This window comes from Rhipicephalus sanguineus, chromosome 6, assembly GCF_013339695.2.
Source record: "Rhipicephalus sanguineus isolate Rsan-2018 chromosome 6, BIME_Rsan_1.4, whole genome shotgun sequence".
NCBI lineage: Eukaryota > Metazoa > Arthropoda > Arachnida > Ixodida > Ixodidae > Rhipicephalus > Rhipicephalus sanguineus.
The window spans coordinates 153,263,306-153,507,745 of NC_051181.1; the positions used below are offsets into that span (position 1 = coordinate 153,263,306).

General features: G+C 47.5%; 3 protein-coding genes across 4 annotated transcripts in view; 1 reads left to right on the forward strand and 2 right to left on the reverse strand.

Moving 5' to 3' along the window:
• The window catches only part of LOC119396821 (glutathione S-transferase omega-1), a 98,376-nt gene extending 93,745 nt beyond the window's left edge, over window positions 1-4,631 (reverse strand). For both annotated transcript variants that reach the window (XR_007416647.1, XM_037664157.1), the window contains exons 1-3: window positions 4,383-4,631; window positions 3,246-3,351; window positions 1,268-1,487 (exon numbers count right to left, since the gene is read on the reverse strand). Coding sequence is in view for 1 of the 2 variants with exons in the window: in XM_037664157.1 (XP_037520085.1) it covers window positions 1,268-1,487; window positions 3,246-3,351; window positions 4,383-4,407 (351 nt within the window). In the remaining variant the exon portion in view is untranslated. The remainder of the gene's footprint in view (window positions 1-1,267; window positions 1,488-3,245; window positions 3,352-4,382) is intronic.
• A 4,810-nt stretch (window positions 4,632-9,441) lies between these two features.
• Window positions 9,442-15,210, reverse strand: LOC119396822 (lysozyme c-1). The gene is made up of 5 exons (XM_037664158.2): window positions 14,972-15,210; window positions 13,993-14,081; window positions 12,990-13,050; window positions 11,266-11,341; window positions 9,442-9,510 (listed from the first exon to the last, which is right to left on the reverse strand). The coding sequence occupies exons 1-5, from the start codon at window positions 15,099-15,101 to the stop codon at window positions 9,444-9,446; spliced, it is 423 nt and encodes a 140-aa protein (XP_037520086.1). The 5' UTR covers window positions 15,102-15,210; the 3' UTR covers window positions 9,442-9,443.
• A 73,497-nt stretch (window positions 15,211-88,707) lies between these two features.
• On the forward strand, window positions 88,708-242,089 carry LOC119396824 (LHFPL tetraspan subfamily member 3 protein). The gene is made up of 3 exons (XM_037664160.2): window positions 88,708-89,538; window positions 230,987-231,232; window positions 238,252-242,089. The coding sequence occupies exons 1-3, from the start codon at window positions 89,127-89,129 to the stop codon at window positions 238,485-238,487; spliced, it is 894 nt and encodes a 297-aa protein (XP_037520088.1). The 5' UTR covers window positions 88,708-89,126; the 3' UTR covers window positions 238,488-242,089.
• The last annotated feature ends 2,351 nt before the right edge of the window (window positions 242,090-244,440 follow it).

Genomic DNA, 244,440 nt, shown 5'->3' on the forward strand with positions numbered 1-244,440 from the left:
GATGTGAATGAAAAAAGTGTCAGTTGCTGCATCATATGTCTTGTAGTGGAGAAATATGATACCCCTGTTAGAGGTGCACTAAATGGTCAGTGCTGTACCTTTTTTTTTCACAGACCATTGCAGGGAGAACAACAGCCAGTTGGAAATATTATACTGATTATTTTTTAAATGGGGAAATTGTCATTAACTTGTTAGTAGCATGAAGCTACAAAGAAATCCTGAATTCCTCGGAATAAAAAAATATTTTTGCTCGTGGGTCAAGTGCATCCCTTACTTATGCTAATTTCAGTGGAACACTTAGCGATCAGACACTGCAACTGAAACTGACATACCTTGCTGCGATGGAAATGTGTAATTATACTTTGTCGATTGTTCTTTTGTTTATATTTTCTTTTGTGTTATGGCTTATGCGTGAGTTACTGTTTTTATTTTTATTGTCACATGATCCATTGCTGTTGTTCTTAATATGTAGTGTTTACTAATATGACCGCATTCTCACCCCCTCTCCCCCTCCATGTAATACTCTCCTGGTGAGGGTGAATGAATAAATAAATAAATAAATAAATAAATAAGGACATTTAACTATATTTACTTGAAAAAGAAAAGTTGAGAAATAAGAAAAATGACGAGACTAGTGTCACCAGAAATGTGCAGCATTTGACTGATTGACATTGTTGCAAACAATAGAAGCACCCTCCTTGCTGACATCAGCCTTGCTAAAACAAACGATCAGCGAAAAATGTACGTTCAAACAGACACCCTTCCCTTCATTATGGATAATGGAAGTCTTCAATGCTCACATGTGCAAACAAATGGTTCCACAACTCCTGCCACGTCCACAGGAAGAGAAAAAAAAATAGAATTAAGTTGATGCTGTGGCATACTATTGGAAACAAAAAAGATTAAATAGAAATGCCTTGCTCCTTCCCTGATATAATTGATTTCATACTCTAAGTCGACCATTTTTTGGGTCATCACTTTTAGCGAATGCTTGACTGCTGCAAGATTATAAAGGACTGCTCAAAGGCTTCACTATTTGGAATAGTTTCAGACCAGAGGATGTGTTGAATGTCATGAATTCTCGGGTTATTGCAAGGGTTCATCAGACATTGCAATGGTTCATTTACTGGCCAGAACACACACCCCTTCGATAAAGTTCCCTACTGGATGCCATATCGCTCAAAAAAAAAAAAAAAAATCCCTGAAAGCGACATGTCAAGAACAAAGAACCAGTTCCCTTTTCGTCCATTTTTCCAGAGGTACTTACCGCAGAGCCAACTTCAATAAACATCTTCTGCCTCGCTTTGAGGTAAGGGTCAGTTGGCAGAAGCTTCTCCTTTCCATACGCATCGTCCAAATACTCGGACACAACCAACGATTCGCAGACCAGCTTGTCATCCTGTTGGAGTATCGGGACCTTGCCAGCCGGATTCAACTTGAAATGCCATTCGGGCTTGTCCTTGAGGTTGATATTGACAACTTCATGGCTTAAAACAAGACAAAATTTTAGTACAGAGACCGCATGCTTTTCGTGAAGTATGCTGTTGTGCTAACTGGCACTTATTTCACAGCTAAACTGCAATTTAAGGGCACACTTAAGAAAAAATTTCAACATGCTCGGCTTCGAGGACACCGATGAAACAGCAAAGCTGGTGGTATTCCCTTCATCAGGCCAACTCATTTCTATGTTTTGCAAGTATTTCAGATATGTTGTATCAATGCTCCTTATTAACCACTCTTTGTTAAGGTTTGAGGTGGTAGTATAGCCCCACCTTTTATAACCACAAGGTATCACGTGGCAGCGGTGTGACTGTGGTAACATGCACGCCATCTCTTGGGCTAACTGTTGCCTTCTTCCTTTTTAGTGGAAGTTGTGTGTAGTGGGATTTACCCAATTTCTGTGGTACATACACATTGATGATGATGATAGTTTTCTGATAGGCCGCACAGATTTTTGTGGCACGTGCCCGTTTGTTGGGCTAACTGTTGCCTTCATTTTCAGTGGACCAGTGGTGACTAGTGTGATTTACCCAATGTCTGTGGTGCATAGCTGTTTATGATGCCCACAAGCGTTACCACGGATCCCGGACATGAAAGGCTCGGCAGAGAACAGCTTCACAGCACTGTTTTGAAAAAAATTGCGCGCAGTTTGCACTAAGTCGTGCAAAGCTTGACACAGTGAAGCCCAGACCCATCACTGCTCGTACTCCCCATCGACCGGCACGTCTAGCTTCGAGATGCGTGGCTTCCTCCACTGGAGTAGAGAGCCAGGCTATGCACTGTAGAACGGAAGTTGTGCGCAATGTCTCCATCAGTGGGAGTGGCTTAACGACTGCGCATGCACGGTTTGGCCAGGTGGTGCGGCATCTGGTCGCTAGACGACGCAATGCTTGCTTCCTCTTTCTCTCTAACTTTTTTTCTCTCTCTACTTCTTTATCTCTCTTTCGTTGATGCTCTCATTGACTCTCTTTTTCTTTCTTTGTATGTCTCTGTTTCTCATTCTCTCTGTGCTATGCTTTACTCTCTCCCCTCTTCCTTTCCCTCCTCCTCACCATCACATCTCTCCTCCTATTGCTCACTTCCCTCTCCCGCCCCCTTGCTACACTACACTATACAAGGCTATGCTATGCTCTGCTAGCGTGCCTGGATAGCCGAGTGATAAGGACACTCGCCTTCGGATCGAGGGTACGCGGATCCGTATCCTGCCTCGTGAAGAATCTTTTTTTGGCAAGAATTCTTCTCTTTCTTTATATCTTTCTTTCCATCTCTCTGTTTCTCTCTTTCTTTCTCCCTCTCTCTGTACTCATTCTCAGGTAGCCACAAAGTGGCACGTACCCGTTAAGATTATGATAGTCTTCTGCAATCGACTCACAAGGAACAATTTGCTAAACTGCTTTGCTGTTAAAATTCTCACAGCTACGTGACTGTTGAAGACTTGTGCACAACTGCAGCACCAACACTAAATTTCGACCTCTGGGTGGTTTAGGGGCCCTTTCAGCTTTATGAAGAACATACAGGGTAATGCGTATTGCTCTTTCTGGGGCATCCAGCTGTGTTTTAGTGCAATGAACATGTGGTTAGCAGCTACAGGCAGTGCTTGTCTCAGTGCGTTGTTAATCGATTCAGCCGTTTTCACAACATAAAGCTAACAAGTTTCCTAGATCACTACTTGTAGTGCTGATGCTAACAAACAGCCCCTTTCATGACTTGCATTTTGCAACGACAAGCGTGTAACTGATACTCACTCAATATTTTTTGCATGGAGCACGAGGAGAGCCCTTTGACAAAAAGGGCAGAAGCGCATCATGTAGATGCGGAGCTTCCCAGGTGCCAGAGGTGGGCATGGCATGCCTGCACAGTGGTTTTTTTAAATGATCAGTGACACATCGTTTAGAACAATGCAGCAGAACATTCACTGAGTAGCCAGCTGCTTCACCATGAAACAACTGACGCAAAATATTCTCATTTTTCGGGATATGCATCGTTAATGTCAACATAAACCCGTTAATTGTGCAAGGGCGTACATTTTGAATGACTTTATCCAATATCTTAGGAAAACTATCTTGCACTTACTGCTGCTCTGTTATTGGTGATATTTTGCAGAAAGCTTGCTGGACCATTTAAATTTAGGAAGGCATACAGTTAGTACTGTGACACACCTTTACCCTCCCCCCCCCCCCCCCCAACAGAATTTATGCTTATGCATCATGTCATATTAATAATAATAATAATATTTTTTAGTGTATGGACCCTTCGATGGCATGTGAGGCTAGCCAGAAAGGAAATGCCTGTGTGACAACAGTGGTGTCGCCTGAAGGGAGAGGACTGCACCCCGCCTAGAAATATGTATATACAGAAACACAAACACACACGAACAGTTGTCGGATCCCCCCCCCCCCCCCCCGTGAAATAAATAGAAATAAATCTCTCGCTACGCTCCTGAACGACAATACATATTGAACATTTCCAATAGATTGGATCGACACAACGTTTTTCGGCATGTTTTTCCAAAAAACATGAAAGCAATTGTGCCAATTAAGCGTTACACCAGAGTCCTTCGGTTACACTAAATGATCCGGAGCATGAAATGCGATCTCTCTGCGAGATTTCGATACCAGTAGGACAGCGCTAATCGTGTTACATGATTTTAAGAGAAAAGGGTACGTCTCTAAGCAACAGTACAAAATTTCTGTCAACCCCGTTCAAGTTTCAACGGCCGAGTGTTGCGGAATGTACGATCAAGTGCACCAGTAAGTATAACAATTTCGGTCTGACACAAAACTTCCGTCACATCCGTTGAACGCGACTCTAGAAAAGATTAGCGCTTGAGTTGAAAGTGCCGCAAGCACACACAAAACAAACAGAAAAAAGGCACACTTTACCGGATTTACAAGCTTTCAGAGACATCCTGGCAGCAGTGAATACGCTGTGCAGCCACTTCAGTTTGAGCGTAATGCGAGAACAGCCAGTCGTAAACAGCTGTTATATTAAACTGCGTAACGTTCCAGGTAATGCGGCCCTGAAACACCAGATCAAAATCTATAACAGGTAACGGAATGCGGCAGAGCCTTGGCAGAGCAGCGAGCACAGTGCCAATGCCTGTTCCCGCCCATGCATACATATGTTGTCGGTAGGCCGGCAGGCACGGGTGTCGTGCCGATCTTGGAGGTCGCAGTGGGCACGACGGATTCCCACGAGATGGCAGCACATCAACTAGAAAGAGTCATTGAGCGGGCAATTCAAAGAATAGTAAAGGAGGACCCTGCCGCTGTGAACATGCTGTGACTGACGCAGAATTATATATTGTCTAGATCGCCCACACCATGTGATGGCAGTGGCACTGGCACCCTGCCAACACCAGCCACAAGCCCCAGATTCCTACATGACGTCTTGTCCCACATGTTTTAGTGACCCAGAAATTTTGTCGGGGGGGGGGGGGGTGCCAACAATGCTTCATGCATGCATTTTCGTGTGTGCGTTTGTATGAGTGCGTGTATATAATATACACATGCAAAATTGAAAATTTTCGGGAGGGGGGAGGGTGTGAACGCTCCACCCCTCGCTACGCCACTGCTGGCCGCATTTACTTCGGACTACAGCGGTGCGGACGAAGCCTGCAATGGAACGGAAAATGATGGACTGAACATTATTAGGTGATCGGAACACAGCAGAATGGATCAGAGAAAACCGGGAGGGGGGGGGGGGGGGGCTATATTCCAGATGACAATAAGCGAAAGAAATGAACATGGGCTGGCCACATAATGCGCAGGAGAGACAACCGGTGGTTAGTTAGATCAACGCCTCTTCTATTTTTCGAAAAGATGAGAGGAGGCGCTGGTTGGAACAACGGAATGGATACCTGGCAAATCAGCCGAAGAGAGCCCCAAGTTAGATGGGGTGACGAACTTAAATAGTTCGCAGGGATAAAATCAGAGTTGTAGGCAATGCGTTACAAGTAATCGATTACTTGTAATCAATTGCATTTTCTTGCAATTTTGTAATATAATCGATTACTTTTTCGAAACTGTAACGTTCTGGGTGATTCAACTACATTTTCTTGTAAATGATTACCGGCAATCAATTACTTCTTTTTTTTTTCAAAATCAACTTGTAACCAGTCTTCTACAACAGCTCTCGACCCGAAAAATGTGCGACCGCTCTGTAGGGACCCCCGTCCTGTCAAATGGGGGGGGGGGGGGGGAGGGGTCCCTACAGAGCCTATTTTTTCACCTTTTCCTTGGCCTGTTATTTGGCCTTACCCGAGCGCCAGCGACAGCGAAGCGTGACGCTTCATAGAGGACATGGACACTAACTATCATCGAAACACTGCGCAACTACGAGCTGGTGCGCAAGTGTTCCTACATTATAATACCGCCCTTCCCTCCAGCCAGGGGCGTAGCCAGGAGGGGGGGTTCAACCCCCCCCCCCCGAAAATTTTCGATTTTGCCTGCGTATATATACACGCACACATACAAACGCATGCACGAACATACATGAAGCATGGTTGAACCCCCCCCCCCCCCCGAAAAAAATTTCTGGCTACGCCCCTGCCTCCAGCGCATGCATTGAGAAGGCGTTCAGTATAGCAGCTGACCTCTTGACGAGGAAACGTGGAAGAATCAGCTATGACAACTTTGAAAAACAGCTCCTGTTGAAAGTTAACAATGTGGAACGCTATAGCACAGAAGCCACATTAAGCCTCCCAGTCTTCACGCAAGCCTCCAGCCTTCTCTCTACCATACAAGGCACAGTAGTTCGTTGCAGTTCAAGTAAACTTGTGTTATTGTGTCACGGCAATGAAATTTTGAAGGAAAGTAACGCAAAAGTCACCGATTGCTTTTCTGTAATGGCTCAGTTACTTTTCTGAGGCTGTAATTTACCACTGTAATCAACTACATCTTAAAGGAAGTAATTGTAATTGTAATCGGTTACTTATTTTCTGTAACGTGTACAAGTCGGGATAAAATGGAGTGAGCTCGCACAAGGTAGGGTACATTGGAAATCATTGGGCGAAGCCTTCGCCCTGCAGTGGAGATAAAAAAGACAGACAATGATGATGATGATGATGACAAGGCTTTGATTCACGATTATAGCTTATAGCACTTCTCACTCAGTTCCTTGCTCAGCCTTTTTCCTCTTTCGGACACTGCGAGCCTCACTACAAGGCCTATGACAATCGCATAACGACTACTAAACGAAAAGATTATCAATAGAGCGAAAACGCGAGAAGGAACCAGTAAAGGAAGAAACGTGGTTCCTTCTCACATTCTTGCGCTATCAATCATTATTCACTATGATGTACTTACAGATCCAATTTGCTTAGTTGGTGGACAACTAAAAGGATGGACGTAGCTGTCCGGCCACGGGAATAAAGAAAATAAAGAAAGAAAAAAAAATTCGGCGGATCCCACGTCCCGTGGGAATCGATGTTATGCGAAGCATGCGGCGGGAAGGTGACAGTGGCGCTATTTTTTGGGGTGAAACGTTACGAATTGACGCACACACATATGTTGAAGAGTCGCATGTGTGTTATATAACAAGTTGTTTACAGTTGTGTAAACGACGCCAACTGCAACATGGGAATTACCAACACCAGAAGCGGTAAGCTGATATTAGATGCGAAGCATCTTATGGCGGAGTTCAAACCGGTGGTGTGCGGCGTGACCACCCTTACTGCGCATGCGCAAACCCTCTCCACACACCTCCACTCCCCCTCCCCCTCTCCACGTCCCTCTCTCCCTTTCCCCCTCTCCACTCCCCCTCTGAAACGCGCGCTCGACATGTCGAAACGCTGCTTCGCATCGCCTCATGGTCCCCTTTAGCGGGAGATGGTGTGATTTTTTTTTGTTAAAGATAATCCCTTTCGCCCGAGTCGTCGCGGGGTCTCTGGTAGTGTTTATACTTGTCCATTATGACAGAGAACGCACGCACGTTTCACGAAACCGTGTGCATGTGTGGAAGGGGTTCTTGACAGTTCTTGAACAAGGTCGTCATCACCGTGATCAGTGAGCACGAGCAGCTGTACAGGACTTGTTATCGGATACGTTCATGATCGCGGCGACGGGGGGTCTACGTGTAGTGAGGTATAAGGTGTAGTGAGTAGAGCTGTTGTAAATCGTGGATGCCTCTTACGATGAAATAAAAAGTTGCTCACTTCAGATTTTCAGTCTTGGAGAAAGGAAAAAAGACAAAAGTGAAAGCATGAAGTCAGGCATCTAGCCTCTGCAAGGCAACCTCCTATGACACTGCCCCATTACTTTGGGCGCTCAAAGCTTACTGATCGCCCTATGGTAGCCGGAAAATTCAGTGTTTTCACGGCATTGCTTGGTTCGTTGTAGGCTCTTAGTGGTGACCTTTATGTTCGGCCATCACTACCCACTTTTCACTATACTCTCCTCCGTAATCCTCGATTTCTCGGGGGTACGTACAGGATTGGCCCCTTGCCTATATCACGTGATAAGGTTCAGTTCCCGTGATGTATTCCTCTATGTTTATTTTACTAGTAGTGTTCAGAACTGATCCGCGCAGTTCCCTCGTAATCTTTTCTTTTCCCTAGTGTTCTAGCCAGTTACCTAACTCCTGAGTATGCGACCCGCCGCTTTATCAGCTTTATGCCTAGATTCGTATCAACGCGAGCGGGTGTCTTCAACAACTGTTCGGTCTTTTTACCTTTAGCGCTGTTCAGCTGCGTTCTTACGGTGTAGAACCCTGGTCTGGAACACGCCCTTTCGCGCTGAGTGACTGACATAGCAGAAGCTGACTCATAAGTCAACTTTTGGCGGATAGGCCGTGAGGGCTTTCCCGCACTGTTACCGTCATGCTCCGTAGCGACGCTTCAGTTGACTACCGTACATAGGTGAAAGGTGGGGAGGGAATAGATGCGAAAGACGAAGAAAAATGTTTTCTAAACGTCGGCAAGCGAATTGTAAAGTGTGACGTCATCAAAGGCGAACGCACAACTTGTCGAATATTTGTCATCAAATAAATTAAAAACCACAGAATCTATCTATCTATCTATCTATCTATCTATCTATCTATCTATCTATCTATCTATCTATCTATCTATCTATCTATCTATCTATCTATCTATCTATCTATCTATCTATCTATCTATCTATCATCTATCTATCTATCTATCTATTATCTATCTATCTATCTATCTATCTATCTATCTATCTATCTATCTATCTATCTATCTATCTATCTATCTATCTATCTATCTATCTATCTATCTATCTATCTATCTATCTATCTATCTATCTATCTATCTATCTATCTATCTATCTATCTATGCACCATTAAGTGCGGCATCTGGTTTTGACTACCCATTCATATTGGCAAACTGAACGATCATAATTTACTTCGAATACAAATTCTGAAGTTATTGCTAGACGGGGGAGCACGCGTACGTAAACTGTGTAGTCAAATTGAGCAGTGGTCATGCAAGGTGGTGGAGCATGTTAAGCCTTAACAAGCGAAGTTTAGGCAAATATGCTATTTGAAAGTGAGCAGTGTGGGAAAGATGAGAAAGCTGCGGACATTTACGTGAAACATGCTCAGTTTGCTGAGGCCGTTGTACAGTATATGATAAAAGCATTGCACAGTGCGTACCGCAAAAGTAACCAGACCGCTGTCAGAAAACAATTTTATTTTACTTTCTCATTCACATCGCTTCACACAGGTCTCCTTGCTTCACCATACGTTATAATGAATAAGCTTGGTGTCACGAGTGCTAATCGATGGCGCAGAAAACTGGGGCAATCCAGGAGTCCAAGTATTGCGTTTGAATAGCTGAGCACTGAAAATGCCAACTGAAGTGGCCGCGCTTTCTTTACTGTGTGACCTTTATAGTAGCACCCTCAGTGAGAGGTTGCAAGCAATAAAATGTCAAAGCTATGCTGCAAGTTCTTGGGCACTGTGATTATGCAGTAATTCAGCGACGATCAATAGCGGCATCCCTTGACGTAGGACGAGAGCTTCTTCCCCTTGCACTTGCGCTTCCATCCGTACCTGATGAATGACAAGTAATCACATCACTTATTAAATAAGTAGACGAGAAAGGAACAGGTCAAAGCACTGTATCTCACAGGCAGGTACGTGCAGTCGCCTCTACGTTACAGTTTATTTTTAATTGTTTTAGGACACTTCTTAGAATGCGTAAAGCTACACGTACAGTTCGGTCCACTGTTAAAGGAAACACTCGAATGAGCAACTTTCATTTTGTTGGCCTCCTAACGGCTAGTGTATGCGGAAAGATTGTTCGCGGACGTTACCAGTCTATCATAAGGGTTCGGAACTGTCAACCACCAGTAGTGTTATGCATATGTAAGTCATTATGCTTTTGTAGGAGAGCGAAATCCGGAAAAACCCGAGCTTTAAAACATCCGTCTATTGTAAACATAACGGACTAAAGGCTTGCTATATAGGACAGAACAGACAGAAGAAAAACAAGTGCCTTGAAGTTCCCTCGCCAGCTCACCAAGAGCTCCCAGAGGTTTTATTATTATTATTATTATTATTATTATTATTATTATTATTATTATTATTATTATTATTATTATTATTATTAGATGCGAAGTATCTTAAGGCGGAGCTCAATCCGGTGGTGGTGGTGGTGGTGGTGTGCGGCGTGACCACCCTTACTGCGCATGCGCATACCCTCTCCACACACTCCTCTCCACTCTCCCTCACCATTCCCCCTGTCCTCTCCCCATCTCCCCTTTCCCCTCTCCACTCACCCTCTCCACTTTCCCTCTCCCATACCCCTCTCCACTTTCTCTCTCCCCTCCCCCTTTCTACTCTTCCTCTGAAACGCGGGCTAGACATGCCGAAATTCTCTCCGGGGCAACGCCGCGATGAGCTCGAGCGCATGCGCGTCCCCTCCCCTTCTCTCTCCTCTCCTACGCTGCCCCCTGTCGCCCGCCTGTCGACCGCGTTCCCGCTCGCCCTGTGAGAATTAACGGCCAGGCTAGATGGAAGATACGAAGCGCGTAGCGTCCCTCTTCGCGTTCCACGACGCGAGGTCGGTAGCATGCCCAATGAACGCCAACGGAACGCGATCGTGCAAGTGCTCCGGCTTCGCATCGCCTCATTGTCCCCTTTAGCGGGAGATGGTGTAATTATTATTATTATTATTATTATTATTATTATTATTATTATTATTATTATTATTATTATTATTATTATTATTATTATTATTATTATTATTATTTTAACACCATCTCGGCAAGGAAGAAATGTCTGTTGCGCATTCTGAGGGAGTCAAAGACTAAACCTGCAAAGCTTTTAGAGCATCTACAGAGTGGCACTTCGCCAAGTACGGAGGAAAGCGTAATGCGTTGAAAACATAGATGTCGTAGCTGATGAAGAGGAAAAGATGGTTGTGTGGCCTTCATTTTCTTTTGCATTAGTTATTTACATCTTAAGGGGTATCATAACCAGAAGTGAAGGTCATATTCTTCTCGCATATCAAGAGGCACAATTCCTAAAAGTGTGTTCCTAAAGTGTCCAAAATAAATGCACAGTAATAAACGGCGGCAAAAGTGCCTCCTTTAGCGAATACCAACAAGGTCAACAAACTGTTCTGTTGGAACTAAGGTAGGTATTCAAAGGAGAGCTTTATCACTCTTAAGGAACCAAGTTTTTTTCTTCAGTGTTCCTTCAAAAAGCGCATTCGCAGCATGGAACGCAATGGTAATTAAATAGCGTGATTAAGTCACTATTATGACTAGCCATAATATAAATCCCGAGGGAACATTGATATACCATGCATTGAATCCGTGTCTTTTGTAGATCTGCTTCGCGCACTTGATGGACGGGCCGATGTTATCCGACTTCAAGGCTGTTCAGTGATGAAAATGGCAAAAAGAAAAAGGGACATTAATTCTTCAGCATTAATTATTCAGCAGGATGGGTAGCACTGGTCACAGTGTCGCGTGCAGTACTTCACGAGTGGTGTGTGCTTACGTGAAGTAAAAAAATAATGAAGTTAAATACGACAAGGTAAGTGAAATGACCCCCACCCGCGGGCAACAATAGCATAAGGACCACTATGAGCCTATCAACGATAACAAAAAAAATACTAAATTGCATGCATATAAGACGAGCACCATAGTCTGCATCAATTATAGTGACTATACTTACAATTTTCTTTTGCCTTCAGTCTATGTTTTCTCATTTTCAGGCTACATTTCACTGGCGAACATAATTTTGTTTCTTTTTTTTTTTTTTTGCTGTCACTTTTGTGAACGGGTAACACCCCACACGATCCACCCATGCTGTCACTGAGCGATTCTCCTACGTCTTGTTTAAAAAAACCTGCAGATGACACTTGAGCTTCGCCTTCAAGAGTATAAAGGATGCACATTTGGGCAAGTTGGTGATTGTAAATCTTGTGAAGGAACAGCGCGGATGTAAAACGAAGACAAAAGGAAGAAGAAACAGACAAGACGAGCGCTGACTATCAACTGAAACTTTATTGAGGAAACAACATATACGCTAAGAACCTTCTGGAACCACTCATGCGCATATATGAACACTTGTCAAGAACAAGATGAAACAGATACATTTGATTTTTTTTTACATTTTAAAAAGAAGCGCGCGTGGCACTATGAGCTGTCTTCCTCTTCTTTCTTCTTCCTTTTGTCTTCGCTTTACATCCGCGCTGTTCCTTCACAGGATGTTCAAGCGTAGAATGCGATAGTGTAATTCGGCCCTCTTCGTATCGCCGTCTAAATGGGTAACCTTGCTTCGCTTCTCGGCAGACACCTCAACCGTGTGGCAAGGAAAGGAATCGTGTGTGCGCTTAACAATGACCGTTCCAAACTGTCCTAGGATGCCTACTGCAAGTACACTTGCGAAGTGCCCACTACGTCATAATTTTTCCTTTCGTGAATTGAAGTACCCACTACGCGTCCGTAAGGCAACACGCGTACTTGCGATGCAGCTGCTCACTTTGTTGATGCTGTTGTTGATGCTGATAACTAATTATGCCTGAGCGCTTTGTAATGGGTGGGCCTTTAAGCTATCGACTCGTTGCGCAATACACATGTTTCGACGCCTGATGCAATTCTACGCTCTGCCACGCAATATTACATGCCTCCTCGCACTGCATGGCATTCGTGTAGGGTTCTTTTTCCGAAAAAGTTTCAAACAATGGCGCGTCTCCCTGGTGGAATACCTGCATGCCACGCAGAAGGCCTGGGTTCGATTCCACTCGAAACGAATATATCTATACCTCGAATTTTCGCTTAGAGTCAAAGCCAATGTTTCGTTCACAACCAACGACGCCGACACCGGAATTTCTGCGAAACAAGCTCGTTAACGCTATCGCGTTAAAACGGCGTATAGATACGTAGGGAAATCTGTTATTCGACGTTTACGGCGGATATACTCTAAATATGGCACTAACAAACCCCTTGTGCAACAAGACAAGCGCGCATATCTTTGGCATTGAAGAGTATACACGTGTAGTAATGTTCAGCACGTACCGGAACATGAGACCCTGCATTCGTTGTGCGGTCCCGGACTGCACCAATAGCCGTTGTTGATCTGAAATGTGAACAGAGATGCGTCTCACGTTAGCGTACGGGCGTCCGCATAATGAAACCTCGTTTAGCGACATAAAGATTTTGACAAAGATTGTTGATAAGGAGAGACAGGGCTGCTAAGCATGCGGAAATATCGGTTGGCGGTTCTGCGCCGTTTATAAGAAACGCGTCGGTTTGCCATCATGCAGGTTATTGTTCTGTTTGTTGTAGAGTAGAAGTGGTTTTGGATAACTTGAGATTTCCTTGTAGCCTGACTACCAACAGGGCTTGTTGCTGAGCTAGTTGGTTCATTACTCGAGGAAAAACTGGTATGGCGCAAAGAGGACGAGGACGAAGCGAAGACACGAACTGACAGACATGGGCGCCAACTTCCAACTGTTTATTATCAGAAATCACGCCGATTTATATAGGCTGCCGAACAAGGTCATCTCTTAACAGAAATAGAAACATAGCAGAACTAACAATTCATCATGAGCCACTGAAACAGAGTCAAGGCATGCGCCGGAAACTACACTAACCCGAGCCGTAAAAACGTGCCACCACACATGAACACGTGTCAACTCTAGTGAGAAGCAAAGGGCATCGCGCAATCTAAACTCCAGATGTCTACAGGCCATCTTTCAAAAAGATCGCTTCTTTCTCACTTAAATCTAGTGATGGGACACTAACGCACTGGCCACCTGCCCTTTTTATCAGAAACGCCTCAGCTCAGCCAGTGCGTTAGTGCCCCATCATTACAAGGAAAGTGTAGGGGACGTTTGTAACTATGATGATGATGCTTGTAACTATGAAAGCAACTCAAATTATTTGTATCTAATAGTGTTGTTCAATGGTCGCCCGCATATAGAAACACTGAGAGTCCAAGTTAATAGAGGTTTGAAAAATAATGTCTTGTTGCCAAAGTAAAACGTGTAAAGAAAATTGGGCCTTGCGAGGTACAAACCTGGAAAATGCCATAGTCAATGCTACGGTTTCGGTTCCTGTTGACAGCCTTGGAATTCAGAGAGCTCTCCGCCTGTGCCAAGCAGATCCCTGAAGGAAAATGAAAAAAAAAAGAAAGATCACTGAGTAAGAATCGACTGGTTAGTCAACGAGGTGCCGTTTACATAAGTTACTGGTTACACATTGGTAGATGTATGCGAATATATGCGGTTGTATTGGTATTAGTACGAGAGAGAAGAAAACTTATTTAAAAGAAGCTGTGTGCGGACGAAAAAAATTTGACTTTGAGATTTTACGCGCAAGAACCGCGGTGTGCTAATGAGGCACCTGTCCTGTAGTTGGAGGACTCCGGTCCGATTTTGACCACCTGCGGTTGTTCAACGTGCGCCTGAATCTAAGAGCAATGTTGGTATGCATTTCGTCACCATCGAAATGCTGCCGCCGCGGCCGGGAATCGAATCTTCGAGCTTAGCGGAGCGACTTCTTAGCTGCTAAGTTACCACGTCGGCTGTGGTGTAAGTACAGTCAGCGCCAAAAGTGTAGGGACCACCGGACACAAGAAAAAGCTGGATATTCCCGCTGCTTCGGCTGGCCTGGTAGCCTTGAATTTAGATTTCCGGCCAGTGCTAACATGCGCTAAGAACATGTGCTGTGCTGTTCGACTGAATGCAGTCGCAAATTGCTGGGAATGCAAAGTTTTCCCGAGACCTAGTGGTCTCTAAACATTCAATGCCGACTGTACGCACTTCAGTGGCCTGAACTTTCAAATGGAATTAGAGCATTGGTGCGAAAGAGCGACATACATCACCTTCAGTTACACCGTTCCATATCGTGGTTTTGACACTTAAAACCAAGTTAAGCAACGCGCAATATACGGTTCCCTACTTACAGAACAAAAAAGGACGCGCTGCTAATGTGTCATGACGCTCGATTTGGTGATAAGGTGTCTCAACCTGGCGAAGCTATCGTTGAATACTCACAATCGGGAACTTTACTCCTGGGGATCCCGTTGCGCACGAGAATCGAAGCGAGCTCGCAGCGGCCGTACACCTTGGCGTTGGCCACGCTCAGGAGAGCGAACAGCGCGAGCGACGCGCCGAGGAACTGCATCTCGCGTAGGGGACGGCCCGATACGCAGAGCGAAGACCCGATATATACGACGCGGCTGGTTCCAATGTGGCACCGCCAGCGAAGAGCACGCAGTTCAAGACACTCGAAGGCAAGGCAATGCCAAGTTCTTTCTTTCTTTCTTTCTTTCTTTCTTTCTTTCTTCTTTCTTTCTTTCTTTCGCTATTGACGGCTGGTCTTATTTCGCATGCGGTGCGGCCCTTGGCCCTTGCGCTATCATCGGAAATGTGTTTGCGGATCCGCTTATATCAGGCTGGGCGGAACTTGCCTTAGACGCGTACAAGAGAAAGGGGGAGAAGGATAAATAGATAGCGGAGAGTAAAAGGAAACAGGCAGGCGAGACACACGGGCGTGTTTAGCCGCTTGGCCTTCCTGTGTGAAATGCCAGACTCGAGGGCTACATCAGCGGTGGTTGTGATGAATCAATCCACGGTGGCAGCCGAGATAGACGAAGCAAGCAGTGCGGGATTTTCCCCGTGTTGGCGCAGAAGCGTGCGCATCGCGCGAGACGCGCACAAAATAGCGCGATGTATCGCGTATATTTTAAAAAGGATGCAAACGGCAACAAAATGTAGCAAAGAAAAAGGCCAAAAATGCGTGTTCACTATGATAAGCTTCATGTGTGGAATGTCAACCATCTGCCACTTCCTTCCTCTTATCTGGTTTTGTGCTTTGTATGCCGTACTGAGAGCGAAGTGAAGGCATGCACAGAAAGAGACGTAAACATCCGTATTTTCGCTGGAAGAGTGGCGGCATTGCTGGCTTTTGATATTTGCTAAAGGCCATGGCATGTTTGTTTCCTGTTCTTTCTCTGGGAGTGGCAACAGTTAGACAGCGCGTGGGATGGTGTTTGCTATGCTCTTCTCGTTCACACGTCGTTTTTAGTAGGACAGTATGAGCTAACTATACACATAGTTGTTTTCAGGTGCGAAAGTTTGGGTGTATTCTGATGCGGAGGCCTCACTTCTGCACACAGGACATTCACGTCAACCGCTTGCTCGAGATGTCTCCTTGACACGGTGTTATTTGTGATGCAGCTAATGCCGTTGCTCAACTCCTGCGCGCGCTCGTGCGCTTATCGCTGCGAATAGAAGCGCTTTCACGGTATAACTGCGCTCAGGAACACTGACATTCCTTGAGTTTAGTGACGTCCAAGGAGAGAAAAAAAATATTGTCAGTCAGGCTTAGGCAGGGCCGTGTTGAGCATAGGCGTGAGTACGGGCGAAGGGGGGCGACCGCTCCCCTAATTGGCTCGAAGTCTCACCCATACCATTACTCAGTCGTATCTGCCCCGTCATGAAAGTGGAGTGTCATGGAGAACCCCCGCGCACGCCTATATGGTACAGTGTACTTCTAGTGCACTGTACCTATGGTGTCGAGGTCTCCTTCTCAAACCTTCAGTCACTGCCCAGCAGAACTTCTCTTGACTTGAATGCCTGAGCTGCGAAGCAAATTACGTAACGCAATACTCTGGTAAACTGCGCCTGCAATAATTCATGGTTTTTTGAAGCAATTTCCCATAAATTCCATCGACACAGTACGTCACCATCTCCAAGGTGCCCTGCGATTCAAATATTGCGATTCGCATCGATCAGCTGCCACCGACGGAAGCCGGTCGCTTCCTACGAATACTGCGACACAGTGGAAGTCGTCTGGGGTAGATTGTAGGTGTGGACCTTCACCCCGTCGTGACAGGAAAAGGAACTGAGCCAGGAGTCGTGCCACCTCCGGAAGGCAATGCGTTCGATGTTGTTGAGGCCGAGATATGAGCAGATTTCTTTTGCCATTTGGATCTTTACTTCGTGCCGGCCCGACTACACTGCAAGCTTCTGCGGAAATTTTATTTGGTTTTGAGACAGAAAGAGGAGAAATGTTTTAATGAAAAGCTGGAGATTTCAGCCATGGCTATTCGCCTACTGCGGGTGCTCGGTGATGATTATGATATATACACTAATAATCACATAACAACACACACACACACACACACACACACACACACACACACACACACACACACACACACACACACACACACACACACACACACGCACGCACGCACACGCACACACACACACACACACACACACACACACACACACACACACACACACAGGTTACATTGTTTACAAAGTTTCGTTAAGGCTCGTGGCCCTCAAAAAAGTCAACAGCGCTGTCGTGGCGCGTAACGCACAGGTGCTGCTTCGCCATGGTCCCAGAATATGTCTCATTCACACACGAGTCCCGTTGAAGGTGAAAGGCCGCCTTCAGAGATCTCTCTGATGCGTATCGCCTGCATTCACACAGAACATGTTTCAGGTCTTCTGGGATGTTACATTGAACGCACAGTGGTGAGTACGTCAGCTTAATTTTGCTCTTGAAGTAATTAGTGCAGGCGACGTTTAATCTGATGCGGTGCAAGCATGTTTCCTATTGTCTGTTGAGGTTCTCGCGGCATATCGAAGTCACACGATGGATCAATTTGAAAATAGGTCATTACTGGCGATGCTGCCGCTGAAGGAGTCCGGAATGTATGACTGGATAAAGGGTGGAGTAAAGGCTTCGATTAAGAGTGTGTGTGTATGTGCGTGTGTGTAGGGGGGGGGGCGCTGCGCCAGTCTCACTGTCACCAGCTCCGACAAATCAATTTCACTGTAGACTCTGTAGCGCTTAGAATATACTATATTCTAGGCCATTGCTGTAGCAAGCGCGGGGCGGGGGTTCAGACCCCCCCCCCCTCCTTGTTATACGCATGCAGAATTTTTTCAATTTTGCGTGTGTGTATATACACGCACACATGCAACCACACGCACGAACAAGCATAACTGGTCGTTAACCTCAACCGCCCCCCCCCCCCCCGCCCCCGAAAAAAAAAAAACATGTGCCTAGGCCCTTGTTCTAGACACTATAATGACTCGGTGCACGCATATGATAACACGTGTTTGGTCTTGAAGAAACAAGGACACCGTCTCCGGCACAACCAGAACGCTGGACGAGACCTCACAATTAGCCGCCTTGTGGTAAGAAAGGGAATATCACGAGGCGCAGCAGGCAACCGGATTAAAAATTCGACGCAGGCTGGCGCCACTACCCCGGCATCGTCGTATGTGTGCTTCGAAGTTCGAACGTCTTCACCGGCTTTTAAAAATATTTTGCACTCCTGATACAAGCACGTGTACATAATCAGCAAGCGCAAAGAACAGCTTCCGCTACATCACTGAGAACAGAGCTTATACAATCTCGTTGCTCACGCATCGGTGGAAGGCGGGGCGTAGCCAGAAATGCTTTTTTTTTCAGGGGGTGGGGGGGGGGCGTGGGGTTTTAGCCAAGCTTTATGTACGCTCGTACGAGTGCTTGTATGCGTGCGTGTATACCGTGTGCACCCGCTAACTTAAAGTTAAAAATATGTGACGACGCGATGTTGCTGACTATTGCATGGAGGAAGTCCCACTAATTTGGTGTTCTGCTTAATTGCTTAATTAAGCAAGATTACTTAGCTAACTTTTGAAGCAACGAAGTTGGGCAAGACACTCCAATGAGAAAGTTGTAGATCGGTTCACAAAACTTCCAATTAGACAGTTTCTAACTTTGTCGATCAAGTATTAGTGTTTTTCTGCTTATTACAGATGCTCGCGAAATACAAAAAAATATACCACGTGGCATGTACAGTCGCGCTCAATATGACTTGCAACACGGGAGCGCGTGGCCCTCACGACTTTAATGATTGCGCACGGCTTCAACTTGCTTCATTTCTGTAACTTAATATTATTTTCTTATTTGGGAACATCCCCCCAGTGAGGAACAGCGTTTATTTGTAGAAATAAGGGCTAGTGGAAGGAGTGCGCAATCTTTAAACTCGTGAGGCCACGCGCTCCCGTGTTGCAAGTCATTATGAGCGCGACTGTACGTACATATGCGCACCGTGATTGCAGTGCTCTCTAACGTTGCGCGCGCAAACGGCTGTAGTATTTGGCTGGGTGCGCTGCCGCTTAAAATGTGACAAGGCAGCAACGATAGTGGTGGCTGTGCGATGACGCACCCGTAGCTTGCGGAAGCGTGCACAAGTGATAATCGTTGCGTCTGCTTATCGCTGCCATAAACCGCAGCGAAGGGAGCATACTGTTTGTACGCGGAACGTTAGGGAGCACTGCAATCACGGCGCGCCCACGGGAATGTCACGTGGCATACTTTTGTATTTCGCGGGCATCTGACGTAAGCAAAACACTAATACTTGATAGAAAGTTAGAAACTGTCAAATCAGTCGTTCTGGGAATCAATCTACAAATTTCTCAGAATTTCTTGACCTGCTTCGTTGCTTCAAAAGTTAGGTAAATAATGCAGCTAATTAGGCAATTAAGCAGAACACAGAAATATAGTGTCACTTACTCCATGAAGTAGTCAGCTACATGCATTCGGTCTAGAACTAGCTGGGGCACCCTGTATATCAAGGGTCTCAAACACGCGGCCCGCGGCTTCACAAATAAATAAATAAATAAATAAATAAATAAATAAATAAATAAATAAATAAATAAATAAATAAATAAATAAACCTGTGACTTTGTTAAATGGTACCCGCATTATTTACTCGCCTATTGCGATTGATAACGCTTTGTTCGGGTAAGCTACATATACGGGACTGGTCTCAAGCATTTATTTATTTATTTATTTTTTGCGAGGCACGGTCACCATGTGTGGAAACATAACGGTGGAACAAAATCTCTATATTTCAGAATTGGCGTCCAGATTTGAGTCATTCTGGAGATCATTATCGATACGTTTCTCAAAACCTGACGCCAATACTCCTTCAGAAATGACCCGCGTATGAGATATGGGGAATGCGTTCTTTTAAATCGCGGTGTTAAATGACGATTGTACTCCCCCCCCCCCCCCCCCCCCCCCCCCCCACCTTCCCCATTTTTAACGCTTTTTCGCTGTCGCGGCCCTTGCGGGACTAAATTTCCTGACTGCGGCCCGTTAGCTGAGGTGAGCTTGAGACCCTCGCGGTATATACAGGTACAAAAATTAAAAAAAGGAAAAAGATCAAGGTGGGGAGGGAGATTCAACCCCCCCCCCCCTCCCCAAACACACCCCTGGCTACGCCAAGGGTGGAATGTCCCTACAACTATGCGTGCTGTAGGAGGTTGCATTAACAGGAATAAGGGTCTCATACAGGCTGGCCGACGTTTCGATGTGTGGTATCTACTTCTGTCATACATAGGCGCATTTTCATCTTTGGTGGGTTAGCTTTAAAGGGGCTAGTCGTTGACGTCACGTCACGTTGTGTCGGTACTTGCCATATGCTTGCCCATGTTGCCTTTCCTGTTTCTTTTCCAGATGGCAAGTAGACAGCGACATCATGTGACGTGACGTGACCGACCAACCCCTTTTTAAACTTAACCCGCCAACTTGGAGAAAGATAAGTCCGCCAATCGGGACGCCGGCCGGCCTTTCTTGAGGCCCTTAATTATTCCTGTTCGTACAAGCTTTAGAACACACTATGTTTCCATTCGTCGACTGCCGCATACAACTAAACGAAATTGATAACGACTGCCTGCGCCTCGGATATATTGCTAGCGTTACGGAGCGCAACCTTTACAATGAAGTGTTCCGTAGAACGAAATGCTTTGAATCTTCCGAGCACTTTTTTTTTAAGGCGGTTGTCTGTACCTAAATATTTCAGGTGGCGCGCTTTTCTCGAACATTGATGTCACGAAGACGGCAAACGCCTTTCGTGCTTTCAAACAACTTAGGCGTGCCCTATATAGTGCTTTTAAAAGTAAACTAGTTGGAAAACTAAATGAAGCAAGTTTAACTGGTCGCTGCAACCAATGATCAACTGAATCCTCGACCGAGTTACCCCAAGTAGCACTTAAAGATGGACCAATCATAAAACCCAGCGTTGAGCTAGTATTGCCCGATGTAGGACGTACGTGTTGACTGAGACACGATGTACCAGTCAGGAAAGCTTCGTAGCGGTTATTTGCTTGCGCAATGACATTAACTTAAGTTCAAATCGCACACCCTCCTTCATACGCAATAGCAACGACAGACACGTGCAGCAGCACGCAGACGACTATGCCCCCATATTCACGGACGGCATCACAAACCCGGCATTAACTATCCTCTTAACTGCATGCGTGCGCCTGTTTGTACTGTTTTCGTTGAATCCGCCTTGTGGTAAGAAAGGGAATATCACGAGACGCAGCAGGCAACCGGATTAAAAATTCGACGCAGGCTGGCGCCACTACCCCGGCATCGTCGTATGTGTGCTTCGAAGTTCGAACGTCTTCACCGGCTTTTAAAAATATTTTGCACTCCTGATACAAGCACGTGTACATAATCAGCAAGCGCAAAGAACAGCTTCCGCTACATCACTGAGAACAGAGGTTATTAAATCTCGTTGCTCACGCATCGGTGGAAGGCGGGGCGTAGACAGAAATGCTTTTTTTTTTCGGGGGGGGGGGGGGAAGGGGGGGGGAAGGGGTTAGCCAAGCTTTATGTACGGTCGTGTGAGTGCTTGTATGCGTGCGTGTATACCGTGTGTACCCACTAACTCTAACTAGAGTTTAAAAATATATGACGACGCGACCAAATGCATGTGGCTGACTATTGCAAGGAGTAAGTCCCACATTTTGGTGTTCTGCTTAATTAAGCAAGATTAATTAGCTAACTTTTGAAGCAACGAAGTTGGGCAAGGCACTTCGATGAGAAAGTTGTAGATCGGTTCACAAAACTTCAGATTAGACAGTTTCTAACTTTGTCTATCAAGTATTAGTATTTTTCTGCTTATTACAGATGCTCGCGAAATACATAAAGATATACCACGTGGCATGTACAGGCGCGCTCAATATGACTTGCAACACGGGAGCGCGTGGCCTCACGACTTTAATGATTGCGCACGGCTTCAACTTGCTTCATTTCTGTAACATAATATTATTTTCTTATTTGGGAACATCCCCCAGTGAGGGAACAGCGTTTATTTGTAGAAATAAGGGCTAGTGGAAGGAATGCGGAATCTTTAAACTCTTGAGGCCACGCGCTCCGGTGTTGCAAGTCATTATGAGCGCGACTGTACGTACATATGCGCACCGTGATTGCAGTGCTCTCTAACGTTGCGCGCGCAAACGGCTGTAGTATTTGGCTGGGTGCGATGCCGCTTAAAATGTGACAAGGCAGCGACGATAGTGGTGGCTGTGCGATGACGCACCCGTAGCTTGCGGAAGCGTGCACAAGTGATAACCGTTGCGTCTGTTTATCGCTGCCATAAACCGCAGCGAAGGGAGCATACTGTTTGTACGCGGAACGTTAGGGAGCACTCAATCACGGCGCGCCCACGGGAATGTCACGTGGCATACTTTTGTATTTCGCGGGCATCTGACGTAAGCAAAACACTAATACTTGATAGAAAGTTAGAAACTGTCAAATCGGACGTCCTGGGAATCAATCTACAAATTTCTCAGAATTTCTTGACCTGCTTCGTTGCTTCAAAAGTTAGGTAAATAATGCAGCTACTTAAGCAATTAAGCAGAACACAGAAATCTAGTGTCACCTACTCCATGAAGTAGTCAGCAACATGCATTCGGTGTCGTTTTCATAGAGTGTGCCGGCATATTTTTACACTTTGCATGGCTAGAGTTAGCTGAAACACGCGGCCCGCGGACGCGTCGCTAGCGGTCCGCGGCTTCACAAATAAATAAATAAATAAATAAATAAATAAATAAATAAATAAATAAATAAATAAATAAATAAATAAATAAATAAATAAATAAATAAATAAATTTGTGACTTTGTTAAATGGTACTCACATTATATTTACTCGCCTATTGCGATTAATAACGCTTTGTGCGGGTAAGCTACATAGACGCAACTGGTCTCAAGCAATTTTTTTTTTCGTGAGGCACGGTCACCGTGTGCTGTAACATAACCGTGGAACAAAATCTTTATAATTCAGAATCGGCGTCCAGATTTGAGTCATTATGGAGATCAGTATCGATATGTTTCTCAAAACCTGACGCCAAATCTCCTTCAGAAATGACCCGTATATTAGATATGGGGAATGCGTTCTTTTAAATCGCAGTGTTAAATGACATATTGTACTCCTCCCCATTTTAACCCTTTTTCGCTGTCGCGGCCCTCGCGGGACTAAATTTCCTGACTGTGACCCGCTAGCTGAGGTGAGCTTGAGACCCCCGCTGTATATACACGTGCAAAAATTTAAAAGAAAGATCGAGGTGGGGCGGGGAGTTCGAACCCCCCAACACCCCACTGGCTACGCGAAGGGTAGAATGTCCCTATACAACTATATAAGCGGGCTGTAGGGGGAGGTTGCATTAACAGGAATAAGGGTCTCATACAGGCTGGCCGACGTTTCGATGGGTGGTACCTACTTCTGTCATATATAGGCGCCTTGTCATCTTTAACGGGTTAGCTTTAAAGGGGCTAGTCGTTGACGTCACGTCACGTTGTGTCGCTGTCGGTACTTGCCATATATGCTTGCCATGTTGCCTTTCCATTCTCTTTTCCAGATGGCAAGTAAACCGCGACATCACGTGACGTGACATGACCGACCAACCCATTTTTAAGTCTAACCCGCCAACTTCGAGAAAGATAAGTCCGCCAATCGGGACGCCGGCCAGCCTTTTTTTAAGCCCTTAATTGTGCCTGTTGGTACATGTTTTATAGCACACTGTGTTTCCATTCGCCGGCTCCCGCCTACTACTAAACGAAATTGATAACGATTCCCTGCGCCTCGGATATATTGCTAGCGTTACGGAGCGCAACCTTTACAACGAAGTGTTCCGTAGAACGAAATGCCTTGAATGTTCCGAGCACTTTTTTTTAATAAGGCGGTTGTCTGTACCTAAATATTCAAGGTGGATCGCCTTTCTCGAACATTGATGTCACGAAGACGGCAAACAACTTAGGCGTGCGTTTAAAAGTGAACAAGTTGGAAATCTACATGAGGCAAGTTTAACTGGTCGTTGCAACCAATGATCAATTGAATCCTCGACCAAGTTACCCCAAGTAGCACTTAAAGATGGACCAATCATAAAACCCAGTGTTGAGCTAGTAATGCCCGATGTAGGACGTACGTGTTGACTCAGACACGATGTGCCTGTCAGGAAAGCTTCGTAGCGATTATTTGCTTGCGCAATGAAATTAACTTAAGTTCAAATTGCACCCCTCTTTCATACGCAATAGCAACGGCAGACACGTGTAACAGGCAGATGCAGCAAGCAGAAGACTATGCCCCCATATTCACAGACGGCACGACAAACGCGGCATTAACTTTCCTCTTTCCGGCATGCGTGTGCCTGTTCGTACTGTTTTCGTTGAATACTGTTTTTATTTTCGGTATCGGGCGTTTAGTTAGGCACGCAAATGGCTTGAAGCCTGAGAAGAGAGCAGGCTCATTACTCAGACAAGCTAGACAACCAGGGGCATCGATCGGGCGTCTTCAATCCTGGACGCTCACGGGGGATTCAGCATGCGGTAACCTTGGCTCCGGAAAAGAATCGACATCGGGCAGAGGGTGGCGGACACGTTAATTCGCGAGACAATGCTGGGCAGACGAGTGAGAAGGAAGAGCCGGGTTCCACGGGTTGCGAAGCCAGGCCGCCGCTCGCTCACTCCTCGCGAGTATTGTGCCAGCGCGCATGCATACAATGGTGCCTTCGCTATAAGGATTCGCCGGGCCCCCGCAACGGGAAAGCTCGCCTTGACCGCCTGAGATCAGGGCTGGAGACGCGCGCAGAAGGTTCCGTCCGTTTCGCATGCATGTATACTGTGTAGGAGCAAGCGCACGCGGGGTGTGCTGCGCTCTGGTTTGAGAAAGTCAAACGGGAGTCCTTGGAAAGTGTGGCCGCCGCCGCGTGGCCACTGCGCTGTAGCCCGCCACTGCCGCTATGCTAACGGACCGACGCGCAACACACACGCGTGCGCGCGATTGTTAACGAGAACGAAAGAATGGCCGGCCGGCCGCCTCGCACAGAACCGTTTGCCTAAGACGGGGATGCGCAATCTGCGGTGTTGGGTTGCACGCTTCGCGCATACTTCGACGTTCTTTCGCACCTTATCTCTGTCTCCTTTTGACGCTATAGGAGAGCTTTTGGCCGCCGCAGCAGTGAGTGAGTGAGTGAGTGAGTGAGTGAGTGAGTGAGTGAGTGAGTGAGTGAGTGAGTGAGTGAGTGAGTGAGTGAGTGAGTGAGTGAGTGAGTGAGTGAGTGAGTGAGTGAGTGAGTGAGTTCAAAGTATACAGTTAGCTCATACATGGTGTTCAACGATGCAGAGTGGTGCCGTCGTTGGTCCTCTCATAAGCGTTATGAGACATGGACGTTCAAGGCCACGAAAGAAATGTTTGTCTACATATAAGCGAAGTTCATAGAAGTCAGCGTAGTCGGGAAATCTGCTTAAATGATGAACTTTTTTTCTTGCCTTGTAAACACAGGCATTGGCCATGTACAGCTGTTGGCATGTCCTTATATACCGTGCACAGGAACAGGATTCCCTTCTACGCAACACACTGACGCAGAGATTTAGCTGCAGCAGCGTCGAGCCTTCTTTGTCGCGAGCAGAGAGTCCCCTTCTATTCCTAACTTCTTGCCTACATCTGTAAAGGGCTTTCGTAACGACTGACATTAAAGAATCAATGATGATCAAGGTTGTTTCTAGAACGCGTATCAATTTCCGTGCCTTTGCATTGGTGGACTTTAGTAGCATTTTGTACTTTTCACGTGACGCCACACCATCGCTTGTTAGTGGTCGTCTAGCAAATGATGGTGTGACGCCACGTGACAACTATTTGCAGTGAGCCCGATCTCGGACCATTGTTTGTCCGGTCGCCAAAGGCGGTGCAGCCTCACACAAAGCATGCATAGTGTATGCCGGAACCGCATTTAAGAATGATCCCAAATATTGGATAAGTTTTTCATAACTTAGCAGAAATATCGGAGTACATGAAACGCAACGCTAGTGGGTCCTCAGGGATCTCCAGAAGGGTTCATTTATCGGCCTTCACACTCATAATCAGGCAAATTAAAGTCCGCTGTTTGACTAATTTACTGTGGGTGCAAGCACTTAGCAGACGCCAGTCGAAGAATGGAGGAGAGGAATCTACGAGAACCCATCTTCCTATAATGCTGATCGCCCCGATTTTACCGCGCCGTCAGACTCGTCTGCCAGCCCGGCGCACAGCCGCGCATCTTATGCACTCTATAGCATTCTCCGCCCCTTCTTCAGAGCGGTGCACATGAGCAGCTGGAAATTGCCGGGCGTCGATATAACGAGTTCCTCGTGTGCCCCACTGACAGGGCCGGGCGGCCTTGTCTCCTCCATCTCGCCCAGTCTGTCCACACCTCTGTATGGGATGCCGTGGCTTTCGATGGCTCCCGTGGATGCCGTAAAGATGTGCACGCCTCCTAGCTGTCTTGGAGCATGCCTGCCACGCTTGCCAGAGTGGCACGCGCAGCCGCGCAGATTCTCGCCGCTTCTTCGCTTATGCGGTTGACACCGCGGCGCCGTCGGCGTGAAGAAATGGACGATCTATCGAAGCGATGGCCGATCGCCAGTCTATAACGCAGACCGGCTTTGTCCGCCTCTGGCAAAAAGCGCCTAGTCGACGTTGCCTCACCTTCTTGTCTATACGAGGCCTTGTCAGCTACTACTGCTTGTTCTTGCACAATATGAACGACCTCTAAACCTTTTAGCGTTTGTGAAAACTGGATAAGCAGGCAAATACGTAAAAACTGTAAGAGCATGGTGTAAAAGCCGCTTGTAAAAACTGGTGAGGAAGCCAAGGAGATGAAAATGTGGTTAATAATAATATCTGGGGTTTAACGTCTCAAAACCACCATATGATTATGAGAGACGCCGTAGTGGAGGGCTCCGGAAATTTCAACCGCCTGGTGTTCTTTAGCGTGCGCCTAAATCTAAGTACACGGGCCTCAAACATTTTCGGCTCCATCGAAAATGCAGCCGCTGCGGCCGGGATTCGATCCCACGACCTTCGGGTCAGCACCCGAGTGCCATAACCACTAGACCACCGTGGCGGGACATGAAAATGTGGTTAGCAGCTACGTAAGATTACTCTTTAACTGATCAACTGCGTGCGAACAAGGGGAGCCTAAACCAGAAGCCAGCGTCTTGATAAGGGGACTCTCCATCGTCAATTCGAGTTTGTTCCGCACCTTTACGGCGTTCTTGATAATGTAAACTTTATGGGGACAGCCACGGCTACACGTTAAAGAACCCCAGGTGGTCGAAATTTCCGGAGACCTCCACTACGGTGTCCCTCATAATCATATCGTGGTTTTGGGACGCTAAACCCCAACAATTATTACGGCGCCTAATATAACCAGAAAAACACGTGTGCCCTAGAGTTCTGATCAGAAATCTTGCGCAAGTGCTGATCGTATTATAAGTCAGCGTGAAAGAATATATATATATATATATATATATATATATATATATATATATATTATATATATAATATATATATATATATATATATATATATATATATATATATTTGTATTGATTGTTGTGATTAACCGTTAAAAAAAAAGCTTGCTACTGCCGCTGTTACTCAAGAGGCATAAAAATGCACAGGCGATAAGCGTTGATTATCTGCAACGAACTACACGCAAGCTCATTTGGTCGGCACCTACGACGGAAACAACCGGCGTTATGAGTGGCGTTTCGCAGACCAGCTCTGGCCAAGTTAGTCGAAAAACGCCTATATTCAGTTCATGTCAGCTGCGAATTTTTAGCTCAGCCCCTGACGTGCCCTCAACCTTCAATAATAATTGTTAGGGTTTCACGTCCCAAAACCACGATATGATTATGAGAGACTCCGTAGGGGAGGGCTCCGGAAATTTCGGCCACCCGGGGTTCTTTAACGCACCTAAATCTAATCACACGGGTCTCTAGGATTTCGCCTCCGTCGCAATGCGGCCGCCGCGGCTGGGATTCGATCTCGCCTCTTCTGTCATCAAGCTTCAGTTCGAACTTCAAAACACGCCCGCAAATCTGTTTGCCATTTCCGTGTGTAAAAGGACAACACTTAGGTTAGGCTAGGTTAGGTTAGGTTAGGTAACAGAACGGACAGCCGGGACAACTGGTCTTGATTCATAACGAATTGAATTGTAAAGCGCGAAATACGAGACGAAGGCGAAGGAGCACACACGGACAGCGCTGACTCTCGACTGAAGGTTTATTGCATGCGATACAGGCGTCAACGTGTACCCGCATGCGCGAGGTAAAGTGGTTGTGAACATAAGAAAATAACACGAAAAGTACCACAATTTGTTTATCGCCTGTGCGTGGTATTCAGGAATTCAATTTCCTTATTCAATTTCTTTCCAAACAAAAAATTGGCGAAGCTTGCACTAAGTCGCGCAAGGCTTGAAACAGCGAAACTAGACGATTCCGAAGTCTAATCTGGTAGCTTCTATGTTGTTGCCAGGCTTCAGCAAGGTTAGTCACGACACGGATGTCCGAACTCCAGAACCGAGCGTTCGCACCTCTCATAGATCTACGGGCACGTCGTCTTTGGCGTAGGGCTTCCATCGCTTCGGGCTCTTCTCGCAGCCGCCGTTGCCTTTCCCGTTCCATAGTATGGCAGTTTCGCACTATAGTCGTGCCAAGTCTTTATCTGTTTGTCTTTGTTACCATTATTTCTCTCTCTGTCTTTCTACAGCTTTCTCTCTCGCTTAGCGAACCAGTGGTGAGTAGAGAAATTTCCCCCTCCTCGCCCTCCTCCTCACCATCACATCTCTTCTCCTCAAGCTCACTTCCCTTTCCCACCCCCTTGCTACACTATACTATAGGCTACAAGGCTATGCTATGCTAGCGTGCCTGGATAGCCGAGTGGTTAGGATGCTCGCCTACGGATTGAGAATACGCGCGCTTTTGAATCCCGCATCGTGAAGAATTTTTTTTACGGCAAGAATTTTTCTCTTTCTTTATATCTTTCTTTCCGTCTCTCTGTTTGTTTCTCTCTTTCTTTCTTTCCTTCTCTCTCTCTCTCTGCACTCGTTCTCAGGGTTATTACAGGCCATGCCATAGCGGTGAGTAGTGGGATCTGCCCAAATTCTGTGGCACATACCCGTTCATGATGATGATAGTTTTCTGATAGGCCGCACATTACGGCTAGCCTAAACATCTTCGCTGTTAAAGAGCTAACGACCGCTGTGAAATCGTTTATCACGCAAGACAATGATGAGGTCATGTTCACTGATAGAACAAAAATGTTAGTGAATGGAACTTCTCATGAAACTTCTCATGTTTTACTTGCAATCCACTTTTGTAGGCGTTAACAATCAAATCTTTCTTCAAAAGAGCGGATGCCAGCGTAGGCTCTCGCGTTGCCCCAGTACTTAAAAAATATTTTATTAAGCAGAGTCGACAGGTTGATTCAGGAGAGGTTGAATGGTTTGGCTTTCAAAATATTTCGCTATGTTGACGATTATCTAATCTTGTGTGAAGTCAACAATATGAACAAAAGGACGGTAGATATCCTCAAGTTATTTAAAGAGAGCGGAAGTGGACTTTACGACAGAACTGCAAAAGAAATCGCACCGCCAGTTTCTAGAATTAACGCTAACATTCTACCCGGAACATCCGTGCTGGCAGTACGCGCCCAGGTCGCAAAAGCCGCTATTGCCTTGCACGTCAGCACATTCCAAAGTAATTAAAGATGGGCTGGCTGTAACTTTGATACGAGCGGCCGTGTCTAAGTCATGTGTATACACACAGTGCAGAACAGTGCGCATGCTCAGATCCAGTCATCGCAAAAGGCAGGGTATCCAGATTATGTGGTTACTAGATCCTGTAAAAAAGGTGGCGAGATAGATCAAACAATCCGGCAAGCCCGAAGACAAAGAGAAAGATAAGGAAACCGTATCGCCCCACTGCCCTATGTTCACAAGATGGCGCATAACGTTAAAAATTTCGAATCCAGATACGATGGGAAAGTGGTTTTTACGGCTCCCGAGAAACTGAGCAGCACTTGCGCGCGTGTGAAGCACAGGGTAGAAGGCGAGACCAAAAAGAAAGGTGATTGTGCTGCCAAGCACAGAAGCACGTTCATCACGTGTGCAACGGAAGTAGTTTACAGGATACCTCTGTCATGGGGCAATAGCTTTATTGGGCAGACTGGAAGATGCGCAAATGTTAGACTACGAGAGCACCAGAGATTGTGTGCAAAGAATGATCGGCTGTCGAACTTGGTTGCTCATTGCAAGAAGCATCAGTGCAAACCACTGTTTAATTGTACGGAAGTGCTAGATAGACACAGTGACCCAAGCGAAAGACTCATCCTAGAGATGTACCACATTAACGAAAATGGTGCCAAGTGCATCAGCCAGCTCTCTATCTCCTTAAGCGATGACGAAATTGAATTCTTGAATGTCATACCCAGGTGGTAAACAGATTGTGGTATCGTGTTCTTTTCTCATGCTGATAACCAATTTCCCTTGCGCGTGCGGGTCACGTTCACGCCTGTATCATATATGCAATAAACCTTCAGTTGAGAGACAGCGCTGTCCGCGTGTGCTTCTACGTCTTTCATCTCGTATTTTGCGCTGCACAATTCAATTCGTTGTGTTAGGTTATGAAAGTTCTCATGGCGCAATAGTGACCAAATGCCTTAGCGTGCCAGACACGACAGTCTCCGACTTCATTTTTTTTTTCTAAGCGCGTATACATCGATCGTAGCTTCTCTTTCATTTCGATGCATCAGTGGTTTCGCGGTCGCCCGGAATGTATCTACTCTGACATGGTCGTTTGCACGACCGCGTGTCATCGGCGCAGCATCCCACGACTCACTGCGGCGCTCAAGGAACGACCGAACGCGCGCGCTGAAAGGGAAAACGGTACGCGCATTAATCACGAACCGCGTTCCCAATTGTTCCGGACATAACATTTCGTACACCGGGACAGGCATGAGACACGCATCTCGTAGGCCGCCGCTGGCATACGACCACGACAGCCGCTCGTTGTTCGACAACGATGTTCAGAACTCCGAGAGGCCGAACCACGGACGAGTAAAAGCCTGCGCATAAGCCAAGCTCCGGCTATGCACACTCGCGAGCGTGCGACCGACCGCAACGACGCGGAGAAGCTCGTTCGCATACGCAAAACACACTGACACTAATGCGATACACGAGCACGCTTCGCGCGCGCGGCGCGTCCGTCCGCTCAAAGACAAAGGACGACCGAGATCGGAGGACGTCGTCGCCATAGGCCTAACCGCTGCCGCGCCGTTCTCGCTTGTATACGGGACAGATCGGACACGCGGACGCGCTATATACAATGCGTGCACGCATTATACGAGTAGTGTATGTGCACGTCGCTTCGATCCTCGCCGCTCTCGGGACTGTATAAGTATTAGGGCCGTCAGGCATGCATGCAAGCAAGCAAGCATGCAAGCAAGCGGGAGCGCTTCGTCGTTCTGCGAGTGGATAGGGAGGGGAAGGACCGCGGGCCGTTTTTCTGGCAGAACTGTGACGGCCGGCGCCAAAGGACGGGCAAACTATAAACAAGCGAAACCCGGAAATGCGCTGCGTCCACGGCCACTGTCCCAGCTCGCCCGAAGAACATTCGTATACGGGCCAATGTGACTCTTCGCTCGGCTTTCGCCTACTTTCGCCGCAACCAGCGAGAACGAAACGTGGAAGGGGAGTCAGAAGCACGTGGCGATGTGTACGGTAGAAAGTGAAAGAGTTCGCGGGCGTTCCTTTTGTACAAATTTTCCACAAGAAGCGAGTCCGTGTGCGACTTTGACGGCGGCGCATGTCGTTGCGCGAGCGCATGCACTGCCGTGTCGACGTTTGCAATGCAGATTTTTTCGCGTCGTTTCGCTTCGGATGCCACGGTGCTGCGGACCGTCGCTGCTGCACTGCGGCGCCTTATTTGATGAGCTCGGCCGATGAGACCGAGGCTGGTGCATGCTGAAGCGTCGCGCGCGCTTTGCTCGTCACCGTGAAGGCTGGGCGTCAATTGAGGAGACGAGGCGTGACGAATGCGTTTGAGGTTCGCCTGATTAACGGGACGCCGTATAACTGAACTATCACGCGGTTGGCTGCGTTAATCGCTTTGACCTCGCGAGATCAGCGTGTTGGGAGGGTCATTCGTTTGCCGAACGCATTTACGAACGCAAATATGCTCAGTAGACGGAATGGCGTTTACGAACGTTAATACACTCAGTAAACGGAGCGAAGCTTTATCCTCGTCCGATTCCAAAGTTGTGGCGCGGTGTAAAGAAGAGAACGAGCATCATACGCCTGACTGCGTAAGCAAGATCGTCATTTCAATGCAAGGCCGATTACTAAAGAATCCAGGTGATGACGAATGCTCCTCAGAGCGGATGTAAAAGCGCGCCATGCATATCGGCACACTGGTTTGCACGAAGAAAATTTTCGAGGACACCGTCAGCGTTGTGAAAAACGCGCTAATCGTCTTAACACTCATGCTTGCACGCGGAACATTTTTAAAGGCGCCTGGTGAGGCGCGCGCGGCTGTTGGCGGTGGTTAGGGCATCGGGCTTCGGCAATAGAGTTCAAACCGAAAGAGAGCGTTCGAAGAGTGGAACGCACTTTTTTTTCCATCTTTCCATCACGCATATGAGTCATGACACAGGAGTCATGGTAATACGTGAGTCTTCACGGACCATTTAACATCTTATCGCGAATACCGAATGGAAGACAAAAAGCGTGAAATCCCTTAGCCTTTCGCACACTTGCTTGCTTGTATAATGATCTGCAACGGTACAGTGCAGGCTATCAGCGAAAGCTCCGTTCAAGGGTATCGCAAACACGCAGGCATGCTTTCGTGACTTCAAAAAATAAAGAAGTGAATCATTTGTGGTACACATCATTGCTGCAGTTGCGGTCATGTTATAATCACAGGGGCCGGTGCTTTGCCATGATGCAAAAGTATATAGACATATGACCAGAGGCGCTATTAGCTAAACGATCCGTCGCGCTACGACAAAGAGCACCGAAAACGCTTGATGTTGTCCTGATGACGACGGTGAACGCCGATACATCGAAAGGCGCGCCCGCTTGGGCTATATACAGGGTAAATTCTGAGTGTTGGAAGAACGGCGTGCTGTTCCTCGACGCAAAAGTTCGATACACGTCTTGCTTATGACGTTCGCTAACGAGGCTCCGCTGCTTGCCTGCACGCTGAACAGCAATTTTATTGCTTCACTTATTACGTGTTCCCAAAAAGAAAACCAAGCCTTCAGCGTTTTCTAAGCGCCCGGCCCCATTTTCCTGGTTGCGTTCTTTCATTTCACCCTCGTATGGATGGGACAGCTCCAATGGGAAATCGGACCGGCAACCTCGTGTTTAACAGCATACTGGTCATACATGTGTATATTTGTATGTGTGTATTTACACGCACACAAACGCGCGCACGAACATGGATAAGGAATGGTTAAAGCCCCCCCCCCCCCACCTTTGAAAAAAATTTCTTGCTACGCTGCTGGCATACCGCAATGGTCACTGAGCATTTTTTCACGCAATCGTCTCATTTCGGCTTGTAAGAACCAGCCTGCAGTATGATAACAAGGTTCCTAAAGCTGATTATGAATCCGTATTTTTGAGCAACGCTTAGGCGCTTCTTCCTGTCGGCGTGGCCCACGTATGCTAGGCATGGTGTAACGTGGAATAACCTTACACAATACCAACGATTTATCAGTACCATCGCGAGCACACTACGACAAGCAAACACGTATACGAGAGACCTCACGCGCTGATTAGTTGAGGAAGCGACACTTGTGACAGTGCGGTGCTGCAAACATTTCCGAGGTGGTGCGAGAGAAACGTCTGTCCGGCTCCATTTAGCAGGTCATCGCGTCACGTGCACTTAACGGAAGGAAGCCGCGTTATACGGGCGACTGCCATTAAAATTTCCATCACGTGCGCGGCGGCACTTGTGTGCGCACACGGAACGTGCTTCGAGCCCCTTAACCGCGCACTATAAGCTCCTCAGCTAGCGTGCGACACCACACATTAAACATATAGCGCAGCACGCGTGACAGCAACTCTCCTTGGTGTATTCCCGAACCAGGAATTCGCAAAAGAACTGATAGACACCACGACGTATAACCAGGTTCCTTACAAAACCGAAACAAGAACATTTGTCTCTCTCTATCTCTGGCTTCTACTTCTTACATGTACTGCGCGTATGCACGGCACCACCCTGTAAAACAAGGCGCACATGCGCGTAACGCATTCAAACTTCCTAGAGCAGGCAGCGCCCAATGACGTGACGTTCGCCCATCTACAACCGACACCGGCGCGCTTGCGCACGTCCCCGTCGTCTTCAGAAGGATGGGAGGACCTTCGGCGGGAGATGGGCGGGAGGTCGTTGTTTGGGTGTCAGACGCGTGCCGTCGGCTTTTTCATGCAGGCGGCCTGCTGCAAGCCTGGCAGCGCAGCGCGGAATGCCGCCTCACGGCCTCTCACGCCTCTTGCCTGACGCGCGCGCGAGGAGCGCTTTGGCTTTTTTACGCGCCGTCTCCATCCCCGTATATCCTGTGCGCCACGCTCGCTGCTTTACGCCTCTGCTTCTGTGTCTTTCTTTTTGTCTTTAACTCGTTGTTCTGGGATCTGGACAGCCGTGCAATGCCCGTCCTGGACTCGCAAGAAGTGCATGCGCGGCGGCGGGCTAGAGGACTTGCTTTGTGAGGGGGCGGGCTGGGACCTCTGAGATATGCGGCACCGAGAAAGATGGTCTCGCGGCGAAAGAAAAAGCGTGGAAGCGAAAAAAGCACGCAGGAGCTCCCATGACAAGCGTGACGTAGATTCTTGCCCTGTGAGCAGATGAGTTAACGTTCACTCGGCCATGTTCTTCCCACGCAATGACACGCGTGTTCATTCCACCGCACGCCCAGAACAAACTGCCAGTGCTCGCATAGCTTTCTTCTCCGGGATTCGACGGGAAAGGCGCACGCTTCTTGAGTATGTCTCATCGAGGCTCCCATGTTCAGCGCTCGCTCTGCCTGTGCTCGAAGTACGTCTAGCGTTGCTCCGTGCGAATTGTCGTCATGCGCCTATTAGTGCCTGCTGTTCTTCGGTTCTGTCACAGTACGCAGCTTGTTCTGCTGTATATCGTTCCTCAAGTCTGCATTTTCTCTTTCTCTTCTCGTTTCTTCAGCAGAGCGCTACTTTCACACACACGCTATAGTTATCTTCATGCATTTTTTCTACAACCATACGCGCTTCCTATAGATGGCTTACTGCAATGTCTTGCATTTGTACGTCATTATTTTCACGATTATACGTTTCACAGCGAGAAATTCATCCTCGAATGGCCTTCTCGACGCGTTGCAGCGCTCAAAAATTAACGGTTACATGGCGCGGGGCTTCCCACGCCGCTAATGTTCTGGCGTTAATTTTTTTCGCAGTAGCGTAGGCTGTTGTCAAGACTGTTGTCCCTGCTTGGCCGGATCGCGCCTGCAAGCGAAAAAATAACAAAAAGAAAAGCTGCAGCAGCCACTTTCTTCCTTTTCGGCTTTTTCATAGCAGCAACGGAGGATCAAATTTCGGGTATATTTAATAATGGCCGCTTTCTTCGCGCCTCTAGAAAATGGGACAGGAATACGCGCGCCTTTTGCTATAGTTAAACCTGTGTCAATGCAGCAGGCCGCTTTCGCTTCACAATTGTTGGGCGTGGATACAGTTTATACAGCTTTAGAGTATTCGAGCTGGAGGTCCAAGGAATCGGCACAGAATCGCACTATATGTAAAACTAGCAAAGTAACAAGGTTCTCTAGAATTGATCGACGCAACTGGCCTATATTGGTCCCAGTGCAAACATACAAGCTAGATGGCAAAAATATATATAATAGCTAGCGTATAGCTTTCAAAGTAAATTACTCAGTCCTGCGGTGTGCTGGAACGTCAGATATCGATACGGAAACATTAAGTATTCCGCCTCTATGCCCTTTGAGAAGGAGGCCAGTTTCCATTCAGCGGGTCACAGGGACCAGATGGCTGTATAACAAAAACCGCGGCAGGCATCGAATTCGACGTCCGCGTAAGAATTGCGGCCACGGTCCGTTGCGTAAGACCCGTTGGCGTACGCCGGTTATTATGCCGTAACTTCGCTCATAGGCAGCGCGAAGTATATACGAAATCCGCGAGCTAACAACGTTTTGAACAGACCGACCGAGGGCAGCAAGCGGCAAAGCGCCGAATCCTTCCTGTTAGGCACTCTTTTTTTTCTTTCGAACATACGGTGCTTTGGTTCTGTGCTGTTGGCGTTACATAGCGCCGATACGCAAGAGCTGGCATTTCCGCGACGCTGAATAGAAGTCTTTCACTACTGCCCACACTTCGCAATGGCGCAATTCTCGTCACACCGGCCTTCCGTCTCGCGCGTCTTAGAGGTGAGTGAACGAGGCGCCGCGAGATTTCGCAAAAATGCGTTGCGACACGCTTTGTGAGCGCACACAGTAAATCTGGTTCTTAATCCAGATGGCGGCAGTTTACGTAACGACACATATCTCGAACTAAGGGCGTTATTCTGTGAGCTTTCTTACCATACCACGTTGCTGAGCTAGCCCTGTCGAATGTGTTATTGCAGTGCCGGTGCAAAACCCGTGAAATCTGCCGCGGAGCTCAGGGTGTTCCGGAAAAGCTTGTCCACCGAACTAGTAGCCATAGATGCGCAATGCTGTTTGCTTGGACGTATGTGAATGTGTAGCTGACGGCATTCCAAGGCGCATGAGTAATGGGCGGCTGCATTCGTTGGCTGTATATGGCAAGTTTATGACTCAACCACCTATGTGGCACAATAAAAGCTAGGTGTAATAAAAGAGTTATATGGCATGCTTCTTTGCCAGGCAGTATACTTGAATACGATCATTAACATTCTTACTGTAAAGATGATGATAATGACGACGAAGTTGATAATGACAGTTACTAACCAAACATGTGCTAGAGATGAGATGATAAGACTTGTCGCGCTATCGCTTTTCCGTAATAGTGTTTTACTATAGAAGTTCCACGAGCGTTCGTCATGAAAGAGAGCCGAATCGAAACTTTGACAGTTACTTAACTTCAGGAGTAATCATCGTCGTTAGCTATCAATTACGTTTCTGGGGATTCACAGCTTAGACTTTTCTGCTTGTTACGTTGCTCCGCAAAACACGTGAGCTCTTAGCCCCGCAGTATTTCGTATTCGAAGGTTTTGACGTCTAGAAGACGTCAGGTGTGTCATAACTTCCTTCTGGCAGGACATGGGGGAAAGTCGCTTTAGGTCACCCTGCGAATACATTGACTCTTTTGCAGCGGTTTCCAAACACCTTCGAGAGCTCAGCGAAAGGCGTTGCGTTGATTGCGACGGCGGTATCCGCGGCTGGCCGGGTCGCGCCAGGAGCTTATTCGTAAAAGAGACGGGATGGGGAGGAGAAAGAAGAGACTCGAGCTGCGGAAGGCGCCGTACCTCGGCTTTTTTTTCCCTCTTTCTTTTTCCTCTGACAGTGAGGAGGGGTCAACTGTAAGGGGTCATGCCCGGCGTCAACGTCGGCCACTTATATGGGGGTCAAGGAAAGTTTGGCATTGTCGTTGTCGTTTTCAAGCTCACGCTTCTAGCGCGCAGAGAGAGAGAGAGAGCGAGAGAGAGAGAGAGACGTGAGCTTTCACCAACGGCAGCTGCTGCAGTTGCCGGCTTCGCTTCTCTCATACTTCGAAACAATCATAAATAAAACGCCTCCCGAAATGCAGACGAAAACAGAGGCCACGTTTAGCCTACTTAGAAGAAGCCCCTCTAAAGACTCAAGCTTTCTCTTTTGTCGTCGCGGCACCTTCAGCACGTGACCCATCCCACCTTCTACTACCTTCTTTTTCATTGTTCTTGTTTTGTTTTTTTCTCTTGGCGCAGTTTAAGACTGAGCGCTTTTCAGACAGGCAGTTGAACCCTCTGTGCGCCGGTCGTCTTCACTTTGGCGGCCAAGTAGAAAGAGAAACACGAAAGGTGCGCAGCCCACAAAACAAAGTTTGCGTTCCTGAGAAACAAAGATAACACGTGTTAAGGAGTTGAGGATAATGTCGAGCACTCGCTAGCTCGTGGGTGTCCTATACCCGCTGCATGCAGGAATCAAGCGCAGAGCTAGCTAGCCGAGGCGCTCCTTCGTTGTGTCATTAACCTCTCGCTTCGCCACCCGGTGCGAAAGTATGCGAAAAGGCTTTGCCCTTCGGATTTACAGAGCGCACTCCGGGCAATGTGGCGGGAAGCTCGACGGCTTTAATGTGTATACAGCTTCTTAACTGAAAAACGCGGTGAACATACTTCTGAAATAAGTGCGGGACAGGCAGCGAAGGAGGGGGCATCGCGTTTATCATTCACTTACCCTCTGTGCTCGTTCGCTGTAACACATTCGAGGGAATCAAGTGGCAGCAAAAGCTTGGAAGGGTCTATTCAAAGCCAGCGTTTCGATGTGAAGGATGCATTTTGTACAGAGGCAAGCACGCTCCACTTGATGCGAAGAGACGTGTTCGCGTCAGAACACCGGCCTCAACATACCTACACTCTAAGAAAAAATCCGGCTGAAGGGGGAGTAAAGTCAGCTTTAGTCCTCAAATCGTGTCGTTAGTCCCAACTGCCGCGAAGTGCGTGTCGTGTGCAAATTCGGAGGACTAGACATACCTCGGAAAAGACTAATGGGGGGACGAACGGTTGCATTTACTCCTGCGGGTATAGGTTGAAGGGAAGACGTTTTTTCTGTGGCCTTTGTTTGCAGCAAGGCTCAGCATCGAACGAACGCGAAGCAGTGATCGTAGACCCACGAATGCCTCTTTCAAAGGTCATGAGCTTAGCTCTCGGCCAGGTGCGCCCTATTGTTCCGAAGCCCTCCTTTCTACTCTGTCGCGGTGCGGGTTGCAGGCGGCGACGACCTGAGGGGTAAGGAATTCGGCGAACGCATGTTCAAAATGTCCACTGCACAGATGACAAGAAGGCATCGGCGCGTCGGCCCGCTTACTGCTGCGATCAAGAAAATAACGCGAGAAAAGTTTAATTTAATTTGTAGTGTGTTAATATTGTGTCATAAATTATGAGGACTTGAAACTTAGTTCAGCAATAAGCTTCCCAATATTCACTGGCGGTGACAATCGTGTAAATCTGACGGACGTTTCAGCGCTTATGTTGGGTATCCTTCCGCGCCGCACTCTTTCTTCTTCAGTATCGCTCGCCGGAGTGTCGAGTGCGGGTCTTGTTCGTCACTTGTGATCTATCTTGCTCTTGTTTCGGGGTCAGCGAGTGCCGCTATTTACGCAGACTATGAACGCAGCTGTGAAGAACATACCTCGCTGCATGTGCTGCAATTGTGGACGCGCATGCACGTTTGTTTCTGTGTACCGGCTGTTTATTGGACCCAACATCGTAACTTTCCTGCGGAAAACTGGACACCTCAGCTTACATGCAAGACTCCATCGCAGCTTCCTTTCTGCAAAGCTTCAGAGATGGACGCCGTCACATCGAGGTGTGATCAACAATTTCTGGATTTACTTGCTCTGCAAAGAACGTCCCTCTGCTAATTTTGAAGGTAAGTTTATTATTTTCATTGCCTTGGTACATTATAAATAATATGAAGACTAAAAAAGCATTGTGCGGCGCATGGTTTCGAGCATGCGACTGCGCAATTATTGGGGCTTACGTCATTAAGTCGTTCTCTTCTAGCTACTTTATTTTGTAACAAAATTTTCTTTTTTGTATTTCTTCCAGGTAGGACTCGCCTTAGTAATTCGGGAACAGGCCCTACACCAACTAAATGATGGCATTCGTTTCTTTTTTTCGTAAAAATAAAGATTGATGTTAATAGAATCGTGTTTCTCTTTCTTCCTTGAATACTTTATAGAACACCGTAGGTTATCTGCAACTTACACAATCAAGAAATCAAAACCGTTGGTAACCTGAATCACTGTGCATATGTGTGTGTTTGGTGTCATTCATGTGACCTGTGTTCCTGTGTCGTGGTTTGCCACTTCTCGCCAAGTTTTTACTTGTTCATAGGATTCAAAGTGTTTTAAAGAATTGAAAGATCGGGGCACGCAACTAAATATTCTCGCTAGGGCAAGTCTTGAAGCCGGTATACACAATTTCTCTCAAGTTCAGCAAAGTAAATTCGAATGATCAGCATTATTGCTTGCAAGTGCTCACTGAATGCATTAATAGCAGTTAATACATGTAAGTTGGGTACCACTTCTAAAGCACTATTTAAGTGACATGTTTCCGTGAAATGTCCGTTCCTAAGAGCGCAGGAACGTCGCCACCATTTTTTACAATTGCGAAGCGCGATTTGCTCTCCCAAGGATCATTTCTGAGGATCAACCAATACTCCTTCAAGGAGTAATATTTGCTCCTTCAGGGACCATTTCCAAAAACCAACTGTTAGCCCTTACAGGAGTAACATTTGCTCCTTCAGGGACCATATCCTAAAATCAACTGTTACTCCTTACAGGAGCAACCGTTAGTCCTTTGCAGTTAATCCTTCAAAAACTAACTGTTTATCCCCTTGCAGTTCATCCCCAAAAGGACTATTGGTTGTGGCAAATCAGTTGATCCCCAAAAGGACTAACCTCCCTACCCCTTTTAGTCCTTTTTTTCTTAGAGTGTATATGTATACTTTACGTAAGTTATTTTAGCAACGCCGACTTTCACGTCAAGAATATGCTGAGCATCGAACAAAATGAGTGAACGATGAAGTAAGACAAGTTTAGAAATTTAACGTTTTTCAATGCTTAAGGAAATACTCGGCATAATTTCTCGAGTCGGCTTGTCTTTTGTGGAACGTATCAGTCGCTGTTGACAACTGTTATCACAGTTGTTGCAAGGCCCTTTAAAAGAAGGCGTGACATGTCACAGTTTCGTTCGTGCCCTTTGACAGCGGCCAAGCAACGTACCCCCACGATGGGGCAGGCAGCAGCTTCACACGCTTCATATTCTTAGCGGGACATATTTTCCTGGTTATCTTCAAAAAGTGATCGCACTGACCTCTTTTATGTTGGGAAGGGAGGTAGGTGACCCGAGTTGCGTGAACGACTCTCGTAAAACATCGCCACCCCGTGCCGGAACAAGGCGGGAAATGGACAGCTCACGTGACCTCACGGCAATATACTCGTCAAAACGCACAAATCACCTTATACGTATCGTAGACGTTTTTTAGGTAAGGTTCGCAAAAACTTTTGTAGTTACACTTAGTGAAAGTGCGGAAATAACCATACTATACCTAAAGACTAATATTAAAGGACATCGGTAGCCGCTGCGCTTGCTGGAAGGTTGTGGGGTAACGTGTGGGAACAGCAGACAAAGAAGCGACAAGTACGAGGGTGGTCTGAAAAGTTCTCGGCCTCAATAAGAATCACGCGAGCGAGAACTTGTAGCACTCATGTGCACGTTCATGCAAGTCTCTGCAAGTCTCAGATGAAACGCCATCTAGTGCCGATTAGCAGTTTGGCTTTGACAGTCGATTACAGTGGGTGTAGTGTGAAGCACCGGAAGGCATGGAGAAGCTTGAGTACCGTGCGGTGATAAAGTTCTTTGTAAAAGAAGGTTTATCTCCAAATGAAATTCACCAAAGGTTTGTTAAAGTTTACAAGCAAGATTCACCTTCATACTCCACAGTCAAGAAATGGGCTGCTGAGTATAAGCGGGGGTGAGAGAGCATTGAAGATGACCCGCTCGAAGGGCGCCCAAAAAGTGCAACAACTCCTGAATTGATTGACAGTGTGCACGATATGGTTTTGGAAGACAGGAGAGTGAAGTTGCGTGAAATTGCCGAGGCTGTTGGCATCTCAGTGGAATGTGTATGTCACATTTTGCATAACGAACTACACATGAACAAGCTCTGTGCAAGATGGGTGCCGCGCATCCTTACTCCCGAGCAAAAACGCAACCGCATGACGATGTCACAGCGTGCTTTGGAGCTGTATAACAGAAATCCAGCGGACTTCTTGCGCAGATTTATAACAATGGATGAAACTTGGATTCACCATTACACACCGGAATCGAAACAACAATCAAAGCAGTGGACTGAAGCCGGGTCCTCTGCACCAAAGAAAGCCAAGTCAGTTCCCTCCGCAGGAAAGGTGATGGCCTCTGTTTTTTGGGACGCTAAAGGCATTCTGCTTGTGGATTATCTTGAAAAGGCTAAAACCATAACTGGGGAATATTATTCTGACCTTTTGACTCAATTGAATCAGAAAATTCGTTAGGAAAGACCAGATTTGCAGAAGAAGAAAATCATCTTCCATCAGGACAATGCACCGGTGCACAAAGGACATCTTGCAATGGGTACCCAAAACTCAAAATATTTTTTGGTGGGCAACGTTTTTCATGAAATGAAGAAGCGATTTCTGCTGTGGATGAGTACCTTTCAGGACTTCCACAAAGTCATTTTAAGGACGGAATCCTGGCTCTGGAATATCGATGCACCAAGTGTGTAGAGTTGAGAGGAGACTATGTTGAAAAATAAAAATAATTTTGAAGGTCCAAAACGCTTTTTTCTACATCAGGCCGAGAACTTTTCAGACCACCCTCGTACGAGCGCGATATTGCGCTCCTACTTGTCGCTTCTTTGTCTGCCGTGCACGTTTTGCGCTGAACCTTTTAAATACTAAATTTGGGGTAAGCTGCTGATCCGCGTGAGCTCGCATGTTCGACTTTCGGAAGTGCGGTGACAGCTGTGGCGTGACGTTTCGTCTAACGACGACTTAAAACTGCAAAAAGCACCTAAGAAGCACACACTCAGCCTTCGGGACAGGTTATAAACTTCCAGAGGTTGTAAAGGAACAAAAGAAAGCTATAGCTTGAAACCTAGAGTGAAAAAGAGCTGACCTTTCTAGATAAACTTGCCAGGGTGATAGCGACATGAGAGGGATCTGTGCGCATGTGTGATCTTGCTTTTTGTAAGCTGCTCAGTATAAGCAGCTGCGTACATGCAAAAGTGAACATTTTGTTGAAAGTTAGCGCCTGCGTTGTGCGTCCTCTTCTCGTGTCCCTGTTCTTCCTGCGCTATTTTCGTCGACGATGTTAATAATAATAATATCTGGGATTTAACGTCCCAAAACCACGATATGATTATGAGAGACGCTGTAGTGAAGGGCTCCGGAAATTTTGACCACCTGGGGTTCTTTAACGTGCACCTAAATCTAAGCACAAGGGCCTCAAACATTTTCGCCTCCATAGAAAATGCAGCCGCCGCGGCCGGGATTCGATCCCGCGACCTTCGGGTCAGCAGCCGAGCGCCATAACCACTAGACCACCGTGGCGGGGCATAAGCGACCGTGCGACTCTTCACAGCGAAGCTGTTTAAGCTGTCGGTAACTTGTGTTCCGTCGTGCAAAACTCCTCAGGTGGGTATGCGCCAAAGGAATAGGGCAAGCCCCATTAACGCGTGTACAGCAGCTGCGAGTGTCAAACGAAAACGAACTCGTGAAAAGGAGAGAGAGAGAGAGAGAGAGAGAGAGAGAGAAAGAGTAAGCAAGAAAGCGGTTGAAAGAAAGAGGAAAAGAAAATACAGAGAAATAAGGGGAATAATAGTGCTTTTTTAGCGCAAAAACGACACCACAAGACAGAAGACAAAACAAAACGGTATACTCTCAAATGACATAATTTATTACGTCACTCCACTCTTTATGCAGAACAAATACCAGAAAGACATGCGTGGGGTACACCATGCGCATTAACCGCACCAACTTAATCAACAGAGCGCACTTTCTTGTCTTCTGTCAAGTGGTGTCGTTTTTGCGCTAAAAAAGCGCTATGGATTCACACCAACTAGCCCGTCAGCGCATTGAGTTACAGGGAATAAATAAACAAAAAGATAAAAAGACTGAAAAACATAGACAGAGGGAGAAAGAAAGTGATATAGAAAGAAAGCGGAAGAGAAAAATAAAGAGAAATAAAGGAAATAAAGACATAAAAAGATAGAAAGACAAAGAGAAAGAACGAGAGAAATAAAGAGAAAAAAGAGAGAGAGAAAGAAGAAGAAAGATAGAGAGAGAAAGGAAGGGAAAAAAGAAAAATACAGATAGAAACAGCGAGAAAGAGAAAGAAATAGAGAAGGAAAGCATTAGAAAGAAACAGAAACCAAAAAGGGATTGAAGAAAAAGAAAGAAAGAAAGAAAGAAAGAAAGAAAGAAAGAAAGAAAGAAAGAAAGAAAGAAAGAAAGAAAGAAAGAAAGAAAGAAAGAAAGAAAGAAAGAAAGAAAGAAAGAAAGAAAGAAAGAAAGAAAGAAAGAAAGAAAGAAAGAACGCCAGGCCTGCGCACAACGCGCAGCACAGTCGCAGTGTAAGCTCTAACAGTGGTGGCCTTTCTGGAGCCCGTTCCAAACTCTCTTGGGGCATCTAATACAAGTACACATGCAACGTATCCACTAAGAAATAAATCATAATTTTTGTGAAGTAGCGAAGCACCCGCTATGCCACTCTTCGTCTTTCTGCGGACAAGCGAGGTACCCGCTACACATCTGTGAGGCATTACGTACCCTTGTAGGGGGCACCCTACAACCGAGCCAAAGCTTGGTTAACCTCCCTGCCTGTCCTCTTCGGCTCTTTCTCTCTCTCTCTCTCTATGTGCACTTTGTTGATGCTGCATGTGATGAAGAATTATGGCTGAGCACTTTGTAGTGCATGGGTGGGAAGCTTTAAACCACACACTCGTTGCGCAATTAGCGTTGTGTGACGCCTGGTTGTTATTTTACTATTCTGTCACGCTATATTACATATGTTAACGCGATTTCTTGCCCGACATGACGCCTGTATAGTGTCTTTTTGCAAAGGAGTATTAAGCACCAGCGTGGCTCTGTGGTAGAATACCAGACATCCACGCAGAGGGCCCGGGTTCAAATCCCATCCGATCCTGGGTATTTTTTATCTATTTCGCTTTTTCTTATTTCGCGCGATAGCGGTTACGGACACCGGCGGCGGCGGAAAACTACGGCACTGTTGTTGTGATCTCATAGCAGCTTTCGCTGTAAAAAAATAGGGAGAAACAAGGAAGGCCACCCAGCTGCCGCACTCTTCCTTCAGTCTTGGCACCACTATGTATAGCGCGAAGTTGCCATAAATTTTATTAGCGAAGTTGTTTAGCAAATCGTTCCTTGCGAGTCGATCGCAGAAAACTATCATCTTAACGGGTATGTGCCACAGAAATTGAGTAAATCCTACTACTCACCACTGGTCCACTAAAAATGAAGACGGCAACAGTTAGCCCAACAAATGGCTGCGAAGGGATGGCTGCGAGCCGAAGACCCCGAGTACGTAGAACGGGAGAATAGGGAACGGCGAAGGCAACGGCGGCTTGCGAGAAGACCCCGAAGCGATTGAAGGCCAACGCCAACAGTGACGTGCCCGTAGATCTATGAGAGGTGCGAACGCTTGGTTGCAGCGCGAGCTTCGGTCTCTGGAATTCGGACAACCGTGTCGTGTCTGTGACTGTCTGTGGTTTAACTCGAACCTCTATGCACTGAGAATCAACGTAGAAATAACCTAGCATCCCCTAGCTAAAGCCTAGCAGCAACTTAGAACCTGCATCGCCTAGCTAAGGCCTAGAAACAACCTAAAGCAACCAGATTAGTTTTCAGAATCGTACAGTTTCGCTGTTTCAAGGCTTGCGCGGCTTAGTCCAGGTTTCGCCAACTTTTTTTTTTCTTCCAAATCATTTTTATTTACAGATATTACATTGAGGGAGCGAAGCGTTTGGCTTACGAGGTTATGAGGGCTACAGGCTGTCGCCTGCTTATTCTCAAGCTTGCCAATGTAGGCGACGCACACGTCTTTCAGCATTCTTTTTTTTCTTAATTTAAGAATGATCCACACTGAAAGAAATGCGTGAGACCCCACACGATTACTTCTCTGGGCGACGCCCCTTTAATCCGAAAGCAAACCAAAGGAGTGGTTTGCTTGGTGCCAAGTCGAGTGCGGCTGTGCGCACGTTGAGGTTGAGGTGCACGCTGTCAGTCTGTCACGCGCCGACAAATTCGACGAATGAATAGTTCTCGTATCCCGCACCCCTTCGCCTTCTTATACTGAAGCCGGGTGGCGTGTTTGTACCCGAATGGGTCAAGTAGAACGAGTGAACTGCCTCGGAAATCAGTCGATGTTATCGCGAAATGTATACACAGCATTCTGCTGTCAATCTTTCACACCGGAGGCAAGCGCGTGTAACGAAAAATTTCTTTAGGTTGAAAGTTACATATCAGGCGTGTACTCCTAGGCTGTTATCATGGGAATCAAATAAAAACGTGTAAGGTGCATAGTTATGACGCCGACCACCCGGCCGCGAAGGCGAGATTACGCCAAATGACTGATAAAGCAATCGTGCACACTCAATAGCACATGTTGGAATCTTGCCTATAGAAACAGCGCAAAGCACTGGGCTTCTTTTTTAAATGCCTGGAATCTACTGGCTTTTTCCGTTAAGTTTGATCATACCATCAGGAAACAGCGGTAATCTTTTTTCTTCAATTTACCCCTGTATACCGTCGAGGCTCCCTGTCTCGACAGTGGATGCACGCAAAGAAGCAAATCAAAGCTTCGTTGTAAATAAAATAATGCAAACGAATCGGGAGACGAGCCAACCTTCCTTAGAGAACCGTTGACTCTTGGGCTATTTGGCGCACCTCTGTGATATGTTCGTCATTCTTTACATTTTTTTTTTTTTCATAATTATTTGTATGTTCGTGCATTTGTGTCGACGCCACACGTAACATTTCCCGGCATGCGTAACGTTTCCATCTACCGAGAGGTGACAGCTTTCGCGTGTCCGCTATGCGAGTTTTGATGGGCACGCCTACATGCAGAGCTCGAGCTTGCTTACGTGCATTTAAACGAATGCTACCTAGCATGCTGCGATACGATGACGCGCAGCGCGTGTCCACGATTCCACGCGGTGCGCGCGCTAGAGCTCCAAACTGCGGCTTAGAATATCAAGCGAAAAGCCTCAGCAAGAACACACCGCACCAGCATATCGTACGCTGCAATTTCTGACATGAATGGAAAATACTGAAATGCCTCACTAAACAAACCAAGTGCGCCCACAGAGTCAGGATTGCGCGCAATAATTGAGCGGCCTCGCAGCTAGACATACGTTATACGGTTGTCAAAAGAGGGACGCCGGCTTTTCATCCCATACAGGTGGGAAGCTGCGTACGTCCGCTGGCCTCCAACAGTGGTTTCGACTGGCGAGTCACAGCGGCACGCCATGGACACCACGGGTATGCGTACGGAAGCGGACAGCATGAGTCGGAGGAAGGACGCTACTACCGCAAGAGTGCGTACGGGCCGAAGCCGCTATACGCAATACAGGTATACGTCCGCCACACTTTTAGCGGTGACGAGACAAGGCCGGGATCGGTCGATCAAGACGGGAGCCACGGTGAGGCCGAGAAAGAGAGCGCCGGCCGCAGCTTACTCGGTAGTTGCGTCATCGCCCCATTTTTGCTCTTCCTGAAATTGTGCGAGCCATCGCGCAGCAGTGACCGCAACAGCCGCAACGTAGCCGACGGTGTAGGCCAGGCGCGTCTTCCTGAGCGTAAAGGTCGACACCCACCTATAACTTCGCAAACTTGACGGGCGCTTCGCGTGACAGAGGACGTTGGCGGCCGCAGCTCACGCGGGGCGACGCGCACCGCTTTGCTGCTGCTACTATATAGCGTCTGCTTGACTTTCCTCATGCTGTGCATATGCGTGCATGAGCACGTGCTGGCAATTCTGTGCACTACTGGCCATGCTGCTGAAGCGTTACGCTACACTGGAGGGGCGGATGTGAAGCACGAGTACGAGTGTTCTGATTTAACTTAAGGAGCTCACCCGAAGCCGGCTCTTTCGTTCCTTTAATACTCCGTGCTGTAGCTATGCAAATACAGACAGACATGCTTTGGTGTATGTTACCATACTCGGCTGCTACGAACCAATTATACTAACAAGTGCAATTTGCACATTCAACTTGCACCCGTGGACGCCTTTCTTTATTATTTTAACTATGGTACATTCACGTGGTGCACAGTATTAACTAGGTGTATTATACGTTTCCGTCGTAGCAATAAAATACAAGGACAGAAAAGGCGCGAAAAACCTTGTTCCGTGGAGCTTCAAGCGCTGCAGGACAACGTTGACCGCGTTGCTGAATATGAGGAAGAGGCCGAGAAGTAAACATGGAGCTGACGTCCGCGAATACATCCACCCTGCCGCGCCGGAAAGAAAACGACAGGCATAAGAGGGAGATCACTCCGGTCGTGTCACGAAGGGGGCAGATTAATTCGCTACCTCTTTGTCGATGCAACTAACGTACACATCCTTCAAAAACCCCACTCATAAGGGTTCTTAGGTGGGCTAATTGGTTCATGAAGATTATGGCAGACGCAAAATATGGGACAGTGAAACACAGGACGCCTGTGAGTTTCTTAACTATCCCGTATTTTTCGCTGTTCTGTCATAACTCATAAACCACTAACGGAAACCCCTGCATGCATGTTCGTGTGCTTGTACTTGAGCGTGTATATACACGCATACAAACTAAAATTTTGATGTGTGTGTGGGGGTGTGTTGGAAACCACAGGTCCCCCCATTTGGCTACACCTGCGATAAGAAGCCTCACTGTTTTATTTTCAAGTTAGCACACGCCAAACGTTACAGCACAGCAATATATCTCTACATCTGTATGTTTCTTTACATTTTTTCGCCACGATATTTGGTATAGCAGACATCTGTTCAGGAAAGAGTTGTAATACTGACCAGAAAATCTTGAAGAGCTGAGACGAATACGACCCAGGAACAGTTAACAAAAACGATGCAGCAATAAGGAAAGAACTTCAGCGCAAATCAAGACGGGCCACAAAGAATAGAAGAGACAAGCACTGGCGCTTAAAGGAGTTAGCACTTAAGGAGTTCTCTCCTTAAATTCTATGTACCAACTAGGCCAAACAAAAGTTTTACTGAAGTTTTAATGCCAAGTTAGTTTTAGAAACACTAACAACGCTAACAGCTTAATAAAAACTATAATGAAATTGACGTTAAGATCTCGCAGTTCACGTGGCACACAGTACCATATATTTCGCACCCGTGTGACGGTTTGTGTGTGCTCTGTACGCACACAATTATGCACAAGCACACAAATGACCCAGCGAAGCGCTTGATGAAGCGAGCTTGAGCTGCAATTAAGAAAATAAAACATATACCCATCGCCCAAGAGGACATAAAATATACACAACTTGCGTTAATCAAGTAGGTGTTGACGGCGCAGCACTTCGATACACGACAGCGCGTGACCCTTGGCAACCAGCCGCCGTGCAGGGCAGATTGCTCGTGTCAAACTATACGGCCGTGCCGACGGTTACTGAGCTGCGCAACCATTACCCTCTCTCGTGTTTTTTGTGAGAGTTTAAATGAGAACGACGCAGGCAAGCAGATGGAACGATCTGAAAGAAAAGTCGAAAAACTTAACCAACGAATCAGCGGGGACGAACAAAGCCAGAAGCGCGCTCAACGATGGACAACGTAAAAGCGATCAGCGCAACATCGCCGAGAAGACTGTAAGCCGTGACCTCTCATCTCGTCACACAACAGTTCGCCTTCTCTTCTTGTTTCTTTCGTCCTCACCGATTTCCTTCGTTCGACAAGGTCGAACGAAGACGTCCCAACAGTCACGAGCGTGTAATCCGATAGGCGCAACATTTGCGCAAGCCGCACACGGCGTGTCATTGAGCCGAGATATGCGCCCAGCCACCGTTTTTGATTGGCGGCTCCTGCATGCTTGCGACGTTTTTCGTTGCGCACCCCGTCCGCGGGTTGCGCAGTCAGCGCTCGTTCGAGTTGAACGGCGTCGGTGGGAACTACGGGGTGCGGGTGAATCGTGTATACGATTGCCCACAGACTCGTTCATTCCTATTCAAATTCTTTTATGTGCGCTCATCTTCCACACGACAACACACAGGCGAGCTTGAACCACGAGGGGTCAACGTTACATGATGTAGGGTCACGCAACAACAAACTGCATTACGATGCCACGGCACGTTCGGTCCTTTGTTGACCGTTTCTGCGGATTCGTGCTTTGAGACGAGCCGCGGGACGTTGTACGAGAGATGGTTTTCTTGAGTACGAAAGGGCGCGCGTTGTTGCACACGCTGTATACATGGGAGGGAAACGAGAACCGTTTATTCCTTGCGCTCGAGACCGCTTGTCGGCTTCAACTTAATCTTACTTTCGTTGCGGCGTTTCACGCCACGGGACTCTGCAAAGGACGGGCAACTGGAATTTCGTTCGCTTTTACTGAAGCTTCCTGATCGTTTACCTCGCTTTCGTTTATCCTTGTTTAAGATCAATAATAAACGTTTGTTCTTATTTTAGCCTAAATTAGCAAGAATGCTCATTTGGGATATTCGGCTGAACATTGACATTCTTTTGTGATGTAAAGGCGCGACAGCGGAAGACCATCTAAAATAGAGAACAGAGACAGGTGCTCTTTTCGTTCCTCTTGCAGTTTCTATTTTGTCATCTAGCCCGGTCCTCGACATTGTGAACTAAGAACGCTAACAACACGACTGCGACAACACGGGCACTGATATCAGCGTGGTCAGTGCCGAAAAGAACGCGGGAGAATATTTCCGAAATTGTAGAAGCTGCAGGACCCGATTCCTGCACACGAAAACGCGACAGCTGGCAAGATCAAGGCGTTAGGCGTGCGTATCGTATGCTACCCCCTCCCCCCAGTCCCCTAAAGGGGGGCGCAAAATCATCTCAGGATTATGGTCATAGGCGTGCGCAGGGTTCCCCATCTGCGGGGGGGGGGAAGGTTCGTCGCAGCGCCCCCCCCCCTACTAAGTGAATGTACAAGGCAGATTTGTGAGAAGCCATTGGTTTTCATTTTTTCATCCATTGTTCAGCACGTTGTCTCTTGGGTTAGCCCAACGAAACGGCAAAGAGGGGGAAGGAGGGTGCTGCGATGAGATTTGCGCCCCTCCCCCTAATTGGGAACCCTTCGAACGCCTATGGGCAAGACTGGAGGCTGGCAAGAACCTCACGATACGTCATTTTGAGACTAAAGCTACTCCCAAAGTGTTAGGCGTCATTGACATGATCGGGACGTTGACACAGAAGTAAGGTTTCAGATGTCGCGTAGCAAAAAAAATCACAGCATATCCACGGAATGAATGATGATGAGTGGGCGAAGCTGCGGAGGTTCATCGGTAAACCGTGAATCTTCCGTGAATTCTGCCCAGTACATCATCACCGACGTGAGATCGGGCGCGTTTATACTAAAGGTTCGATGAGTTATGACGACTTGCAGCTCACTTTAATTTTACATGTACGCTGTGAATTTTCATTGTTTAGAAAACCATTGCTTTAGAAAATATCTGGCGTCTTTCGTTAAGCAGCTGGCGTCTTTTCGTTTTGCTTTAGAAACATCTGGCGTTCTTTCGTTTTGCTTTTACAAAACATCTGGCGTCTTTCGTTGGTTTATTTCATCAATCAACGGCGTTTTGAACAAAATTTTTATTGTTTAATAACGCACAGGAGAAATCTCACCAGGCACTACCAGGTAAACAATGGCTGCTAATGGGAATGAGAGACAGAAGAAGTCGGCTTTTAGCTAACACTTACACTTCTACTTCTACTAACGTTTCCTACTGGAACATGCCAATGGCTGCTAATGGGGAACGAGAGACAGAAGAATTCGGCTTTTAGTTAACGCGCACGCTGCGAATTTTTTGTTGTTCAACAACGCACAGGAAAAATCTCCCACCGGCACCACCTTGGAGGTCAAAGCGTAAGACTGGTTACGCACTACGACTACTACGATTACGACTACGACTACGAGGGACGAACGGGTGCCGCCTTAAAGGGGTCATGAACCACTTTTCCAAGTAATGATCGAATGGCCTCAGTATCGGAGTGTACTGCCTCCCGAATCGATTGCCGCAAAAATTTCTCGAATCCGTCAAGAATCAGCGGAGTTATGGGGGTTTGGCGCACGCTCCCAGCGCTTTCTCTCTTTTCTCGTGCCGGCGAGCGCACTGGAAGCTAGACAGGGAGGGATGGCATGGGGGAAAGAAGTTACGCCAGCGCGCGTCATGAAACGCGATCGCTCTCCCGCTGTGATTCGCTTGCGCGAGTGCGGCTACCGTGTACTGAGGAGTGCGGCGCCGGCAAATGGCGGCACCCCGCGGCAAGAAGCGCATCTGATCCGAACGCCGCTCTCGATTTACGTCGGCTATCGGCCAATAAGCATGCTATGTCTCTTGCGACGTACAGCGGACAGACGCCCCGCCCACCGACGAGAGTGAGAACCGGCCTCTGTTTGAAAAGAGGGTGCCTGGGGAAACGGCAACTTCGCGCTCCGCTTGTGGCCATTACGCGGCGCGCACGACTGTAATATTTGGCAGAGCAGTTCATAGCCGTGTCAGCTTTCCGCAGGATGTGTTTTTTTCAATCAGCCCAAGGGGTGCTTCATGACCCCTTTAAGGAGCTTCGCCCCTAATAAGGCGACGTATGATAAAGCTGTTCATAAAAGAAATTAAGGCAGCTTCGCACTGGTGGTGCCAAGCCCGAAGGAAGTGCGGAGCTGGGCGGCCTTCTTTGTTTCTCTTTATTTGTCTTTCTTTTCTCTTCTTTCTTTCTTTTTCTCTCTTCTCTCTATATTTTCTGTCTGTTTTGTTTGTTTATTTATATTTCTTCTTTGTCTACGTATATATTTCTTTCTCTTTCTCGCTTTTTCTATCTTTCTCTCTCTGTCTATATCTTTCTATCTCTTTCTTTGATTCTCTCTCTTCCTTTCTTTCTTCCCTTTACATCTCTCTATTTCTTTCCTTATACTTCTTTCTATGCTGTGCTTTACTCCCTCCCCTCCTCCTCTCCCTTACTTTCCTTTCCCACCCCATTGCTATACAATACTACACAAGACTATATGTTATGCTCTGCTAGCGCGCCTGGTAGCCGAGTGGTTACGATGCTCGCCTTCGGATCGTGGGTACGCGGGCTCGAATCCCGCCTCGTCGAGAATTTTTTTCGCGGAGAATTTCTTTCTATCTCTTTCCTGCTCTGTCTTTATCTCTTTCTTTCACTCTCGGTACTCGTTCTCTCGCCCATCAGGTTATCGCATCCAACGCCGGACAAATCGGCGCACGTGTTCTGGGAGCGAAGCAGAGGACGAAGAAGCGCGTGCCGGGCCATGATGATTATAACTGTCTGTCGACGATTAACGGCATAAAGAGAAGCTTAACAGAAGATGACGAGGAGTACGAAGCGAGCGCGTGCTGGCCAAGTTATCGCGTTGCACGCGTTAGAAAGCTAGGGGACATTCATGATGATGATAGTTTTTGAACAAGAATGAACAATAATGAGTCGCACTTTTTTTCTGACCGTGCTTGGGTGTGTAAGCGCCAATGATGGTATATATGCAATGGAGCGAGTCAGCGTATTCTGACGTCATCACGCATTCTCCACATGGGTGACAAGCCGTAAATGTTTTGCAGGAATAACTATTGTAGTACCCGCGTGCTTAGATTTAGGTGCACGTTAAGGAACCCCAGGAGGTCAAAATTTCCGGAGCCCTCCACTAAGCCGTGGTTATGGCACCCAGAAATTATTATTATTATTATTATTATTATTATTATTATTATTATTATTATTATTATTATTATTGGTATTATTATTATTATTATTACTATTATTATTATTACATGATAATTAACGTTCTCTGATGCTTGCCAATGTCTTCCCTAGTGTTTAAATGGCTTGAACTTTCATTTGGCGCTAAAAACTACCAATAAGATGCTAGTTGCAAATGTCAGCTCGGTACTCCATTAAGCTTTTCAGCGTTGAACACGTAATAGTAATATCTGGGGTTAACGTCCCAAGACGACGATATGTATATGAGAGACGCCGTAGCGGAGGGCTCCGGAAATTTCGACCACCTGGGGTTCTTAAACGTGCAGCTAAATTTAAGTACACGAGCCTCAAACATTTTCGCCTCCATCCAAAATGCAGCCGCCGCGGCGGGTATTCGATCCCGCGACCTTTGGGTCAGCAGTCGAGCGCCATAACCACTAGACCACCGTGGCGGGGCAGCGTTGAACACGTTTATTGCCAAAATACAAAGAGCAATTGATTGTATACGTATAGACTCAGCCCAAAGAGATACACAGAAACCCTTGACTGACTCCTTCACTCATTTTTTTAAAAGAAGTTAAATGAAAGTGACCCTAAAAAATGCAACGTCGCAATCGTTGACCATAGTGGTCTGCCCGAGTGTTCTTCCTGACGACAACGACTGCTGTGACGAACGCGGTATTATAGCGACAACGGCAGCCACAATGACAGCGACTATACTGCGACAGGACGGCGACAGAATAACGATGATGACAGCACGAAGGCTCACACGTAATGGATCTGATAATAATAATTATTATGGTTTAACGTCCCAAACCCACGATATGATTATGAGGGATGCCGTAGTGGCGGGCTCCGGAAATTTCGACCACCTGGGGTTCTTCAACGTGCACCTAAATCTAAGTACACGGGCTTCAAGCATTTTCGCCTCCATCGAAAATGCGGTCGCCGCAGCCTGGATTCAATCCCGCGACCTTCGGGTCAGCAGTCGAGCACCATAACCACTAGACCACCGTGGCGGGTCATAATGGATCTGATCAAATCATCGCTTGTTCAAGCAATGTTCCTTTCAAGCTCTCTTCTTCAGAAAGTGGAACATTACGATCATAACTATCACAACATCTGTTACAGATGCGACGGACAATAGAAAGACATCTACTTTGAACGTGTAGTGGTGTGAACACCTTCATCAAGGACTGATTCGTTGATTGGTTTGTAATAAATGACATCTATGTCAGGCATCAGATGCACTCAGAAGGTTGAAATTGCGAATCGCTTCCGTGACGAGTTACGCCAACATAAAATAGTAAGCCATTTTTATTTATAGCTAGCTTTTCCTACATCCTGGCTGTTCATACAGCAGTCTTCACAAGTGGAGTTATAAGATGAACATTGAGAGACAGAGCATTGAAAGGTTCAGGAAGCCTTAAACACTTCCTGTTGTGAACGAAGACCTTACCGATCACGACGCATGATGCTTCCGTCAGGTTCGTAACATAGTTATGGTATAATATAGTTACGGCAGCTTAGGCGAGGGCCACAGGGACAACAAAATTTGATCCGTATTCCGCCAATATGGCAGCATTCAGTCAAGGAATTATCCTTACTCGTTCCACTTATGAAGCAACAGGCGAAGCAAAGGAGAAGGAAAGAATAAGCCTTTTACATAAATACCAAAAAAACAGGCAAAATAAAATAAAAGGATAAAGGTTCAACCAGCGACTGAATGTCAGGCTGTCTACACGCTTTAAGGGAATAAAAAAATCACTAGTAATTGGCTTAGTCCTCGAATGACAGCTCAATGCACACGCATGCATACACGCACGCGCAAGAAGACGCGCATGCAAATTATAGCAAGATTTCGGCAGATCGGGCACGCTTTGCGTACAATGCAGTTACGTCCAAATCTGAGTGAGACGCGTAATACTCAGGGACAAAATAAAAGAGGAAGAGAGAAAAGAAAACAGAAAACACAAATAGAAAGAACAGAAGGAAATGGGGTTGACGCGCGCGCGGATACGGTGAGAGGTATACACGCGTCTAAACTTAGCACCGTCAATTCACATCGCGCACAAAAGCGAATCCCGTGCCTCGGGATGGGCGCAGGCTCGCACAACGCAACACAACGCTCGCTCCACGTCGGCGCTCACAAAAGGCGCTTTCCGCGCTCGACTCGGACGAAAAGCCCTCATCCGACACGCGCAGGTTGTTGCTTCGCGCCCGCAGCAAGCCACCGTCAGGGACCACAGCACCCGCCCGGTGCTGCAGAAGAAAGGACCTTTATGCGCGAAAGAAGAACCAATTTCGTCTCTATTGGGAGAAAGCGAAGTTCTTCGACCACGGGTTGTTTACTCTTCTAGAAGCGTTCTCTTGTCTTTTTTTTTTTACTTCTCGTGCTTGGAGCCCGTCCACTCTACTTGTGCATCGACAGCCGGGCATTAACCGTGGCACCGTAACGATAAAGAAGAAGAGAAAGGAAGTGAGGCCCTTTCGTGTGAACGTTTCTTCTTCACGGTTCGTCTCCGCATCTTTGTCACTCGCGGCTTTCAATCGCTCACATCGGTGATTCTTTTTTCATTTTTTCCGGCGTTGCCTTTCTTTACCGCGGGCCCGCTCGACTCTCTTCCGCCTCTAGCGTCAGCAAGGCCTCTTTTCGTTGTTCTTTCCTTGCTTTCTTTATGCGTTTTTGTGCTTTTGGACTACAAATGCCGTAGCTCTCGGTAAACACCTTTCCGTTGATTAGGTAATTACGCCTTTAACGACGGCCGTCGTGGTGCGCAATTTTCGCACCCATTTCTCTATCTTGCCTTTTTTTCCCCTCCATTTTTCCTTTCTTTTTATTGTTACCCGGTCAATCACTTCGCCGGATCTTGAACGAGCACTTTCGGAGCCGCTTAAGCCGCAGGCGGTCGAAAGCGCATCGCGTCCATCTTTTGTTCCATATGAAAGGGCCCTTTTCTGTATACGCGGAAGCATTCTTCATGGGGAGAAGTTTGGCTGCGGCTGTCGACGCGAAGTGGCACTCACTGGCAGCTGTAGATACTCATCTTTACAGTCTTGCACTACGGTATTTATGACCGCGCTTGTAGGACAGCGATTTGTAACACCGCGGTGGCCGCCCGCGATGACATCAGTACGTAAGCCTGTCCTGCGCCGAATTCCCCTAAAAATCACCTGTACTAAATATTATCTCCGTGAAATCGAACAAATAAGGTGGACACTGGTTTCTGTGCGCAACGTGCGGGAAAACATGGCCCATTTAATCGGCTCTTGCAGGCTTTGTTATAGAGAGCAGGTTTTAACATTCATCAGACAGTCGTTTCTTTGGTTAAGGACGTCCTCAGACCACGGACACTGACCTTATTGAAATACTCTCTGTGATGAAGTGTGTGTGTGTGTGTGTGTGTGTGTGTGTGTGTGTGTGTGTGTGTGTGTGTGGTGTGTGTGTGTGTGTGTGTGTGTGTGTGTGTGTGTGTGTGTGTGTGTGTGTGTGTGTGTGTGTGTGTGTGTGTGTGTGTGTGTGTGTGTGTGTGTGTGTGTGTGTGTGTGTGTGTGTGTGTGTGTGTGTGTGTGTGTGTGTGTGTGTGTGTGTGTGTGTGGTGTGTGTGTGTGTGTGTGTGTGTGTGTGTGTGTGTGTGTGTGGTGTGTGTGTGTGTGTGTGGTGTGTGTGTGTGTGTGTGTGTGTGTGTGTGTGTGTGTGTGTGTGTGTGTGTGTGTGTGTGTGTGTGTGTGTGTGTGTGTGTGTGTGTGTGTGTGTGTGTGTGTGTGTGTGTGTGTGTGTGTGTGTGTGTGTGTGTGTGTGTGTGTGTGTGTGTGTGTGTGTGAGCGCGCGCGCGCGCGCAATTTTACAAGCTAGCACAATTTTAGTACGATTCTAACAAGTAAAAGAAAACAGGAGAGAGAGGAAACGTAGATATGTTAACCAGTTCAGAATAACCGGTATGCTCATCACATGATCCGAAACGGTGGTCGAGTGGTTACGGCGCTCGACTGCTGACCCGAAGGTCGCGGGATCGAATACTGGCCGCGGCAACCACATTTTCGATGGAGGCGAAAGTGCTAGAGGCCCGTGTAATTAGATTTAGATGCACGTTAAAGAACCCCGTGTGGTCAAAATTGTCGGAGCCCCCCACTACGGCGTCCCTCCTAATCACAACGGAGGTTATCGGACGTTAAACCCCAATAATTATTATAATTATGCTCATCACATGACATCATCCTATAACGTCACCAGTTTACATCATTGCTTGGTCAAAGTTGTTAGGATAAAGAGAGAAAGAGAGAGAGAGAGAGAAGCAAGGAAAGGCAGGGAGGTTAACTAGACGCACATCCGATTTGCTACCCTACACTGGGGAAAGGGATAAGTGGGCGAATAGAGAGGAAGAGAAAAGGGGTGGACACAATCACGTGCACACTTGGGGGAGCACATCCAGTTTACAGGTGGTCGCGCAATTCTGTTAACTTTAAGTATTCCAGTAGCGCTTTAGTTGCCTTCGGTGCCTTCGAAGTACATATCCAAGGTCCTAGAATCTTGTTTATAGAAAATCGTCTGTAGTCCAGTTGGTCAAAAAGCATCCGGAGGGCGCATCGCTGGGCGTCATTGCGAGCGTAGTTGCACAGGACTAAAGAGGAAATTGGGCGTTGCATATATGGATGAATCAAGAGGCAGCCAGAACACCGTGAGGATTCTTCCAAGTTGTTGCCTGCTTCCAGCTCGAAGCTATGAATGGAAATTTTTTTAGATCGATTTCAATTTCAATTGTTCGTTTATATAAAAAAATCTACATGTTACAATCCATGTAGCACTGAAATGCGATAGCAAGAAACTAATGCTATACGAAGTGAGGCTCGCCAATGGATACTCTTAGTTTGAATAGCGCTCCTGTTGCAAAGGCGGCCGAAGCAGCGAAGGAAACTAGCGTGCTTCAAGTGTCGAGCTGTGACACTTGATAGTTCGCGCTCATCTTCTGTTTGTTCGTTTAGCGGCGTCTCTTGAGCTCGAGTGACTTTCGTACGCTCCGTAACATGAGCGCCGACATCACGGTGAAAGGTTGAAACTCCCTCTTCCCCTCACCACGCGCAAACCGCGCGAGCAGACAGCGGAAGGGCAAGGTTCTGCCTGCGCAAATATAAGAAGAAGCGAGCGAGCTCACTGACGACTTTTAAATGATCCCGTCGCGCTCCTAGCGCCATCTCGCTGGTAATGAAGAAACGCCTATAAGCGCCGGCCGTCTCTGAGTCCGTCCAGCGGTGAAGGGTGTGTATATAACGCTCGCCGTTAGCTACGCGGAGGATCTGCGTTTCGTGGCGCAGTGGTTAGCGCCACTCGCTGCGGAACAAGAGGTCCCTGGTTCGATTCCGCGCTTCGGAAGCATTTTTCTGAATTATTTTTCTTTGGGGCTTTTACATATATATACATACTTATACATATAAGGTGCATGACGGCGACGGCAAAATCCAGCCGAGACTGTCCATATAATTGAATAAAAAAAGAACCTGCACGTTACAATCCCTGCAGCACTGAATGGCGAAAGCCAGGTGCACACTTCGTAATGCATTAATTTATACGATGGGTGGCCAGACTTCTTGTATGACATAACGAGCCTGAGTGTGAGAGACACGCATGAAATTACCTACCTATGACCAAGCGATGACGTCCACTGATGACCTCATGACGACGTCATAAATTTTGCAGATATGTAGCGTCATTATGACGGCGCATGGTGACGTCACAACTTGACATCATTAGTTACGTAGGTCACCTGGCTTCTTTGTGCCACTTCATTCGCCTGCCGTGCTTTACTCAAAGTGCCGCGCAACGAGAAACTTAGGGCTTTCTTCTTATAAAAAAAATAAATAAATCGTTGAGTGTGCTATATGTAATACACTACTGTGCGGAAGAGCTGTACGTATGCTGCCGTCCCTATTCATGACATGTAAGCGCAGTGCATAGTAGTAAAAGCAGAACAGTGGCACTGCATAGCTAGTGTCAACCACTGAGCAAGTGTCAACCATGCCAACTAGTACACTACACTGGCGGTTGGTACATCACCGGTACACGCAGAACCTTTGTCAGCAGAAAAACGAGGTGACAGCTCGAATAGTGCGATAGTGAGGCGCCTAAAATCTTCTTATTAGAACTGACAGTTAAATACTGTACGTGTAGATCATAGAAGAGATAGTAGTTACTTTCTAGCTAAACTACAACTATCGAGTCGTTACAATCTCCTTCAGCTTCACAGTGACGTTCGCAGCAGTTGGCCTTTGTATTTTTTCACATCCGTCGTTCTTTAACGTTCCAGTCTCGACTTTGACCCCGCGTCGCGGAGTGCAGCAAAAAGTGATTACTCTTTTTTTTGTTATTATCGCTTCCGACAAGCCACGTTGAAGTTGCGGTGCCTGTTTAACCGCTGCCCTTTTGTCATTCGAACAATGAGAGCGAAGGGAACAACACAGAGGTTGGTTGTTGCGCAACAGGTCAAAATGGCCATGACAGGAGGATGCACCTCCGGTCGGCCGTCCACTAACGGTCCAAATTACTAAGCGCATCCTTTCGCGCGGGGGGCACCGCTTATGACAGGCTTCCCCGCTAGTTCTTCGTCTCCAGACAATTGCGCGCGTAGACGCCAGGGGGCGTTTCGGAAGCACCTGCCTGGTGCAATCAGGCAGCGTCTCCAGGCGCGGTGTTGTATAGCGTCATCTGGGTCACGTGGGAAAAACGTCAGTCCAGTGATTTCGTTATGAAACCCGAGTTAACGATACAATTTGGCCTCCGTGCAAGAAGGAACTGGATGCTAAGTGGCGGTCAGTGCGAGAGTACAATGACTCGCATCGGAGGCACTTTCATGCGCGTACGTCTAAGGCGGTCGCATTGTTATTGCTTCCTGGTGGTTTTCGATGCCGCGAGGACCTTATTATTCAAGGACGAACTCTTGTAGGGTTATTCCATGCCCTCCGAATACGACAGGAAGCGGAGTAGATAGTTGCGTCATGTAATATTTGGTTGCTCGAATACAGAACATGATTTGTCCTGGGATAAATGGGAAGTAGTGCTTAACAGTGACATATATTGCATGTTGTTTATCGTGACCTTTCGCAGCCACAGTGGTGCTTACTAAAACAATGGCGAAGCCTGCACTAAGTCGCGCAAGGCTTGAAACACCGAAGTTGGACGATTCTGAAGTCTATCTGGTTGCTTCTAGAGGTTTTTGCTAGGCTTCAGCTAGATGACGCTATGTTGTTTCTAGGTTGCTTCTAGGTTGTCGCTAGGGTGTTGCTAGGCTTTGGCTAGGTGATGCTATGTTGTTTCTAGGTTGCTTCTCAGCGCAGAGAGGTTCGAGTTAAACCACAGACAGTCACAGACACGACACGGATGTCCAAACTCCAGGGAAAGAAACTCGCTCTGAAACCGAGCGTTGGCACCTCCCATAGATCTTCGGGCACGTCGTCGTTCGCGTAGGGCTTCCATCGCTTCGGGGTCTTCTCGCTGCCGCCGTTGCCTTTCCCGTTCCCTATAGTATTCTCTCATTGTATGTACGTACCGCCGAAGCATTCCGTAAAGATTATTTAGCGAAGCTGAAACACGCGGCAAGGGTGTTTATCACTGGGTTAATCCCGACGCTTTATTAAAGCTTTTCACAAATACTGGTTACGTTTGTCTAGAAATCTTAATTGGTGTTTGCCGCCCGTCTGTTGCCTTCTTAACTAGCAGGGGCAGTTGGGCGAGTTGTTGCCTTCTTCATTTTTAGTGGACCAGCGGAGAATCGTGGGATTGGTCCAATTCCTGTGGCACGTACTTTTCTGTACACACCACTTCGTACACACCAAAGGTTTTATGGCCGGCTTAAACACTTGCGCTGTTAAAAAGGCATATACTGGGAGTTATGCAAATAGACGACAACTCGACAACAATTCGTATCGCCTGGCTAGAAGTTTTGTCAGTAAGAGCCACCGTTTCTAACGTTACACACACTTGTCAGTTGTTTCCAGTCATACGAAATGCATCGTAGAGCGTATCGAGACATCATATACTTCATAATCCAGTCGCTGTCCATGATGTCTACGTTGAAATTGCCGACTATAGTATAAAGGGTTTGTGCTTGTACCATAGAATAACATAGCACTATGTTACTCTATGCTTGTACTTTGTTTCGTAAGCGTAATCGCAACATACGCACATATGTTTCACCTTTGAGGAGGAAATGCCGCGGACTTCTAAAGTTTTCTCATTTCTCATTTATTCAGGGTTTCTCGTTGAAGACAACCTGTCAGGCACGACACCTTCCATATCCCACTGTGCACATCCTTCAGAATCGTGATAGCCAGATTTGTTGATTTCTGGAACATAGTGCCTTTAATTATAATTCGATTTCATTTTTATTAAGGTATTTCAGGAGTGTTTTGAGTGCTGTATATCACTTTTATCTGAGACTTTACAATCGTAATCGTAATCACAACATACACATGTGCTTCGAGTATAGCAACCGTTTCCTATATACAGTGACAGCGTACAGTGAGAGTCGACGACAAAGCTAGGTCCTGAGGTGCTTCGCCCCTAAAAGGAAATGACGTTCAGGTGGTGACATGGGTCAATGGGTGCAACGCCATGAACAATTAGATGAGCGATCTACGTGCGCTAGTGGTGCGTGGTCTGTACAGCAACAGCGTAGTGTCCCTCGCTCTTCCCGAGTTGTTCATCACCCAGAAACACGCCTTTAACTCACTACCTTAACCTGGCGCTATGTACACTACATCACTGGTTTATCCTAATCTTATTATCTGCTCTATCACCAAGATCGATTTTGTACCAGAAAATATCTACTCAATAGCCTTTCCTTTTTGCAAATCACCAACCCAACTTCAAACGAATTACTTACCGTTTATCATCTACTTAACCGTTTTACTTACCAATTCTCGTTTACAGCGGGTCAAGCTAAATGAATCGAAAGTTTTTATGGGGCGATAAAATCACGCTTGAAATGCGCTTTTCAGAGGCCCGCATCTGTAACGCCTGGTCTGATATTTGGAACTCTACTGCGAGGAGGTATATCGGAAACCATCCGTATGCATTTGCGTACATACGATCCTCGCGCAGGCCCGCTCCATACCCAGTCGCACACTGACCCCAATTCGCTTATTTAGAGAACGATCGGATAAATAGCGGCAGCATCGGGCCGGCCAAACTGCACCCTCCTGTAAAATGGCGCCCCAACATCGATAACGATTGGCCGCGCGCGGAAATACATGCATCCTACAAGCACACTCGATGCCTGCACGAGTACGCAAATCTTAAGCGAAGGTTTTATCGAGCGAAGCTTTTATAACTGAACGGTTTCGGCGGCGCCGGCGAGCCTAAAGAAATGCGGCCCTCGAAGGTGCGCCGGTCGCAGGCGTAATTTGTATGTTTCTGATATGGTAATCTGATCTTTTATCGGGGTGACTTGTCCTTTCACTTTGCCACGCTTCATTGTTGCCTGGATATAAACGCATGACCGTCGTTGCTGCCTGTAGCAAGTTAAGTGCTGCGCTGGAAGAAGGAAACAATTAGGAGGGAGCATTGCGCAGTGTGATGGAAAGAAAGAAAGAAAGAAAGAAAGAAAGAAAGAAAGAAAGAAAGAAAGAAAGAAAGAAAGAAAGAAAGAAAGAAAGAAAGAAAGAAAGAAAGAAAGAAAGAAAGAAAGAAAGAAAGAAAGAAAGAAAGAAAGAGTACGTCAGGCGCAAAGCTTCGCTCGTAACCATTTTCCTGATAGCCTAAGAGCTCCTGAATATTTATTTCATATCCTTCTGGGCATGGGCCCGGCTGACTCGCTGAGCAAAAATTGTTGTTAGCGGACGCCGAGGGTACGGCGGTATACGTATGGCGGAGGAGAGTTGCATATTCTGCTGGCTTTGAAAGCTTGACGCCCGATTTGTGCCCTCTTACACGACCGGCCATGGTAAGGTAAAGTAGCGTCAGTTATTAAACTTATTAATGAGAGCATTTCAATACGCTTTTCGTTCAACCGCCAGGAGTTTCGGTAATGCCGGCGAGATGGAGATCGCGACTATAGGACCGAAGTGACGAAACATGTGGTTTGAGAGTTTGGACAAATCGCGATATTAAGTGAGTGCAGAGTCAGTGGAACGACACTGGCTCTAATCGGGAGTATCCCGGTTATTATTTAATCCCGATGACGACTTTGAAGTAAGGGTTCTTGATGTTTGTCCGCAATATCATGACTTACTACAGTGAATTAAGCCACATTGACTCCAATTCATTGCTTATACAGTGGTGCAAATATTGAGCAGGTCTAACGCACACCTCGTGATCTATGTGCAACGCATTTTCCGGCATACCGATTGCGCGCATTCCGGGCACCTAGGAAACTTCATTTAACAAATGAGTGCTTTAGATATTATAGGAGATAAAATGTTATAGAAGCGCGAATACCAATAGCTTATTAGTGTACATTACACCATTATCAGCCATTTGCATTGTTTCGCATACTACTTGTAATGTTTCTTACCGTTATCACTGCTTCAACAAAGGCGTTATCCACCGTGATACAATACCTGTGGTCCCCGGGGATCACCTGTATCAAAAATATTCCCTGCATGAAAACCAACAGATAATGAGGCCAAGGAAGGTATAGGGGAAGTTAATTGTTTATCCTATGCTGTGCTTTACCCTCACCTCCCTCCTCCTCACCCTCACTCACCTTTCCCACCCCTTGGTATATTATATTACACCTGGCTACGCCAACTATACATGGCTAGGCTATGCCTTACCCTCTCCCCTTCTCACCCTCACTTCCCTTTCCCGCTCCTTTGCTATACCGTACATGGTTATGCGACACATGGTTTTGCTTGCGTGACGCCAAGCAACATGAGATGACGCACTCTACTACGGGAGAGCTGTAAGCTACTGCAACACAGTTTAATTGATATGTGTACGTGTGTATTTAACGCTTGACGATTTAGAGTACTAAGTACTCTACTATGGGAGAGCGGTAAGCAGTCCCCTAATGAATACGTGAGGAACGATATACCTAGAAGACCTTTTCAAATGATCAGTTATTAGATACATACGAGAAGCCAGATGACGTTTGGAAACCAGATAAATCGCACGAGTGAAACACGTCAACGGCCGGATAACATACAGCGTTGCTGAAATCTCGAAAGTGCGAATTATTATAACTTGGAATGCACTCTCCGTGACACATAATGATGTATTCCTAGTAACACTCATAATGACGGAATAACGAGAACCCGCCTTCGTAATGAGGCTAATTATGAATTCACTCCGTTTCGTGGCGCAGCGCACACGCGTGCCCAAGACCTCGAATACGTCGTCAGCCGGGTCTGGCCGGGGGCTTACACAGGAATCGCGTGGTTTCACACTTTGCTTTAGCATTCGCCTTCAAATCGCACTTGATTAAACATATCGTCATAGGCGTGCCCAGGATTCCCCATCAGGGGGGGTGGGGTGTTCCAGAAGGTTCATCGCAGCGCACCCCCAAGTGACAGAGGGGGGGGGGGGGGCGTCCTTACTGCCCCCCCTCCCCCTATACCCGTGCCCGTGCGCACGCCTATGCATATCGTCACAACGCAGAACAAGGATGTGCAGTAAAGGAGTGAAAAGTGAAAACAGTTGTCGAAATAGAAAACGAATGCTTGCAGCATTTAACGACGCCGCAAGAATGCGGCCGCTCACAATCACGAAGTATTGGGGATATCGAAGACCGAGCAAGGCCAATCACATTCACTTTAGCGATAAAAACAATATAAACTCACAGGGTCCATTCCGCATTCGCCTAAGACGACCTGAAGGCGAGCGAAAGCCATCTTTTTCTGCTCAGTGGATGTACTGATGCTCCCCCGCCCCCCTACGAAAATTTTCTGCACCTAACGTCGTTTTGCACTGCCTCCAGGATCGGAGACATTGCAAGCTTTCTGCACCTCACCTGGTTTTACATTGCCTCCGTGATTGGTCCGCCTTTGGGGTCACAAATTTTGGCCATCTATGACGTCAGGATGACGTCATCTGGCGACGTCATCAGGTGATTATTTTTTGCATCATTCGTGTTGAGACAGACGGCGCCGACGCCGAAGGTCAATGTTCGCGTTTGATAAGGCATCTAAGGCTTTCGCCTTAATAAGAAGCACACGCGTAGCGTTTCATCGCAGCCTGAGCAAAACCATGGACTCACGTCCGCACCCCTTTATTGTTTTTGGCCACAAAGCAACCTTTCGTCACACTCGGCGCTCCCGCGGCATCGTCTGTGTCAGGCTGCACAATCACTAATTCATGCGCTCCCGCGAGGCATGCGGGTCGAATGGACCAATTAACCGTTGGCCAGGATAAATAGACGCACTCGACCTTGAGCCGAGTGCGTCTGGCACGGCGTTTGCCCGCGCACCTCAAACACTCGTTACCCTCTTGCGCTACCATATAGCCTCCGGTCATTCTCTCGCCCTGAGCAAGCCTGTTACGCTCATGGATATAGCATGATTCGCGCATGGGCACTGTGGTGGTGCCCGGGATCTAAATACCGGCATCACCATCGACGACGCCCCGACCCATTAAAACAGAAGCGATGGGGTGCGCCCCTCTGACCTTGAGAGTCTCTGGGCGGCCCACATACAGCATCAAAACATGGCCTGGCCACAAGAGCCATGGCTTCGTGGCCACGAACGACATGTAATGCGACCGGAAATCAGTAGCAGCAGGTTCATTTGTTTCGCGCTGATGTTTATAGTATACCGCGGCTTCTCCCACGGCGGTCAGTTCCAGCGCTACTGGTCTCACCGCCACTCCACCGTGCACACCGCTGCAACGGCAGCATCGTAATTGAGATTTGTTCTCTCACGAAGTTGTTGCTTTTATCGCCCCGATTGCGATCGGAATCACGGAGCCGAGCATCGATGAGAACATAACAAAGAAAGAATGCTATGCAGGCGTCGGATATGCATGTCATGACCAATCACCGAGACGAGTGTATAGTCGTGACATAGTTGCGCTGGATGATAAAGGCGAGCGACTGCCGGTGTATAATCAATCGCACGAACCAGTGCAGGCCATTAGTGGAGACGTATAACGACTCCGCTCTTGTCTTCTCTATTTAACCTACTGCAGTGTTGCAGAAATGGTTCGCACGATCCGTCCTGTGTTCTTTTCTTGCGCAGGCTGTGGTTACCAGTTTGAACATGTTATCTTGCTCTGCGAGACACGGTTGCAAATAATATACGTTTAAAGCATGATATAAACATTCGATCTTTATTGTTTTTTTTTTATTTTACCGTTAGGATGAAACGTGGGCAGAAGAAAGAGAAAGCGTTTATTCAAACCTGCAGGCGTGAGGGATTATCCTTTACCTTTTGGTTGCCCCACAACAATGTACCGTTGTTAGTACATTGTGCGTTGTATGCTAGTTAGCATGGGAAGTATAGTTCCCTTGCAAACTTACCTTAGATGCTGACGTTTGCAGTAACTTTATACAGTGACCATCATGATGGTAATTAATACGATGTTTGCCTTCTAGTGGAAACGTGATGCTGCAGACGTCACCAAGCTCATTATTTAAAAATTTTCTTGTATTATCGGTTTCACACTTATATGAAAGGAAGACCACAAAAGTCATTTTGTACTTCTTGAAAGGCACTGAGCATTACGAACGCTTGTGAACTGTTTTGTATTTTGTGTGCCTACAGGACTTTCCTTTTGTAATTCTTCTTAGACTTCCTTTTTTATGATCTATTCTACCTATTATATTGCCGCAGTGCTCTCATCTTGTATAAGATAGCCAACTGGACACGACCTTAGTTAACTTACCAGCCATCGCCTATTCGCTTCTGTGTCTCTCTGGTACTTACCTTAAAGAAATCTTTGAATGCCTCAATACTCCGAGCTATAAGTGAGCCGCTGAGTAGAATTTCGACTAGTCTGGGTCCTGGTGAGTCATACGCCAAAACAATAAATTTTTTAGTGCGCCTGAGCGAACGTGATTTATTTCGTCGACTCATGTCCTCGATATCACCGTACCTCGTTAAAGAAAGTGGATAGACGTGGTCCAGGAATGCATAGGCCTCAACAATACAGCTGCCGCATTGAGTGAATCGAACCCGCAACCTCGCGGCTTTAACACAGAAAGGTGTGGAGTTACACCGTATAGCAGTTGCAGGCCATCGCTAAGAAGTATGACGCGAGAAAGCCCGCCTGACCCCGTCTTCCGCGTGGTAAGACAGGCGGGTGCACGTCTGCTGACCTGTGCGCGCACCTTACGTAATTACAGCTGTGCAGACGCCTTGCTGGACGCCAGTGTTTGCTCTCCACAGCGGGTGGACAGGTGGGCACTGGGAGACGCTTGGCCGGAAGCATTGTTTCCTTTGGGTCATCGCAAGACACCTTCCGCCTCTTGGTGGCGCTCGTCGGTTCCCATCACCTGCGCATGTCCACAAGACCGTTCATCTGCCTCGCTGCGCTCGGCGCCCTCTTCCGCTCCGGCAGCGATTGTTGAGGACACCGGTAATTTCCGGAAGATTGACTTCATCTCGCTCAAGGCGGTCTCTCATCTGCAAGTCCCACGTACGCCCTTGCAATTATTTAATAATATCGCACGAGCGTCGACCCCAGGATACGGTAGTTTCTGATACACGCGACGAGATCAGCGACACGACGATCAGCTTCACGCCTTCTTTCTGAACACATTATCGCACAAATAAGGCTGATAGTGTGTATGCACCTCTAAGCACCAGCTTAGCAGACGGTGCTCGTGCACGAGTGCGCTATCTGCGCTTGTGCATCACGTAGCAAATCTCGTTACTTCTCGCATATATATTAGGCGCTACCATGTCCAGGGGTCAACGCTCGCGCGATAGTATTAAAAAAAATTGCAGGGGTGTACGGGTTTTGCCAAAAATCTTCTTCAATAGGCCTAATAAGAAGCATGTTCTTTGGTGTTGCGAGCACGAGAGGGACTAATAGAGAATTAAGCTTTCCTGCTACTATAGCGCGTCGACAAATGTCCGGCGCAATATCACGCTTTCCACGATTTGCAGTATAGAACTGAAAGGCGAGCGAGTTGGGACTAATCCATTCTTGGGCAGTGCACGAAGAGACAAGTCACGTGAAGGAAAACGGGACAAACTCTTGTCTAACAATGGAAACATTTACATAAACAAAAAAATAGAGCCAGTTCCACGGGTGTGAACTGGAAATCTGAGTAAACAGCAGAGTTCGCAAGCAAGCGCAACCATCTGAAGAACGCAGATTGAGTTTTATTTATCTTGCTTCTTCTTCTTTATCTCTTTCTACACGTTCTTCTTTCATCTTAGTCTATCTCTTTCTATATTGCCCTGTCTCCTTTCCCTCCCTTTAACCTTCGTGTAACTCCTCCTCACCCCTCATTTCTCTTTCCCACCCCTTGCTCTATGCTATGGCGTGCCCTCTCTCTCACCTTCTCCTTTCCCTTCTCCGTTCCCTCCAGCTCACCCTCACATCATTCCTCCTAACCTTCACTTCCCTTTCTCTTCCTCTTGCTAAACATTACTATACAAGGCTAGGCTACACTTTACCCTCTCCCCTCCTCCTTTCTTTCCTCCTCACCCTCACTTCCCTTTCTCACCCCCTTGCTGTACTATACTATGCATGGCCATGCTATGTTAGGAGCTGCTTGGCACACACCCGCGGTCTGTGACGCATAAAGTATACTATATAACACTATGCCATGCTTTTCTCTCCCCCTTCTTCTTTCCTTCCTCCTCACCTTCACATCACACCTCCTCACTCCCACTGCCCTTTTCTACAACAGATGAGCGATGATCAAGGAAGTCACGGTCGCTCTGTAATCCATAAAGACCACCGTTTCTCCGTAAAGCGCAAGTGCCTGTTTTGATCATCGAGCCTTGGCCCTCGACCCAAAGTGTGTTGTATCCACGGCCTCCTCGCCTCCGCATGATACGACTTTACGAGCGTGAAACACGTTCACGTACTTAACAGACGCAACTAGATCGGCCCTCGGAGCAAATCGCTCATTATGCTCACTGGCCGCAATACTGCACTGACAACCGCGGAGGAGGCGTGTCCCAGTGCGCCGTGACAAGGTGTGTGGCTGCGCGTGCCCTGCATAGATATATCGTTCATGAAATGAACGCAGTACCTCACGGTCTCGGTTCTCTCGATTCAATGAAGGTGAGTTGGACGAGCTAATTGTGCAAACGGAACCTGCAATTACTGTTGCGGCGTGCCCCTAACTAGCTCGATTAAGATCACGTATAAACACTCCGCAATAGGAGCTATACGATGCATATACTGACGGAGGAGAGATCCGGATGATTGAAGATAATACAGCGTGATGCCGGCGGTCAAGAATGTTTTCAAATTGTTGACCATTGTTATGAGAAAGAAAGAGAAAATGCTACGCTTGTCATTGTGTGAGCGGAAAGAGATTTCTATATAATTACTTGATTAAAGTGGTGTCTTATTAATTCAGTAGGCGGTATCCAAAACAAGGCGTCTTCTGCTGTTCGGGTACTTGCGGCATATGCATCAAGCACAAGAAAAACCTCCGAGATCTCTTTACGTTACCCGGTTGAAACTGTCGCTAAGGCGTGTATATGGGCACCAACGAACACAGATTTGAAATGGTCTAAGTGGTTTATTATGATAAATGGATTACTAACTTCTAACGAATCCCTCGGGGATATACGACAACCGATGAAGTCAGCAAAGAGCGACGCCTTGTATATAGCAACAGGCACCAATTGAAGCACCCTCAAGGCGTAATTTTCAGTCGTTATGTATTCCGAAACATTACATACACCAGCGAAACACGCTTACGAGAACGCATGGGGCCCGAAGGACAGTCTATGCGCAGCACAGAAAAACGAAAGAAACAAGAACGAACACATCGCCAACTTCCGCCTTCGCAGGCCTCTCTTTTGTTCGTGAACCCGTCAAAAGCAGCGGCATTTTACGCCGTCAGCACAGTTCACGCCAATTCCACGTGCTTGTTCAGGCAGGACGGTGCAGTTGCGTGCACTTGTCTGCGTGAGAAACCTAAACATACTTCGCTTTTTTTTTTCTTGCAGTAAACGAACACAAGGCGAGAAGAAGCAAGTACACTGAACTAAAGGAACCTCGGGAAATGGTGCCGTGATGCCCTTACGATGGGCTCCAAAGAAAGCCTTGCCACAAAAGTTTGGGTACGTTCCGGTATAAATAAGTCGTCCGAACACGGACGCGAGCAATTCCGTTCTCGTGCGTCCGTTACGTCACCGCACATACGCGTGAACTGCACGCATTAAGCTGTTGAATGCCGCGTCGGGCGCTGTTGTGACAAGCACGCATTGTGCCCCGGAGGTCGACCTAAACGCGGAGCATTTCGTCGGCAAGAAAACTTAATCTTCTACAGTTTGTTTGTGGAAGCACCATGTGTGTTGCGTGCACGTCAAGTTTGCGCGTGGCTCGAATTGCGCAATCGCACTTCGCAGGTAGGGTCAAATTTACTTGCTGGAGCTCTATAGGTCGGGGCTTTTCCGGTTTAATCACCAACTACGAGCAAAAGGTCAGTCAATGAAACGAAGCATAAACGTGATGCAAGTTTAATGTTTCGCCTATGCATTAAATCAGGGGTCTCAAACACGCTGCCCGCGGAGCGCATGCGGCCCGCGGACCTCTAGCTAGCGGCCCGGTCCTCACATCACTGTTTTCGCCGCATATTTTTTTCTTTATTTTCATAATAAATATGTACATGAGCTACACAGACGTGACTTGTCCCAAGTATTTTCTTCACGGGGCACCCCATGCGGCCACCATGTGTATATTTCAGAATCGGCGTCCCGATTTCACTCACTCTGGAGATCAGCATCGGTATGTTTCTCGAAGCCTGACATCAACCCCCTTCAGAAATGACCCATATATGAGGGAAATACCTTCTTTCAAATGGCAACGTTAGCTAACATTCTATTCTGACTACCCCCCCCCCCCCCCACCCGCACACACACCCACACCCACCCCTTCAACCTTCTTCACTGTCCCAGCCCTTGCGGGAGACTACATGTCGTGACTGCGGCCCGCTAGCTGAGGTGAGTTTGATACCCCTGTATTAGATAGACAAAAAAAAAAATACTTAGCGAAAGCCTTCTTGAAGTAAAGCTGTATTCTGGAAGTTATACCAAACCAACTCCAAACTAGCTATTTCAAGGCGTCAGAAGTTCTCTGAACCAGGCATATTCCTCGCGCACCTATTCATTCGCAACGCCTTTCACGTCAATCGCATTCTGTGGCAGCCCCAACGAAATAAGTAATGTTAAGTAGCATTCTAGAAAGCAGAGCGTAACCGTTCATTCTTCAACAGGGGCGACAGTCTACAGAATAATGAAACTCTGGCGTCAGTTATGGACCCAGCTAGTTGCTGCGCTGAATAGGCGCAAACACGGACCGAGGGTGATCAGGCAGTAAATAGCGGAAGAGAACGTAGCGAGCTCCGTATGAGCTCTGATTGTAATATGAATTATTGACTAATCGACGAAAAGTATCCAGCGAAATGATTAATCTTCATCGATGTCTACCTTTGATTTAATCGACTTAATCGTTTGAATCTTTTCGATTAATCGATTGCTCGACCGAAAGTGCTTAGAAGAGAAACAGGAGCGCGACTCGTTGCTCGTGCCATTAAAAAGACAGATATAACGCTTTCGTGTTAAAATATGATTAACTATTTAGAGCACGATGCGATGTACTATGAGAGAGCGGTAAGCTGTCCCGAGCTACGTTGCTGGATTATACGGGTGTTTAGATCATAAAGTTGTCAAGTCATAGTACTAGGATAAACAGTAAGGCTCTCCGAAATAAAGTGAACCATATAGCACTGGGTTAAGAACATAGTGTACGATTTAGATAATCCGCCTTTTCCACGTTGCCACGGCGCATGCGCTCATCCTCTAGGGGAAAAGTCGCTAAACGCCACACGATTTCGGACGCTCCTGATCCGGCCATACTGGTCGTTTTAGCCCCTTTCTAATCCCTACCTAAACGAAAGCGCAGTAAAACGTAAAAGAAGGTTAAGAACCACAGTGGTACTGCATTTGAAGCCACACTTGAAAGGGTCATCCTCTAGGGGAAAAGTCGCTAAACGCCACACGATTTCGGACGCTCCTGATCCGGCCATACTGGTCGTTTTAGCCCCTTTCTAATCCCTACCTAAACGAAAGCGCAGTAAAACGTAAAAGAAGGTGAAGAACCACAGTGGTACTGCATTTGAAGCCACACTTGAAAGGGCGCATCTAGCTTAAGTCATCCTGAAAAAGCCTCCGTGCTAGATCTGGTTAAATGACAGAGTTCGGCTGTCTTTCCAAATAGCTTTTTTGTAACCTAAGCAGGAAAAAATAGTGCAAAAAAACAAAATAAGTCGCCATTTCACCCTTTAAGCAAATTACATGAGAAAGAAAATGCCTCATATGGTGCCGTATAAATGTCTGCTACGAATTCCTTACCAAGCAAAGGGCCGGTTCAACCGAATGAATGAATGAATGAATGAATGGAAATTCACGTCTAATCTCCTTTGAGAGTTGTTTAAGTGAAGCGCAAGCGTAGGGTTTAATTGTAGGCTGCATTTTCTTCCTATAGTATATGTTGTTTTCAGGCAGCATCGGCATGGCGTCTTCCATTGTCTTTTCAACGGTAGCATCTGAAACTGCCCTACAGAAGGCGCATCCAGTGACCACCGAAACGTGCGTTTGACATTAAATTTACGTAAAGCATAAATTCTCCTGATGTGTTTGATTTTTCATCACTTCAAGTCTCCGTCATCCTCTTTATTAAGGCGAAAGCCTTAGATCCCTCATCAAACGCGAAAATTGACCGGTGTCGCGCGTCGGCGTCCCCCGACAGCGGCGTCAACACGAGGGATGCAAAAAATCATCATCACGTGATGACGTCCCCATATGACGTCGTCATGAGTTCACATAACGTGGCGTCATCACATGACATCCTTGCTTGGTCAAAGGTGGGCCGATCACACAGGCAATGCGAAACCAGCCGAGGTGCCTCCGATCCCGGAGGCTGTGCAAAACCCGTTATGTGCAGAAAGCTTTCAGAGGGTGGCAGGGCAGGATCAACGCATCGACTGAGAAGAAAAAGAAGGTGGCTTTCGCCTTCGAGTCGTCTTCGGTGAATGCACAAGGGACCCTGTGAGTTTTTCTGTTCTGTTTGGCTTTATAACATATGCCGTGTATCACTTTTCACTCATTAGCACCAATTATATTTAGTATTTAACAAAGTATATACGATTTACCAAGCCATTACGCTGACGTAGTTTTCACCTTTGTTCCACCTTCCGTACAACTAAAAAAATGCCTGGCTCTATTTATTTGTTTGGAAGGTGGAACTTTCGAAAGTGCATATGAGGATAAACTGTTTTAGCTTCTTCGAAAGCGCCCGCCAAAAATGTCCATTAATAGATTAATCGACGAAAAAGTCTTTCATTGACAGGGATTCATAAATCATTGGCGGAGGTGGCCAACGATAAATCGTTTGATCGTTGATCAACTGAACGGATTATTCGACCATGCCTAAGCTCTACCTTTCGAGTTGCAGCTTCCAGCGTTCCTCAGATAATTGTAAAGCTGACCACCTGTACTGTGTATTCAATCCTACGACTACAAACAGCAAATTTGTACAAGATCGCACGTGGACATCCATCGACAAGAATTTGACGCGGCGACGAAGACGGTTGAATAGAAAGGACCTATGAACGAGTATTTTCAATCATTCATTAAAACAGCTGTCATTGCTGATCTCTTTTCGGCCAGTTTCTTCGCTATAAGAATCGCTCGGAATGCCGTCTAACGAACAGGGCTTTGAGGAAACTGATTTAATGTCGGCTGAGAAACAACAGTAATAAAAAGCATTTTAAACACTAACTGTCAGCGGGTTTTCAAGGAAGCAATGGGCTAACGAGCCGTAATGGAGAAATAATAAAGGCGCCCATTCGTCAACTTTCTTCTTTTATTTTTACCATGGTAAGTCTTCTTAATACTGTGCGGAAGCAGAACGACTCAAACAGAGCTCAAATTACTTCCATCATGGGGACGCCGTGACATTGTGGCGTCAAATTCTGGCTACGTCGTCACATCAACGTCACTAGTCACCCAGAAAAATCAGTAACACATGCCATGGCAGACAGCTTGCTGCACTGAATATTATATATGACTCATATAATAAAAAAAAAATTACACCATATCCACGGGTGAATGATGAAGAGCTTGGGCGAAGTCCTGAAGCAATCATGGTTACACCATCAAGTGTTCAGTGGTTTCGCCCAGCAGTAATCAAAGCGATACGCCGCTTTGATTATTGTTCCTTTTTCTTTTTTTCCCTTCTTTTTTATTTTTTTATTATTTTTCATTTTTTATTTTTTAGTTTTTAGTTTTCTTTTTCATTTTTTCATTTTTTTCTATCTCTATGGGACAGCGCCATTAGTATATCGTCACCCAACTGCAGTTTGCATGCATCTCTATGGGACAGCGCCATCCATTGAATGATACGGGAGACGCGACGGCTGGGGCACGCCGGATGGAGCGACGACCGACCAGGTGATGCTATAAGGAGCTCCCTCCGCTACTAAAACTAATTATGAAATCGGTCGCCAATGCAGTTGACATGCTTAGAGGTGCACCCTCGACCACGTCAGCTCTCCTCACATTCCCTGCAGCATATATACTACGTCATAGGCGTGCCGTGCGCACAAAGGCTGAGGTGGGGTGGGGGGGGGGGGGGGAGAGGGGGCAACCACCCCTCTAATTATCTAAAAGGGGCTCCAAGTCTGCCACATAGCTTTACTCAGTCGGCGATCCTTGTTTTCTTTTGGACTCGACCAACGGAGCACTGCGGTGAAACTTGCTCCCCCTCTCACCCCCCGCCCACCCCCACACACAGAGATGGCGAACCATGTGCATGCCTAGGGTCCACATTACGCCATCCGTTAGTGCTATAGTCGTACCGCATACTATAGGGACTCCATCTTTACACAGAGCCATCGCCCTTATAGGGCTGACCCTCTATATGGTAGACGTCGTAGACGCCGGAAGAGGCATACGCACTACAGCTGCGAACAAAGCGGGAAATGACGTCGGCTGATGACTGGCTGCTCCTCGCGGGATCACAGGCATACGTCAACGCCCGAAATGGCCCGCTCCAGCTTGTCAGACTGCACGGGCGGGCCTTGCTCCGCCGGCAGGAATGCCATCCTACATAATACGGCGCAGACAGCTATAGCACGACTGACTAGTTCGTAGCAGGGGCGCTTTCCGGAGCAAGCTAGCCGCATTGTCTGCCGCGCTTTATTGTTCGTGCCTTCCATATATACGGTCGAGACACGTATACCAAACTCGGGCAAAAAAAAAAAAGAAAAAAAGCGCCGCGGAGGCGTTCGCGCGCGCTTGAGGCGTCGGGCCAACGCACGAGCACACCACGGCGAAGCGAGATTCCTGAGAGCATTTTTTGAGAAGTACTGGCGGTGGCCCCACACAGCCGCCAGTGTGAATGACTGCCCACAATACCAGCAGTGGCTAATGCGGACTAATGATGGTTAATGACGGTTAATGATGACTATAAACTGTTATATTAACAACATTGCGGCATTCTTCTACTTCATCGTCTTCAGAGGAGCTGTCAGCTTGTAAAAGGTTACTACGTGACTCCAGCCGTCTAAAAAAGAGTGTTCTAACACTCCCAGGTTCAAATGCACAGAAATATCCAGTAAAGTAGACGGCAGAACTACTGCCGCCGTCGCTGAATTGGTAGAACATCGGACGCGTTATCCGAAGGCTGTGGGTTCGGTCCCTACCGGTGGCAAGTTGCCTTTTCGACCACTTTAATTTCTTTGCACTTACATCACAATTACTACACTACACTTAAAGGCTAAAGATAATGTCCCCCATGCCTTCCTTGAACTCATTGTCTGTTGATTTCACTAAGTTGCGTCTAACGACGAAAAACGAACCATTGATCAATTCCCCTTATTTCGTTCCTCTCAGTAACAGTGGATCATGCTCAATGTAGGGGATTGGCCGAGAAATGGGCGGATTAAAAGCTTGTTCGTATACCGGTGCCCATTGAGGTCGCTTGGTCAACGGCGGGCTCCAAGCACACTACCCACTACACCTACATTTAATTTAATATATGAATTGGCTACGAAAATTTCATAGTTAAATAGACGACGATAGGAAAAAAAATACAGAAGATGGATTTAGCACACATGGAGAAGCGTCTGTGAAGATGATCGCAGCGTATAGATAACGCAGAACGATTCAGGAAACAAAGCATTACCTTTACGGTTACGATATGCACTTGTTGCGTGGATCATACTAAATAAAAAAAAAGACATTGCTACGCAGAGAAGAAAAAGACGAAGACGCGCTGTAATAGTGGCTCTAGAGCGTTATGGGACTTTCAGTCATTATTTAAAACCGCTCTCACTGTCTGATCTTAATTATTTCAAACAGCTCTCATTGCGACGCCAAGCAAACTACGCGCCTATTTGGCGTCGTAGATCAATTATATAAAGCTTCCTTCTTTACATTGCGCTGCCTTAGGTATTAGTAGCTTGACAGGCGTATAGAAAGCTGACACAGCGTTCCAAACAACGGCATTTGCATTGAAGAGCACTAAGCATCAATAGAATACCAATGGAATGTTTTTTTCTTCTTTTTTGTTGACAATGAACACAGGAATGATATCGCAGAAGTCAGCTGCGGCTAAAAATCGAAGTCTCGAGCTCGGAAAGTTGTACAAAGTATATTGATTATGAATTAACGAGACTAGCCAGTGGATTATGTGTTGAGCAGGGTCATAGCAGAATGAATCCACGCAACTTTTGGCTGCGCACTGTAAAGCGTTGGTAAAGACCGCTTAGGGCGCGTTCTCGCATAGCAGCATCGGCATCGGCAGTGCCTTGTTGGCAGAAAGCAGCGTGCACAGCTGCGAACGCTTGCAATTCGGTTGTGGCAAAATTCATATCATCAAACGTGGTGTTGTGGCCGAAGTTTCCTGAAAGAGGACCTGCTTCGGTAGGTAACATTGTTGGCCGCACTTCCCATATGATCACTCAGTGCCGCCGTTGTTTTTATTAACTTATGGAAATATTAAGGTGCACTTTATCCTGAAATCAAAACGCGTAACACCAATCTTGTTATGTATTCAGAAATGCATACTGTTGTGGTCGTGTATTTTACGTTATGTGTAATTGTTTGCCTTTTGTGTGTTTTCCTGTTTATGTCAAGCCATACAGAACGTCTGACTTTGTACGCGCAGATGTGAACCAACGCGTTGTGTGAACTTACTGGTATCGTCCTTGAATGCTTGTGACGCATCTGATGGTGGATTCTACTGTGTTTACACATCTTGTGTTCTACTGTATGACGTATCTTGTGCCCTTTTTATGTTTTTTAGTATTGTGTGTATCGCTTTCTAAAGGAGAACGACTAGCCGGTTCCACCATAAAGGCGTCAATCTCTCCTCTTCATCGCTTCAATAAAAAAATGTTAGAGAAAACATCACAGCGCAACATGCTTGTGTGCGGTGTCGGTACTTTGTTGCTTCAGACTGTCTAACAGTGAGCTGCTGACGTTTTGTTACACGAAAACGTTGTGTTAAACCACAAGCTTGCTTTGTCAAATAAGAAGAATGAGTTCAATCATTATGATCCCTTTGGCCTTGTGGGAGCTTCTACATGGAATCCTGCAGTTATATATTTATTTGGAGTTATGTTTCGGTGTCAGTTCTTTTTTTATTGCAGCGAAAGACACTAGAAACGAACTTCCCATTTATAAACGAATAACAACAAATGCAAACACTTGTGCATTCACTTGGGCCATGGCGCAAATTGACATACTCACGTTACAGAAAAGTCGCAGCGCACCTGTGAAACGCCAAGTATTGGCAGCGATATCTAAGTGTTAGAACATTACAGCAAAGTAAGGCTCTTTTTATTTATGGGTATTGCAGCGCGGTCACGGGTCATGTCAACACGGAGTGCTTTAGCTAAGCGTTTGCGCTACGCACCCGTCAGACCTGCGTATGCTAATCCTGGCTCAGGAAGCCGTATCGGCGCATAGCGGGTCGTAAGCGACGCCCACCTAAAACTGTATTATGTGCGTGTGCTTTCACACACACCTATACCGCAAGTTCTCGTGTTTCCTAAAGGGGAGACGCGACGCGCATCGCGTCTCCCCTCTAGTCTTGCCAAATCCAACACGTGAAACACTACACTGCAAGCAGTAGCGTAACCAGAACTTCTTTTTTTTTTTTTTTTGGGGGGGGGGGGGGTCGACCATACCTTATGTACGTTCGTGCATGCGTGTATATATACGCATACAAAACTGAAAAATTGCGGGAGGTGTGGACCCCTCCATCTCCCCCCCCCCCTCCGGACCTCGAGTTCAGCAACGCAACGCTATATATATAGCAACTTTAGGCTATATCGACGTGTGGGTACTAGTTTCTTTTGCCTGTACAGATGACATCCTTGTGAAGGAGGGGGCCTTAGCAGAGAGGCGGGCAGTTGGAAATTGGCATAGCGCATGCTGACGTCATGACAAGTAGCATGCAAAGCTCAGCATTAGAAAATTTGTGGCTAAAAGTGTTGCAATACAAACGAGCATCATAACAGAGTATACTTTCTTTTTACAGAATAAGAGTTCTTAGAGGGCATTCGTGCTTCACTCCATCCCCCACCCTTACGCTTCGCACGAAAAGCAAAGGAAAGAAATCTCCCCTTCTTCAATAGAAAAGGAAAAGCGCCACTTTACCGTCTCGTTTCCTAATAGCTTCACCTATCTTGTTGGTCGCCATCCCTGTCATATACATAAGTTTTGCTGTAGGCTTACTGGTCCGTTTCTATGCTCAAGGCTAACACTGATACAGTATCACTGCCAACCTGTCAGCTGTAGCTTACTGTTTACGAGGGACCCCTAGGTATATTGAGTAGGCGTTCCGCAAGCCGGGCATATGACAGCGAAGCCGGAATGCCCAATGTGTAGCGGCGCTTGCTGCCAACGTCTACCTGTCGTCTTCGCTTATACACAAAGCTCCTTTATGCGAAGCGCGCAGGTACTTTTACTTATTTTTTGCTTTTCATCAGTGCGAAACTTCAGGTATGACCCGGACAGCTTGCTTCGAGAGCCCCATCGACTCTGCGAGGAGGTCTCCGAACGGACGTCAAAGCGGTGAGAAGGCGTTTTACGTTTTTTTTGCATGCCATTGTTACGTAGCATCACGGATCGCGTGGAAGGACGGAAAATTACGCTCGTAAAACAGTCAGCCCCGCGTGGGCCTCCCCGCAATCTTATCGCAAAGTACTACCGTAAGCTCCGCGTAATTGCAGGTTCCCAAAAGCGAAGGCATACATCGCGATGGACCTTGCACGAAAGGTCTACATAATGCATAAACATATATACACGGTTTACGCTTCTTTCCGCGGAGCTGGATGGCGTGGATACAGAAGCAACGTTGTCCCGGAAACAACCGGATATTCTCGTATTTTAGCTATTTGTAGCAGGTTGTTTTCAACGAATATATGCAGGGCTTCTTTTACATGCAGTCGGGTGGGCCACGCGCACGTCTTTCATCTTTCATTCTCTAATAATTTGATGATGATTCCGTTGTGAACGTTATGACGTATACCGTATAACGGCGTCGTGTAATGTGGCCGTCGTGCTGTAAGTCGAAGCAAGGTGTGTGACCGAGCTAGTTGGTATTCTAAAGTACCGTGAACAGCGCGAGAGAGGCACGAAGACAAGGGACCGATGAGGACCGGCGCTGAGGAACTTTCGACGAGGTCAGCACCAGTCAACGTCGGTCTCTTGTCTCTGCGCCTTTCCCGCGTTGTTCACGGTGCTATAAATCGTAGTTTATTCAGGAAAAGTTATATATGTAAAATAAGCGACTTTGTCGCGATAGATTATTCCGAACAAAGGTCTTTCATACTGAAATTACATCGAATACGCACAGACCTTGCAGATATACCAATGAGAATAAAGGTTAACAGTATATGTATTAGATGTGTATTCGCGCTTGTGACTCTATCTATTAAGATTTTTGTGCAGTTATTAAATAATCCGAAATTTGGAAGCATTCCTATCCTTATAATAATAATTGCTGGGGTATGACGTACCAAAACCACGATATCATTATGAGGCATGTCGTAGCTTCGACCACCTGGGGTTTTTTAACGTGCGCCGAAATCAATGTGCACGGGTGTACTCGCACTTCGTACTCATCGAAATGGGAAGGGGGGGGGGGGCTGGAATTGAACCCGCGCCCTCGAGCTTATAATTCTGTTCTTATCCGCACGAAGACGGCAACAACATTCTACGAACGTGCATAATCATTGCGATTTGCTGCGTTTACAACGTCACATTTTTCTTTAGTGTAATCCATTTGTAGAGAGACAAAAAGGTCTGAAGCAATACCGACTAAGTTTAGGCAAAACGTTCATTATCACGTTGGCGGAAGCACCACGCTCGCGGTTCCCGTAGGCACTACACTCTTAATCTTGTTCTACTTGGGTTGCACCTGTAGCAGGAAATGTTTTGCAAATATTTTTCGCTAGCTACGGCGTTCAGCAGAATGTCTTTCAAGATCCGGTGCAGCGGTGCAGATGTTAGAAATTTTTCGCAAAGCCTTTCGTTCATTATTGTTCTTTGTCATTGAACAGCGGGCTTCCTTAATGATATTTCCGCCGCCAGGATTGACTAAAATTTCTTTTTTCACGAAGATTTGTATATCGTAAGATGTTTCTATGAATATGGACACTGTGCAGTAGCAAAATAAGAGTAAGCTTATCCGAATAGCGTGGCTTATAGAAATATATTATTAGACAGTGTCACGGACCAGCCCTGGATGGATTGTGCGTGCGTGGCCTCCGCGATGGGCACCGGCTGCGCGTCGCTGCACCGCCAGTGCCGATCACGGAGGCCACGGTGCGCGTTGGACATGGCGTTGAACTAACGCCAGAGGCAGCGCGAACATACTATATTGTATGCGTTCTGTTCTGTTTAGACGCCCTAGTTCTAATCGGCGCCGCTAGACCCCATGCAGGTGGTATCCAATCTCTTCTCGCTGGGGATGTTTAGACGCGTTTTACGCCACAACACTGCGTGCTACTTAAAGGTGCTAAAAAGAAAAACGATTTTTTCGTTTTAATAAATTACTCTTTCAGGACACCAAGAACACCAAGCTTGCCGCGAGAAGGCTCTTGGTAAGCGCGAAAACGCGCAAAAAGAAAATCATGATGGCAACGCCACATTGAAGTTCGGGCATCAGTCACCATGACGTCACAGATTTTGACGGCATCTACTAAGGCCTACTACGTCATATTCGGTAAAAATGAAGTACATTGCCTTCTGAAGGAGCCAGAGACTCAACATACCAAGTTTCAGGAAATTTCGTTGAGCCAATGTGGCCAAAACACGAAAAAAAACCTTTGATATCTGTGACGTCATCATTGGAGATTTCGGCGGGAAATTTAAGAGTGAAACTTTTGACATTTATTTTCTCATGTATTAATAACGCTGTGGTGGTGAAATTAACGACACTAGAATTTGCAGAATATAACTTATCAGTCTAAACTAATTTATTGCTTCCCCTTAGTCTCCCTTTAATCGTAGCTAACAGCGCGACTAACGTGGACGAAGAAGAGAAGAGGACACACGGCCTAGCGCTGTGCCGTCTGTCACCTTATTTTCTTCGTCGGTGTTAGTCGGGCTGTTAGCCACGATGAATCTACGCTAGCTCGCCCTGTATTCCGTCCCTTTAATCGAAGGTGTTAGTTCAGACCAGTTCGTGCCAGATGTGTTCATTGCGCGTCCCGCGCGCATGCGCAGAGAACGCAGATCCCGAGCCTCCGCACGACTGGAGCGTGGCCAGCCTGCTGCTGGGACGCCGTCTGCGAGGCGTGGTGCGCGGCGCGCTGACGAGCCGGCCTCCGCGTCTGCCGCCCGAGCTGTTGTTTCCCATCCCGCCGCAGCTGCACGTGTCCGACCAGGAGTCCCCGTCTCGGGCGTCGACTCCGGCGCGCAGCACGGTCAGGTCGGCGGCCTCGTGGGAGACCATCTTTCTACACTCGGAGTACGCCCGGCCGCTGGACGTTCTCAGCGAAAATTTGGAACGGTGGGTTGACGAACATCGCTATTTAAAGGGCTCCTAAACCACTCCAAGTTCAAAGACGAGATAATGATTTCTTTCTCGCATTCCCTAGCCTTCCTACTGATGCTATCTCCTCCTCCCCACTTCTTAAAGGGCCCCTAAACCACCTCCGATAATTTTTTTAAACTTTTCATGTAAAGGCGCGCATCGAGTTCAGAATTCCGTCACGATCAACAGTGCCAAACACAGCAGCGCTACAAGCCGCGGGCGCCCCACAAATTCTATTCCTTCTCCTCTGCGCGCCTTTCGGCATTCCTCATCCCCTGAACGTTCGCCGTGACGTCAACATGCCGTCTGCTCGTGAACTACAACACCTGTTTGTCCGCTCGCTGGTACGCGCACTTGCTGCTCATCCTCCTCGCACGGTTAGGTGGAACACTCGGCCAGGAGGAGAGACGAGCCGCCGAGCGAAGGAAGAAGTGAAACGAGCGAGGGCGTCTTTTGTATCTTCAAACGCGTGTAATTCCGCTATTGCGGCACCGTTTCGAAAAAGTGTCACGGATACGTGTTCGTAATAGACTCGTGCACAACTGCAACACCACAACTAAATTACGACCTCTTGGTGGTTCAGGGGCCCTTTAAGGCGAAAACATTAGATGTCCATCAAACGTAAAAAGTGACCATTGGCGTCGACTATCGTTCCACGGTGTCGGCGCCACCACGAGTAACCAAAAGATCATCACATGATGACGTCTCATATAATGTGATCATGACGTCACATATCGCCAAAACTTGTGCCGTCACCATGACGTCATGGTAACGTCACATGATGACGTATTCACGTGACATCGTCACTTGATCAGTGGTAGGCCCATCACGGTGACAATACAAGACTAGGTGAGGTGCAGAAAGCTCTCGAATGGGTGCGGGGGAGGATAAATAGATCGACTGAAAAGAAAAATAAGAAGTTAGCTTTCGCCTTCGTGTCGTCTTAGGCGAACGCATAAGGGACGCAGTGACTTCTTTCTACATAAAACAACGTGGACAATGTCAGCACTAAGCGTTGAGCCTATAAGGATTTCGCGCTTTTCGCCTACACACTGTCATCTCCACTTGGGCATTCGAAAAGGCACATAACGAAGTGAAATCAGCTGATCGCACACGATTTTCATGCGAGATAAGGCATAACGGGTGTGCGACTGCATGGAAAAGCAGAATATTCGACAATTCACAACTGATATCCCTCCGTATATGGACCAATCGAGGGCTTATTTTCTCATGACGTCACGCGAACGGACTGCTGGCGTCACGAATTATGCCGAAAAGACGGGAAACGCCAGGAGAGAATACTGCGCTCGTTCTTTGCGTTTTCAGAGGTTGTTTAGGGGCCCTTTAACGAAGTTGCGTCCGACACGAGAGTTCCTTCGCTATAGAGCCGACGTTGTTCAGAATGTACGCCCCTGTGCTTATACATATATCGGCGAAAAAGAAAAAAATGGCAATGAATTTACTTAAGGGAGAATGTCACAAAGATAAACACCTGTATGGAATTTTTATGCTGACATTAAGCGGCGTTCTCAAATGCCTCGCGAGCTCCATAAATGTATCTTTGTTGTTATTTACAGGCAGCGACGCAAGAAAATCCTCCGCCGCCTCTTCTGCTGCTGTCCGCAATCCTGATCCAAACATGCTGCGCCGCGGGTCGCCTTGTGCCCACTTTAAAATTGCTCGGAGAAAGTCACCGCGTTCGGAAATTCGCTTTTCGTTCAAAATATTTATTCGCACGCAACATTAAAGAGTTGTTCAGTTAAGCGCACAGTCTTTCCCTTAAACACCTATTGACAAGTGAATGAACGTACAAGCACTGAACTCGCTCAGTGGTCACGGTTATGCTCTTCCAAATATGAAAACGCGACACAAAGTTAGGTGCAGTTAAACCTGAGCGTAGTCAAGGAGCCTCGAAATTATTGCAACTCAGTTCTGCGGCATCCCGCAAGGTGGCGGAAGGGTTAAGCAAGGAAAATTGACAACCACCCGTTTGTAGCACGAAGCCACAGGGAAATCCATACGGACTTCTCAGAAAGAAAAGCTTTTTAGTTGCCGAAAAATTCGCCCTGGTCCGGATATTGAACCCGGGACCAACGCCTTCCCTGGGCGTTGCTTACTACTACTACTACTACTACTACTACTACTACTACTACTACTACTACTACTACTACTACTACTACTACTACTACTACTACTACAGCTACTGCTACTACCACTACTACTACCACTACCACTGCGGAAACAGTTTTTACGGCACGAAAAAAAAGTCGAGTGACAGCAAGATACACGGGTTCACAAAGATTGTAGTTGCGCCCGGCTCTGCTTCGTGCCGTAAAAACCATATTAGATAATACTTCAAAGGCTACGTGCTTGTGCTAGTTGGTACGAAAGTGTCATTTTTGAATAGCTCTAATTGTACACATACAAGGGAGGACACAGGGACGAGCGCTGTCCGTCCGCTTCGTTCGCGGCCATTGTACAGCAAATGTTAGGCTGCCCATATGAAACAAACCTTTCTTTTTCGCTACAATGACGCAGCAAATATTGTGCTGCACGAGCAGTCCTCTCCATAGAGTTTTCTACAATTACCTAGAGGGAACTCTGGCGCTGCGATCGTTCAGTCACCATGGGAATAATGGGTAGTACACGGATTTGCATAATCTTCGTGCTTACGGCTTCGAACGCACTTGTGGCTTTGTTTATTGCTGTGTTTTGGCGTTTGTTTCGGATAAAAAAATGGACCGTTGTGAACTTCCTGACCAGATTTGAATTAGTGAGCCTTAAAAGGTTAAAGTGGTGAAGTGGAACTGCTGACTTTTGCTGAAATTCGTTTTGCGACAAAGCAGATGCAGGCGACGCGGAGCAAAACGGAGCCCAAAGAACGAAGTTTAGACAAATCAGTGTGCTACTCATCATTCCCATGCTGGCTGAAGCGCCATGCGTTGCAGCTCCTATAGACACTAGCGCCAGAGTTCCCTCTAGTAAGTATTGTAGGAAACTGTATGGTCCTCTCCACGTGAGACTTGCTTTCCGCGCGTGCGCTACTGAAGACGCTCGTAAAGGCTGGCTTCTCCGCAGTAATAGCTTTAGTGTGGCAAAGCTGGCCTGCGAGAAATCCTTGGAACAGGGGGTGTCGCTGGAGACAACGTTTCGACAAGCGGTCTTGTCTTCTTCAAGGCAGCAACATACGGTATTCTTGCGATCGTTCGTGGCGCGCTTGCATGTGTGATGTATGACGTCAAAACGGCGATGGGGAGAATAGATATAGGTAGATGAAGTCGCTTGAGCTGCAAGCACCAGAGGAATGCAGTGTACGGTGCTCGGCAAACACATTGAACAGCGACATTCGCGTTGAAGCGGGTCAAGTGGACGATTTAGTCTCGGGATTCTCCTTTTCTTGTTTCCACAATATGTTGACGTAGCCCCTTCTAGGGTAGATAATAAGGTGTTATCGGCATGTCTTCGTTTCCTTCTCACCTTCACTTACCCTTAACCACTCTTCTTCTCTTTGCCCATGCGCACACATGAGCAACCTTAATTCTCATATACAACCTATCGAAATTTACAGGGTAGGCTCTCGCGATTCGTTCGGAAGTCCTTTACATTAGAGACTACGATGCCTGCATCAAAATGCGACTGCTTTCAAGCAACACTCACCATAACCGATGAACCTGTACGTTCACTGAAGTCGTCGTTTGTAGTTTAAATATAACGGCTCTCGACAGGCCACCGAGTGTGAAGCAGCGGTCTTTTGTTGCCGGCGGCCGTGCCGAAAGAAGAAACGGCCGTGGAGGCGAGAACAAATGGCACTCGTGACCTTACCGGCTTGGAAGGGAACGTTTTCTCGGCTTACACACCAGACGGGAACACGCGCCTGACCTCGACAGCCTTGACAGCGCCGTTTCTATAGACGGAGTGGCCAAAAGGAGGAGCTTATAGCCAGCGCCTGTTGCGGGAAACAATAATTTCCTTTCATTCATATTCATGCTCACGGCTTGCGCAGCCAAGCAAGACGTCGCCTTCGGCACTGAAGGTATACGGATTGCGCCGTCAAGAGCCCGTGCCGTACAGCGAAAGTGCTGAAGATGACCCTGCGTACCTGTTTTTTAAACTTGATTTGCGTCTAAAGTGACGATGGCGTTTATATTACAGGCTGTACTGCGTTGCTGCATGAGAAGGGAGTTATACCATGAGGTATAAATGTGGCCATGAACTGCTCGACCGAGCTTCTTGAAACACTGACACCATTTCTTTTCCTTATAGGTATGCAACAGCAAGGTTTGCTTGTTTGCTTGTCATCACTCCCGGCATATACTTCTTTCTTTTTTCGACATATATTCTTTTTTTTTAACGAACACGGTGTATCGCTGCTTCGCAGCTAAGAAATTTAGCCAAAGGCTCCTCAAGCATGGCAAGAGCCAGTAGTTTCGGAAAAACAATGGGTCGCATCTTTTATGCATACATTTGGTAGGTGTCAAATCCGATCCTTACTTGTGCGTCACATTGTACCTGGGTTTATTGAGGGCTGCTTAACGTTCCAAGTGATTCGACCGTAAAGCGGTAGCGTATGAGGGCTTTTCGTAGACGAGCCTCAGGTGGTCAGCCTATTACTGTGTACTTCGCCTTCGCAGCTTCGCTCCAAGGCGACTTCATAAAGTTGGGCTCCTGTGTCACAGTGTGCTTCGTAAGTGGAGCCATTAACCATGTTATGACCAGGTGACCCAATCACACATTCCCATGTCGGCAATACAACGAGAGATGAGCGCGGCCTAAGCAAAACTTGTTGGCTCACCGAGATGATCACGTTCACATGCAATGCGACAGCATCAAAACCGCCTCGAGACATAAGTAGTTATATCAGGTATTAGATAAAGGTGATCTCTAATATTTTACTTCAGTTATTACAGAATGCTTGTAGCTATTTACGTAGCCTGTTTCTCGGTGTTTTGTTGCTTCTGAAGCTATGTTGAAGACGATCAATATGCCAGCTCTTCCCGAAGCCGCAGCACATCTCACAAGAGGCGACGTTGGTACATGCGCCATCAACGCGCTTCTTTTTTTTTCGACAGGAAGCGATTAAAATCTCCTTACAACCGTCAACAGCGATTTTCGTGTTAATGTGATGTCTGCATGGTTGCCGCACGCAAGGGCTGCATTGCGTACGCCGCACATCTTCCATCACGGAATTGGACACGTCTCATCAATTCTCCAGCTTCCGGGATTCGCCGCCGGCTCTGTTCAATGCTGCACGGAAGGGTCAAGGGCCTCGCGTGTAATTCACGTGGGGCAGTCTCCGAAGCATTTTCTTTCCGCGTTTTCCTTCCGCCGCTACATCGAAAGCCGCTTACACGGTAGCGGGACCGGCCGCAACGCGGGACGGATATAGCCTCTTGCGTCAGCGTCCAGAACTGCCCGCATCGGTGCGAACGGACGTTCGGCATACCGGTCGCATCAAAGGCAGCCACCACTCGCGCTCCTCCGCGGTAACCCTCCATCGACGTGCGTAGCCGGCAGTGGAATCTCAGGCTCCTTCTGCCGACAGCGGCGCCGAATACGCGCTGCGCGGCTTCGCGTACCTGGGAAAGGAGGGTCTCTTTTATACTACAACCTCCTTGGTCCGGCAGGACCCAACAAAAGCGTGAGCAACGGCGGCAGCGGCGGCCGGGGACGAAGCGAAGGGTAACTGGCCAAACCAGTCCTCATGGCATGTGGGAGGCTACCTACCTGGACAGCAAAGCCGCCATATTGAGGAGGGAGAAGTTACCTCCTCGCTGGTGTCGGCACGAGCCCTCTCTTCCTCCTCCGTGCCGCTCTGAGCGCAGTGGCGGCGGCGGTGGCGTTTAATCCCGAGTGTGAGTTCACGCCGGTGTGGTGGTGCGTTTCAGTTCCCCCTCCAGCTGTCTCTGTCCTTCGCTTATTGCGCGCCAGCGTGCCATCGCATTCTTCGGGGGCGATAAGGTTCAACTGCGCCGTGCGCGAGCGAGCTTGCGCGCAAGACCTTGCGGCCGTGCCGGCAGCATTTCGCCGACGTTTCGGATTGTGTGCGATGAGGCAGTGGCGGTGAGGAGAGGAAAAGAAGACGACGCCGTCGTCCCACGATTGTGCGGTGCGCTGCTCCCCGGCGAGCGACGAGCGTGAGGGACGGTCGTGTGCTGTGAGCAGCAGCAGCAGTCAAGACGGCGGCGCTTAAGCCTAAAGCGATCGAAGCGGGCGTGATCATGGAGCCCAAGTACGAGTACGCGAGCGAACTGAACCTCTACCAGGCCAACTACATGCGCAACTCGAAGGCCATCGGCGTCTTGTGGGCCGTGTTCACCATCTGCTTCGCCATCATCAACGTGGTGGTGTTCATCCAGCCGCACTGGCTCGGCGACACCAAGGAGTCGCGTGGCACGGGCCACTTCGGCCTGTGGCAGTACTGTCACCTGATCCAGGATGGCCAGGACGTGACGTGCCAGGGCCGACTGGACGACTTCAGCTCGATCCCGTCGGCGGCTTTCCGCGCGGCCACGGTGTTCGTCGGATTATCGGTTGTCATGGTGTTGTTGTGCATCTGCTGCATGCTGCTCTTCTTCGTGTTCCACTCGTCCACTGTGTTCCACATCTGTGGCTGGATGCAGGTCTTCTGCGGTGAGTACCGCTATAGTTTAGCGCGCGCGCGCGGCGCCCTCTGGTCGTCACGTGGGAACGATGCGAAACTAAACAATTACTACAAGCGTTCTTTTTCTCCCTTGAGCAAACAGACGTACAGACTGTTCGCAGTTTACATCGAACTTTCAGAAACAATGTTCTGGCGACGGAAAAAAGCAAGCGCCTTTTCGTTCTGTTAGTTTCGCAGTCTCAAAAGCCACGCGTTTGGTTGCTGAAGCCAACGTAGCGCGTGCTTAGAGCGCCATATGAATACGCACTTCTCCCATACACGACAGCAACGTAGAAGAGCAGCTCACATCAATGCTTACTAAGCAGCCATTTCTTACTTTTGTTATCATATGAAGCACGCATTTGCAGCTTATTTTATACCGTGGCAAGTGTATTCTTTCTGTGTTACAAAGGTCTAGGTCTACACGCTTCTATGACAATGTGACAGGTTCAATCCTATCAATCACTGGTCCTGACCGCAATGCTGATCTTACGAAGTGTGTGGTGCGAAAAATCAATTGTCTGTGGTGTTTCTTCTAAGATCTGTACTGTTGCGTCAACTTACAGTGATTTCATTTAGTATTCGTTTTTCTTGGCGTGTCTGATGGATGGCATGTTTCCACCATGACACCAGAATGGGACTGCAGGTTGCTATGAAATCAAGTACACATAGACTGCAAGAATACACATGCATTCAGCCCATTTCTATCGCTGATTCCTGACTTCTGGAGGTAGCGGCATTGTAACTCGCAGTGCTAGAAGGCTCTGTAGGGTGGAGAGAAGTGTTGAAACAGCTTTGAAGCCATTCTCAGCCGTACGCATGCAACCCAAGTACAACTATGGCTCATATTCTAACTGCTGTGGTGCTAAACACACACACGCACACACCACAAGAGAAGACGACGGGAGAGAGCGCCACTCTTGTGGTGTGCGAGTTCTGAGCATCTAAAGCAGTTATAAAACGAACTGATACCGACACACCCAAAACGAAGTTCTCTAAAGTACAACTAGACTTACAAAGGTGTACTTCGTCTTTACGCAAACCGTTACTTCAGACAAGAGAAGGTCTGGTATGTTTACACGAGAAACATGTGATATTTATTGCGCAATATACAACACAGCACGCGAGCCCATGCTGGCGTAAGTTGTGCAAGAGATGCGCATATTGGCAGCTTGTGTCACATCTGCGATGTAATTCCATGTTGCTTTACAAGTAATTGTGCATTAGTTCGCATCACGCATCATTTCTGTGGGGGGCCCGCCTTCGGCATTTCTTTGCGACAGCAAATCTACGAATATTTTTCAATAAATTGAAGAGAACGGGTAGAAGCAGCTTGGTGACCTTAAAACTGTCTTCATAGGCTAATGTCCACCCTTTTAATACTCACTTCTCCTTAGACTTTTAAGAAAAAAGTAATGTCTAGGTATCTTCTTCGAATCTTATTTAGAGATTGCGGACACCACTCAAGCCATGCAAGACAGCCTTGAGGGCGAATTCTGTCTACGTAGGTGTAGGAGGAGGAGAAGGAGAGAAAGGAAAGGCAGGGATGTTAACCAGCCTAGAAGGACCGGTATGCTACCCTACACTGGGGGAAGGGATGGGGGAGATATAAAGATAGAGAGAGAGAGAGAAGGAGAGCACGCACGAACAATGAGTCACACACATCTCACAGTCATGCTAACGTCGTTAGTCTATAACCGCCTGTGCAGGTCTGATGCCTTCAAGAAGCTGAGCACTGCCTTCGTCGCCTTCACCCGCGATGACCTGTCAGGAGGTGTACCCTGCTAATCGACTTATGACCAAACTATGTGCGCGGTCTGCTTAAAGTATACAGACTGGCCTTAGGGTTTCCAAATAATTTTATCGGGCAACTTAACCGTGGCGCGTTCTCTCAGTGCACGTTCTAATTTCGCGACCTCCTTAAGTACAGAAACATGGATATATCAAGAGCAGCAGAACACAGCCTTCGTGACCAAAAACTTGCCTCAATTATCATTTGTGTTCAAGTGCAGTAGTACACAACCACGTTCCAAATAGCGATAGTTATATAACACACGAATAGCACAGCTATGCGAAAGCTGCGTGCCCAGCGCACGAAAGAAGAAAGCAATAAAGAGCGCCGCGGAGAGCATCGATCCGGTTTTCAGGTTTTCCGTGTTCTTATACGACCATACTGCAAGGATGTTGCAGACAGCGGGGGTGCACCCGCTGTGCTGGTGCGTCCTGCGTGGTTGCTCGTTCAAGGCCACCGTCCTAAATGCGGTGCCTACAACAGGCCATACACGCCCGATGACCTCATGGGCATCGCCGCTGTTTCTTTCCTTTTCTTCCTCGCGGAACAACTTTGGCTCTTACGTTGGTCTGCCTTTGCGCGATTCATCACGCAAGACCTGCCGCGTTATAGCCGGTCGTTTCGAACACACTACGTCAGCGTGCGGTCTTGGAGTCCACAGTAAATGCGCGTAGAATGCCCGAGTCTTCTCCATACTACAACCCTAGCTTCGCTACTTGCTTAAGACTATTATTAAGCAAGGATGAATGCGTGGTCGGCGTGCAGCATTCCATTAGCCTTCCTCGTCCGCAGCACTTGCAATTTCTAGGGAACACGTAACACTATAGTATGTATGAATAGAAAATAGCATATCGCTAATACTTTAATTGTAAGTAATAACAGCACTCGTAGTAGACTGCCGCGTCCCTCTTGGCCAACTTCTCGTCATGCAGTGGCCGAGACATAGTGTTCCGCCGCACTAGAGGCCGAGCCGAATTCGCAAAGCTTTCAGTTCCAAGATGTGCTCTATGCGATTGATCAGCTGGCATCGCTAAAGACATGTCCAGCATCACGATTGGCCGAAGTCTTTCGCTCAAGAACAAGCCTATCGTAAGAAATTTTTGCGAGTGCGGGCTCAGGATCACGGGCTCCTATCAGCTTCTTATGAAAATGCACATATACTGACAAGCAGTCCGCAATAAGCCGTAGTTCACGCAGTCCGAAATGAATGTCACCAAACGTATTAAAAATCAGCCGTATGGATTTAGATGATGGCTGACTGTACCTATATGCGAAGCGAACGCAATTATGGTAAATAAAACGTATGCGGTCGACGTATTTAACCGACATTCATGCTGTGAATGAGCTTGCACCTACGTATGTTGTTACAGCTAGAAGTGACATTAAAATAACGTTAAATAATATACATTATTCGTCAGCACGTAAATGTAGACGTACTATCGATGGCACCTTTAATATGCGTGTGCGTGGAATTATGCATGTTTTCGCTTGGCAGTGCTGGTCTCCCCAAGACCAGACGTCGGCATGTCTGCCATAAAGGACTGATCATTCTCTAATATAAAAGCAAAACACAAGCTGATATTCAGTCGACAGTGTGCTAGACTCCCTCACACGTGGAAACTCGTAGTTCAGGTAAACCGGCTACAAAAGCATACGAGTGCGCACACAAAGGGAGGAGAGGGGGGTTGACGCCCCCCCTAATGATGTAAGTGGGGGGCGCCAAGTCAGCCCTATATCTTTACATCTTTACTCAATCGGGCCTGTTCCGTCATTGTTTAATGGGGAGGGTAATGGAGGTGCAGGTTGACCCTGATGTTGCATTCCAAGAACGGTTTACTTCCCATATTTACCCCCGTAAGGCCGGGAACTAATGACAGGCCGTTTTGAGCAGTACGTCATCGCTGAGCAGTACGCCATCATTTTGGCGTCCATTGCGAAGCTTGTTTTCTTTCGGACTCGTCCACTGGGGAAAGGGGGGGGGGGGGGTTGTAACGCTGCGGTGATAGTTGCCCCCGAAGTGGAGAACCCTGCGCACGCCTACGTACACAATATCACCCCCCCCCCCTCCCCACCACCACCACCACCATTTTTTTGTCTACCCAAGAATCGCTCGTGCCAGCTCCCTCTAAGCTAACCTAGGAGGAATTTCTCAAGGACCTCGAACTAGGGAAACAGCTAGCCATCGTTTCCTGGACCCGAAGGGTAGCTTCCAGAGTGGAGCCACGCAGAGGCCCAGGCGCGGAGCGCTTCCATTTTCGTGAACAAGAGTTCTCACCACCGGTATCCCTATCGTGAATATACCTATATTGTGACGACGCATGTCAGCGTTTTCGAATGTGGATGCTATGTTCGTTCGCAAATACGTTCCCGGGGCTTTGATCACATGAGGTTTCCGCGACGAACAAGACTTCCTCCTCGGCAAACAATGAAGGGAAGGAATCATTACAATGCGTTCAGCTTGCAAGGCTCTCGCGTCTCAATCCGTGTTCCTACAGATGTGTTTCTCTTTTTAACGTCTAGTAACTCACGTTTTTTGCATTGAGTCTATACTTCGGCCGTTCCTCTGCCGGCGAGCGTGATGAACGTTTCCGTAACATTTAGTTTGCTTTTTTCTTTTCTTTTTTTTTTCGTTTTAGTCAGCGCAGTACGGTCAAGCATTCTAAGAACTTAGAGAAGAAGAGCAGCAAGAAGACAAAAATAAGGAAATACACATGCACCGTGCACTGCGAAAAGCGAGCGAAACAGGAAGGTCCCGGCGGCAGGAATGGTACATCTCGTCATCGGAAGGAACGCCGTCTTTGAAGGGAAAGGGGAGAGGCTGTGGGTGAACTGCAGTAGAGGAGGAGAAGGGGTGGCGTGAAAAGGGTTGGGCGAGGGGATGTAGGCCACCGACGCCGCCGCCGCAATGACGCGCTCGCCGCGAGAGCCCCGTTTCTTTTCTCGACCGCTGGTGTCCCGCCGCTAATGTGGATCCCCCTTTTATATGCGGGTTCCTCGGCCGTATAAGTAGACGAAGCACGCGAACGCGCACTCGGCTTAGCGACGGCACGAATACTCCGGTATCGAGAGTATGTATACCGCGACAGCTCTGTGTGTATACGTCGTTGCACACTTGAAGTGGCACGATTCATCGGCTGTAGATTTATTAAAACGATTAGCGGCTCAGGCACTGGGGTCAACGAGGAGCTTTAGAAATTGTTTACGAGGTAGGAGTTCTGTGAAACCAGGATGCGACGGAGTTTCTTTTTTTTTTTTTCTCGTCTCCCAAGTGACGTGATCAAACACGAGGTTTGCACCACATAAAGTGGGAAAACAAATAAGACTCAAATAGGGTATTCAGAGGTAGCGCACACTTTGTGTCCTTATGTCCCGTGCAGCGCCCCCTGTCCTGCATATAATCATGAAACGAGCCCTGAAGCGTACACCCTTCTACAATACATAAAGAAAATCAGACACCCCCCTCCCAAAATAATATCCTTCCTACGCCCCTGATTGCGGGCTTCGCCCGCGAGAACTTCATCACTACCACTACTACGGCACAGGGTAGAATAAGGCAGCTTCGCCGCAAAAGCAAGGAACAAAGGAAACGCAGCTTCAATCTTTTGCCACGACATCTTCTCCTGCAAGGTTTCTATTAAGCGGGCCTTCGCAATAACGAGAATTTCGCGCGAACAAGTCTCTCCGCTCGTCGCGCTGCAGAGGTCACTGGTGGAGAGGCAGCAAGGTTCGGTGTCACAGGCCTCAGCGAGTCGCCGGCGGCAGCTGCAGGAATGCGCTGTCAAGTTCGACTCGTCTTCGTATTAGCTTGTGTGCCGTGCGCCTCCAACCCGGCCTCGCCCGCAATCGAGTGCCGAAAGGCCTCTGCCGGCGCGCCCAGACTGGAATCAAAGGTTTAGAAGCAGCAGCAGCGATGTTTGATCGATGATTCGACTGTCACGTTCCTCGAAGCACGATGCGTTGACTGGCTCTGATGGCTGACTTCCCTGCCATGCAGGCAGCAATGCTATACGGAGGCTTATGATACAGGGCGCCGAGTGAGTGAACGCCTGTCGTTAGCCTGGTTACCACGTTATTCTCGGCACTTCCTATGCCGAGGAAATTGTCGCGTCGGGTTGATCGCTTCTCTTTTGTGGAATTGCGATGCGATTTCCCCTTTGCGAATTCGAGAACTGGCGCTTGTGCGAAGTAGAAAGGAAAGTAAAGAATAACGAAAACACTTAAATACCGGAAGAACGAACTTGATGACTTTGTCACGGAGTCTATCAGCGTGTAGTTACTGAGATTAAAGGATAGAAAAAGTGTTATAGTTAACTAAGAGAAACCACACATAAATGTGTAAGAAATATATATGATTTGATCGCAGAAAGCATACGCATTTAGCATATTTTCAGAAGGCGCCTTTGTAATATCGCTGTCAGCCTAGAGCGCGACAATTGTGATGTGCGCCAGCTGTACTATATCATATATGGGAGTAAGTTGATGGAAGACTAGCTCGATAACAAAGAAAGGCCTCATGTATAGAAAACAAACCACAAATTATTGAGTACCCCGTTATGAGGACTCTGCAAGAACTCCAACCATTCCCGATTGTTTAAAATAGACTCATCTCAGGCGGCCGTTCGCGCACATCATATAAGTAACTCAATATCTGTGCCAGTATTCACAAAAAGGTCTTACGACAAAAATTTTCGTTAGAGAATATTTCAGCCAATCACGATGCGGGACATATCATTTCCGAAACCGGCTTACCAATCGGAAAAAGCGAAAGAAGTTTTGTGAAATCGGCCCCCTGGAACTTCAATCAACTTGGACCACTATCCAGCCATCGATAGGAATGAAATTAACGTCGATGGTACGCTTGTGAAGTGTAAGTTATGACTTCCGGTTTTCTACATTGAATAGATAAACAAATGAAGCAGGGGTTAAAAATAAGTCCAGGCTGAGGGTATAAGCCGGTAAGCCTGTCTATCACAGGAGGTTCCTACACTTTCGACACACCGGATGAGATCACCTCATCACCTCCGACGTCTGAACTCCAGTTTGTTTTATGTATGTTTGTTTGTTTCATACTGCCCTTGCATGTCGATGCCGTCACTGTCGGATGCGGAGATTAAACTCACCAGGCGATCACCGTGCCCTTACGGGCACCGTACGCACATCAGCGGGCCTCGCCTCCGCCAACGGTGCCTACGCTCGTCTTAGCGAAACCGTCACCTCTCAAAACGCCACAGACGTCAATTAACAAAGACTACGCGAAATTTTCAAAAAAAAAAATCATAAACAAGAGATAAGGCTCCCGCTTGTGGCACCACGGGACATCAAAGCAGAAGACGGATGAATTAAAGCAAAGTTATAAAACAACGATGCCTAGGGAAGATGTCATTCACGCAGCAGACCTGATTAAGAGCGGATGGAAACGACGCGGCGCATAGCCGTCGTCGCCATGGGAGCGTCTTCCCAATTCGCGAATTTTTTCGGCGCCCCGCCGAGACCTTGTCAATCTCTCACTAGGGGTAAGGAGCGTCGCAGCAGCTATAGCCGCCATTCTGCCTAGATTAAAGCCGGGATGGACTGACGACCCATTCCGCAGCACACAGGTGTGGACAAAGCAGTACACTTCCTCACCTAGCTTACTTTTCTTTACCTTTATTTGCGCTCCCTGCCCTACTCTTGCTTTTATCTCTGTGATCTCAACACCTATGACATCATCGCCAACACTGTGTGTGCGTGTTCGTGCGATACACTTTCACCCCCCTCTCTCAGTGACGAACTGTCTCTTGGTTCTCTTACGCGGCTGTTTTGCGCGCTGCCCCCTTTCTCAACCGCGTACGCTACAGAGTCTCATCACGGACTCGCTCCATCGCCAGCGTACCGGTTTCCTCGGGCAATTTGAATTTCAAACACCCCGCTGCGACGACGCGTTGGATGAACGACGAGCGTGGGAGCGCGCGCTTTCGCTAGCGTCCGAAAATGCTCTCGCTGATTGCGCCTGCTCCGTAGAGCGCGCTTCTGTTACAACGGGGCGTGCCCTCGGAAGCCTCGCAGACGCTGGAAAACTTGCTCCCCCCCCCCCCCATTTAGCCGGAAGTCACCGGAAGTTACTTCCTTCCTCTCTCGGCTCGCTATTCGCAGCGGGAAATTGGGGTCGCGCTCGCGAACTCGGAGGTTAAAAAGCCGGCGAGTGGCGACCGATACCTGGTGTGTATACACAGCGTTTGGGAACGCTCTACGTAGGATTCGATAAAAGAACGGGCTCGGTAGCTGCGGGATTTGTTTATAGGCGTGGCCGGTGGTACGGGGTGTGTTTTCCTGATACTGTGCGAGGAAGAGCGCGGAAGCTGTCAGCTTAAGCGTCTCAGAGAGGTTGAATAATATTGGAAAGGTCGCGTCCTGGTGGCGCAACTGTGGTAGCCGCGACAGAACTTGTGCGGTTCTTCGTGCTGGCGAAAATTGCAGTTGAAAATGATTGAAAACTGGTTACACGTACAACCGGAAGCAATGTCCGGGGATCACAACAGCCTTCGAAGAGTATAATTGGCAGAAGTGGTGCGGATACATCCTAAAGGAAAGAACGTGAAAACAAATACAACGAATAGACTGAAGAGCGGAAAACACACAACAGAGGTGCTCTAAACAACTCCACCACTCCCCGAGAAAAAACAAATAGCGAAGAGGAAAGAGGACAACGTCACCCCATTACTCTAAACTTCCATGTAAAGCCAACGTTGATGCGCCCAATCAGTAGTGAAAAAACACTTCTCTGGGCAGCATTGCGTTTACGACCTGGATTATTGGCATGAACCTTTGTGCGTGTGTGTCTAGGCCTCTGAGAGCACAGACTGGAGGCATGATTGGCGTATGCGAACTGCACTGTACATTTTTCAGCGAAGTGTTTGCCCTGCCTAATGCGCTCATCTTTCCTTTCCTTTCCTTCATCTTTGCCGCTTAATGAGTTGGAGTTCAGTTGTCAACGGAAAACCGAGTGACTTCAAATACCGCGGTAATGCAGTGATGTGCGTGCCAAAGCTGACTCAATGGCGGAGGACGACTGAGTGCAATGCTGCCACAAATTTTGAAAGTTGCCATTCCCCGCGATCCGGCAAGCTTAAGAATCTAAACCTGATTGTGAAGTGTCTAAACATTCACGAACGCTCTCCATTCTGACTCTCATAGCGTCACTGTAGGAAATGAATAAATTGTAACATGGTAGGGCGCAGACAAGAACGCCAGCGAAAGAAGCAGACGAGGACGGTTGTTGTTGGCGCTCGCGCTTGCTCGGCTTGGACCGCTGATCGCTTCAGCTGTGGCAAATAAATAAATAAATAAATAAATAAATAAATAAATAAATAAATAAATAAATAAATAAATAAATAAACAATCGTAGCTCGAAGAAATCAATTAGATGTAAGTGTTAAGTGAGATGGCTTGCACGGACGTCACTGAAACCGCCCTGTTGGAGCACCAGCGTGGGGGGACGCGATGTTTGCGCTGTCCCATTAATGTTATCGAAACATCATATGCAGGTTCTTTCGTTATTTACGCACAGAGGCATTCCTGCCACGTCGTTATCACATTGAAGCAGGTTAACCGCAACTTGCTTCTCATCAAAGCCGCTGTCGTGGAGTGCCAGTACGTTCAAACACTGCGTCCATGACGTCGCATGCAAGCTATCTATATGCTCACACGTTGCAAACACGAGAACGGTGCAGCGTCGTTTTTTCACATAGTGCGCTGCAGTGTCCTTTAGCTATGACGTCAGCGACTCACTTTTCGTCCTTCATTATCTCAGGCCATTCTAGCAAAAAGAAAAAAAAGAAGAAAGAAAGGACGCCGAGGAGGCACATTATAAAGCACCATCCTCATAGGCCTCCGCGGGGGGTCACGCGCTCATCCTCTAAACGCAACTATATCAAAGATCTTTCTAGGTCATCCACGCAGGTGTAAAGAGTATACACGCATACGTGGCCGCACGGCTCTAGTATACATACCATGACGGCACCTACACGCACGTACGCCCGGTTTACGGCAAAAAAAAAAATGAAAATAAAAAGAGTGGAGTAACTGCGAAGGAACGGGCATAGTTACTGCAAAGCCCTGCTACAACGAAAACTAAACAAAGGTGAGAGGAGAGGAGATTCAAGATAAAGAAGAAGAACGCCTCCGGTGTGCGAAGAGTCCACGGATGAGAGAAGGTAGGTGGGAGAAGACGTTGTTGAGAGAGAGACATGGGGATGCAAGCGGCAATGGCTTCAGCCGGGGCCAATTGTCACGAGCGTGCGCGCCGTTCTTAACGATGGTGAGCGCTTCGTGACGGACCCGGCTGGCTCCTCCGTCGTTCGGTGCAAGAGTCGGGCCGCAGCCGCTCGCAACGCTTCCTGCAAGCCCTCCGCCACGGCGCAGCAGTTGCCCGCTCCGCTTCGATCGTATCGACGCCTCCGGAGAACCCCGGCGGCACCGGTGGCGATTGCCCGGCTGACCTAGAACTTCGACAGACTGTTTACAATATTGCCCCCCCCCCCCTCCAGCCTCCCTTTCCTCAGCTTCATCAACACAGTCCTCCTTTTTGGCCACGCCGTCCTATATCTGCTCATCTCTGTATACTCCTTGGCCTCCACAGGCCCGCAGATGAAGCCAGTGAGCTTAGAAGAGAAATAAAGAAATCTGAATCTGGAAGCAGGTCTCAGTTGGCGCGGACGCGCTCTTGAGAACTACATCTCGCCTATGCCTTGCGGAGAAACGGCGACACGGAGGGCACTTCTTATTGCGCACAACCAGTTGCTGTTGTTTCTCATAGTCCAGTCGTGCGTGTTTTTAGCTGCGGCCTCGAGAGAACAAGCGATGGGACGGGGGAATCGTTGCAGTTCTAACAAGACAGATGTCTGTTGTGCGTCGCGGTGAAGTATAGTAGCCTAGTGAACCTCGTAGAGATATAGAGGGAAAGAAGTGACAGCGTGTCCAACGCTTAACATATATGCCTCCTGAGACGGGAATTGGGTCCTCCCCCCGCCGTCTTCACATAAGCGTGCGCGATCTGGCGTGCAAGACAGCTCGCTTTTTCCTCTTCCATTTGATTCATTGCTTACATTGGGAGAGCTTAGATCTGAATGCGCTGGTTACTATAACAGTACAACGACTGTCAAGTGCTAGCGATCAAACGCACTGGGCTGACGTGGTAGGTTAATATAACGGTATACACGTATACAAACAATGCGCGATCGAGATCTGGGCTATAGTTAGAATTACTGCAGAGAGACAGGAATAGAAACTGCCGCGCAGCTATTGACGTAGGTCATCGTTAAGCTTTTGTGTCGCGTTTCTGCACGTTGTCTGTTTATGACACAAAATAATTGAGCAAAAGGTACTTCGTCGTGAAGCCACGAGGAAATTATGCGCGGGCGTTGTTTTCTTACTGATTAAGTTAGGCTGGCTTCCAACCATCCCTATCAATTGGCCAATACAGGCGATGTAAAATTAATAGAAAAGACAAGGTGCCAGCTGTGAGCTTATTTCTCCTAATACGGTGCATGGTTAAGCGGGCTATGCTTCTGCTTACCTGTACTAAAAGTGCGTCTGTCACTGCGTAGTTTCTGAATTCTCGAATACGGTGCTTGTGGCTCCTGTTATCTACCAAAGCAGTAGCAATCTGCTGGGCAACGGTTTTTCCACACATTGCGCCAGGAAGATTCTTCTGTACTACGAGACAGATCAGTCAGCTTGGTGCAATGTGTTTCTGTGTCATTTCTGCTCCTCACATCGCAAGGCGCATGTGCACGTGCTTTAGACGCATAATCAGGTCGTTCTCATCTTTTTCCAGAGACGCGTAGAACATGAGAAAGGTGTCATTGTTTTCGGTTGTCTATACACGGAACACCTGCGATGGGTGACACACTTCGGTTTCTCTCAAGAGGTGAGGCGTTGCATAGGCCTGCTCTTGAAACGAGGAACGCGATGAGAGACAAAGGTTCCATCACAGCCGGTCACGCCGCCTTGTACCGGGTCCACGAAGGCGAGAGATGTAGGTGGTGCCTGGAGAAGACGTCGCCTATGGTGCCACATACGCGTACTAAGCGCGGGGACGGAGAAGTGTAAGAACCCGAACTACGAGTCACAAGGATAGACGGTGCTATCGCGTTGAAACACCGACAGGTGGAACGCCAACAGAACCTCGAGCGGGATTGTCGATTAATTGCGCTGTTATGAAAGTTATTGAAGTGCTCCGGCTTAACTCAGGGTTTTATGAGAAAAAGAACGCACTGTTGACACAATGCAGGCGGCGCCGTCCATCTCGGGGCCCCCATTTTTGGCCGCTCTCGGTCGAGCAGAACACCAGTGACCAAAAATTGTTCCACGGCCTCGGTATGGCGGCATTGCCTTTCAAGCTTAGGATGGACGGCACTAAGAGAACGCAGAAAGAGATATTGAAGATAGCAAATATAAATGATGCGCACTGTTAGCCGTCGTCGAAGCCTGCCCGTGGGGTCGAGGGGCGTCCTTTCGAAGCCTCAGAAAGGCATAAAAAAAAGGGGGGGGGGTTCCTTCGCGGTTCACAGGACACGTGTCTCTGGAGCGATGATGGAGATCCGCCTCCTCTCCCTCGCTGCGCTCCGGCCGGTCCCACACTGAGCGGCGACGTTGGCACGCGTAACCGGTCTGCTGTACACGTATCGACACATATCCGTGGAAAAGAGCGTATACTTACACGGCGGCGCTTCCCTCGTGCCTTTTGCCGCTCTGGTTACCCCGTAACACTGATCGGTGTCGACCGCGTGGCCTGCGGCGCATTTCAAAGGCGTTACGCTGTTTGTACTCCACCGGTGGAATGGCAAACACTCGCGGTGTGCAGTTGTGTTTCCGTCCCTTTCTTGTGGCCGTGTTACGGTCAGCTGGGCTGCCTCCGCGCTGCTTTGTTGCCTTCCAACACCATCTCCACTTCGAGTGAAGGGATTTTACATTGAAAGGTGGACGTGCAAACACGGACGCTAGTTGAGTTAATGGGACAACGTACTTGTTCTACTTGCGCCCGGGTTTGCACGCGTTGCTTTCATCACCGCAAATCCGTACCTACGAAAAGGAGGGTTGATTGATGGGATGATTGAGAGCTGATTGAGGCGCAAACATTGATTGAGGGGCCAGTTTTTGCTGGACACAGCCACCTGAAAGTCACAAATAATGAAAACATAAGGACGGAATTGGTATAATTTTAACTGAATTTAAGTAATTACAGGACAAATTGAGATGAAAGTGGACGAAGAAATAACAGCGGCAGATGTTTCCACGTCCACTTTTTAAGGTACTTATGTATGTATACAACCTAAAAACAGACTTAACATTCAGTCTTTCTAAGATGATTTGAGCTCTCTTCAGATGCTCCATCTAGAACCCCTTGGCCCCTCTACTATGTATATTACGCTGCAGTCTACTATATTTACCGGAAGTAGATTCTATAAAAGGCCGATACAACGGAAAAGCTCCACATTCGTGTCTTCGATCAAGTGTTCGCTGTAACAGGGAAACCATCTATCCAGATTTTGCATATGGCTCGCGAATAGCGATTCCGATGGTGATATCCTGTGGCTTCACAGGTCGTTTTTACGTGTATATAAATCTTTCCATGGAACATGCATTCGGTTTGGTTTTATAATACGGCGCACAAAGTGGGTCTCTTTATCCAACTATGGTAGACTATTTCCGACGCACTCGCGTCGCTTGAATGGTAACGAAGTCGCTGCGGGACGGACAAGGAAGGAGCAGTTAGTTCCTTCAAGTTTATTGTTAGTTCCTTTGAAGTTAGTTCCTTCAAATTCACTAAAAATGAGTTTTAAAAGATGAATTACCGAGATTCTCGGTGAGCTTTTCTGTCGGAGTTTCCTTTACTTTATACACGTGACCAAATGCCTTTATTTTTTTTTTTTCGATTCATACAACCCTTTGACCATTCAGCCGAAGTGTGCATGCACCATTTTTAGAGGAAAACCAAACAACAACAGGCCATTTGTAACAGGTCGCCAATCAAGTTGACAGCAACAGAGTGGACGTCTTGCTAAACTTTCGAGGGCAGTGATTTCAAACTTCGGGCGGTCAAAGACGGCAGGCATGACGTTATGACGCTCAGCAGTGTTTATGAACTCTTTGTGCTTTCATCTTAAGCTTTGAACCTCCGACATTCGAATACGCCTCAACACGGTGCTCCGTCGAGCACTTCGGTTTACTAGAATGGCTCCGAAAGTTATTGGAAATGCTGCTCATATATAACCGTGAACAGACGCCTGTAAACACCGGAGATGCAGCCGTACAGCTTCCCGCAGCGCTATGTCGTATCGGGCGTAGTCAGGGCTTCATGACTAATACAACAAGATAACGATGGCGACGCACCAACGATACTGATAGCTATCAGTCAGGATCCCCACTTGCACTGGTGTAGTTGTTGCTATGGCGACACGAAGCAAGCAGCTCTGATTATACAGGGCTGATTATACCGCTTAAACCCTTCCGGTCTCCTGTAAACATCGACTGTGTTGTTCGCCAGCTAGAAACGATCGTCAGATATGGATCGAAAGGCACGGCCCCACCGCTTTTCCAGTGTGTCAAATAGAACACCGGAGGAGGTCAAAGGGGGGAGCAGCTCTTTACAACCGATTGCTCTGTTACTTCCGCTTTTGAGCGGCGCCAATGCTTACTCCGCTCTGGCGCTCCGGACGGAGCCATTATCAACTCATTACGTAAGCTCGACAGATGACCGCGCACACCTGAGACGCGGGGCCACGGGGGCGAAGACACTTTTCGCGCGAAGAAGATGCCGGGCAAAAGTGCGCGTGAAATGGGACGAAGTGACAGAGTAGCTCCGCGGACCGCGACAAGGTGCCGCGGCCGCAGTTGCACAACGCGCGAAGGGGTCATTCCCACACGCCCGGTTGTAGTTCTCCCTCGTATTTTACAACAAGACGCACTTCAAGCCGTTCTCGCTGACAGCTGTATACTAGCTGGGCACTCCATTACACTTCCGGCCTGCACTTTCTCGGCAATCACGGTGCTCGCTTGCTCGGGGTCGACTGCACTCCGGGAGAAAGTGACAGGCATGCGAAGAAACTCTGTCGGCGCGGCAGCATACGACTCTTTCAGCACCTTCACCCTCGCACTCTTCCTTCCGGGCCACGCGGAGAGCGAGCAACACATGGCCGCGTACCCGGAACGAAAACAAGAGGCCAGAACTGTTTCACGGCTGCCCTCTACGCTTTGCTTCCATCGGTTTCTTTTGTTGTGTATTAGTTCTTTCCCGCCCCCTCTCCACTATCGTTGTTCCGACTGTAAGTGTTATCTACGCGTTGGCCTATTGCACGGCCGTTGCACGGTTCATTGAGCAATTTGTCTGCATGGTGGTTGAAGTGAAGAAACCTGAAGGTGTCCAATATTAAAAACACAGGACCTGTAAAATAACCAGAAGTGAAATAGAGAGATAGAGCGATATTTCTTTAGTGTATTGTGGGGAGGGCTGCCTTTGGGCATTTCTTGAGGTTTGATGGGTATGGTAAAAGATGAAATATCGCGCATTGTGCCTGTCGCAGACACTCAGCATACACACGTAAGCGTGAGTTCCCGCTAATATTTGGTGCGATCAACATTCCTGGTAGCCATTAGATTGCATGTGTTTTAGCCGCAGTGATGCCGGGAACACCTTCTAACGTAGACAAAAAAGAAACAGAATGGAAGAAGGAAATCGCGAACTGCATGAACGAGGACTTCGTGCTGACACGTGCCGTATGATTAAGGAGTGTGTTTTGCCAGCGCAATGTCACGTGCGGTAGTATCTACGTGATAGGTCGCTCACATCGCACCGCGTGTCAGTCGATCGACGGCCAACCACGTGCACATTAAGGACGAGCAGACTTCCCAGTCGAGACCACTCCACGACAGCTAGCTTTCACTGGGGCAGCCAAGCAGGCCGATCGATGAAGCAGGCGCACCGCTACAGTGTAGCAATTTGCGGATTAGAAGAGCACCGACCGCCTCGTCGAAAAGCGCGGGAGAACGCCGCTTATGGAGGACGGAAGTGACCACGGCGCTTTTTTTTTTTTTCGTCCGCTAAACGATGTATACGGAGGCTCGGAAGCTACCCTTTTCACGCAGTGTACTTCCGTCTAGTACGTGAATGCAGTGATTTATTTCCGTCTCTCTCCTAGCCCCCATCCTCGCCCAAAATGACAGCCCTCCGTATGTACAAGCCCAGCTCGCTCAATCGGCTCAGCAACTTAGCGCGCCCTCTCACATAACCTGGTCGCTTCCGGTTGGTCTATAGCGAGCACGGTCATAGCGTGCCACCCGGAACCAAAACAAACCCCACTCTTCGGCTCGTCATTTTAGGCGTCGCACGTTACACGGTCAGGCCACACCGCTCGCGATTTAGGCGCGAGTTGTGCGGGCGTTCTTGAACGAACGGCGCAACGGTCCCCGTTGCGACCACTGTGCCAATTGCTATCGCAAACCGCGTGGCCCTCCTGACGTCGACAGCAATTCGCACGAACGCTTGACGGACCGCGTCACGCGGCGGTAAGGCGCTGTCGCCGCTTACTTGTGTGCTAGAGCTCGCACTCAAAGGCCCCGTTTCTTGCAAAGCGGGTCAGGCTAGGTTCGCACATTTCGGTAGCACGCGTTGAGTCCTTTGTTCGAAAGGTCCGTCGGAGCTGACGACGTGTTTGGGAGGGTGGTTTTTCGTGCTGTTTTTCTCGCGCCACTAGGCCTCAAAGAGAATGTTGATTGCCATTCGTCAAAGGGAAAAGGCGAGTGAAAAAAAGGGGGCAAGTAGCAACTTCTGTGCGTGCGCGTGCGTAAGTGTTCGAATGAGTGTGTATGTGTATGTAGGTGTCAGTGTGTGAGGGTGCAACTGTGTTTGAAGACCAAATTCATCAGCGAAGCGGCACGACGTATGCTCTATGCACCATATGAAAACTGCACACAGGACATTCACATACCTGACTGCACCTTGTCACCGCCAGTGCTGCCGACACTGAGGGAGAAAAAAAAAATGAACGAAGAGGTAATATCAGTAAGTAGTTCGTTAAATGAACAGAGCACTATCAAAACTTGTAACTACACCGACATATTCTCCATTGCACCACGAAAGTATGCAAACACCACACAATACTTTGACCATTGTAGTCCACTACACCATGGTCGACTATGTTTATTGTTGACTAAGTTGGAGAGCTTTACAAAAGAGAAATGAAAGAACCAGAGGATCGTGGCGCTACTCTGGTTAACAGAAGGTTCCAGGGTGGAATGCAAGCCAGGGTGGCCATTTTGACTGGGGCTGAAATAAGGTACCCTGTGCTTAGATTAACGCGCATGTTGAAGAGCTCCAGCTTTTAGATGTTGATCCGGGGCCGCCTACTTTTTGAATCTCCCCTAGCCCACACCCCACAGTGCAGTCTTGGAACGTTTCGCATCGTCTACTGATTGCTCCTTTATAGGGTAGCAGCCCTTTCGCTGGGCTAACGTCTCCATACATCATTACATTTTCTCTCTACGTTTATATCTGATGCAATCATTACAATTGTTGCTAGTATCCTCATTAGTTATACAATGCTGCAAAAATTAAACAGCGCAGGTCTTCCCAGTCTGACACAGCGTGCAGCTATGCATGGTGTATGTGGCGGAATAGTATCGCAAGGCACTTGCGATTCCTCCGCCGGTGTCGGTTTCTATAGCGACATCAAATGCTCGTCATTCTTATTCGCGATCCTGGTTCCCATCATTATTTTAATCGGTCGGGACGGAACAATCGCCAGCGAGGTTCCCGCTGGCATAATCGCGCAGGCATGGCTTTCGACCGGATTATAATACAATGAACATCCAACACAAGACCATCAACAAAAGCAGCGAGAGATAGAGTGTCGCTGATCTAACCCATCCGGAGCTGTCAGAACCCTTCGCGAACAATGCGGTTCGAAGAGTTACCGAAGCGCAGGGAGGCATCTCGAACGCCACAGCGCCCTTATTGAAAGCACCGTGACTTTAGTATAAGGAGTCACAGCAGTATAAGAGAGAGGAGGGTCAACGGAAAAACGGCCTGTTCGCGTCCTTATACCCCCCTGCTCGTAATGGTCTCTTTGAGTTGTCTCTAATGGTGGCCCGCAATTTCTTCTTCTTCTTCTTCCGGTCCCCAACGCCCCATCAGGTCGCGAGAGGCGAAATTGCTGGGCCTCTGTCGCATGCGTTCAGCTAAGAGGACAGTGTTTGCCAGCTGAGAAAGCGCTGTAGTTTTCTTCTTTCTCATTGTTTTCTCTGTTTCTTGTTTTCTTTCGGTGCTTAGAAGCCTGTACTTATCCTTGCGGACTCGGAGGTCCTGTTTGTGTACACACTCTCGTCTTGCGTTCCGGAACGCTTGTCTTCGAGAGCAACACCACCCTCCTCCGTCGCCATACGCGACAGGGTCAACAGGCGTGTCCGCGTCCTGTACAGCGGGCAGAAGAAAGCCTGACAGAAAGGCACTGAAAGTGAAAGCGAAACAGCCCACGTAGACACATTGAACTATAGCTGCAGACCGTGCAAAGAAGTTTGACGTGTATAGTTTCGTACTGCCAGGTTTGTCAAGAGGCGTTGGCGTTCGGTAGGTGCGAGCTGCGGTGACTGTGCTTTGCTCAAAAAAGCATGTGCAACGAAATCTAACGTGTCAGGGGCAAAGACAAGTCTGGAACGAAAGAACGTTTAGGTTGGAAGAGTCGGAGAAGTCGGTTTATGCTATATAGAATAAATGGAGAGGTTTGCTGCAAGTTGTTTGCGATACAGAAGACCTTGCCAGGCGTTCTGTGCATTTAGCTTTTTCTAAGTACGTTTAGCTCTTTCAAATGAATCAAAAGCGTGTTGCCAGCTTTTGTTAAAGGGATATGGCGTTCTGTGTTATCGAATATGCTCAAATATATGGGCCTACAATATTTCCAGTAAAAGAACTGTCCGCTAAAACGTAAGAAAATTACGTTTTTCACCCCACTTGGCTAACTTTCTCCGTTCTATTGTTTTGCGGAAGCTCTTGCGCATCGCGCACACGTCGGATCGCTCAGAATGAACACGCGATACGGCATCAGTGCCGGCCGGGTGGCGTAAGGGATCTATCATCGCCCCCCTTTTTTTCCGAAAAGCGTAAAAAACAAAAGGAAAATAGACATAAAGGTTAGTTGCCCTTATTTTTATAGTCGGCGACCCAGGCAAAAAGCAGGTCAGCGAGGAAAGACGACAACTTCGAAGGTACGCACGTATCTCTCTCACTCTCTCTCTCTCTTTTTATCCTTGTATATTGTGACGCCCTGCTATCAGGCGATAAAAGGTCTGCCTTCGAGCCCCGTTCGTTATATAAGACTTCCTTTTTGATTTTTAGCGCCCTACACAGTGGAACTGCGTGTTTGCGCACTCGACAACGGCGAACGTTCTTCACCTACGGGCATGATCTTCGACATTGATGATTCTTCAGACGTTGCGGTCGGCATTTCCCGAAACGATTTGCTGAACATTTTTGCGTATCGGCAAATGCGCCGGGGCATGCGCGTGACAGCGGAAGAAGCATGAAAAGAACATTTAAAAAGGAATGCTCAATCTCGGCAACGTGGGCGATCGACGAGGCGTCTGCAGCAGATTACGCTATTGACCAAGCTATGCGATGCAGTGGCGTAGCCTTCCTTCCTCCCCCCCCCCCCCCCGAATTTTTTATTCTCCCATGGGATACAGAGAACAAAATGACACTCGACCACACCTGACCGACCCCATGTCGGATCAAGGACGGGATTAGGGACCCTTAATGTTGAACCCTGCGCACGTCTAAAAGAGTGTCTGCTTTCGTTGACAGCGAACTTTAAATTTCGTGGTGGTATTCCTTTCAGAGTGCCTTTTGGTGTTCAGATTTTGCAGGCGTAAGTTTGTGCACCATATAAAATCTATCGGTAGAGTGGAGATGGCTTTTGCGTGCTTTCATTATAGGCGCCGGCGACGTAGTGTTGTGCCTATGGACAAGCACATGCATCAATACGCCGCCTACCTAAACATACCTTTTTTTTTTTTTTGCAGTTCACTGGCCCCGCAGTTGCACTTTTTGCGGGAATCGCTTTACCTGGCCCATGTGACTCCGTTGAAAAATACCTTTACAATTCAAGGCTGCAACTTGTTTGTTAATTTTGTTGGGACGAGTTTCGCGCATCTAGAGTATATTGCTTCAACGTCGCGAATGCCTGATTCTTTGCGAAAACCCCCGGCATGGGCTCATGCCATCGCTTATACCAGCCACCGAAACCATCGCAACCACATGACCTACCTATATCATTATCATCATCATAATCAACAACAACAACAGCGACGACGACGACCACGATGACGATAATGATCCCAACAATGTCAGGAAAGATGACAACGTAATACTAGGCCCATGGCCATCAGGGATAAATCACAAAGCAATGAAACTGTTTCAGCGTTTCTTTCTTTTTTTGAAGACACCAATATATGTGATGAGTATTGAGCGAACTACATCGAAGTGTGCACCGTGTTTATGTGTGCTGTGTTAAAACGAGAACTCACCAAATGCAGGACTGTATATATGTATATCCTTTCCTTTCTTAAATTTTGTTTATATACCCTAACAACCAAGCGAAAAGGGGTAGCCGTCGCCAGCAAATGGCGACAACTCCCCATTTATTTTTTATTTCACTAAAAAAAAAAGACGCTCCGGACTCATCCTCGTAAAAACAGCCACCTTTATGGAGCAGACGGGTTAGTCGATGCTAGGCCACGTATACTACACATGCGAGCGGTGTCGAACCAAGTCACGCTTGGTCAAGCGTGCCGCCGTAGCCACCCTGACGGTTCCTGGAGGCGTCAAATGGAGCGTGCGCGTATGTACGTCGAGTCTCGAAGCGATAGCACGCACGCGCACTGGAGACGGAGACCTCAAGCGTGCGCTGAAGGCAGTCGGGGCAGCTCGTGTCGCGGCTGACCCCAGCCCCTCCCCATTCCCATTGCATCGCTGATGCGTGCACAATCAATAATCACATACAGCCATCTCGGGTGCGCGCTCGCTGCCCGTGCAATTCAAGGCCGCGCGCGAGGTTAGCTCGCGGCTGCATATGTGGGACCGTAAGGAGACCTATAATACTTGGACTATCCGCTCCTGCGCCTTGCCCGTCGTGCGACACTTTGCGTGGCGTGTCCCATAGCAGGTGCTATAGGGTCTGTTCCCATTTCTGTGGGCGTGAAGCGAACGAGGTTGTATCGATGTGCACGCGATGCTGACGGAAAATTTTCAGGTTAGGTCGAATCTTCGGGCTACTTTCGGTGTTCAACTCGACATTTTCTTATCTAGAACACCGAAAAAAAAGAAAGAGTCCTGCGGCACTCTTTTGTGAATTCTGACTTGCCACGTATATGACTCTCTCTAAAGAGACACGCGAACTCTTCATCGGAGACCCACAAGAGAGTTAACGTGCCTCTTTAAGGAAAGTCATATACGTGGCAAGCCACGACTCATCGCAAGGAGTCACACATACTGTTTTTTTTTTTTTTTGCTTAGAGTTAATACATATGAGAAAGAAGGCGCCTGAAACCGTAAGCTCGCCAAATGACAAGTGCAGTCGATGCCATTTATTTATTTATTTCCACACTTACTCCCTTATTTAGCTGTTTCAAATCATGCGAGCGGAATCCTCGTCGCTGACGTAACTATAAAGCGAAAACAGAACTCGACGTCACAATGTACAAATAGAACTGTCGTCAGAGTACCGACAGCACCACAACACGCTAGAATTTACTTATGTGTACTTTTCCCGTAGGTTCGGCGTTTTTAAGAAATCTCAGTCTACGTTTGCCGAACTTCGTTGTTATCTATGTAACGTACTGCGCGCTACCATATCTCGATCAAACTTCTCCCTGCATTTTCCTAATTCAGCAACACTCTACCACCAATAACTGCTCTTTGCATTGAGACATTGCAAAGTAAGGTAAGAAGCCACAGTTTTTCCGATAACCATTAGCCTACGGCTTCAGGCCCCGCGACACTTCGCGTATTCCAAGATTTCAGTGATTTTTTCCCCTTCCTTATGGTGCACTCAGCGAAGGGTACAGCTGGCCGTGTTAGCATCTGCAAAATAATTTTCATGCCATCTTTCTCCTGCCTTTCATATATCTAATCACTCGTAACCTACTGAGGACTTCTATCTATCGATCAAACTTATCCCTGCATTTTCCAAATTCAGCAACACTCTACAACCAATCACCACTTCTTGCATCGAGGCATTGCAAAGTTAGACAAGAAGCCAGAGTTTTCCTATAAACATCAGCCTATCGTGGCCTCAGGACAAAACGCTGCTTCGCCCCACCACACGTCACGTATTCCAAGATTTCAGGATTTTTTTTGCTTTTCCTTATTGTGCACTCAGCGAAGAGTACACAGCTGGCCGTGTCAGCATCTGCGAAAGAATTTTCGTTCCATCTTTTTCCTGCATCTCATCAATCTAATCGCTGGTGTCCCATCGCCGTGCCTGTTCCCGAGAGACGACGCTGCCAAGGAGGAAAGCGACGAGATCTGTTTACAACATATCGATATTAGAATAAACTCAATTCTCACGTCTTTCCAAAAGTGCACTTTGTAATACCGTTGCCGTATTCCGGGAGCCCACGCACGCTTGTGAAGGAAAAAAAAATAAACGTGCTTTAGAATGTCCTATCTCAGCGTGCCACTGCAGGCACCCACGTACGTAACGTGTCCCGGGACGGAAGGAAAAGAAAATCAAAAAACGCGCGAGACGTCACTTGGAACGAAGATGCGAAGAATTCTCCAGCGAGTTTTCGAGAGAAACTGAAAGTGGTTATCTCGCGGTGGTCCTGCTCGGCTGAGACATCGGTTGCCAGCTGGCAAAGATCGCGTCGGATGGGCGGATGTGTGCAGGAGGCGAGGTAAGCGTACTCAGCATCTTGGGAGGCTACCAATATCTGCAAAGCAGGGAAGGAAAAAAAAAAGAAAGCAGCAGTAAAGAACGGGGATGCGTACGTGATGGCTCTCCCACAGTCGGCATCGCGGCATACAAAGCAGCCTTGTTTCGAGTGAGAATGCGGCTTCAGTTTCCACGGCCTGTTGAAAGCATAGAAGAGACTGCGCACTGTAGCTCGGCTAAGTGGTGTGGTCGTGTTAGCCGATGGCTACTCTACAAGGATACGCGAAATGTAGACGTTTCTTTCCTTTTAAACAGAAACCGTGAAACGAGTTTCTGGAATAATGAACATAACTCTCAACGTGCGATGAATGGGTGTAACATATAGTTCCTGGCATTAATATATTTATTGATATGCATGCTTTCACTATACAAAGGAACGCCTCGGCGGTGACGTATGCCTTATATTTGTGTTCATACATTTGTCTGCGCTCGTGCGTGTGTGTGTTTGGGGTCCGAAACTTCGACCTTGTGGTGAACGTAGAACGCCATAGTCACTGAGACACTGCTGCACATACGTGAATACAGCTGTTTAAACAGAGAGGGAGAGAGAGAAGCCGAAAGGAGAGGAGGTTGGTGATCGCCGCCTTCGCACAGAAATGCAGCAAAAGATATATAATGAGGGAAACAGCAAAGGAACAATGGCAAACTGCAGTGATAACTGAATGACCTCGGACAGCGCAGCTTTTTGCCTCTTTTCAGTATAATTGAGAGCTTAAGAAAAACAAACATATTATATTCCTAAAGTTATTTACGTTATTTACGCACACTTGAAGGTAACATCACTGGTACAACTAGGTCTTAGTTCCATTGGAAAACAAACGAAGCATTTCCTTTTTCTTTTGAGTTGTGATTATATTCCTCCGGAGGTCGCGAGAGACGAAGCAGAACGATCGAGGAAACGTATCGCCTCATCCGTCATCCCTTCACGGGGGCTGTTTCTACTATTGCATCGTGACGCATCGCTGACGGGCATTGGTTTGGTTTGGTTAGGTTAGGCTAGAGTATACCCCTGCAATGGCGTTATGTCTGTAAAGAAATAAAAATAAAACGGAAAAGAATTGTGCGGGGTATAGTTGTCAGCACGCTGCCTCGCCGTCCGCGGTATCATTCTTGGAGAAGACCAATTTTAGAGCGAGGAGCTCGCAACGGTATACTTCCTCGACGGGAAGGTATAGTGTCTGTCGTCGGCAGTCTTGATACGGGAGTGCTGTTTGAAGCACACACGACACGTCATCTGAGCTCAGCATGGGGCACTTATATATAGAGCCCAGTGCTGTCATCTCTATAACCGGTCGACAACGTGATCGGGAAAGCACTGCTGTCGCAATTTCTTTGTCTTCGAAGTCCTGAATTGTCTCATACACCGACTTTACATGACACGGTTGGTTGTAAGTAGTTGGCCAGGCAGTATGTACTATCGGCGTCAAATGAAACCCCGAACAGCGGCAAGCATTAGAAATGGTATAGTGCGCGCCGTCTAGTCATCGCCATTGACAGGCGCGCAGCACTCCGGTTTGGCGGCACTGGGCATGTCCACGGTGCCGCTGTTCCGCTTTCATTTGACGCCGATGGTACACTGAAGAATAATGAAGAACGTTATACACACGATGGGGTAGGTGCACGTGCTTGATGTGCTCGCGTGTTTGATCACTAAATCAGTTGACATTCCGGTGAAGTAGGCACCACGAGTCACCTGTGTACAGCTAGGCACTCTATAAAACGCAGATACAGCGAAATGACAATATCAGGGTGGCGTAGGTCCTCTTCTTCTCGCAGAGCTCACTTGCTATTTATATGCTATTTATATTACAGCAGAGCTGTTAAGGTCGAGGTTTGCCGTGTGTCGTAGATAGAAAATTATCTTCATCGTGAATCGACACGCGCTCAGTCACCGCCAAATCACTGAGTTCAGATGGTTAACAAGAGAAACTGAAACGTACAGCCCCTAATCGGTGTTCGCCGCCCATGTGTTTCGTTGTTAATATTCAGTGGAGCAGTGTTGTGAGTAGTGGGATTTGCCCAATTTCGGTGGCACATGCGCGCTATAAGAGCTTTACAGCAGACTTGTAATGGTCGAGGAGTGAATAAGATGGAAGGCAAAAGAACGACTACACAGAGAGAGAGAGAGAGATAAAGACTGACCCAGGAAGAGAAAAAAAGAAAGAAAGAGAAGAAAGACAGAAAAAAATAGAAAGACGGAGAAACAAATAGACAGAGAGAAAGAGATAGAAAGAAACAGACTAATTATATATTTTTAGTCTTAGCCATGTATAGTATAATGTGGAAAGATTGGGAAGGAGAGAGGTGAGAGGTTGAAAGCCTAGCCAAGCCAGGACCAGCTAGGGTGCCCACCAGCTCTGCTGGGACCCAGCCTTGCGCGACTTACTGCAAGCTGCGCTAGTTCTTTTTGTCCGCATTTGTCTTTTGCATTGTGCAGTTGGACACACTGCAAGTGACTTATTGCGAGATCACCGGAATGTTTCAGGTTGCTCAGTGAACTGGCTGCATTGACGGTTGCCATCTACGATTCGAACATTGTTTACACCTTTAGAAAGAAGCGATTATTATTATTATTATTATTATTATTATTATTATTATTATTATTATTATTATTATTATTATTATTATTATTATTATTATAACAGCAATACTACTAGATGCAGTAGTATGCTATTCATGGTAGCAAAATAGAAGTATTGAAACGGCAAGAAGCTCGCTAGCAACTTCTTGTAAAACGCCCTAAGCACTTAGATGTACTGTGCGAGTATACATCCACGGGGATTTTGCCGCGCAGCTAGCCTCGCTTGCATGCCGTCTTGCGGTGCGTACGTAGTACTGCGTACAGTGCAGCATACGTGCGTACGCAACGGGATGACGTCCTCGGCCGGCGATGCGTGCAGGGCGTGTAGCAAAAGGCGGCAGGAAGTGCGGGTGTGTGTGTGTGTGAGTGTGTGTGTATATAAACGCGCGCGCATGCGCGTTCCGCATGAGAAACCTCGGGGCGGCACGGCACGGCGAAAGTTTTTGCCCGCGCGTCCAGCGCTAGCAGAGCGTGGGAGTCGAGGCGGTACATACGCCGCCAACACGATGAGCATCCCGAGCGGTGGAGCCTTCACCGCCTTTTTCTTGCTTTCTCTTTGTTTTGTTTTCATGGAGCATCGTCATATACTTGTCGACGTCGTCTTCAACACGCTTGGCTGGCTCGTAGAGAGACACGGTGCCCCGCAAGCAGCTTTCTTCGCGAAGCCGCCGCCGCGCCATTTTGTTGCGCCAGCGAGCGGCGTCATACGACCGTTCCGGCGTCAGCATGGCCAGAACAGAGCGCGAAAGTGATGCAAGCGTGTGGGTGCTGGACTGTGCGCGTCAAGTATCATGACTAAAGAACAAAAATTCGCCGCCTCCGAATACAGATGGTCAACCAGCGAAGTTGAAACGTGCGGCCCCGGTGTTTATCACTGAGTTAATCCCATTGGTTAATTTACGTCGGTTACGACGATTATGATGGTTAACTTACGGTTGGTTACGCCTGTCCAGAGAACCTAAATTGGTGTTTGCCGCCCGTGTGTTCCCTTCTTCATTTTTAGTGGACGAGCGGTGAGTGGCGGCATTTGCCTAATTTCTGTGGCAGGTACGCGCTAGGAGTTTTCGCACACACAGGACGGACGCATTGTGGTTTTGCCTAGCCGATTCCTTTTACGCTGTAAACAGCATTAACAGCGCAGCTAATGAATGTATGTGACATCTCGCGTTTCCCGACTCGATCCGGAAGCCCTTAAACGCGCCTTTGAATAAGACACGGGCATTGCAATGAATTGCAATGAATATACTGCCTGGAATACATTATGAATGTGCGTCGCACTTGCGTGCGCCAGAAATTCGCGGAATCTTTTCGAACGACGACTCGTGAAATTAAACTCCAGAATGGAAGACCTTGTGTATTTTCCTTATTCCTTTTTACTAGCGACCAAGTGAAAAGGAGTACTGTGGGCTGAAAATGGCGACAGAGGCTTATCGGTTTGTTTTTATTTACATAAAAAAGACAGAAGGAGAAAGAGAGAGACTGGCGCAGGAATGCACTGGCCTCAAATGTACACACTTTATAGCTATTTGTTCAATATATATAGCTATCTCGAGACGACTGCGCCACGGTATATGAAAGCCTGGCGAATTACCTATCACCTCGATAACGGCGCATGAGCTCTCCCCAAAAGGCTGCACACAGTCTGGGTATTTTAACAAAGGACAAACTTTAATCCGGGCATTATTTACAATTGTCAAAGCTCGGCAACTTCCGCTCCCATATTTAAGCCTATAGGACTCTAGTTGTTGCATGTCTAGAATCACGGAAACGTCGCTTTCCACTTCTAGTCTATAATAAATCGCAACGCGCATGACACGCTAAGGCAAAATCTTTCATTTAATGTGCTATCTTCGACATCAGAAGGTGTAAGCTGGCGACTAAACCGTGAGGTATACACGTACGTATAGACGAAAGGTTCGCTTTATTTATACGCTCGTCCATCCGACGCGGGGCGCGCTGTCAGCGCTCGACCAGGATATATACACACACTCGCGCATGGCAGTGCAAGCGTCTTGCGTGTTGAAAAGCCAACGCTATAACGTGCATCAATCCAGCCACATTTCCTCCTGCAGGGCTCCTCACCGCGTTGCAGCTGTCTGCAGGCCTGACACTGTCACGATAGATTCACATTCTTATTCATATCCGCGGAGCAGGAAAGAAGACCGCGAGCTCCGATGACATGTCTGCGTTCTTCCTCTCACCCTCAGTCTCGTTCTTGTTCTTTTTTTTTTCCTTTTGGCAACGCCAGAATCGCGACGAGGAAGCGAGTCCGGCGGACGGAAAATTGTTTTCCCCTTGAAAAAAACCGCAACACGGAGAAGACCGCGCACGAAGCGACAGCGAAAGTGCTCCTTCCCTTCAGATCAGCAGAGGTGGTTGGATGTGAAGCTGCTTCACCGCATATTTTGGACGGTCCGAATTCCGTCACATCGGAGCCTACAGATGCGCACCGCGTTCATCCCATTCCAACACTCACAGACCGATCAACCCTTTCCCTTCCTTCAATCTCGGTGCAGCAATCTTTTTTTTCGACAGCCGCTTTCTATTCTCGTTTTCTTTGTCTTCATCCGTTCGCTTTAGATTCATACTCTGAAAACGGAACGCCGTCAGTAAGCACATGCATTTGTTCACGGGACGAACGCGACAGGTCAGTGCTTCTATTTCAAGAGTATCTGGCCTCTCCGCCCATCCCTGCTATTCCTTCAAATAAATATAGACATGAAAACAATGCGAGCAGAAGTGCGCGGAAGAATGGAAAGCGTGTAGGAGACTCGAGCGCGCCATAGAGCGGCTCTTTCGTTCCGAATACAGTGGGCGGCACACAACTTTGTAACGCGGTCTTTCGCGTCGAGGAGCTCCTGCAAGAGAGCATATGCAGCGCGCCCCATGCGATCGCACGAAAAGCCTATGTTCTCGGAGTGTAGAAGCCGCCCTCACGGTTTTCTCTCTCATTGATTCCTGACGGTTTTCAATTTGACCTGCTTTATTCTCTCTTCTGTTTAACGCGAGACGTTGCTCCCTGTTAGAGAGGAGAACTCCACTACGAATAGACGAAAAGAATCTGTGTTTTTCGAAGTCAGAAACGCACAGGAAACCGCGAGGAAACATCCGAAGACCGTACAGGCATCTGTCTCGAGGTCTATTATATATTCACCGCGTGAACGTCATGATATCTCAGCGGCGAATCAGAAACCCGGAATATGGAAACCCAGGCACGCGCGCGGAATACACATCGCAGTGCCGAACATACCGCTCGACTGCTGCGAAGAACGCGACAGTGTTGTTGGCAATGCGCTTATACTCGGGAGATGCCAAGGCGCGTTAGCAACGGTTCGGATGCCCGGCGTGCTTCTGAAGTCCCGCAGTGCGGAAAGAGTGCGAGCCGCAGGTGAACGGTGGCGGCTTAAGTGAGATGCATGGAGGCAGAGGCGCCGACAGCGCATTGCTTTGCGTTGAAAAACAGTAACATGTAGAGAGATCAGATTAACAGTGACCGCGGTTGTGTTTGAGTATGGTCGCCTATTCAATTAATGCAAGGGGCAACGGTGGTTGCGGAGGAGGAGGAGGAGGAATGAATGGAAAACAGGGAAGTTGGCCAGTTCTTGTAGATATGTTATGTTAGCATGATGGGAAGAATTCACCACCAGCTGCAAAATGTCGTGGAGTGCGTTGGTCAACTGGGGCAAAATAAATGTAATAAAGCAACTACACTTCTCAAAATTTAGGAAGTCCCGGAATAGTTAGTTGCAGTTGAGCCATCCAGCGCGATAGTTGCACGTGTGAGTGCACACTAGGCTGGTCAATGTTACAGTCTACGCGCCTTGGGAACAAGGAAATGTACTTTCCTTGTTGCTTTGTTATTGAACTGCATTTCTTTACTTTATTGCGGCTGCTGCTATTCTCCAAACTATTATCCCTTGCGGTAACGCAGCTGTCTTTCGCGAGGCGAGAACGTCCGTACTTTTCCTGGCGCGGGACACGACCCCATTTCTAATCGTAATTGGACATCTTACACTTTTTTTTTTCTGCTACAGCGTCCCATCGCGCATCTCGCCCTCCAGTCTTTCCTATCTCCCCATTTGATCAGCGCGCTGCGCGTCATCCATTGGGAGCTCGCGCATACCACGTACATACGTTTCCCCGACAACTTTGCTACTTGAATCTGTGTTTGAGACGCGCTTCGTTTGTAACCAGGGTATGAAAAGAAAAGGAATTATCCTATAGAACTGGCTCCTTCCTCGTTAGCGAAATGGTACTGCGATTAGAAATTATAGTTCCTGGATGTTGCCTGTTTATTCTCCCAAGTCAAGTTTCCGCGCTTCCAACTTCCTCTTCACGTTCTACTTCCGTTAAAGAGCAAGCTAGACAAAAAAAAAAAAAAAAAAACATTTCTTAACGTAACACCTCCGAAAAGCGTCACATAATGAGAGGAAAGTATTCAGCAACAAAAGTTGGGTTGTTTGTGTGCGTGCACCCTGCAAAAATAAAGAGCCATTACTCTTTCGCTTAAGACGTTTCGACTTAAAAAAAAAAAAGCAGCGCCGGTTACGATGCATTCTCGCACTAATAAGTCTCACAGCAGGCAAACCAGCACAATCACCAACAAAAATTTTCTACTTGCATCACAATACCTTACAAGAACGGAAATGTGGGCGAGTTTGTAAGGTTGCGTATAGTTGAGCAGGTAGCGCGAAAAACGAAGACACAAGCGCGTAGCACCACGCTCCCATAAGCAAAGCTTACTGAGAGAGGCAGTGAATTCACTGCAGCGTGCGGGACAGCACCACAAGTCAGAGGCGTTCGCACAAGCCCGTCGTCCTCAAAAAGCGCATGAATGCCTTCACTGCCTTGTGGGCTGACGAGAGGTGCGTTCTCACTCTCTCTCTCTCACTTCTTTCTAATGCCCTTTCCCAATTACCCAGTGTAGGGTAGCCAATCGGAAGCTTTTCTGGTAAACCTTCCTGCCTCCTGCCTCTATTTCCATCCTCCCTCTACTGAGAAAGTCACCCATGGAAAAGACTGCTTTAGGCTTCTTTCTTAAATCTTTCTTAATGTTTTCGAGTCCGATGCCGCGACCAGGAGCGGAGAGTTACCCAGCATTCTCGTTACGCGCAATTACGGTACAGACATTTTTTAAAAATGAAAGTGGGCGCCTGCTCTTCGCCGTATTTCTAGCTGGCGCATATACCGCGCTCAGCCATTTCACGAGAGAATCGCCAGTTAAGCCTATAATGGCCTCACGAGCCCTGGCCAGTGGTGTGTGTAGTACGTCCTTCCTACTCCGCAGTGCTGCGGGTATCGCTGGTTTTCCTGGCGTGGCGGTGGTCGCTAATCAGAGCGTGCAGAGCACGTGTCTGTGTACAGAACACGTACGCCCTCGTAAAACAAGGAGCGGATTCGGCCCGTCTTGAAGGGGCCGGGCGAGGCTTTCTGAAACGTGCGTGAAAGCGTGTGTGGGAAGACATGTCTATATGTTTGTTTCAGCACTGTCTCTGCTATGTAGCGCGAGAAAGCGCTGCAGCTGCAGAGATAGAGCGTGAAAGCGGCCCGACTAGGCAGTGAGTAGCTCGTAACCCTGCCTTTGCAAAAACTCTGGCTATATGATCCAGCAGCTTTTTGAAAACGTTCTATCGAGACAATATAAACTTAACAGGGAATCCTTTGGAATGTCAACGAGTGAAATGACACGCTGTCGTGGTTCAGTCTAACGTTAAGATATTACGTCGATGAGTCGCTGGGTTCGATATCCCGTCCTCTTCGAATGGGGGAGAAACCGAAGAAACTTGTGTGTATCGCGCTTTAGGTGCACGTTAAAAAGTATATAGCAGATGGTTAAAATTGATCGTCCAACGCATTGTCCTTCCAAGCCCAAAGTGAATGTTAGGGACGTTATAAATAATACAATCTAAATTTTGCAGCATTTCATCAAGGTATCCCCTGGTATTAGTCTTAAGAATAATGCGGAAAGCGGTAGCCGTGACGTTTTTTCCAATTTGGAGGGTGTCCCTATATTGTGGACTCTTATGGACATACACACATACTGTCGCTCTCTGTTGTAAATCTATTATTCTGGTAGTAAAATAACTCTGCAAAATCCTTCGTGAAGTCAGTCGGTGGCGTAAGTATTTCTTCTATCGCCGGACAGGCTTTCTCGCTCAAGGCTCATCTTATACTTAACAAGGACAGCATAAACACACCAACACTGTGCTAAGAGCTTTAAGCAGTTTGTCCAAATTAAATCCAACGAAGACATCCCAAGAACAGCTAGGAACGAGTTTAGTTCGGTAGTGCTTACTCCCATCTTTCTTGCACCATAAACTGGAAACGCCTACGAAGAAAAGGGACACCTGCCAGCCAGTATACAAGATATGCAAAACTCATATCACCAAACCGAGCTAACCAAACGGGTAGAATTCCTCCGTAGCCACACGCGGTTTCTTGCGCTAGACCTTTATTTATTTCGGCATTTAAAATAGCCCTATTGGAGGGCTCTTGGCCAACTGCGAATGTCCGGCTTAACGATGCTGCATTGATAAAGGTCTAACCCCTTTTTTCCTCCTTAGTTTGGAAACCTAGTGGCGTCAGCTCAGCCCGCAGGCTTCGAAGAAACAGCGCTCGCGCGCATGTGTATACTTATGCGTGCATCTACAAACGTGCAGGCTTCTCCTGGCCCGCGGCACAGCAACCCATCCGCGCTTACGCAAGTTCCTTTGTGCTGCCTGTACAAGTGTACGGGCGTACGCCTTCCCGAAGCGGGCTCGCTCGAAGCTTCGCTTCTCTCGTGCCAGCGTTGTTGCCAACGTGCGCAGCGCGTGTGTGCGCTCGTGTACAGCCGGCGTTTGCAGGGTCAACGTGATGCTAATCGCCGCTGTTGCCGACGCCGCCACTTCCACGAGGAACCTTCACCGCGCGTTTCTCGGGCTTGTAAGACGCAAGTGCGCCGTTGCGAAGTTGCCGTTAAATCGTAGTATATGTGTGTGTTAGGCTTCAACTGTGTGTGCTTTCTGGGCGTGTTGGAAAAGCCTCGCAACTCGCCAAGACGTATACTAGCAGTGCGTGCTTCGGGTAAACCATCGCTGCGTTTTTTTTTTGTTTTTGAAAAGCGCATAGCTAACGAGGATAGAAAGGTGTAGACAACGGGGCGTGGCATTGAGAAAGTTAGCGAGACGTAATTCGAGACGTAGGAATGCGAAAAAAGCAAACAAAGACGACGCAAACACAAGAAATGGGGACGTGTGGGCCTCGCCGTTCTTATGCACAACTGTATGAAACGTTTATGAACCCTGTGGTTTACGCGAAATAAAGAAACCGTAGCCGTATACATTTTTACGGGAGCAGCGTGAGCAAAAAACAAGAAAAAGCAAATGAATGACAATATAGCCGACAGGACGTGCTTAATTGTTTTGTTTGGTCTTCTCGCAGCTCCCCGTGGAGATGAAAGTACACAACTTGTCTAGCTTCCGGTAGTTGAGCAGTCACATACGCTTGAGTGACTCTTAAGAACGTGAATATATATAGCGACCACGCATGATTGTTAGTACAGCTAGAGAAGGCGGCCTGTCAATGAAAAATGGAGCTAACGAAGAAAAAGCCTTGGGGTTTCGACAGGTGAATTTCATCGTATGTGCGTTAGGAAAAAAAAATGTCATAAATCGGTGAGCGCACCGCGGTGCTGGCATGCTCTAACTCGGACGGCAGTGATTAATTTTGTATAAATGTATGAGATGGGATGCTTTCCCGCAACACGCAGTCGTGCAATATTTCTCATGGGTGCTTATCTGCCCTTCGTCGTGTTTTGAAGACAAGGGAAGGTGTCCTTGCCTCGCGACGATTGTTCGGCCATTGTAACATTTTGCAGACTATACTAACGGCACCATATCGCCATCTGCAGCGCCTACATTAAGTGGACAGATATAAAAGCCGGGCATATTAAAGAAGAAAAAAGGGCGGATCGATCGTCAATGTCAAGTGCTTAATAAGCATGTGCACGTATTCCAGAAGCACACTCAAAATACAGCCTATGGATGGGGGCTATTATGTGGCAAAGGAAAGAAATATGTATGCGGCCAGAAGCATCATTCATCGGATAATTTCCGCGTTGTAGTGAAACCTTCTGCCGTGAACAACACTGGGGCATTTTATACGCGCTGCAGGCGTTCTAAAATTACAAAATGAATGTCCGTTTAAGCAATGCTCATTCTGCTAATATATTAAAAAGGCGATAAAGCTTCAACCGAAGAAAATGTGCCGTCAAATATGGTAACTTTCTGAGCATATACAAGGCATTCTTCCGCGTAAAAAAGCGGCAATTCCAACCTCTGTATTGGCGTGATAATGATAATTACTGGGGTTTAACGTTCCCAAAATCACGATATGATTGTGAGGGACGCCGTAGTGGAGGGCTCTGGAAATTTCGACCATCCTGGGTTCCTTAACGTGCACCTGAATCTAAGTACACGGGCCTCAAGCATTTTCGCCTCCATTGAAAATGTGGCCGGGATCCGATCCCGCGACCTTCGAGTCAGCAGTCGAGCACCATAACTACTAAACCACCGTGTCTGTAATGGTGTCGAAAAATATTCAAGCACGAATTGAACGGGAACAACAAAGTGAAACAATTTATGCCACGAAGCATGTTCGACGATCAATGGTAAAAGAGAAAGATAAAGAACGTTCTCATAACCTAGCGCTGTGTTGAAAGCATGGCTACACGTTTTCCTGCCGCACATCATTAATATTCAGAACTCATCCCCAAACCAATCAGTGGTTAACAGCTAGACTACACTACTCGTGATTTAATCATTAGTCGGAAGTATACCCAATGGTTATCGTCATCGGAAAACGGAACACGGTTTCATTCACACACTTCCGGAGCCGTGGTATGCACTAACGAAGGGAGGGGGCAGGCCGCTTGAAAAATTCTCACGGACCACGCGCGGGACAAACACTTTAAAAGCACGCCGGCGCAGGAACGCAAACAACGTGTCCCGCAAGGTCCGCAAATTACGCTTAGCCTGTGTACTCCTCCGTTGAGAGGAAGGGATGGTTGCCTCGGGGACTCCTTTGAGCGGCGGCAAGTTTACATCCTATTGCACAAGAGGCCTTCGGCGGGTGACCCTTGAAGAGCCGTGCCGTACTACGAAAGACCCGCCGTCATACAACGGTTCTTAGAATTCCGTATACGTAGGCGCGTCCGAGAAGTTCGCCGATTCATTGCTGTCTCTCTCGGGCTTTTCCTCGAATAGTAGATGATAAAAACATACACTTCCATAGATGCGAGTCGCCGATAGCGGTCTTGCCAACTTTTCCGCGTGCTGTGATGTCTAGCGCAATAATAAAAAAAAAGTTCTGCCTAACACTCCACCCCACCTTTTCTTATACCATATTATACAAGATAGCATGCGCGCGCGCCCGATCAAGCGTTTGCACGTACGCGCTCGTCGTTAATCCCGCAGCAGCCGTGATTGTTTCGCTGCCAAGGTGGCGCGCGCGTGCGAGCGATTGGCTTCGCGTATGGTGTACACGTATACGACGCAGCCGTCAGTCGTTCTGCCAAGGGAAACGAGGCAAACTTCCGCACGTTTCTCGTGACCATGAATAGGAGCTGAACAAAGCTACGTCGTGGCGAACGTTTCTAGTGTTGTTTACTTAGTGAAATCGTTGCCTCAAACTGTTGTCGATGCTGAGTATCGAACGTTGCGAGAGAACATACAAGGCAGCGCCAGTGCTTTTATGAGCTACTGGCAGCGTGAAGCGTGCTCCAACGTAAACTGCAACGACGCCCTCTGTATATACTCTAATCATCTGTCTGACATGTTGAAACATAGCGATTCACTCAATCAGAGGCACAAAGTAGTGAGAAAGACAAAAAAGAAAGCCTTTGGAGTTTTTGCTGACGTTTCTGTTTCGCGTTTTCGGCCATTGCGGCCAGTAAACTACGCATAATTCAAACCAAAAGCACGAGATCGAAGCATACATTGGCACAATCAAGAACGAATAGAGCGTGCAGATGGGCTCCGTTAATTCCAAACTATTGCAGTTTCTGTATGCTACAGTTTATGGAGTCTGTATGGGTGAGAGAGAGAGGGAAAGTAGGAAGACCGGGATTGTTAACTATAGACATCGTATAGTTTTCTACTCTACATGTAGAGAGACGAATGGGCGAGCTAAAAAGTATACGCCTCATCGCCATGCTGGGGAAATACAGTGGTTCTTATGTACGCGTGTATGTACTGAGAAAGATTTGTTGCCGTTCGATTGAACGGTAGTCCGAACTCTTTGCTATACCTCCGGTATCTCCCGCCGAGTTTTCAGGCACCCAATACATCCCGTATCACACGCGTGTGGTCCTCTAAAGAAAGCGGATGCCGAGCGACCGACGAAAGCCACCTCCTGGACAGGATGAAAGGCGCCTACAGGTCGGGTACAATGCACCGCGGAGGTCAAAAGGAATGGCGGCCTCTGTGCATTGTTTCTGCGCGAGCGTCGAGAGAAACTTCGAGCCCGGACGTTGATCCGTGACTAACTGATGACTCGTTGCGAGTGAAAAAACAAACGTATCCACGTGTGCTGGCTGTGCTCGTTCCCTCGCGGTGCGCTGGAGCGCGGCTTCCCACCTTGCTGTGACTGACAAGCATGGCGAAGCAGCGCCGCGAGAGGCCCCCGTCGAAGCCCGACATAGAAAAGATGGTATATCACGAAAACTGCACGTTGGTCTTTCATTGTAAAGAATGTGAAAAGATCGGAGCCAACAGATTGAAACAAACTGTGAAATGAAAGTTGTATAAGCATGCGTGAAGTGCATGCGACCTACGCTTCGTTTGATGGGTCCATATTTGTCAGAGACGCCTTGTCACTCATGGCGTTCAGGCTTTGAAAGAGTTAATGGTTGACTTCGCGTGATGACGCTGTCGGTGGTAGCTGTCTGCAAAATAAGAAACTGGAAAGAAAATGAGTGCTGCCACATCACGTGTGTGAGCACTGTGGCGGGGAGAACCGAGTTGCAGATTGCAGCCTCAGAGAGCGATACCACGTGACGTCATCCACAAGCCTTTCAAAACTAACATGCCTAGGGAGACAAGGCGCCTATGACACAGATAGTTACACCTCTTGAAACATCGGCCAGCCTGTGAGGCACCTTATCCCGGTTTACACAACTTCTTCACCCCGTTTTAAAGAATAGAAAGAATCACGAAAGACCAAGTTCAGTTTTTCGGTACACAGTGATGGATCGTAGGAGTCAGATAATAAATTCTTCACGCAGGAGATTCATCTGGATACGTGACTTATGCAGACATAAGAATATCCTGTGTACGCAAAGAAGCACGATTCACGAGTGTTGTACTTAGCCCGTCAAGACAGTGCTGGAGATTTTGAGTGACAGTGATGCTGCATAGGCAGTCTTCTTCGTTATTATTGGAATGAAAATGAGATAAAGAGAAGCATTCACTTATAATTACTGCTATAGCGATTTTTATGTGGTAGCACTGATAACAGAAAGAATATTGTAATGCAAGAAGTAACATCCCAAAGTGGAATTTTTGGCGCAATAGAATATGCAGAAGCAAATGGCGAAGACAGGTTGCACCACGTGATGTACAAAGTAGCGACACAAACGCTCATGTTGAGCTCCCAGCCCACAGTCGATTCCGCGATGCACAACAGTGATTGCGTTCTTTATTTCGATCAAGCACAAACGCCCGTCAACCAAACTTCACCTTTCAGGCCGATATTCATATTTACACAGCTATTGTCTCATTCAGTGCTGGGCAGTATCGAAGATACATGTATCTTAGATACCATCTTAGATACTCGTTGGGTATCTTGTATCTGTATCGCGATACGTCTCGCAAGACGTGTAGCAGTATGTGTATTTCCGATACATTGAAGAATGTATCGTGTATCTTAAAGGGACACTAAAGGCAAATATTAAGTCGACGTTGATTGTTGAAATAGCGGTCCAGAAACCTCGTAGTGCTGCTTTTGTGCCAAGGAAGTGCTTATTTTGAAATAAAATTGCGTTTTTAGTGGTCCGCATCGCGTTAGCGCGCTTCAAATCTCCCGCCTGAAAATACGACTCTCATACGTCACTGCTGCCGTGCCCAACGTTGCGCGCTTTTACTGCGCGGCCGCCGACACTAGTAGCAGCCGAGCGGAAGTAACGGGACCCACAGTAGCAACAACGGCGCTGCGGCAAAGACTTGCTCGGATGGGCACATTCAAAGCCGTCACGAAGTTACGGTTGGTCTCGTAATCCTCAGTACGAAAGTGCAGCGAGCACACACGCAGAGGTTTTGACTGTTTAGCACACTGGCGTAATGGCATGACACTAAGCCACTTCGAGAGTAAGGGTTCATTCCGCGGCACCCAGTGAAAAGACACACCGATTTCCTTGCTGCAGCACTGGCGTTGTGCACCATTCGGGCATCCGGCAATATCACACGCATGCGGCATTTTGTCGAACTTTCTGTCAGAGCGACTTTCACGAGCGCGCAAATTCTAGGAGGCGCTGGCAAAACACGCACGGCAGTACGCGATCCCGAAACTACCACTGAGACGGGCGAGGCACAGTTCGGCGAAAACGGAACCTTTGAACCATGTTTGAACCACGCGCGCCGTTCCCCATGGCAACGCCACGGAGGTTTTGTTTTCCATGAATCAAGCGGAAACGAACAAACAGCATTTTATTACGTCTTTTGTTGCTCGGAATATTCTTTTTTTACTGCTGCTAGTTTGATTACTAGTGATTTGTTGTAGGCCGACTTCCCTACGTCATCGGGATCACTTCGAAAATGTCCCACTCGTGGCGCTCACCATGTGATACATTTAGCTTAATTTCTCGGTAAGTAGGGCACTGCTGTTGATAATATTGCCGTTTTAGAAGTTGTCATACATTGGGCTTTCACTCCGACATAAATTGTTATTTGCCTTTAGTGTCCCTTTAAGATACAATCGCACCACCACCGGACGAAACAATAAACGTTGGCTGATCTCCGCTTCTCAAGCAGGTACTGCTGCTACTGTCACCAGAATATAACTAAAGGCAGTGACATATTATTTCACCTTTACGTCAGAGTTTTCCAGCGAAGATAGACGAAGAGCTCCGAGCATTGGCGAAGCAGAGTCACGTGGTGGCGCTCGCATCATCTCGAGAGAGAAGCGCGCGAACGCCTATGCCTAGCCGACATTTTCTTTCCTGGCTGTTTTAAGTTTTATCAGTGCTAGGCACTTGGCCGTTCCTGTGCCGCGTGCTCCAATGCGTGCGGCGTTTTTCGCACACATTCTGATGCCGCTGTAGTGTCGTTGTTAGTTTCTCTTGCATATCGTGGCTTTCACACATCGGCGATTTGAAGGATTTCGCGGATGTAAGTTTCGCTTGCATGCAATGAGATTGACTTATATGCAAATAACATTCTAACAGCTATACCACCGTGCACCGGTACCGATGCCGGATCTAACAGAACAGGCATCCACCTAACCAAAGTTATCATGGCATACGTCTTTTCCTTTATTCAGAGTTCTAAGATCATAATTGAAATCACAAGCACAAAATTATAAAAAAATCACAAGCACAAAAAATCATAATCATGTGTTTAAAATCATAAGCACAAGTTTTTTCTTAGCTGTCCTTCTTTTCATCCCATACATTATCTATGTCTCTATATCGTTTCTTTTTAGATGTGGTTACTGTAATATGTCTTTAATGTGCTCCCAAGGTAAGCTCCTTGCTTTATTCTTACTTTTGAACTGTCTGCGTCATTTGTGCTACTGTTTACATACTTATATTCCACTTGAATTTACTATCATGTAAAGGCGATGTTGAGAACAAAGATATGATTATCCGGGCGTGCCTAGGGTATACAGTAACAAATTTGCTTACTGCTAAGTAAATTAGCGAAATTGAGTTTTCATTATGATAGCCATCTTAAAGTTGTTAGCAAAGGGATTCGAGAAACCAAATGCTCCATTTTTCTCATGAGCGTCCCGAAGAGCCGTTTTACGCTATTTTCCATAGGCACTGAATTTTCTATGGTCTTACCCTAAATGCCTAATTGTCATAGCTATTAGGGGTTACTCGCCGCGGTGGTCTAGTGGTGATGGTGCTTGACTTCTGTCCCAAAGGTCGCGGCGGCCGCATTTCGATGGAGGGAAAGTGCTAGAGGCCCGTGCGCTTATATCGAGGTTTTAGAACCCCAGATGGTCGAAATGTCCGGAACCCTCCATTACAGCGTCTCTGATAATCATATCGTGGTTTTGAGACGCAAAACGCAACGATTATTCTTAATCATATTATGGGCTCCTAAATATATCACTAGTTCTTGGGGTGGCCGTCTGTATCGTGTTTCTATACTTATTCGATGTGTTTCATACGGAACCACTTTTCTATTTTACTTAGATATGTTTGTTTTCGTGAGTATTCGGAGCTATAAGTGCTAATAGTGTTAATAGCGGAGGCGTCCTGCGGCGCTTTGTACAACTGGACAATACGTCTGAAAGGTTTCTGGGCTGCACTTGATCTCGGGGTCGTGCACCTGTCCGGTGATCCGCTGTGGCGAAAAACCAGGGGCGTAGCCAGAAACGTTTTCCGGGGGTGGGGGGGCACCTCCTTGATCTGAAATGGGGGCCGGGCAGGCAGATGTGATCGAGTGCCATTTCGTGGTCTATATGCCATGGCAAAAAAATGGAGGGGGGAGGGCATGGGCCTGGTGTGCCCCCCCCCCTCCTTGATACGCCGCTGGCGGAAACAGTAATACGTTTATGGGCAAGGCAGAACTCCAAAGCGGTATTTGCACCATCGTGCAGAGGCTTCTTACTGACGTTCTTGTAAGTAGATGGCAACCCGCTAGCTGGTCGGCAAGCAGAGCAGCGACTCCATCAATTACAAAAGCGACAAGCAAAAACCGCTATCAGCGAAGTGTATAAAGATCTATTATGTTAAGCAGCTGAAGAAGCGCAATCAGTTGTTTCGGAATGAAACTGACATAGCTTGAGCTAGAAGTACAAATCTTTTGAGATACCAACAGATTACATTCAAATGAAACAAAATTGCTCGCAGTTAATAAATTTTCTAGAGACAATTGTTGCGTAAAGGCCTTCAGTGCTACATTATATGGATATATAATAACAAATTTGCGAATGTATCGAAGTATCTTAAGATACAATTGGAATGTATCGTATCGGATACAATCAGTGTTGCAGTATTTTGTATCTGTATCTCAGATACTTCTTGCCTAAGTATCTTGTATGGTATCGCGATACAATTTCAAAGTATCTTTGCCCAGCCCTTGTCTCATTCATAAGCAAACCTCCAACGTGACACTGTACTTGAAGGCTAAATTTTGTAGTCAAAACTTGAATCAATACTGAGGCAAGGCAAACACGACAATGCGAAGTGCAAACGTAGCGAACACCAAGTAAATAAATACGCAGAACTGATACAGACCAAGAAGAATTAAAGAAAACTGACGCTCCGGAGACAAAAGAAGTACGCCCTACGCGTACATATGCGTCAGAATTCGCCCCGCAATATCCGCTGTAGCGGACCTTTAGCACACCGGCGAAGCTATCGCACCCCGCGATCAAGCCTAGACGTCGAAGCCAACAAAGGAGTAAAATAATACAACAACATAAACAAACACGGTTCGGTGGAGGTCAGGCTCCGGCTTATTGTGTTCCGGCTCATCGCACCTCGTGCGCGCACGCTTTCTTACAGCACAACGCCGATTCAGCGAAGCGATCTGTACGAAGCACGAGCGCTCGCTCGTCTGCGTGCTCGCAGTCGCTTCTTCGTCTATAACCCTGGCATGCGCGATCCCATCCTTCTTGCTGCTCTCTGCATAAACTCTTCTTCCTCTTCATCCTCTCACACGCGGCGAAGGCGTGCGCGTTCGCGTTGCGCAATGCGAACATCGCGAGGCGCGCGGGCATGCGCACGCGCTATTACACGGTCCGGAAGGCGCGGTGAAGGGGGTGCCACGCTAAGACAAAGGGGGCGAGCGTGGCGCGGCCAGCACCTGTAACCCCATTGTCTGGCCATGCAGTCACCCACACTTTGGTTCCGGCGCCTATCGACGCAGCTGTATAGTGATACGTGGGAACGCGTATAGGGATCGTACAGGCAACACTCGCGGCGGTTATGATGTGGAAAGTGTTCGATTGTGCCGAGTGACTGAGACGAAGCCATGCTTCTGGTTTCGCTGTTTTTCTTCCTGTATTATAAATTAATTTCAGCAGTTAACTAATTGGAAATTTTGCTGTAGGAACGGGATGCAGATAGAAGATGCTTAAGGCAGCTTGCTTTACGAAGTGAGCTCATGTACATCATTGACGAAAATAAATAAAAATAAAGGAACGAAGGGGGATTCGGGTTGCTTCCAGAGACAGTATAAAACGATAAGAAACTGAAAAAAAAAAAAAATTTCTAAGTACTAATTATCGCGCGTCGCGATTCGACCAACACAATGCATGACAGCCCAGCATTTTCAATATATATTTGATCATTGCTGGCCTTGATAAGTTCTATACTTTTAATACGATAACACGTTTTTTTTTTTTTCGACAGAGCCCTATACCAATCGTAACTGAAAGGTGCCCTAATAACTGAAAGAGTAACCCATAACTATACAGAGCGATCGCCTTATAATGTGAGCTGCGCAAAAGTAGCCATGCCTTAAGTTGGTGGATAAGACGCATGCATTTAGCTGCCTGCTGCACGAGTCAACAGGAACTACCGGTGAACTAACCCCTATATGAGACTAAATGGGATGGGAAACGCGCGGCATTGCACAGTTTACAGCAATGGCTGTATGTTTCGCACCGCATGTAGCTGTATGCGAAAGCTTTCTTTCTTTCTTATCGTGGTTAACAGTGCGCGTCCGCGCGACCAGTCCGTAAGGATGATTGATTAGGAATATTAAAGAAGCTTTTCTGCTGGCCAGAGACTAAGTAAGATAAAAGGCTGGGTCAGTTCTTCATTATTTCTTCCTTTAACGACCTCAACGAGACCAAAGATAAGCTGAATGTTGGACGGAAAAGAAGGTGGGCTTCTGAATGCGGACGTGGAAGTATAATAAAACGCCGCCACAAGTGGGACGACACCAAACAGGAACCGGGCTTCTCTCGAATGACTGTACGTTGTACTGTGAATATTTACGGGGCTTCAGTCGATCGATTTGACGACGCGCGTATGCTAAAGCGGCGTAAAGTAGGCCTTTTCATGCACAATGTACGTCGCACTGCAGAACAGCTGGCGTGGTATAGAGAACGTTCAATTGTGAATGCAAGATCTAGCGCGATCGTTTATCATCCCTTCTCCGGGGGGTGTGCTTTCGCACTTCCGCTTCGAAAAATTCAGTGACCCACAATATGTATCAGCGACGATATCGATGTTGTACCAACAGCGTGTCGCGCGTCACACTCGCAGAGCACCCTTCCTAAACGCATCGACAGCCTGAGCTTGCAGAAAGTGAGAAATGGGTCGTCACTATGCGCATACGGCTCAGCCCTTTTGGAAGTATCTCGATGGGACAGGTTACATGCACTTCGAAAAGCAAATCGTGCGCAAAGATTGAGATGAATGTGAAAGCTTATTGGTAATCTATAATTTATAAGTAAGCGTGTGTTGAACTTCAGCCTAGGGCGGGCTTGTCTTTGTGATGTTGTATATTTAATTATCATGGTTTACTAAGATATCCATGCTGACTTGTTCGATAATGCAGTCATTTAGTTTTGCCCTGATTTAAATCAGTGACACCGCTTCGTTTTTATAAAAGTGATCAAATGTCGTTTACTTACACAGTGATCTTGTCCGTGTGGGCGTATGTTATAGCGCTTAACTATACTTCAAGAACTTAACTATCTCAGCCTAACCAAACTATGAGCGTATGTTATAGCACTTGACTATACTTTATGAGCTGAACTTACCCTAACCAAACTAATCTGTAAAGAAACTTAATATTATTGTGTGAGACGGTGCATCTGATGTTGCAGACAACTGACAATTATAAAGTCACATCACAGAAGGTTGAGACCCCAAATGTCGAATGCCTTCCATTTTCGTGTGTTACAGCTTCCATCACGCGTTAACTCGCGTTTCGTGCTTGACACGACGCATCGAATACACTGCACCTATGTCTACGACAAGAGTTTAACTATTAACCACCGCTGTTTATAGTCCCTACAGAGGCCCGTCTCAACGCTTGTCATGTAGTTTCCGCTTTTTTATTATTTTTTTTTCGTTGTCAGACCTTGTTTCTTACTTCGTATGTCTTTTGATCCCTTGTCGCGCTTTTCTTAGAGACGCGCGGATGACCTACGCCTCTCTGACCGATTCCGCCATATAGCCGGACGGATCGTCTCCTGTCGAGCATGCAGCCGCTTCGAACTCGCAAATAGGGAAATATCGGGTTATAAATATATGCACCATTCACACGACGGCGTGCATGCAACGCGCGAGGGGTTTTTTATATCCTGTACCCTCCACTCACGGTAACGGCACGCGAAACTCCACCGTTCGCATCATCGTGTTTCCCCCCCTTCCCCGTGACCTTTAAACCTCTTGGCGCCTGAAAACCGCAGGACGCCGCCTTCCTTCCACCCCCATACGAAAGCTTGTACACGAAGGGTCAAGTTCCGAACACCCCTTTTTCGTGCGCGAAAACAGCGGCGTCGGCGCCGGTACATATATAGTAAATGTACGATTCCGTGATCACTCCAAAACGGATCTGGAACGTCAGCTGTCACTCACACTTGTACAACGGAGCGTCGAGAGAAGCCACGGGATGCTATCGCTGGCTTCGTTTCCATGCGCCTCCTCCTCTTCTTCCTTTCTTCGGCAAGGAAAGACCCCTCTCGTCCAATTGCGAAGGTCTCGACACTCGCGTGGCCTCCCCGAGTGCGGCTAGCCGGCCGCGTGTCAGGATATTATAATGGTATATATAAGCGCACTGTGGAGACGGGAATAGCGCTCGCTCGCTTTGAAAGCGAAAGCGGTTGACGCGGCATGCCCTTATACCAAACGACGCCACAGGTGAAGCAACGAGCGCGTGTACATGTGTCGATGTGAGCGTGCGCCGCCTACGGGACTTCTTGAAAGAAGCTCGAAACGTCGGTAATTCGGTGACGTATGACAACGCGCCGGGCATGAACTCGCCCTTTCTTTTTTTTCTTCATTTCGTTGTGTCACGTTGATCGGCGCGAACCTGGTTGCTATAAATTTCCCCGGATATTACGCGCGGCTGTAATGAGTGACGTGCGGTTCTTGTTTCACGTCACTGTCTTGCAGAAAGAAACAACGAACAAATGAATGCCGCCTTTCTTTTTTCCGTGTTTTTCGCTAGCCTTTCAGTTCCATTTCCATTTCATGTGATTTTACACATCATCCGCCTCTTCCACTTCTTTTCGTTTCCTTGAGTCCTTTCTTACACATCTGTGTTTTTTTTTTTTTTTGTAGCAGCCAGGATTATAATGATAATATTTGGGGTTCTACGTGCCAAAACTACGACATGATTATGAGGGACGCGTAGTGGAGGGCTGCAAAAATTTCGACCATCTGGTGTTCTTCAACGCACACTGACATGGAAGAGTACACGGGCCTTTCGCATTTCGCTGCCATCGAAACGCGACCGCCGTGGTCGCGACCGAACCCGCGACCTTCGGGCCAGCAGCCCAGCACCATTAACCACTATCCCGACTGTTCTACCAAGGCGCACTAGATGGCAAGGTCTTCTCGTGCGGCCAAGTCTACTGGCGCACTGACTCACACACCACACACGTGGGCTGCATGTCGTCCGTCCGTCAATACAGCATACGTGAAAGCTGTATAGCTTTGAAGTACTACCGGCGTTTTCACCTTCAATGTAAACGCTCCGATGTCGTGGATTTACAGGAAACCTACACCAACATAAGTACTCTCGGCCGGACGTAAGACGAAACTCTTAAAGTGACACCGCTGTCCCTGCGCGACACTATTCGCAATACCGGGGCAAGATTATGATGCCGTTCTGTTGTACTCTATGAAACTCGCAGTATCGAGGCGCAAGTACCGTTAGAAAGTCTCGCCGGCCACTCGAAACGTCACCACCATGGACTAGTATTATCTACGAAATAACTTAGCATACACTCATATGTAATGCTGTGAGTCTTGATTACAGGTCTACATACGCTTGCTTACTTATTTGCATTCCCGTTACTCCTAACTTGTTCTCGCTTCGATAATTGGAGATGTGGGGGTAACACATTTGGCTCAATTATCCTTCCCGCCTTAAACAACACACAGAGGCGCGATCGTAGCGCCAAATGCCACGCCGCACGTCATAAGCTCCTATAATCACGCGAACCCTCTGTATAGTATACGTATACTGCTTCGCATGCATGCTCCAGTTTTCTTATCGCCCAGGATGCGTCCCTACAGCACGCCCCTTTACTGTGGCTGGCTGGCGGGTAGACTCGCCTCGAGCAATAGGGGGATTGTACGCCGCCGAAGACAGGTCATAGTACGGCATGGTGGCGACCGGCGCGGGGACGCGCCCGTAATCGTCGTCTCGTCCCCGAGGCGTACGTAAGTCGTCTTCCGGGATGGCGGCGTGCCATCATGCACCGGAGCGCGCTCGTGCGTACGACTTGCTGCGCCCGGTTTCTCGGGAGAAGACTTTAGCGGCATGCAGCGTTGGCTGTTAATTGTGCTCCAAGGTGACGAAGACGGCGTGTACACTCTCAGTCACTACTGCAGCCCGCGCCTTTTCTAGCACTGAAGTTGCGCATGGGTGTGGCGCGGCAGCGGAATTTGTTTTTGCAGTACGCGCGTGCTTGGCCACAATGCCTGATCGGTCGCGTCTCCCAAGGTAGTGCTGGCGTCGACGCCTTCATTTTCGCGCATCCTTTGGCAACGCTGCTCTGAGGCGGAGGCCCGATTTTTCATAGTCGTCTCGTTTTCTTTTCTTTCTTTTTTTGTGGCACGAGCACAGAGTGACACTTGTTTTTCTTCCAAGCCCTTCAGGTCGAGCATTTACTTCGGGTTTTAAGGATATTGATAAAAAGTATTCTTAAAAAAGTCACAGTTTCGCACGTGGCCTCTGAGAACCGCTCCGCAGCTCGCGAAACACAAAGTTCATTCAAGGAATACACCAGGGCACACGGACGCCGACGTGCGAGTGCCCCTACCAGACACCTAAGTCGGGGATTAGGGTCGCCTACAGATATTTGTTTCCTACGACGCCGTCACGAAAACTGTGCTCCCACGAACACAGCAAACAACGGACAAGAGCGTCGCACTGTTCTCGGCTACGAATACGTGGAACCATAATTCTTAGGGCTCCCCACGCTTATTCGTCAGATAAACAAGCCACACCTCTTCGCATGTGGCGCTTGTCCCTCTCGCCCTGTAAATATCGCTTCATATAATCGACACATCGTGCCATGTGACGAAAGCACCGGGCAGTGCATGAATACACGCACGCAGCCAAGAGGTACGCAGCCCTCGCGGAGCTGCTCAAACCTCAAGACTACGTATGTGAAAGTGCCTTTCACGTACGTACTCTTCAGAAAGAAAAAAAAAAAAGATTTACGTCCCTTCTATTCATCAGGACTTCCACGCCTTCTGGCACGGTCACCGACGGTACGAACAGCTCTCGAGCGCGCCTGTTAACCCCGTTCGCGAAGGCAAACAGTCGAGCGCCGTATGAAAAGCGGCGCACCCGTTTTTTTGTTCTGCCGTATGAGCACGTAGCTCTCGGAGCTGCCGTTCAGCAGTGTGTATCGGGCGCGATCAGTGAGGTACTGGGAGTGGACAGTGGCCACAGCCTGCGGCTCGCCAGATGCTGTCCTGCGCAAAGCAAGCGCGGCGGGTGTGTGCTTGCATTGCGTGGCAGTTGCGGGAACTGCCCCTGTCGCGCGGGGGGGAACCCGGCGATGACCAACCACTGTCCCGAGTGAGGTGCGAGAAGAGAGACATTCGGCTTCTCAGTCATGACCCGAATACGTCAATACACGCACGACTTACTGCATGCGTCCCTCTGAGCCGCGCGCACCGCTCCAGTACAGGACAGGTCTTGAGAAAGCCGGAGAAGGGGCGGTTTGTTCGAGTGTTGGTAACCGCGCAGCTCGGCCGTTGCAGCTGTGATCTTGGTCTGCAGTGTTTGAAGCGACGGCGTTCGTTGTTTTCGTGAAGTGAAACAACGACGGCCGTGTATGAGGATATACTCGAGCGAGAGCTGTTCTATATAACGACTTGATAGAGGAAGGTGACAGGGCAGATAGACACCCGGCATCGCCGTTCATTTATAAACGCCTTTCGCGCGTCCGTCGCCGACACGCGAGACGTATGAATGATTGGTCTGCCTCGAATTGGTCTTACAGTGACTGATGGGTAATTTGTTCTGGCTCCTTGAGTTGATTTCGGAGCTGCCTTGGTGCTATTCATATCACTTGCTGAAAGGCGTGCATCATCTGCTCCTCTAATACGCTACTGGTTCTCATTTCCGCGCAGAACAACAAAGCGAGGACTAACCGTTAAAAACATAAGTAAATGAGCTCAGTGTAGGACGATAATTTTTGAAGTGGAATTGTACATAGCTGCTTAGTAGAGACGGTGCAAGTTGCACGCTGTGTTACCTGTAAGGTAACACAGCGTGCAACTGCCAGAAATATTTTTTCGGGGGATGGGGCAGTCCGAACCGCTTTCATGTATGCTCGTGCCTGTGTTTTCTGTGTGCGCGTATATACACAGAACGTAAAAATGTCGGGAATGGGGCCGGGAGGCTTGAAACCCCCAAACTACCCCGCTGGCTACGCCACTGGTACGCGCACAGGACGTTACCGTTAAATTATATTGAAAATTATATACAATTAGCTAAAAGAAAAGAAAGTTGTGTGCAGAAATGCGAGCTTGAGTCATACATACGAACCGTAAATACGGACGACAAGGTTTGGCAACTGGCCACCTCGAGCGTAGTGAAGTAAATAGCGGGTCGGTTCCTCGCTCTACAGTACAGGAAAAAAATGCGAGTAACACAGCGACGCACACTTCCTACACGAGACGGAAATACGAGCAGCAGCAGAAACTCCGTCTTCATATCTCAGTTACGTATCAGAAGACAAGTGTGTACAGTGGTGCGTTTTGTTGCTGCTCCAGGAAATCCTGCCTTCTGGATTTCTTCGTCGTCGTTTATAGCAGAAGCTATTGAGGATTCTCTCGGCGTTCCGCATGTCCGTAAGCTTCTTCGTACGGGTACCATTACATCACTTACTACATCTTTCTTGGCAGGATACCTTTATGGCGACCTTGCTGAACCTTCATAGGTGCTTCGGTTATTTTAGAGCTTGCCTAACTATTTTTGCAACGATCTCAACAGTATTGAAGCACGAACAGTCGCGGCGCACACTTTGCATTCGTGCGGTGGCTTCCCGGATAGCGCCCACGTTCTGTTGGATTGTCCGGGTGGCCGTGCAACCATGGGCGAAAGCCTCAGACACATGCCTACCAACCTAAGACCCGTGACCCTGGAGGAGTGGCTGGCGGACTCCTCCCCAGACATCATGAAGGCCCCTACACGAACATTTGAAACTTCTAGGCCTGTCTGATCGCTAGGCCTTGCTTTTCTTAGTGGACCCGGACCGGGGTTCATTTATTTTTAATAAAGTTGCTTTCTCTTTCTCTCTCTCAGTTCTTTTGCTATGACACAGCCTTCATAGGAATGTACATATAACTTCATAGGTATACGTATACAGCGCGCATATGCAGCGCAAGCGATATGGTTTTGCACTATTTGCCACAACAAGAATAAGCAGTCAGTGCTCACATAAGCCGGTTGTCAGCTCCAAGACTGTTTTACAGTGACTCTGGCGAGCTCGCACGCTAATGTTTATTTTGGAGGGCCGCAAAAAAAAAAAGTAGCGTGGAAGAAAGGCACAGAAAACGAGTGCATCGCCTTAGCACACACACCTTACCCGAATAAAAATGCTAATCACACCTTTGACTCACTTTAACTTAAGGCCGAACGTACGCTGCACAGCTTCTCTTCCGTGACGCACCTCGCTGCATAGGTGCGCCACTTAAACGCTAGGGGCGCTATAGAACAACTACGCATTCACCTATCAGCCTGCAGCCTTCTTCGCGAGTTTTCCGCTCCGCTTGCCTCAGTTCCGCCTCCTTGTCTTTCTGATGAGGCGAGCAAGCGCTTCATGACGCACGTGTCGCGTTCCCACGCGAGCCGCGTTGTCAAAGGGGTTAATCGCCGCTCGCGACTCGTGTAATCCCAGCACGCGTATACCTGCTGCTGCTGTATTCGACGGGCTTGCTTCCCGTGAAAGGCAATGCAGGAGCTGCGCACAAAGGCGTTGTCGTCGAGCTTGAATCGCCTGCACGGCTTGTGCAACGGCGCTGCGGCCTAATTGCCGCCTCGGAAGACAGGTGTCTCTGCGATGTAGGCTATAGAGGCGGGCACTCACCTGTCTTTTGGGCACGCAGGTATATAAGAGCAATTATCGGTCGTCACGCGACATGCCTCTTCGTCTCGAAGCTCGCCCTTTGCACCTCTGCGCGTCTCACTGGTGCGACGTTAAGTAACACTGTCAGAAGAAGATTTATATTCCTCCTTTACGGATGTCTTTGGCACCACACTGGTACGTGCATAGGATGTGACGGCTTAAAATCAAGGTTATCTTTGTATTCAGCATGGTGTAACCGGTAACGGCAATTCTAGCTGTGTATTGCACTGCATGGGAGGAACGTCTTACAGCACGTTTTCTATTTTTTGTACTCTTTTTCGCATTGCGCCACCATCATACTGTCTGAGTTTAACTCTGCTATTTATAGTGGGCGTTTATAGTGGCCAGAAATCCTCACTCTCTCTCAGTCTCACTCTCCTCACAAGCTGAATTCAACATATGTCTTCAAATTCGCTTGTGGAATTCGCAGTGACATCGCAGAAGTATACGACCGCCTAGAGCGATGTCCCAGCAAAATGACGAATCTTGACAAACGACTTACCTGTTTTATTATTGACAAACGACCTACCTATTTTATGGGCTTGGCGCCCCTAATGCGAAGTTACTGTTTTTTTTTTTTTGCTATCCTTTCGCGCTACATAAGCTGTCGTCTGTGCACCAACTACACCAACATCGTATTTATAAATCTCCCCGGGGGCATTATCTTTTCTCGTTATAAAAAAAATTGTTCAGGAAGTCTCATACCAGCGTGTACTGAACCATGCATTGATTTCAATACTCTCTCTACCCAAAAAAAAAAAAGGCGGTCCACACGTAACCCAGTTCGTAAGCCCCCTCATTTAAAAGGCGTAATGTATTCCACAATAGGCAACACTCTAAACAGGAAACATGCAACAATAGAGCGGGCGTTGCCATTTAAAGGCGACGTTCGGAAATCGTCCACTGGAACAGGGCGCGAATTCGGGCTTTTTCGGTAACGGTTGCACAAGTATCGACAGTCACGATGCATATATACTTTTCAACGTTTTTCGCTTCCTTCCCGGGCTGCATAGTATACACGAACGGTCAGATACAAAAACAGGCGTCCCCACCGACTGCGCACGCCTAAATCACGACAAAAGCGGCGCCCGCGCCGTCAAATATAGCACCGTCCGCACGGCCGCGCAACAAGGCGTGTCTTGCGGTCAGAACCGGGCCGTTTTTCAGTGTCGCCTTATAAATGACGGTCCGCGGCGGTTACTGACGTCGTCGTCGCTCCGTTCTGAGTCGTTGCTCGTGGGGGACAACAAGAGAGGAAAGAAAGAGGATGCGGCGTCCTCTGCTAGCTCGACGAGGAAGAAGTAAATGCACACGACGACGGCACTAAAGCACGCGGAAGGCAGAAAAAGTAAGATGGAATGGAAGAAAGAAAGAAAAAACACAGGCGTGCGTGGAAGCGGCGGTTCGTGCGTGGCAGGTAGCCGGGTCGTGGCGAGACAAGCGGCGCCTCTATAATTAGAAACGGTTTCAATATTGCGCTGTTTGTGTCTGGGGCCGCCGGGCCTTTTCCCCTCCCATTGTTCTTGGATGCGGGTGAGGCGAAAACTTTTATTTCAAGATCGCAGAGGGCGGCGGTGCGTGTAATTCGCTCGCGCTCGCTCGCGTCCCGCCTCGAATCGAGCCCGCTAACGCGTGACAACTGCGGACCAAGTGTGGAAATTATTGTTCTGGAGGAGGTGTCATTCAGTGGACCATTTTTACAGACAGAAGAGAAAAAACGACAGACAAAGAAGAGAAAGTCGTGTAATTGCGTTTACAACGTGTGGGATGAAGGTGTGTTGTTCAATTACTGAACTTGCAATTACTCCTTGTATTTTCTTGTGCGTTGATAGCGTTTGCTGCCCTTTCTCCTTCCCCAATGCAGGGTAACCAGCTGCGATTAGTCCTGGTTACTCTCCCTGCTATTCATTCAACCTCCACAATCATAAATAATGATCTGCCACAACCTTCATTTCTTGGTCGTATCGACCATGTGGAGTCACTATAGCAGTGTTCAGTGTTGCTTTAGGGCACTAACGCTGTGGCATGTTCTTGTTGCAGTGTCGAGTTGCAAAAGCTACTGTCTTTGTTATAAACCCGCGTCCGCCGCGGTGGTCTAGTGGTTACGGCGCTCGGCTGCCCACCCGAAGGTCGCGGGTTCGATCCAGGTCGCGGCGGTCGCATTTCGATGGAGACGAAATTCTACAAGCCCGCGTTCTGTGCAATGTCGGTGCACGTTAAAGAGCACGACATAGTCGAAATTTCCGGGGCTCTCCTCTGCGACGTGCCTCATCATCACATCGTGGTTTTGACAAGTAAAGCCCCACATATCATATTATTATTATTATTATTATTATTATATTATTATTATTATTATTATTATCATTATCATTATTATCATTATCATTATTATTATTATTATTATTATTATTATTATTATTATTATTATTATTATTATTATAACGTAATTATTTAACGTAACATTATCTGCATCAGCCGAAACGACGAGCTACAGCAGTTACGTAAACAAATCTCCAAGATTTGCGTTCAAGCGAGGTGATTACACGGGCCTCTATCATCACTTGTCCACCGTTGACTGGTCACAGGTTACTGACAAACCGAATGTTGATGACCAGGTTGATCAGTTTGCGGAGCTTGTACTGAGCAGCATGCGTAATTTTATTCCCCAATACACACATAAACAACGTAAATATCCCCACTGGTTCTCATCTGAACTTATCAGTGCACTGAAGCATAAAGATCGCGCACACAGGAAATCTAAATGTTCTCCATCGAGCGAGTGGAAGGAAGAGTTCAGCCTTTTTCGAACTCTCGCTAAACGCCTATATAAACGGGATCATAGTTCGTATATTGAATTCTTAGAAAAAAGCGCTTCTGACAGACCAGCTGAGTTTTGGAAGTATGTACGTAAACGGTCCAGCAAAGCGGAGAGTCTTTCAGACTACTAGACTCAAATGGGGTAGAAGTGCATGCCGTCGCTGACTGTTTTGCCGCACATTTCTCATCCGTTATAAGGCCTCAGACTCTAGCACTGATATCAGACAGCCTAAGGCAGTTCGCTCACCCAGTGCTTTGTCGCTGGATGAAATCTTATCTGCGAATGCATTAAGTGCTTAAAACCATCCTTATCATGTGGCCCAGATGGCATCCCCTCCGCCATACTAAAAGCTTATAGTAGTATATTTGTCCCAGTACTGACTACGATATTTAATAACTGCCTGGACACTTCCACATTTCCTAGCATGTGGAAAACTGCTCGTGTTTTCCCAGTATTTAAGTCGGGCTCTAAAACAGATGTTTCTAATTATCGCCCGATTTCTCTACTATGTGCCACATCAAAGATCTTCGAGCTGGCTCTTCACAAAATATTGTCTTTTAGTGTTAAAAGCTCATTGATTCCTAATCAACATGGTTTTCTCGCTGGCCGCTCAACTACCACAAATCTTGCTAGTTTCATGACGCAGATCTCCACACCTATTTCTCAGAGAGGACAGGTTGACGTACTCTACTGTGACCTGAGCAAGGCTTTTGACGTAGTCAGCCACACACTGCTTATGGTTAAACTTGCGCAATTTGATGTTGACTTGTCGGTTGTGAATCTCCTGCAGAGCTATCTGCTCAATAGATATTGTTATGTAGCGGTAAATGGCCAAACGTCTTCTTTGTATAAAGTGACTAGTGGGGTCCCTCAAGGGTCAGTATTAGGCCCACTCCTATTTTTAATTTACGTTAATGATGTTTCTTTTGCCATTCGTAATTCTTCTTTCCTCTTGTATGCCGATGACATCAAGATTTTTAAGAAAATTCATTCAGTTAACGACTGTCGCTTGCTGCAGTCAGATTTGCGCTCTTTTTCCGAATGGTGCAACGCTAATAACCTTTCTCTGAATGCCTCGAAGACAAAATTCATGTCTATCACTCGCAAAACATCTAGCGTGTCATTTCAATACTCTGTCAATTCTGTGTCCTTATGCAAGGTTTATGAGATCAGTGATCTTGGTGTTGTTGTTGATAGCACGTTAAACTTTTCTGCTCACGCTAAGCGTGTTGCTTTGCGGGGTCTTCGCACCCTAGGCTGTGTTTGCAGATTGTCTAGAGAATTCCGTTCTCCTATGCCCTTCCGAAAATTGTACACCGCGCTATGTCTTCCTCAACTGGAGTATGCGTCCGTGATATGGAATGGCATTGCTCAATCCAGCGGTAACACCATTGAACGAGTCCAGAAAAAATTCCTTAGCATATATAACCATCGCTTTGCTAAAAAATCTCGTTCAAATACTGCTGAATTATTATCATTGCCATCACTTCACTGCCGACGAAATCGTTCTGATCTCTTGTTTCTTTACAAGCTAGTCCACGGTATCATATCCTGCCCTGTACTTCTCAATTGTGTTAATTTTCGAATTCCGCGTAAGTTAACCAGAGAGAACAGACCGTTTCATGTACCCGCCTGCTTCTTCCAACACTCTACCGTTCACAGAATACAAAGTCTCTATAATGTTAATTTTCTTGATCTTGACATTTTTCATAGTCCACAATCATTGTTTTTATCCGAGCTTTGTACTGTTTTGACATAGTATGGCACAATGTACAAAGTCTTCCCTTCTCCGTCTTTCCGCATAGTTGTATATATGCAATCTAATTTTTCATTCCCCTTCAATATTTCTCGTGTTGTCTTATTTTACTCCTCCCCTTTTGTGTTCATTTCTCTTTGTCTACGTGTATTTGCTCTTTTTATTTCTGAAGACTGTCTGTATTGTATAGTTTATTTTTTTTGTTTTTTTTTTGCGTGCGCCTGCACAAAGACCTTACGGTTGTTCCTGGGCACGTTAAATAAATGATTGATTGATTGATTATTATTATTATTATTATAAACCCGCATAAAATGGATACAGGACTGGCCACCATCTTAAGAGAAATGGAAATTCCTTTCTCGGCTATTTCATGGAACCTGATTTCGCAGCTAGCCCAACAACAGCGTCCGCTATATCATGAAATGTCCGCAAAGCCGGCATTCCGGCTAGCCAGAGGCATCGAAGGCTGCGAGAGGGATCAGGGCCGTTGTTGAGATCGTATCGCGCTAGAACCGGACAGCGGTCAGTGACAACGACGTCAACAGCGACGACTCGCTCGCTTGCGCTGACGGGAACTCGCCGCGGCCGTCTAAGCCTTCAAACGGGACGACAGCCGTCCCGACGTCGAGTTTGCAGAGCATCCGATGTATCCTCCCGAGCTGCTCAGGGCACGCGTTGACGCTGTCGACAAGCGTGACGACAGGATGGGATATGAATCTTGAATATGCACGCCGTGCACATTGAAGATTCATATATGCGTTGGTTTGCACGCGGCGACGCGAGCCACTTTCTTTCTGTTTCAGCGAGGAGCCCTTGCCTAGGCGTTAAGGGAACACTGTGGTTAGGTTAGAGCAAAGGACGAATCTTAGCGTTCTCACGTTTGTTAGAAAGCGACGAAACGAAGAGAGCAATGGTCGACCACAAAAAGGTACTCTGACGCCCCTACATATACTCTCTCCGTTCGTGGCACGTGGAATCAGCACACTGTTACCCGCACACGAACAATAAAACAAAATACAATACAACACAACACAGCATAGTACAATGCATTACATGTACGTACATGCAAGAATTGACTGGTGTGTTCCTTAAGATGGAAACCGCCTATTAACATTCCTCTGCACAACTTGAGAAGTGTTCCTCTGGACCACTTGTTTCGGCCGTTTCACCCCATATCGGGTGATGCGATCGCAAGATGGTACCTTCATCAGTCAGTGGGACAATGTTTTCCCACTTTTGAAAACCTTCTCATGAGTCAGCGGGATATATGTGCGCCACTTTTTTCGGTAAAGTGCTGAATTGGTTTGGATGGAATTTGTTTTATTTTTATTTATTTGTGGTTTATATCTATGCACCACAGCCGGTTTTTATAACATCGTGTCAAAAATATAGGCGATCCGAAGGGTTAAGATGGGGTGAGATAGAAATAATCACAGGCACATCGCTGTGTAAGCAGTACAATACAGTACAATACAACAGACTGTAATGCAACTTAAAGAAAACATAGGAGAGACTTTGGGTAAACGCTGTTATCAATCAACTTGGCAGAAGGCCACACATCCAATTCACAAGTATACGACAAATCAAACTGACATGTTACTACAATTCGTTACTGTTTCCGTGGTTAAGAATGGCGCAGCTCTTCATTTTCTCAAAGCATTTTCTTTCTTTTGTCTTTTTTCTTGGGGGGGGGGGGGGGGGGGCGAGGGGGGGGGGGTGAGGAATGGCAGAAGTATACGTGAACTCTGTTAAATAAATTGCGAAAGTGGTATGTCGGGGCACAACGGTTCCGCGGTAAGTTATACAAGCGCCAGTCAAAAAAATTCACGCAGTTCCTTATGCGTTTGCCTAAGGCGACTCGAAGGTGAACGCCATCTTTTTCTTCTCAGTGGATTTCTTTTCAGCGAACACCGCCGACGGTAAGCTTTCTCTAAGGCTTTCTAACTTCTAGGGCTTTCGCCTTAATCATTGCGGATGAGCAGGCATCTGAACACCCCAGGTGTGTCTGCAGGACGCGCTTTCCGCGTGTCACGATTGACCATACGACGGTGCCACGTGATAACTGAGACCCGCTCCGCTTCTTCTAAGCTGAGCAACACTGAGCGAACGGTGCGCCCCACTTCCTTAATAATTACATGTTTCTTATCCTTGCCAAGAATCAATTATCATTGCCGCCCTGGCGACAAAATTTGAATCTGTTCTCATTACATCACAAGTTGTCTTGCTCTTCCTTCTTAAGTGTCGTCAAATAAACGTTCCATAAAGAAACAAATGAAGGGACAGCTGGGAACCGAGCGGCTTCGCTTGAATATTAATGAGGCGATCTGAATCGTGATCATTATATACTGTGATCAGTGACAATTCACTGATTTCGCAAGAGCCGATAGCTGACGGGAGCGTACACATGCAGCCCGAAACGCGTCCTCACTGGCTAGAGAAGATCTACATACCGTAAGCCTGTCGAGGTGAGCGCAGAACAGAGAGAAAGCTGCACGCCTACTGCGGTTTGATTGGCAGGTAACACGGGCGACGCGTCGCTCGCTCCCGCAAAACCTTGCTGCAGGGACCAGCCTCGCGGCGCTTCGTATACCAGTGACGTCACGGTAATCGAACCTTCGGCCGTCTGAACAAGACGTCGGGCTCTAACGTCTCTTCGTGATTCGACAAGCGACTGATGTTACTGTCAAGGAACAGCGTGGCAAACTGTACAAAAACTGAGGCCCCACCGTCACCTATACACTACATCGTGCTTCGCTTCAAGCGTCGTTTGCGTAATCACGTAGCGTCCGATCAACACGCGTACGCAATCTGGGAAGATATGAAAGAAGTGAACACGTACAAGTTACCGCCACGACAGTGCAGCTACAATCAAGCATCTTTCTGTCGGTGTTTACGTATTCGTACCAACTCACGACGTGTTTGAGTATGCGCGACATTCCTACCGCTCGTGCGGCGTCGAAGAGTCGCCATCGCGATGCATATATGCACCATGTCCAGGAATTCGGGACATCGACAACTAGCGCCATCTGTTGTGTTGGCTGCTAAGTGGCAGCGTCACTCAATGGGAACCGACCTTTAAACATTTATTGTAGTGTAACGCTTCAATATACGCTTAAATCACTTCGTCCATATAATATGGGAGTCATTAGGCCACAGTGCGAGAAGTTTTGCTTTATTACCATTAACTTCCTGGGTTCGAGAGCCACTTTTATGTGCTATGTGAAACTCCATAGGAGATAATTAAAAAATTTATATAAAAACAATGCGCCCTCACCTGCTTAAATCACTGAAGGGACCCAATCTCGATGATTCAATATTCGTACCTGTGAAGTTCGGCTGATGTTGGCGAAGTTTCTGAGGTTCGACGCGAACTTTTGTCTAAGGTGCATTGCAGCAAAGCCACCTTATAGGGGTGCATACGCTTCATAGTGTTTACGGTTGCCCTAAAACAGGTGAAAATGTCAGTGTTTTTATATAAGCTTGTTTTTCTTGAAGCTGCTAAAGATATAGAGGGTATGAATACTGTGGAGGTCTTAAGTTGTTAATTAGCAATGAGAAGTCTTAGGTTAATTAGAGCAGACGGTCAAAAATGAGAATAGCTCCTCGTAATTCAAAGTAAGTAAGAATTGACAAGATATATTGATACGGATACGAATTTTGCTCCACTGGGTGTAAGTAATCAAGGGTACTAATGAATTTAACAATTTACTTAAAACTTATTGGTGAAAGCGGTTAGTATAGAAGGACATGTATATTATATATATATTTAGATATAGTATTGCAATGCATGCCATTAATACTAGATGGCTGTCGCATGCAAGTAACTAGCAGTAGATACTGTTATAGCTATTTAGTAATAAAAGGTATGAGAGACGTGGTAATTGTACTCTGTCATTATTAATACTTACACTTTGAGGTAAATAGAAAAGGGGTAAATAAGAATCAACTAATCGAAGGATTGCGTTGTAATGTATCCCATGGAAGTGGAGACGAAGGGGATCAAAGATATAAAAATCTTAGGTTGCTAATTAGTGATTAAGGGTCTTTTAGCTTAATTACAATGGAAAATTAACAGAGTTGACAATGACCCCCAAGAATTCACACTGAGTGAGGTTTACTCAGCAACATTATGCACATTTGCACCCTGACCATATAAGTAATCACTTGTAATGAATTCACCAATTTTAAGGATATAATAGAAATCTTTCAGTATAGAAGGATATGTACATGATATATATAGGGTATTCAATGTATGAAATTACCATCCGAGATAGATAGTAACATGCAATTATCTTTAGTGATAGTTATCGATAATTAGTAATTAGGGATAATTTGAGGAAAATCTATGGAACCTAGCAATTAAAGGTATCAAATAAAAGACATGCCAAAGATGACGATTATATTTATTAGTGATCGTTGTAGGCAGTTGCCAAGTGCGGGTATATGGTCAATAAATTAATAGCTCGACAACATAGTAATGCGTCAAATGAATGCACATAGGAAGAGGCTGAATACATTTGGAATGTTTGCTAATTGGCAGTTAGAAGCTCTGCAGCGTAATTAATATTAATATTTTTTACAGCAGAGTTATGCACACGCTTTGTACTACTCGCGATGTAGACAAAACACAATCATCATTATGCCGGCGCACTCAGCATAGCTGTGCCTAGTTAAGCCATGTTAATCATAGCCAATTGTAATTAAGTTTAGTTGAGCACGATGAAAACTAATTAGCCAAGCATAATACAGCCAGAAGGCTAATTAGCCCTAATTAAGCCGAGTTGAGATTTTAGTCTGCGTAGTCATGCCGAGCTCGGCAAGAGATGCCGAGCGATACCGATATATTAATTATGAATGAGCCTAATTGGTATTAATTACGTTAATTAACTCATTAGGTCTAGATCGACTTGTGGTGAAATCTCGTCGAGATGAAGCCTAGAGTATGTAGATTATACTACTTAAGCTCATTAGCGTAATTAAGCTAATTAAGATATGATTAATGCTAGCTTGACTAGAGATGCAAGTTAAGCTAGACCAAGTTCCAAATGTGCAAATTAGATCTATTACGCTAATTATTCCAATTAATCTGATTAAGCTAATTAACATATTTGGTGTTGTGACTGCCGAGCGATACCCAATCGAACCCGATCCACGCCTAGTCTATACTCGTGATTACCAATGTGACCCCGTGAACACTTCGTGCATCGGCGTGTGAATGACGTCAAGAGTCAAGCCAAGACCAGCCAAGTGCCGACCAGCTCTGCTCTAGCTCAGGTGTGCGCGACTCAGTGCATGTAGGCAAATTTTTTAAATTAGGTCAGCTAAGCAGAATTCACGGTAAGAGTATCTTACTAATGTTGATCTACATTCGCACCTTGGTACACAGTGCATTACTAATGAATGGTGACAATGAATTCAACATATGTTCAATTTAGGGGTGAAAGCTGTCAGTGTAGGACATCAGTAAAATAGATAGATAGTATCTAATCTATGCAGCTATAGATCTCAATCTATGCAGTTACAGTACAATGGTGGAAAGTAGTAGAATATCATTCATTATTAGCAGTCATAAATATCATTAATTGGTAATCAATTATAATTATTCGTTTAATATAGATACCACCTATCACCGACAAGTGTCAAAAGAGACGTTCACGAGAGATGACAATTTAAAGGAGTACTGCGTTGAAAACGGCGCGAAAATTGGACGAAGGCTAAGGAAAAAACAACACGAGCGCTCGCACATTGATGAGTTCTGGAGCCTGATGTAAGAGAAACAGATTGCGGAAGGGTGTCTTCAAGGGCCAGTTGCTACATGTTACTGCACTCAAAACCGCGCGAAAACGGCAGGAAGGCTAACGAACAAAGGAACAGCGCTTCTGTTGTTTGTTCGTAAGCCTTCGCCCCATTTTTGCGCTGTTTGAAACGCAGTAACATGTACCAACTGACCCTTCAAGACATCCTTCTGCAATTTAAAGGAGTAATTAAATCTACTGATAGTTTTAGGAAATTAATAATTAAGTGCAGATATATGATAAAAATAAATTGAGCAATATGATTGCAAAGCATCAGATGATAGTCTAAAGAGAAAGGGTGGATGCATTTCGAGATTCTTGCTAATGAACCTTTTCAAGCAATCCCAGAAAGCCCCGCGGGAGCATGGCGCACTATGGAAAAAGTTTGTACATCGAGCGAGCCGGCCGTTCGGTCGCCCGCGGCTCGTTGGTGCCGTGGGAGCACCAAACGAAAGGAACGTACACGTCGCGGCTTGTTGAATATTCTTACATCGTAAGACCACACTTATTCAAACGCACCTGCCTGTATATCTACGCATGAAATGTGAAAGGAAAAAAGCCGGCATATCCCACGCATTTTGGGAGTCGATGTAATGCAAAGCATCCAGCAAAGAGCTGCATACATCGTCTTGTATGTCATTGAGGAAAATGCGTGTCATGGTTTTCATGTTAATTGCTATTATTTATGTTCGTCACACAGTAACGTCGCGCAATACCAACTTCGGGGTAGATCAAGCTGGTGAAACGGCCACCAGCGCACCATGAGCGTGGCACGTAAGTCATGCTGTACATGACATACCTGTCATGATTTTCATGTTAACTCGTGGTTTTATGTTCGTCACACAGTCTCGTCGCGCAATACCAATTTCTGGGTAGATCAAGCTAGCGAAACGGCCGCCAGCGCACCATGAGCGTGGCACGTAAGTCATGCTGTACATGACATGCGTGTCATGATTTTCATGTTAACTCGTGTTTTTATGTTCGTCACACAGTCACGTCGCGCAATACCATGTTCGGGGTAGATCAAGCTAGCGAAACGGCCGCCAGCTCCCCAGGAGCGTGGCACGTAAGTCATGCTGTACATGACAGGCGTGTCATGATTTTCATGTTAACTCTTGTTCTTATGTTCGTCACACAGTCACGTCGCGTAATACCAATTTCGGGGTAGATAAAGCTAGCGAAACGGCCGCCAGCGCCCCATGGCGTGGCCCGTAAGTGATGCTGTACATGACATGCGTGTCATGATTTTCATGTTAACTCGTGTTCTTATGTTCGTCACACAGTCACGTCGCGTAATACCAATTTCGGGGTAGATAAAGCTAGCGAAGCGGCCGCCAGCGCCCCAGGAGCGTGGCACGTAAGTCATGCTGTACATGACAGGCGTGTCATGATTTTCATGTTAACTCGTGTTATTTATGTTCGTCACACAGTCACGTCGCGTAATACCAATTTCGGGGTAGATAAAGCTAGCGAAACGGCCGCCAGCGCGCCTTGAGCGTGGCATGTAAATCATGCTGTACATGACATGCGTGTCATGATTTTCATGTTATGACTTGTCACTGATATTCGCCATACAGTCATGTCATGTCATACCAATTTTGGTGCACATTCGATTAACCAAGCGACCAGGAGAGCACAAAGTCGTAGGCGGCTAGATAGATAGATAGATAGATAGATAGATAGATAGAATAGATAGATAGATAGATAGATAGATAGATAGATAGATAGATAGATAGATAGATAGATAGATAGATAGATAGATAGATAGATAGATAGATAGATAGATAGATAGATAGATAGATAGATAGATAGATAGATAGATAGATAGATAGATAGATAGATAGATAGATAGATAGATAGATAGATAGATAGATAGATAGATAGATAGATAGATAGATAGATAGATAGATAGATAGATAGATAGATAGATAGATAGATAGATAGATAGATAGATAGATAGATAGATAGATAGATAGATAGATAGATAGATAGATAGATAGATAGATAGATAGATAGATAGATAGATAGATAGATAGATAGATAGATAGATAGATAGATAGATAGATAGATAGATAGATAGATAGATAGATAGATAGATAGATAGAGATAGATAGATAGATAGATAGATAGATAGATAGATAGATAGATAGATAGATAGATAGATAGATAGATAGATAGATAGATAGATAGATAGATAGATAGATAGATAGATAGATAGATAGATAGATAGATAGATAGATAGATAGATAGATAGATAGATACGCTCAAAGTCGCAGAAGTTTGCTAAGAAATGCTTCGCATTTAATAACACAGTGTAGGTATTGCCGAGCGTATGTATATGGGACGTAGCAGTTAAGCGATATGTGCGTTATCGCGTGCCGATGCCGTCGCGACGTTCGTTTGTCAATAATGTGAGCGGAACACCGAATTCATGTTTAGTGTATGAATACTTGGAAGGTACTAATGCGAATGTGTCGTATTGAAATGCCATAGAATTTTTCGCCTCAGCATTTGGTGTCATGAACACCTTGCGCTTGCTCACTGCGTTTAGCCGTTATGGAGTATTTCAAAGACAATTTCAGTGTTAGAGACTCATCTTGCGCACGACTACACATATCTACGGCATGCATTCACCTGCGGGCAAACACGTGAAAGTACAACCAGCGTTTCTAAAATGCAACAACTGCAGTTAGTATCAACAAAGGGCGCTAGAATCTTATCATTTGTTATATAGATGTATATGCGGTGCGAGCGACGCGCACGCGGTCTAATAAGTCTCTCGAGTACTCTGTAAATATCACAACCTCACCTTGCGCTCGTCGACAGTGCCGATGGACGTTGATTCCAAGTGGATGCGCGAATTGTATAGACCGCTCCTGGACTTCATCTAGGAAGCCACGTAGTATCGTTTTGCTTAATTTTTGCTGCAGGGCTGGGGTCTCAAACGTAACTCGCACGTGACTGACTTCGTCCCATCCTTTTATCGGTCATCTCTAGAACGGACGAAGCCTCAAAGGGGTCAAGAGGAAACTGCGCACAGGCAAAAACCGGACGTATGCACTAATGGATCAGGAAGCCAAAGTCACTGTCAATATGGATAGGAAAGTTAAAATAGCTGATCTGTTGAAAGACGGTGGACAGATTGTTTTAGAAAGACTGGCCACCATGTATAGAAAGGGTCTCTTGACGATGAAGGTATGAGAATCTTGGAATAATTTTAAAACCACCTTAATTCATAACAAAGACGACGTCAAGGGCTTGAAATATTACATGCCAATCTGCTTACTGTCCGTTGTCTACAAGTGACTTAAAAATATACCAAGGTTCCGTACAGGCTTGTCGACAATAAACACATTCACACGATCAATCAAGTGATAGAGAAATGCGCGGAATATAACCATCCCCTATATAGAGCCGTCAGAGATTACGAGAAGGTATTTGATTCGGTCGAGATGGCAGCAGTCATTCAGGCACAACGGAATCAGGGCGTCGACGAACCGTATATGAAAATACTGAAAGAAATCTTAGATTTTGGTGCACGTTAAAGAACCCTAAGTGGTCAATAATTCTGCAGCACTCCAATACGGCGTCCCACATAATCATATCGTGGTTTTGGGACATTAAACGCCACTAGTACTACTACTACTAATAACAATAATAACAATTATTATTATTATTATTATTATCATTATTATTATTATTATTATTATTATTAGTAGTAGTAGTAGTAGTAGTAGTAGTAGTAGTAGTAGTAGTAGTAGTAGTAGTAGTAGTAGTAGTAGTAGTAGTAGTAGTAGTCATTTTAACATATGGTGTAGTAGCGCAAATTCGACGGGGACAAAGAGGACAAGAAGAAACACGACACTCGCAACTAATTTTATTTCAGAAGCAGCACTTCATATATAACCCAAATCCCTAGCGACACAGAAATGAACTACGAACACTGAATCATTGCCAAAAGAACCTTTTGAGCACACTCAAGCGATTGTACACGGCAGTTATGCCTAGACACTTTAAGATGACATAACAAATAACAGCGCTGGGTAACATCAATACAAAATACATTGGCGGGAATTCACACGTGCTTGAAACAGAATTGAAACAACATGAAGGAATGTATGACACATGCAAACACTAACTTCAATTAAAGTCCTTCGAGGAAGCTGGCTTCTCGGTTACTTAACGAAACTGATGACTGACTAATGCAGCCATCTTTTCTTTTGTTAATGTGAAAGGCTTCGACAATTTCTCTGGTTAGTTGGCTCCCATGACGGAAGACTAAGGTTGCGTCACTGAACAGTGGCGAGCAGCCACACTGAGAACAGTGTCCCTTTATGTGAGAATGAATGTTAGTTCCCAATGATCGCTTATGTTCTAAAAGTCGGGTGTTCAAACAACGACCCATCTGGCCGATGTATACCTTTCCACATGATAGCGGCAAGCAATACACGACTGCTAAGCTACACTTAACAAACTTTGTCCTCTTTGTCCCCGTCGAATTTGCGCTACTACACCATATGTTAAAATGATATCTCACCAACTAGCCCAGCTCTCAACCCTACTGAACTTCATTTCTATTACAACGGGCCCTTTTATATGTTGTAACAACTTCAACCAGTATGAACCCAGCTCCCTGGCCACAGTCTTAGCAGTATCTGTTTACAAGGCAAGGGTGGCATCCTGGAATGCCAGATACAACGTATGCCCCAAGGAACTCGAAATAATGTGCGGTTTTCTTCAACCTTCCTCTGCACACTCAAGACGAATATGCCGGATTGTAAAATGCGAATTGTGGAGACCGGCAAGACATTTCAAGGAATCTCTGAGGATAGCATGTGTCATACGTTACGACAGGGAGCCCAACAGACGCTTCAAGGAATGGTGCAGGACGTCCAACAATTTTGCGGATTGGTTACGGGACAACACGAGACCGCACTTGCCAAAACCGAAGACGCAACCTTCAGAAGGAAAAGTGATCGTTCTGGGGGATGTTTGAGTTCCCGAAGACTACAGAAAAATTCTTGGTCTGGGTCCGAAGTACTGTTTCGAACCGTCGTTCTCTCCATCGGAAAAAGTGACACTGGTCAAGTCCATGGCGCGTCGTGTGTCGGATGAGGAGCGTCCAAGATTAATCACCGAGTGCGTCGATGTGCTTTTCAGGACAATAACCACCGACAGAAAACAACATCACGTAAGAAATTTAGTGAACTTTGGTGTAAAAAACAGCTTGCGTTTTCTTACGTCAGATAAGGAAGGTTGTTTGGTTGTCATACCGGAAGGTCTCTTTCAAGAAAAGGCGTTGGCAGCCGTAGAAAAACATTTTGTCCGTGTAGACGTAAAAGCAAATAAGGTTAAGCAAAAGGCTCTCACTTTACTGGAGAACAGTAATTTTGAACGGCTTGCATCAGCAGTGAAACGAGCAGGTAGCTTGCATCTTGAGTTATTTTTTGCGGCAGAGACTCATAAAATTGGTGTTCCATTCCGAGCCATAGTATCCGAAAGGGACTCGTGGCAGCTATGCTTGTCTTCGTATCTTCAGTGTCACCTTAAGACATTGAAGGTCTCGGATCCTTACATTCTGCCAAACTCTGAGGCGTTAGTTTCGTTTTTAAGCACGCATAACCCAGGAAGATACAGTTTCTTCAGCATAGACATACAAGATATGTATTACAACATTCCGCATGGTCCGCTATTGTCAAGTGTAAAGCAATGTATAACAGAAGAAAACAATGTGTTAGAGTTTGTGAATAAGTGTGGTGTATCGGTGGATGCTTTTCTTGAATTGTTAACCTTTTACATTAGGTCGACATTTGTTATGTGGAACAAGGCTATGTACCGACAGAAATCCGGTATCACAATAGGCTCGAAAGTAGCCCCGGTTTTAAGCACAATTTATTTAGCAAAAATGGACAAGGCAATACATTTAAACCTTACTGGGCTTGCACTGAAAGTGTTTCGGTTTGTAGATGACCTTTTGGTTTTTATTGAATCGCACTGTCGAGATAAAATAGTCGCAGAAGTTTTGAAAGTCTTTAGGAACAATAGTCAAGGGCTTGATTTTACTTTTGAATTACCAGACAATGACAAACTGCAGTTTTTGGATGTTGAGTTAGATGCCGCAGCGGAACATTTATGCTGGTCGTACAATCCGCGAACGGAAAAACCCTTACTTAGCTACCGTTCGGCACATTCTAAAGTCGTAAAGAGTGGCATAGCATTTTCATGTTTGAGAGCAGCCCTAACGAAATCATGTCCAGAAAAAATTAGCGAAAGCTTCAACCAGCAAATTATCAGGCTAAAAAACGCTGGGTACGAAAAACACGTGTTGTGCAGATCGGCCAACAAGCTGATTAGCCACGTACGCGACAACTTTCAGAAAAAAATGACAAGTAATGAAAACAGAAAGAAGATAGATAGTGTCAGTTCCATATGCGCACAAGATTGCCCATAACTTAAAAAACGTTAGGTAATCGATATGGCCTAGCATTAGTTTTTCCGGCACCCAACAAGCTTAATAAAAAAAAACCCGCATTTCCCCGAAGGGGAGTATGAGGAAGTGCGAAGCACGGGGTGATGCTATGAGGGGGCGCGCGCGACTAAACTGCAGAGCCGAGCGAAGGAGACGGCAGCGAGAGAGTACGCGCCAGCCGACCCCCGGAGGTCTGGCCATTTTTAAGTTAAAGCACTTTTACTGATGATGATGATCTGTCTTCCGAACTCGTTCCAAAGAACCCGCAACACGTTCAACTTGTTGGCGGCGTTGCGCACGCCCGAGATGGGGCTCAGGTTGTTGTCGAACCACAGTCGATCGCACACCGCGCAGCTATATCCGAAGCTGCGGTCCAGGAAGTCTCGCTTGAAGCGCGCGTCCGGCCGATCGAATTCGAGGGCCCGCGCTCGCTCACGCATCGCGCGTCCCCGCGCCAGATCTGTTCGGGGTGCTCGGCTCGCTTCGCACGCTTTCGTTCGGCGTCTCGCCGCCGGCCTTCATCACCACAGGCAATGCGCGGGGCGCGCGCAGCCACGGAGCGGAGGGCGGAGCGCGCGCAGTCACGTGGGGCGTGACGTCGCTGCGCCGTTGCTACTGACGCTCCTCCTCCTCTCCGCTCTCCGCGGCGTTGCTATGGGACGGCGGATTCAGGGTCGCTTATAAAGTGCATTCGCACTTAATATGTTCCAAACTAGACCGTAAAATTTCCATAGCAGCAAAAATTAATGCCGGTAGTTGTACGATAAATCACACAACAATGTTTGCTAAGTGTAGCTTATCAGCCGTGTATTGCTTGCCGCTGTCATGTGGAAAGGTATACATCGGCCAGAGGGGTCGTTGTTTGAACACCCGACTTTTAGAACATAAGCGATCATTGGGAACTAACATTCATTCTCACATAAAGGGACACTGTTCTCAGTGTGGCTGCTCGCCACTGTTCAGTGACACAACCGTAGTCTTCCGTCATGGGAGCCAACTAACCAGAGAAATTGTCGAAGCCTTTCACATTAACAAAAGAAAAGATGGCTGCATTAGTCAGTCATCAGTTTCGTTAAGTAACCGAGAAGCCAGCTTCCTCGAAGGACTTTAATTGAAGTTAGTGTTTGCATGTGTCATACATTCCTTCATGTTGTTTCAATTCTGTTTCAAGCACGTGTGAATTCCCGCCAATGTATTTTGTATTGATGTTACCCAGCGCTGTTATTTGTTATGTCATCTTAAAGTGTCTAAGCATAACTGCCGTGCGCTATCGCTTGAGTGTGCGCAAAAGGTTCTTTTGGCAATGATTCAGTGTTCGTAGTTCATTTCTGTGTCGCTAGGGATTTGGGTTATATATGAAGTGCTGCTTCTGAAATAAAATTAGTTGCGAGTGTCGTGTTTCTTCTTGTCCTCTTTGTCCCCGTAGAATTTGCGCTACTACACCATATGTTAAAACGATATCTCACCAACTAGCCCAGCTCTCAACCCTACTAAAGTAGTAGTCGTAGTAGTAGTAGTATTACTAAGGCGTGAAACTGGTAGAGTGTTGGTTTATGTAAATTGAATTACCACAAATGAAAGCTTGAAGCATTTATATTTAACCTGTTTTATTGTTTTCTCCACGGTGCATCGGTTTAAACCACACTCGTATTAAGCGTCTAGTCGGGTTGTGGATATCACAACTTGCAATGTCACTGCAAAAAAATGTATATACAGAGACCAGGAGGAGCCATTTCTTTACTTGTACACCGCCAAAATACAGACACCGCCAAAATACGGACAGATTGCGCTGTAGCTTTTCGGATGCGAGAGCAGCCCCAGAAGATGGCCTAGCGAATAAAGCAAGCAAAACTAGAGGAATATCATAGCCTTCTCCCTTTATATCTCGATTTTTTTTATCCTGCGACAAGAGCATGCGTAATTCCGAAGTATCCATGTGCGCATTCACATGGATACTTCCGAATTATTGATAAGCAGATGCTTGTGATGGAACATGTAGAATATTAATTTAGGCAGAACTCTGTGCGTGACACTCCCGCATTAATAATGACGCGTGTGTGCGAGATTGTTTTTCATGTATTATTTTTGTTGCACCCAAGCGGCCTACGTAAGCGATAATAATTTAAGGGGCTTTACGTGCCATAACCCCATTGTCATTATCGCCAAGCCGCAGTGGGAGATTCTGTGATAGGTTTAAACACCCGGGGGTCTAGAAGGTGCATCTAACAGACCTAAGTAAGCACGTGTTCTTGAATTTCGTCCCCGCCGGAATACGACCGCCGTGGCAGGGAATAGAACACGCGACCTCGCTACTCAGCGGCGCCACACTTTATCAGCCAATTGCTTCCACGGCGTTGGCGGCGTCAACAAAAAATCATCACGTGATGACATCACGATGGGACGTTATTATGACGTCACACATTCCCAAAATCACGTATTTATGACGGCATGATGACGTCACATGACGTGACTTCATCATATGACATTGTCGCATTGCACTGCCTCTGTGATCGGTTGGCCAATCACGGAGGCAGTGCAAAACCACGTTAGGTGCAGAAAGCTTTTGCACGAGGGTGGGCCAGAACAGACACATGGAATGACGACAAGAAGAAAACTTTCACCTTCGAGTAGTCTTAGTCTAATGCATAAGGGACCGAGTGCGTTTTTTTTTTATACGAATGATAGGCCTTAGTCTACGAGAAGCACTTCTCGCAAACGTAGTCACGAGGCGCTTTCGATCTTTCCTTGGTATGGTACGAACCCACGCTTCCAAGCTCACCGCGTCACTAGGAGCTTTGAAAATCACAAGCCATAGAACACTGCCCTCTTAATTAATGATATTACTCAGCACCCTCTAGTGTTTATTGGCATTACTGTACGATTGAGACGATGGCAATGAGTGATGCGAGGAAACCGAAGAATTTCATCATATAAGATTTTTGACAAATTCGGTCCGTCACTTAGCAGGCGAATATCGTGTCTACTAAGTATGAAAATAATAAAAAAGTAGGCCATGCCTTTAAGAGGGGGGTCACACTTTCTGCGAGATGTGAGTCGCGCACTGCAACACACTGATTTCAGCGTCATTGACTGCAGCACGTGGCTTCAGTTAAGCTCCCATTGCGAGAAGCTAAATGCGGCCACTCTAGAAGCGCCACGAATTAACACAGAAAAAGAGTGGGGCTCATCACGTAAGAAAAACAGAGTATGTACATTGCCTACGGTACGTAACGAAATGCAGGGAACTCCGCTTGCAGACTTGCAGACCATCGCCGTGGTATAGGTAAGGCCTGCGTTAATAATATCCGGGATTTAACGTCCCAAAACCACGATTTGATTATGAGAGACGCCGTAGTGGAGTGCTCCGGAATACTTGACCATCCGGTGTTCTTTAACGTGCACTAACATCGCACAGTACACGGGCCCCTAGCATTTCGCATTCATCGAAATGCGACCGCCGCGGCCAGGATCGAACTCGCGACCTTCCGGTTAGCAGCCGAGCACCATATTTACTGCTACACCGAGGCGGACAAGGCCTGCGTTGACAGCAATGTTTACCTTCTAGCAGCACGGTATCAGGGCAGTTCAATGCCTTGTAACTGTTATAATAGTGGGTACACCCCGCTATTGTAAGAGTTGCACACACACTAGCGATGTGTATGTGTGCTTCTTTTCGTTTTCTGTCCCCTCTCGGCGCGCTTTTTCACGCTCAACAGTGAACTAATTGACTAAAAAAAAGAAATATTCATGGAAGGTTGCTCAGCTTGCCTTTAACAACTTTCAGTGTAATCCACTATTTGAGAAACATCGCCTCGTGAGGTGCTACGTTGTCTATCGGTAAACAAAGGCACGACACAGAGAATAAACATAAATCGGCTTTTCGAGAACCTTCCACGTCACTTGCTCACATAAGCAAAAGATTTCAACTCGTATTAAATAGGTCCTGACGAGAGACTTTTTAACGAACTTTACCATGTAAAAATAGAAATAAGCTATTTTGTCCAGAATAAAACTGGCCGGAAGAACCGGGTTTGAAGCCGCGACCTCCTGCAATTCTACAGACCAGCGTAACATAATAATAATAATTGTTGGGGTTTAGCGTCCCAAAACCCCAATATCATTATGAGAGACGCCGTATTGGAGGGCTCCGGAAATTTCGACCACCTGGGGTTCTTTAACATACACCTAAATCTAAGTACACGGGCCTCTAGCGTTTTCGTCTCCATCGAAAATATGGCCGCCGCGGCCGGTATTCGATTCCGCGACCTGCGGGTCAGCAGTCGAGCACCTTAGTCACTAGACCACCCTGAAGTGTTGCAGATCAGCATAGGCAGTCAAACAAGAAGGCGGGTTTCACGATACTTTATATCAGTCTAATCTGTTTCATCCCTCTTTCACCAACACTTAGCGGAGAGGAAAACGCGGCCTGGGTAGCATGTCATGAGCATAATGAAGTCGGTGCTTTCCGGCGTCTTTAGTTATCGACTAAAACGCGTTCTTGGGCTAGTTGGTGCATGGTCTGACAAAAATTTGGAGGCACAAAGGAACGAGGACAAGAAATGACAGGACTGGTGCCAAACTAACAACTGTTTTATTGGAAAGAACATTTCATTCCAGGTAGCTTCACGCGCATGGGCGAGTCACATTGACAATCAAGGTAACAGAATGACAACCTACTTTGAGTTATCAAGACTTCTCTAAAAAGTGCAATTCGTTGCGATATAAATTCAAGGAAGGCACACTAACACATTGGGCACCCTTCTTATTTATGCAAATAGCCTCAAACAATTCTCTGGCCACCTGGTTTCGAATTTTTCCAAGCACCCTGGTTTTGAAAAACCGGGGCGCCCATGCGCAGGACTTGCAGTGCGAAGGCAAGTGTAAACCAGATACATTGTTAAGGGAGGCTTCATGTTCCATTAATCGGATATTTAAACATCGACCAGTGTGGCCGATGTATGTCCTACCACAGCTGAGGGGTATTTCGTAAACCACCCCAACTACGCATGGGCAATACGGTTTTACATGCTGTATGTCACAGGAGGCCTTATTGTTTTTCTCAGACACACGGGCGCATAGCCGCGAGAGCTTATTAGGGGCGCTGTTGGAACTAAGGTGACTTTATTAAAATGATTCTTTTTAAGAAGATCATTGAACAATATTGTGCTTGCAAAGGTGTTGTTGCTTTACCTCTGCTGGTAATTGAGCTTTAAAGAAAAATGTCTGTGGGCAGCGAATATAACACGGCAAGACGTCTTGTAAAAGCGCAAAATATTGAATTCATAAATTGAGGCCAACTGAAATTAGGGACGGCAAGCGTCTGTCTACACATTTTGAAACCCGCGATCGTCATCACCGCCTCAGAAGCTTGTATTATTTTCTGGAAGTTAGCTTTTTTCACACTAAAAAAAACAGCAGCGCTAAAGGACGTTCTTGCTTTAAAACTTTTAAGAAACCCGTGGGAGCCAACAACAATGTAATCGGACGAAATATTTTGAAGAGGCAGGGGATGCGAAGAAGGGCAGCACGCTCTTTCGAGAGTTCGTCGTTATCAAGCGCAGCCAAGCGACATGTAAGCCTCCTTTCATTGCAACAGAACTGCTGATTCACGGTCGAGCAGCCCAACCGGCCGCTGTTGCATGCGCTGCGGTTATCAGTCGTCGATTTAGGTTCGCGCTCGCTGCTTGCAGCGGATATCGTCGTCGTGCTTTTCTTATGTATTGTGGTTTTCTCGATTCGCGCGACTACGGCAAGCGTCATCGCGCGAATTTTGAACGTTGAAGGTCCATGCGCCACGTGGTGTGAAAAACGGTGAACTAGAAGCGATGTCCCGAATTCCTGGGTATGCGTGTTGCATCATGGGACGAGGCTACTGGATAGATGATGTCAACTAAGCGTCGCTCGATAGATGCATATGTTTACTTCTCGATCACCTGCATTTCAGTGAGCTTGTTTTCAGGAATGCATAGGAGCGGTTTACATTGCACTGCGCTTCGGCAGCGTGTTTGCTTGTGAAGTGTCACGTGTGGACACATCGAAGATCAGCTGTCGCTTGAAGCTTGCGTCTGATCGTCGTTTCGAATAGCGGTCAGGACTCGCACTCGCTGTCCTGCTCGTTTACTGGAACCTGTTTCAGAAGACGGGTCGCATTAAGCATTCTTGGTTTGGGCACACGCAGGTTCTGCAATACTTGATGGGCGCTATTAACATGCATATGGGCACTAAGCAGCGCGATCAGACCTGCGCTGACGGTGTCGAGGATGACAGCAAACGAGCCTGCCAGACCCTGACGTCCTTGCAGCGGCATGTCTTTTTCTCTCTCTCTCTCTCTCTTTTTTTTTATACTTGTAGCAGGCACGCGACGGTGTAGGCTTATCTGCGTTCTAACCTGATTCACTTAAACTTAGTTGCGCCGAAAAACTCCAGATTCCACATTTCCCACAACGCTGTACCGGGAACACTGTTTTAACGAGCACAGTGATGCGCATGCTCTCCCGTTTTGTTGTGAAAACCATGGACTCACGTACTGAAACGTGACATCATTTTTTTAGTATAAAGACTGCTGTGAGCAATTGCTCGTGATAGCCGTGTCATGACGCTGCAATTCTTGTCACTGAAGGTAACGTTGGCTCTAATGTAACTGATCGAGTCCAAATTACGCCGATATGACATGAACTGTAGACACTGGAAACGAAATTATGTGAAGTATTCAGCCTTACATTTTCGCGTTTCAATCCGTGAGTATTGTATACACAACATACGAGCTACCTAAAATGTCCCACTCAGTGCCTCTCCCACGCGATATTAAAAACGCCTTCCTGCACGGCTTCCTAGGACGGATTTTTCTTCAAGGGACACTAAAGAGAAACAATGAATCGCTTTAGATCGATAAATTGCGTTCTGAGAAAACTAATGTCGTTAATTTCGCCATCATAGGTTTATTAATAGAGGAGAAAATCAAGTTCAAAGTTTCATTTTTAAATTTCGCGCCGAAATCTCCCCGCGTGACGTCACGGATTTCAGAGTGTATTTATCGTATTTTGGCGCTATTGGCTCAACAAAATTACCCCAAACTTGGTATGTTAAGTCTATGCCCCCTCAGAGGACAATGTACTTCATTTTTACCGATTAGGAACTACATAGTCCCTTGTAGGCGCCGTCAAAACATGTGACGTCACGGCGAATGGTGCGGAAACTTCAAGGTGGCGTCGCCACCCACTACTTGTTTTTGCCCGTTCTCTCGCTTATTAAGCGTCTTCTCGCAGCAAGCGTGGTGTTTTTGGTATCATGAAAGTACTTTACTAATGTGAGAAAAATCGTTTTGCTCTTTAGTGTCCCTTTCAGCTACGAACCCTTCTTGCTGAGAAATTCGTACTGAGTTTCCTTTGTAGTTTAGCGTATTACAGTCGGCTTATGGGCGACAATTTTTCTTTTCCTTGACCCGTCGAATTGGTTCAGCGTGTTCCTCCTTCGAGAGTGACCGTGTCACTTTCGCGCAGCGGACAGCGCTCTGTATGTACGCTTCCAGGGCAAGAAGAGGCTGCTGCCCGCGGCTTTTTCCGACGGCACCACGCCTGCAGGCGTCGCGTACGTCGAGCGCGTCCTCCATTGTTGCGCCCTAATTGAGCGTTTCCTGGAAGACGCGCATGGCGCTGCTGCCGCCGCCGAGTGCGACCCGGTAATGGAGCCGACCCCCATCGCGGTGAACTCTGACCCCTCGCTTTGACCGGGTTCGCGGCGCGCTGTCGCCTCGTGCCCGGTTCAAAAAGCGGGTCGATCTGCGCAGGAGCTCCCGATGTGTGCTGCGATCGCGTACTTCGTTACATTGTGGCGGAATGCGTCGCATTGTGGCTCGTCATACCGATGTTACCGGCATAATTTTGCGTAGTTACCGATGACGGATGAGACGTAAACTATACGTAGTTGGTAGGTTACTGCGGCGCAAACAGTGTGCGAGCATACGCCGGGCATCCTCACTTTCTTTCTTTCTTTCTTTCTTTCTTTCTTTCTTTCTTTCTTTCTTTCTTTCTTTCTTTCTTTCTTTCCTTTCTTTCTTTCTTTCTTTCTTCTTCTTTTCTTTCTTTCTTTCTTTCTTTCTTTCTTTCTTTCTTTCTTTCTTTCTTTCACTCTGTGCATGATATGCGCGCGGTATGCAGCAAACAGCAGTTACGCGACTCTAGGGAAGGACGACGCTGTTGCCTGGTTACTTGGACACGAAGTGAAATCTAGAGCTCGGCCGACCATCAGGCTAGGTTAACAACAGATGGGTCAATACGACAGGCACGCCGCGGCAATAAGTCTGACGTCGGCAAGTGGTCAAGTACTCTCAGCAGCACGAGCTGTTCGTACGCGTAACGAGGAAAAAGTAGGTCCAATGCCGACAGGAGCGCTCAACTGATAGGCTTCGCACACCATGAGAACATACCATGCAGTGAACCGATTCATAAGTGCGACGCGAGATGGCATCCAACATTAAGTCATATGGGAATTGTTAAACCACCAGGTCGTTCCGTCAAACTATATTTATGTGGTTAACTTTTGCAGTGAAGCTGCTTATAACTAGGCCGTTCGCAACTCCGCGAACAGTTACCTACTGAACAGTTGCCTGCGCAACAGAAATAAATAAATAAATAAATAAATAAATAAATAAATAAATAAATAAATAAATAAATAAATAAATAAATAAATAATCTGCGCGCTGCCCTCCATGGCCCCGACGCAAATCGAGGTAGGAGTGCTTTAAGGAAGCATACCCTAAATTGAAAAATTATGTGCCTTTCTTTACCTTCCATCGAAATTATTCGCTGGTAATTCACCTACACGGAGTGGAACGGCTCGTGGATTTATTAATCGTTTACTGAAATATTAATCTTAATCCGCAATTTATGACTTTTGACGTTTTCACGTGCATATATAGGCTTATAACGAACTTATACATGCATATACTGGCTTTGTCTCACGAGAAATTGGTCAAAAGCTTCTGACGAAGACCAGTGCACTTAAGCCTATGACTAAACGCAATAAAGTTTGAATATTCAGTACCCTAAAATGTTTCGATTGAAACTAAGTACACACGGGCAGTAGCTGGTCAATAATTAATTTTGACTCGTGCGAAAGACGTTTAGTTGATACGCAAAAAGATTTTCAGTAAAAGCCCGGTGGCCAATATTTTTGCGAAAGTCGATAGGAAAAGTCGATAAGCATTGAATTTAAACATAATTAATTCTACGAAGAAAAGTCAATACAGTCTGAATCAAATCTCTGTAGATGTTTCTGTAACGCAGACCCCGTGGGTGTGTCGTCGCGGCATCACACGAGAAGAACACTCGATTGCATCGCGAAGTGGCGGCCCTCGATCGCGCCCACGGTCCGGAACATCTTATGAAACAAAGGAAGTGCGTGGCCTTCCTGGTTGAGAGGTGGACGCCGCAAAAGCCTTACATGGGCTCTGCCTCTTATGCAACGCCAACAAGCGCGTGCGGTCACTTCTGAGCGATTGCTGCTGTGTATATTATACATTGTTTGGTTATTACGGAACGCGATCACGTTCTAGATGAGACGCCTCATTGTTGGCTTTCGTTCCATTTGTCTCGACGCTACGCACTTGCCGCCGTGGCTTCTCCCGGTGAAGAATCTGCGCTTCCTACAGGGTCGTGCGCCCCGCAGTTAATTCTGTGCCGTGAAACAGGTCGAGCGACCGGTCAACGAACAAAACAAAACGTAACCCGCTCTCGCACGGACTCGTTGCTCTTGTAAGGCATGTACGGGGCTGGGCAGCAGCGTGACTTGTGAAGATATAGAAGCTGACCCTTCCACTGACCGCACCAGGCCTGATACAGATGCTAGAGCAAGGCGAAGAAGAACGAGAGGTTGTACATTAATTTGGAGTATTATAGGTTGGTTATGATCGTGTTAGCAACCTACACTTCAACAAATGAGTACGCAGACGACGTCTGTATCCCAGAAACCTTGCATAGCTTGTGTATGCAGACCGTGTATTTTTTTTTTTTTTTTTGGTAAAAACATTTTTTTAAATAAAAGGATAGGTTCATCAAAGGATTTTACCACCATGACGATTCTCCTTCGAGAACTCTATATACTCTCCAAGGAGGCTGGTACTAAACTGACAAGTCGCCGGCGCAGATGCTATGACCAGACATTGTGAACCGTAATGTTCTTTCTGGTTTGTGAGGCACGTATTGAAATCGAAGTGTTGCAATGACAGCGTAGGTGAGGGGGGTGGGTGTTCTACAGGGGCATTTTTGTATGTTGTCGTAGTGGAGCTGTCGCGATACCAAAGTTAAACTTGTTCATTTTAAAAATTTGATGGTTAGGTAAATCATTTTATATAGATATTAAAATGGTCTACGTGTTCGTTTACCGACGTGAATGTAGCGGACCAGTCAAGTTCGTACATTGCTTTACTACGCAGATGGCTTTTGCCGATTTCAAAATTGGGCAGGCAGCTTCAGTTGACCAGAAAAGTAACTCGGACGACCAGCCCAGTTATATCAGCTGAAGATTCTTTCGACCGGTAATCTATATTGCGTACGAGGGACGAACCACATGTACAGTTTAACGAGTATACGCACGTCGTTCCCTCCGGTGGATCGTGATTCTCCGGCCAACCGCATGCCTCCTCTCTGCCCGACGCTGCGAACAGCTTGACCTTAATCATACGGCGGCCCCACGAGGCGGGGTGCCTCGTTCCGAAGCTGCGCTGGTTTGTACGCACACACAAAACTCGCGGCCGCTGCAACGTTCTTGCAGCGACGCCCCTGCACCATGCATGCCCTCTTGGCACCACCTTTACGCCATTGTTCACTCCATCTTCCCGCGCTGCTGGCGCCGTCGTCAAGTGGAAAGCAGCAAATCGCGACGCCCGGCTTACGTGCAAACACACGCACAAACGTGCGAGCACACTCTAGAGACTACGTATGCGGTGTGTGACCTTCTGAGCACCGGGTCACGTAGTTACGTGCAGCGTGCCCCGAACTCTCGTGTTGACGAACATCCGCAACGAAGCCTGTCCGCAGTTCCGGTTTGCAACATCCTTAGCATGTACAGGTTTCGTGTATACGCTCACTTCATCTTTTGAAAAGAGAGATCGCGTTACGTTCGAACGATTTCGTTTTACGATGAGTTCTTCAACCAAAAGCTTGGTGCAGTAGAGTTACACTTCTGGATTCTGTGGAGATCCTGGGAGCATCACACTTCCTGTTAATCCATTGGCTCGATCTGCTGGGGCGAAATCTGCAATATATCGCTCATCCGAAGCAGGAGGAAACTCGTGTTCCGTGGTTTTCGGATTCGCGCATATTGAAGTTTGAATTCATGACAGCACTGAACGAACGAGAGAGGCGTCGAATGTATGAGGCGGGCGCGTGGGACAAGCCAGGCCAGTTTGCAAGAGCGGGCAGTTCCGCAGATGCTATCTCACCCTTGGTGCACAAAAAGGGGCCGCTCGAGTTTTTTTCGTGAGTGATGCTGTAACGTGCACGGTGAACCTCGTCGGAAGTGCTTTGATGTCGGCTAGATCAAGCCATAACAATGTGCCGGGGGTTAGGGCATGCGCCGCCAAACGAGCAGAAGGAAGTACAGCACGTTTGCTGTGAGAATTCGGCGCCATCAACATCCAAACTTACGTACAGCATTTGTCTAACAACACGATCATGAAATAAACCCCACCTGCCTCTATGGAAAGCGCATGCGCTTTCTGTTGCTTCCGCACCACTTTGTAGCCAGCTGAGAACAAATGGAACGCTCCCCTTCACCATCTTACATAGGCGCTGAGCCTGGACTTAAAAGCATTTCTGCTCCGAACTATTTCGTTTCTTTTAACAAAGGTTGTACACATGCACAGGTATTAATGCAGGCACGTCGTTTGTATACTTACAATTTTTTATATCGCTACTAAGCAGCATTGCTAAGCCACAGAGTAGGCTATAAGTTGACTAACCTCATTTATTTGAGCGATGCTTTCTCGACTCTTCGGGTCGTCCATAACCGCGCTTACAGCGTAGAGCTACACCCACCTACTAGCCTAAACGTCCACATTGCTAAGTTATATTTCACTTGTTTATACGTATGACGTATATATACGCGCAGAATGAGTCATCTCACGCAACCTAGTTCCTTTTGAATGATGGCACAGCCTTTGATCACTTATGGAGGCTACAATTTACACTTTAAAGGCGTTCGCGCGGTGCCGTCGTCGAGTGCAGTGCAACGAACTAGCCAGCCACGTTCGTAGGTGCGAACATTCGTGATGAAGTAATCACGCGCTACTTGACAAAGGCTGCGGACGGCACTACATAGCGCACGACTCCGACGCTTAGGCCCTTGTCGAACCATATGTTGCACGGTTGTCCATCAACGAGATTCGCCTTCGAGCGGGTCAAACACCAACATCACCGTCTTCTCCTACCCTGTCTTTCTCTCTCAGCTAAAGTTGGTAGTTCGCATCGCTCGTGAACCCCCCGAACTGCGTACAAGCGTTGCGCAGCGTAACAAGTATTGAAGGCCCGCCGCATCGGCTGTGTACTACAGGGTACAGGCAGCAGCAACAACGGCCAGAGAACACGTAGCGCGTGATTGGCTCCGCAGTGAAGGCACGACAATCTCTGGCCCGCAAAACGTACGGCATCGCGCGAGCGATGTCGACCTTGCCAGTGCCCGTATTGTATATATGTACACGCGAGAAGAAAGCACGCCTGGTCGGGCTCACGGTCACGTTATATCAAAAAGCGCGCAGTTTTTTTTTTTTTTGTTCGCGTCTTGGGTGCTTGCTGTAACGATAAAATTGAAAGCCGTTCTCTATAAACGTCTCTGTATAGTTGAGAGAAGAAAAAAATAAGCTAGTAAATAAGGGCGTGAAAAGTGGGAACGGGTGAAGTGGCGTGTGGAAATTGCTGGCACGCCACAATGGAGCTTTCGAGAAAGGAAGGTCACGTGACGAACGGACCGTGTGGGATCAAAAGATTGGAGCCGGCAGTGGCACGCAAATCGTCGTTGTCCAGCTCTTGTTGACCGCGACCGCGCTTCATTGCTGAACGTGTCCCGGAGGACCGGTCGAAATTTCGCAGCGGTCGGTGGTGCAGTCGAACGGTCGGCTACTGTTTCGCTTTCTGTCTTTCTTTGTTTTTTATGAGCGACACCTGCACAACGATTGCTCTCAAAGAGGAGGGAGGTGGGATAAAGAATAGGAAAGGTGCGTGCGACGACTGCAACTGTCGATTGAGCAAGGTTGCGGTGGCAATTGGAGCGCCTGTTGCTCGCTTCAGAGGTCTTTGATCCTGGCGCCGCGATTGTGACTGTCCGAACGGTGGCACCCAACTGTCATTCTCGCTTTCTTGCTCTTTATTTTCTTCTCTGGAGACCTTGGTGGGATGGAAGACAGGTCTAGTTTTGCGGGTTCGCTTGGTAGTGTTACAAGCGACAAAGAAAGTAATAAGCCTTCATTCACGCCACGCCACGCCACGCCACGCCACAAAGGAACTCACCAAAAATATACCGGATATAGTAAAACCTAACCCAACGACTTACTGAAAATTATATGAGACTCACTGAAAAAAAAAAGAAAAGAAAAGCAAGGCCACTGCGTTTTAACAGGGTTCGCTGTTTCCATTTCTCGAAACTACACCCTGCTCCGACTCTCTTGACCGCATTCTTGCCCCTTCTCTGCACGACCAACAAATGGGTACGGCCTTCCCGGCATGCAAATGAAGAAAATCAAAACAAATGTAAAGAAAACTCGGTGTATCTGACGTCCTCGCGACACACCGCGCAAGATTGTCCTGTTTCGAACGAAGCTGCGAGTCCGAGCATTTCCTTCGGGACGATGCCAACTAATGTTGCAATGCCCGTTTCTCGCGTTGATGCGAGCTTTCGGAACCACGTGTTCGCGGCGATCGAGCACGCTGCCTGTGTTCTACATTCTCGTAATGTCGTTAACGTCGCTTCAGTCGTTCTCTATTACACAAAGGTTCGTTCGTGTGCAACCGCGCGCCACGTTGTGACCGTGGACGCTTCTCCGTTAAACGATTCACCCTCTGAGCTTCGATTCGTCGTGCACTGTTTCTCTATGCAAAGAGATGCGCGTCCCTGATTGATTCGGCCGACCGGCAAGCGTGTATCATTCGAACGTTGAAACGAGTTATACGACTTCAGCATACTTCTGCACTATTTTGCGGAAAGCCTGAAACTTTGAGTTACACTAGAACCGAAACTCTCGAAGAAGAGATGGAGGGGGGGGGGGGAGAGAGAGAGAAAAGGCAGGCATGTGATGATCCACCGACTCAGCCGCCTGTCTCTTTTGTTTTCTATGAACTCCATCAATTCATTTCTATTACTCGAACGATGATTCGTTGAAGCAGGTCAGGATGAACTCTGCGTCGACGACGTAGGGACGACAGACACGGACTCGAAGCGATTCGAAGAGACCATTAACCGCAATCATCAGCCCGATGGCCGTCGATGAACGCAGACTTCTTGCGTCGTTTATGTTATTTGCCTCCTTCTTTTTTCGTTTTTATCTTGTGGCCCGCGCGAGAGCTCGATTATATCTCCTCAGCGAAGCCCCCTAGCTACCACGCACACCTCCAGCCGCCACGCATTTGCGTGAGGTGGTTCACTTTGTATACCGGGGGGCGTCGTCAAGTAATATGTATATTTTTTACCTGCACTCTTTCCTCGTGGTCGGCCGCGGGCACGCTTATAATGCGTACACGCCTCTACACGCTATACAGAGCCCCTGTATACTATATTCAAACCAAGCCTTCTATCCTATACGAGAGGATGGAACGGTCAACCGCTTTGTGTGAGGGAAGCGAAGGTTCATTTAGAGGGGTTACGTCGTAGTCCGGAGGAGCACGGTAGCCTATAGCGCAGCTCCTAATTAGGTCACGGTGAGGAGAGACACAAACACAAACATGCGCGTTCATCGCCTTTTGTACCACGTTTGGACGAACGGCTCCTTCGCTCCGGGTCCATGCTGCTTGGCCATGCGAACACGTACAAAGCGGCGCTCGAAAAGAATAATGAGGTTAGACCTCGGGGAGAGACGCGTCGCATCGATGGAGACGAGCGCCTGCGTGTTTTGCTTGCGCGTTGGATACATATTATCAAAGCTCTTATCAGTGATAGCGGGTGGCGCACGCCAGCGGGTAGCGCTCGGGTAAATCAGTGTGCGAGTCGCACGATCGCTCACATTGCGGACAGCACATGCTGAGAGAGTGAGATAAGCAAGTTTAATGAAAGTAGGTGCGGAGAAGTTGGCCAGAGTAGCACGGCCCTGCAGTCATGCCGCATACACCGGCCATAATAAAGGCGAGTGGGTGGTTGGACGCAGTACTTATTGTGACCGCGGCCGCTCGTTATGACAGTCACAAGTTCGCTTTTGCAGAATGTGTGTGCTGTTTCTTATAAAATTTCTGCCGCGAAGTGGTATTGCATTTTGTGAGCCTTAGCTGCGGTTAATCAGCGAGTGGCACTTAGCTTATCTGAGTTACACTCCGTAGGTCTGTAATGTGTCTACTATGTTCATCACTTTACAGTAAAACCAGCTTTCAAATTATTTATTGGTTGAATTGGCGACGTGTCACAGGCAGGAGCGAGCTCAGGTTAATTCACAACATTGACGTTGCCTGCGGGTTCGTAGATATGCTTATCCGCAGGAGTCGCAGGTTATGGCTTCGCCGATTTTTTCACCTACGTGTCATTAGCGATAAGCTATGATGAGTTGACAGGTAGTATCCATTCTTCCCTTCCTTCGTGCATGCATAAATGTCAAACACTATATATGATGCAGCCAGCAAGGCCAATTTTTATTCGTTACAATACAGTAGACATTAATTTCTCCCTATTCGTTTTGTGAGCTTGGAATGTTCACAATTCGCAACTGATATTTCGCGTATATAGACCAATCGAGAGTACGTACCGTAATGACGTCAAGTGAATCACTGTTCTTGCGTCACGAAGTGCGCCGTACGGACGAGAAACGCCAGTAGAGAATAACGCGCTCGTTTCTTGTATTTTCAGAGGCTGGTGAGGGGCGTCAGCAATATGTGAGGCACAGTGGACCGTACTGTACACACAGGGTCGTAGCCTTCCCTAATTTTATCTGTCGACCGAATCATTGTGTTTATTGATAGACTTCGGCTGTAAAGAACACTGTTTTTTTTTTTTCCTCTTGCATAGGCTGAACCTCTGCAAATAGAAACAGCGTCGATTCGTTAGTATTATACGCGAGTCAAAGTAGACGGTATGCACGTCTCCTATAGCTTGCGGAAGAAGTGGACGAGTGCACCGAGGTACGGGCGTGTCAAGAGAAGCCCGTTTCCTGTAGAAAGACATTAACGCACACCCTTCCTTTTCAAGTACGTCTTGGTTGCCGCGCGTGGTGCCTGCAGTATAGAGTATTCACGGAGACAAGAAAAATGCAAGTGGCGGCTCCTTTTTTTTTTTTATGCAGAAGGGCGTGCTGCAGAAAGGAGTTTGTGGCCAGAAGAGCCTTTCAGAACGTCGTCTCCGGTTCCCATTCGGTAAACCTCAGATAGAAGAATAAGTGAACAACAGCAAAAGAAAAGAAGAAAGAGGCCTAACAAAAACGCCCCTGCATGCTATGCGCCCCTCGCTTTGTCTCCGGAGATCCGTCCTATTTACGTGCATTCGGCGTTGTTTTGTTTCGCGTGCCGTTTTCACTGCGTTAGAGAGCTTGGGGCTTCCGTCGGCTCAGTAGGAAGAAAAACAGTCGCAGCTAAGATATTACGGGAGATTGGATGGGGGATTGGATTCGGACTTCGACTTCGCTGTCGGAAAGACAACGGCAGATCTACCGCCTTCCGTGTTTCGGTCAAATTTTCCCGTGCAGTGGGTGATAGAGAGAGCTAAGCAAAGCGCGCGTTTACGGAACCACATATCGTTGTGTAACATTTTGATCGCTTCCTTCATGGCGCTCGCTAGAGAGTAGCAAGACGCGACAGCGTAAAGTCACGCGATAGGTGGAAGGAAGACACGCCGGAAGTTGTGACACGCCGGAAGTGCTCACACAACCGCGCTGGACACTCGCCTGTTTGGATACCGCGACAGCGTTACTTGTTTAGGAGTCTGAGCAACGCCCTGAGTGCCATCCTGAGTTCCACTGTACGTCGATTAATTATATAATGCTTTCTGATACTTAGATTTCTTACTATTATTGATGTCTATTGGTTTATTATTGTTTATTGATGTATTGAGTGATTCGTTCACAACTGAATTCTTACCGATTTTGGTACGTTAGCCCGTTTCTTCATACAAGTGCGCAAAGCGTTACGTCGCGTAGTTAGAATAAGCTTACCACTTTGAACCATGTTTCGAAAAAAAAAAGAAAAGAGATAACCTCAAGCAATGTGGTCGGGGGTCGTTTCATTTGATTGCATGAACCATCGTCGCCATCGTGGAAGTTCTCTGCGCATCGAAAGAGCTTGTAGGCAGTAGAGTGATCAGTAGATGTTGTCGCAAGCTTCCACTTGAATGCCATTTTCTTACAGCAAGTACCCAGTCCTACAGAGTAGTTCGTAATTAGTGTCATCTATGAATATTACAACCAAGATAGCAGTACAAATGTTGCCAGAATCTGTGAGGCCATAAGGTAGGGGTGCGTACGTTAGTAAGAGAACTACAGGTCGGCTATGCGGAAAAACTATAGTAGCTGTTTATGATTTTGCTAATCTTTGTGCTGCACTTTTATGACTGAAAATTCTGCTCTTGCAAGCGAGTCCCTTGCGGACTACCGTAGCCAAATGAGGACGTGTGAATGTTTAAATGTTTCGAATAACTGAATTGAATATTGCCCTATTCGATTATCGTGTAGCCCCTATTTGTAAACACTAGAATTTTTTTCCCGACATTTCTCGAACGTTTCAAAGCGCCAGCTGTCCGTGGTCGAGAGTAAGGTGGACTTGACTAATTCAATTCTAGAAACCACACACGTAGCGGACGCAAAACATGAGAAACTACGTCGTCGTGCACGCTGTTTCGGTGAGGGAGTTAAAACTTCTCCATTGAACCACCATCGTGAGCATTCACCGTTGAATTCGCAGTCGGTGAGTAAAGAACTCAGTCGCCGTTCCTAACGCTACGTTCAAGTTTTATTAAACGGCACTTGAATGGGTGCAGTCTTAGTTCAGAAGCTTGAAAACGTTGTGAATATATTCTCTCTCAAGTGTGATGATTGTTTTATAAGAATGATTAGGACAGATTGCTAATTATTCTAAAAACTAATCGATGTTTGATACGACTAAATCCGTTTGTGCCATGCTCGAACTTGATTCTGTAGATTAGTACTCGCACATCCCTCCTACCAACGTTTACCTTTCGGTAAGAGTGCAGCGAATGGCGATGAAAGAAAGAAAGAAAGAAAGAAAGAAAGAAAGAAAGAAAGAAAGAAAGAAAGAAAGAAAGAAAGAAAGAAAGAAAGAAAGAAAGAAAGAAAGAAAGAAAGAAAGAAAGAAAGAAAGAAAAAAGAAAGAACCACATCGATAAGCGACTAACGTACACTACCGCATTCCTTAACTTTATGTGCCGTGCCGTGGGACTTCCAGCGGGCACGCGATATCTGTACAGGCATGGAACCAACGAAGTCAAAGACAAAAATAAGGCGGGCGGTGTCTTATCGGAGCTCAAAGAAAGTGGCGCGGCGCTTCCCCCTTCATTACGTCACGTAAAACACACAAAACCTCCTCCTCGTCAGGCCGCAGTGAAGCTTAGGCCGCGTTTATAATAGTATGCCCTAGCAGCGACGAGACGGCGGCCCAGACCGGACGCGCCGCGTTCTCATCGGCCGTCTGTAATACCCGCCTCGAACGATAGCCTATATACTCCACACCCATTGTCTGTGCCGTCGACCAACGCGGCGTTAGCGTAAGGCAAGGCGTAGCATAAAGAAGAGAAAGCGCGTAAAGGCTTGCAAAGCGAAGGCTTACAACGGCAACTCGCCTGTTCTCTTGTCGACGGTTCGCTCATCCTCCCGCTAATTACCATTGTTCCCGTTCGCAAGCCCGGCAGAGATGATCGCAGGCCGTGATTATATATACCGCACCCCACTGGCAAGCGGGTAAGGGCCCCGTGTAACGTTGCTCGGCGGGCCTTTACAGATTCTTCAGTACTTGTTTGTGTGCGCGTTTATGTTACGCCATGCTCTCACTGGTTACGGCAGTCCCTCTTAGCTTCCTCGCTGCATTCTTCCCGCTGACCGTCTCTCCGCTAAACCCTCTCCCCCCGGTCTCATTACAGTTTTTATTTTCGTTGCGCTTCGCTACAGAGCTCATGCGTAGGGCAGGTTGACGTTACGTAATTGTAGATCTCAGACGTGTGCAAACGCCTCCTGCATGAACGCGACTGTGGATTCTTGAAGCTCACTTTCTAAGTTTTGATAGCAAGCTTCTTGGAGTGGTGGGTGCCATACTCAACCATACGCTCTCTTGAGTGATGTCTGTCAAGCGGTTTGTTCAGTAAATGACGGCGAGAGTTGTTTTAAGACATCGTGTCTTCCGGTTCCTTTGAGGGACGTGACGGCTAACTCCGTGTGCCTTTTATGACGGGTTACGGTGAAGATGTCGAAGTTATACTCTCCGGTACAATAGGCTGATTCTATTTGGTATTTCCCCCTTTTTTTGTTCTATTTGATTTTGCTCGTTCTTTCTGACTTGAGGGCATTGTCAGCCCCCCACTGAATTTCTAGGTTCCGGTATTCACGCGTGTTGTATAAAGTGGTTCTACGACTTTTCAACAACAACAACGAGAACAACAACAGCTATATTGACGTGGCAACATTTTTTTTTTCGTAACATATCATGTTGTGGCAGTTTAACGTGAGAGAAGAAACGAGAAGTCAAGGCGTTGCACACATATCTACTGCGATGCTCTCTCTCTGTCCTCTTTCTTACCCCTATTTCCCCACCCCTGTGCAGGGTAGCAAACCGGTCACTCGCGCCAGGTTAAACTCCCTGCGTTTCCTTTTCATCTCTCTCTCTCTCTCCAGTAATATAACCGGTAATATCAGCTCTATTATCACCAGTGAAATTAAAATAACTGAGAACAGGGGGCACGATGGCTGACCGTCGTAACCACTTTTCTGTATTATCACATAATTTTAATTTAAGGATGCCCATAAGCAAAACAGTTATTGAGTGAAAACATTAATATCGATGACTTATTCTGTTCCACATGTTACATTTAGGAACGATGCCTGTCCATTCCTAATGACAATGGTTGACAGTGTTAATGGTAGGGTACTCGAAAAATTATTTTCACGAGAATATGTGTTGTACGTATTGAGCTTGTCGTGTTTTAAAGAATGCTTCTATCCAAGTGTGGCTCGCTGTCATAGTGATTGCTTTTTTTCTTTTCCTTTCTTCCAGGTAAGTCCCCCCACTGAATGTTACAGCGTTTTCGACAGAGTGGATTATCGGTAGCAACCTACGGCAGGCCGTTCAGGTAAAGCTTTGTGCAATGCGCAATAACGAACGCTCACCCTGCGCATCTGCTTGATCATAATTTCTTCATAACGGATCTTACAGCGACGCGGTGTTTGGCTAGGGTTCCGTGTACTTTTCTTGTGCGTGAACAATATCGCGTGGGTCACACAAATTGGGCAAACCCCACCACTCACTACCGGTTCCCTAAAAAAGTCACAGTTTCGCCGCAAGGGCGAAGCAATGAATGCGATAGCAAGAAATTAATTCTATACGGAGTGAGGCTACCCAATGGATACTTTCAGTTTGAACAGCGCTCCTGTTGCAAAGGCGGCCGAAGCAGCGAAGGAAACTAGCGTGCTTCAAGTGTCGAGCTGTGACACTTGATAGTTCTCGCTCATCTTCTGTTTGTTCTTTTAGCGGCGTCCCTTGAGCTCGAGTGACTTTCGTACGCTCCGTAACATGAGCGCGGACATCACGGTGAAAGCTTGAAACATTCCTCTTCCCCTCACCACGAGAAAACCGCGCGAGCAGACAGCGGAAGGGCAAGGCTCTCCCATGCGCAAATATAAGAAGAAGCGAGCGAGCTCGCCGACGACTTTTAAATGCGCCCGTTGGGCTCCTAGCGCCATCTCGCTGGTAATGAAGAAACGCTTATTATCGCCTGCCGTCTCTGAGTCCGTCCAGCGGTAAAGGGTGTGTACATAACGCTCGCCGTTAGACGTGGAGGATCTGCGTTTCGTGGCGTACTGGATAGCGCCACTCCCTGCGGAGCAAGAGGTCCCTGGTTCGATTCCGCGCTTCGGAAGCATTTTTCTGAATTATTTTTCTTTGGGGCTTTTATATATATATATATATATATATATATATATATATATATATATATATATATACTTATACATATACGGTGCATGACGACGGCGACGGCAAAATCCAGCCGAGACTGTCCATATAATTGCTATCGCAATAAAATGAAGAAAGGAATTCACAAGGGCGGCAAGCACCAATTGAGATCGTGCACGAAACACCAAGCGCATGCGACAAGCAAGATAAGACGACGCGTGTGACGCCGTAAAACGGAAAATGTGGCAAAAGGATCAAGTACCTTATTGCTCAAATGAAAAAAATTTAAAGGAGCACTTGCTAAATTCAAAGGAGACTTTCGGGGCAGACATTTTGGATTTAGTTTCTGGGTGTGTGATCGGCTATGGTTCGAAATTCTGTGTGCTACACAGCCTTGCTGGTCATTCAGCTTCCCAGAGTAAAGGCCCACAATTTTGTTTGTTTTGTTTGTTTTTAATACACGCTTGCACGTTGCGTGCTGCTGAGCACAGTGTGCAGGTTCGACTCCGTGGCCACATTTCCATATTGACGGCCGACAACAGTGTGGGTTAAAGAACAAGGGTCGTGAAAATGAATTAGAAGTGCCTCATAATGAACTGCTCAGTTATGGGATATTAAACGTGACAAATTCTTCGCTATTCATAGGCTGAGAGCACATATTCTGATCTCTGTTATATGCGCGCTTAGAGTTTATAAAACTATTTTTTTCTCTTGCTTTGTTTTTGTTAATCTACATACTTGCTTCGATAACGTATTACGTTTCTTGTTGCCCCTTTCCCTATTCTTATTTTCTTGGCTAATGTTTCGGAATGACCGGCCGTTCTAGTCGACAAGCTAGCAGTCAAATATGTTTTTGCATACTTCACTGTCTTCCTTAAGATTATGAATAAGGTAAACGAAGAATTAAGACAGTGCTAAACACGGGACGAGAAGAGGACACACATACACGACGCTGAACATACACGGACACATACGCGGCGCCGTGTATGTATCCTCTTCTCGTCCCGTGTTTAGCGTTGTTTTAATTCTTCGTTTACCATGCAGCACCAACCAGCGCAATCAAGCACACTGTTAAAAATAGGAATAAGGTTTTCTCATAAAAATAAATAATGCGTAGCTTACTATGCATGCGTGAATCTCTGATAGTAGCTTCTGAAGAGGAGAAATAAAAAGTACACATATCTATTTCTGAACTGGTAGATTACGCCGGTGGAAAGAGTAATCTAGCAGACGCAAATTTCACAAATATCTCCACTGTTAAGCGCGCTCAGACTGAAGTCTGTACCAAGAATCGGATGTCCAAGGTATGTACCACACGAATGGTCTTCTAGTGCTATACTTGGCCATTTCTATCTCTTACTTCTGCTCCTTCTAATGCCATACACCCAGTGCAGGGTAAGAAACAGGATGCCCATCTAGTTTATCTTTTCTCTTCTCGCTTTCTCTCGCGCTACCTTTCTCTAAATTCTTAAGGAGCGACTTCATTCCCTGGTGCATATAGCGCACTCACGCAAATGCCGTCCCGGATATGTAGGCCGCGAAGCCACTGCATTATATTCCCGCAAAACGCCTCAGCAAGATCGAAGGCGCTTTGCGAGCTCAAACAAGCGCGGCGTGAGAGTCTCCTGGGAAGATTCTCAGTGGAGCGGTATAGAACGGAAGTCCTTGAGTGGGCGCTCTTTCTCGTCTGTGAGAAGGAGGCGAAGTATACAAACGCAACTGAACGCTCGGGATGGCCAGCCTACACTGACCGCACTCGCGCGAAGAACCTTGCGTAGCCCAGCGCGAGGCGGCCATTGACGAGTTGCGCAGAATTTCCATCGACAACACGAGCCTCCCGCTGTGCCTTCGTTCCTGGAGAACGCATGAGCCGCTGTAGTTGCTTCCGCTCGTCGTATAACACTCCATTGAGCCCGCTCCACAGTCGCCAGCTATGCTACCCCAGCTAAGTCGTGTACAGTGAGGCCAACATCGACGTAGCCAGACAGTTTCTCAGCTGTTACGAAACAAAGGGGCCCTTTCACTCTTCGTTCGTTCGTCATCCCCTCCTTCTCACGCACTTGTTCTCGCCTATACTTCCAAGCTCGCGTTTTTTAACGCTCGCGAAGCTCGTTCCTTTGGCTGTTCTTGTTTTCCGGCGCCAGCTTTTGTCTCGGAGATACAATAACTCGCCTCTCTCCTCTTATACGACGTTGTTGCGCGGGCCACGTTGAGAATCACGACGGAAGCAACAACGCCTGCGGTGGCCAGCGTCGTAAATGATATTCGACGCGGGGTAACGACACACTGTTCCTTCCCTACTTTATTCGTTTCTTCGCGGGGGTGTGTAGTGCGGGTAAGCTGCGTCGATCGAGACGTAATGCCGTCGCCCACCGAGACGTGGTCTCGAATGCTCGAACGACGCCTGTTCTGACCTGAAAACCAATTTCTGTCGTTCGCGTGCCGATGGCACGATATTAAAAGCGAGTACTCGCTCTCGAAGTTTTACGATGTTTTCCCGTTATTGGTTACGACGTCACAGAAAGTCTCTATCGCGTACTCGAAGGTTCAATAAAGCAAGCTTCCCGACGCGAATTTGACGCTAAAATGCGACCGCCTGTTTATATCGTGAAATAAGGCACATCGTTAACCATGTCTCCTCAAGCTGATAGGTATAATTCAAGAGGACTCATTCGATCACTTTATGACGTACCATGCTATTTCCATAACGAGGTTAAACTTGGAGGGCATTTTCTTGCATCGAGCAAGGACTCGTATGCGAGTAAGGACCCGCCTATCGGGTAAAACGTCTTAAGTAAGCTATATAATTGTTCGTGAGAGAAACTTTCGGTCACTTCTGGTGCTGGGCGCATCATCCGCGAAGCCGGCTGGTCAACGGCAATAAAGCACAAAGAAACACAAAACTTTGCAAGTTTGGTCCCTTTGTGGAACGGTTGCTGAATTACACACTTGTTTTCCTTCTGCATTCACGGTGCTTCAATATGTTCTTGGATAAAAACGACGATGCATCCGTGTATAGGAAGGTCCTAGTGACCATTCTTCCTCCTTCAACCCTTGATGACAATAATTAAAAGAAGTGGTTAATTATCACGACAACATCTACACTTGTCCAACGATAGCTAGCCTGAGAGGGAAACTGAAAAAAAGGGAGAAAGCAGACCAGAAAAGCGCCTGATTAGCTACCCTATGCTAGGAGAGGATCATAGGAAACAATAATAATAATTGTTGAGGTTTGGGTCCCGGAACCAAGCTATGATTATGAGGAACGCTGTAATGGAGGGCTCAGGAAATTTCGATCATCTGGGGTTCGTTAACGTGCACCTAAATGAAAGCATACGGGCCGCTAGCATTTCGCCTCCATCGAAATGCAGCCGCCGCGGCCGGGATTCGATCCGGCGACCTTGTCATAGGAAACATGGCGAACGCTGTGCTCGCTTGCGGGCAGCGCCATGCAGTCCAAGACGCGCACGCACAAACCAGTAGTTTTAAAAAATATATAATAATAAAGCACGAAAACTGACCACCTGTACAATATGCGAAAGATCAAAGCAAAAAAAAAAGAAAAGCTAGAAGCTAGTCTTTTTTTTTTTGTTATGCCGGCGGCTAGCAGCCCGAACGTTTCTAATTTGCGTGTCCACGCTAAAAGGAAATCCGCAAAAAACCGTGCTCCTTTATTAAGCTCTCATTTTCCCACCTTAAGCGCCCGAGAGAATAGACGCCCCCCTTCGTAGGAACCGTCCGGTATAATTACCTGTTGCTATTCGGGAACCAGGAACTGGTCGTCGAAGTGCATTTAATGGTGCCGAATTCGGCTCTGCATGGACACATCTAACGGCCCACGCCATCGTGGAGAGACACGAACTCTCTATAGCGACTCCCCTTTGGCGGTCACAATCTCATCCATCTTACTTGGCTCCGCCGACGGCGTTGACCGTCCCACCCCTGTAGGACGCAGAGCAGAGCTCGAAGCTATGCACAGTAAATCTTGCGATTGGGAAGGAAGCCGTCAGCCCTCCAGCAGTATTGTAACGCTGTCTTTCAAGCCATTCGCGAACACGCTTTTTGTCGCACTGATCTTTTAGTTCCCTGCAGTTTGGTTGAAACTAGAGGACGACGAAACTATTGCCTCTTGATGTCGCGTATATCTGTACATCGGTAGGCTGTGCACGGTATCTCTACATCGGCTGCCCGCGCCGCATAGAAGTACAGTAACTACCCGGTCCTTTTGTATACACACGTGATCGTCTTCCTTTTCAAAGGAACGTTCGGAAGCTTCCTGCTTGCCCCTCTAAGTGGCTTGTCAGTATGCTCCAGTTTTGCTGGCTCGTACGCAAAGCCTTTGAATCGTTAGATTCTTAGTCTGGTTACGCGGTTAAGCTTGCCGTTATTTTGCGCTGTAACGCCGCATTTGAAACGTGCTTTGTAGTTCCCATTTCACGCTGGTCACTTTTTTTTTATTGCTTTAAACCACACAGGCTCTTTATGCTTAAGTCAGCAGTTCTGCGAGGCTTTGCTAGTGCATAAAAAACGAGGCGCAGTTCATACATCATGAACTTTGGAACTTCAAGCATTCATGTTTTATTGTTCTCTTTAATTTTTAATATTTCTTTAACGTCTACTCACAAGCGCCTCTAAAAATCTGCGCGCATGGCACAAGAGAAGTGAATAAAGTCATGATTTTTGTCCTCAGGTTTCCTACGTTATATGATGCATCTCGTCAACTCCGAGCAGTGCAACGAAAGTTTTAGGTTCAATTTAAGAACTAGAAAATAAAAGCGTGAAGGATAAGCGTTCTCCCATTGTCCACCAATGATCGCCTCCTTTCCGATGCCTGCTGTTCTGCATGAAGCTTCAAGGAAGGCTTGGTGAGGGGAAAAAGTATTTGCTAGAACAATAATGAAGTGGGGGGAGGGGGGTTAATTTCTGCAGTCCATAAGGCGCCATAGTTAATGGAGCAGCAAAGTAAGGATAGGAAGAAAAAAAAAAGAGAATGCAGAGAGGTTAACCAGACATGTCCGATTGGCTACCCTACACTAGGGAGAATGGGAAAGGGGAGTATAAATATGAGAGAGAGAGGAGGGAAGGACAGAAGGAAATGATCAATAAATGCGCTGACGCATATGTGGGATTCGCTCGCTGGATTTCAAGCAAGACGGACGTGCCGGCCGCGATGTTCCTCTCGCTGACCGGCGCCCCGTGACGGACTCCTCGCCCGCTATGCCGTGCGCCACTCATCGACGGGGCCTTCGCCGCTTCGCCGATGTTGTGCACCGTGCCTCTAGCTGTGTTTCGCGGACCCGTCCCTGAACTCCCGTGACCGTTTCCCCATCTTTCCTGTCCTCTTTTCTCTTCGTTGGATGGATGTGCTCCTATCACTTTTCTCTCTATTTTCCTACTTTTCTTTTATTCCCCCCTTACCCCCACCCCTACAAGGCACTGCGCCGTGTCGCCTATAGGCAGACAGAAATTAGGTGCCTTTTTCCTTTCCCTAATAACCACTGAAGACGCATATGTGCCGGTGGCACTATACAATAGTCAAAGGCGTTCACACAGGCCCGTAGTCCTCAAAACGCACAAAAGTGCTTTAACTGCCTTGTGAGCCGACGAGCAATGGGGACGGCGTTCCAGCAGCATCTGCACGGAGAGCGGCCGACCTCCCAATCGTCGCAATGCACCAGAAAGTGCTCGTCTTTCAGAGGCAGCGACATAGCAAAGGATCGACGTCTTCTTCGGTGCCGCAGACCTGCCATGCCGCGCTGTCGGTCACGCCAATTATTGTTGTGTATGCCTTAATGAATGAAACCCCCAACCAAAACCGACAAAGAAGCCAAGCGTGCACGTCGACTAAGTCCGGATGGAGGTTGGAGTTCCAGTGTAGGGTTTATTTGGTGGAGTCTCGTGTGGCAATGATTCCGCAGACAACGCGGCTCGCACATCCCATCAAGAAGAGCACACCGCTCCGATTGTTCTTTCAAGGACAGACACTGTAAGGCAGCTTCGTCACCTGGCACGCAGCATTTGTCTGGAGGAGTGGAACACGCCGAGCAGGGAAGTAGAAGAATAGATGGTGAATGTGCAGTTGCGATTATTAACACCAGGTAAACAGAATGCGCATAAATATCTCTTGTATTCTCGAATAAAGATAAATTAGTAGTTAGCATCCGCGTTGTAAGTGCTTCGTGCCTGTCTTAGCGCCGTAAACGTTTACGCCACGTCGGTCACGCGCTGCGCGAAAGTTCCAATAAACGAAGAAGCCGGCAGGCTTCCAGTTACTTTCTCGAATAAACGTAACTAGAGCGTATACGCAAATGCGGCGGGCAGGAAGACGACCAACACCTCCAGCGTCTCCCTTTCCGTCAGAGACACTTGCCTGGAGAACGATTCGGCTGCAGCTTTCGCACGAGGAAGATGGTTTATTCGGGCGTGTTCGCGGCATATACCCAAATAGGAAGGTGCCTCGCATACACCTTCTTTCGTCTTATGTGCGCGGACTCGTGTAATCTGCGGCGACATCTCGGCGACCGTCGGGCCTAGTTTCGTCCTGTCCCTTAATCCTCGTCTCTCGTACTCGTGCTGCTATACTTCTTTGGTGGCCGCAATTATATACGAATATAGATTGATACACCAAATTTCGCGATGCGGATTCTGCTTGTGCTCCTCTAGAGAAAGACGGGGCATATAACGTTGAGAAATCGTTTTCGTGGTGCCGGGCGACCCCCATTTTTCCAGATACCTTTTCAAAGAGCATCTATCATGTCATGGAATTTCGTGTGGATAGTCTGAGCGTTTCTAAGCGGTGCTTTTATCGGAAGCAGCGATCAGTCGTTGATGCGAAGAAGAAAAAGGCAGACACACTCTCGTTATTGATTATCTGCCTGAGGCATTGCCTTTCGCCAGTTTGCGTTTAACGGCAGCTTGAAAGTAGCAAAGCGTTGATTCGGGCTATTTACATATAATCCGCGCATCTGGCATGAAACGTTAGCTGGACGTTAGCGCTTGTAAGTCTCAGGTCTTTGCCTTTGACGTAGATTCTGCGCTAAAGAGAGATACAAAACAAGCACCTTTACGCTAAGTAATGTTGGCCAGCGATAATTGATGCGCACCAAACGCGCTTAAACAAGAACCATTCTTTGCTATTATCATTGTAATTCGATGTATTCAATTAAGAAGTGTGCTTAATATTCCACAAGCTAGGTGAACGGTATTAGACGCAAAGGTTTCCAGGTGACCTTGGTTCTTTTTATTTTCGATCTACAGTTATTCAGCCTGAGCAACTTTAAGGGCTGTAGGAACATAGTGATGTTTTTTCCAGCGCCAATTAATGCATAGTGAATGGCTTGAACGTAATAGGAGAGAAACTTGTGGTGTCGTCATTAATGCTATGCACTTACGTGCTGTTGAAGCATGCATGGGGGCTGTTAAACGAGAGCTCGCATAACTTGCACGAATGCTACTTTTTGATGAAGGGCATGCACTCTATCAAAAATGAGCATTTGTTTTTCACGTTATGACGGAGCTCACATTTCGCACATTGAATGAGTTTATTCTTGCCTCTTAGCCACGAGTACTCTGTGCTCACGTACTTTCACCGTAGGACTGTGGTTACAATCGCTCTAAGAAAAATAAAAACCGGCACACTAGATGTTTTCAGTAAAGCTTCAACTTGAGCTAGTTGGTTTGACATTCTTGTGCTATTGCACTGTACTAAAAGCACCAAATACTAACAAAAGGGACGAAACGGACATATACGCAATCTTTTTTTTTTTGTTGCTTTTTGTATTCATGTTCACTTTTGCGCTTAAAAATCTATATTTCTTTCCGCTCTCCGTCGCAGCTAAACACCGCGTCGCATTGCGTACGGCTGCTGCAGTGACGTCGTGTGGACACAAATATTAGTAATGACGGGTCCTTGATACAGACACAAAGGACAGCCGGTGCCCACAGGAGTTACGTGTTAGGTATACAGGGCTCACACCTGCAGACCTCCTATCTACTGTAATCTTGAGAAGTCGATGAGAACTCGGTTTCGCGCAGAGGTGCAGTGCATGGGAATCCGCGAGCCACGACCGGTTTCATTGTGCCTCGTCGCTGTTCGTTGTTGAAGTATGAATCGAGAGTTATAATCAGAGCCAGGGAACACATGAATATGAGGAGGCATGCAGACAAGGCGCGGACCAAGAGGGCGTCCGCGGGCACCTCGCGGTCGCTCGCCTCGCTAAGCGTGACACAGTTTGCCGAGCGACAGTCGGCGTCCTTCGGTTCGATTGCATTCAGCTCTTGCCCGTGCTGCATTCCGCGCCAACGAGAAGTCCGTTGTCCAGAGTGTCATGGGAAAAGGGCAACGGTAGTCTTTGTGCATGCAGGTTTTTTTCTGAGGCAATAAGTAGAAGAGAAAGATAGACCGAGAGCTAAAGCGCAAAATAAAGGGAGGTACGTCGTCAGAATAGGCTGCCTCTGACGCATTGCGAGTGTAAGGACTACGATGCAGAACTGCACGTTAGCTAGATCCGCTTATCTGCAGCTTAGTGGAAGATGCGAATCGGGCTTCAAGATGGCGTTCGTAACGTCACGTGAATACTCCCTAGATCATGTGTAGAGCGTAGGACAGTAACCGTTCGATCGCGTTCAGACAGCTGGAAAACTGACCGTCCACTGTGGGCCTTTTTCTTTCTACGTGTTTAGGGAAAAGAAATATACATCCAAGCGATCACTAGCGATGTGGAGCAGCAGAGGTGAACATTTGCGAAATAAAGTGGTAAATTACCGAGTACTGTCATTTATTTGAAATTATTTGCATGTATGCTGGTTTCTGCAGAGTCGTGCCGTTCCTTTACTGCTTCAGAAATCGCTGTAAGCAACCTATTGTCTTTCTTAAGACAATTTTTCGATGTTGTCCCCAGACCCAAACTTCCATCCTAATTTTTTTCACTGCGAACTATGGATCACGGGACGCGTTACATGAAAGATCAATAATAGAGAGTTCAATTTTGATACTGTGCGTCAAATTAACATTGAAGAATGACAGCGCATAGGAGGAGCAGACGAAAGCAACGTTAGTGCGAGGTAACTCTGGTGGCGGATCCTTGCAACTTTGAGATCTAACATAGAACGCACTAAGCTAATCACTCTGATGCAAAATCTGTGACTAAGTTGGAGGCGCCAAGGCGTCAGCAGACGCAGTCCTTAACATGTAATGAATTCTTTGCCCCTTTCTTTCGGTCAACGAACCACAGGAACACTTCTACATCCCAAATGCTTCGAACGAATTGCGGCTGCACGGAGTGTCGCGAGATGTCGCTTCCAGTGCTGCACCCGCCGCTGTGTTCCAGTAGTCTGTAACGTTCAATGCCACACTTGCACACGGACAGCTAGGAGTGTCTCGACGCACGATTATACGATCTCTTTGTCCCTTTACGTCGACGTACGAGATTATGCGTCCCCATTCTGTAATGCTCCGGTTGGCTTTGTCACGAGCAAGTTCGTGACCTCTCATGACATTCGGCATCTGTACGCACGTCGTGCCTCGGTTGCGACCTTCGCTGCATCTCGACGTCGGAGCGCAAGGGTAGTCGCATTGCAGGGATGACGTTAGCCAGTAACTTTCGTGCCGACGGTTGCGAGCGCATCCTTGGTGGTCGAGTGCGCTCATCTCCCTGTCATCCACCACCACCTTGCCTTCCCTCCCCTACTCCTCTGCGTTAAGAATGGCCGGTGAGCAGGCACGCCACAGGGAACGTTATGGTGGAACCCTGGTGCGTGCACAAAGTGCACTTACGCGTGAACGAACGAAAGCGAGCACATGGCGTGCTCCGTTCTTCACAGCCGAGCGAGCGAGAGGCCGGCCGACCAGCCAGCTCGGGGAGCACCGGCTGCGGCAGCAGTTTCACACGGATCACGTTTCTTGATCGTCCAAGCGCGATCGTGACTTCCAAAAGGTAGATAACGAAGAAAAAAAAGAAAGGAAATTCACGGTCTCTACCGTCGGGAGGCCGGTGGCCAGGACGTACGGCCACTGCGCATTATGTGGCTGCTCCAGTATCCCTATTTCGGTGGTGGCCACCAGAGAGACCTACCCTGCCGGCGTCTCTGCATATATAGAAGCGACACAAAACGCCCCCCTTTTCTCGACGCGCTGCGAATGAGCCTGCCTGCCTGCCTGCATACCTCTATGTAGGCCGAGACGCGAGACTCCCGCATTGAAGCCCGTAACCATGCTGACAAAGAGCTGTCCGAGATGCTCTGACCGCTGGGTGCTGCAGCCGTGACGACAGAGAGTATACGGGTTGCACCCCGAAGAGGAAGCGGGCTATTATAGCAAGTGCACGCGATTCCCTGTAGCATCGTTAACAGCGTGAACAAAGAGAACGGGGGAAGGCGAGGGGGGCTGCTCTTTGGTTGACGGGCATGAATTCACCTTGAACCCGCAGACTTCAAAAACGAATCAGGGCGGCTCTCCGTAACCAAGCATCGTCCCTGTTGTACCCGTTTACTTTTTTTTCTGCGTTCAAGCCTTCAAGTTCGCGCGTGCCCTCGCGTCTCTGTCTCGGCGCAAGTGCCGGGTCTGGAAGCCGCCAAGTAAGCCTTGGGAAAGCTGTTTTGGATCACCTTTGTTCCGACTCTTTTTTTACTCTCTTCCACTTCTGCTGCCGTATGCTCGCTTTCTTCTTCCTGAACGGTGTCTGGCCCGAAGAGGGTCTCCACCAGGTACAGCGCCTTCTGGAAGGAAAGGTTCTTCGGCTGCCGTGTTGCTTTTCGCGGCCAAGTTGTCCGCTTCTGCTTAACAGGCCTTCCCACTCCTCTACTCGTCGAAGACGCACGCTGCCGTTTTGACGTCAGCCGGCGCCTGGTCGACGGGGAAGCCGTTGCCTGCGTAGGAAGAATAGAGCGCGAAATGATCCCTTTAGAGGTGCCCGAACGGTCACCGCCCTTCCAGCGTTGACCCCTGCACACCGGTCTATTCTTTCAGTTCCGATCTCTGGCAAACTCCCGTCTCCTTAGACCCTCCTCTTCTTCCTATGGCGAATTGTATTTTGCATCGCCTGTCTCTTTCGCGCGGCTCCGCTTTATAACGTTCGCGCGATGTCCCTCCCTCCGTGTTGAATAGAAACCCAGGATGCATACGCTTCCTCTTTACCGCTTAGTCATGCTTGTCTGAGTATAAGGGCTGCTCTGCCACTCAGATTTTAGATGGTGGCCGTTTGGTTTTTATTTCTTTCGCATATGTAGAAGCTCGCCCTTGCTTCTCGAAAGAGTGTCGACGCCGCGATAGCCCGTAACTTTATAACCTAGATTTGAAGCCGCCACCTTTGTTTCAGCGCTAGTTCATCGAAGGCGGATCAAGCGACAGTTTCGTGAGCGGAGCTATTGCTGCGGTCGTTCTCACGCATGCTGAACGTTCAGATCCCACTGACGGAAATGGTGAATTTTCGTCCGCTTTAATTAATTTCCCTTTACGTCATGATTACTACACTACAGTTAAGAACAACAATTAATGTCCCGTATAAGCTTCCCTTGGCCTAACTGTCGGTTGGACTTATTCGGTTGTGTCTAATTAAAAAACGAGCCCATCAAAAAAAGTTCACTTCTTCCGTTCATTCGAAAAGGTTTGCATCTCTTGCTTCCAATTAGGGTGCGCGGTGTCGAACTCAGCAAACAACAGATCTCGGTCGGTCACCGCTGAGATTTCTGTAGCGTCATTCAGTCGCCCACATCTATCATTTTGAACACCCTCCCTACGCACAGGCATCAACGATTCACCGGATCCTCCTACGAATCCCTCATCATCACATCCACCCAGCACAACAACGCTAATCACGCGCAGCCCTGACCGCAGCCATGACCTCACTTTGAGCGTGCCGTATTAGAGGTCAACTCTCGACAGAAACGGTAGAAGACAACAGCGACCCTCACGAACAAAAAGGGGCTCAGCGCAAAAGACATACGCGGAGCGGAAACGTTTTGCGTATACATGCAAGGCACGATACTTTCCGGGAACAAGGAACGTAGAGCTGTATACGTGCATGCAAAGTGTGGCCGGAGGCGAGCAGCGCGCCTGCCGCATCATAAAGCACGACAGCCTGCCTCATTTCCGGCCGCGGCGTGTAATCGGCGTCTTCTTTGTCTCGCGGCTCATTCACGCGTTGGCCGCTGAGTGCACGTGCACGTGGGGGTAGCGCGTACGTGCTCGCACATGTACAGAGAGTCTCGCTGTACGAGACCGTGACTATCGCATCTGGAAGGCGCGAGCGCCACAGCGGAGAGTCCTGTAGCGGCATGCCAGTTTCCCGGAAAGATTTGCAACTTTCGCGCCGCGCTGGCATATAGTTCCGTTTCTCGAGTTTCTTTTCTTCTTTTTCGTGGTGATTCAATGGGGTTGAATTTGCGTGCATGTGAAGGTAAGAGCTTTTAGCGCCGAAGAAAGAGCGAATCCGGAGGAAAATTACGTATACGTTGCTTGAGGCACCGACTCCGTCCAAGTCTTTAGGAGATACACTCCGACGCAAAGGCACAAAGCATAACCGCTATCCTCACATCTTGCCGTTTGTTCGAGAATGTAGCTTAATACAATTTTTGGCTTAATACAGATTGACACAGGTTACGTTATTATACAAGTTAATATGAATGACAAAGCGCGTTTGCATTCTTCATTGTAGTACGAAGGGAAGCTAAGAAAGCATCAACTAATACACCAAACAACAGACAACTTACAAGGAACGATATCATTAATTCAATTCGCCAAGTTCATTAAATATAGTCTCTCTTGTACGTAAATCTATTTCGTACAAGAACAAATTTGAATCGCATTGGGACCCGAACTGGGCCGTAAGTTGCCATTGGTTGACGGGATGGATATATTATGTGTTAGCATTATGGCAAGCTCGAAAAATAAGGCCTCGCAAAAAGCTTTTATTTTTTTCTGTTATAACATAGGACTTTTCATAACGGCCGTTTCATGCAACGGTTAACAACATGAACGGCTCGTCACGAGTATTCAAATTTGCAAGACTGAACAGCGTCCTGTGGGAAAGCCTGCGGTTCCGGTAGCTGGGAACGGTTTCCTTTGTTCCTAATTACAATGGCCCCGAAGCATATTAATCAACTCGGCTCAGCAATCTTCCGCCAGTATCAGCATACGCCTTCTATACGCAGTTTGGTCACGTCTGCATACATAGCCGCAGAAACTCCATAGTTATCGAGGCCGAAGTACTCACGATGCGGTAGAAGGCGGCTCGGCTCGCCGCACGTAGTGATGCGCGCGCAGCGCACGCGGCCACTTTTCGTGATCCAATGAGCCGTTTCCGTCGATTCAATCTATTGTTCCGGCAATTCTCAAGTTCACACTCCACTGTTCCGGTTGAGTGCGTCAGGAAAACGCTTAGCGGTCATGTATAACTGAGGTCAGAAGACTCGACCGAGAGGCTTGTTGAAAACACCAGACAATCTTAAAGTAAGCTGATAAATACATGCTAACGAATAACCGATTAAAACACTGGCGTAGTCATTTGGGGCGAGGGGGGGGGGGGGAGGGGTGTTGATGGGTTGGCGTAGCCATATGAGGGGGTTCAATCCCCACTCCCGAAATTTTTCAATTTTGCATGTGTATATACTATGCACGCACACATAAAAACGCACGCATGAACATGCGCACGCATCAGAGGTGGTTACACCAAGGATTACAAGAAGGCACACGAAGGCCGACGTGCGACTGCCTACTGTCAAGGATTATGGTCGCCTCCAGAATTTTTCAGTGCTATCATTATTAGCCCTAGTGTAGCGTATACGTGATGCCTGATCACTGCGTACGAATTATTAACACACGCAATCTTAAGAGACGCCAACCCCGTTAACATCAACCTCCCATCTTCACTTCTAGAGAGGTGCTTGTTCGTCGATGGTATTATAGTTGTTTTGTTATAGCTTACCGTGTAATTCTGACCTTAATTGACAGAAAATGAACAACCAATAGCCAAAAGCTGTTTCGGTGATTCGAATGGGTTAGTATTTACATACAGCAAGAACAGAAACTTGCAATTGTGTAAAGAGAAGAGGTTGGGTCGCGGATATATACTGCAACTGCCTCTTAGTAACCTCCATTTCGTGGAGTTTTCGTGTGTACGCTTTAACTTCCTTTTTTCTCCTCTCATTTCCTTTTTCTATTTTGCAGATTTCGTTTGTTGTAACCACGGCTTTAAGATGTCCTTCAGTAGTAGCAACATTTGTCGAAGGTGTCCAGACAGTTAATGGAGGATACTCTTTGTGTTGCACTAAGACTTACTTGCCTCAAGTTTATAATTCGACGTATATTATATGCGTGCTGCATTTTCAGGTTTTTGTCTTTTGTTTTGTGTATTTGTTGAAAGGCATTCACTGATAATAGCTAGATATGACACTATGGCAAAGCCCACGTTTCAATAGGAGACGAGAGCGTTCCATTAACAAGCCGGACTGGTGCCCAATTAGCAAAACTTTTCATTCGTGTTATTTGTCATTAGCTGGCCACCTTTGTTAATAACATGGTATCGGGAGCAACTTTAATTACACCTTAAGAACCCTTCTTACGTAAGAAGATCTCGCGAATACGGGCCCTGCTTCCCTCACTGAAAGAATGAAAGGAAACTGATCATGTCGCCCCAGTGAAACGCGCGGCCATGTTCCAACTACGAGTGACAGCCCTTAAGAGAACTCGCTGTACACACCTTCGTACACTTCCCTCCACGCTATCTTCACTGCACTTTCGTATCTGTACTTGAAATCCAAGGATATGACGCTCGAACAACCTACGTTGCATGGGCGCTGCTTTGAGAAGGGTGCCCGTAGTTCCGAGGCAGGAGCATATCGTGGCTGCAATGTAGGCCACGCTGGAACGTCTAATGGGATCCCGCGAGCCTTCATTGTGTTTTTGCGCTAGCTCCGTGGTGTCGGTCGGGGGCGTCTGAGAACACGCGCCGTATTCTTGTGCAGCTGTGACCGAATTCGCGCTTCGTATAACGAAGTTGGGCACCCTGAGCCGCTGCTGCACCCTAAGCCGATACACAGTCCGCGCACGAGGACTTGACGGGTGTGGTCCGTGTCGACACACACACACACTTCTCTTGTGTGTGACGCGCATCTGCATTCAGTGTCGCTTTCAATCAAGTTTTTGCTAGATTTGGGACACAGCGCGCAGATAAAGGATATTCCCCTTTGCATGGTGTGGATACAGCTCGCTGTTTCCCGTATATGCAGCGTGATGCAGGACAGATCAGACACATGATTGCAACATAACGCGTTTACGTACATACCGTCGGATGTCGCACATGTCAGCCACAAAAGAACGACAACAATGTGCAGGCACGCCGTAGTCCTACATCACTTATCTGCGCTCGAGCCAACAGTGCGCATGTGCAGACAGATACGACTGGCGGACAGACTCGTGGCATGCCGCGCACGAAGCGGCACCCTACAATGGTCAATAACTGTGGAGTATACTGTGTACGCTTCATAAAAGGGAGCCTTCAGGGCAACGCTAGCGAACTGCGTTTCAGCCTCACCTTCAAGTGCTGTTAGTCGTCGCGTTTGTTTGTGTCTCCTTGGCATGGAGTTGTGGAGCAGCAGACTATAACACCTGCTGAGTTACCCACCCCTATCGCTTGCTCTTTTACACACGGTGGAAGTATTAAAAGAGGAGAACCTGCTCGTCAAGCAACTGCGGTAGCATTCCGAAGTGTGCACATACGCACTTGAGCATCTGACACGTATTCGGCGAAGAACATTGTGGCATACAAAACGTATCGTAACAATTCACTTATACGCAGAAATTTTGGTTAGCCTGCATGAAATGCCAAGTATATCAACTATGCGAATGTTCAACTCTACATACGCACCCACGTTACGCGTCACAAATATACGGGCTACAGCCACGCATCTTCATGCTCGCCGTATCTGTTTCCTCGCGTCGCACGCCGGCTTCGAAGATGGGCTATTGTTCAAGTCGTTGATTTGCCGTATCGCAATTGTCAAGCGTTCCGCGTTCTAACGCTCGTACCGACTGCTGGAGTGTTTGCCGTACGCATACGACTCTTTCTTCCAGTCTCAGCACGAGTCTGGCTCGCAACGCGCACGTAAAGCGGTCTCCAGGGCAAACAGTGGGACTCCGCAAGCCTGCGTGAACTCGCGTGGGAATGTAGGCTATCCTCCCATACGCACTCGCGGTCAGAATAGCGCTATAATGCGTGAAAGTGGGGAGTATGCCACACGAAATGCATGCGTGCGGCGTAACTGTGCAGTAGTTGATGCCCGTGCACATAGCCGTACAGTTCAGGTCGCCCGCAGAGGCGGTGAACAGGCGCAAGTCCGATAGAAAAAAACAATCGCTTTCTCGAATCACGATCGGCCCGCTTCCCAGACACGTATCATCACCGGACGGGAGAACAACGACATCGCATCGCCACCGCCGGTTGGTCGCGGCCACACGATTCGTGCCTCCTTTCGTTACGGCGCTCGTATAACCATCCGAACCGCGTAGCGCGCGCCTGTATGCATACGGCGCGAAGTTCCTCTCGCGTTAGAGGTTCTAATCGCGTGCGAGCAATCGACGCGCCACGCGGTCGCACGATCTCTCCCACGTCGGGTCACACCACACTCAGGTTCGATAGCCTCACTGGCTTGCCTGCTAGTGTTGCGTGTCGTACGTTTCCTCGTGTGGTCGTATTTTTTTCCTGTCAAAGCAAGGAAGTCCGGATGGCCCCACGACGCATGCAGCCACCCTATGGCCGCACTTACAGAGTCCCCGATGCCACGCTCTGATCTCACTATTGTCTTTTCTTCCAGCTTGGAGCCAAAGCTGATACCACTGCCCGCTTCGCTCTTATTTTTTTCTGTCACGTTCTCTGAGAATTGCTTTTCTTTGATTGTATGCTTTCTCGGTCATCTGTCGCACACGCAAGCAATGCGTGTGCGACAGCACGCGGTCATCAGGACCGTAAACAACTGACCAGTGATGAGATTCAGGGCTGGACTGTAGCCGTGTGTGTGTTTGTGGAATACACTCGAAGAAAAAAAAAAGGAGTCCTTTGACTCCTTTCTTATGACTTCCACATATATAACTCTTTAAAAGAGACACGTTAGCTCTCATTTGGAGAGTCGTGCGTCCCACGAATCTCCGAAAGAGAGTTAAAGAATCAAAGGACTGTCTTTCTTTTCTTCTTAGAATGTAGGGCGACACTCGCAATATCGCGCAAAGAAACAACAGTCTCTGGTTACGTCAGGCTCCCGACCATCGGCGTGCAAACCAAAGCTAAAGAAGGAAGGATGCGGCGCGGAAGTCCCAGGCCGGCCGGAAACGAGCTCTCGCATCGGCACCGTAAACGTGTGGTATATAAAGTGCCGTGCGTACCCGTTTATCCGGCCAGGAAGGAAAGCACGTACAAGTCATTAAGCCCGCCCTCGCGTAATCGCGTTAATCTAAATGAAAGCGGGTCACGCGTATGCACGCTTGACGCACCGTGCTTTTGAGCTTCCTCTGCGCTTAAAGTATATCGCTGGGGGCACGGCCACGCTAATGTGAAACAAAGCAGTGGACGCTGCAGACAGACAGAAAGTTCTTTGTATGGGCGTGTAGCTGAAAACATAACATCGTTTATTGTTGTTGTTTACGTAACACTGCGTGCAATTAATTGATAGGCAAGTGAAAGCACGAGTATACAAGGTTCGGTATTCTTGTCTTCGGGTTCATTATTCACCAAAACGCTATCGTAAGATGTTGAAGGAGTGCCGTTATTCGTTAGCACAATGATCGACAATTTATCTTCAGCGCGCCTCGCCTGGTAGAGACGGATCACGGCATGTTAGAAAAAAAAACCGGAATCGTGTTGAATGAGCCGACCGAAGCTTCATCGTCAACGCCTCCATCGTTTACCGATGAGGGGCTTTCGATAATGTAGGTCGCACGAGACTGATTAACGGAGTTAAGACGGCGACACGAAATTATCAGCAGCGGCGGGACAATGGAAGCCTTAACTTGAAAATAATGTTTCGACAAGGGCACTTGTCTTCGTGAGGGCAGCAAAAACTCGTAGGGTTCCTTATGTATTTGCCTAAGACGACTCTAAGGCGAAAGCAATCGCCTTTTTCTTTTCCTTCTCATTCCATTGAATTGATCCCCTCGCCCCTGAAAGCCTTCTAGACCTAGCGTGGTTTTGCAGTGCCTCTGGGATCGGAGGCATTGCAAGCTTTCTGCACCTCACGCGCTTCCGGGATCCGGCCCAGCTACGACCAAGCAACGATGTCATGTGATGACGTCACCATGTGACGTCACAGTGACTTCACTATGACGTCATAGGGGGACGTCTTCGCATGATGTTTTTGCATCACTTGTGTAGACGTCGATGGTCACTTTTCGTGTTTTATGAGGCATCTAAGGCTTTCCCATTAACAACAGTTGCCTTGGCTACGAAAAGCCTCCGCATTGAAACATTGGCTTCCAGCCTGCGGCATCTATTTTTAGACCGCTCTTCATAGCAGGAAGCACGAAACATTCGAAAGAACGTTCGGTACCGTCGTGACGACTACTTCGTTTCCTGGTATGCAGCACGTGATAAACAAATTCGTATAAGGAGACAAAAGCGAGCGGCGGGCTTCCATCATGGGACTGCCATAGGTGGCTTTAGAGCACGTCTTCACAGACAATCACGTTCCTAACTTTCAGATGTCAGCTCACAATTTGCATTTCATTACCATATCATATATACTGAAACAGATCAAAATCACTTTCGAGTGACGGTTACCTCCTCTCAATGCCACATAGGAGGCATTACATATGCACGTCTATGCAGGCCTCCAACGTTGTTTTATCTGCGTGGTCCGACGCTCCGCGTGCGCTTGCTTTCTCTAAGACCTCCGATTCGTGATTTGCAATATTAACGGGAGGCTATCCCACCGACGCCACTGTACGAATCGACTGAACCTGTTTGACTGATTGACTGGGTGAGGCGTTTAAAAAGGGGAAGCCGCTGCCGGCGTGAAATGAAGGGTGTGCGGCAAAATGGGCGCGGCCGTCCACCCGCACGCCGGTCCCTCAGATCACAGCCGTTCTCCTCCCATTGACAACCCCGCGGTCCTTGGAAAAAAGCCGCGCTGTCTCCGCCATATACAGCGTGAACGTTGCATTGGGGTGTGCGTGCTGTTTGTGTTACGAAGTCGGCGCGGCGCGCAATTTGCCTTTTGTTGTCTTCCGCACGGCCGGCGCACCCTCGCACAATTGGGGCCGCGCCATTAGCGCTTGATTCCGCAAGGAGTGAGTGACAACTCGCACACAAATGTACGCGTACGCATTGGGACGCAACGCCGCGGTCTCCGTGTCCGGAGATTCAAGAGTGGCTTGGTCGAGGCACTTCCGATCACAATCTATCTTCGTGACTCTCACGACGTATGCGCATGCTACGTGGCGGCAGCGCCTAACTCATTGTGTAGGGCCATTTTTCTTCGTCGACTTTCCATGCATATTTCTTTTTTCCTTCTTCCACTGCGCAATATTTGGCTCACGCCTGGTGTGATAGCGACGCGTAGACGAATGAGCTGCGCGCTGGCGATTTCTGTGGCGGCGTTAAAGATGGAGTGTGTTCGGCGCTACGTACGCGTGCACATGCGTAATTTTCGTTCGGCGAACTGTACGCGCGTCTCGTGCAACAGCCTGTAATTTGCGTGATGATTTCATCGAAACTATGGAAGCCGCCGTTTTCAGACAAGGGCGTGACAGTGGACGTCGCGTACCCGTAAGTCTGTAATACCTACGCGTTGTGGAAGCCTTTTCTTTTCCCTCCCCTAATTTCTGTGTTTTCGTCGAAAGTGACCTTGTACGCACACTGTTGCTACTTAATATCAGCGTTTCTCACTCTTTTGGAACAATCACGACACCCGCCGTGGCGGCTTAGCGGCTAACACGCTGCGCCGCTAAAAACAAAGTACTTCGTGGGTTCGATTCCCAGCCGTGGCGTGCATTTCGATGTGAGCGAAATGCGAAAACGCCCGTCTGCTTGAATTTAGGTTCGTATTAAAGAGCAGAATGTTATAAAAAATTATTCCGGAGACACCCCCTACGATGTGTCTTATAAGCTTATCTTAGTTTCGGCACATTAAATCCAAGAATTTATTGTTCAACAGTCGAGGCACACAATGTAGAATGAGGCCTCAATAAGTGCATTGCGAGAGTATTGAACGAAATATATTATACACTGCGCGATTCCATGGTTCCCTTAGGCGCGTTTTATTATTTATTATTGGAGCCAATGTGCCCTTCGTGCACACGAAGGTACAAGTCCAATGCTCGCTGCTGTAGTGTGCACATTTCGCTGTCAGTAACACGTTAAGTTATTTTGGATGGTCCAAATTGATTCAGTGTAGTCTACGCGGCCTTCATCTTTGCTTCCTACACCTCTACATGGTTGTTGCACGGTTTAGGCATATCATGAACGATCATGATACGCCTGTGGCTATGAAAGAACTTAAAGCGGTAACAGTAACTGCCCTCACCAGTGGACCACAGAAGGGTAAGACGCGTCGGAATCCTCAGCCAACTGCACAGAGAACAAGAGGAGAAACTACGGGAGGACGGCATTCTGATTACAACTTCAAGACGTCAACTATATATGCGCAGGACTGTGAAGTTTGAAGGACGTCTCGGCACGGCCGCGAAGTCTGAGCGAGGAACCGAAGCAGGCGCGCGTGTATTTCGCCTCAGCTTGGCAACCGCACCGATACGTGTGCACGCCTGTCATTCCGAGTCTATACAGGCCTGTGTATTCACAGCGTATGTGTATGCAAAATGGCAAGGATATACACCGGCGAGCGTGGCGTCACGTCTCAGAGTGTCAGCGCGTGTGAGACGTGCGTTGAAGCGAGGAGCAATAGGTTCGTGCTCTTTCGGTTGCAGCGCTTCGCTTTCGAGACGAGCGCGCGGAGCACGTTTAGGCTGTATATATATATCTGTGAGCCCGGGGCAACTAGAGGGCGACTAAGAAGGTCAGCTAAGCAGCGCGCAGCCCTGATATACGGACGTGTCACTTCGCCTACGCGCGAAGCGCCCGTTTCGTGCTGACGCTTAACGGATCGGACCTCCAAGCTTGCCTGTCGTGCGAGCGTGTCTTATGGTCCATCGCCGAACGCTTTTTCTGAGCGGGCTTGACACGACTGCCGGGCGTGGTGGCTGAGAGAGAAAGAAGTGCTGACCTTAGACTGTCTGGCTGTAGGAGTCAAAGGTTATGTAACCTCCTTTTTGGGCTCATACATATCTGACCTCCGACGGCAGCTGAAATGCGTGTCTCTTTTTATATAAGAATGGCTTCGGCAATGAACCCCTGGATGAACCGTTAAAGGGCCTGTCCGACCAGAAGGACATCGCTTGTGTCGCTGTGTCGTTGCTTGATTGTGCAACCCATTCGGCACATTTAATAAGGCTTCGTTCCTAAGCCAGACTACGAATTTCGTAGCAAAACAGCCATTTGGGCTAGTTGGTAACGGTTCATATCTTAAAGCAAATAGGCACACTATGGGAACAAGGACAAAAGGGAGGAACCGACGACACAAAGCGCACAAAGTGCGACGACACAAAGTGCGCTTTGTGTCGTCGGTTCCTCCCTTTTGTCCTTGTTCCCATAGTATGCCTATTTGCTTTAAGATACGAATTTCGGTTACAGGGAACCTTTCATTCCTTTACACCGCTGAGTCTCAGTTCATGTGAAGGACTACACATTCGCGCATTTATGCCATGCACAACATCACCGTTCATAAAACCCCTCCTCTTCCTTCCCTTTATCCCAGTGCATAGCGTAGGACGCCATATTGAGGCCGACCTCTGTTCCGTTCTTTTTTTACTTTCTTGTCTCCGCGACTTTTTAAGAACTAACACCATTTTTCGCCAACTTTATTTCCCATCACTTCATTATTTCTACTTTTCAAATAAACATAACAATGACATTCCTTTACGCTTTCTCTGGCTTCAATGTATGTTTGTATGACTGTGAATGCGGTCATAAAGTTTCATTGCGAGGGTGAGGATAGCGTGAACACTTTCTAACGGTTTAGACAGGATCATGCACCTCGTGGGTGTCCTACTTCTATCCTTCATCAGCAATTAGAAGAAAAGAAAAAGCGCCATCCATTCGCCATTTTGAATGAGCGCAAACCGTAGCTTACGCAATGTAGCAGCCGCAATGCTACAAGGCAACTCGTGGTGATCCTTTCGAAGTACCCTTCACTTAAACGCACGCACGTACATAAACAAGCGCAACACAAGCCTCCAAGACACGCGCACGCCACTCATTCCCTCGATTTTTCGGCCAAGCAGCGTCAGCCCAGTTTTTAAGATGCAACCCCGATCGCGAGGGACAAATTCCACAACTACCAACGGTAGCCCGCAACCGAAGACTCGTACGACAACGCAGCGTCGTGTTTGTCTCATGCCTCGCGACAGCCACAGCAGCCGCACGGGCGTCCTCTACCGCTCCCAGGTTGCAGTGGTCACGAGTGTCCGCATACCGCACCGTCGCTGCAAAGACTCGGCCCCTTGCCACGCCGCACAGCCGTCCGGCGGCGGCCCGGCTCTGGGTCAAGGAAACGGGCGCCTGCGTTTATCCAGCCGTCGTAGCCGTTTAACGTTTCTTCTTGCACTTTATGTGTTTAACGCGCGTCTCTTCATTTTTTTTTTTTTTTTCGTTGGGCAAAATAGTTCGTGACTCTGCTGAGCAGGCGGCTGTCAGTCAGGCAGTTCGCGAAGGAAAGGAACGGACAATGTGAACAACGATGAGAGAGCGCTTGCAATGAAGGAGGCTCGAGAGTATTGCGAAGCCTGCACCGCCGTCGCCGTCAAATGTAAGGAGGAATGTTTCCCAACCGACTGCGGTGATGCGACTTGGCGCCTGCTCATCACGCGCAAAAGCTATACAGTGCGGCTAATGTACTGCGGCAAATGGAAGTTGACGAAGAAAGAGTGATGTGCGGGTTAGTGATGGTGTTTGCAACGAGCCTCGATATATCTTGTAAGCGTTGTTAAGCTTCGATTACGTGAACCCCTTTGGGCCCAAATGCAAGAACACGGACAGCGTGCGAACATTCCCGGGCCTGTAGACGTTCCGGGGATAGAGGCGCCGAAGTGGATGCCCAGACGCCCGAGAAACCGGAGACGCTGCTGCAGCGAAGGTGGAGCACTTGTGCGCCCTTGGCCTTGTGCTGTGAGCGAGAACGCGGTGAGCTCACGGCTCATCCGCGCCTGGCTTTTGAGTGTGGAATGCCGGTGGTGCGATCCATGGCGCGATCGGTGGCGTGATCAGTGCTGCGAACACAAGGTGATCCATATTTGGTCATGTCTGGAGGCGCCTGACGTCACACAAGTGTCTGGAACCCTTTAAAACGCGCTGAGAGAGACTGGGTGGGGCAGACTTGACTGAGACTCTGACGGAACTCTGCTCCTCTGGCTTCTTACCTTTGTCAGTTTCCAAACTTATATGTCCACTTTGGTTTAACGATGTAGTATTAAACTCTATTGCTTTGCTGCTCTATGCCGTCGCGCCTGTACTTCCCTTCTCGTCGGTCCTGATGCAAGTTACGAGCACAACCTGCTGACGGCGGCGGTCGAGAGACCCTTAACAACTGGTTGGCAGCGGCGGGATGCTGCAGTCATTTCGACGACTCGAGGGCTGAGCGGCTGAGCTGCGACACGGATCCACGAGCCGTCTCGTCTACCAGGCCGCAACCAGAGGCAGTGTTTGCGAGGGTCTACGCGGGATTCTTGGCTGTTGAGTGGTGAGTGCGGGACTTTGTCTGCTGAGTTTTGCCAGGCTTTTTCAGTGGGGAAGCGTAACTGGTAATTCGAACTATTGTTGTCGCCAAGGTGGGCTGCGGCAAGATAGTCGTGTACAGTAGGGAAGGTCGCACTGAACACAGCCATGAATTTGAGATTGCTGCGTAAACCGGAGTTATTACAGCTTGCAAAGGAGTTGCGTTTGGATGTTTCTGACGCACTCCGGAAACCACAATTGATCGAGGCTATTAGTGCTCTGGAGGCTGAGGAAGATGAGCTGACGGAATGCCTTGAGATAATTCGAGAAAGGGAAGCCGCAAAAAGACAGGCAGAGGAGCGTAGAGAACAGCATGTGAAAGAGCGTGAGGAAAGGGAGCTCGAATTAAGACGACTCGAGTTTCAACGCTCGAGAGAGCGCGAGGAACGGGATCACGCGCTCGAGTTAAAGCGACTCGAGGTTGAAATAGAGCGCGTTCGAACGGCAGGGCAGAGAAGCGAGGCAAACAGTGCAGGGGAGCACATATCGTTGAAAATGACAGAACTAATTCGCCCTTATAAACTCGGAGAGGACATCGGGTTGTTCTTGGTGAACTTCGAGCGGACGTGTGAGAAGCAGGGGTTCTCCCGCGAGTCGTGGCCACAGCGCTTGCTCACACTCTGGCGAGGCAGCAGAAGTAATCGCTCGTTTATCCACTGAGGAGGTCGACGATTACGATAAAGTAAAATCCAGTTTGCTTAGGAAGTACAGGCTGTCCCGCGGAGGCATTCAGGCGGAAATTCCGTGAAATGGAGAAAGGAAGGAGTGAGTCATACACTGAATTTGCCTATAAACTGAAGTCAAACATGGAGGAATGGCTAAAGGAGGAGAAGGCCTACGGTGACCACGCGAAGGTTGTTGAGTGTTTTTTACTAGAGCAATTCTACAACCGGTTACCAGAGAACCTTAAGCATTGGGTGCAAGATAGGCCAGATGTTAACTCTGTAGCCAGAGCCGCCGAGCTAGCAGAGGAATTCGTCACACGTCGAGCTCGCGAAGGCAGTGACAGTGGTCGAAAAGGGGGTCCCGATTTTAGGTTCAAGCCAAAGAGAGGGCCTGTGAAACGAAGGAAGAGCCTGAAAGTGGAATGCCCGAACCGTAAATACGTCGGAGTCGGAACGGAACGCCGAACATGCGTTAGAACAGCAAAGGAAGCTAGAAGCGAGGAAAACCGTTCCTTTGCTATAACTGCCATAAACCTGGTCACATTGCGGCGCAGTGTAAGAAACCAAAAGTAGTGTTTCTATCTATCAGTGGCAGGGACGAGAATATCGAGCTTCTCGAACCCTACATGCGCGACCTTGAAGTGAACGGGAAGCCATGCCGCGTACTGCGCGATTCGGCGGCTACGATGGACGTAGTTCACAGCTCGTACGTTGAGCCGCAAATGTTCACGGGTGAGTGCGCGTGGATCAAGCAGGCAGTAGAGTCGAGCAGTGCATGCCTTCCCGTCGCAAAGGTAACTATCAAAGGTCCTTTCGGCACGCTCGAGACGGAAGCTGCCGTGTCGCCGGCACTCCCTCCGCAATACCCTTACCTGTTTTCGAATAGATCTGACAAGATGCTGCGCGAGAGAGGGCAGCTGTTTGGGGAAGCTAATGTGATGGCGCTAACGCGTTCGAAAGCACGGGAACTCGCTGCGAAGGCAGTTGCCGAGTCCCCTTTAGCTGAAATCAGCCTGTCGCAGGACTCCCCAGCAGAGGTCGAACTTGCGCCAGCATTACAACAGCAGGAGGTCCCATCCGTGGAGGATGAAGCTACGGCACAGGCACCATCGGAAATATTGGAAGAGCATTCCGGAGATTTATTTGTAGCGCCTACGTCGGAAAGCTTACAGCGACTGTTAATGGTAGACAGCGTGGCCTTGAGGGATCAACAAAATAAAGACCCGAGCTTGCGAAACATCCAGAGCAGGGTAAATGAAAAGATAGCCCCGAAAAACATAAGTTATTATGAGAAGGATGGCATACTGTACAGGAAGTATGTTGACAAAAGGGGTGTAATGTTTGATCAGCTGGTCGTGCCCCAAGCTTATCGAGAGGATTTACTGCGCTTGTCGCATGGAAGTTCTTGGGCTGGTCATTTAGGCGTCAAGAAAACGAAGGGACGGTTGTTGCAGGAGTATTACTGGCCAGGCTGTTTCCGCGACGCAGAGCGATTTGTAAAGACATGCGACACGTGCCAGCGTGTGGGGAAGCCGGGTGACAAGTCGAGGGCGCCGATGAAGCTGGTGCCTATGATCACAGAGCCGTTTCGGCGGCTCGTAGTGGACACTGTAGGCCCACTGCCGGCGACATCGTCGGGGTACCGTCACGTGCTGACCGCGATATGCCCAGCGACTAAATTCCCCGAAGCGGTTCCACTTAAAGAACTTAGCTCTGTGGAAATAGTTAACGCGCTCCTTTCCATATTCGCACGAGTTGGCTTTCCTGCCGAAATACAGTCGGATCAAGGCACTGTGTTTACTAGTGCTCTTACCACTACGTTTTTGGAAAGGTGCGGAGTAAAACTAATTCATAGTTCAGTCTACCACCCTCAGTCTAACTCCGTAGAGAAGCTCCACTCCGTTCTGAAGCGAGTGTTGAGGGCGTTATGCTACGAAAGGAAGACGGACTGGGAGCTTTGTTTGCCGGCTACCATGTTCGCATTAAGGACTGCCCCGCATGAAGCAACGGGGTTTTCACCAGCCGAGCTCGTGTACGGCCGCTCGTTGCGATCTCCGCTTCGCTTGCTTCGAGAATCGTGGGAAGGCCGAGCCGAAGACCCAGTAGTGGTCGAGTACGTTCTCAAGCTACTGGAGCGTTTAAGAAGCGCTCAACGCCTATCAGAGCAAGCCATGACTAAAGCGCAGCATAGGTCAAAAGTGTACTATGACCGCACAGCCAGAACCCGTCGATTCGATGTCGGGGACAGAGTAATGATACTGCGACCGTCGCAGAAAAACAAGTTAGAAGTGCAGTGGGAAGGTCCCGCCAACGTAGTTGAAAAGCTTTCTGACACAAACTACGTGATAAGCCTGCCCGGAAAGCGAAAGATACAACAGGTGTATCATTGCAATCTCCTCAAGCCATGCCGAGAACGGGAAGCAGTGGTATGCATGATGGTAAACATTCCCGAGGAGATTCCAGTTGAACTTCCAGGGCTTGCGTCAGTCACAAATGGGAGGGTAGTGAACCACTAATCAAAGAATTAATATCGAAAGCGCAGTTGGAGCCGGAGCAAAAGATCGAGCTCCAAGATCTTCTGAAAGAATTTCAGGACTTATTTGTAGACAAACCAGGAAGGACCTCAGTTGTTACTCATGACATCGAGCTGACATCCTCAGAACCCGTGCGTAGCAAAGCTTACCGAGTGTCACCGCGCCAACGAGAGATTATGGATTCAGAGGTGAAGAAGATGTTGGAATTAGGCGTGATCGAGCCCTGCGAGAGCGATTATACTTCGCCCTTAATTTTAGTTGAGGTGCCGGGAAAAGATCCACGCCCTTGCGTGGATTATCGCAAGCTAAACTCGATCACCAAAGATCAGATTTACCCAATACCAAACATTGAAGAGCGCATTGAGAAGGTTAGTGGTGCTCGATATATTTCCACGCTGGATCTTGTTCGAGGCTACTGGCAGGTTCCTCTCACCGAGAGGGCTAGCAGATATGCAGCGTTCATATCACCGTTGGGAACGTTCCGCCCTAAGGTATTAAGCTTCGGTTTGAAGAATGCACCATACTGTTTTCAAGTCTTATGGACAAGGTGTTACGAGGACTAGGGGAATTTGCTTTACCCTACTTAGACGATGTGGCGATATATTCGTCCTCTTGGTCGGAACACATGCAACATCTGCGAGTGGTTCTAACGCGTTTGCGTGAAGCGGGACTAACTGTGAAGGCACCTAAATGCCAACTAGCTCAAGCTGAGGTGATCTACCTAGGTCACATAATCGGACAAGGACGCCTCCGACCTTCTGAGCTCAAGGTGGCTGCCGTACGCGATTTCCCGCAACCACGCTCAAAGACAGATATCCGCTCATTTCTGGGGGTTGCAGGATACTATCAGCGTTACATCCCGAGATATTCGGAATTGGCTAGCGCTTTAACTGACGCTCTCCGGAAAACTGAGCCACAAACTGTCGTCTGGGATGACCGTAAAGAGGAGGCTTTCAAGCATTAAAAGCCGCCTTAACAAGTCAACCTGTGCTGAAATCACCTGACTATTCGAAAGAGTTCATAGTTCAGTGTGATGCTAGTGAGCGAGGCATGGGAGTAGTGTTGTGCCAACGAGGAGAGGACGGTGAACACCCAGTTCTTTATGCCAGTCGTAAGCTGACTGTGCGAGAACAAGCGTATAGCGCAACCGAGAAAGAATGTGCGTGTCTCGTATGGGCAGTGCAAAAGTTGTCGTGCTACCTTGCAGGCTCGAGGTTCATAATAGAGACAGACCATTGTCCTCTCAGATGGCTGCAGACAGCTTCTTCCAAAAATGGTCGCCTCCTGCGCTGGAGCCTCGTTTTGCAGCAGTATTCATACGAAATACGGTACAAAAAGGGGAGTCTCAATGGCAATGCCGATGGCTTAAGCCGAAGCCTCTAGGTCATGAAGTGGCCTCGATTGTTTTTCTTCCTGACATAGGTTTTTGTGTTATTATTTCTTCCGTAGCTATGGAAGACCTTTGCGTCGTCAGGTGGGCAACGAAATTAGGGGTGTGTTTAGTACTTTGTACGAGTAATAAGGTTGAGACGTTTGTGTTTAAGGTAAGCCTGGCAGGGCTCAGTGGGTACTTGTCTCGCACTTGCTTCTTCAATGGCTTTGTTATCCTGTGTTTTCCCGTGGATTGTTTGTTCAGTCGACCGGCTCTACCATGGCGAGAATCTTGCCCTCCCAGAGAGAGGACTTCGTTGTCATCCGGCATCTCTTCGGACGCCACGTCGGTTCCCAAGCTCTTGGCAGGAACGCCGGAAGTACCAGTGGTTTCCCTTCTTGCTGATGAGAGACCTGAACCTGTGTGGTGTGATGTCTCGGTCGACGGGCTTTGTCCGGTACGGCGCCGTCTCACCAGAGTGGCAGCAACCAATCACAGTCATCTCGGTGGAGGCTCATAGTGGCGCCAGAACTTGCGCGGTGACCGGGGCCCATGTCACCACCCGGAGCTGCCTGGCGACCAGCCCCACAGACGAGCCCCTGCGGGGTCGCCCCGGAAAGGAGCTCATACCATTGTCTTTGGCCACTTTTGACTTTCGCCATTTGCTGGATTCCATTGTAGTTCGCCTCCAGCCTCCGGCGAGCCTCGACAACATCAGAGAAATCTGGCGGAATTACCTTACGAGACGGAACAGGGCCTAGAACCAGGTATCACGTACCGTGCTCCAGGTTAAGAAGGCTAAGAGCTGCGACGACTGATCCCTGTTGACAGTGGATGCTGTCCCCTGCCATTCGGGATCTCCATCCGCGAGGGGGCAGTCTGTTAAGCTTCGATTACGTGAACCCCTTTGGGCCCAAATGCAAGAACACGGACAGCGTGCGAACATTCCCGGGCCTGTAGACGTTCCGGGGATAGAGGCGCCGAAGTGGATGCCCAGACGCCCGAGAAACCGGAGACGCTGCTGCAGCGAAGGTGGAGCACTTGTGCGCCCTTGGCCTTGTGCTGTGAGCGAGAACGCGGTGAGCTCACGGCTCATCCGCGCCTGGCTTTTGAGTGTGGAATGCCGGTGGTGCGATCCATGGCGCGATCGGTGGCGTGATCAGTGCTGCGAACACAAGGTGATCCATATTTGGTCATGTCTGGAGGCGCCTGACGTCACACAAGTGTCTGGAACCCTTTAAAACGCGCTGAGAGAGACTGGGTGGGGCAGACTTGACTGAGACTCTGACGGAACTCTGCTCCTCTGGCTTCTTACCTTTGTCAGTTTCCAAACTTATATGTCCACTTTGGTTTAACGATGTAGTATTAAACTCTATTGCTTTGCTGCTCTATGCCGTCGCGCCTGTACTTCCCTTCTCGTCGGTCCTGATGCAAGTTACGAGCACAACCTGCTGACGGCGGCGGTCGAGAGACCCTTAACAGCGTGCACATGGACTTTAGGAAACAATGTAGGCATTTACAAGGAGTTCAGCCATCTCATCTTTGTAAAACCATCGACATTGCTTCGAATATTCCCCTTTGGAGTGCTAGCTTGTAAAGCTTAGATGCCTCACCAGACGTGAAAATTGACCGTCGGCGGCGTCAACACAAGTGATGCAAAAAATCATGATCATATGTGATGGCGTAATCACATGATACCGTCGCTTTGTCAAAGATGGGGCGATCACGGAGGCATGCAAAACCAGGTGCAGAAAGCTGGCAATGCCTCCGATCCTGAAGGCAGTGCAAAACCACGTTAGGTGCAGAAACCTGTCGGAGGGTGGCAGGTAAGGATCAATACATCGACTGAGAAGAAAAAGAAGATGGTTTTCGCCTTCGAGTCGTCGTAGGAGAATGCATGAGGAACCCAGTGAGCTTTTAAATAAAACGTGGGCTGAACCGTTGTTTTCCAAGTGGTGCATGAGCAGGAATGTCCCATATAAATCACGTGATGATTACAGTCTTTTCATGTAGCGCAAATAACACAATTAAGGACGCAGAAGAACAGACCTACATACACTCATACGGAGCGCTCCGTGTGGGTGTCTCTTCTGCGCCCTTGTGTTATTTTCGCTACATACAACTACTGCAAAATTTTGCACCGAGCTACACTGCTGGTATCGATTATACCCCCCCTTCCACTCCCCCCAATATAGAGTTTTTTTCGCATTGGTATCACCAAACACTGCGCGGGTACGCGTTGTACAAACAAGTGAAGGCACGCACAAAGGGTTCCTTTATAGATTTTGTGCACAAAAAAGAAAACAACAACACGTTCATCATAACATCGTACGCGTGACGCGAAATCACTCACCGTAGCGCATACGTTGCGCATGAACGTGCGGCAAGGCTTCGCCGCAGGCTGTATGGACACAGCGCACTGACGAGGGCGGATGGGGGGGGGGGGGGGGGGCTCCGCCGAATCAATATACATCACTCCTGTCTGTCACCGGCGAGCAAAGATCGTGCGCGACTGCCTCAGGGGAACCGCGGCGCGCTAACGGCACGACAGGTGGAGACAGATCTCGTTTCAACGCAGTGATTCGTGCACGCATGTACACCACGCAGAGACAAAACACTGCTGACGCCGTCGACACGACGTTACTAGGTTTCGTCAGGGCAGTATTACAAGCAGCATAGCGTGCACATAAGTTATAACGTATGCATGATGTATACTCGCTCGACGCAGACGCGTTATTGCGACACCAGCGAGCACAACGAATAGTACACGTCACGCTGTAGTGTATTCAAGAAGACGGCCTTGCATAATGCTTGAAAACGCCTGTTCTTTTTGTTTTGCTGGCTTGTTTTATTAAACGAGGCTCGAACTTTAAACTCTTATCTGTGCTTTTTGCTTCTCTATGGAGCCGCGTAAGCAATAAGTGATCGTAAATGACATCGAGAAATATACAGCACGTCGGATTAATTGATTGATTTAATGAAGCACGATCTGGTTTCGCTCTCTGAGCATGTGAAACTCACAATGTAGGCGCGCCGGCATCGTGATGTGTCAGCACAGCGATTTGGAAATATCTGTGAGGCGTGCAAAATCAGCACCAACATTAAGCAGCTCCCAGGCCTGCGCGTGCCGTGACAATAATTACGGACAGCCCATGCATTAGAAGCTGTATATGTCGCTTCACATTCATGGGTGTCTCACTTATAATACTTCGCTTTCGTATATTTAGCTTTGCGATGCTATTTCTCGTGGCCCGAAAGTCACAGAATCGTACGCAGCCCGCTTGGAAACAACGGTGCATTTATGCGGTAGCTACTTGTAACTGCAAAGTGATCAATTCTGTAGGACGATTCCGTAAATGTGACCCTATGGTATACTCCGCGCGTCGCTGAAACGGTCAGTGTTGAAAGCATGTCTCAGGTATGTCATCGAACACCTTAACTCACTTCGAAGACTGAAACCGATTATTATGAAACGTATTAGGATGTGATGGTGAGATAAACTGCTCTTGCGTGCATTGCTAGGTACCCTGCAGTTCATAGAAGTTACAGGACCTCATAAGTCAACAGGAAAGCAAGAGACTCCATTTTGCGCATGTGCAAAATGGGGTCCCTCTCGTCATCTTTCTTTTCGTCATCATCACATGATGACGTCACTTTATGACGGCATCATGACGTTAGAAGTCGCCAAAATTTGTGACGTCGCGTAATGTGACTCCACATGATGATTTCATCACATGTGATCGTCGCTTCGTCAAAGATGGCCGATCTAGGGGGCACGGCAAAACCACGTGAAGTGCAGAAAGCTTTCGGAGGGTTGGGGGGGGGGGGGGGTGCGCGAAATAAGAAGGTGGCTTTCGCTTTCAAGTCGTCTTAGGCAAACGCATAACGGTACGTGTGGCTTCTTTGCCGCTGTGGCCAGCATTAGAATAATAGTAAATCCGTGTTGTCTGTGCGCACATTTCAAGCCGCGCGATTAACACTTGGCACGTTTGGAGCTGATGACATTGAAAATGAAAAAAGAAAACGAAGCGACAAGGGGCGTTCCTATATAATGCACGTGGTTTCTGCGCAAACGGAGCTAGTGGCGTTTAGTTAAGAAAGTTATCAGGATACGACGGAAAGAGAGAGGAATAATTGCACTAATGTGATACTCGCTAATCAAACGTCGCATGCACTTGAGCGCTTGTGTCTCGGCACTCGACATTCCTAAAATGCGAGATCTGTGAACTACATTATACGCAGACAGCATTTCTCTACCGTTAATGCCTTCGCCGTTTCCTTCAGCACTTATCGCAGAGCACTTTTAATTGCCTCGTCCAGCCTGTGGTGAAACGCCCACAAAGAACGTCGCATTATCGCGTTCTCAGCGCTGAATGCAATGCAGGGTCCAGTTTTAAATCAGATCTCTCGGGGACTTTCCGGTTCCATGGACTGTCCCTCGTACGCATACGGAGTGTGTTTCTCGGACGCACCTTGACAGTTTTGCTTTCCGCTGGCTATAGGACGGTTGGAGTGTCCGAGTAGTGGGGAGACCTCGCCTTTTATGAGAATGGCTTTCAGCCAAAGCGTGCTGAAACACTTTGTCAGCAGTTAGTTAATGCGTTACCAAGGTCCCGTTCATTTCCTTCATTTGATCTTGGGCTTATCATTTCTTTTACAGTTACCACTTGCTCTGCAGGCACGCTGAACGTTGCTGTCGTAAGCTGACCAATCATGCAACTGCAAACACGCGCAGGTGCCTTTACAGAATACGCGTCTTAAGCAGAATTCCTCTTCCTTTTCTTTTTTTTTTCTTCTATATTTTCCTGTGCAGTTCCATGAGCAAGTAGGTGCTCAACGCATCGTAATGACTTCATAACATTCTTAATGAAGGAATCCACTTCTATTCATACGGTCGTGTAAATGCCTTAGCGCTTTGGAGATGCCGTCGTTCAACGTACCGGAATACGAGGTACAGCACTGATGAGTATGTTGCTGCATTATTCAATGTTCAGACGTGGTTCTGTCTTCAGGAGTTATATGTTATATGTCCGCCAGAATACCAACAACGCCTACAAACGCGCGAGACGCGACTGAGTTACTGTGTACCCCAAGGGATGTTTGTCAAAACGAACACTCAGTAGCTTATGAGATGTCACGAAACATGGGCTCCTTGGCAGTTTGCACCAGCGAGAAAGCAACATCACTACATCTAAATTACTTCTCCTTGCTTCTTACTAGTTTCGCAGTTAGGGCACGCTAATGATCGGTTACGCAATACGCCATTAAAGGCCCTCGCTAGAATAAAAAGAACAGCACAGGCGAGCGTTAAGTGAGATAGTGTCTAGTTCCTTCAACTCCACTTAAGCCTACACCACAAAATGAGGACATGCAGGCAAACACAATGAGGCTTTCTCGTAAGACGATCGAAAGGCACTGCCGTAACGAAACAACCCGGTACGGCCACAACCATCACAGATTAAGGTCAGATGGATAGTTATACGATTCCCTGGTTACCCGTGCTCGTCGATCTGAGACCGATCGGCAGCGAGTTGTGGTCATCCCGCGATGACGATGGACGCATCAATGCAGGTTGCAAGCGAGCGGTAACAGGGGGTGTGTATATACGAAGCCGGAAGAGACTGTGTACCCAGCCTCGTGGTTACGGAAGAGACCGATTATTAGAGGACCGAGACGACAAACGGGCGCACCATTTCGCCCCAGCGGGAACAGGATGCAACTTCGCATGCGCAGTTATACAGGAGGCGTTTCGCTCCGCAGCGCGACCACCTCACCGGCCTTTATTCATGAAGAAACTGAGCCAAGAGGGAGTGGCCCGTTATTTATTTTTTTTTTTTTGTAGAGTAAGGGCCAGTCTTATCAGACGCCGCGGTAGCGCTCAGGTGTACTGAGTCGATGGTTTAAGTCAATCGGTCCTGCCTCCAACTTATGGCAAGCTTCTAACACACACACCCACCGCGCAACGGGAGTGTAATACACACGTAGTTCTTAAGTTATGCACGAAGCCTTCGACGCGACGCCGTGAGCTTATCCTTATAATCGATGCGTGCGGAAAGTCCTGGCGCTTCCGCGCTACCGTTAGGAGTGCCGTCCGTAATTTCAGGCGCCGGTATACGGGTGACGTCATGACCAAGTGGGCGCGTGTACACTGAACGCAGGAGAGCTGTGGTATATAGTGCGTGTTGTGTGCAGAGGGTGTATGTGGTGCCAGCACAGTTATGGCTATTATTAACAATTACACGGGCTTCGCTGAAACGCACGTGCACGGTACAATATTGAACGATGAACAGGACTTGTTTTCCTCGTCCGTTCCTATACATATGCTGTCAGCGCGCTTATCGATGCCATATTAAATTTCGCTGAGCACTCGCGGGCGCTCGAGAAGCGAGAGTTTGGGTTCTGTGTCAAGTGCCAGCAATCCGTTGCACGCGTAAATGGCTTGCCGGAAAACATATCATCGTTACGTCAACCACGCTTTGGTCGCCACTACGTTATAGACGCGTGTTTAGCTGTGATGTAACGTGCATACGACACCGCGTATAATTGCGTAAAACCATTTACAAGGTGAATCTCAGAACCGCCGCCGTAATAGTTCGGAGAACTGGATAACGATAACGGTTATCGCATACAGCGGCTATTACATCGGATTTGCCAAGCACGGACTGCCCACGCCTTCAGCCCTTTCACGAAAAGTCTCCGACTCAGCAGAGGGAAGTTAATCCGACTGGACAACTACGCGGTGCGCTGACGCAAGAGGTTCTTGCCATATTGAATTCTGACGCGCCCGTAAACGCACGCACACAGGCATATCTTTGCGTCCGTGCTTTCAAGTGCGCGAACATGACGCACATTATCATGCTAGTGTCGTGAGAGTTCATGACTATGACGCGCTCGTTCTTGTATTGTTGTGACCATGAAGCCTTGTTTGTTTCTTTACAGTTTTGTGATTTCGTAATAAACTTTGAGCGTATTGTAATTTCCTCACTTCGCTGCCTTTTTTCTTTCTAACTCCCTGAGACTAGCTCATATTTTCAGACGTCCGATCCTTTATTAGTCGAAATGTCTCACCCATTGCAGCTACTAAAGAAGAGGAAGAGAACGTACTGGCTGCGTGGTACGTAACACTTAAATTTCATCTTTAATTGGCAATTATATTCTGTAGTTATCCTATTCTTAATATGTATGAAAGGAAGAAAGGGAATGGATCAAGGGCTCTTTTTCTTTGTTACACACAAGCTAATAAAACCAACAGGAAATGAAGCCAGGAAGAGTGTAGGAGACGTTATTTGTGGTATTTTAACTGTGTGTACTAACGAAGATATAAACGTAAAGAAAATGAAGTGGGCGAAAAGGCAACTGGCCGCCGGTAGGGACCGAGCCCACAGCCTTATTTTATAGAACCACCCAACTCTTGGCCAATCGCCCACAGTGATTGTTAGCCACGGTTGACTCTATAGGGGAACAAGCGGTGTGAGCTTGGTCATCCGCTCACTCGTCTGACAGGTGTTCAGTCGCGGGAAGCAAACAAATGACGTACGCCTCCAGCTTCGATTGGCTGCCGTGACTCCAGGCCATTTATACTCGACCGATCAAGCGAAGCGTGAAATGCCCATTGCCGGACGTCGTGCGGATGAAAAGGAGGAGGAGGAGGTACGTGCGATTGCGTACACACGCCAGCGTGTTGTGCACGTCAGGTGCGGCGTTTGTGAGCAAAGGAAATGCGCATGAAGCGGTCGACGCGAAGCGTGAGAAGGCCAGTGGGTAATCCTCCATCGCACTTCATCGCACAACTGTCAGGGATTCGTTTAAGCTGCGGCAGTACGTACTCTACGGAGTTTGGGTGTGGCCCGCATGCTATTGCGGAAGACTATTATTGTGGGCTCACGCGAAACTGGCATGCTGATTTCATCTCTCGGTTGTTTAAATTGCGAGAAAGTGAACGGGTGTTCATATCGGGAAAGTAAATGACGAACCACACGATTTGAACGGCTTGGCGTGCAATTGAAATCAGTGCATGCCTGTGTTTATGAACGCGGAAACGTGCTCCGATACTTAAGTTGACTATAGCCCGCATCGCACGCGCTTTATTGAGCCCCGCGTTCACGGTGCTGAAATACTTTATTGACACCTCATTGGTAGATGTTTGCTGTGGGCCATCAAGCTCCACAACACTGAAGTCTCTTGGCGAAATCGAAATAACCTCCAGCTGACTCTCGGAATCAGAACCGGAAACAGCTACGTCCCACCCTTCAAGTTACTGGCTGATTTATTGAGACTATAGCAAAGTTTGAAGTGTCTGGGTCCACCACTTCAAGTCTGTGTGGCCCGCTGAACGGCTGGATCTGCTGGCCAGGCCTAGAGTTGATTTTTTTTTCTCAAAGCCTGAAATTTAAAACCGTGATGTAACCGCTATAAGTTATAACCGTGATGTCACAGGGCGACGCCAGGTGAAGAGTAAACTTTTTACTCGCAATTTCCCGCTGATTTGCCGCATTGATGCTGTGCATTGAATATTTGTTTATTGTACTCGTTAATTAGGATAGTGTACTCACTCAGTCATTCTTTTGTGTAATAGATCCACAACAAGCCATATCGGTTACAGACGCAGATAGTATTACAGTTATATTGCATACGTTCGAGCGACGACGACGATGATGATCATGATAATGACCATATAAGAGTGATATTTCTTGTTGTGGTTGTGGTGGTGGCGGTCCAGAGAATGCACTGCACACGACAGGGCCATCTTTCGTTTCAGAGAACGAGATTTCCCTATTGGACCATTCTACATGCCACAGAGCCACCCTGCTCGATTTTCACTTCGTTTCGAAACATTCTGCGCAATAAAAGAAAAGGATAGAAGAAAATAAAGACAAAAACAGAAAAAAAGCGAGAAACGCCGTGCTGCGGAGCGTTTTTCAGCTATCGCCCAGGTCATTAGCGACTTTCGCCTGCCTGTTGTTCCGCTTCTAGCGGCGCTCGTTTCCGCAGCTATCAGTCTTGTGACACGACTCTCATTGTCTGTCCACTCGACAGCTAGCGGGTGGTCACAGCCTAACCGGGCTAACATATCCTGCCTGATACGCCGAACACCCATTCCTTCCTTCCCTTTCGCTGCCCTCCCCTTCTTAATGGTCGTACATTCGGCACGAGCTTTATGGGCGACCAATATATTAAAACACGGCGCGCCATTGTTCTTCGGGAAGGAAGCAGAGATCGGCGATACACAGACGGCCGACTGCGCGGCCGGCCGCCGCCAAGGCCGGCACACACATCAGGCCAGCCTCCTCTTTCGGAAGTGTTTAGGGTCCTTGCCGGTGATGCACCGGCCTCCATTTGCAAGTATAGGCCGGCCGGCCCCTTGTGAGCGAGGGCTGACCTCTCAATGGTGGCGCGTTCCTCGCGCTTGAATGCTAAAGGAAGGCGAGTTTTTCCGGCCAACGAGAAAATGTGCAAATGTCACTGCCAGCATAGCAGGCAGACAGTAATGCGGGACGGAAGAACGCAGGCACGGCCTGTGAAGTGCTGGATCAACTGTGCGAACAACAGAAAAGGACGAAGAAAATGACGACGTACACCATCGTATTTAACAGCAAAGCTAAGTGGTGGGAAAGTGTGGTGTTGTGGTAGGGGGGGAGGGGACACTTGCTGAAAGCCTTGACTATTTTAGAAAAACACATTTTCATTATTCATTTTCGGTGAAACACTCCCCTTCATCAGAATTTCGGGCGGAGGGGGGGCAGGGCCCGAGCACATGCTTAGAAGATTCTAGATGCGGGAGGCACGTGAACGAAACCGTGAAAGACACCGTGGATAAGTGAATTGGCATTGTCTACATGGGCTCGGCACGCATATGTGCGCAAAAATGTTGGAGCTCACTCAAATTCACCCAAGAAACATTTTGCTCTGAGGGCTCACTCGGACTCGGGCTCACCAAAATTTTTCTCACCCGGACTTACTCGGACTTAGAATCACTAAATGTTTCTTCAATCGAATTCACTCAGGCTCAAACTTGTCAACATATTACTCAGCCGGACTCACACAGACTCAGACTCACGACTTGACATGAGTCTGAATGAGTCGACTGATGAGTCCGTTCGCGTAAAATTAGCTCTTCGATCATGATGTCATTCTTCTTTACCGCCAATATCTCACATTATCAGGGCTCTACGATATGCCTTTTGATCTTGTACCTTCATATACGAGTTATCATCATATATATTATATCACAATTATCATATACCGATCCAGTAAGCGCATTTTTGTGAAATACGCGACTCAAACAAGATATTATTATCGAGAACTTCCCATGAAAGAGTTTTCGGGGGGGAGGTCATGGCACCCCTTCCCCTCACTTACTTATTGAGGTTGCGCATGAATGCTACCGTACTGAGGTATGTTTGAGTAGACTTGACTATAAAGGTAAGCCAATATAAGGCTGATAGTAATGCTGAGGATGAGTAGATAGGACCATAAGTCGGCAACAATAGGTGGAGCTCACTCGCCCTCACTCAAGAAATGTATTTTGCGCTTAGGGTTCACTCAAATTCAGCTATATTTTCCTCAACTGGACTCACTCGGACTCAAACTCACCAAAATATTACTCACCAGGACTCACGGCCTGGTCTGAGTCGACTCATGAGTCAGTTTGGGCGGTGCTTGGGCGGTGATTTTTCTTGTTTTCCTTTTTCATTCTTTTACCATGCAAACTTAACATAGCCACGGCCGCTCCATAGCCCTGTGTCACACCCAAAGCCCTAACGGAAGACGCCAAGCATGAAATGGACGGTACTTGCTCACTTAACGAATGGCAACCTGACTTTCGTGTACGAGTAAGTGAATCCATTTAGTCTGGCGTTTCCATTTATTGATTTCCATATAGTCTGGCGTTTAGTCCGCACTGGTGTTGCTGCAGCAGTTCTGTCTGTCCGTACTGGGGCAAACTAAAGGTGATGTTCAGCGCACCTTCGCTCCGGGTACAGCAACGCCGAAAGCTGACGATGTCCATTTTCGTGCTCTTCAAGACGGACGTGCACGCGAGTGACCACTAGTTACATGCTTGTGTCAGTGTGTATCAGACTGAACGAACGTCGTCTAACGCATTTCACGTGCACATTACTCGATATAAAACGGAAGCGTCTGTCACATGTTCGCCATTAACAACATCGTAAGACGTTGACTTCGGTTAATGTACCTCGCACCTAATTTTATGCTCCTTTGTAAGTACAAACCGACAATGTTGAGCTTTGCGGTTGAATATCAGACCGCGATTGAGCCCATTCGTCGTTTCTTCGACATTCACGCTCTTGCGCGAGCCCCACATCTCATAGCTGATTGCTTCTCGTCAGTGCGAAAGAAAAGCCTTGTGAGGCCCAGATTTCCGCCTCTAATTCACGCGGGTACTTATCGCGGGCGACCTGACAGGCGCGTATCTCAATCCGCAGCGTTTTCGCAAGAAAACCTACCGGGCGGCTTAGCTGATGGAAGGTGTGAGTCTCTCCATCAGATGACTACAATACTTCGCGTTGATCGTCGTCTATATAGACTACGGTGTCCTTACTCCCGCTTCGCAAGTGGCTGCCACGCAGCCATTGCGTTGCGCGCGCCAAGGTGGACCTTGAGCGAATGATGAATGCCCCCATCGTTGTCCCGGAATGACGAGAGAAGGGCTCTCAGAACCGGAGTTGAGCAGGAGACGATCACAATAGAGAAAAACCGTGACGCGATATCTAGCATGCACGCGTCGCGGCCGGAGAGACCCCTCGAGTTGCCCCGGCATGCCAGGCGGCCCGGTGCGTTTAAAAAGCGTTGCAATCTGCGTAGGAAGCGGGCCAGCCAGCCGTCCACCTGGTCGGCCAACGGCGAAAGGTTGGTGGCAAGTGAGGAGAGAAAGCCCTCTGATTGCTCAGGCATTGTTCGGCCAGGACTTCTCAAGGATAGCGGGGTCTCGTTGTTGTGCTGCTCTTCACCACGGAGCCGTCTTGCCGGACTCGCATGGCCCTCCCAAGACTGTAGATCTGGGCCGTCGGATAGATATGAACAAGTGAGGCGATCTTTCGCGTTCAAACTGTGCGGCGGTGATCGCAGGTCGTGTTCAGGTCTTGAGCCCTCGGACACGATCTCGGAAGTTGACAATCACGATACACCTCGAGGGATGCGTGCACATGTGCCTGTAGTGATGATTTTGATGCACGCCGGCGACGACCGAATGCTTTAGGACCGAAGGAACGACGCGCAGTCGTAACCGGTACAGACGTTCTGAGAATGCGAAATGAGGCACAGCTAACGTTACGTTAAAATACGGGGCGTGGAAACACGGACACAAGGGAGAAGTATAGGACAACGCAAACGCTCCGTATTTTAACATGAATCCCTACCAACTAGCTCAGCTATACTGTTATACTACTAACGTGTTGCATCAAACTTCTGAAAGTCTTTACTGATATTGATGCAAAATCTTATTCACCGCATCTCTGTCATTAAAATTACATTACACTGAGCAAGATACAAACCCTAATTGTGATATAAATTATTTTTTTTCATATTTAATAAAAAGATACATTTAGTTGTTACAAATATAAAATCCAAGACTACCAATCCAAGACTGAAATTCAATCCAATCCAAGACTGAAAACGCTGCCGCCGCCGCGTATTGAAGAAGTTTTTGACGTTATTTGCGGAAAATGACTGAAGATGAAAACCAGCGTAGGAAACAACGGACACATCAAAATAAGTCCTGACGCCTTCTTTGCCGGTTTTCACCTTTAATGACGTACCAAATGGTCCAACTCTCGATATTGTTTGTGGAACTGTGCGCAGAGGACACGGTCGCTTTTAATTTTCTTCTTTGTTTTCTTTCTTTTTTTAGAGGTCTTTATTTATTACCTTGAATATCGAGCACCACAAGGTTTATTTTTACAGTCACTGTCACGCCTGTCGGCCTTCGTAGAGGGCTCCAGCCTACAACGATCAGATCTACCGAGCAATGCGGACCCCCGCTATGTAACTGATCATCTCGAAGAAACGCAGTGCAAGCCGCTGTTTTCTTTTTTTTCTCTCTATATACGGCGCCGGGACGAGTGTGCTCGGATCGCGATCGACTTCTGATACGAGGTTAATAGCGGATCTCCGTGTCCACGATGACTTTGGCGAACATCCCAGCCGACCCTAATGGGCTCGCCTGAGAACGAAGCCACGTGACCAGTGTATCCACCTGCGTTGGTAACAGGGACCAGTCGTAAAGCCCATACGATTGCAGTCTTTTCTAGCCGATGCGCTCATTTATTGCGGCCACGGAGGGATCTTTGATGTTATACAATGGCCGTATACAGCAATGAGAACGATTTAGAACGACCGCGCTTGCCATTTAAACATCGTAATACTGTAGTAATCTGCCGTGATGCAAGAAAGCGCCGAGAAAAAACTCGAATTTGGCTTCGCCGCGCCAGCGCGTTCCTACTTATGATGTTGAGATAAGCGCACGAGCCTTGTCGACCGTCAATTAGGAACACGGTGCACACAATGCGAGGGTAGATTCCGCGGAAGCTATCACGTTTATCTGAAAACGGACTCTGCTGTGATGGGGCAAGTACAGCGTCTTACGCTGAGCAAGGCTATGTGAGGTTACTGCAGGTCCATTCACATATCCGTGATTGCTTTCCTGCTGTATGTCAAGGACATTATTCTCAGAGGTCCAAAAAGTTACTTACGAGAATGTTCCGTTCGTACGATGTATTAGGGAGAAAGAGAGGGAGAAAGATAAAGATAAGAAGTGGAGGTTAACCAGTGGAAGTCTCCGGTTTGCTACCCTGCATTTGGGAAGGGAAAGGGGGTGCAAAAGAATGAAAGGGAAGAACCGTAGGACAACACTACAATAAGGCTTGCTAGTGTTGAAGCTTTGGCTAGTTGGTTCATGCTTGTAACCAGGGCTTAAAGTCAGGGGGGGGGGGCGGTATCCTCCCCATTCTTCAAGGAGAGGATCCCCCCCCCCCTCAGCTGGTCAACTTCAGCAGAACAGCACCCATTCGACAAGTGCCGTAGTTGGTTTTTTTGGCAGTGGTACCTTGTGTGGGGGAATTGTAGCTCTCCAATTTTATTAAAATGATTTAGTCGCGATTGCTGGGTTTATGTGGCGCAACCAAAATGGCAAAACCGGTATCGTCGTACTTCTGCATACATGTCCTTGAGCCTGCACATGACGGGTCACGGCCCTGTTCGACTAAGCTTCTTGGCTCAGCACACTGTTTGACACGAGCGTTAAGCTACATGCTCGTAAATTAGTTCGAAGGTTCACATTGGTCTCTTTACGTTACCAGTCAATTTTCACTCGTTTGATTGTGCATTAAGTGTCTGGTGTTATACCAAAGACGCATGCATTTTGTCGAAATCTTGAGGTAAGTAGGCGTGGAAATGAAAGATAGCGTTGTCGTGCCTCAGGTTCTCGATGTAGCGAGTAAATTAATGGTCTGCGTTGCAGATTGGTTATTTCCTTCCAACTCGCATATCTCTAACCCTTACCATCCTGAGTTATTTTTGAAACAGCCTTTCCAAAATGCCAATTTTAAACTGATTGACTGAATCGGGACATTATATAAACGCCCGAAGAACACTCGGAGTAATACAGTAAAAGGGCGTTAATTCCAACTCGAAGGATACTGCAAATTGCTCGAATTAAGCGGAGTTTGAATTAGCGGGCGTCACTGCTAGAACGGCAGAAACCAATGAAGCCACATGCGGACTCGTTATTGCGAATTAGGCGCCACTTATTTCGTGGAGCTCTAACAGCGAAAACAGTTCATGGAGCTCAGCGAAAAGAATTAATTGATCAGTCAGTTATACGCCAGAAACAAGCACCGACATGCATTCACGTCAGAAGTGGGCCTTAATGTGGATGTATATGACGCTATTCATGCTCCGAAGCAATATTATTTGGATGCTAGAGTTAACGCAATCAAAATTAAAAGCAATCAGTAATTTGCATTTGCTTGCGCTTCTGTTGTGACCCCATGAGCATCGTTTGCAGCTTGCCCAGGAGCTCCAAGGCAGCGTCCGAATTGTCATCTGCCGAGAAATGCTGCGGTTTGGGTGTTTTGTATCTCTAGTAAATTTTGTTTGGTTTGGTTTTGCAAAACACTTTGATCAATATGGGCCGACTTCTACGAGGAGCGCTGAAAACAAGGGGCTCCCAGTTCGAATTAACAAGCTTTTGCTGAATTGTTATTTGTGCAACATTCATAAGCTCCTGTTTAATTTAATTCGAGAGACAGTTTGCCTCACCACAGAAAACACATACATACATACATACATACATACATACATACATACATTATGTGTGTGTCTATATATATATATATATATATATATATATATATATATATATATATATATATATATATATATATATATATATATATTACTGCTCTGTGAGGGCCCCCCCTCCCCTCCAATGAAGGGAGACTTTAAGCCCTGCTTGTAACAGGAAAAACAGCGCAAAATTCTGACAGGACAGAAGACGAAGGGGCGACAACAGCGCTATTGCGTCTTGTGTCCTGTCAGAATTTCGTGCTGTTTTTCCCCTGTTACAAGCCACTACAATGTCATGACTATAGCACCGCCCAAGTACGACACACCAAAATTATCTGTGAACAGTCACATTTTGTGGTTCAGACCGGTTTCTGAAAAGAAACTGCAACAGCACCCTCAAAGCGGTTCGCGTTGAAGGCCGGGTAGGCAGTGTCCTAGGATTTTTTTTTTTTCTGTGAAGGGCGATTGTCTACTGGCGTAGTGCTGCTGGAGAGGGCTGCTCTTTCGGAGTTGAAGCGGTTCGCACTAACGGAGAAGCTGCGCGATTGTTTCGCTGCACCCGCATAGTTCACATCACGCGGGCTATCAGTCACTCCAATATAAATGAATAAGCCTTTGATAAGGCCACTCCGATGCCACAGATGGTCCAGTAGGGTAGAATATTATGGAAGTGATGTACAGCGTCATAACATTCAATGCTATTAAAATAATTACTTCCAGTGTTACTTCAGCGTTACTTCCAGTGTTACAAGCATTCAGACTTGATTATATGTTCATAATCAACTTCTGAACGTTAGAATTGTTATACAAGTTTTGAAGCAGCAATAAAGACGTCATGAATGATGAAAAGAAAGCAGTTACGAAGAAACTGCGCTGCCTTCTATGCCGTTTCAAAAGCGTTCACAAATATCGGAGCCTTCCACGACAAATCGACCCGTTAGAACGAGTACAAAGAAGTGACTTAAGATCACTTGATATCATTTTTTTTTCAGTTTCATTATGAACATTACTCCGCTATGCATTAGCCGACTTAGCTCAGGCCTTATATTCTCACATGACGAAACGAAGCCGTGTGGGGCTGTGTCGTGGAGCAACGCAAGACGGCATAATCACGTCCCGAAATCAGCAGCGCTCTTGGACTTCGGCGTCCGTTGCCTCCGTTCCCACGCTGCGTGCACGTCCTTCCCGTCTTGTGTCGTGGCTAAACTGGCCACCCATTAGTCCGAGACACCGCCCTAATAAGAAGAAAGGAAAAAGCTGCAGAAAGCTGGCTGTAGTGTTGTACTTAACCCGAGCACTGTGGCAGCGGTATGACTGCATTTGCGCTAACCGAAGCGTCACAGTAATTATACATGCTTTCATGCATTGCATTAACGAGAGCTGAACATAACTGGAGGGTTTTTCTCAACCTGAAATCAGTTGAATTGAAACAGATTGGACAGGTGTGCACATAGCATTACTACTCTACTAAATGCACTTATTGCTCATCGACAACTACCCGCCATGGTGGTCTAGTGGTTATGGCGCTCGACTGCTAACCCGAAGGTTGCGGGATCGAATCCCGGCCGCGGCGACCGCATTTTTGATAAGGCGAAAATGCTCGAGGACCGTGTATTATAGATTTAGGTGCACGTTAAAGAAGCCTAGGTGGTCGAAATTTCCGGAGCCCTCCACAACGACGTCCCTCATAATCATATCGTGGTTTTGGGGCTTTGAACCCCAACAATTATTATTATTGCTAATCGGCAAGGATACTTTGCGGAGATGGATAGTGCTTTCGTTTATGAAGTGCTTGCTTTGCACTACCAATATATGGAAGGCAGGAACGCTCCTCCTCCTATGGAACCTTCTGCGTACTTTGTGGGGACGCATTTCAATAGCCGTGCAGATGCATACACGATCAATCGGAGGTTACCCTCAAGCTTTTAACAATATACAAATTGTACTGCAGGCAACGAAACGCCACGGCATGCACCGCTGTTGCAAACAGTGTAGTCGTGCAGTGTGTCCTGCAGTCTGTTTTTTTTTTTCCTGAGAAAATAAAATGATTTGATTGCAGAAAGATACACGGGTATTACGAAACTGGCCGCCCCAGTTTTGAAGATGCATTTAAGCAAGCGAGTCTATAATCACTTTCCACATTATCATTTACAAATATAAGGAAGCGTATTCGTGACTATCACGCAATATATGTCAATTCTATAATATGACATCTTCATGGCTCAGTTCGTGCAGGCCGTTAAACTCTGTGCGTGAATGGATACTGTAAACAAACAAAAGAACGACAATGTACACACGGCACTTTGTGTGTGTATTGTATTCTTTTTTTTTTTGCCGGATTTTATGCCCGCTATCATTGTTATCTTATGTAAGCGGAGCTTATGTAAGCTGAGGCGAATAAAATTCCACCGAACATCCTTATCTTTAGTTCTCCCCCACATCACTTTATAAGCACCACTTGAATAGGGCGTCGCTTAATAGCCCAGAGAAGGTGTGGTCATGGGAAAGTCAGTGACTCGGAAGCCCAGCATCCGCACAAAACTAACATCTCTAACTCACAATGACAACCATATCTTAACGAGACAGAGCGCTGCACTGCACAGTCAATACAGCCTTGCTCTGGTTGTCCTCTATTTCCGCTGTGAATCGGCGCTGTTTCTTGGGACTAATCTCTGCAAGCAGGTCTTTTGCACGAGGTGTTCTCCTCTACCTGTCGTTATTGCCCCCAATTAAAGGGCACTCGGGCTAATTTGCGTTACCCCGCAAGACGCGTTCTCTCGCGTTTCTCTGTCAAGGACTCATCGTGCACACTTCGCGTCTGGCTTGGCCTGCTGCACCTGTCGGGGAACACGTTTGTCCTCCAGCCGGCTATATGCCGGCGCTGTTTCTCACAGCATGCTCCGATACAGACGCTGATCCTGCGCTCTGTAAACGAGGTGATCATACCCTTCATGTCAATATCACATTTGTTCCTTCGGCTGACTAGCTAAGGCTTGACAACTCTAAAATGCCATAGTTCTGAACGCATCTTTCATTCCACCAGTTATAAGTAAATCTCGGTCTTTATTCACAATGTCATCTTAAAGTTCTAATTATTCGCAAGAAAAAAAATTTGCAGTGGCTTAGCTCGGCTATGCCAGGATATAGGTAGCGTTAGCAAAAGTTCAGCTGATTATTCTTAGCTTTCCAAATTGTCTAGGATTATTAGCCTTCTTCTGTTCACTCTTCGTACGCTGAACCGCTAATTGCCAGGCAACTACTTCGGGATCCGGTGAGATAAGCTTCTCGGCTCTTCTGCGCCGTTGAGCAGCATTTTCGCTCTCCTTCTCCAAGGCGTTACACCTGCAAACGCCAGTCAGAGGCGCTATCAAGCGACTCCAGCGCAGTGGCAGACGGCGACTGCACAGCAATGGCGAATAGCTGCGCGCGCGCCGGCGCCAGTGTGTCTGCCATGGCTACGACGTCACTCCTCTCGAATGCGCAGACCAGCAGCGGCGAGTCGCGCGCGGCGGTTGCGGAGTCTGCGCGCGCGCCGGCGCCAGCGTGTCTGCCGCGGCTACGACGCCAAACCTCCCGAACGCGCAGACCAGCAGCGGCGAGTCGCGCGCGGCGGGGTGGCGGAGAGCGCGTGAGATGCCGGCTCCGGTGAGCCAGCTGTGTGACATCACTGATTCTCGCGCATGCGCAGCACGGCTCATGAGGATCCACGCGAAATCGGCTCCGGCTAGGCTAGTGTAGCTAACGCTACAAAAATTGGAGGCAACCCTAATCCTTGTTTTAGGTGTCTGGCAGTGACACTCGCACGCCGGCGTTCGTGTGCCTTGGTGTATTTCTTGGGTTAAACTTGTGTTTCGTCGCGCTGTCGAAACGGATCTCAGAGGCCACGTGGAAAGAAGCGCGTGGTTGAGATCTGCGCCGCCAGGTGCCGCCATGACCCCAGCTGCTCACAAGAAAATAGTCTGCTCTTTCAATGAACTCATTTAGTTAATTTTCATGAATTATCCTGACATTGCATTGACCCTAAGTAAACTTATACTCTGATATCATACGTATCCAATGCAGCTTTTAACCTGAGCCAGAACCATCGATTTCCTACCAGTTGTATTATTTATAAGGCTTTTTTCTTTCTGTGTGTTCGGAAAACCGGAAATAAGTGCTTCACCGGAAGTGCTTGGAAGAGAAACAAGAGTCACTCGGTACTCGCGCAACTAAATAAAGTCCACCAATCATAATATGCTGATAGAGAACGTCTTTATCAGCATGACAGAGACGTTGACTGGTGTAAGAGAACGCTTCTGTCAGCAGTGATATACAACGCTTCTAAAGAACGTGCTATATCTCGAGAAACCGGTAGCGACGCAAATGTGTATAAGCACGGCCTTCGGGAATTGTTTCGCAAATATTGGATGTGGACATAGAACTTGCTATACAAGGCCTCCGAAACGCTGCGCGTCGAACAAACACATTTACAAGCGCACGCGTTGTACTGTGAACCATTCTTAACACGATTAAACAAGTCGTTTAATGTACACATATTTTCTGGGTTCTTTAAGGCAAACAATGAAAATGCGCGCGCTCAGTGGTGATTACAAGGCCGCCAACAGCTCGAACACGAAGCGCACCAAGCTCGCACCGTTCACCACGAGCGCTCGCGTTGCTTTATATTAAAGATCGCTGTCCCTCAAGTCCGGCACAACCGTACACAGAAACGTACGATGGGCGTCGAATGTATGCAGGCGTACGTCGCTTCTATTCTCAGCGAGAAGTACGCCTTCGTTCTCACGTACGAGCTCGTCCGTTTCAGTGACAAGCGAAGGCTTCACCGCCGGCGCGCTTCGTGTGCCGGAGGCGGGCTGTCACCGTTTCCAAGACGTGCCGTTGAAGGTTTATTCTTGTGCCTCGAAAAGTACATCTGCGGATAGCACGCTCTCAAAAGAAAAAGTGCGACGGATGACGAAATGAACGAAGAAAGAAATAAATAAATGGCAATCTTCCCCACTCTGCAGGTTATCACTGCTGAGCACTATACGCCGGATAGAGTACGCGATACCTTGTACAACTCATCCGGGTGAGGAAGGGCTTGTCATCGCTAACGAGGTGTACACGACAGCAGCCGTACATATATATACGTATACCTGTTTCCTCCAAGTTTGAACAGACGCGAAGGTGACACCACTGACAATCTTCAATCTGACAATACGCTTTTTTTTTTATAGGTTCACGGAAACTGTTGTCTCGTGGTCACACTCTCCCTATATATAAACACCGTGCATTCGAAAGTCGCAACAAGATTGGAGTGATCCAAACCGGAAAGGCGAGTCGCGTCTGATGCTTTTTTTTTCTCCGGCTTTAAACTCGTTTGTCGTTATCCGACGCTGGCTTACTCGCGCATAAAATCTTAACAAAGATCAGGGGCGCGAAACCGTATTTTGTTTTCCTGTTTTGTTTACGGCTTGCACGGTCGGTCCTTCATACCTGATGTCTTGAGGAAAAATCTTTCTCACTTCAGGCAGTAAGTGGATGCGGAGGTCTGTCCGTTGTTGTGTTTGTGTTGGCTTTCTGGAATTTCGGAAGTGGCACTCGTCCTGAGTAAATGGACGTGACCACTTCCGGTTGAGCAGTGCAGTCGGGGAAGTGCTATTTTTTTTTTAGCATCTTAGCCCCACCGGCCTTTGACATCATTTTCCTAGGCCTAAATTTTAAACCTAGCGGCTCAGTTGCTTTTTTGATAGCTTGTTTTTTTTTTCTTCTAGTCGGTGCCTTTTTTCATGCGTTGCTTTGCGACAATATCTTCCGCGTAACACTAGTAGTACAACTATGGCCAGGGGCGTAGCCAAGGGGGGGGGGGGTTCAAACCCCCCCGAAAATTTTCAATTTTGCTTGCGTATATATACACGCACACATACAAACGCACGCACGAACACACAAAAAGTATGGTTGACCCCCCCCCCCCGAAAAAAATTTCTGGCTACGCCCCTGACTATGGCTATTTCTCGAAAAAAAATTGACAGGTGGAAAAGCGGGTTGTTTACGAATAAAACATCGCAAGATGGGTCTAGAAATAACAGAGACGATTTCGAGTGTACTGCGTACTGCACATATTGAGGGGGGAAAGCTGTCCCCAAAGCAACGATGTTATGGGTACAGCGGCTTAGAACGAAAGGTGTGCGATTTATAGAACTATGTATTCCACTGTGGAAGAGCTCTGTGTAGCTATCCATAGATGATACAGTAAAATATTGGAATGCTGTGTGTTCAGAACAAATGGAGATCTATAGTTTAACTACGGTAGAGCGGTAATCTGTCCCTAAGAAACATGCGCTTAGAATTAAAAAAACTACCTAAACGATTCAGCGCACTACGGGCTAGTATATGGCTATGCGAGAGCATTTAAGCTTTATATTTTTTATTTCTTTATCAATGGTGCAGGCGCGACAAAGCACGCTTCCTAATGACCACGTCTCGTAGATTGACCGCGTACGTTTTCTGCCACAAAGAGTCCAGATGTCCGGCTGCTATTCCAATCGTCACGTGATCACGTGAAGAAAGTCTACGATCGCAACGCGCTGAGAAAAACAATCTCAGTGAATGCTCTCCGTCGCTGTGCGCATAAAACATTATAAACAGGCCCTTTCTTCGGTACACTTTTCTAGAGGGCCAAAGCATTGGACAATTCGTGTTCATTGGACTTCCTTGTAATGCGCGACCCTTTGTCTCACGCAGTTTAATTGATCGAGGTTCCGCAACAAGGTTCCGCGTGAAGGCTCCACCGAACTGAAAACTACCGCGTGACTGCATGGCGGGAAATTGCACAGAAGCGTCGCCCAGCTCTCGCTATGTCCCGCTCTCACAATGATCAATCTTGAACGTGGCGTCAATGTGAAGCTAACCACGCGTCTCTAGGTGGCCGGTGGGCGTGACTGTACTCGGTGGCTCGCACAACTGTGGCGCGTAACGCTTTAATCCGTCTTTGAAGTTAATCTGCATAACTTTTATCGCTGGCTAATCCTCCTAACTGCCGTTTATCTCTCGTGGCGGTGAATACCCTGCGCTAAACGCTTTGCCAGTGGACTATATAAGCGACGCGTTCACTGCTTCGGTTGCGACGTCCTTTGGGGTGTCCGTAACACTTTCTGAAAAGGTGTCGCGGTGTGGCGGCCCTCGCCAACGCCAAAACATTCATCAAGTTTGGTTGACAAGAGCACACACGCTCGTGATGCGGGAGGGAGCTCCAAGATCAATTTCCGGGCTGGCACACGGCCGTGGCTGGCAATCATTCGAGAGGAAGGAGGAAGTGCAGCCTTCAGTGAAGTCACAGAAAGAGGGGGAAAAGACGCCGCTTCGATGATGGATCTCTTGGAAAAAAAGGTGCGGCCGGTCGGAGTATACGTCCGCTGGCATCCCGCTTGCCTATATTCACTCACGCCTTCGGATCGCGTGCGAAGAGCGTAACCCTCTCTAGTGAGATCCGTTTTTCCCGTTCGTGCATGCGACGGATCCCGATATCTGTGGCATAGCGTCGCGTGCGACTAATTCATTCGTTGTATCTTTTCTTTCCTTTCTTTATTTTCAATCTCGAGATGCCAGCCTCCGCTCGACCGCAATCAGATCGAGTCCTCTTGTCTTGGGACTTCCGCGACGGAGGATATAGCGGACGCTTCTTTCTCTATAGCCGGCGTTTTCTACCTAATGGATTTCCTTGTTAGCCGTGCGTTCGAACGTATTGTCTGAAAGCAAGATGCGCAAGCCTCCTTTGAAGTATGCATGCATGGGCGGAAGCGACGCGATGCAGGTTGGGAAGACAGGTGCCCCTTTTAAGCGCTATCAGCGCCGGAAGTTTATCTGACGTGCGAGGCCCGTAAACAAAATTCGGAACCGTATTCGGCGAAGCTTTTTATACGCCATGGAGATTTGCCTAAGGACGGGCACCGGCTGATGTAGGTAGCGTATTAGCGGTCCGTCGTATAGCGTGCCTCGTGGCTCTAGGCTCGCGAGCTGCGCGTTGGCTTCGTCTTTGCGGCGTCCGCATGACTAAAAGAGAGAGAGAATTAAAATTTATTGTCTGACCAGGCACGCGTTCTCTTCGCCCAGAGGTGGGTGACTTCCTTATTACAGGTAGAAAAAAATGTTGTTCGCTTGATATAAAGTGCACGGCAAAATAGTCACACCGGATAGCTCTCGCCTTAGGCGTATGCGTAAGGGACCCTGTGTTTTTTGCCTCATACGCATGACGCAACTCGACCAGCTCCATTTTTGCCGCATCATGTCAACGAAAATCCCCTCCTTGCTCTCTTATCCATTCTGCTGTCTTCCTGTCTCCTGCCGACTGTATTCCTGGCTAACGCAACAGATAACCGACATTCGCATCGGTTATACAACTCTGATAATCATATAATTATCAGACGACGGGCTCACTACAAACACACATGCGGTCCTGATCAGGGCATACTGGCGCCAATAAAAAAAAAATAAAAGTGCGTGTACTGGTATACACTAAACATGTCTATTAGTGCGTGCGAAATGTCACGCTGAGTCGACGCCTAATGATCCACCACAAGCTTTCGTGACTGTTTAGTTTCCTGCTCCACATGTTACATCCCCAAACAAAACCGCAGCCATCTAAGCTCGAGCAAATACAAGACCAGCGTCTATACTATGTATACCTGTCACAAACCGTTCACGAGCGCGTCCCTGTGAAAAGGAAACATCGACGTTCATTTCCCCGTCTCAGATATAGATGTAGCATCCCCGCCTTCCAACCCTCCTGGCGGCAGCCAACAATATACTTGTCGCCCGCGACAGTCCCGCGGCGATGTCCCCTTAACGAACAAACGCTAAATGTCTCTGTTTCTCGTTCTTTCAGCTACGGACGTGCGGTTTAAATATAGAGGAGTCATCCGGGCGAACTACAAACGGACATGTCAGCCATGCAGGAAGTTCGTTAGTAGCTGTGTACGCGCGTCTCGCCTCTAATCCCAGCGCGCAAACGGAATAGAGGAAGCCGCATGCGCACCCTGATATCTTTCCTGGAGCGTCAACTTGTGCCGGTGGTGCTGCAGCGCCCGTCCCACGGTCGCTTCATCATGCTGTGTACGCGCGGCGCCGATCGTAATCGCCGCGGGATTTGTCCGGTCCACTGCGCAGCGAGCTGATCCGCCGCCTTTAATGGACATGCACAGAACAAGAGCACCCGGCTCGAAGTTATTACCTAATGATGATTGAGCTCCAAGCGTGGTTATTAACGCGCTCTGGTGGCCGTAATGAATTTAAAGCGACAACAACGAGGTAAGGGCAGCGCGTTAGACAGCGAGAGTGCACTGCACTCTGATGGTTAAAAGCTTTACTTTTGTTTGTAGTGATCTGTATATGCAAATTAGTTTTCTCTCTTCACGAGTGTTTAATTTTTTGAAAGCCGCCACTTATATATGGGCTGGGCGTATATAATATCTAATTACCGTTTTCCGCCTCATAGGACAATAACTAGGTTATACAGATTATATTGCAAAAGCGTCTAGTTACCGCCACTTTGGGCTGTTATATATCGTTGCAATTTTCCATCTGTAAAAATTTACAGCACCTTCAACTAACGCTAAGAGGAGCACAGGTGAAAGTGCATGCTTTCATGAGACGCTCATTAAATTACGCTCACTTTCTCAGCCAATGGCATTGCCCAACATCTCAGCGTGAAAGTCCTACATGTAAGCGTTTCGTAAATCCTTGACACCTCGAATGCGTTTCACCGCTTTTCCATTTCTCCATGCAGTTGTGATGAACAACGTTGTGCTTTTCTCAATGCTGCAGCTGTGTGCATGGTGATCGGAGTGCTGACCTTCCCGGCCGGCTGGGACGTGTCCGTGGTGCGCGACGTGTGCGGTCCCGAGGCCGGCGACTACGACCCGGGCCAGTGCGGCATCCGCTGGGCCTACATCCTCGCTGTCATCGGCGTCGCCGATTGCGTCGTCCTGGCGGCGCTCGCCTTCGTGCTGGGCACGCGATACGTCAAGCTGCTACCCGACCAGTACATCTCGAACGGATCCGTCTACAAGGGTATACAAGAATGCTGTTGGATAACCTTACTATATACGGAGTTTGTTCGGAAAGTAGTAGGGCATTTTTTTTAATTGTTGACAATTTTCATACATCGACTTAATAGTTTTCAAAATATGCCCCTTCTGCGTCAGCACGGCGTTTCTAGCGACTCTGCCAGTCATTTAAGGCTCCCTGGAACGCAGAAACCGGAATGCTCTTCAGCTCCCTCGTTACGGCCTCTTGAATGGCCTGGACCGAGACGTGGTGCCGTCCTTTCATGACCCTTGACAGTCGGGTAAAGAGGAAAATGTCTTAAAGAGCGACACCTAAGCTCTAGGGTGGCTGGGGAAGCTGTGTAATGCCATGTTTGGTCAGGAAGTGCATGACTGAGAAGGCGATGTGGCTCGGCGCGCATTCGTGACCTTTTGCCGTTGAAGGGCGTCCTGGCCTGCTCTCTTTCCTCTCGGAACAATTTGTGCCGCTCAAGAACACTTGGTCGACCCATGGCATCATTCCCATAAGTAGTTTTGATCATGTCATGGTTCACACTCGCAGTTTTACCCAGTTTGACGTAAATATTCACCGCGTAACGTTGCTCTAACAAACGATTCATTGCGGAAATGACAAGGCACCCTGAAAGATGTTCACATTAAACTCGATCTACACTCCGTGAAGGCTATAGGACACGACTGGAGACTGGGGCGATGGTAGCTAAAACCCTCCCACCACCACCGGCACCACCCAACCGTGCATCGCAGTGACATCTCTCTCGTTCACCACATTTTGGTGGGGAGAAAATCAGTGCTCCTACTTCCCGGATAACTCTAAATCTCTTGTAGGTTCAGAGATACGATCGCTAACCTTCTCGGTGAAACCTCTACAGCTTCAATGTGCGAACAGTGCTCTTAACGGCGTTCTCCATGGCAGCATTCACATGACAGCCAGACAGTCGTGTGAACGCTGTCGTGCAGCTCCTTGTGCGCGTGTGAACATTTTGCGCATTCACATCTTCGGTTATGTTCTCTCTGTTGTTTTCACATTTCCCCTCCTCCCGGTGCGAGGCATAAGCGACAGGGCATTTACTTCTACCCCTCTCTCTCCCGTATAGCTTGCTTTGTGACTGGCACTGTTTGAAAGCAAGTCACACATGTGGCTTGCGCATTGTACGCCGGCATTAGAGACACGCATAATATCTTTACACCTGCCCCATGTTCTTCATTCTGTATTATGTTTCATTCTGAATTGACACGTCAGACACGCGCAAACGAATGAGTGCACACGCATGCAAGTGTAAAAATTAGTTTCCCCGGCTCACCCACACTACTATATTTCTGCAGTATCGTCCTGTCAATCGCTGATAATCATCTGCCGAGAGACTTGCGAAGAAAGGCCCCAAAAACATATCGAGGGCAGCATGTCGCCAGCGGCGAAGGGAAACGCTTCGCTGCCTTAGCTCGTTGGTTGGCAGGTAAAAAAAGAAAAGAAATACGTGTAAGGTCCCTCGGCGATTCACCCAAAACGTCTGTGAAGCGAAGCGTTTCGAGAGCGACCCAAAGAAGACGATGGCCCACGCGACGCGCGCTGTTGGTTCCCGACGCCACCAGTCGCCGCAAGCATGATGTGCGTTTCCGCATGACGGACTATATTCATTCGTGTGCCACTGCCCACATATAACTGTTTCGTTTATCTCTTTCGATCTCGTTATTTTGGCCGTAGTTTTTGGGGGAGAAGACTGCCCTCCAGCTCGGCGAAATTAGCATGTGGCGCCCAAAAACTAACCACGTTGGGCAGTGACCGCTAGCCGCCGATAAGAACGACGCATTAGCTGCGGTCAGCCTCCAAGAAAGTGGATATGCGAATTGGGCAAACTGAGGAACACAACTCGAAGAGTCCAGTCCACTCTTCGTGCAACGGCAGTAATGTGTGCACTGGGGCGTTCCGTTCCTTCAAATATTGCGGGCCTGTACGATTGCTCCTGACGCATTTATTATAAGTGGCCCTTTTTCGGCTACTGTTTTCAGCTACTAGGGAGTTTTAGCTTGTAACGTATACTTCTTTACGTTACCGTCACCGGATTACGTTTACCGTTTTACCGGAACTCGAGTTTTAGTAAAGTTTTTTAGCTGCCCAAACGTAAACCTTTACGTACGTACGTAAACCCTTACGTTTGCGCAAACCACTAAATGGTGATGATAACTGCATTTAAACTGCATTTAAGCTACATTTAATTTAGATAATATTGAATTACGCCGCGGAAAAATCATAAGAGAGGTTTTTAGCGTGTGCAGTATCCCGGTATAAACGAAAAGGTGTAGCAATACCGGGTCACCGGACGATGGTGTCGCCATCTTGTGACGCTTCGTGCAACCACAATCATGAACACGTTTGTTTTCGCTTAGTGTTCTTGAGGGGGCAAAATGATTAAAAAGACAACTCATTCGTAATTATGCCGCTGCAAGGCATTTACATTGGAAGTAGAACGCCCGATGTTTCTGCAATAACAATTTTGTGCTTGCCTGGTACACCATGGCCCCGCTAGATGGCGCCACCTATCCAGCCTGTCAGCGTCTTTAGGCCTCTCACGTTTGCGGATTCGGTATTCTAGGTCGCTCTAGCCTCGGTAATCCGGCTGAAATAAGGTGATCGTAAGTGGCACTCGCACTTCGGCTTATTTTGACTCGGCGGCTGGAGTCTCCGCGAAGCGGATATCGCGAGTAGCCACGAACGAAGGTGGATTTGCGAGATATGGCCGTAAACGTAAAGCCTATCCAGCGAGTAGTTTACGTTCCGTAAACCTTTACGTTCCGTAAAGGTTCGCGCATGCGCAGATTCCATCCGGTATCCGGTAACACGGTAACGTAAAGAAGTATACGTTACAAGCTAAAACTCCCTACTGTTTTGGGACGTTAAACTCCAACAATTGTTATTACTATTAAACTAGTTCTGCATGATACGCAGGAGTATAGTTTACCGATGTAATCACTGAATCGACTTGGTAGCACACAGCTTATCCTCAAATAGCTGCAGGAAACCTGCAGCTGTTCTATAGTTCCCAAAATCAGTCACGGTGTGAAAGCGAAAAAGTGGTTTTCTTGTCGCCTTGGTTTCACGTTCTACAAGCACAAGTTGTGTCCTCCCGCGGCGGCCGCTTTCCGATGGAGGCGAAATGCTAGAGGCCCGTGTACTGTGCGATGTTAGTACACGTTAAAAAAATCACAGCATATCCACGGAGTGAATGATGATGAGTGGGCGAAGCTGCGGAGGTTCATCGGTAAACCGTGAATCTTCCGTGAATTCTGCCCAGTACATCATCACCGACGTGAGATCGGGCGCGTTTATACTAAAGGTTCGATGAGTTATGACGACTTGCAGCTCACTTTAATTTTACATGTACGCTGTGAATTTTCATTGTTTAGAAAACCATTGCTTTAGAAAAATCTGGCGTCTTTCGTTAAGCAGCTGGCGTCTTTTCGTTTTGCTTTAGAAACATCTGGCGTTCTTTCGTTTTGCTTTTAGAAAACATCTGGCGTCTTTCGTTGGTTTATTTCATCAATCAACGGCGTTTTGAACAAAATTTTTATTGTTTAATCACGCACAGGAGAAATCTCACCAGGCACTACCTTGGAGGTAAACAATGGTTGCTAATGGGAATGAGAGACAGAAGAAGTCGGCTTTTAGCTAACACTTACACTTCTACTTCTACTAACGTTTCCTACTGGAACATGCCAATGGCTGCTAATGGGGAATGAGAGACAGAAGAATTCGGCTTTTAGTTAACGCGCACGCTGCGAATTTTTTTATTGTTCAACAACGCACAGGCAAAATCTCCCACCGGCACCACCTTGGAGGTCAAGATCTGGTACTAGCGTTACGACTGGTTACGCACTACGACTACGACAACTACGAGGGACGAACGGGTGCCGCTTTAAGGAGCTTCGCCCCTAAAAACACCAGATGGTCGACATTTCCGGAGCCCTCCACTACGGCGTCGCTCAATCATATCATGGCTTTGGGACGTTAAGCCCCAGATATTATTATTATTATTATTATTATTAATGTTGTGTCCTCTCCCCTACTACACACTGTTATCTCCGTAAGCCTAGTACGAAATTACGCGAAGCACGGGGAAGGTTCTCATGTGAAGGCTTACAATCGCCTACTGCAAGCCGGCCTTTGCTACAATGTCACGAGCAGCTATGAACGCTGGATACATGATAACAGATTCCACAAGGCACCGCTTCAATACATACACAACACAGGCCTTGTAGGCACATCTAATACACACACACACACACACACACACACCAACAGGGCAACACTTATCGCTATAAAGAAGGTAGAAACTATCAGCTGACCGCGCCCGACAGCCGAGCGAGATAAGGATTGACGACCGTGCGACAGGGTGGCAAAACGACGTAGCAAAGAAATCGTGATTGATATCCCTGGTATATGGACTAATCGAGAGGTTCTACCTTAATGACGTCACGGTAATTAACCAGTTTACAACACGAAGTGCGGCCAAAAAACGACGCCAGGGCATAACAACACGCTAGGTATTTGTATTTCCAGAGTCTATTTAAGGGTCTTTTAAAGAAAATGCACATTACTTTTCTTTACCCACAAAGCCATACAATAGTGTGCGGGTCCTCTATAGCTACAGGGCTCTGTGTAAAGGCAATCACACGTCTATTTTTAACGCGCATTAAAACTTGAATACGCAGACGCTTCCTCTCTCACTATTTCTTCGTTATTGGCTCTTGAATTATTTTTTGTCCACCTGAAGTTAGCAGGGTCGAACTGACAACTTTACATCAGCACCGGAGTACATAGGCGCTTAGTACATCGACGGGCAGTTCAATATCCACAAAATTTACATTCTTCGATGAAGTATTAATGTCATGGCGCACATCTCCACACATGTCTTTGGATGCGCGCGTTGAAATTTCTGCGTGTCGTTCAAATTACGAGGCGCGCTAATGCTGAATCCCTTCTGTGCAGCCTTGCGACGTATTCTTCCTTCCTTACTTCCTGTTTGACTGAAGAATAGAAACACCAAATAGGGTGACAGGTTCTGCTCCCTGAGGAGTGGCTTCGAAACCTTTGAATTGGTCGCGTGAGCGAATCCCGGTCGCGGCAGCCACATTTCGATGGAGGTGAAATGCTAGAGGCCCGTGTACTCAAATTTAGGTGCACGTTAAAGAACCCCAGGTAGTCAAAGCTTCCGGAGCGCTCCATTACGGCATCTTTCATAACCATACCGTAATTTTGGGATGTAAGACCCCAGAAAGTATTGTTATTATTAAACCCTTCAATAAGGTGTTACCTGCACGTCGTCACATCACTTCGTATAGATTTCATGCGTGCACACAAAGTTTTCTCTATACGAGTAGTGGCACCAACGAAACGTATTTCACGCAACCGACCGCTTCGAAGTACTGTACAATAAGCAAAAGCGGACGCAGGTCCCGCTTGTCGCACCTACCGGTTACACACGCGCAGTGCTGCACCGGCGCGCATAAGCCGTTATTTCTGGCTCATTGAATACCCTAAGGAGCCGGAGAAGCGACCTGCCCCACAAAACGCAGGGGTGGAGACATCATCCAATGGCCCATTGTTCGGAACAGAATGAACTCGTCGTGCTATTTGTATCGCCGAAACCCGACTCGTTTATAGCTCTCATTTCAACGCGCCCTTTTGTCTCCGCATGAGTGGCGCCTTTGCCCCGCTTGTGCGCCGCCAGCGTTACAGCCAGCGACGTTCCTCTTGAAGGAGAGGAAGGTTTCGTTTGACAAAAGAATTGTGACAGGATATGTGTGACGCGATATTACGGACAAGGAAAAATTAGAACGCAATAAAGCAAGCGGATGTTAGAGCGAACAATGAGATTTAACAACTGCTATGCGTGACCCGGAAGAAAAATGATTTGTTACAAACAAAAACATTTGTTGAGTCGGACGGATGGCGCATATGAAACGTAGGCAGCTGACGTGAAACAATAAGAGACATATCAAACAGCTCAGCTAATAATGGAATGAAGCGCGCGGAAACACTGGCCAGAAGAAGTATAAACACACTTCGTCCACATGTCACTGTGTTTTCTTGCCCTCGACTCTCTCAAAGATCAAGGTGCACGGACAAGCCCATGTTGCCTTTGTTTACCTGAGCTGAGCTGTATTAAAAATGGTACACGTCATCCAGGCCTCTTAGTTTCGTGTCCATTTGATCGGTTCACCTTAGTCATAGTAGTCGAGAAAATGCTTTCCGACACCCTTTTTTAAACCTTACTGCCCCCCCCGTGGGAGCCGCCTGCATCAACCTAGGGTTGATCTTCAGGACCCGAATAAAGTTCATCATACCATACCCTTCTTCCAACACTTATGGGTGCACGTGCAAGCGCGAACCTCGTTTCCTGGACTTTACAGTCTGACCAGACCATGTAGAACTCGTCCTTGCTGTCGTCAATGGTGGCTTCCTACATGATTACACACTCTCAGACTCATGCTCAGCGTATGCGGCCGTGTGGGCTCAGTTTCTCCTAAATAGAAAAGTGCCGCCCGCTTTTGTTATTTTCGAATTTCGTCTCTCTGCAGGAAGGGCTGTGTTTTCTTTGAAAAGCATACGTGCGTTAGAGCAGATGTGAACGCGTTCAAAGACTACGGACTTTATATCCCCACCTGTCTCAGAGATAATTGTACTTGAGGAATGTATTATCTAGGTAACCTCCTTCTTTTATATTCTTAATTGTACATCTTTCACGCTAATAATCAATGGCGCTCCGCAGTCAACAACCAAAATGAAAGAAAAGGTCAGAAGAAGTTTGTTCTTCCTGCATTGCTGTTCACTGAGCCCTATTTTTATACGTAACATAATGCTCGCTATATTAATCATCAGGCTTATAAGAAACCCTCGCATAAAGCTATCACTACTAGTCTAGTTCTCCTCAAAGCCATTTCTGACTTCAGAATCAGAGTGCCGCTCACCTGGCAACAGTGCTGTTAATTCTTCTTCATTTTTTTCTTGTCTGTCCTTCCACGCAGGGGAGGTGAACAGCGCCTTCATGGCGGACAACCAGTCGACAGCGTCACGCAAGTCCATGAATCTGCAACCCGTGATGCTGATGCCTCAGCCAGGTGGCGGTCTGGCACCGTCACAGCACGATGCCGACAGGTTCTCCGAGTACTCGCACCGGACAACACGCTCCAAGGGTGGCCAAACCGCCGCCCCAAACTACCGCTCCGAGTACTCCACGTCCATGCACAACTTCCAGCTGTGAAGAGTGTGTGCTTGCTGAAGACGCGCGTCGCGCAGCCATCGGTGGTCACGACATATAACCGACGCGCGGCAACACGCAGATCACTGAGCTTCAAGCCTGAGGAACTAGACGGCACCGGAGGAAACGTCTTTAGTGCATAAAAGCGGTTCGCGGTAACCGCAGTTAAGAATGCCTGCGCAACAAGGGGCCTTCTTGCACGAAGCAGCGACCATTACCAAAAGTAAAATGTTTTTCCAGCGGTAAGTTGTAACGTGATACGTACGACTGATTTGCTATTGTGCCCTGCACTTCAGTCCGGCAACCCTTCTGCGCATTGATGTTTTGCGCATCTGTTTTCACTGCTTATCCCTACAAACGTGCATCATTCAGTAAAACCAAGATAAAAGAGTTTCCTGCGGATCCAGTTTGTAATCAGCTGAAGACGACCGTGGCCTGGATGTGGCGCGATGCTAGCAGCAGCTTCGGCGTCGACATGCGTGTAGGTGCATGTGAAAGAATAGCTGCGTCACGCTATCAGGTCGCAAGTCTTCTTTGACATGCTGAAGCATTCCTTATAGCTTACCAGAAAACCACGTCGCTTCCACTGCAAAAACGACGGCTCTGTCCTGGTACCAAGGTGACAGCACCAGCTTCGGCATGGACGTGTAGTACATCCCTGACGACGAAAGAATTGCTGGCTCACGCGTTTAAAAGATGCCACGAGCCTCTTGTTTGGTTATCTCCCAGCAGTATCTAGTTTAGCAAAATGACGCCACTGTCCTTAATAAGCAGGGCGAAGAAAGAGGCTTCGGCGCTGACCTGTGTATACATCGACAGCGACGACAGAATCGCTGCGTCGTGCGTGTTATCTACCGTGGGTCTCCTTTGTCGCCCCTGGCAATTCCTTGCCGTTGGACCGCAAGCCTATTTGCTGACTCAGCAGTATGCCCGATTGTGGTCCAGTGTGTGTTCTGATTCCTCCCCGCCTCTTCCTGCCTCCTAGTGTGTGTTTGTTGTGTTGGAGAGACAGCAGACCACGACATTTCCCGTGCGCGTTGTCGGTCCACCAGGCCTCAGAACTGAAAAGAAAACGAGGTCTGGAAGGGCACGAACTTGTACTGACTGTCCGTTCGCACGGTATGTTCGTGTTCTGTTGGTTTTTTTCAGTGTTGCAGCGTAACATGGAAAATGAATATCCGAAGGTGAAGCAAGAGGGACGGCGCTCGCTCGCAATCCACTTTCCGTTGGATTGGCCCGTGGCGAAGGAAGCCGCTGGCAACAATGTCACTTCAGAAGTATACGGCCGATGGCGCACCTTCAAAAAGCGTTCAGCCACGTGTCTGAGGTCTAAAAAATGCATAAATGATTAAAAAAAAACAGTAACTCGGAGAATGTTGAATTGTGCCCACTTTGACTGCTGTATTCCTGCCAGTAAAAGAGTGTCTCTTGAAGTTGAGTTTCTTTGGTATTCATAAAACTCTGTCGACTTTGCACTTACAACTAGACGTGAGGATGTCACAGCCGGTGCGAGAATTTCCAAGCAGTGGTTTGCTGTACATAAAAGCACGGGACATTATAGTGTGTTCAATGTGCGTCTGTTCAAGCGCAAATGAGAGAAGACAGCGTGATATTTGAATTTGGTGTCGTCAAAATGGCAAGAACGTCGCTGTGGCATGGCAAATCCTAGCGCAATGAAAACCTGTACTCATAAAAATGAAATCGCGACTTTGAGTACCACTTACGAAATAGTAGTAGAGACATATAAAGAACAATCTCTACAAACACTGCACAAGCACTTTACACACGATTATTTGAACTCCCAGACATTGTGTTTTCTGCGTATAGTTTCGTTTTCTAGCATTCCTTGTAGCCAAGTCGTTTTCCAGAGGCGGCTGCTTTTGAATAAAAAATATTTTGTGTGTCATTTGCTACAACAACGCGTCACTAGTGTTAATAGTGTGCTTGACTATGATGTGTCGTTCTGTAGACTTTGTGAAAAACAGAATCGTGTTGTCTGTATAGGAAGAGCTGAACTTCCACGCTTAGACTTGTCACCGATACGCATACAGTGGTGTTAAAAAATGCTCTAGTATACTCTGTATTCCTGTGAGTGTGCGTGCGAGTATATTAACGTGCTGATAGTGCTGAAGAAAGGTAAGAATGCGGAAGTGTTGAAGTACTTAAGAAACACTGATGCCTGGAACTGTATTGTGTTTCCTTTTTCAATTATACAGATTATAGACCTTATATGCTCATATGATTCGTTGGAAGCTACAGGAGATGCTAGGCGTGCTTTATACAGGGGAACAATTTGAAATCAGAGACAGTATATTGACGCTAAATTTATGCATACATACTTAACGTTATATCGGAAGAAAGGAAAACTGTTACGCGACAGAGACTGTCAGAGAAATGTTATCGCCTGCACAAAAATTCCAGCAGTAAAAAAAAAGGGGGGGGGGAGTTAAATTATCCACTTAAACACATTCCGTACTGAAGCTGCGCCTCGAGAATAGTTACAACATGCTTATTTATTGCAGATGTGAAAATACTTATAAACACGGCTTTGTACCCAAGGATAAGTCCAGAGAAGAATCAGCTAGTGTTATGAAAACATGGTTAAAAAAACAAAAAAGTCTAGAGTTGGGCGCTGTCCATAAATGAGTAACTGCGTTATACTTCTGTTTGTTTTATTGTGAAAGAATTCACGCGCCATTCCATGCAGGAAGGCCACGAAACACCAATCCCTTTCTGTTTTTTTTTTTGTTTGTCTTAAATGAGACTGCTGATTTATGTTAACTGTTCTGACCTCGCTGGTGTTCCTTTTTTTTTTTCGTTTTGCCTTACTTGTGCGTTGCAACGGAGCGCACATGTGCGCTGTTAGTTTTTTGTATCTTTTTATATCCACTACCTTCTTCTGTAGGTATGACTGCATATCCTTGAGTATTTGTCCACTGTAAAATATCACATCACATTATTGAACTTGACGCGTCATCGTAAAACAGCGACCAAGAGCACAAAAACGAGAGTAAGCTTTGCCAAACTTCGACACACGAACGAGCGTGAAACTAGGTGTGGACTGGTGCATTGCACCACTTTCATGTCCGTATATATACATATACTAGATAGTGTCTCATAGTGGCCGGTGTAGCTGCAATGTGTTTACTTGTACCATTCTATATAGACAAGGCAAAGAAGGCCGCAAGTCCTCCATGAGTAGATAGAGCCCGTCCGCAAGCACGTTAGCGTAAAATGTGTAAACCAACGTGGCCAAAGAATTGCGTCGCGCAGTATATAGACACCACGAACGTGCTTATTACTTGCTTTCTGTAGATGCTGGGAAGACTATTACAAAAAAAAGAAGAAAACGTCATCGACAGCCTTGTATAACTCAGCAAATCACACACCACAGAAACACCACAGGCACATATACACACACGCACTTGGAACTTAAACGGGGAGATGTACGAGACAAAGAGTCGTTGTCGATACCCGAACAGGTATATCTCAAGAGAAAATGTGAATTAATGCAGTGATGTGAGTGTGCGGTTGTGCTTTTTTGTTATTGTATACTAATGTACTTCTGCGCCGTGTCCCTCGAATTAATAAAGTGATATAAAAAACGGGGGTCTCTGAAATTTTTTTGTCTGCATTTCGAAGTGTCGCAAGCGTGGAACCAGTGAATATCAGCCAGTCGTGACTCAGGGTGAGTCTTTCATTCTTTCATACTGTGACCAAATGTCAAACATTACTCAGCGGAGCCCCTGGGCACTGATATTCCTATGCTAACTCCAATTATAAAGTGGAGATATTAGCGTGACACGGCAGCTTAGGCGGACACTCTAGCCCCCGGACTACTTTTTAGGGGCGAAGCTCCTTAAAGCGGCACCCGTTCGTCCCTCGTAGTGCCTAACCAGTCGTAACGCTAGTACCAGATCTTGACCTCCAAGGTGGTGCCGGTGGGAGATTTCTCCTGTGCGTTGTTGAACAATGAAAAATTCGCAGCGTGCGCGTTAACTAAAAGCCGAATTCTTCTGTCTCTCATTCCCCATTAGCAGCCATTGGCATGTTCCAGTAGGAAACGTTAGTAGAAGTAGAAGTGTAAGTGTTAGCTAAAAGCCGACTTCTTCTGTCTCTCATTCCCATTAGCAGCCATTGTTAGCTCCAAGGTAGTGCCTGGTGAGATTTCTCCTGTGCGTCATTAAACAATAAAAAATTTTGTTCAAAACGCCGTTGATTGATGAAATAAACCAACGAAAGACGCCAGATGTTTTCTAAAAGCAAAAAACGAAAAGAGGCCAGATGTTTCTAAAGCAAAACGAAAAGACGCCAGCTGCTTAACGAAAGACGCCAGATGTTTTCTAAAACAATGGTTTTCTAAACAATGAAAATTCACAGCGCACATGTAAAATTAAAGTGAGCTGCAAGTCGTCATAACTCTCATCGAACCTTTAGTATAAACGCGCCCGATCTCACGTCGGTGATGATGTACTGGGAAGAATTCACGGAAGATTCACGGTTTACCGATGAACCTCCGCAGCTTCGCCCACTCATCATCATTCACTCCGTGGATATGCTGTGATTTTTTTTTAACTGCAGTATCGCCTAATATAGTGACGATGTGGGAAGCATGCACCACATAGCCTCAACTCGTGGCTATGTGAACCCACGCATCTTAATAGCAACGTAAACGCAAGTGTTATTGATTGATGGGCGACTACAATTTGTTGGCTGCCAGTATTTCCAGTCAACCAATACGTCGGCAACAGGCAGGCCGCTTTCACTCGCCAACTAGGCCGGTAGATATGTTTGTATATAGAAAGGGAAGGTGAGTATTTTAAGTAGAAAGCATCTGGTTAGCTACGTTTCACTGGAGTAAGTGGAAAAGAAAAAAAGAAAGAAGAGAAAAGAACAAACGGTGAATTCGCACTCATGCGTGGACAGTCAGAAGCACTTGCACAAACTATTCGTTTTAGAATGTTCTAAGAACGCAGTAAAAACCATTCTTCAATGTCCTAAAAGGCCGGCCGGAATGCTAAGTTGCAGCAACATCCTGGTGCGATACAAGGCCGACGTGGTTTGGCTACCACGATACAGACATAAGCAGAGAGGTGCATGTTACCTTTGTATATATGGAATCATTGAATATACCATTGTCAACAACCCACATCCGGAGTAGCAAGCCAGGCGATGAACCAGGCTAATATCTCCGAGGTAATCATCAAACAAATTAGTGTCTATTAAGAGCTGGAGGAAGAAAAACGAGCTTTCTCAAGCACTTAATTTATAATCGTGCACTGCTGCATCCGTAGCTTAAGCTGTACACAATATCTCATATGTACGTATTGTAGAACTGTGCCGGTTCGAGAAATGTGAAATTTATACACGTAGCTGTTACAAAATTGAGCACGAATTAATGTGGTGATGTTTACAGGAATGAGGGAATTCGGGAGTAAATGTAGCAAACCCCCTCTCTTCAGAAAAAGAAAGAAGGTAAGATGCGCGTGGTGCCCATTAAAACGAAATCTCAGAGTCTACCCAAAAGCCACCTTGTTCTTGTTTTACCCAAAAAGCCACTGAAGTATATATTTATTTATTTACTAATACTCATGGCGTCCGAGTTTGGCATTATCGCGGCTGTTAATTACAAACATAAAGTTGTAAATAGAAAGTCACGAGCAGAAGCATCAAAACAGCCATAGTACTAACATACAGGCATCGTGATAAAAGAGGAAGACAACACATTCAATACCAAGCATAAAACGTTCCATTAAAAAACTTGTTAGACTATGCATAAAATGAAGCACTGGAATATCTAAAAGATTCATGTAAATATCTCTATGGCAGATGAAAAACTGGGTGCAGACACTATCTCATTCGGGAGCAAATTCCATTCTTCATTTGCTCGGGAAGAGAACGAGAACTTAAATACATTAACACGGTATTGCTAGGGCCGTATTTTATTATTAGTCTC

Excerpts from the sequence above, each read along its gene's own strand:
- LOC119396822 (XM_037664158.2), bottom strand. The coding sequence starts at position 15,101 with ATGCAGTTCCTCGGCGCGTCGCTCGCGCTGTTCGCTCTCCTGAGCGTG. Across the intron at positions 14,082-14,971 it reads CAGGAGTAAAGTTCCCGATT|GGATCTGCTTGGCACAGGCG; the intron begins GTGAGTATTCAA and ends ATTTTCCTTCAG. Across the intron at positions 13,051-13,992 it reads TTGACTATGGCATTTTCCAG|ATCAACAACGGCTATTGGTG; the intron begins GTTTGTACCTCG and ends TTCACATTTCAG.
- LOC119396824 (XM_037664160.2), top strand. The coding sequence starts at position 89,127 with ATGGAGCCCAAGTACGAGTACGCGAGCGAACTGAACCTCTACCAGGCC. Across the intron at positions 89,539-230,986 it reads CTGGATGCAGGTCTTCTGCG|CTGTGTGCATGGTGATCGGA; the intron begins GTGAGTACCGCT and ends TCAATGCTGCAG. Across the intron at positions 231,233-238,251 it reads GAACGGATCCGTCTACAAGG|GGGAGGTGAACAGCGCCTTC; the intron begins GTATACAAGAAT and ends CCTTCCACGCAG.